Genomic DNA, 288,358 nt, shown 5'->3' on the forward strand with positions numbered 1-288,358 from the left:
TCGCTCACTTCCTATCATCCTGCTCACACAGGACTAGGATATTCTCCACAGCTGCTCATCATATAACCACACTTGTACTTACAAACTACATGTAAACAATGAGGACAGGGGAAGGATGAAGATGACGGGCCAAAGCAATGAAAGTGGGCAATGCAGTTGAGAAGTGAGTGTACCAATTATAACAAAAAAAGAGCCTTTTCTGGTTCTTACTGCCTTTATGAAATAGCTTTTACCATTTTCTTAGCTTAAAACACTGTCCTTTTCTTTTCCACTATGACAAAGAGCAAAAATAATCTTTTACTGTATAATGTAAAAACATACAAAGTTATACTTACATCTGTACATTACTGAACCTCCTAAACTAGGAAAAAACATTTGTTTTATATAGTAAAGTTCTAATAACGAACACAACCTAAAGGCACTTTACAAGCAGAAATAGGGAGGACAGCTGTTCATACACCTTTTTAAATCTTGGCCAACAGGTTAAGTGACCTTATCAGGGTCACACAAAAGGTCAGGTTTAGCCTTGTGCTTCCTAACTATCTGTTTTATCCCATTTTTGGGTTAGGGCACTGAAACCACTTCTGAAAGCATAAGATAGATAGATAGATAGATAGATAGATAGATAGATAGATAGATAGATAGATAGATAGATAGATACTTTATTAATCCCAAGGGGAAATTCACATAATCCAGCAGCAGTATACTGATACAAAAACAATATTAAATTAAAGAGTAATAAAAATGCACGTAAAAACAGAAAAAAACTTTGAATAATGTTAGCATTTACTCCCCCGGGTGGAATTGAAGAGTCGCATAGCGTAGGAGAGGAACGATCTCCTCAGTCTGTCAGTGGAGCAGGACAGTGACAGCAGTCTGTCGCTGAAGCTGCTCCTCTGCCTGGAGATGACACTGTTCAGTGGATGCAGTGAATTCTCCATGATTGACAGGAGTTTGCTTAGTGCCCGTCGCTCTGCCACAGATGTTAAACTGTCCAGCTTCATGCCTACAATAGAGCCTGCCTTCTTAACAAGTTTGTCCAGGCGTGAGACGTCCTTCTTCTTTATGCTGCCTCCCCAGCACACCACTGCATAGAAGAGGGCACTCGCCACAACCGTCTGGTAGAACATCTGCAGCATAAGGCTCAAGGCCTAAAATAAACAGGGCACCATCCCATCAAACTCACACACACTCATATAAAGAGGACTGTTTCATTTATGTTAGGTAGAATGCCCAGAGGGGACTGGGCAGTCTAATGGTCTGGAATCCCTACAGATTTTATTTTTTTCTCCAGCCGTCTGGAGTTTTTTTTTGTTTTTTTCTGTCTACCCTGACCATCGGACCTTACTCTTATTCTATGTTAACTAATGTTGACTTATTTTGTTTTCTTATCGTGTCTTTTATTTTTCTATTCTTCATTATGTAAAGCACTTTGAGCTACTTTTTGTATTAAAATGTGCTATATAAATAAATGTTGTTGTTGTTGTTGTCATATAACTTCATGAGTTGAGGAAACCCATCTCTCAGAAGGATGTCAGACCAGCCCATCCCAGTAAAGAGTTTCAAAAGAACATAATTCATACATCTTTAGGATACATCAAGAAACACACAGTCATGGTAGAACTTACAAACTGCACGCAGCTAGCAACCACTCTGGGATTCAGACCCAGTCTTCTGGAACTGTGAGGCAGAAGCACTAATCATTGACCGCCACACTGTCTATACATGTATAATTTCACACAAGTACAGACATGAAGAAGTATATAATGTGATGTGTGTGACTAGGAAGAAGAGAAGACCAGAGAAAGAGGATATATATGAAGAAGATGATACCATGAAAGAGACATACAATTTGTAACTGTCCTCAAAACAGTAGTGTGCATCAGGACACAGAAGGAAGGTGCCAACTTTTAAGTGATACTTGAGGGTGGCAATCTTATTTCTTTCAGTCACTGCTCTTGAGATAGATCCTTAGCGGCCACTACACAATGGGTGTTGTATTACGGGACTGAAGGATGGTCTTCGCCCTCCTAAACACCAGAGATCTTCAGAAGAGAGCAACAAAGGAGGTGCATTACAGCAGAAATGGTGGGAGTCGTGTAAGAGTCCTGGGTATCTGGAACTTTAAATGAGTATCATGATGCAGGGGTGAAGAGACACCAACAGCCATATCTGGTCACTGTCCATATATGATCACTGGAACCCCTGACCCAAACCGTAGTTCTGGAATGCCTAGAATGTGAACCCCAAGGAAGGAATAATTTGTTACACTAATGACTCGAAGGAAAGATAATCTGGAAAGGTGCAAAAGAAGGAATTGTGAGGAAAAAGACATTTGCTGACCCCTCTAATTCAAAGGGATCCTGGACCAGCTAATATACTGGGCAGGCAGATGTTTAGAATATGCCAATGCCACAAGCAGTCCAATACACACAAAATAACTCCATTCTTCATTTTGCAGACATAATCATAACATTTATTTAGGATGTCATTGATGAATTTCTCAGTTGTATGATTTGCAGAGTTGTAGTTCTGTAAAGGTTTATGTTGCTGACAGGGTGTGTGAAAGAGAAGCACAAAAGGTGCAAGTTTTGTATTGTGGCAGTTGTATATTTTAGATTCCCTTTGAATTATGTATTAAATTCAGAACAAAACAGGAAGGGTGCTGCTCTTTCAGGGCCTGGAGCACTTAAAATCCATTGCGCCGTCTTTTACTTTTTTTTTTTTGCACCCAAGTGCCAAATTTTGAAAGGTGAGCTCTAGAAGCTACATATCTTTCCACAAAGCCATAAACCAGCATACAAAACCGCCTGAGACTCTTAAGAAGTTATTATGCTACTGACAAAATTCCCCTGCTTCCTGACAAATTACATCTAAAGCTTAACTAATGCAGATAATAAGAAACAGAATGCCATCTCTGAAGAAAGCCAATTCCCACCCCAGTCAAAACTGCCAGAGTAAGCTGGTGCAATGCAGAAAAGATTATATAATCTTGATGAGATCAAATTCATCCGGTGAATTTATTCAGCCAATACAAAAACACAAAGAAAATGAAATGAAAATGTTTTAGGCAGCTTTCCATATCACAAGGCAAAAACAATTTGCCTAACCACAAATGTGTTAAACACTGCCACAGAGGATTTAAGCAGACAGATATCCAAATACGTTTACTGCTATAAGTTTATTATGCCCTGCAAAAAATGGCTGTTTCTGTACACATTGTGGATAAATGGCTGAAAATCTGCAGATAAAACAACAAGATAATATACCCAAATTCTAAGTGTGGCCAGCCATGTGACACCAGACAAACTGTGTCACAGCTGAACCGTGTTATTCTGTTCATGTCATGGAAGTGAAAAGGAAGAAAATGTCTTGAACATATACAGTCATGTGAAAAAGTAAGTACACCCCATGAAATAGTTTTTTCATTTCTTAACAGTTGTGGACATATTAAGCTCGATCTTTGTGTAAAGAATATCTATAGATAAAGATGATATAATAAACATCATGCCACATTTACATTTTGTAGCCCATTGTACAATGTAAATAAACATTTTGCATGTGAAAAAAGTAAGTAGATCCCTACATTCACCACTACCTTAAATACCTAAAATTATAATCAGGTACAAAAAATCAGAACATCATTAGAGAGGATCTTGTCTGAACCTGTCTTATTTAAACCCCAAACATGTATTTTAGGTTGCTCTTTATTGTTGAAGTGTGTGTTATCACTGTGCCTTCGTCGACAGAACTCTATGGGGTTTTCAGAAAGAAGGTTACAGATGTCTATGAGTCTGAAAGTGACTTAAAAAGATACCCAAACAACTGGAAATCAACTATTCTACAAAGTGGAAAAGATTTCAAACAACTGTCAGCTTGTTCTGGCCAGGCCTTCTCAGCAAGTTCAACCTCAGATCAGAACACGAGATGCTAAAAGAAGTCTCTAAGAACCACAGGCAGGACCTACAGGTAACTCTTTAGTGTCTACCATTCGAAAGAGGCTGCAGAAATTAAATCTAAATGGGAGGTGTGCTAGGAAGAAATCTTTTCTGCCTAGAAAAAATACATCAAGGTAAGACTAAAGTGTGCCTATGAACACCAAAGCAAAGACCGGGACTTCTGGAACAATGTGCTCTGGACAGACGAGGTAAAGATAGGGTTATTTGGGCACAATATCAGAATACATGTTTGGTGGAAACTAAAGACAGCATTTGATCAGAAGATCCTGATATCAACTAACAAGCACAGTGTTGAACATTTTATGGTTTTCGGGCTGCTTTGCTGCATCAGTCAAAGTCAAAAAGTCAAAGCGAACTTCATTGTCATCTCAACCATAAACAAGTATACAGATAGACGAAACTGTGAAGCTCAGGGTCCACAGTTGAACAACATGAAGTGCAAATAAAAAATTAAAATTAAATTTATAATTAAAATTTAAAATTAAAACACAAAGAAGACAAGACATTGTGCAAAGACAGGGCTAAAGGATACTTGAGAGTAATGTGAGACCATTTGTCAGAAGATTGAAGCTCAATTGAAAGCGGACCTTGCAACAAGGCAGTGATTGTAAACATTCCAGTAAATCTATAAAGGAATGGCTGAAAAGAAAGACAGAAATGAAGGGTCCTGGAATGGCCAAGACAAAGCCTGGATCTGAATCCACTTGAGAGGTTTTATTTGAATTTGAAACAGGCTACGCAAGTATGATACCCCTCAAACATCACACAGATGAAAGAATTCAGCATGAGAGAGCGGGAACAGATTTTCCCCAGTCGATGTCACAGCCTGTTAGACTGTAATAGGAAATACCTACTTGAGGGACAATAGCTAAGATGTACTTACTTTATTCCACAGATGGAAATGGCATGTCTGTTAATTTTTCATTGAATAAATAATTAAAAAGGCAACTCTTCATTGTTTTTATTACATCATATTTATCTTAAGATACTGTTTAATTACAGATCAAATCTTAATATATCCACGTGTTCAAAATAAAACAATTTTCAACGGGTGTACTTAATTTCTCACATTACTGTAGTTGTCCAAAGCTGGGCATAATGACTAATAGCCAAAAACTTTTAAATAGGAACTTCTCCTTACCAGAAATGTTTTATGATTTTACCATTAGTCATCCAGATCTAGGTTTCTTTAGACTGTAATGACTGGATCATGTCTCATGGCCATGTTGGCTATGAAGTGATGACAGGAGACCTCACATACGTGGGTATGCCCCTGAGATTTTATTCACTGGCAGTCTCTGTTTAAGGTGATTATGGTTTTTTATGAGGCAGTTCACAGGTGCAATATATAATAATCAAAGTAGCATGATTTCAGTAGCCATCTCAGCTTCCTAAATGTTTATATATCCCCAAACACTCTGTGAACTCTTTGGAAAGATGAATAACTGAAAGAAAGAAGAAGTTGCAATCAAGCATGATACCCAGGCGTGATGCAAATCCTTATCAGAATTTTGAATGTTTATTATTACTGAGCAATGCAGCAGAAAGCTGAAATGTCATTCAAAAATGAATACATTTATAAACCCAAAGATCTACATCAGGCTTAAAAGCTGCTATCTTTGCACAGGCTGTTCAAATCAGGGTTGGCGCTCTGCCCAGGGTTTGTGTCCTGCCTTGCACCCTGTTTTGGCTGGGATTGGCTCCAGCAGACCTCCGTGAACCTGTAGCTAAGATATAGCGGGTTGGATAATGGATGAATGAACATTCAAATCAGTTCTTCCGGTGCATGTTTATTATCATCTACATATTCAGTGCATTAATTTCTGGTTGTTTTTACTATACCCTTCTTGGAAATATATGTGTAAGAATCAAATTTGTAAAATGTAAAGTGTCATCAGTGAGCCATACATAGATATAGGGATTAATTGGAATTTCTGAACATGTAAAGGTCAGCCTGACAAGAGACATGGACCTCCAGGCGACATGTCTTCATTTCTGACCTAGCTCTTTCTGAGTAGGGTTTGACTTTTCTCCTCATGCTTCTGTGGGTTTTCTCTGGGTATCCCTGCCATGCCCAGCATGGATGGCAGTGTGTCCTGTGATAGACATCCGCCCAGTCCAGAGTTAGTTACTAACTTTTGTTTGATGCTGCCACATATGACTTCTGAACATGCAGCTTTGTACATCAATGGATACAAATATTACAGCAATCTAATCCATGACTTGTAATTGACAAGTTCTGAAGAAAACGTTAAGTCTTGTGCTCTAAGTGTATGCTCAGCCCAAGGGATCATGGGCTTTTCTTTTATAGTCTTTGGAGGAAACAGTAGACAATTAAGGAACTGTCTTTTTGCTTAAGTTAAACAGGATGCTAAAATTTGGACCTTTTTTACAAATAATATTTGTATTTTGTTTAGGGGGAGAGGAGTAGGAGGATAACAGGAAGGGGTGTTTACAGGTGTTAAGGAACTGCTTATTTTTTTACCTCCTCATGACGCTCTTTATTTTTTTAATAATTCAAGTTGCAAAAACATTGTTTCAAAGTGGCTTTGCTTAAGAGTTGACGGAAGTCCTGCCTGGAGAAGAACAATGGGAAGCTGCTGTTTAAAATGGTTTTGTCTCTGCGTTGAGCCAATTTGTAGGTAGGGAGCGTGCACTTGAGAACGTGGCTTTGGACAGCAGCCTAATCTGATGATCATATGTGGTTTTAATGCTTAAAGACCAATTTAAAAGTTTCCAGTGTCAGGAATTAAAAAATGGGCTAGAATAGGAATGTACAGTATATAAAATGCAACAAGTTAGAAGAAATGGAACCTTTCTTGGTGATCGTTTTTATTATTATAGTGAAAGAGCCAAGTAAACCAACTTAAATGCCACAAAATCAGCTGCCTACAGTGGGTGCCATGATGTCCTCAAATGCAGACCAATTTATTGAACATCAGCCAAATTGAAAAACCTTTTGCCAGAAATTGAGTAGAGGATAGCCTAACTATAGTCTTTTTGTTCTATTTCAAACAGGTCCCCCTCAGGCAATTCTTTTCCAGCAATCAAACTTTGATCAAGATCATTCTTTCAGAAATTTGAAGAGTGATGGTGCATGAAACAGCAGACACTATGTCTATGATTAGATTTGTATGCCTATTATGTTCACAAGAGAGCCATGCCTCTGGAGTTTTATAAAAAGTCAATAACTTAACATAGTTGGATTAAGTAGACCATGGGGCAGCATATTATGAATTCTTTAGTACGGAAAGTGGGAATGATACTGACAGAATTACTTTGTCAGGATGTGAGGATGTAAAGAAATTGGTGGCGACTACAATTGTACAGTATGTCCACTGAGAAAAATATGGGAGGCTAGAGGAGCAACACCACATCCGAGCTCAAAGAGCTTAAACAATCTACAGACACATGACTTTCTCCATAGTGGGTCAAGCTTCAGGGGCTAATGACTTGCTTCTTAACATTATCCATTATTGCATCTACCATTTGCAGTCTGCCACCTTCTGTAGATTCCTGAAGACAAATTACTGGCGATACTGCATGCTAGCCTAATCAGAACACTATTCTTAAATCATACAGCATTTACAATAGCCTGTCAAGTTTGCTGCAGTTAGGTGCAGTTTAATCACATGATGCAACATTGTAACAATTCTATTACTTATTGTACCATTTTTCAAGGATGGTCTGCTTTGAGACATTTCCAATTTTAAATTTTATAGATCTCCCAAGAATGCCTGTGTGATTGGCAATACAATACTCTGTTTCTGAAAGATCATTCTGAAACTCCAGCAATAGTTTTCTTCATAGACTCTGTAGACCGTTGCCTGACTAGCATAATGTTTGTTCAGATATGCCAGAGGACTTCATGCTGTATTTATTTTCAACCCAGAGGATTTTACTTGATGCACCCATTGAGTCACTGAGTTTTTCATTACTTTAATACCATTGCTTTTCTGTGTAATTTGCTTTTGTTATTTTCTTTGAATACATTTTTGCCTCACAGTTTTTCTTGACTTTAGCCGGTTTCCTTTTATCCTTGATGCTTTTTAACATTGTCCTTGCCTGTATTTTTCAAATAAATTATCATTCATTTGGCTAATTGCTTGTCTGTCTTGCCTCATTGTCAAATGTTTGGCTAGATGACTGTTTGTTTGCTTTGCTTCATGTCTGACAGCCTCTGGTCCCAGTCTCATTTATAAGAATCCATCCTTAAATAAAGGTGCTGGCCCCCTTTACCAACTCTGATATGGCCACATCCTCAATACTGATTGAACAGTCCTCATTCGGTAAAGGGGTTTACCTGTCAGTGTTATAGAGGATGTGAAGATTGGATTGTGGTGAGGCTCAATGAACAGTAACATAAAAGAAATGCTGTCACTCCTTCTCATCTATGTACAGTATGCGCATAGCTGGAATCTGAGCTGTATCAAAAAGAAGAAAGGCTTGCTTCAAAAACCCCATTTTATGAATTTGACATTGTGGGTTGCAAACATAGGTGTAACATCTTCTTTGTAGTGCTTCAATGACTAGAATGAAATGTTAGAAGCCACTTAAGACAATGTGAAGAGGTGATTTCTTGCATCTGAGAAAGTGGAGTGCTCACAAGTTTAATGACTGCTTGGCTGTGCATGTCAAAACCCATATGAAACCATAGGCAGGTGGTCATGCACCCCTTTAGTTACCAAAATGACACCCCTCAGTGTTCATAGTGTGGATGGAGAGGAGAAGGTGGAAAAAAGTCCGGAGTGCATGCCAACTGAGTTATGTAAACAGCGCTCCACCATGTCTAGTCCATGTTAGACTAGATAAGACAGTATTATTAGAAGTCTCCCTCAGTGGTGTCCATAGCATGCACCTCTTGACTTACCAAAATGGCATCCCTTGACTATCAATGGTGCAAATGTAACAGAAAGGCAAGGAGTTACCTAAATGGTGCCCTAAGCTGTCGCTAATGTTGCCTAATGGATTGATAAACTCTGCTGCTGGAAGAATTGTGTTTTTGGATTTTATTAGTAGAGTGTCAGAAATTATAAGGAAGTTAAAAAATGATAGTCAGATATAAAAAGAATTAAAAAGGCAAATACTGCTAGACTGTTACATTGACAGATTAGGTAAATTCAAAGTCATGACCAAATGATAATCTGTGACAAGAGTTAAGTTAATTCTGTCAAAAATAACCCTTATTGTAATAAGATAATTAAATGGCTAAGTTACATTCAGGATCTGGGATGGTGACTTCTCCAATTCCAATTATTTAAATAATTGTAATGTATGTTTTCTTAACTATAGTTTCTATCTATCTATCTATCTATCTATCTATCTATCTATCTATCTATCTATCTATGTAAGGGAATGATTTTTACCGAATTCAAAAGGGCTTTAAATGTCAATGGAGAATCATCTCTTTCTCCAAAACTAAAAAGATCCAGAATATAACTGTATGTACTCTTTGTATGTATTTTATCTCAAGAAAATAACATTGCATACAATGAAGTCTATTCATCCATCCATTATCCAACCCGCTATATCCTAACTACAGGGTCACGGGGGTCTGCTGGAGCCAATCCCAGTCAACACAGGGTGCAAGGCAGGAAAAAAACCCCAGACAGGGCGCCAGCCCACTGCAACAATGAAGTCAAACTTATATAATAAATTAATTTATAGTCAAACTGGAAAAAAAGATGAAAAGAAAAAAAAATCAGCAAGTTAAAAAAGATAGCAGGAACAAAAAGAGAAAACCTAACAAAATACAATTCAAACTCCACCCAAGAGAAAGAGAGGAGAGGTAAGAGCATGGTCAAAAATAGTACATTTTCTTTTGACACTGAAATATAATACACTGGCAGATTCTGGATGTCATACCTTTATTTAAACAACTGCTACTCTTTACTCTTTCACAAGCTCTGAATATTTGAGATTCAGTTCTTAACCATCTATGTCCTGCTTAATTTTTGGACAAATGCACACTTTGTTTTATCTTATATCCCCTTATTAACATTGTTCATGTCATGTCAATGTTTTAAAAAACAAAGGATAGACAGATATTTATTCACCTGCACTTATTTTTAAAGAGTCCCAGATGAAGTTTTTTCCTGTACACAACACAAGACCTTCTGCAATCTTGCAGCTTTGTTTAATGGACTAGTGATACTCTGTCTAACATGTTTGTGGTTGTTGGTGTTTATTTCAGCTTGTTAATTCATGTTATTGATGTTTGAAATTTGCATTATCATTATTAGTCATATTTTTAGCACAGATCTAGTATATGTAGAATCTTGATACCTTGATATTGATATTAAGCTATCCATTGTTTTTCCTTGATATCAGTTATTTTTATATTTTATCCTGGCTAGTACTTCTTGTTGGGCTGATTTTTTTAAAATAACGATGAAAAATTTAAGTGACATAATAATAGGACAGTCACATACAGTTAAAGTTGAAACACTAAAGGCTAATACACCGATAATGAAATTTCATGAAGAACGTTAAATTCAACCAAAACATTCCATCCATCCTCTTCCGCTTATCCGAAGTCGGGTCGTGGTGGCAGCAGCTTGAGCAGAGAGACCCAGACTTCCCTCTCCCCGGCCACTTCTTCAAGCTCTTTCGGTAAAATCCCAAGGCGTTCTCAGGCCAGCCGGGAGACATAGTCCTTCCAGCGTGTCCTGGGTCTTCCCCGGGGCCTCCTCCCGGTTGGACGTGCCCGGAACATCTCACCATGGAGGCGTCCAGGAGGCATCCTGATCAGATGCCCGAGCCACCTCATCTGACTCCTCTCGATGCGGAGAAGCAGTGGCTGTACTCTGAGACCCTCCCGGATGACTGAGCTTCTCACCCTATCTTTAAGGGAAAGCCCAGAAACTCATTTCAGCTGCTTGCTTTAGCAATCTCGTTCTTTCGGTCACTACCCATAGCTCATGACCATAGGTGAGGGTAGGAGCGTAGATCGACTGGTAAATTGAGAGCTTTGCCTTACGGCTCAGCTCTTTTTTCACCATGACAGACCGATGCAGAGCCCGCATCACTGCGGATGCCACACCGATGGATCTCACGGTCCATTCTTCCCTCACTCGTGAACAAGACCCCGAGATACCTGAACTCCTCCACTTGGGGCAGGATCTCTCCCCCAACCCTGAGAGGGCACTCCACCCTTTTCCGGCTGAGGACCATGGTCTCGGATTTGGAGGTGCTGATTCTCATCCCACCCACTTCACACTCAGCTGCGAACCGATCCAGAGAGAGCTGAAGATCACGGCCTGATGAAGCAAACAGGACAACATCATCTGCAAAAAGCAGTGACCCAATCCTGAGTCCACCAAACCGGACCCCCTCAACACCCTTGCTGCGCCTAGAAATTCTGTCCATAAAAGTTATGAACAGAATCGGTGACAAAGGACAGCCCTGGCATTCTAAACATTCTAAAGCAGAATTCCATGCAAAAACTAAAATAAACTTATTGCTGTTTTTGCAGCAAAGTTTAAAAGATTCTTAATGCAAGCTGCCATCTTTGGTTGCTATGATGTTACAGGTCACATGAAGGCACCCATGAAATCCAGAAATATTTAAAGGCAATGCACTTGAAAAACAAATACACAAAATAACACACGTTAAATTTGTATAAAGATGTAAGCAAACAAATGAAAAAAAAGCAGAGTAGTATTTCTTGTAAACCTGACAACATGTTTACCTGGTTATCTGCCCTGTTTTATGTAAGTGAAGATAAGGGATGCTTTATAGACTCATGTCAAGAGGGAGTCGTTTGAGATAATCCCTGAAAAAGGCTATAGGTGTAGGACTATAGAAACATAAAGTCAGACATTATCTTACAGAGGGATGAAAACAGAGCAGAGTGGGGATGGCAAGAGAAAAAATAGAAAGAATGAAAGTACAACAGACAGAGAGATCTTTGGATGTATTGGCAAAGTAGACAATCCACTTGCCCACTTAGTGAGTGTCATTAATTCGATGCTCTCTTCTACTGCACTTTGCAAATCAATGTCATGTTAAACTGCAGAATGCAATTATTAGATTTTAGATTTTTAGTTTATCATCTGAGCAAATATTACGGTTGGAATAAATTGTATGTTTGGGAGTCAACTAATAGTTGATGATCAGGTAAACTATGTGGGGAACCACAGTGAGAGAAGCCTGGCTTCTTCACTCACCACCTGGCAATAATTTTATTTTTCAGGGCCCCTTGGAGCTTGGTGTTCATTCTGAATATGCAACATTCTTACGGCTCGACTGTATATCTGAAATTCTGATCAGACTGCAGGCAGCTGCTTAATAAATTCTTACACAACAAGGCCAGAGTTTTATTTAGTGTAATTGCTCTGTCTTGTCATAGTAGGCCACTCCTGAGTGAAAAATCTACTTTATAGAAGAAAACATCATCTGAATTAAATTTTTTCAGGTCATTTCCAGTGGGCTAGCATTTGGCCTCAATGCACCCTATAATATAAACCACAGGTACGGTGATACGGTTGAACTTATTTTGCTTGTGGCTAGCTGCTGAAGTGAAGGTTGTATTTATAAAAGTCTGCATGAAGAGACAAGTGGATTTTTTTTTTTTTACTAATACTACAAAGCCTAAGAGAATCTTTAAGTGTTTCAAAGCCAACAAAAATTAATAGATTTGGTTAAGAAACAAACTCAATTGACATAAAGATTGAAGAGAAATATTGTGTACAGTATATTCCTTTTTCCATATTCTTCAATATGTTGACACAATGGCAGCAAGAGGAGCACATTTTAGAATATCAGCCATCCTTTTTTTTTATAGCAGCTTTAATGGTGTGGGACATGCCAAAGCAATTCGATGGATTATTCAATACAGTATATTTGTACTTCTCGCATGGTGACCTGGAGGATTTCCACCTTGTTTTTGGTAAAGTGATTTATCTTTGTAACACTGAAGAGGAACTTTTTCCCATTACATCTTTAAAGTGAAAGTTGTTGCAGCCTCGTAATAATTGAAAATAGGGGATACATTTATAACCATTGCCAAATGCAAGTTTGTTATTTTTTTTCAAAACAAGGTTATTTCTTCGCTCGCCAACATCTTTCCCCCCTGCTAGCAGCCACCTCTCCGAAACCGCTCTTAAACGGTGATACATTGGGAAATAAATACATTTTTTAACTCCTCTTTGCTCGAGCAGCTGCTGGCGTGCTGCTGCTGCCCTCACGCATTTTCTGCAATTCGCTCGCCTACCTTTCCCCACCAGCGGTAGGTGCAAGAAATGTGAAGAAGGGGTGCTGAGTGCACCCCAAGGAGACGTGGCCTCTCCTCCAAACTCCTCTTAAACGGTGATACATTGGGAAACAAGTAACAGGTGTTTTTATTACCTCCTCTTTGCTTGAGAAGCTGTTGGCTTGCTGCTCCGTGCCATGTGATCTGCATTTAGTGCAGAGCTTCAAACATTTAGAAGCCTGTACAGCACCTGAATATTCGATCTCTTTTCGCTGTTCTGTTATTTTCTCGAGTAATATTTTCAGATTGTTTGCGCTAATGCAATCTTTACTCTTATTTCTGGAGACTTTCGAATTTTCCTACTTTCATTATCTCTAACCTGCTCTGCATGTGTATCATGGGAATTGGGTCTGAAGGTTGTAAGTATGACGTGACTTGTCCGTCTCGCAGGAAGTAAAAGTGTCTTTGACTCTCTGTCTCTCTTCAAAAGATCACGTCTCGTCCCCGGGAAAAAGTCGCAAATTGTCACAAGTTTTTTTTTCATAATAGAGAGATCAGTTTGCCATATGAAATTGTGTTCTAAAATGAAGCATATTTTATACATTTTAAAAAATTACTGGCCCACTCTTCTATCTTATAATGGAACCAATCTGTAATGGGGTCCCATTGTAAACAAAAACATTAAAACTTACTGAATATGTCAACTTAGAAGTAGCAAAGGTTTCAATTTAAGAAAACGTACCTTCCACATTTCTGAGGCGTGCTTTTACACCAAATGTAAAACAGAAATAATACATTTTATCACAGATTCTTGGTAAAACATTTCTTGCTTGCTTGTCTGCTCACAGCAGGCATTGTCTGTGGAGTTATGAGTTATACAGTATGCTGCTTATTAGTTTACTTTTGCATCTGTGATTCTGTTTTTTAGTGGTTGTGTTCTGCCATGAATTGTGATAACAGACATATTAGTGGTTAACTCAAATGTTTATTTTTCCCTAAATGGTATTTAATTTTTCCTATTACATTCTATATTGTTATTTTACTTCCCTATGGAGTGAAATTCAAACTGAGTGGCGGCATGGTGAAAAGAACACATATACTGTACATTTTATTAAGCTTTGTACAAATAATGATAAATCTTAAGTAAACAATTATACTGCATTGCATTTCGATAGAAGCTTTAGAATTGATGATGAGATGATGAAGTTGTGGTGTTAGACAGAAGCACTGAAATGAGAAGAACCAGTACGACACAAGATTGTCATGATTTTTGGGGTCAGTAGGGTGGGGGCATATGTATTGCCGTGGCAGCATTGTATGCTAAACTTATTTTCAATGGCTGTGCACAACTGGTTACTCTCTCAGTGTGTGTTCGTTGGTATGACATACATTGAATCCACATCTGTAACAGAGGTACAAGGAACATTTTGGCTGGGGCAGTATCACCCAAAGTACTTGGCTCTAGCAGGCCACTTGCTTCACCCACTTCTTTGAGATGGCTTAACCAGAAACAAAAAAATAACTGGAAAATCCACTATTGTGACTTGTTCTTAAATATATATAATGTCCTTGATCTGAACATAAGTTTGAAAAAGAATGCTATAGACCTGGTATGACCAACACCGACCCTATGGGGCTGCAGTAGCTGCAGGTTTTGTCCCTTCAGTTTCTTAATTAGAAGCCAATCCTCACCAATAACAGATCTTATTTAATGACATGGCTTGTTAGTGTTTTAACTCTACCATGTCAGATCATTCATAAATCATAGATTTTGTTCCCTTTCTAATGATACATCTAGTGTATCATCCAAGTGATTTGTAGCCTAAAACGGAGAAGTAATTTTCAGTTCTTCACTTTCTCTTCAGTTACCTTCTGATTACTTAATTAAACCAAATATTTAATGATGAATACACACAGGTGGAAATGGAGACAAACTAGATGGAGAACTTTTGACTAATTTGACATTTGCATCTTATTGCTAATAAGGGACAATTAAAACAACGAATACAGCTGTTTAAGACTAAACTAAGCAATTAAGGCTTCAGAATCTTAACACGTGTGACAGCTAAAATGAACCAAAAAAATGTCACTTGAGCTGTAAGTGCTTCATCAACAATGAATGATTTCTCATGAAGCAACTGGGTTGGAACAAAAAAGTGAAGCCACTGCAGCCCTCCAGGACTGACATTGCTCAGCCCTGAGTTAAAGGGTCTGGGTCTTAAATAGGAAATAAATTAAATGAAGTTAATTTGTAGCAAACTAGTCACTAATTTAGAAAATGGTTAAAATGAAAGCCTGTAGGCACTGTGGCTCTCTAGGATCAGAGCTGGCCACCCCTACTATAGACTAAACTTCTGTTTCGTCAGCTTGTTTATCTCCTAGTCCACCGTGGTAAGCCTGTATTAACATTAACATGACTCAATTGATTATCAAAAGGTCATCTCGATAGTTGTGGTGAGATGGGGTTGGTGGTAAAGCCGTTTTTACCTTTTAAGAACTACAGTTTTGAGATGTCTGGTTTACTGCACAGCCTTTAATTATTTCAACTGCCTTTAAATAAATCTGAATGTTTGTTGGGATTTTTCTGTTAAAAATTGTATTGCTATTTAATTTTTGACTTCTCCAATGCAGCTCACTGGTGATGAAGTACTGAGTAACTGATTAATTTGAATATGCAATCCAATGTAGCTTCTCGGCTACCACCTTCTGTTTAAAATATTTTCATGAAATGACTGGATAGTGTTATAATACAGGAACCCTGTCTTTCTGGTTTGTGACCCAGACAGATGACTCTGACTTTTTTTTTTTTTTATAAATTTTATGTGCCCATTAGTTCAATTTTAGGGCCATTGTGATCTGTGAACGGCACAAGTAGGGAAATCCCAGTCTGTCACACTTGCACCAATTGAACCAGTTTGGAATGTACAAGCAGCAAGAGCAAATGTCCTTAAACTCTTGAAGGAAATCAGAGAATGTAGAGAAAATTGAAATGAACAAGAGGTTATTTCCAAATTCTGTGCATAAGATAAATAAACTGGTTCAAGGGTTATCAGGTAATACAATACAGTTTATTTTTGTATAGCCCAAAATCACATGAAGTGCCGCAATGGGCTTTAACTGGCCCTGCCTTTTGACCGCCCCCCAGCCTTGACTCTCTAAGAAAACATGGGGAAAACCCCCAAAAAAACCCTTGTAGGGAAATAAAAATGGAGGAAACCTTCGGAAAGGCAGTTCAAAGAGAGAGACCCCTTTCCAGGTAGGTTGGACATGCAGTGGGTGTCAAAAAAGAAAGAGGGGTCAATAGAACACAATACACAGAACAGAACACAATGAATCCTCAACCCTAACCCTAACCCTATAATAGTGCAATAGAAATATTACAAGTACAGAGCAGAATTCAACAGTACATAATATTACATAAATGCAATCAGAGGCCATCAAATTGAGATAGATAGATAGATACTTTATTAATCCCAAGGGGAAATTCACAAATTGCCTCCCCCTATTGGCCATTCCACAGCTGAATCCGCACTGGGCCAGCCAATCTGATGAAAGAACCCCTCTACCCAACGATTCCGGTGATCTGGCAATTGTAGCTCATTTTCACTGCATCACCCTGTGACGATGTGGGTTCAGGCTCCACACTCCCTTTGATATTGGAAGCACATGAACCCAACACCGTCGATAATGTTGCCGAGTGAGCTAGTCAATGGAGGCAAATTACTGAGCAAGGGGAAGGCAGAAAGTGTAACAGTGCTTTTATTAAAAACCAACAAAACAAGTGTTCATAAATAGTGCAGTTCTTCATATTCATTAAATAAATAATCCATAAAAAGAACACGTGGAGGTTAAAAATCAATAAATAGAAAAAACAATCCTTAAAATCGGAGGTTAAAATGATCAGGAAGCAGTCTTAAAGCACTAACAAATCCGGTGCCTATTTTCTGTATGCGTCTCACCTGCTTATCCCGTATGGGCTTAGCAGCAGGCAAGACGCTCTCTGCAGCTGCCCTCCTACATCACACGCTCGAGACTGGAGACCTCCCGATCCCTGGCTTCGGTCTGGCACTCATCCCAGTCCCCGAGACTTGATTACCCTCAACGGCCAGGTCGCCCACGTTGGGGATTCCATCACCAAGTCTCCCGACTTCCGCTGCCTTTTCCATGGCCTCTCTGCGGCCCGTCGCTTTCACCTTGTCACTCCCGCTACCAGATCGCTCAGCGGGAGCGACATCTACACAAACACCTGGGTGTCGGCCTAACACCCAGCTTCCTCGCAGCTGCCCACGAGCGCTCGATCGCGCGCTCACCACACGCTCCGCGTGTCCGTCTCTCTCCTGCACCGCTTGCTTCCACGCTCCCTGTAACCTCCGTCCTCTCCTTTCGATTCTCTCTCCAATTGATTCTCCCCCTTCCCGAACGTTTCTTTTCTTCCCTCTAAAACCGACTCGCGCTTCTTTTTAAAATGACGAGGGCCACAGCAGCTGCAGCATTAGCCGCGGGACAATCATGAATGTGGGCAGTTCCTCACCTGTGCACTAGGTGAGAAACGCCCACACCCTACGGATCGTCCCACGGCCCACTATGGCCCAACGTCCCCTCACTAAGCCGCGAGCACATTGATTATTTATTTAAAAATGGCCTTTACTCAACGAGCTGTGGACCCATAACACCACACACCCTACTGCAGGGGTGTCGAACTCTGGGCCTGGTGGGCCGCAGTGGCTGCAGGTTGTCCTTCTAACCCTTTTCCTAATGAGTGAGCAGTTTTCACTGCTAATTAACTCCTTTTCCCTTCATTTTAATAGCCCTGTTTTTAAGGATTCAGTCCTCTGAATTGATTAGTTTCTTCATTAAATGGCAGCCAAACAGAAATGAGACGTGAAACGAGCTGACAGATGTCAATCTAAACTGGGATTTCATACTCCAACAAATCTCTTAATGAGAAGCTGATTCTTTCGGTTAATTAAACTCATTATTATTTCCATGGCTTGTTGCTGCTCTCATTCTGCCTCATTTCCAAAACTGTTGATTATCTGTTTTTTCTAAGAACACTGTCAAAATGTTTTGGTGATCTGAGTGGTCAGCCTTACCGAGACCATCGCCTTTCTTTATTTCAGATATTGTGTGGTGGGCACAGGTGAGTTGTTCATGTGGCAAGTTTGTTTCATGTCTCAGTATTGTTTGGTTGCTAACTAAGGAAAAAGAAACAACTAAGGGGGGCGGAGTCAAGTTAATTAGCAGTAAAAACGGCTCACTAATAAAGAAGATGGTTAGAATGAAAACCTGCAGCCACTGTGGCCCTCCAGGACTGGAGTTTGACACCTGTGCCCTAATGTTTTGCATTGTGAATGCTGATATCTCTCCAAGATCATCATTTTTCTTGTTTAGCAAACCTAATTAAGATATTTGTGTACATTTTCATGTTCTGTGCACACCGATAAGTCATTTGAAAACCTTTCTTAAACTACATTTTTTCATTTGTGTGCTACTAGTTAGCTCCCCATCAAATGCAGAGCAATCAGTCCTTAGTGCTCTCCAGTAACTATATAGTAGTATGATATTAAATAATCTAAGATAGAATTCTGCAATCCACTTTATCTAAGTTAGTGTTAAAGAAGCCCATAGCCTATTCTAAGAGCACTGGGTGAAAGACAGAAAACAACACAGGACAGAGTGCATTCAATCACAGGGCCCTCTCATGGGCATTACCCACACTGGGTCAATTTTGGGTATTAAACTGACCTGTGTTGGGGAAGTGGATGATTACTGGAGTTACCAGGACAAAACCCAATGCAGACACAGAGATAACGTGCAGAGAGTTACTCTTGGATGATGACATGATTTAAGATTTAATTCCCAGTCACTGAGTCATAAGCCTGTAGTGCTATCACTACCACTGATTTTCAAAGCTCACAAGTAGATTAGCAATGTGAAGTTTGTACTAGTGGGTCAGTCACTTTTTGTTTTATTATTTATTCTTTTCATTATTATTTCAGTGACATCATTTATCAGAATTTTGTGTGTTATTTTATCAAGGGTGCAGCTTTGGCTGGCTGTGATTCTATGCTGTTACAGTTTATCTCAATCGATTTGACACATTTCTCTCTCCAAAAACATCATTCCCCAAACTCTGGGGCCATTTCTTAAAGCAGCAGCACAGCTAGACAACACATAGCTAAAGTTAGACCTCTTATATCATTGAAAGATGCTGAGAAATTAGTTCACGTGTTTGTTTTCAGTCGACTAGATTAATCTCAGGACTACCCAAAAAAGACATAAATCATTTACAACAAGTGCAGAATGCAGCTGCTAGAATCCTAACTAGGAAAAGAAAATCCGAGCACATTTCTCCAGTTTTGATGTCACTACACTGGTTACCTGTGTCATTCAGGATTGACTTTAAAATTCTGCTTATGGTTTATAAAGCCTTAAATAATCTCGCCCCATCTTATATATCAGAATGTCTGGCACCTTATATTCCAAATCGTAACCTTAGATCCTCAAATGAGTGTCTCCTTAGAATTCCAAGAACAAAACTTAAAAGAAGTGGTGAGGCGGCCTTCTGCTGTTATACACCTAAAATCTGGAATAGCTTACCAATAGGAATTCGCCAGGCAAATACAGTACAGCACTTTAAAACACTGCTGAAAACACATTACTTTAACATGGCTTTCTGATAACTTCACCTTCATTTAATCCTGATACTCTGTATATCCAACTCATTATAATAACTATTCATGGTGGCTCTAAAATCTGTACTAACCCCTACTCTCTCTTCTGTCTCCTTTTCCGGTGTCCTTTTGCGCCACCACCATCTACTCAAAGCACCGTGATGTTCCAACAATGATGGATGGATTAAAAGCCAGAAGTCTGTATGACCATCAACATCAAGTGACTCCGTGAGAGCCCTAACTACAAAGAGGACTATTTCTTTTATGTTAGGTAGAATGCCCAGAGGGCTGGAACCCCTGCAGATTTTATTTTTTTCTCCAGCCGTCTGGAGTTTTTTTTTTTGTTTTTTCTGTCCACCCTGGCCATTGGACCTTACTCTCATTCTATGTTAATTAATGCTGACTTATTTTATTTTCTTACTATGTCTTTTATTTTTCTATTATTCATTATGTAAAGCACTTTGAGCTACTTTTTGTATGAAAATGTGCTATATAAATAAATGTTGTTGTTGTTGTTGTTGCAGCTGTGCAAAAGGCTGTAAAGCACTCAGAACACTCACTAAATGCATCAAAATGCACACAGTTGATCAGTCACTACAACACTGTAACCAAATAGTTATTTGTCATTTACAGAGACCTATACCATAATATTCTTTTTCTGTTCTTCAAAACATGGCATTTGGAATACTGTTGTCATGACAAAGGTGAAACCAATAAAACACAATGCCACATAACCGTGGAACATATTTACTGTATTTACAGTTTATACACATACATTTATCCATCAAGTAAAAAATAATTGTTGTAAACCCATACAGGAAATGGAAATGTCTGTAAAAACAAATGTCTGAACTGAGGAAAATACTACATTCAAAAGTATCCTACAAATGAAACAATATCAGCTGGCTGACCCCCTCCTGAGCTCTCCATTCTTTCATTGGCTTCATTCTACACAACTGGATCCACATCACATCTTATATTTTGTCTTTTAAGGCACCAGGGGAAAATCTTTTAGCATGTCACACCCACTCAAAACCTGCTCCAGGTGTTGCCTCCAGCAATGACATCTGGTAATGGAGCTGGTGCTCATAAACCTTCCACCTCCATGCAGCAAAAACACTCCTCGGTTGGATTAAGGATGGGTGACCATGGTGGCAGAAACAAGTTGAACATCTTTGGATGGGTATCAAAAGTAGCTTTACTGTAATTTGAGTAGAGTAGTGAAATCTTACATTGTCCCAGACCACCACATTGGACAGGCCTGGAGCAACTACTTCAGGAGTAACAGCATTGAATAACCCAGGCAAAAATAGTAGAAGCTGATCTTTGTTGAAGGGCCCAATAGCTGGAACATTTTGGAGCACAACTTATTCAGACATCGCAGCACACTTGGTGATTTTGCTGCCACGTTGTTCAGGCACATCCACTGTAATCCAGTGCCCAGTGAGATTCCTACCACGTTATTGAGGTTAAAACCTGCCTCATCGACATACATAAATGTATGCAAGGCCTCGCTGCCCTTCAGCACCAACACCTTCTGAATAAAATAACAATTACATGTAAATCACCAAACTCATTCAGTATATTTTAGCATTTACTGTAAACTGGCAGTGTAATTTACTCCAAATAAAATATTGTTTACAAACCACAGGGTCAGTGTGCACAGATGTGCCTACACAACAATAGCGTACGGCCTTACCTGTACATTTGGATTTCTTTGCTGCTTTACCCTGTCACAATTTCATTCAAATGGAACTTGGTATAGTTGTTTTGTTGCACTGCATGCCTCTTCAGTACAGTGTCCACAGTTGACAAGCGAACAGACACCATGTTTCAGAATGGTGTATTGTCCTCCACAACAGCATGTTGAATCGTCCAAAGTGTAATGGCATTCATTGACCTCACCATTTTTACTGCATCCAGTTCTTGGTCAGCAGTGAAAACTGGGGCCTCTTCCACCAGCATGTGGCAGTGGTTCAAGTCTGGCAATACAAAATGTGGCTGATCATTTACATAAAAAGGAGAGAAGCCATAAATTATTCAGTACCATATGAGATGTTTGAGAATAGATTACTATACTAAATATATTGGCATACTTTACAGTACTCTATAGCAATTATATGCAACTGAATTAGTGTGCCATATTATATTAGTGCAGCATTGAACTATGGGTTCTCATTTTGACATATCTGCAGTATGGATGCCACAGTAGATGGGTTCACCTGGGGTGGCACCCATCTTCCCTACCTCCGCTCTGCTTAGACCATAGTTGACCATAGTTGACTGCATGATCAGCAACTGTGGCTCATACTTCTGGGCCTACTCTGGGGCTGCTTTGCCTGCTCCTCCTTTCTTTCTTCTCTGCCCTCCACATCTTCCACATGTTTCTGGACCCCTTCCACTCAACATGCCTTGTCCCTGTGTGACAGCACTAGAGAGTGTAGGAACTCACAAAGCGGCAGTTCATATGCTTTAGAGTACAGCACGTGCTTTCAGTTGTCTGACACAGAGGAACCACCACTAAGAAACATTTGCTGTATGCTTCTTCTCACCAGCTTTTCAGTGTGTGACTGGATTATGCAAAAGATGCGTGTATGAATTGTTTAATATGGTGCAATTTACGGCAAAGAGGTGCTATTTCAGTGTGACAGAATTTTTTTTTCTAAGTTTTCTAACCATCATGATGAGTTTCTCAGAGTTGAAAGAGAAATGCACTACACAATGAAGAATGTATTTAGAGTTGGCCGCATTTGCGGTTTGTAAAAAAACAGAGAGAAATGTGAGTGTGCTGTGACTACATGCATTGTGGCTGTGAGGATTTGGTGAACAGTTGTGAGAATGGTGTTTATAATTAATTATTTTAACAACATAATAATTCATATGTCATTGTCCTGTTTCCATATCCAAAGCATGATAATACATTTAAAATAATTAAATCATTTATGAAAGATGTTTTCATTACAGAATCACAAGTTAATACGAATGGTGCAACTTGTAATGATTCATTTTTGAAACAAATAAACAAGAATTATTAGATGGTTCTTTTGTATTGATTCGTTCGCAAAACAAATGAATGAGAATTGTTACTGGCTCTTAGGTAGTGAGATTTTGCAGATCAAATAAATCGAGGCTCATGGTTCAGGCAGTTCTTGCTCAAGTGCTTTAAACCATCCACCAGATTCAGTGAAACACAAGACACTGGACAACATCATGCAGCACACGCAGAAATACGTTAGCAGTCCTGCTGAGCTCCACTGAGTTGAGTAGTTTCTGCTCATGAATTGATTCCTATGATTTACTTAAAAGAGCCATTCAAAAAAACCAAATTATTTGTCCATCACTACTGCGTAATAAAAATGTCTTGAATTTTGGTGTGCATTACTCTCTCCAAGATGTCCTTTACGAGTCTGTCCCCTACCATCCCGGTAGCATTTTGTCAACAGGGCAACCACTTTCAACCAGAACAGCCTCTTGTTACATCACAAATAAACTAGACAGCCTGTAATTACATGGCTAACATGGCTAGGCTATAAAAAGAACAGGCATGCGTCATTTTCAGAATTTCCATTTAGATGAAACAGTTTATTATGTGACAATATTTACTGTTTATTTTGGAGTAATAAAATAGTTCTTGTTTTGGGACAGAAAGAGCTTTGTGCATATACATTATATTAGTGCAGTTGAAAACATGGCCATCAAATTCTTCAGCACAGAAATTGTTAAACAGAGTCTAATGCAGGCAGACAAAACCCTTTAAACATTTAGAATAGACATTAATTTTGTCATAAACTGCTTTCCAGTAAGAAAAAAAGAACATTTTTATTGCTCTGTTTTGCATGGGAAACATTTCCGACACCTTATTGTCATTACCAATCATAGCACAACCAGGCTATTTATAAATGCAACCACATGTCTGTGCTGAGTGGCACCACTAATTGATAGCTCTGTGACATTTTCCGCAGAGCACCTGAAATTGGTTTGAACAGGAAAGAAGTCCGTTGGAACATGGTGTTACTGCAAGTCCTTTCAGCTGGGCTGCAAGTTAATAAAAACAAATGGTGGGCTGAGTGACGTGCTCTTTGTTTTCAAAAGCCCCGCTCCAGCCTTCTCAGCCGGCGCACATTCACCTTTGTGGCACCCACTCACTGGAAATTTCTTGCTGTGTTTGTGAGTCTCCTTCACTATCTGTTCTCAAATCCAAACTGCAGCCCTGTCTCTTTCCTCCTGAATTGCTCAACTGGCGTTAATCTGTGGTTTTGAGTGTACTTTTCTGGTTCTCACTATCATTAACTAAATCTCTCCTTTGTCTTGACTGTTTTGAATAGCTTTAGATGGATGTCTAAATATAGATTTTCACTGATCTTTTATTAGTTCAGTGTATTGTTTGGTGCCTTTCTTTAGAATAGCATATGCAGTCCCTCTGTAAAGTGCTTTCTCGTACTGCTTAGAATTAAAGGTTCCGTACTGAAAACACAATTGACTAATTGCGGATCCTTGGGAAAACTACATTCAAATGTCAAGCATTGTAGAGCTGTAGAAGAAAACAGAAGTTGAAAACAGTTCAGATACTAGACATGCCAGACCCTGTCTCTGTCTTCCAAATGCTCTTCTCCCCCTAGAAAGAAAGATTTTTAATAGTCTGTCTAGATACGTTAGAAATATGTTGTGACAAAAGACTCTATACCAGCACCCAGCCTGACACAGACAAATGCAGAAGGCACACTGATAAAACAAATAAGTGTTTAATTCTCTTCTCTTTGCCTGTGGGCAACGCCTTCCCTGTTCTCACAGGCACAACACCGTCCCAATAAGCACAATAGCACAATCGCAATACTTCTCTTCTTTTTCTCCTCCACTCCTCTCCGGCAAGCTTAGTCCCTCTCCTCCCAACTCTGGCTCCCAGAGCGGTGGCTGCTGACTCCTTTTATAGCCCACCTGGAAGTGATCCAGGTATTTGATGACATATTTCTGGCTGCACTTCCGGTACCCACCGGGCTCAGGAATAACTGCAGCACCCTGTGGTGGCACCCCCAGATCCTAACAGGGTTGTAGAGCACTCCATCTCTAATGGAGCCCTGTAGGAATCCGAGGCATGACTGCCATCCAGGGGGGCTGCCATCTAGCATCCTAGGAGAGGTACGGTTCTGACCAGGGTTGCTCCCCCGATCCATACAGTAAAGAGGCATCCCAGACCCCGGCTGTCTGTTATAATGTGGATTAAGTTTCACCCCATGCTCATGTCAGCACTCAACATATTCATTTATCTTCTGAGTTGCCTTCAGCTTCAACTTTATCATCATATATACTTAGTACAATTAAAATCTTATTCTGAGAGTCTTCCAGCAATAGACAAGAATACACAACAATAAACAAAAACGAAATGAAAAAAACAAACAGAAGTAATGGTGTACGTGCAAATAAATACATGATTCACTGTAAGCTTAGCAGGTATATTGTCTCAAGATGGCCTTCCTCCCTCCAGACATGTGCACTGCTGAGGGGAAAGACAGTGGATGAGTTTTATTTACAAACCTGATGGCATAAGGGAGAAAACTGTCCTTTAGCCTTGTTATTCTAGTTTCTATGCTCTAGTTGCGTCTCCCTGATGGGAGCAGCATGGACAATTCATGTTGAGGGTGGGTTGTGTCCTTAATGATGTTATGGGTCCTCCTGAGATCTCTGGTGTTATGAATGTTCTCTAGTGCAGCGAGTGCTGTTCCAATGATATTCTGTGCTGATTTTACCAGATGCTGTAGAGCCTTGTGGCCCATGTTATTCTGTTCCCAAACCAGACTGTGATGGAATAGGTGAGGATTCTCTGAATTTTACATCTGCAGAAGTTGCTGAAGATAGTCCTTGGCATGCCAAACTTTCAAAGCCTTTTCAGAAAATACAAACGCTGCCATGCTTTCCCCGCCAGGTCTGTAATGCTGTAGGTCCAAGTGAGATCCTCAGAGATGTTAATGCCAAGAAATTTAAACGTGGCCACTCTCTCCACCTCAGTCTCTCCAATATACAGCGGTGGGGAGTGTTGTGCATGAACTTGTTCAAAAGAGTGCATTCATTGAACAAGCTCATTTTTCTAAGAACAGTAATGTATTTGCAAGTGAATAACTTGAACGTGAGCTAATTCAGTTTTATGTGACAACAATGTTTTGCCTTACCCTGTAATTTGGGGGTAGAGCCGAATCCTAATACGGTAATCAGATAAGCATAGTGGATTTTTACGAATATTTATTTCGTACAAGTGTTTTGCCATTTATTTGTATTCGGAAAAAAATAACATAAAATCAAATAGGCACTGTTTGTGTCTGCCTGCTTATGGTTAAGCTGCACCCCTGATGACATGAGCATGCGATGAAGCTCCGCTTTCTATTTTAGGAAAATGTTGTACTTTGCAAGGCCTCTTTATATTTTTCCCAGTTGGACATGCAATATGTGACATAAATTTTGACTGGCAGCATAATAGGTTAGTCACTACAGTCACCATTTGTGCCACACAGTTGGAAATAAAACGATGATTTATATGTATACTTGCATCTATTTAATTTCTTTTTTGATAGGGAGAATATCAGCATATATGGTTAGACGTGTTTGTTGCTGGGTGTAACTCAACAAAGTGTATTTAAATAAAAAAAGTCTTCATAATTACTGTATTTTATTCAAGAACACTGTAATAGCCAAATATAAGGCATGCAAAATTGTAAAAAGTAAACTCATGGGTCATTTATTCTCAGTCCTTAAAAACACAAAATGAAATGAACATGAACTAGTTCAAAATTAAAATGGTGAACTATGAACGTGAATTTATTTTAATCTGTGTGAACTGGACTTTGAGCTAGTTCTTGTCAGATGTGGGTGCTGACCTCCCTCCCTTACTCCATGTTTCAATCATCTCCTTTATTTTCATGATTTTCAATGATACCCAAACAAAGATAGGAAATGCAGGTGTATCTGTGTAAATGAAGCTAACTTGGTTTCTCCATGTATGTATGTTTGTTCTGATATCACTCTAAGCAGGTGTACATTTTTTTTATAAAAACTTTCTAAAGTGGATTAATACGTAGTCCAGGTTACAATGTAGGTTATGTGGCATGTTGCTGTAGTGGTAGAGACGGCTTGGTAAGTACGATATCTTTGGGCTTCTGTTGTTGACCATTCAGCCTCTCCTTTATGAGGTTGGAAGGTAACTTTAAAGCTTTCCAATACCTCTGTACTTTATCTCACTGCCTTTAAAAGTTTTTGTTTCTGTTGTTACATTGTTGACAGTCCCACTACTGCACATCTGTGACAAATTATTAAAGGCTGTTCATTCTGAGTGTATCTGTAGCACCACTTTTGTACTTTGTTGTTAACTGACTGACAATGGCACATCTGTTACATTACACAAAGCCTGTCAGTCTATGTTTGTCTTTTATTAACAGTCTGTTTCCAATTACAAGGCCACCATTGACTGGATGTTTTTTTTTTGGGGTGCGTTGGTTCATTCTTGATACATCCTTGACATTTTAGTTTGTAGAAACTCCATCAGCATTGTTGTTCTGGATGCATTTATGGTGGTATATCTGGTCTCCACTGCCTTGTCAGGTGTGTATAATGTGACAGGTAGGGGTACCGAGAGACCAAGACACCAAACCACCTTTAACTTTTTTTATTCCAGTCACACAAGATATCCTTTATTCTCAACATTTCCATTCTCCTGCATCTTATTCAATCGAGTGGGTTCTAATCTGTTTTAAATAAGCTCTTTAATAGACATTTTGCTGTATTTTGCTGGGCTGAGCAGCTCTGTTTGCCTGAAACATGCCTGAGCCCTCCTGGGCACTTCGGGTGAAGCATACTTGTGACTCCTTAGTGAAAGAAAAACAGAGAAAGATTTAAGGAATCTGAAGCTCACACACAAATATCCACCCAGCTCATTTTTTGCAATTAAGTGGAGCAAACTCAGACATTAGTCAAAGGAGGCCTTGCTGGCAAAGCAATAGAGTAGAATGGACATAAGACTCATACATGAAAAGCGAATGTCCTAGCAGTGTTTGTACTATTAAAATAGATGTCTAAATATTTTCTTCAAAGGACAATGTTTGTAAGAAGGAGATTTCAATGGGTGGTATGTCTTCTTTCTTGTGGCCTGGAAGTAATTATTCTCTTTATACCAGAGTGAGATATAGAGGTCATGAGAGAAGGACAAAAGCCCAGGGGTCCTCCTCTATGCTAGTAGGTAACAACAAAGACTTGCTCCGTGAAAGGGCAGGCTGCAAAGGCTCTAAAATGGGTGCTTGGCCCCTTAATTAGAAATTGGAGTTGCAGTAATGCATTTGGCCACTAGGACTTTTTCAGGGTGTTTATGACTGCGGTGTTGATTTTAGGAGTGAGTGAAATGAAGGAAGGACTGAGCTAGCAGGAAAGGAGTGTTTTAGTAGTAGTGCTACTAGTAGTAATGTCGTCACAAGTACAGTATAATTCTTGTTTGCATGTTCAAGGAACATAGCAACTCTTTATCACTCACCAGCACCATGAAGACCAGGAATGTACTATACTATAATAATACCACGCAATATCCATATAGGTATAAGTCAATAAATTCTTTTTGCCCTGTTGATACAGTAGTGATCTGGCTGGAGACTCTGAGTGCCACAATGCTAGAGAGCTACTGAGCACTGTACTTGCAGAAGGGGCAGTGCAACGTGCTAAAGGAAAACCTCAGCAGGAGGAGAAGGTCCTGGAAAAAAGGGTGGAAGGTGCTAGAAGATATGCTTGTTTTGTCGGTGCTGGGAACAAAGAGGAGGAGGAGAACACAGTATGTGGTAGTGGCAGATGTGGGAACGAGAAGGAGTAGCACGGTGTGTGGGAATAGGCCAGAGAGAACAACCAAGTAAATGGGAAGGAGAGTCGAAGAGTGACGTGCTTCAGAGCTGTAATACTGAAGTGGAAGACGAGCATTGTAAAAGACTTAAATGAGTCAGATTGCGAGTAAACAACTGAGGCATCTCCCATGACTATAACAGTGGGAGTTTAGCTGGGAAGCAATCTATAAAAGCTCATCAGCTTCAAACTCCTGAAATGTGTGCTGGTGTGACTGGCTGTGAGGTTTACAATGCTCTTTAAAATATACAGTTTAATTATTAATTAATCCTGTACATTCGATATGTACTCTTTTATTGCTTAATTTTAATTGTTTTAAGTAGGCCTGGGAAAGTTAACGCATTAATTTTTTCGATTAATGTGGCCTGTTTAATGTGTTAAAAAATATTGTCGCATCCAGGGCCAACAACAAGGCAAACACCTCAGGCAGTGGTTTGTTCAAGGTGGCATTTACATGTCATTTTCTTTTTTTCAACAATAATACAAAAAAGTTAAGTGTGTACCTAAAGAATTATATACACATCCATTACCACATGTATATATCTTTAAAAATTTTATGAATTATAATTTTCATTTAAAGGTTTAAAATTTCGCATTATGTCATTCACAACAATATCAATACATAGCAATGGTGTTCGTCTTCTTGATTTATTCATACTGGCATAGGGGAGCCGAAGGAAAGTTGTGAAGATTAAAAGTATGTTCTCTTTTTATCATTTCATATTTCTGTAAGAAGAGTGAATCAATGTCATATCACATAAGTGCTAAATAAGTTATCTTTGAGTGGCACTTAAACCAAAATAAGATGCTAGTACCCCTGTATTTAACTTGTCGGTCTGCCAGGTAGCTTACAGTGCTGACTGCCATAATATAATGACAAAATTCTACAAAATAGAAGCGTAATGATTATCCTTACCCATTATTCCAGTTAGCAGTACCTTCACTAATTTATGCAAACAAAGCAACATAACCATCCAAGTAATGCACAGTGTCGGTTTTTAAGGTAGATAGCAGCTGTGGAGATTTTTTAGCATGCCAGGAGCAAAGGTGTAGGTAGAGCCGTGTTTGCCAACTGCTTTTTTGTATTTTTTGTAACCCAAAATTTCCCAGGCACACCATGATTCTGCCAACCACAAAAGCATTAAATCTCTTAGATGTGCTAAACTATCCAAAAGGGCAGGAAGGTGGGGTGGCAAAAAAAGGAGCTCGGAGATTGCAGTGCGCAGACACACCACTTGTGTAAAGAATCATTTTCATTCATTGATGATGAGGATAGTATTTGCAGACTTTTAACACAGGTTTTAAGGTATGCCCATTTAAGAAATGCTTATTCTTTCAATTAAGTTAGACTTTAGCAGTGCATTCAAAGTCAGAAGTCATTTTGATCATTTTTTACATTGACATGTCTGTGTCTCATATGCTATGCCAATTTGAAAATTAATACATTGGTCTCATTTTCTAATTGCCTTTTTTCAACTTGCCTTTTAGGACGTCATTCAGATTCAGGTTGTATTTGCTCAAGTAGTATTTTTTTAAAAGTTCAGGTTTAAAGTCATTGTTTAAGTTTAAACTATGCCATTAATTTAAAAAAAATCCTTTGTGTTAATTCTTTATTAATTTTGTGATTCAGTTTGTATTTAATTTATGATTTACACATTGTTGTAATTCCGTGTTTTAATGTTAGATACAATTAATAGCGATTAATTGCATACTTTAATGCAATTAATTAGATCATTTTGTAAAATTGATTCCCAGCCCTAGTTTTAGTTTTAGGTGCTCCTTCATTTGAATAAGCCTTTTTACTTGACAGTCAGGGTTCAGACCCTGTGCAGTCAGGTTCATTGGGACAACTAAGATTTATTGCCAGTTCTAGTGCTAGTGACAGTTTATCCATCCATCCATTATCCAACCCACTATATCCTAACTACGGGGTCACAGGGGGGTCTGCTGGATCCAATCCCAGCCAACACAGGGCGCAAGGCATGTAACAAACCCCGAGCAGGGCGCCAGCCCACCACAGGGCAGTGACAGTTTATGTTCTTCTTTAATCACTCCTGCTTTGTATTTTTCTGCATGTCTGTCTGTCTGACTATCCATCTATCTGCAGGCATTATACGTGCACTTTATCCACAAAAGTTAGTGGACTCCTGACCATCACACTGATATAAACTTGTTGGATGTTCCATTCGAAAAAATGTAGGGATTAATATGGAGTGCCCCACCCCAAGTGGTTATAACAACCTCCACTCTTCTGGGAATTCTATACACAAGATTTTGGAGTGTGTCTGAATTTGTGCCCATTCAGCCAAAAAAAAACGTGTGAGTTCGGGTAATGATGTTTGATGCGAAGAACTTGCTGGCAATTGCTGTTCCAATTTATCAGGCTTTCAACAGGGTTGAGGTCAGGGCTTGTGCAGACCCTACAAGTTATTTCACACCAAACTCCTCAAACACATCTTTATGAACCTGGCTTTGTGAACAAAGGCACAGTCATGGTGGAATAGAAAAAAAGGCATTCCCAAAACTGTTGACACAAAGTTGGAAGCACCCAGTTGTCTAAACTGTGTTTGTATGCTTTTGCATTAGCAGTACTCTTCACTGGAGCCAAGGGAGTTAGCCTAAATCCTGAACAATAGCCCCAGACCATTATCCCACCTCCACCAAACTTTACAGTAGGCACTATTCAGTCTGGAAGTTAGCATTCTAGGGACATCTGCTAAACCTGGATTCGTCCATCAGTCTGCCAGATAGTGAAGTGTGATTCATCACTCCAGAAAACACATTTCCACTGCTCTAGAGTGCAATGGTGGTGCCCTTTAAACCACTCCAGCTGACACCTGGCATTGTGTATAATGATCTTAGTGTGCAGCTGCTTGGACATGGAAATCCACTTCGTGAAGCTCTCAGTCCAGTTTTAGTGCTAATGTTGTTTCCAGATGCAGTTTGTAACTCTGTAGTGAGTAATGCACCAGAGAACAGGCAATTATTATATGCTGTGATGTTATGTGGTGTAAAAGTGTTCACAAAAGGTGCTTTCCCTCTAAAGTTTTTTTTTTCCCTATTGGTGGACAAGCTAATACTGGGATTTCCTAAATTATTAGCCTTGATTTCCATGTACATCCATCCCACTTACCTATATTATATTCAGTCATCACTCATGTTTTAAACACAACGGTGGCCAATGGCCTATTATTACTGCCCTTGCTAGGTTGCAGATCAAATACAAAGCAACTTCAATATATCTCTACAGAGGCCAAGGGCCTATTGCTGCCCCAGGGCACATATCTTGAAAGGGTTACACTTCAGGATACCTTGACAGAGGCCAGGAGCTGCTTCAAGAGCAGCAGTCCTTCTGGGATTTCCTCAGATCATTAAATTTAAAAGGGTAGTACAAATCAAAGGAGGCAATATGGCTGATGCCAGTGACCATAGTATGCTTCAATACTTCAGCAGGGTCCAGAGAGATGCCTATATCCTTCAGCACTCTCATCGTTACCCCTGTAAGGGCTGCACAATTGTAACAGAATGAGCATGGCTCGCACCTGAACAAACTTGAAAGACATACTCCAACAAAGCCAGATCACTAACTTTGAAAGAACTAAACAAATAATGAATCACTTGAACAAGCACACTGGAGCAGATGATATCACTAAACAAGGCAAATTTCAGTGAGAAAATATTCAAACTTTAGTTATTGCTTATGTTTATTTACGGAGAAACCAGGGATTTGATACTAGAAGTCAAAAGTAGAAGAAAAGAAACAACCTGAACAATTCAAATTGGTGTATGTGAACGTGATCATGGCTTTGGTATAAAAAGGAGACAGATGTCCATGTCGTTTAAAGAGTTTATTCTTCTTAGTCCAGCAGAAGCATTCTTTAAAAGTGTGCTCTGTCATGATTTTGTCCTCTCTTTTGTTGGGGTGTATTTTAGGTAGTGCTGAACTTTTGTAGCATGATGGTTCAGCACAGCTTCAGAACTGCCAAGGCCTTCCCTCTCTCATATCAACACTGCGCTTTTATCCTGCCATTATTCACTCGTGTTTGTTTCTCTCAAATGCTGCTCCATCTGCACTTCTCAATGGTTTTGTGCCTACCACATGCAAATGGATGTGCTTTCTATTTATACTGAGGCTTGATGACTATTTTCGGAATGTGACATTATCAAAAAAATCAGATAATTGAGAATTTACCATTGGGTGTCTTGTTTTTAAGTTATTTTAAGCTCATTATGAGATCCAAGCTAAATGACAAAGTCCACAGAAGCCAAGCATGCACACACTGTTTAGTGTACCTGAGCTTCAATCTACTTCTTCTTAACCTTTGGGTCACATTTACATATTTCCCACAATTCCTTGTATTGTCATATTTATTTTCATTCCATAACTCAACACGGTTTTAAAATTAAATGGCTTATGTCTGTTAATTTGTTTAGCTGATGGCTAAAAAGAAGAACAAATCTAACGGACCTCCTTTCTAAAGTGGTCCTAAACTTGCCTGCAATGTCTTCTAAAACTTCCTTGTTAACCCTTTAAACTCTTCATTCTGCGTCTCTCTTTGCATCTGCCCCCTGGAATTTCTCTAGCAGCATGATGCCTGCTAAATGTTATTTGGTAAACTCTTGGTTAAATGAAAAAGAAAGTTATTTTCTTTGGTCTTGGTCACAGTTTATTCACTTAAAAACTACATGTTATCTAACTAAAACACTTGGTTTAAATATCATGAGCTTTATTTGATAAACTAAAGAAACTCCAGTTTATAATCCCCATTCCAGATGTGCTTCAGCACTCTGTGCTTAAAATCTGAGTTTGTGAGGTCTATCACTTTGTGGCTGAGCTTGTGTTTCTCCTGACACTTCCACTTCACATTAATAGCAGAGCTGAGCGCAGCAGATCTAGCAGAACATGAAATTTCATGTACTGAGGCGTGGTAAAGGTGGCATCCTATGGCAGTGCCATGTTGAAAGTCACTGTGCTTTTCACTATGACCCACTGTACTTCCAGTGTTTATCAATGGAGATTGCATGGATGGCTATGTGCTTGATTGTATGTACCTGTTAACAACAGGTGTGGCTGAAACACCTCACCTCAATAATTTGGAAGGGTGGCCACATACTTTTGTCCGTACAGTGTACCATTATGTGTGTAATTTACAGAACACTCATCATTTGCATAAAATATTTTAAAATTTAAGTATTAAATGTATGAAATATTATCACTCAAAATTTCATGGATTGGCACAGTGCCAAATTCCTCTGCCCCACGATCCTTATTTCAAAGCTTTTCTTGCTCTCTGTGTTGAGCCTACTGTAGCGTGTGGCCAGGGCTCTTGCCTGGCTGGGACACCTCCACACTGGAAGGACCAGGGGAGCAAGCGTGACCAGAGCGTTACCTCCCCTGGGACGTTAAATGGTAACCCTCTCTATGTTGCAGTGGTGCCTCGGACTCCCACAGGTCTTCATGGGAGTTGGATTGTGGTGCAGCCCTGTTGGGATCCGCAGGCACCGCTAGGGGGTGCTGCATCAGGAGCTGCTGAGCCCTTAAGGGCAGTTCTTCCTCCACACCCGTAAGTGCCTCTGGAAATGAGTAATCAAGCACCTGGAGCACTTTCGGGTGCCTTATAAAAGGAGCCAGCAGCCACTACTCAGGGAGCCAGAGTCGGGAGGAGGAGCGATGAAGCTTGACCCGAGGAATGGAGGAGAAAGGAGAAAAGAGAAAACAAAGAGGAAGGGTATTGTTTGTGTGCTGTGTTTTGGACTATGTTGTACCTTTGGGAAATGGGAAAGGTGTTTCCCATGAGGAAAAAGAAAATAAAAACAGTGTATGCCTTCAACTTGTGTCCTGCACTTGTCTGTGTCGGGTTAAGCTGGAGGTGCCAGCCTCTCGGGTCACACTACATGTTCTTTTTTTGTCACTGTCTCTTAATAAAATTACATATAATAATGTGTTTAATAGTAGTAAAAAAACATTAATATTTCAGTCTATATCATTTATATCATGTATATATAACTGTGATATAAACTTGCACAGATATAAATAAGAACAAAAATAGGGCAAACCCTGAGTTAACATTAATAATGTTATGGCCATGTTAAACAGTTATCCAAGTCTACACTCGTGAATTTTGCACTGAACAACATAATAACCATCTGGTACAGAAAGACCACATGAATAAAATACCAGCAGAAAAAAAGCCCAACTTACATAGGCTGCCTCACCCTCTGTTTTGAAGCGGGGTGAAAGGCCACAAGTGGAAATGAACGAAAAGCAGACTTGAAAACAGAAGCCGCCTCACTAGCAGGTGGAAGAGAAATGAGTTTGTATATCTGAATCATACAAAACATCTGGTGATATCCACTGCGGAAATTGATTTGTTCATGTTTAAAATTGTCTTGTTATCCTTTTATCCTTTATTGTAAATATTTTACAACTACAGCAAATATTCTGGATGACTCTTCAAAATTAGCTCTTGCAGTTGAACCGAATACTGCAACTTTTGAATTGGAATGTGAAACACTCCATGATCAATGTCAGCTATTTTTAACTAAGCAATATGAACCTCAAGATGCTTTTAGATCTAAAATGTTGTATTGGGATTTTTAAAAAATAAACTGTTGTGGTGGGTGGCTGGGTCCTATGCCCAGCTGGGACACCCCTTGTACATATGTTCAGGGGGAGCAACCATGGGCTCCTCAGTACCTCCCCCGGGACGTTTGGTGGCAGTCTCCTTGGCTGACGATGGTGCCTCAGTTTCCTGCACAGCTCCATGGGAGATGGAGTTCTCCACAGCCCTGTTGGGATCTGGGGTGGCCGCCAGGGGGTGCTGCATGGGTCCCTGAACCGGCCTGGACAACTCTACAGCCCCGCCCAGAAGTGCAATCAGAAACAGGTGATCAAGTACCTGGAGCACCTCTGGGAGGGCTTTTAAAAGGGCCAGCAATCACCACTCTGGAGCCAGAATTGGGAGGAAGAGGACGAGGTTGCCAGGGAGGAATGGTGGTGCCAAACGAGAGTGTGTTTACTTCAGTGTTTGGTGCTTTTGGGACTGTGTTGTGGCTGGGGGGGGGTTCATGGGGAAGACGTGCCCTTCAACTGAAGAAAATAAAAGTCTTGTTGTCATTTTACACGTGCCTCTGTGTGAGTCTGTGCCGGGTCGGGCGCTATACAGCATCATTCTCACACTGTACATATATTGAGGAATGCATTGTGGTTAATTTTGTATAGTCTGGCTAAAACAGAAAGTGCATCCTAAAATTTGTCTGGAATTCCGTATTTATTTTAGTGTTCTACAGTATATGCAATAACCCGAGTGCCCTGGTTTTGATGAGTATATGCCATCCATTAGCACAGCAGGGGAATTTATGTCCACATCAGTGTTTCCCTACAGGGGAACATTTTGACAATTTTTATTGTTTCTCAGGACAGCTGCAGAGACGTTTAATGCATTTTTGCCTCTTTTATATTTGAACACTTTAAATTTTAAAAACTTTCTAAGTTATTGGATTCTGCAAAATATAGTTTGACCTGTTTGAGAAAAGTTATCTGTCAAGAAAAGTAACCTAGTGCAGGGAACACATACACTGCTACAGCTGGCTTGTAAGACACTATGGTGTTGTGTAGCTGCGGTACTCCTTTTATATCCTATGATGCTGGTACATTGGCATTCCCCATGCCATTCCTCTATATTGTATCCAAGGCAGCTTATGTTTTACTTTTTTGGCCCCAGCTGCTGTACCTAAATGTCAAGCTGCAAAGACCAATTTGCACAATTCATTAGTATTCTGCTTAAAATACCTAACAGGGACTGAATTTGCAAAGACACTGTTGGAGTGCAGGGTAGGAATCAGACTGTAAATTGCTCTAGTGGCAGGTACACAGGCAATGGTATCTTCTGAGGCACCAGTAAATGTCGAGGACACTGGGGAATAATGGGAAGTGCGACTGAATCCCCCATGCCTTTAGGTGGCAGTAGAGAGATTTATTCAACAATTTGCAGTGGATTTAGGTAATATTCATACACATTCACTTTTTATATTTGGTTATGTTGCAGTCTTGTTCTAAAATCTTTTAAATTTATTTTTTCCCCTTGTAAAGCAGGAATGAGAAAGGAAAAACAGGGCGTTAGAATTAGTTTCTTAATTATTTAAAATAAAAAAACTGAGCTCTCACATTGATATAAATATTCACACCCTTTACTCAATAATTAATCAAAACACCTTTGCTAAAAATGATAGTCTGCAGTCTTCTAGGGTATGTACAACAAGCTTCAATCCACAATCAATTTCCAGACATTCTTTTCTGTAGATCCTCTCAAGCTCTGTCGGGTTTCATGGAGATCACCGGTGGACAACTATTTTCAGTTCATTTCAGAGATTTTTATTTAGGATAAAGTCTGGGCTTTGGCTGGACCTTTCAAGAATGTTCACAGAGTTGCCCCTGGTTTTGTGATTAGGGTCATTGTCCTATCGGATGTTATACTTTCTGCCCAGTCTGAGGTCCAGAGTGCTCTGGATCAAGTTTCATGAAGGACATCTCAGTACTTGTGTGTAACTCCATTCATTTATCTCACCACTGTCTAGACTCCAAGTCTTTGCTGCTGAAAAACAACCCCACATCATGATACTGCCATCACCATACTTCACCACTAGAATGGTATTGCGTAGGTGATCAGTGATCCCTGTTTTTCTCCAGACATGACACTAATCTTGGTTTCATCAGACCAGAGAATCATATTTCTCACAGTCTAAAATTCCATTAGATACCATTTTGCAAGCAGGCTTCCATATGTCATTTACTGAGGAGAGGTTTCTGTCTGGTGACTTTGTCATATAGCCCAGTTAGGTGGAGTCTTGCAGTGATGGTTGCCCTTCTTGGAGTTCCCTTTATCGCCACATAGGTTCACTGCAACTCAGCCAGAGTGACCATTGTTCCCTTCTCTTTCCATGGCCCTTCTCCCATGATTGCTCAGTTTGGCTGGACAGTCAGCTCTAAGAGTCATGGTTGTTCCAAATCTTTACCATTTAAGTATATGAAGGACACTCTGCTCTTGGGACTCTTCAGAGTTGCTGGAATTGTTTTGACACCTTCTCCAAATCTGTGCCTCAGCACACTCCTGACTCTAAGCTCTGTAGGATATACCTTTGAATTCATTATTTTGTTTTTGCTCTGATAAATAATGTCAGCTATGGTACGTTATATAGTCAGATATATATATAGTCAGTTGAAATGAGCACAACACAAGTGGACAGCAAAAAAGGTGTAGAAATATCTCAGTGATGATCAACAGAATGGGATGCAGCTCTGCCAGACTTCAAGTGTCACAGTAAAGGGTGTAAATACTTTTGTCAATGTGATATTTCAGTTATTTATTTTTAACAAATTTTCAAAAATTTCTAAAATTGTGTTTTCACGTTGTCATTCTGGGGAACTGAGTGTTGCTTGATGAGTGAAAATGAATTTAAACAATTTTGGCATAAGGATACAATGTAACAAAATGTCTGAATCCATTTAATGATTCCCCGCTATCCATCACGGTGGTCATGTGTCAGGGTGATTATCTCTCTGTTTTAATACACGGTGGGGTCTGGGATTGTAGCGACAATTATGATCACTGGTGGGACTTCTGGAAGAGCAACCCAAGAAGCTCTCTAGTTGTTTCCTGACATTAGAAGTGGTAGCTGAATTTAGCTGAAGGAAATATGATAGAAATGGAAAAGGCATATAAATATGGCACATAACTCAAAAACAAAAAAAATACAATAAAATACGTACAATTAGAGTAGCAGATGTGGTCTTTTTATTGGTGAGTCTTTGTATCTGTCGACTATGGGGGACAAATATTAAATGTTCAGACAGTGTGAGGGACATTTTTCTCTATAACCTCTGTGACAACACACACTGTCTGGTACTATTAAATGAAATTAAACCCCCAAAATTTTCTTCAAACATTATTAGGCTAAAGAACACCCCTTGATACTATGCAGAAGAAAAATCAAACTGATCATACTCAGTGGTGTACTGGTCAGCACTACTGTCCCACAGCTCTAGCAGCCAAAATTTCCTAGCCTTGATGACATGTCTCCAAGCATCCTTGTGGTGTTTGTGTGGGTAGTTCTCAGAATCCTTTGGTTTCCTCATATACCACAAAGATCTATCTATCTATCTATCTGTCTGTCTGTATGTCTGTCTGTCTGTAATATTTAAAAGGTTAATGCAAATTTAGGAATCAATGATGAGCTCACCCTTACTGTTTGTGAAAGGATTTTGTTAAATCAAACACCTCTAGAAGCATAAACATAAGACACAAGTGTAAATGTAATGCATTTCTTTAGTTACAAATAGCCGTTGCTTTTGCCATTAAATTTGTAAATTCTGCCAACTTTACCTTAGGTCGATTAACAGAGTGTAATGAAGACAACAGTAGTCAGGCTGAGATGTTGTCCAAAACATTAATAAAAGAATCCTTATTTGACTCGAATGAAAGAAGCGGATATCCTGCAAGTCAAACAATGCATTTTAATATGCTAAAGACCTTTTAATTTATGATTTATTGTTCTGCAGTAAATAGTTATGTGGCTCCCATGACGCACAGAAGACTGGGTTTTCATTAATAGGGCTGCTTTATGATGACCTTTATTAGTAGGTTAGACCTTGCTTCCTGATTTTGGTCACACGAAAGTGCAGGTCAGGAAACTTCCTGACCTTACTGAAGTGGGGACAACTGAATAAGCCCCGAGCCAGCCCAGCTCTCTTCTTTTAAAAGGGATGGGGAAACTTCCTGCACATTGTATCTATTTATGTTTCAGTGTAATTAGGCATCATACATGGTCTGCTCCACATTTGTAGTCCCACCCCCGAGAACAACATCCGGCCTATTGTGCAAAAGGTGACGGGAAGGCATAACTGAATTTACCAGTAAGTGGGAGTATGCTTCTTCTCACATAGGTCATTAAAGCAATATGGTAACTTTGTATTCCTCACCCTTCTGTTTTGTTTTGTACGATTAAAAGATGTGGAAAATTTAAAAAAAAGCTACAACTGGAAGAACCAGCTCCATACAAATAGACTGTTGTGTCCTCACTCTCAGATTCTTTTGTTTCACTTGCAGAAGGAGTAGGGAAATGGGAATTGGGGATTTACCATATATTACAGAAGGAAGAGGAAGCAAAATATACTATACAAATGCTTTTTCCACATGGTATAAACTTGATTACCCTTATATGTATGAACTACTCTGCAGTTCTATTTTTCTACCTTTTTAAGAGAGTAGGGGATGTGTCATTTAGTTAGTCATTATCCAACCCGCTATATCCTAACACAGGGTCACGGGGGTCTGCTGGAGCCAATCCTAGCCAATACAGGGTGCAAGGCAGGAACAAATCCCAGGCAGGGTGCCAGCCCACCACAGGGCACACACACGCCCACTCACCAAGCACACACTAGGGACAATTTAGGATCACCAATGCACCTAACCTGCATGTCTTTGGACTGTGAGAGGAAACCAGAGCACCCAGAAGAAACCCACGCAGACACAGGGAGAACATGCAAACTCCACTCAGGGAGGAGCTGGGAAGCTAACCCAGGTCTCCTTGTTGCGGGGCAGCAGCGCTACCACTGCGCCACCATGCCGCCCAATGTGTCATTTAATTTTATGTAAAATATTTGACACATAACTAATGCAATTAGATGACCTAATGAAAATCTTCTATAATGCAATTATTATATTTTCTTTTGACATAGATAGTGCTACGAGTGCAACAAGATTGGATTGTGAGCACTTTGGATTGAACCCCATCTCTCATTTGATGCTAATATGTGTCAAAAACTCGACAAAGAGCCATAGCAAGGTTTGGGGCAGCCACCCATATATTGTTTCCTGGCTGCAGAATTGAAACAAATTGATGTACTGAAGTGTAGAGATCAGAGTCACGAAAACAACTGAGGGGATAGAGGAAAGGAGATGGCTTTTAAAGGCCAGTATAGGAAGTGACCTCAAAAGGGGTTGGAACTGGAAGGGTCTTTATCCATAGGCTCGTACCCAGAAGTGACGTCAAAGGGGTTGTAAACAGAATTGATGTCATCAGGGCCAGGTGGAATTTCCTGTGGACGGTCTGCCGAAAGGAACCTCCCGGTTTGGTTCGGAATTACTCTCATTCAAGCCCTTTAGCTGCCTCCCATGCGCACCTGTATGACATATGCTAGAATGAAGCAAAGGCAAAAGGAGAAATCTGGGAAACTGGCCTTAGAGGCAGAGTTTCAAAAAGAAAAGAAACTAGCAAATAAATTAGAAAACATTAAAATGGATCAAAGAACACAGATATTGGGCAGAAGAAAAGGAAAAAAAAAAAGAAAAAACACGGGTTTCTCGAGAAAGCTGTTCCACTTTGGCCATTTTTTAACCCAGAACTGAACTTAAGGAATTCCAGTAGCTTGAGGAGAGTGTGTTGAGAAGATGGAAAGACTACTTTGAGAGGCTTATGAATGAAGAGAATGAGAGAGAGAAGAGGTTGGATGATGTGGAGATAGTGAATCAGGAAGTGCAACGGATTAGCAAGGAGGAAGTAAGGACAGCTATGAAGAGGATGAAGAATGGAAAAGCTGTTGGTCCAGATGACATACCTATGGAAACATGGAGGTGTTTAGGAGAAATGGCAATGGAGTTTTTAACTAGATTGTTTAATGGAATCTTGGAAAGTGAGAGAATGCCTGAGGAGTGGAGAAGAAGTGGACTGGTGCTGATATTTAAGAATAAGGGGGATGTGCAGGACTGCAGTAACTACAGGGGAATAAAATTGATGAGCTACAGCATGGTTATGGAAAAGAGTAGTGGAAGCTAGGTTAAGAAGTGAGGTGGTGATTGCTGAGCAGCAGCATGGTTTCATGCCAAGAAAGAGCACCACAGATGCAATGTTTGCTCTGAGGATGTTGACGGAGAAGTTTAGAGAAGGCCAGAAGGAGTTACATTGCGTCTTTGTGAACCTGGAGAAAACATATGACAGAGTGCCTCGAGAGCAGTTGTGGTATTGAATGAGGAAGTCGGGAGTGGCAGAGAAGTACGTAAGAGTTGTACAGGATATGTGCGAGGGAAGTGTGACAGTGGTGACATCTGCGGTAGGAGTGACGGATGCACTCAACATGGAGGTGGGATTACATCAGGGATCAGCTCTGAGCCCTTTCTTATTTGCAATGGTGATGGACAGGTTGACAGACGAGATTAGACAGGAGTCCCCGTGGACTATGATGTTTGCTAATGACATTGTGATCTGAAGCGATAGTAGGGAGCAGGTTGAGGAGACCCTGGAGAGGTGGAGATATGCTCTAGAGAGGAAAGGAATGAAAGTCAGTAGGAACAAGACAGAATACATGTGTGTAAATGAGAGGGTGGTCAGTGGAATGGTGAGGATGCAGGGAGTAGAGTTGGTGAAGGTGGATGAGTTTAAATACTTGGGGAGTAGAGTTGGTGAAGGTGGATGAGTTTAAATACTTGGGATCAACAGTACAGAGTAATGGGGATTATGGAAGAGAGGTGAAAAAGAGAGTGCAGGCAGGGTGGAATGGGTGGAGAAGAGTGTCAGGAGTAATTTGTGACAGATGGGTATCAGCAAGAGTGAAAGGGAAAGTCTACAGGATGGTAGTGAGACCAGCTATGTTATATGGGTTGGAGACGGTGGCACTGACCAGAAAGCAGGAGACAGAGATGGAGGTGGCAGAGTTAAAGATGCTAAGATTTGCACTGGGTGTGACGAGGATGGATAGGATTAGAAATGAGTATATTAGAGGGTCAGCTCAAGTTGGGAGACAAAGTCAGAGAGGTGAGATTGCGTTGGTTTGGACATGTGCAGAGGAGAGATGCTGGGTATATTGGGAGAAGGATGCTAAGGATAGAGCTGCCAGGAAAAGACGAAGGCCTAAGCGAAGGTTTTTGGATGTGGTGAGAGAGGACATGCAGGTGATGGGTGTGACAGAAGAAGATGCAGAGGACAGAAAGATATGGAAGAAGATGATCCGCTGTGGCAACCCCTAAAGGGAGCAGCCGAAAGAAGAAGAAGAACATATATATGTATAAAAAAAGCTGAAGATCTAATAACACTCAAGTTTTGAATGGCTTTTGTTTACTTATTTGCTTATTACCGTAGCCTGTCTCTTAAAAAGGTTGGGAAGAGAATGTAATTACTAATCATGGAGTGTGACAACAAGTGGCATGTTAATTAGCACATACATGTAAGAATTTCCCTGTACTATACTCATGAAAAAAATTACTTGTAGGTTATTGCCATTTTATGAGGAGTTTCTGTGTGCCTTACTTTAAAGCATTAACAAAATGCTCTTTTTACATGCCTCTTTACTTTGAAAACAGACTACTATATCATCTTTGCCATCTACTGGACTTTAGACTGCATAGAAAGACGCACCTTTTTTCAATTGATTTCCATAGAGCTGAAATTAAAGCAATAAGATTGCACTACATGGTTACATGCGAAAAAGGAATTGCATTAGGTAAATATAATATTTACTACACTATCAATCAATCAATCAATCAACATTTATTTATATAGCACATATTCATACAAAACAATGTAGCTCAAAGTGCTTTACAAAATGAATAATAGAAAAATAGAAGACACAATAAAAAATAAGTCAACATTAATTAACATAGAATAAGAGTAAGGTCCGATGGCCAGGGTGGACAGAAAAAACAAAAAAAAAAAAAAACTCCAAAGGCTGGAGAAAAAAATAAAATCTGACACTAGTCTTACTAGATCATCAATCAAATACATTTTCCGATATAATTTAATTATCTTGACATGGTGACTACCTCAATCCCATGCCCAGACATTGTCATGTGGCATGTTGCTCTGGCATTCATGGGTGTTCCTTCTGATTTACCAGTTTCTTCCATTTCAAAAGATTTTCTAGTTAGGTTGAGTGATAATTCCAAATTGAACCCTTTTTAATTTCTAGCTGACTTTTATGTGTGAGTAGTCCCTGCAGTAGACCAGTAGACTGAAAGAATTAAACCTGTTTAGTCTCAGACAGAGAAGACTGTCTGGCTTCCTAATCCAGTTCTTCAAACCTCTCAAAGACATTGACAAAATAGATCCAGCAGAATTCTTTTGGCTTAATGGTGAATCATGTACTTTGAGGACATCAGTGGAAATGTAGGGCTTGAAAATATAGGACTGAAGCCAGGAAGCACTTCTTTACTCTAAGAGTTGTGGGAAACTGGAACAAACTACCAAGACATGTATTGTAGTTAAAGCAGAAACCCTGAAAACCTTTAAAAAGTATGTGGAGAAGATATTAAGGCCGCATTAGCGATAAGCTAAATAAACAACTTGATGGACTGAATGGTCTCCTCTCATTTGTCAAATTTGTTATGTTTTTATGTTCTATATGTAAGTAGCACACAACTCTGTGAGGAATCAACAAATATTAATAGCCTGACTTGTCAAGAGAAATGATTATGACCAAACAAGTTTTACATTTCATGCTAATTGCTGTGAACAATAATACAATTATCATAATGTTCATTTAGCTTTTTTATGGCATTCAAATGAAATATTTTGTCTTGCTATAGCTGACTTGATGTTTTCATTTCTGGCATAGTGTCTCCCTTTAGATAGTGCAACAGATGTCACTCACATGGGGTCAGGTATGAAGTATAAGGTGGGCATGACGTCTCTTCAAAACCAGAGTTCTATACGGTATCTCTTGAAGTTTGTGCCATAAGCACCAAAGTAGATCACGTAATAGAATCTGGTTATGTAGACATTTTGAGATATGTAATCAATATGGACTACATCCTCAACATCATTGAACACCGTTAAACACAAAGACGACTGGTCTGGGTACACTTGGAATAAGTAAGAATTAGTTTTGAAGACATGTTGACCTTTGGCATTTGAAATAAACATAACTATAAACATAGCTATAAACAACAAATCCTAGAAAAATAGAAATTACATATTTTAGTACACAGGAGCTAAGCTTTGGCTACTTGCAAAATCAGACAGTAAAATATTTTTTTCAAGTTTAGGATCAAAACCTTTTGTCCACCCCTCATATATCTCATTATTGCTGCATATTATGGAAAATAAGGCAATCTTGATTAAATTATATTTTGTCTTTAAATATTATCCATCCATTTTCACACTTGCGTATCTAGTTGCGGGTCATGGGTAAGCTAATGACTCTCCTGGCATCACTAGGTACGTGCTGGGTACAAAATCTGGGAAAGGTGCCAGTTCATTACAGGGCACAATCACACACACTTTAAGAAATACATTTTAGATGTAATGATACCAAGTTTTGAATAAAGTAATCAATATTTTGACTTTGTAATGTTTTCAATATTAATTAAAGTCAACAAATAATCTTAACATGTACTTATTTGGCATGCGGGCAGGAAACAGAGTATCAGAAGAAAATGATATGAATAAAGGTACATAGTTAGAAACCCGCTTCTGGAGTTACTTTCGCTAAGTTCAGAAATGCTTTCACGGTTGGGGTGACCCTCTCTGGATGCTGAGATACCAGGCTAGATCTTTCTGTTTCTCTAGAAGTTCCAATGAACCTGCAACTCCTGGTCTCCATGTAGCACATCAAGGTCTGGTTCTCCATGACAACTTTTCAGCTGCTTGTTTTTCTTAAAGAGCAAGATGGTTCTTCTTCTTCTTCATGTCTAACACTGTATGCTTTTCCTGGGAAACTCCCATAGTGTGAGATTATTTGACTCCTGGAAAAAAGTATTATAGGTGTCACATTTTAATAGATAGATAGATAGATAGATAGATAGATAGATAGATAGATAGATAGATAGATAGATAGATAGATAGATAGATAGATAGATAGATAAATACTTTATTAATCCCAAGAGGAAATTCACATAATCCAGCAGCAGCAAAAATATTAAATTAAAGGGTAATAAAAATGTAGGAAAATACAGACAATAACTTTGAATAATGTTAACATTTACCCCCCTGGGTGGAATTGAAGAGTCGCATAGTGTGGGGGATGAAGGATCTCCTCAGTCTGTTAGTGGAGCAGGACAGTGACAGCAGTCTGTCGCTGAAGCTTCTCCTCTGTCTGGAGATGACACTGTTCAGTGGATGCAGTGGTTTCTCCATGATTGACAGGGGTTTGCTCAGCGCCCGCTCTTATATTTGGAGCACAGGCAGTGTTAGGGATTAGGTTTAGGGGTTTGAATTAACATCCTTGTAATTTAAAAGTCCAATGCCCTACCCATTACCTCACACTGTCTCTTGTTTGGAGAATTTCTATTGGTTGTGTCTTCACTTAATGTAAATTACTATATACTGTATATATATATATATATATATATATATATATATATATATATATATATATATATATATATATATATATATATATATATATATATATATATATATATATGTGCATGTGAGTGTGTGTATGTGTGTCTGTGTAAAAAAACAAACAAACAGTTTACAGTACTGAATTATCTAAAAGCTTTCTCTTTGACACTGCATAATGAATGGTAAAAAGAAATAGAGTTTAGACATAATGAAATGGAATATAATTCTAGTGCTTTTAACACAAAGGGCCAGTTTTTCTCATTTGGCAGCTCTAATCATATTTTCCAGGAAGTAGTTTAGAATTTTGTTATCCAGCTAAGTGCTGGTATAGAGGTGTACTTTTTGTGGAAGAAGCTACGTTGAATCCCTTTCCTTTAAACTTGAATTTATTGCCAGGTCACGTCATGGGAGTGGAAACACTAGACATTGTTAAGCTTTGACTCAACTTGTGGCTTAAGCCCAACCTTCAGTGGTATTATTTGTTGTTTAGAAATGTAAGATTTTGTTTCTCTTCTGCAGCTGCTCCTTCTTTCTGACAAGTCTAGTGATGTTCTTTTTCCATAATTTCCCTTTGTAAATTAAAAAATGTATATCTTTAAAGTATTCAAATATATAGTGTACTGTGTATATTTATTTATGTGTAAGATGGCTTGCTAGAGGCAATGTAGGGAGAATGTTGTTATTAACAGATATATCTGGCACACAACAGCTATAAAATGAATTTAAGCTTTTCAGAGAAATAGAAATATCATTAAATGTATGAAAAAGGTTCAGCAATATTTAAGGTTTTCCAAATGAAAGCCAATAGACTTCTTAACATAGGAACACTAGATATTTAGAGATAAAAATTACTTACTCTCATTTAAAGTATACCCTGTACAGATGGTGATGATGCTAGTGTTTAATGTTTTATAACACTAGTGAAGCTTAGTTCACCATCCTTTTGAGCAACACTGAAGGACTTAAAAATAATAACACAATATAATTGACAGGTGGGATATACAAAAAACATTATGTCAGAAAAGTAAAGTCTTAAAAATGATCTTAAATCTCTGAAGGAATCAACATAGCTCTGTCTTGGACTCAGAGTTTGCTACATGAATGTTGCCATTAGCACCAGTTTTACGTGAACCACCAACCTTTGGGATACCAAAATGCAAAGGTGCCGTTCATTGCGCAGAGCAATAGGAGAGTCTCCTGTCCTCCGGCTGATGGTACAGAGTCTAAGGTCCACGCGGTGTGCATTTGTGTGTGCAACACCAGGCCAAGCTCACTCCAAGCCCCAGCTCCTGCAAGCACTGCTGGTCAGTTACCATCTGTTTGATGTTGTTCCTTTAAGAAAGTGTGGAGTGCATATGGAGTTGAGCAGTAAGAATTTTTTGTTAATTCTTGCGACTTGTGGTGAGTGGAGCTGGCAAGTTTTAATTTGTGTACAGCTTTTGCATTTTGCAGACAATTTTGCAATTGTGAAATGCAAACACACTAAAGGGTTTTTGGGGTTTTAAAGTTTTTTTGGGGGTGGAAAACTGGGAATACTGCACACCTTGTTCCCACTCCCATGTTTAACTGCGTTCTTTTCTATATTAAGCATATAAATGTAATGGTGAAATCAATTCTTTTCTATTTTTTTTCCACAAAAGTAGTGTTGCTTGCGTTTTTGTAACCAGCTGGAGAGCCGCTCCTAATTTTATTTTCATTTTATTTTACAATGACAATAAAGGCTTTCTATTCTATTCTATTCTGCTTTGTTAAGCACCTCTCCTTCACATAACTCTGGAGGAGTACAATATGATTTTTACAAATGTGACATGCTGCATATTTGCTAAAATGCACCATCATACACATTACTGTGTTTTCTCCAATGATGTTGATCCTAATCTTCATGTATTTCAAAAATAAAAACCTTACCTTTATTCACTTGAATTTATGCATGTGTGAAATTGCAAACAATATTTTCTAAAGCACTATTAATTGAAAAATCCTAGAATGACCATTTTCTATTTACTTCCATCCATCCATCCATCTTCTTTCACTTATCCGATTCTATTTAATTCATTATGAAATTAGAAACTTCTCTTTTTCTAAAGTTGCTGAAAGGAAAAGCGAAGAACAAACTTGGATGAATGATTATGATATGAATTGGCAATTACAGAGGTCAGAACCCAGCACTACCCATAAAAACCATTATATACAATTTCAGTCATATGATAAAAGTAGTATGACTGTGCAGCTCCCTTCGCAAATGTACACTTACCAGTGATTTTCCCATCTTTCTTAGTTTTTAAAAGTCCTGTGCTTTATCAAAAGAAGAAATATTTAGAGCAAATGATCACCAGTAATGGAGATATCTCAAACTTTGCAAACAATATAGAAGTTTCATAAGTAAAGTTCATATGGACTACTATTGATTTTTATTCCTTTTCCATAATCGTGATGTCAAGTTCCTGTCTACTTGGCTCTTGTGTATGTTCTTGTTCTTTAAGGACCACCATTCCATTCACAGAGTTGAGTTTCAGCTTTATGTGAATCAATATACATCTTTAGGCTAACGGTATTTATACAGCTGACATTTAAATCTATGTGTGTCCCTAGTTCTACAGTTAGAACTTGCTAATGTCACATATTGAATTGGTAGAAAATCAAAGGACAGTCCAATGCCTCAACTACTAGGACACTGTCAAAAGACCTGTTAAGATTAGCATTTGGTAAAAACATTTTGATTTAATGTAGAAATGCAATTTAAACTAATTTGAAAGAAGTATACTTAATTGGCCGTAAATGTTTTTAGCCTTTTCTGTCCTTGGCAGAGTTTCTAATAACCAATTATGATAGAGACAGTCAAAACATATTCAATGATACCAAATAAAGACTGCCCAAACTGAAACGAAAAGAATTATTTCATGAAACTGAGAAAGAAGTCCAAGAAACCCTCATCTCTTCTCTTTACATGTCCTCACCATCTTAATGTATGTGAAGCTCACCACAGTAAATGCCCTTGAATGATGAGAAGAGAACCATGAGAAAACTCTCAAAATGCACTTTAAGATATTTTAAAATGATGTAAATGTATCAGAAAACACTGTTATTTGAAGATATCTCAAATCAATTTTAAGATACATTGAAATGATACACTGTTCATTCTGAGATATCTTGAAGTCATTTGGAGATATCTGAAATACGACTCAAGTTATTTTAAAATTACTTCTTGCAAAATTTCCTATGTCTTTAATGCTGTCTATTTTACAACATCTTGAAATGAACAAGAGATAGTTCAAAATGAGCAGATAGTTATTTTAGACATTGCATTCAAGATGTCTGAAAATGAACAATAAGATATTTCAAGATGCCTGGAAACACATCTGAGATATCTCAAAATAATCATGATGTTATTTTAAGATATCTGGAAATGTAGTCAGAGTATTTTATAATGTATTTCTGATACCATCATATCGACTCACATTTCATGAGACATTTTTAGAAACTTAGATTTATTTCATGATATCTTACAATGAGTCTCTGCTCCATTTCAGATACCTAAACATGTATTTCAAGATATCTGAAGTGCATTTGAAGATATCTTGAAAAACTATTAATTTATTTCAAGATAACTTAATATCCTTTTCAGATATTTACAATTTAAGATATCTGAAATTTGCTTCAAGATATCTCAAAATAGCTTCCTGCCTACTCTCATATCTCAGACATGCATTTCAAGATAACTCAGAAAAACTTCCTGCTCATTTTGAGATATCACAAATGCATTTCAATATATCGCAGAACAGACAGAAAGTCAGATTAAAAGAATGGGTCGCTTTAAAGGTTTTAGGTGTCTTTTAGGTGTCTTAAAATCCTTGCAAGTTAAATTTGAAATATCTCAAAACGTATGTAAGATTGCTTTAAATGCATGCACACTAATTTTGAGATAACTGAAAATACATTTTAGGTATTTTAAGATGCACTGCTAATATCCTAAAATGCCATCTGTAAATGTTAATTCACGTTGTTTCAGAAAATCCCTGATGAGAATGGCAATAAGAAAAAAAACATATAGTGCCATGTTTCCTTCTTTAGCCATCTCTGTATAAATCTGGCATTCAGTTAGTTTTTAATGTTATACTTTTTGGAAGATTTGACAGCTCAGAAGCTGTGTGCTAGATATTATCAGAATTAACAGAAATGGTTTTAATGCAGTCTGTGGACTGTTCCAGATTCGCTGGCTTAGAGAGGCAAGATTGCGTTGGTTTGGACATGTGCAGAGGAGAGATGCTGGGTATATTGGGAGAAGGATGCTAAGGATAGAGCTGCCAGGGAAGAGGAAAAGAGGAAGGCCTAAGCAAAGGTTTATGGATGTGGTGAGAGAGGACATGCAGGTGATGGGTGTAACAGAACAAGATGCAGAAGATAGGAAGATATGGAAAAAAATGATCCGCTTTTGCAACCCCTAACAGGAGCAGCCAAAAGAAGAAATTCACCAGTTCAGTGAGTTTCAATCTAGAAGGCAAAACAGTTTTGGCATCTCTTTTATGACCCAAAATAGCATTTTTCATGGAGAAGGATAAAAGATAAAATACATGTGTTTTGCTGATTTTCATTTCTTTTTAGGAATTTCCTGTCTTCTAGTAATTCAGAAAAAAATGCTCTGTAAAAGTGGTTTGTTGATGGGAAGGGATATGAGATGAACGCAACCGTCTAGGACAATTAAATGATGTGGAAAACCATATACAGTACATAAAATGAAAATGTATACCGTATATACATATACTTAATATGTGCATTACTTTCAAGAATTTGGCTTGCCTGTCCTGGACCTCCTTTTCTCTATGAGACTTGTCCGACAACAGGTCAATTTCACACCTCTCAAAGGGTGGTATTCTTCATCAGAATCCGAACCACACTAAACTATTCGTTAATACATGTATGTACAGTATAAACACTTTTCCAGACTCATTTATCTAGAAACTTCTAGATAGATTTGACCTCATTTTTACAGAAAAAACACAGCTGGAACACACCATTCTGTGCTGCCTAGTGATGCTCTCCAGGAGGTGATGTTTATCCAAGCATTGTTTCTTTAAAAGAAAAATCAGGGAAGGGATGTTACGTTGTCCATTCGTATAGCCTGATGAACATATTTAAAACCACAGCGACATTTTCTCCACAAGTAACTGTTCTTGTCTTTCAACACTTCATCCACCATTCTTATTATAAACCAATTCTTTTCTTTTCATATGCTTCTTATTTTCAAAATTGCACTCAGTTATCTGAAAAGACATTTGGTCCATGCATGAAAACATATGGCCTGTTTAACCAATAAAACATGTTTTTAGGAAAAGACTGTGAAGATGTAAATTGAGGGTTTTCAGCCTGTGACACTGAAAAGTTCAGAAACTCTGTAATCAATGTTCAAGTGTATAAAGATTTAAATGATTTTTATGACGACACATCTCCATCCCAGCCATCTTACTTGAATGCTAATATTAATTGCTAGCTGGTTTAAGGCCTTACACATTTTTCTCAGTGTGATGTTCAGTGATGATGTTCTATACTTTACATTCACTGAATCTTTCACAAGCAAATGTGTAGTAAAACAGTGAAGGAGTGAATTTGTTGGATCAATGCTTGTGGTGAAGTAGAGACCCCATATCCTCAATGGATTTTGCTCAGCAGGTTTAGCATTTTGTTTGACTTCTCGTGGTGACTACACCACAAATGTCTTGTAGTACATTTATTTCGGTCCTGGCAAATTAATGGTGTAAAGGATTATTATGATTGTGAACTGAAGTAACTACATCACATCTGAGTGCTATCACTCACAGAATGTTTCTTTAGCTCGGCAGATTAAGTTGCTTATTATTTACCCGATATAGCCATGCTGGTAAACACAAGGTCAAAGATTTCAGTCCAGGAAAGGACCACCCTGCATCGGCACAAACACATTCCTTCCTGAAAATTTCCACCAAGGTATTCTGATAGCAATATCAGCATACAGATTCTAGCTTGTTTTACATATGAAACAATTCACCCTGGCATCCAGCTGCACTACTAGCTTATCTATGGCGTAACTTATTATTAATGTAGATGATTAACCTGAGCTAACCACACGTGTAGCTCCTTGGAATAATGAGAGGACAGACTGAATAGCCCCCTTTGATAGCTGTCCAGTTGACTCATCCAGCTGGCATTTGTCAGACCAGTGCTGCCAACATGACCCCATTTGGACTGCTCGTTGGCTTTTTGTCTTATTGTCATTCCATGGTTACGAAGCATGTGACTCAGAGCATTTCCTTGAACTGCTCAGGCTGTATTGTTTCAGAAGATACGCCCATTTATAAGGACAGACAGGCTGTCGACAGTGAGACAGACAGGAAGCACAGCCTAAGTAAGATGCCGGTGTCAGGAGTGGTTGGAGCACATAAACAAGATCAGGTCCTCTCAAGCCTCTTGATGTTGGTGTTTAAAATGGTTTCAGACTAAAGCATCCTGTATATTTCTTCTGGGGAAATTGGCGAGAGGAAGGAGCTGATCAAAGAGATTAAAAACTACCCATAGAAACCGACTACTTTATTTGCAAGGCCTGGCACCTAATAAAAGCCAAGCACATATCAGAGCACGTCACGCCTTCCCACATTAAGATGCTGTTAGTATTTTCTATCAGTAGACATTAGGACTCACTGCAGAAAGTAACATTCCCAAAGTTTTTGTTTTATTTGATGCTGTGGCAATGTACTGATCCCCTGTCTAATTTTTTTGGGGACATCAAATGAAATATTAATTAATGACATCACATTTCACCAGTCTGCGGGTGGGCCGGCACCCTGCCCAGGGTTTGTTTCCTACCTTGTGCCCTATGTTGGTTGGGATTGGCTCCAGCAGACCTCCGTGACCCTGTGGTTAGGATATAGCGGGTTGGCAGGGGTGGGGATCAATCTGTTCTTAACTTAATTTTTCTCTTTGTAAAAACTTGATTGCTTTGTATGGATTGTAATAAAATTAATAAAAAATAAATAAAAAATAAAAAAAAGGATATAGCGGGTTGGATAATGGATGGATGGATGGACGTTACATCAGTTACTGCCTGCATGGCAAGTTGTCTTTTTCATTACATTTCAAACTTTTTATCAGTGTCACAGAGAAATAAACAAAATGGATACCTTCAGGTATGTAACATACCATAATATAACATTCTCAGATCTCCTTAGTGAAATTCTGGGTTTCTGGAGATTGGAGTCAGTCCTGGCTGTGCTAAGAAACAGCCCTATAGAGGGTGCAAATCCATCACACAGCCCACTCATGTCCGCACTGACACAAGGCCAATTTGGAATCCCCAACTAACGTTAAATATTATGGAAAATATTAGAATGGTAACATACAGTGGTGTGAAAAACTATTTGCCCCCTTCCTGATTTCTTATTCTTTTGCATGTTTGTCACACAAAATGTTTCTGATCATCAAACACATTTAACCATTAGTCAAATATAACACAAGTAAACACAAAATGCAGTTTTAAATGATGTTTTTTATTATTTAGGGAGAAAAAATCCAAACCTACATGGCCCTGTGTGAAAAAGTAATTGCCCCCTTGTTCAAAAATAACCTAACTGTGGTGTATCACACCTGAGTTCAATTTCCGTAGCCACCCCCAGGCCTGATTACTGCCACACCTGTTTCAATCAAGAAATCACTTAAATAGGAGCTGCCTGACACAGAGAAGTAGACCAAAAGCACCTCAAAAGCTAGACATCATGCCAAGATCCAAAGAAATTCAGGAACAAATGAGAACAGAAGTAACTGAGATCTATCAGTCTGGTAAAGGTTATAAAGCCATTTCTAAAGCTTTGGGACTCCAGCGAACCACAGTGAGAGCCATTATCCACAAATGGCAAAAACATGGAACAGTGGTGAACCTTCCCAGTAGTGGCCGGCCGACCAAAATTACCCCAAGAGCGCAGAGACGACTCATCCGAGAAGTCACAAAAGACCCCAGGACAACGTCTAAAGAACTGCAGGCCTCACTTGCCTCAATTAAGGTCAGTGTTCACGATTCCACCATAAGAAAGAGACTGGGCAAAAACGGCCTGCATGGCAGATTTCCAAGACGCAAACCACTGTTAAGCAAAAAGAACATTAGGGTTCGTTTCAATTTTGCTAAGAAACATCTCAATGATTGCCAAGACTTTTGGGAAAATACCTTGTGGACTGATGAGACAAAAGTTGAACTTTTGGAAGGCAAATGTCCTGTTACATCTGGCGTAAAAGGAACACAGCATTTCAGAAAAAGAACATCATACCAACAGTAAAATATGGTGGTGGTAGTGTGATGGTCTGGGGTTGTTTTGCTGCTTCAGGACCTGGAAGGCTTGCTGTGATAGATGGAACCATGAATTCTACTGTCTACCAAAAATTCTGAAGGAGAATGTCCGGCCATCTGTTCGTCAACTCAAGCTGAAGCGATCTTGGGTGCTGCAACAGGACAATGACCCAAAACACACCAGCAAATCTACCTCTGAATGGCTGAAGAAAAACAAAATGAAGACTTTGGAGTGGCCTAGTCAAAGTCCTGACCTGAATCCAATTGAGATGCTATGGCATGACCTTAAAAAGGGCAGTTCATGCTAGAAAACCCTCAAATAAAGCTGAATTACAACAATTCTGCAAAGATGAGTGGGCCAAAATTCCTCCAGAGCGCTGTAAAAGACTCATTGCAAGTTATTGCAAATGCTTGATTGCAGTTATTGCTGCTAAGGGTGGCCCAACCAGTTATTAGGTTCAGGGGGCAATTACTTTTTCACACAGAGCCATGTAGGTTTGGATTTTTTTTTCTCCCTAAATAATAAAAACCATCATTTAAAAACTGCATTTTGTGTTTACCTGTGTTATATTTGACTAATGGTTAAATGTGTTTGATGATCAGAAACATTTTGTGTGACAAACATGCAAAAGTTTCTCCACAGAAACACTAATGTCTATCCCAGGGCACAAAAATACTCCAAATCTGAATATGTAAATATATAACTCTTTATTATAAATTGTCCAGGTTAATACAAATACACAGTGGCTACAAATGGGGGACAGACAGTATCAGTGCACAATCAATAACATTCTTAAGGTGTCACAGTACGTTGCAGTTTACAGCTGGTTTACTGTCAATGAGATAACAAACAAAGATAAAAAAGAATTGCTTTGGACTTGCAACAGTTTGCATTTATTACGTTACCTACTTTCTGTCAAGGAGGAGATCATTCAGTAGACAAAAGCCATTGTAAAATGACTTTCAGTTCTTTGTTTGGTTTACATTTTGCCCATCCATTCTTTCCGAACGTTTCAAGTCTGGCAGAGGAGCACTCCGGCCAAGCCGGCATCACCTGCAGTTTGACTGGTACTGCTTGAGGAAAACTGTGAGAAGGAGGGTCTGTCAATGATATGCTGTCCACCTTAGCTATGTAGATGACCCCCAACTCCACACATAAAAGAGTCCATTTCAATTAACATATTTCTGGCTTTCTTTCTTTTTTTTTTTTGAATGTATAAACCCTATCTTGTTATCCATCTGATTTTCTACCGTTTTCTTACACTTTCAACAGTCACCTTACTCTTTCCTGCTTACTTATTCACTAAACTGTGACATAATATCTAGGAATAATATTCTTGATGGATTGGGGCTATCGTTAATGTGTCCATTTATCCACCTATTTAAGAAATCATGTCACGAACTGGAGCCTGTCCTGGCAGCGTCTGGTATTAGGTACAAACCAACTCGGATGCCAAAAAGTAATGTTAATGAGACTTGCCCTGTTTTATGTGTCAAAACTGCGTCATTGATTTGTATACACCATTCCTAAAATTTGTTTTCTCATGAGAAAAGATATACATTTGTTTGACAATTATACATAACAAAATTTGAACTTAACATTATTACTCAAATCAAATTTTGCATTTTAATGCAAAAGCCTGCCCAGCAAGCATGAGTACAACTTATAAAGATGAACTGCTAGTAATCAATACTTTCAATAACACAATACACTTATTTGTGTCTACGTTAAAGATTAAAATGAAATGATTTCTCAGGAACAGAACATATTCACTGGAGCACATCATTTGCTTTCATTTTGGAAATCAGGATCACCTAAAGCCAGTTTTAAACTGTTTCTTTGTGACCTTCAACTTTTTCATTTACTTAAGACACAAAGGTAAATACATTGTTGATCAGAACACAACTGTTTAAAAAACAAAACAGCAATAAAAGGTGGCAGAATATATATATATATAAAAAAAAAAAAAAAATCTTAGATTTTTCATTAAAATGTTATTTATTAGCAAGGAAAAATGTGAATGCAAAGCCTTACAATGATCTTGTTATTCTAACATATTTTAGTTTGGTTTATCTGAATGCAAAACGGTAAGGTTAGTAAAAGGCTGCTGCATTTGTTCTAAAATTTAACATGGGCACATTAGTGAGCTGGTTTTGAAAATTAACGATTATTAAACTTGATAAGTAAATGTTATGCTTTCATGTTATAGTGATACAGTTGTGCTGAGTTAGTCCTAGTGTAGTAAACGCAGAAGTAAAACGTGGCAGCATTGTGGTGCAGTAGTTAGTACTGTGGCCTCGCTCCTCTAGGTTTTGAAATCCAGCCTGGCTGCCGTCTGTATGGAGCTTGCATTATTTTGCCATTTCCCATTCCAAAGACATGCACTTTGGGTCAATTGCCAGATCTAAACTGTGACACAGTGTGGGGGTCTTGTGTGGGACTGCCACCTCTCTCAGGTTTGGTCCCTGCTTTGTAGGCAGTGTGTGTTGACAGGATATTCTTTAGGCCTATACAACTGGATTACTTATTATTCAGACATGGAGAGATTAATACATTTTTTGAGTAACTTACTATTATCCACCCATTACTTGAATCCACTAAATGATGGAGTGTCGACATTTATTCTAGAAAATGTTTTATTTGCAAAAATAAATAAAGATCTTTGTCAAAGGACATCTCCTGGAAGTCCCTTAAGACTTAAAGTTTAAGTCATAACTTGTAATTGCTATAGGCTGTTTATCAAGACATGTCCTAGTGTACACTTTAATGAGATCAACACACTAGTGGAAAGGCAAATGTATAGTCAAGAGACGGTGACATTAGTGTGATAGGGAACCATCTCAAAAGACACCAGACTGGGCATGAATAAAGAATGTTTCCTGTAGTGGAAATATAAGAAAAAGTCATCAAAGTCCATTGGGAAACGAAGGATGCACATGAAGAAGGCACAAGAGAACACTGACAGAGGGCCACAAGGAAGCTTTAGTCCAGCAGCAGATAGTAAAATATTATTTTTTGGAATCTGTGAGCTACAGTATAAAGAGAAAGTCCGCCCCAAGCAGCTGAGTCAACAGCGTGAATTAAATTGCCTGGCAAACATGACTATTCTTGTATTTTCTTGAACAAATAAATACTATCTTAGCCAGGGTTGCTTCAATTATGTAGACCTCCGCATTCTTCACTGCCACCCAGGTTACAACAAGGACAAAAAAGCATCATGCTGTTAGTATAAAGTTAAAGAAAAAACAGAAAAAAAAACATGCTGTCTTAAAAAGGAAGTGAAAATGTATAATTTAATGGATTGAAATGTAGCTAGATTTAGAGCATTCACCTAATCCTATTCTACATTTCAAAGGATGGGTGAGTGTGTGTGATTTTTCTGTAACAGTCATTTATTTTCAGCCCCTGATTATTCTCGTACAGGAGCCACAGTGCATCTACAGCCTCATCAGGCACAAGACAATAATCAAAAGGATGCTTGTCCATTACGCACTCATTCAACTCCATTTTCACCTCAATTGTTTATTAATTTTTTATCATTATATGACAATTTGAACACAAAAGAAACAATGCAATATAGACATACAGTATTACCCTTTAGCCTTAAAATGACCACCTTCCTCCCCAGCTAGTCCCTTCTGCCTCTTCCTCTGTCAAGTTATAGGCCACAGAATGACCAATGACAAGCCAGGTGTAGTAAATACAGGCCTATCTGCGACACCTCTGTAGGCAAAGGGTTAAGCCACAGGAATTGAAGGAGAATGATGGGATAGGAAAGTTTTTAAAAGGCTACATAGATGTGGGAGGAAACTGGAATATCTGAACTAATTGAAACCATGTAGAACTCTGCACAGATGGTAATTTCAGAAGTACTTAATAAGACCATTCAGCTTCATCACAACATGTCTATCATATCTCCAATACCGCATGGAAAAGTTTCTTGAATGGACAAAATAAATTTGAAAAAATGAAATCTGGAATTCATTTAATCAAATCTTATTTTACAATAAATGTATTATGTGTTCCTCCTGGCCAGTATACATTTGTAGGGAGAAACAGGTGAATGTGGTGATTCATTGTTGTCATTGTGGAATTCACTGGAAACAATTCCAATTTATTGCAGAGATTTGTTGCAAGACATGCTTGGCTATATTTCTAAAATGTTAGGTCAAAGTAAATCAAAGCAATTCCAAAAGTACCACGAACACTCATATATCCCAATTAGACAATTGCACATTTTGGTACATTTTTTGGCAAAAGAAAGGCTTTAGTCTGTCTTGTACTGTATTTGAAATATTGCTGAAGTCAGCTTACAATATATAACATAGAAAAGTGTGAAATTGAGCATGCATTTGTAGGGGTGTTTACTGCATGTACTCTCTTTGCAGAGATGAGTCCAAACTGCAAGGGCTTTCACCATCTCAGTGCTTTTTCCGGAGCTCTGCTGAGGTAACGCACACTACCTGCTACAGATTAGTCTATCTTGAACTAGAGAAAGCATTTCTAACCCTACATCTGGTATCCATGAGTCAAACTTTTGAAAAACGAACAACCACAAGGCTCCACTTGGTATATCTGTTGACCGTCACATAGACAGATGCGGATCATACGCAACAAGCTGTGCATAACACACATTCACAACGTAAGCAAGCAGTAGAGGGAGGTTGCCAGTGACACAGGGCCATCAACACTGGGCAGTCATGAAGCAAACATGCTTCCAATGATTCATTTCTTTAAGAACTGTGCATGAAATGAAACAGTATTAGATAAGCCATAGAATGTCAACAAGCCAAATCTCTCTTTAATATAAACAAAAGAAAAACATTAGCACAGGCATAGCATGAACAGTGTCAAGAGTTTTTCATCTTATAATTAACAAAAATATATGTCATATAAAGATATTTTTGGCATAAAGGATTCAAAGAGCAGCAGGCCTTAGAATGAAAAATGGTTAATACTGTGTCATGTTATTTCCACTTTACTGGAAAGTGAACAGATTACGCTAACTCTTGTGCTGTTTGTCTGTTCTCAAAAATGTGGTCAGCTTGCTGACCAACAAGTTTTCGTCTGAATGACTTTATCCAACCAACGCGCTGTTATTTGATCTGTTTTTTTTTATAGCGTAATGTCTGATCAGAATTACGCTGATTAAAACTACATATAACTGGAAGGATTGCATATGGTGCACATAAGTAACAAGCTTTAAAATATCAAATAAAGCCTGTTTAATTTAATGGGATAATTGTTAAGACCCTTTTTTGGGCATTTTGGCAACATTGGCATTTAAACACATTTTAAACTTTGAATTCCTTCTTACACATTTTTATTGTAATATAAAGTGATTTAAAACATGAAAACAAATATTCCAGTTAGTTTATAAAAATATCTATAAAGATATATATATATATAATAAGAGTGCAAAAGTAATTTTTTTTTCCTTTGAAATGTTATCAATATTCACATTAAATCTTTAAACACTGACTTTTACAACCAAGCAAACAATTTGCAGTCAAACACACGCATTCTACTGCAAATGGAAATAAATGCTGGTAAGGTTTTCCCCCAAATTCCCATCTACCCTTTCACAGTACAGCATATGGGGCCTGTTAATAAGCAAATACCTGAGCCATTTCCTATCTGTGATTCTTGCAGTAACATTTCAGTAACTAAATGTATATTCAGCATGTTTCTTACAAGATCCAGCAGTTTACAGTGAATTTATTGTAACATTTTGCTTTAGGATAACAGTTTGCCCATTTTGTTAATTGTTGGATAGGAGGGTCTTAGTGATTCCTAAACTGAATAAGGACTGGATTTCAATGACTGTTGTATAACACTACATATGTTTTGACATTACTTTTCTGGGAGTAAGAATATACAGTATTTTATATTTGAATTAAAATCTAATCTTTAAATACTAAAGGACACTAAACCAAATTGTCATTTAAAGTCCCAAAACAAATGATTGCTTTTGCATACATGAGCTTAAAAAATATTTATCAACTTCAGTGCAGCAGATAGACATTATACTGGAGGTGTTGAGTAGCGCACCACATAGTTGTAGTCAGGTGGAGGACTATGACACTCAAGACTGGAGTCCAATGGGAGAAGAATTGAATCCTCGTCAAGGCTGAAATCCAGAGTTGCCTCCAGGCATGCAATAGCTTGCTGGTATTTGATCGTCTCTTTCTCAAGGTCTGTTAACATCGACTCCTTACCCTTGTTCACAGCTTTCATTCTGAAATGTAAAAGGAAAGATTAACTCTAACGCTGAGTAAGGGAGTCAAACTGAATGGCAAGTAGAGATTTTTTTTTTGTGAACCAACTGTCCATTGCACCTGGAATTGAAAAAAATTTGGACATGAGCATCAGTAGGCTTTGTGCCCTAGGAACTAAGTTATCCAAAATATTCTATAACATTTCAGTAATTATTTACTGCTCTGATGCTGATCTTTCCGACAATAAAATATGTTAGTACGACAGCAATTGACAAGAAGAATTCATAATTAATTGCAGAATTACAATATTTCCAATAATTCTTGAGATATTATCAAAAATCCATCTGAGTGCCTCTTTGTCTTGCACGATTTGGCTCAAAAACTAATCAGCACATCATCATCTCATAACAGGCTTAAGTGTTGAGTTTGCTATTTTTCTGTCCAGTTGTTTTAGCTCTAGACCGTCCTCAAGAAACAGTGACACACACCCATCACCAAAATATTGATGTTGTCGGTATCTGGAGACTCTAAAACGTTGAGACTCGTTGAAAACCGGAGATGAAAATTTTTTGAAAAAACTAAATCTTTCACTCTCCCCCCATAGATGATAGGTTATGATGGGGAGGGCACAAAGCAATAATTTACATTTACTTTACTCTCTGTTTGTAGTAGCAACTATGCAAGACTTTACACACGTCAGTTAGTAGCCTGTGTTAGAGTGCTGTATCTCCACTGGAATTGTGCTGGACGAGATATAAAAATAAGTGGTGTGGACAATCATCTAACAGATAGAAGTTGAAGGTGGTCACTTGGAGGACAGGCTGTAGTATAAGTGCCATCATGTATGCACTGGTCACTAGAGCCCTTAAGGTGCAACAGCCATGCACTGCAATTCTCCATAGCTGCTACTTAATAAGCGGAAAGGCAACTTCTTGGTTGGAGTACTCATGAGAATACACACAGTAGTGGTGGCTGGCTGGGATGCATGTCACAGGTAGCTCTTAGTTGCATTTTTGATTAATTTTTAATTTATTATCATTATCTGAGGATGACGAAAGCAAGTAAACAAAATGCTCTGTCTTAGAATAAAGGGTAAGACTAACTTAAACAGGGCAAGAACCAGGAAATGAAGTCCAAAATACAGTTCCAATATCAGAACTGTAAGTTCTGGTAACCATGTGGTGGCAATAGAACATCTTTGACAATAAGAACAAAGCCATAACCACTTGAAAATACGCAAAATGGTTTTAGTCAAGGTAACATCAACAAAAAACATAGTAGCATAATAATACCAAAAAAAAGACATAAAAATAATGATTTTAGGAAAAACTAAGCACATAATAGGAATCTGTATATTCCAAACTCCATTAAATGAGTCTACAAGACAAAAGTAACAATAAGAGCAGCAAGTAGTTCTAAAACCATGTACAAGAACAAAACAAATAAGAATTCATAAATGTACACAAAGACAAATAACAATAAGTAACAGAAACAAAACAGGATAACAAATCTGGGTGCTATCTATCCATTTTCAATACCCACTTTATCCATAACAGATGTCCTGACTGTAAAAATAGTAGTCAGTTTGAATAATTAAAGAGTGAGAATCAGAAGAAAGAACCAAGTTAAAGGACTAAGCAAAAGTCAAATACAAAAATCAAAAAGAGAGAAACATCGAATCCAAATCCATAGCCAAATTGTAAACCACAAATTTTAGTCAACAGAGAGAGCTTTATTTTGAAATCTCAGTCATCAAAGTTCAAAGTAAGCAGTACTCTAAGTTTGGTCCTATCTTGGATACTAGTGAATATTGTAGTGGTTATCTTTACACTGGTATGTTGGTGACATCAAAAATGGTGTACCCAGGTTGCCTCATGGGAAATCCTCATGGAAATGGATACAATCCCCGAAACAAAAGTGGCTTCAGAAAAAGATTGTAAAAATATATAATTTCTAAACAAAAACTCTAAACAAGATTCTGATTTCAGAATTTCATTCCTTGGGTGTTCAAATGATGCCAAGATTAATTTTCGGGGGATAGGGAAGCCCAAGAAAAAAAAAAAAGAAGCTCCAACATAACATATAGTTTTAACAACAGTATTGCAAGAATGAGGACTTATCCAGGTAGCACTAGGAGAAAGGAACCAATCCTACTCAGAATGACACTTTATTTCAAAATCAGAAGATGTAAAGATTGCAGTACATGAAGGTTTTTGCAATGCAAAACAGCACAATATTAGAGTTTAACTAAAGCACATGCTCTTCTTTTATTTCCCACTTCCTCCTATCATGTGACTGCAGCTATTATGACTCAGTTTACAAGAAAACCTGGCAGCATTCACATAGAAGAAAATACTCGGAGAAAACATGTTAAAAAAATATATGAGGGGCCATAGTCAGAGACAGACAAATAGGCAAAAGCCAAAGAGAAAGAAACTATGGAAATACAAGGATCAATGAAATAGTGAAGGCAATTTGAAAATTACACAGTAAATGCAATTGATAGAAGCTGATACAATACCATGCATTCTTGATGGCTTATGGGTATTTCTGACATGTACAGTGTGCAGCTCTGCTGTTAGTCTAGTTGAACCCAAGATCAACTGAGCATGGACACAGTATGTCATAGTGTGATTTCTTTAGGCAGAGGAAGTGAAACCTGCTGAAATGTACTGAAGGATTTTGGCTTGTGGAGATCAGTAAGCTGGTTGGGTACCTATCTTGCACAAACTTTATGGTACCTCAAGTCATCCAGTGCTATGACAGGTGCAAATCCACAGCTGATATTTGAATGAGCAGCAACAGCAAACAATGTAATCTGTTGGTCTTCTCTGGGGAAGATGTGGGTTTGTGTGCTTGATGTTGACGGTTGACCAAATCAGGCTTCATGAGTTACACTTGCTCTTCCCACTTTAAACCTTTCCACATATTCATAAACATTTCATTGAGTCACGCAGTTTTCGCCAACATCCTTTGGTGAATTTCAACAGGTTTTGCTCACTCTGTCCAAAGAAATCTTACTAAAGCATGTTGTTCAACAATGGTGCAGTCCTACAGTGGAGCGTCCATGTTTATTTGATCTTGGCTTTAAGCAGATTAACAGCAGAACACTGAGCTGTGCATGTTCAAACTACAGACAAGCTATCGCGAATGTGTTACATTGGGATAGCATCTATGTGCATCTTACTGCATCTTTACTTTTTGATTTAACTTCATACCATTCATAAACTGATATCATTGACAGCAGCACAATTAACTATCATGTTAGATAGGTGGGATTCAGGGTAGGCAGACTGAAAAGAGGAAATGGGGTAAAGTTATGAACAATGCCTAAAGGTTATGGAGCAGATAAATTTGTAAATTACTTCAATTATAGTCTTATAATTTAAAAAGCTTCACATTGTTCAGTAACAGTAGCTTTAACCATACTAATTGTTCAAATTGACTACCAGCAAAACACCCCATCACTAATCCAAACATGCAGTGTCTGTAGATTGGATCTGCTTTGAGTGGTCCACTTTCTTTGTGTGGGGCAGGAGATGCTATGACACGTGGTGTTAACATTTCCTCAATGGTGAGTGGCCTTTTTATGTAATCAATCAGTAGGTTTCCCTTCTTAATTTGGATTTGCATACCGTCATTCTGCTATCCAGGCAAATCTTCCTAATTCTAAGGTATCTATCTAATTTTTATGCCACATTTTTTTTACTGTCCTTGCAAAACATCTACAGTATACTTGCTAAGTTTAGATTTTTAATTTTTCCTGCACAAATGTGGCCTTGAAGTTGGAATACCTGAAGAAATCCTCTGAAGATCATACTGGCTGTGAATAGGCAGTGATGGAGTTGGGAGCTGAGCTGAGGCAGTAGCTCTAATCAGCACAAAAGGCATGCCAACAATTATTTTGAAAAATTGCACAAATAATTCCAGAGACAGGTATTTGCTTCTTTTCTTACAAATGGTTTCAGTTTCATCTCCTACAGTCCGGCTCAGCATTGAAAACATGAGGCAAACATTGCCCTGGTCTGCTTCAGGATTTATGTTGAAGCTTTTGAAGTGATGGGAAAGCCTGCTAGAATAAACAAAAGACATTCGACCTAGGAAAGTGGGAAGCCTTTCATATTAATTGCGTATTTTTGTTATTCCTGTCAGACTGTTAGTCTTATCAACTTTCTTGGGAAAATGTTCTTCTGACACCATCATCAGTAATAGGACTATGCTTTCATTCATTGTTCACTTGGCGTGCAATGCTATGTTTGCTTTTCATTGCTTGTTCTGTAATACTTTTCTTTGCTTATTCTATATTATTAATAATCCTCTTTAAAAGAAAACCATTCGAGCAAGCCGTGAGGTGACTAACCCCTTTTGCTGTATGAAAGCATGCTAACCTTATCAAGCCGTCAAGGATTGCACAGTTAAGATTCTTCTGGGGTCTCAAGTAATCAACACCAGTTTTCACATTAAACATTTTCGGTTCCAATAAAAAAGATGGGCCTGTAAAGTGGAGAAAGCAAAGCCAGGTGGCATTTTGTGAAATACTACAAAGGCCTGAAACCCCACTAAATATGACAGGCTAATGTGTTACAGACGTTTTTCACCTAACAAAAGTGGCTATAGGTCATAGGGTTTAATGTCAAAGGGGCACTGGCGTGGCTGTTTGGATTCCTACATGCAGAGGTTATTAATCATTTTTCTGGGGTAAAATATGAGTTTTATTATTCCCAACGCAGTGACCTTCATGGACAACTGTGACTCCCACATCCTGTTGTTTAGAATTCTAGACGTGATCCAAGGTAGAGGAGGTTTTTATTAAACATAGTTTGCAATGTAAATAGAATGGTTACCCTGGTGAAAGAGAGGGAATGCATTCAGTATAACCAGAACTCAACACTCTTGCAGTGGTCATGGTGTGTGTGGGCACTTTGCCTTAATGACTGCCTGTATACAGAAGTGCTGCTATGATGAAGTTCTTTTACGGCCACTTTATACCTTTTCATGTTCAAATGCTGTGGTCAAGTCTATTCAAATGTATGCTCTTGTGGAAATTTTTGTTAGTCACTCTGGATGATTCATCTTTTGTTTCCAAGGGTAGACAGATTAAGCTCATCTTTTTTTATGACAAACCATAAAAGGGATGAAACAAAATTTAGATCATTTGATTGATGCTTTTGTTGAAAATTCTGTCTGGCAAGTGAGGTCCCATATATTATACCATCCAATCAAATGGATTATTTGTCTTCAAAAAATTCACTTCTAATAGAAAGTGGAAACAAATATCATTCTGCTCATTTTCTGAACATTTATTTTCCACTACATGGTTATGAAGATCCAAATGCCAAACTAGTGTGAAAGAAAGTTTAACTGCTTGCAAGCTACTAAGGATTAGAAGCTGTTTTTGTTATAATGACAGGTGATTCATACAGGCGTCTGTCATAAGACAGGGTACAGTAAGCTGACCAAGGACAATTTCTCTTTATGGAACTCATCTGTAAGACGCAGGAAAGATGACTTTTCCTTCTTTAGGGCCCCTTTTGCAACGTACACAAAGTAGAAATGGTTAGCCGATTCATGCAATGTAAAATGAAATGCTTAGATAAACATATTCTGCTAATTGTTAAGTAAGGAGAAGGGAGAGGAAGGAGAATCCATGTACTCATCTGTGACTGAATAAAGACTGATCGATTGAACTATTCCTGTCTTCCTCAGGGGTTACTTCCACACTAGCAACTTCAGGTGCAAGTCCTGGAATGGGTACTAGCATACTGAATGGTACACTTATTTATATCAGACTAATTTACACATTCTAATTAACCTAAGAAATAAATCAGTTCTAACAATAAACCAAAGTATCTACAAAATAGCCACATGGACATACTGTAAGTATCAGTGGCATGTAAACTCCTCAAAGACTGAGGTACTAAAAGGAGTTTCCAGAATAAGAATAAGAGAACCATTTCAGCATGTGGTACAGAAGTGTCTTTTCTGTAATAAATTGAACAAGTAGAGACTGACTCTAATATTGATAAGCTATGATTCAAATATTTGGATCAATGGTAAATATTAAGTTTAGAGTTTTTTTTTAATGTATTAATTTAAAATTTTAGATGACATAGAAAGCACTACTTCATGTTCTCCATTGTCACTGCCTCCATTTTTTTTGGCCCTAGAAACCTGAATCAAATCAGACGTTATGTCATCTGTTTGGTCAAAAAGCAGCTGTAGAAAGGAGCTTAACGTCTTTGAGGAGCCCAGTGTTCATCTTTCCAATCCAATTTGTTACCAAAGCAGAAGCAGTTCTGAAGCTCCTTTGTTTATGTACAGTATATGAAAGTTCCATTTACTGTTCAATTTTTAAAGGAACTAATTGATAAGAATGTCTCTTCTCTACAAAAAAATAAAAAATCGTAGTTTGCCTGCTTAGAATTTTGATTATTCTTTGTCCATTTATGTTTCTCATCCAGTGGGAAACACTATGATTGTGTACTGACCATCATGAGCTTACTATAAAACATCGTTATGGACGATTGTTTAGAAACACAGCAAAGATCTTGTTTTGATTTTTTTAAGGGATTTCCTAGAGATTTGTACTTAGAACTTTAACCTCATTGACAGAGTAATCAAACAGAGATTGCTAAACAAAATATTGCACCTTGGCTGCCATGACATCACACATAGTACAGTACGTGCACCATGTGCTCAGTGATAATGTAGCCTCATAGTGACCAGATGTCCCTCAATGATGGCAGCCATGGAAAAAAAAATCCAATTTTAAAATAAAATAAAGCAAAACAAAATGAGACACTATTTATGCTATTCTGATAATTTTCTGAAATTTTCTTTAAGCTGTCTCTTGGTACATTGTCCTTTTGTTTCTCTTGACAGTGCTATATGTTTTTATCATCAGGGGGCAGGAGGCACTGACCAGTACATTAACAAATGTAGAAAGAGCATTATAATGTCCACTCCTCTATGTTCTGTCCATGAGGGAATCTTTTACTGAGTGTGACAAGTGTTTAAATTTACCAAGGCATGCCATCTCTTCTGACTGGTGTTGTACCCAGAGCTTGAAGTAGGCATTTTAGTAAGAGACCTCAATCAACCTTTGATGAATAAATTGAGGATATTCTATTAACAAATGTTTTGCCAGAATTGTATACCACTTCGGTTTTGAAACTTTTTTGGAAGATTTTTTTCTTAGATTTTTTTCCACTGGTTCTTCTGGGTAGACGTTTAGAATATCTTGGGAGCAGCTCTTTTGAGGAAGAATTCTGTCATGTTTCAGCCTATTCTGTTCATGTTCACTTGGCCAAACCTTCCCATGCACTGTTCACCTTTACCCAGACTTGCCATGTGTTGTTGCTTGGTATCTACAGTTAATTTATGGGCACGTAAGTCCCATCTGCCTTTTTAATCGGTACATTTATACCGAATTCTTCATACGTTCACAGTATGCTCAGTGATTTTTTTTGAGTATGTTCTAGCCTTTTTTTGCCTTTTCTTCTTGATTATAGTTCCTCTTTAACCATTTTAATTTTTGATTTATAATCAGTCTTAAGTGCTATCCTGAAGAACATGTTACATCTGCTAATCCATCTATAAATACAATTCAACTTTATTCAATTCAATTTGTTCTCTTTGTGCTTCTGTTTACTGACTACTCTCTCAGAGTGCTGACTCATATTCACAATTGTAATAAAATAATGGAAAAAACTTACAACATTTAGAGCTGGAATATCAAGGTAAACAAACTCTGGAATTATAAAGAATCTCAATGTCTAGTCATTTTACCAATATAAATTCCTGTTAATTTAGCATGTGGCATTTGGCCAGTTGACAGTGGGGTAAGCTACAGCTCACAGCATTCCTGGGCAAATTAATCTTCTTGGTATTGCAGTGTCATTTATAACTGTCAAAGTCACAGCATTTCTGAACTACTGTAGGCCAAATGATTGCCCTAACCCTCCTGGGCATTCTATAATATCATAAGCATATGTTGAAGTCCGCAAGCTATGCTTCTGGCTTCTTCTTGTTGCTATTACTTTGGAGTTTTGTTAAGTGTTGCCTATTATGGCCTAAATTGGTTAACTGCCCTTCAGGTGCAGCCAGTTAGAATTAGCAAGTCACCTAGTCCATAAAAGGGCTGTTAAGGAATGTATTGCTTTCCTTCTTCTTGTTGGATTGCATAAGCGCCTGTCCCTTGAAGAGTCAGGTTATTATTCTGTCCTCTGTGTCTATATATGAAGTTCTATAGATAGATACCTTTTAATTGAATTAAATTAATTCTTTTATGGGCGCCACTTGATTTTATTTTTAGCCACATATGACCAACAAAATCTTAGTACAAGAAAAAAATAGCTTTTAATTTTTAGTATAATTTTGGATAAAATTGTTTCGCTTAAAAACCTTTTTAGCCACCCTAATGCCACACAGTCATCAGCATGTTACAAAAATCTTGGCATGGATGGGAAGGTGATTTGACAGAAATGACATTAGCGACAGAGTGGAATCAAACCTACAATTTTAAAGTGAAACATAACATTCATTTATGTTCATTTCTCATTTCAGAAAATCCTAACCACGGTGAAACCTTTAATGTGTGAAGTATTGGAAATGTGCATTTGCCTATTGGAAAATCGAACCTTCAATCTTCCTTAGAAAAGCTGAACACTTCATCCACTGAGTCAATATCACCAATTTACTTAAAACAGTACTTTGTCAAATTTTTATATAAATGATGGAAATTGGTAAAATTGTGTATATTGGTCTTTAACCTTTGACCATTTGATTGAACGTCCAACATGCTAGCCACTTGACCAATACTTTTTATCCGTCATATTGAAATAATTTGACAAAACTTCAGTATCAATTAATCAAAATTATTTTTTTTAATTAATTTGTCTACATTGGTCTTAAACCTTCAACCATTTGAATGAAAGTCCAACACGTTAGCTACTTGACCAGCACTGCTAATTTTTCATATAAATGTGTGTTGGCTAAAAGCACTAGAGAAACTTGTAATTGCTGAAAGTATAATATATGTAAATGAGAAATTTAAATTTGACATAATTGATGTCCAGTTCCTGGGTCAAAACTGATGAAATATTGCATTGTCGCCGGGGATCAGAAAGCATGAAAGTTTAAAGGAAATTGGTTTGGTAAAAAATTGTTTGCAAAATTTTACCCTGACAAACAGAGTGGGCAAGCTGAATGAAATCAAGTAAAGTCCAACATGCTAAGCACTTCACCAATGCTGCTTAATTTTCTTATTTAAATAATTTGACAAAACTTCAATATCCATTAATCAGAATGATTTTTTTTTGTTTTAATTTGTCTACATTGGTCTTGAACCTTCGACTGTTTGATTGAATGTCCAACATGCTAACTACTTGACCAACACTGCTAATGCATATATATGTGTGTTTGCTTAAAGTATAATATAAGGAAATTAGAAATTTAAATTTGATGTAATTAACATACAGATTCCAGGTCAAAACTGATGAAATCTTGCATTGTCACCAATGATCAGCATGAATCCAAGTATGAAGAAAATCGGTTCGGTAAAAAATTGTTTGCAAAATTTGACCCTGACAAAGAGGGCAAGTTGAATAAAATCATGCAATAATAATAAAAAAATAAAAAGATAGCTAAGTAAGTAAATTAATAAATATGCACACACTTCACATTAATATTAATAATTTTGGTCTTGGTTTTTAGTACACACTTGACAGAATCCACCATATCTGTAATGTCTCCCTGTCCTATTGGATAGGCCATGGATGCAATAGTCAAAGTAGAGATCTGGAAATTTGTGTATACATGCACTCAAGAATCCAATTAAAATGAAGAGGCTCTCAGTAACCCAGTTTCACAGTCATGTTACATGTTTATGTCCCTCTTCTAAAGAGTAAAAGGACTTCTTAACTGTTAAAAAAGTCCAAGTAGTGACCATACTGTTCCTTCCGTGTATCAGTTTTCATTCTTCTGTAAATGAGAAAGCCCAGTAGTGATCAATTGCAAGAGTACTTCTTCATGTTTATAACCCTCTCAGGGAAAGCATAAAGCATTTTGTCTGAAGAATCACACTAATTAAAATATTGCTGGTATGTGCCTGTGAACTGGGAGTGTGAAGCACATTTGTAGGAAACTCAAAAAACTGACAGCGGTTTACTTTAGCTGGAAACCTTCTATGTTGGGTCACAAGACCTAAAGCAGACCCAGTCATGCTGCTTAGCATTTGACAACAAGAATACATAAACATGACCCCTAGGTGAACATCAAAACAAGTCATTACTAGGCAAAAGACGACAGAATTCCCAAACACATATTAACATTTTACAATTCTGACTGAACTTATTTAACAAATATATCACTACTATACCAATAATCAATTCAAATAATTAATATATATATATATTGAGAATCCATTTTCATTAAGTGGTTTACTGAAGTTACTGAGAATAAGGAGTACGAAAGAGGCATCAATCTATCCCATGCATTAGCCTGCACATTTAAACATTTAATTATGTTCACTTCACAGCATTTATCACATTCTGACATTTTACTTATTTTGTTTATTTAATGCTTTGTTATTATGCCTCATAGATCTATTGTTTTTCATTTGTCAATTCCTATGTTTTACTGCCTCTAATTTGCAGGTATTAAAACTGTCAAGATCTACAAGAAAGAAACAGCAAAGTCTGTGTAACTTGGCATCAAACCAAGTGGACCGAGTGCCAGATAAAAGAAATCTCACAAGGAGTTGCTGTGACCACACAATGAGAAAATGTCTCAAGAGGAAGGGAGTAAGGAGGTTTGCCAGTGAAGGGTTACAAATGCATTTGTGTCCCAGAGGTTATAAATCATCGAAAGGAACACTTGTCCATCACCTAAATTATGCTGATGTTTGACATTAAAGTGTTACTTAATATTCCTAATGGAGTGATGTTAAGTCAGCTGGGTGAAAAATGTATCAGAGTATAACCTGGCTATTAACCTCCCTCCAAGTCTGAGGCACAGTCTCAAATTTCCATAGGCAATCAGATAATCATGGTTTACACTCTGGAGATTGAGCATGATTTTCAAAAGCTTTTAAGGCACAGACAATCATAACATTGGTTCAAATTGGGATCAAGTTCCTTAAACCTTTAATATGAAGATGGTTTCTTAAGGATCTCTGTTCACACAGTTGGCTGGTTTGTATTATATTTAAAAAAGCGGTCATTTAATGAATCTTGGTCAAAAGAAAACATGGCTTTACGTTTTTATTCTCACCGTAGAGTCTATATTTAATTTGCTTATGAAAACTGAAACTGATATAAAAAAGAAGTAAACTATTGAAGGAGAGATAATTAGTATGTATTTTCAAATCTGGGAGGTTGGTTCAAAAAAACATTAATTTACCAAAAATACAGTGCACGACTTTAATAGAGGTATGTAAAAGAAAGTGTTAGAAGTCAGGCTAATCGTTACCCTGCAAACTGAGCAGCTCTGCAGTGTTTACAGCTGAGACTGTCACCAGTCTATGAAAGCACAGCGCTTGGAAAATGAAAAACAGCATGACGTACAGCAGTTCAGAAATTGAAATCAGCTGCTTTACAGTTGGCCTGTCAACAATGTGCTTTGCCCATGTATAAGGAGTTGTGTGTGTTTTCTCAAGCTCGGCACAAGCTTTCTCTAGGGTTTTAGGTTCCTCCCACCAGCAAACTTTACTGTCTGTAAAACCAATCATAGGAAACATAAATTAGAGCTCTTAATCCATGCAGTTTAACTAAAAGGGAATTTCATAAACTGGTGTTCAGGCTAGTTGCTCATGGTCGTAGAGAGATCAATGATGGATTGAAACTGCTACCAAAATGCACAATGGTTTGAATTTATATAAAATGTCATTAAAGTATAAAATGAATCAAAAAATATTGTAGTAACTTTTGAACATTTATTTTGTTTTACTTTGTTATAGAGTTTTTATATTTAAATCAGCTATTAAATACTGTAAAACTTTTAAAATATGGATTTAATGGTGATTCTGTTTATAGAGCATACTGTATGAGTTTCTGGCCCATTATTGCAATAAGTCAGAGTTAATCTTTGAAATATTTATCTATGTATCGTGTACAGTGATCCCTCACTATATCGCACTTCGAATTTCGTGGCTTCACTCCACGCGGATTTTATATGTAAGCATATCTAAATATATATCACGGATTTTTCGCTGGTTCACGGATTTCTGGGGACAATGGGTCTTTTAATTTATGGTACATGCTTCCTTAGTTGGTTTGCCCAGTTGATTTCTTACAAGGTATGCTATTGGCGGATTGCTGAAAAGCTACCCAATCAGAGCACGTATTATGCATTAAATAAAACTCCTTAATGATATACGATGTGTTTCCTGCGCGGTGCTTCACATACTTAAAAGCCCGAACAGCATGGATTGATTTTTGATTGTTTGCTTTTCTCTCTCTTTCTCACTCTCTCTGACATTCTCTGCTCCTGACGGAGGGTGTGTGAGCAGAGGGGCTGTTCGCACACTGGTCTAGAGGATACGGACGCTCCTCTAAAAAATGCTGAAAGACTACCTTCACATTGCTCCCTTCCTTGCGGCTGCTTTGTCATACTTAAAAGCACAAACAGCACCTATTGATTTTTGATTATTTGATTTTCTCTCTCTGCCTCTTTCTCTCTTTCTCTCTCTCTGATATTCTCTGCTCCTGACACACACTCCTTTGAAGAGGAAGATATGTTTGCATTCTTTTAATTGTGAGACGGAACTGTCATCTCTGTCTTGTCATGGAGCACAGTTTAAACTTTTGAAAAAGAGACAAATGTTTGTTTGCAGTGTTTTAAAGTCCCTGTCTCTACGACCTCCTGTGTTTCTGTGCAAATCTGTGACCAAAGCATGACAATATAAAAATAACAATATAAACGTATGGTTTTTACTTCGCGGATTTTCACCTTTCATGGGGGTTTCTGGAACACAACCCCACCGATCGAGGAGGGATCACTTTATGCGCATAATAGTATTTGTATGCAATCTGAAAACTTTTTTTAAGGGCATTCTCATTCTTTATCTCTCTGTTTTAGCCCATGCCCTAAACATAATGGAAAGAATATAAAAATACATACAATTACAATTAATATATACTATCTGTGTTCCAGAGACAAGTGACCTTGTTCATAGTGCTGTTAATCAGATGTATCAGAATTACTATCTAACTGAGTATTTTTAGGAATATGATATATATTTTTATTTGCCAGGGGTTAATATTATTAACTAACTGGAGCTTCTTACTTTTGAACATGCTACATGCAATTGCCCATGAGTGAAACATTTGTGTCGTAGATCATTTGATGGTCGTTGGAGAACACAATTTTACAGGAACCTGCATTATTCTGAATACAAAGACGTAATTAGTAGGAAAAATTGGAATCTGAGGTATAAATATAATTTCACCCTGTAGCACATGCTGTAGAAAAGTTAGTCTGAAACAGAACTGAATCTAACACTTTGATCTGTAATTTTGTACTGGTGTTTGGTTTTTGAGAGTTTATATCAAAAGCAATATGCACTGAATCATGGTTTACTTTAACTTATTATATACAGCATTGAAATGTACAGACTGCACATTTGCAATGAACTCGGCATTTTAAATATTGTATAGAAAAAAAAATCAGCTATGTACAATGTTCCAGTGGAAACAAATAATCGTCAGTACTTTGTATTGAGTGCGTTTTGCTGTTCCTCCCCTTTACTACTTTTACACAACATATTAGTTGAGAATGGGGGAGGGGGGATTTATAGAGTCCCATGATACCCTAACATTTGATCAAGGAGTGGGGGAGGGGGCAGGGGTCACTCACTGGTACAATAAGAAATGTTGCCAATAAGTAGAAACTGAAAGAAAAAACTCTACAATGTCCACATCCTCTTTGTTCTGAGCAAGTGTTTAAACTACCATAGCATGCCATCGCTTCTGGCTTGTGTTGTACCAAGAGCTTGAATTGGGCCAGTAGCTTTGTGAACCAAAGCATAGCAGCACATCATGATATTTACCCATAAATATCGATATAGCAAAATGGCCTTTCTTTACAGACATCTCCTGAGGTTGATGTACTGTCTTGTCAAAATTCTGCATTTTAACTAAACAGGAAAGAGAGCTTTTGTTAATGAGTGATTGAATGAGTCACTCAGTCAGTCATTACCCAACCCGCTATATCCTAACACAGGGTCACGGGGGTCTGCTGGAGCCAATCCCAGCCAGCACAGGGTGCAAGGCAGGAACAAACCCCGGGCAGGGTGTCAGCCCACTACAGTATATCGATGTAGATATACATATTTATACATATATATGTTGTAGGATAAGAACTGGCATCCTGGACTGGACTGGCATGGTTTATTACCTGCATGGGAGGCCCAAGAGGAATGGCGGATGGATTGGCAAGATGGCCAAAATGAAAACTTTGTGCCCTGCTGGTATAGAATCATAATGGATGGCCCAGTGGAAGCTGGAACTTGGGAGCAGTTCCATTCCCCATGTAGCAGGTGGCAGTGGTCCTTGTGTGGCAGCACAGTCAGGACACCTGCAGTGGTGCTTAAGAATTGTCCAGAACTGTAGCCCTGTTGGGGTTCCTAGATGTCAATAGAGGATGCTTTTGGGGAGGACCTCCCTACTTCCTTTATGCCCCATAAGTACTTCCAGGGAGAAATGGCATAGCATTGTAAGCATTCCCAGGGAGCCCACTCCCTCACATTGAGGAGTCAGGGTCAGGAGGCAGCAGGCAACACTCAATAGGAGGTAGAGAGGAGGAAGAATGCATTTGTTCTGTGTAATTGTTGCTTATTATTGGAAAAGGGTCTGTGAAAAGGTGCTTGTTGTGAATAACTATTCTTTATTTTATTTTATCACTTCTATGTGTTCTGTATTGCTGTGTCTGTGGTTTGGGGCTCTTTGGCGTCCCCTTGTGGTCACAATGTTTACTTTGTAGAAGCTTTATCATAATCACAGATCCTAGTACAAGTAGGAAAAACTTCAAAGTGTTTAATTAGGAGGCTCACATCAAAAATTCAAAACTCACTTTATCCATTCATTTATTTTTTTAAACCCACATATTTCAAACAAGGAACCTTATGGGGCAGAAACTGTCCCACTATCATTTGGCAAAAAACATAATGCAATCCTGATATTCACACACTGGTGCTAAACACCCACACTTAACTTAAGAGCTAACAGTTACCCTAAAAGACACATATTTTGAATATTGGACTTTTGGAAGGTAAATCAGAGCACTTGGAGATAAATGGCTTATGTTATATATTTTAGTATTACATTTTATGGAGATAATTAAACAGGCAATTAACAATTAACAAAATAGAAAATATGCAGAAAATATATATAGTACTTTCTCTACTATATTCTGCATAACTTCTCTATATCAGCATTCTGACTGAGATATATTCATTACAATACAACAGATGGTAGCTTTAAAAAAGTCAATCCACAGTCAAGCAAATAGTGCCAAGCATTTTAAAGGAACATACATCTTAGAGCATTGCTTAAGTTTAAATACGAAAAATCCAGATGTACTGTATATTCAATTTGCCACATGTATTACAGGCTTGTTCCGGTGCAGGTGCAGTGAATGTGGTGATTTTGATAACTCATTAATGTCCTAACCCTCACAATTGCTTAAGTGTTGTTTTTTTTTCTTCTCCTGGTTGACTGTGCTACGCAGATGGAGCACGTTTGACTCTGGCAAAGTATTCCCGCCATTCCAGTTGATCCTATTCCAGTGGAGAGCTGGCCCCTGATGAGGTGATTTTGTTGAAACAACATTCTTCAGGGCTTCCGTTCAGAGAAGTGGTCTGCCATTTATGTCACAGTTAGTATTATAATCAACAAGAACTTAGTCATGGTCTTTCATTTTTAATATGATCATGTAGCAGTAGTAGTGCAGTGAAATTCTGGCTTGAATGTGTTTAGTTTAGTTGGGTGTTGCAATGGTTTATGCTACTGCTTCAAATGCCATGCCTAGATATTGTCTGTGCTTAGTTTTCATGTTCTCCCTGTGTGTGTATATAGATTTTTTTCTGGGTACATTAGCTTTCCTATTACTTTTCCAAAGATATTCAGGTTAGGCTATTTGGCAGAGAGAGTATTAAATATGATTAGGTAGGTTTTGAAAGGGCAATAGTTTATCTTTTAAAATTCATCTTCGAGTAATATTTCCTGCATTTGGTCTAATAAAGTTAATGTTGTATTGCTTGCCTGAATGCTGTGTCAAAGGAATCAAGAAAAATGCAGTGATTTGCACACACATGGTGGATACTCACATCAAAAATGCATTGCATAGCATTAAGCGCTGCACCACAGATGCTAGCTGTCTTTCCAGTAAACAGGATTTATATCAATCAGGCAACATTTGTATCAAATGCTCACAGAAAAATGATTAGTGTGGGCACAGCAACTTTTGTTGGTTCTAGTGTATCCTAATTAAAATGTTATGTAAGCTACTACCAACTACACAAAAGAATTGTATTTTTTCTAAAGGTTTTGCTGGCAGTATCATCAATCAAGTGACAAGAACTGAACAAAAGCTGTAAGTGTGCATTTAGTTTTAATCAGGTTAAAGTTTAGTAAGTTTATTAGAGATGCTTTACCATAGGCAGAGCAGTGGCACAGAGCTGTCATTCCTACCTCAGAGTACCAGGGTCTGTTGGGGTTTTTATGTTCTCCCCAAGCTTCTGTGGATTGATTGGTATCAGTGAGTGTCCTTAACTGTGGATGATTACCTGTTTTAATACTGAATACTGGGAATGTATTATTAATTCTACTCAATTACCAAAAAAACATTTAGTCCTTCATGTACAGTGATGTAAATAACATCCTTCCCCTTTTTTCAAACCTGACTCCCAAAAGTATAAACACTAGCTGCTATGCCACCATATCACATTGTTTTATAATATCTATAGCAAATAACTGGATTGATGCTAAACATACACTTTATAGGTTTTGCTACTGGATTGCAGGCAGCACACAGTTTTCTAATTTACTGTGTGGTTGTGCCCTGCAAAATCCAGCATACCATACGTTACGCTGACTTCTTGCCTTTCACCAAATGCTGTTTGCTGTGAGCTTAAACGAGGCTGATTTAAATTTATCTCTCATCTCATGCAGGATTAAATGCATACCTATAACGTCTTTTCAATTCCTGTCACTTGATCGTATGTGCTTAACCACTTCATCAATACCTGTCAGTAGACAACTGGTGTGAGTGTACATAATGATCTTGACAATAGCAGACAATATCTTTGTGCAATAAAGCAATACTTTTCTGAAATAACACAATAATTACTGCATAATAAGGCAATTCATTTATGAAATAATTCAATAATTTTTTTGAAATAATGCAATACAATGGTAAAATAACACAATAAATGTATTTATTGAATGGCAATTATAAGCTTCCATAAAATATACAGTTCCTGTATGTCACTGGTTGCATATGCAATAGACTTGTGCACAGAACTGAGTAGTCGTAGCATTTTACACTAGTACTACATAGTACATTAGTAGTACACTGGTTACCTGTGTCATTCAGAATTGACTTTAAAATACTGCTTATGGTTTACAAAGCCTTAAATAATCTCGCTCCATCTTATATATCGCAATGCCTGACACGTTATATTCCAAATTATAACCTTAGATCTTCAAATGAGTGTCTCCTTAGAATTCCAAGAGCTAAACTTAAAATATGTGGTGAGGCGGCCTTCTGCTGTTGTGCACCTAAAATCTGGAATAGCCTGCCAACAGGAATTTGCCAGGCTAATACAGTGGAGCACTTTAAAACACTGCTGAAAACACATTACTTTAACATGGCTTTCTCATAATTTCATTTTAGTTTAATCCTGATACTCTGTATATTCAATTCATTATAATAACTTTTCATGGTGGCTCCAAAATCCATACTAACCCCTACTCTCTCTTCTGTTTCTTTTCCCGGTTTTCTGTGGTGGCGACCTGAGCCACCACCACCTAATCAAAGCACCGTGATGTTCCTACATTGATGGATTAAAGGCCAGAAGTCCACATGACCATCATCATCAAGTCCTTCCATGATAACCCTGAATACAATGAAGACTGATCATCTATGCTAGGTAGAATGCCCAGAGGGGGCTGGGTGGTCTCATGGTCTGGAATCCCTGCAGATTTTATTTTTTCTTTCCAGCCGTCTGGAGTTTTTTTTTTTTTGTTTTTTCTGTCTTCCCTGGCCATCGGACCTTACTTTTATTCTATGTTAATGGGTTTTGTCTTATTTTAATTCTTACTTTGTCTTTTTTCTCTTTTTTCATCATGTAAACCACTTTGAGCTACATTATTTGTATGAAAATGTGCTATATAAATAAATGTTGTTGTTGTTTTACAAATGTACTCTTGCTCTGGGCGTTCCTTCATTAGAAACAAGGAGGCTTTCTAGTAATGGGGATCCTCTACCCAGACGATTATGTGAGGTTGTAAAATCCCTGCATCTCCCTAGTTGTAGTACAAGCAGGTTGATCTTAGTTTTTGAAACTGTGGTTAGCTTCCTCTGACACAGTGAAAAGAATTAGCATTGCTAGTTGTTTCACCAGTAAAACTTTGCTGCTTCTCCATTACACAAGTATTAGTTTACAGCCACTACTGTGTTATATGATATCCAAACTTTATGTAAAGTAATTGACAAATTCCATATTTTGTTTTAGCTCTCTGTCTTTCAACTGAAATGTATAAATAGGAAAAGCTACAGTATGTAACTTAAGAAGTGCATTTTCTTAATTTTATTTTTGCCTTGCACCATCCCGTACTGGATATTTTCTGACCCCTACCAGCCTGCTTTGGACGGAATGGGGCAGAAACTTCCTGGACAGGCAACATGTGACTCTTTGCTTTATGCCATATTAGTCTCCTGCTACATCATCTGGGATAGAACACTCCAGATATATTAGTGTAGTTAAATTGAAATTAACTTGCATATTTTTGGTTTAGTTGTTTCAGCTACTTGTTCAGAGGACTGTTTCATTTATGTTAGGTAGAATGCCCAGGAGGGGGCTGGGTGGTCTCATGGTCTGGAACCCCTGCAGATTTTATTTTTTTTGTTTTTTCTGTTCTCCCTGGCCATCGGACCTTACTCTTATTCTATGTTAACTAGTGTTTTCTTATTTTAATTCTTACTTTGTCTTTATTATGTAAAACACTTTGAGCTACATTATTTGTATGAAAATGTGCTATATAAATAAATGTTGTTGTTGTTGCTTGTGCTATTTAGACACAGTTAAAGCACCAAAATGTATCTTATTTATTGCTTTATTTTTCATACATTTCTGTTTAAAAATTGCCTAAATATGTGCATACATTGTTCCTTGGTGGGTGAGGACTTCTGTAATCTTTATATATAATATATTACCGTGGCTGTTCATTTGTCTGTCCAGGATTTTAAATCACCAGTAGCTCACAAACCATTTGACGTATTGACCTGAAATTTGGTACTCATATACTATGTGACGTCTACTATCCACTTTTGGGGTGATGATTGACCTCCAAGGTTATTCCTCTTTTTATTTCATTTTATTGTAGAATCAGCTCTCAGCAGCGCCCAGCAGGGAAGCCATGCGGTGCATGCGTACGGGCGCCATTCTCATCCCTACCACCTTTGCCGTCACTTCCCCTACCTCTTCATACCTTAAATCATTCTTGAGGCAGATTGAAGACTTAAGTGCCAGCTTAAGTGAAAAATCAAGGAAAACATACCAAGTAATTGCAACACAAACACTAACTTAATCAGTATGAACGCGTAAAGATGGTGATGAAAAAAGAGAAGAAGCGGGCCGCTGGGGTGGAGAAAACGAGCTGCTCAGGAAGCAGCAAGTGCATCAACCTCTGAGCAAGTGAATGCTAAACATACAGAGAAAGAGGATGAAAACGAGGAATGCTCAAGTCAAGTGCATTCACCACATGTTATCGTGCAGTGTGCTGTTACGGGTAGACTTATAATGCTGGCATTACATTGACGTTTTGCAATAAAAAAGCCTCAGATACAAATGCAGTATTATGAGAAGTACAAGACTGTCACCACCATCTGCTAAGATGTCTATATTTTAATCTAGTTTATTTATGATGTACATAATTTAAGAGATTTAATGGAAAAAACAAATGCAACATGGGGCCAAAGCTTAATTTCTAAATTAATTTAAATCAATTTAAATTAATCTAAATTAATTAATTAATTTCACAACTTAATTTCTAAACTGCCATCAGGTAAATTGTTTCCATCCAGTCATCCTTAGACCAACTATTTTTGCAAACTTTTAATAGCAAACTGCTATTTTGTTGCAGGGTTTCAAAGACCAGAGCCTATCATTTGGCATGAGGTAGGAGGTGGTACGAGGTGCAAATAGACAATAAGAACATCTGAATGCTGCATGGACTGTAACCTAAATGGGAATCAAAGCCAGAGTTCTGTATAACCACGTGAGTCACTGCATCATCATGCTATCTTGAATAAGTTTGTAATTTTTTAAATCCTTGCAGCAGGCTGAGCCATTTTGTCATTGTCTTTTTCATTGCCCATTTTTTTTCTCTCTCAAGATCTGGCAGAGGGAAATCTCATTATAAGAAAAACAAGTGTGGGAAACACAGAAGCCATGTGTGCTTCCAACATCTGTACTCTACAATAACAGAAAAAAAATACATAAAGGAAGCTCATTTGGAGATTGTATAAGCCTTCAATAAACTGCTTCCAGTGGGATAAAAGGTACTTACGCTAAAGCCATTATGCTTAAGGGCCTTTCCAAGTGCTTTAGGCTTCTCCTCTTGCTGGAGATGAGTACCATCCCGCTGTCTGATTCATTCTCCTGAAAAAGACCACAGCAACCACAAGAAAATTACTACTTTGAAACGCTGAGCCTTTAGTATTGGAAGAAACCCACTCAATCTTGAATGAACTAAGATCATATGTCCGCAATTATTTTTACTCATTTATTGTTTATTTAGCATACTTGTTTAATTATTAAAAGTGACTTCCCCAATAATTCTGCTATCTCATGGCACTTTCACACATTGAATGTTCTTGACCATCACACTGACAACAACCTCTATTCATTACTTGACATGCTTATCCAGGCAGCATCCCTTAAAAAGTAGGAAGGAAACCTGGAGCAAAAGTACATTGCAAGACCAATAAGCAAAAATGGGCAATCAGAGTCACTGATTACTCCAGCAGGCAGCTGTGAAAGTCACACCATTTACAAGAAAGAGGAGGATTTGGCAAATTCCACACAGGCTGTGTCTAACTTGGGGTTTGAGCCTTGCCCCCTGGGGCTGAGAAGCAGTCATGTTCACTGCCATACCACCCATCACCGCACAACAAAGCCTTCACAGATCTTAAATCTTACATTCTACAGAAGAATCTACTCTGCAGGTGTATGAGCTTGTTTGGCAAGCCATGTTTTCTTGTGTCATTTGATGAGGGTGAAATGGAAAAGCTTGTCATTGTACGCTGATGAAATTCTTTTACTTAGTAGTTTTAATTACAAAAGAAATCAAACATTGTTGAATGGACAAAGAAACAAGGCTGGAACAAGGGGCGAGAAGACAGGACAATCACCTTAGGGGTCCACTGTGGTAAGGGTGGCATTTTCAACACTACAAAATAATAATAATACAACAACTGAAGCGAAGTATGAACCATAAAGATCACAAACATATTAAGTGCCTAAATGACCGTATATACATCCTTTAATAAAATGTAAATATGTTCATTTTAAAAGATTTGTATTTCTTAGAGCTGCAATTCACATCGTTTCAGCTATACTGTTGTATAAATGAATGTCATTGTTGTTGCCAGTGTTTGCCTATTTGAGAAAAAGGAACATTTCTGCTATTTTTGAAGCAACTAATGCGTATCTTATGTAGAAGAGTCTTACACATCATCTGAAGAACATATACTACCAGCAATTGTTGCATTATAAGACTCAGGAATTAAAAAAACAAATAATGAAATTAATACTGAAAAAGTGAAATCACTGACAGTTTTATGTCTATATTATTTGTATTTTATTCCATTTGGTTTTAAAACAAGATTACTAATGTATTCATGCCTTTCCTTTTGCTGTTCAAATTTTGATATATGTATTTTTTCATTTGACTGCAGGTTTAATATATTTGGCAATAACATTTATAAATTGCCTCCTAAAATATTGCACTTAGTCAGCTGTCAAATAATTTAAGATGTGCTGGGCAAGAAGGGCCTCAAGAACAGAGAAACATCTTGTTCAATAGCTCAGTCATTTTCTTAGTCCCCTCCCCATGTATTCTACTCCAATTAAAGTAAAGGAGAGAACGCCAACCCCTCAGTGCTCTGCAGCCACCAGGTGCCACGCAATGTCACTGCAAGCCAGCAAGTTTACATATTCCAGTAGTCAGGAAATATTTTCTTACATTATGTGTAGCACCTGGCCTTCCAAAAAACAATTTTATTTTCCTTGTAATTTTAGTTAAGATTTCCTGCAGTTTAATGGTTGGTGAAAGGAAATTACTAACACAGAATCTTACATTTAAGAACAAAAGAAGAAAGTCCTGTATTGGTGCCAAAAATATGGACCTCATTAGAGACTGTTAATTACATTAATGAAAAATCCTATTAAAAAAAAGAAATGCAATTGAGCAAATCCAATGAGCTCACCTGTTTGAAACTCACATCAGTAACACAGTAATTATGAACGCTCTGAATGCATTTAACAAAAGTAAATAAATAAATAAATAAATAAATAAATAACAGACTTAAGCAAATATTTAGCAAGCCAAGCCAAAAAACAGCACTGTACAGTTGCCAGTGTAGCACAGAGAATATTAAGAAGAATAAAACTATGACCTAAGAAAGGGTCCTAAAACATCCACTAAATTAGCAATCAAAATGCAATGCCAAATTTCAAATTAATCTTAACATGAGAAAAAAGGCATAACATGCCAATTAGCTATTAGTCTCTATTAACAGGATTTCTTCTATATGGCTAATATGAATTCTTGGAAATCTTAACTAAAATTACAAGGAAAATAAAATTGTTTTTTGGAAGGTCAGCTGCTACACATTATGTAAGAATCAAACTTTATCTGATAAATACTTAAAATAATATTGTGAATTTCCCCTTGGGATTAATAAAGTATCTATCTATCTATCTATCTATCTATCTATCTATCTATCTATCTATCTATCTATCTATCTATCTATCTATCTATCTATCTATCTATCTACTTGATTTCTGAATTGTAAATTACAGAGATGCTTCTGTTCATGTTGAACTGTTCATTTAAATAGATATATTATTCTTATATGCCTGTCAATGTTACATGTTTGTTTAAATTTGTAAATAATTCTCTGATCGAGTGTACTTTCTGAGAAGAATGCTTTAAAACAATACATTGATTTATTCATTTATTTATTCATTCATTTAGTTTTCCAAATCTGATTGGGTAGTAATCTAGTGTGGACAAGATGGCAGCTCCTTAGAGAGCAAATTCAGGCCCACGTTCACATATGCAGCAGGTCAGTGTATCAACTTTTAAATTATTCTGATGGCATTTTCAATATTAAATACAAAACAGGTTAAATATCAATACCTTAAGGATTCTGATAATACAAAAATACCACATTGATTTACCGATTTCATTGTCAAATCTGTTTAATCAACTGTAGGGCTGTGATATTATTTGTACTTATTATTTGGATGACGCCTATACCCAAGGTGCCTTACAACATTTGAAATACAATTTTTTGCCATTGTTTTGTTTTTCATTTGGAGCAAAAGCAGGTGAAGTGACTTGGACAGGGTCACACAGTGTCAGTAGTGGGATTTGGGGTTTGAAGTCCAACGATTTTACCAGTACGCCACAGTGCCTTAAAATTATTTAACTCAGACTGGCAGATAGATAGATAGATAGATAGATAGATAGATAGATAGATAGATAGATAGATAGATAGATAGATAGATAGATAGATAGATAGATAGTGCCTTTCTGTATTTGACATGTTATTTTTGTTTTTGTTCTGTGTCATTTCATGTTATAAGTTCACTATATTGTATTTTTAATGGTGGCATAGGGGTTAGTGCTGCTGCCTCCCAGCTCTAGAGCCCTGAATTTCAATCCTGTGTTTTTTTTTTTGTTGGCTTACTCCAGTATTTATTTATCACATATTCCAAAGATGTACACGGCTAATTAATAACCCTACATGAGCGAGCTTGTTGTTTGTGTGAGTGTATCCTACAGTACGATGGTTCAAGATTGTTTTCTGCCTTGCACCCAGTGATTTTGGGAGAAGGTGCAAGTTCTTTGGACGCAGAACTTGATAAGTGAGTTACCAAATGAATGGCTGCATTTCTAATAGTGCCACAGTGCATTGAGCTTATTGGTAGAAGTGTATATTCATTTAAAAACGATTAAACAATTGAATTAAAAGGAAGCTATCAGTGTATTAAATGATACATTCTGTGTGGGTGATTTGACAGGGTACACACTTTTTTATTTTCTTAACAGAACACTTTAGCTGTCTATTTGGCATGTCGTAACCAGCAAATGTAACATTTAATTATAGTTAATATTTATGTCAAAGTCTTTTCACATTATCAGGGTTTTTACACAGATGTGACTACAAATGGATAAAAAGATTTGGAGGCTGAAGGCCTAAATGTTGGAGCCTTTTGCAGCTCATACAAAATGCAAGTAAGTGAAGTCCACTGCGCTGACATTGGTGACTGCCAATGCCCTTTAGAAAGGTACCTTACAGTCCCAAAACTAAAGCAATCATCTTAATTTGATTGACTTTATTCAGTTAGGAGTATTAGTCAAAGACCCATTCATTATATAAATAGGATAAGGCTCCTACTGTAAAGCCTGGCAGTTTGCCTCTGCCATGAAGAAGTACAGTAGGTGTAGGTTTTCACTGGGACCACTTCCCTAACTAGAGGATATGTTTCTTAATATCCAATTATCCATCCTTCTATTATCCAACCCACTATATCTTAACCACAGGGTCACGGGGGTCTGCTAGAGCCAATCCCAGCCAACACAGGGTGCAAGGCAGGAAACAAACAGCAGGGTAATATCCAATTATTGGGAGGATATTCAGTTTCAGATTTAATTTAGTTTAATAAACTCAAGTTCTATTCAAGAGATTTATCTCTGTCTTTTTGATATACCCGTCCAATAAACTAATATTACATCATATGTGAGGTGTCCCAAAGGAGAGCTATGCATTCTCTGTCTTTTATACCTCAGCCTCTTTAATGCTAATTGACTACAGTGTGGAAAAGAACAGCAAAACTGTAAAGAGCGATGTGCACCAACTTTTTGTGACATTAATTCACTGATTAGCCGCTTTTAATTTTTTATTCATATAATTCCCACATTTGTGCTGAAACAGGACACACAAATGGCCTTTACTAAAGAAAACGTACACGCTAATGCAGCCCAGTATGGAGTGAGTTTTGCAGACCCACTTTAAAGAATTAAAAAATATGTGTAAACTGCTTTTAGGATATTACACAGGCATTAGCACAAAGTCTATTATGTTCTATGTATTTCCTAAATGTAATGTCTTTCATCAGGTCATTTATTAATGAACCTGAATTGAAATCAAAGTGATAGAGAGCTTTGGAAGTAAATAAGTCACTGACACAAAATGTTTCTTGAAAACTGTCAAATACTCACTTGCAATGGAAATGAAATGTACCAAAGAAGGTGGGAATTTTGTCAACTTTTTTTTACCACAATTACTTTGATGGACTCCTTGATAAAGAAAATCCTTACTTTAGCAAAACTGAGTGCCTTAGAATGTGAACTGAATACATTGAGATTTAACGAGTTGTTCATTTACTTTATTTCAGTAGAAGCAAGTAAGCGTAATTGTATGGAGTGATTTAGCCTCATGGCCTTTGGTTAAACAAAACCCGAAAGGATCGCAGCTAACAGATTGGGTCACATAGCACACTTCAAGCTGCCTAAGCAGAGCAGGTACAGCACTCCATATTTCTTTTGCTGTCTTGTTTCAGCTGTTAAGCCATCTAAGAGTATTCTTTCTCTACTTGAATTATATGTCACTGATATTTAAATGGCAGGAGTTTACTAAAGCAGCAGTTCTCTGTCATTTTTTTGCCATTGTTCCCCAAATTAGAGTTTGTTCTACTCTGTAAACAATGCCAGCATTTCAGAAGAGGTAGCTGTAATGTTTCATACTGAAATACTGTATTAAAAAATGTCAGAGTAATCACAGTGGTGTAAGCCATCTTTTGTCATAAAACAGCAAATTACTGTCACATTATATGTGCACTGATCCACATTGCAGCGTGGGACATTTTCAGTTTGTGCATTTTCAGGTGACTGTTAAAAGTAAAATCCTGAATGCTGGGACACTCACGGAAACCTGTTTGATTTTGTACAGAATTATTATTAGAATGTTTTCATTCACATGGAGAATTAGAGACACAATTAATAGACCAAACAGTGAGGTGGACAGGAGGAGGACTTTAGCGACCTTCAGAACTCAACTTGATGCAAATTGTATAGAAATTAGGTGAACACAATGTACAGAAACATAGTCAAAGAAACTGTAATACAATACAATTGTTACAACAATGATGATAAATAGAGAAATGCACATAAACATACATTTAAGTAGTGTTTTAGCTGTCAATATCAATTGATTGTTTCAACACGCAGGACTATTTTTATGAATTTTTTTTTTATTTCTGCAGAGTCACATTGTAAATTGTTCCTGATGACTCCCACACTTTTGCACTTTAAGAAATAAAAACTTAAAGACAGTAAGCAAACTAATTATTCTATGTGTACTGAAAGTTTTTTTAATGGTTTTTTTTTTTTGGATAAACTGTTGAACATACAGCACATCCTACATCACAAAAGCAACCTTACCTCTTCCACCAGGGAACATGAAATATTTCTGCTGAACATTGAAATCATATGAGAGGAACAGGTTTTAAATCAAATTTCAATGTGTGTAGTATGGACGTTGGCCCAGCATTTTGCAGGAATGATGGTTTTCGGTTAGGAGAAGAAAATGGGAAAGTGAATGTTCCTTAACAATAATGTTTTTTATCCTCTGGTGTAGGGGTTGCTAAGTCCGCTCCTGGTGGACCACCGTGGCTGCAGGTTTTCATTCTAACCCTCTCCTTAATGAGTGACCTGTTTTTGCAGCTATTTAACTTCTTTTGAACTATTCTTAATTGACCTGTTTTTCCTTAATTAGCAGCCAAACAATAATGAGATACAAAATGAGCCAAACAGCTGGTTTCCATCAAACAATATCTGAAAATGAAGAAAAGTGAAGGTCTCAGGAATGTCAATCTGCTCAGGTTCCCAAGACATTTTATCAGGGCTCTTAGAAGGAGAAAATCAACAATTTCAGAAATGTCTGCTAATGCACCACGAGAGCAGCAACAAGACACAGAATTAAAGAACGGGTTAAATTAACGACAAGAATTGGCACCTCATTAAGCAGCTGCTTGGAGTGAAATTGGATGGAATTTAAAGTTCTGACTTAGTTGGTCTTCTCTTGGCTCACTCACTTCACATGTCATTTCTGTTTGGCTGCCATTTAAGGAAAGAAATGAAGCAATAAGGAAGAGTGATGAAGAAATTCAGGGGAACAAATCTTAAAACAAGCAATTCAATTAATATTAATTCACAAGAAATTAATTAGCAGCACAAACAGGGCACTCATTGAAAAAATGGGTTAGAATGAAAACCTGCAGCCACGGTGGTCCTCCAGGAGTGGACTTGGTGACCCCTGCTCTGATGCAATGGAATTGGTATGAACTTAATACAACAAGACAAAGTTTCTTTATGTGGACTGTAATTTGTACTGTGTAAGTAAAACTTCATTTTACATAAAAAGTATGCATGTCTGATGGCAAATGATTAGTAGGTAATTGCTAGTCATTTAAGTTTAAGGTTACAGACTAGTTTTTTCACTGAAATTGTTTTAATAAATTTACAGTAAATAACGGCCTACTGAATTTCCACACTATTACAGTTGGTGTAAAAATTCACTACATTTCTGTAAGTTAACAGTCATGTACTGCTACATCAGGTTTCGTTTACTGAGAAGTCACTGTATAGTATTGTATTTTTGTTGTTATACAGTTAAACAGTATGAAAGTAATGCAGTTAGTAGCCAGTAATTCACTGTAAATTTACATTTTTAATATGTATCTGAAATACATTAATACTTTTTAATACTCTTTTTTTTAGCTCACACAAATTACATACAAAGTGAAACAGGGAGTATGTCAGCAAATTTTTAAAATGATGGCTGAAAATTACAATTTGCCTTAAATGCAATATCCCTTTGAAATGTTTAACTCCTAGTGTGGGTGGAATTGTTCCCATTTTGTGAATTAGTGCTCGGAAGTGCCAAACATTTTGGTGTTCTTAATTACTTTAAAATGTACAATTTCTGGGGGAGAGGCATATGCTGGATTCAACTATATTTTGATCTTGAGGCATCATCATTCTTTGTCCACAATTATTGCATTCTCACCTTCCAATCTTGAACATTGGTGGTCTATATTCTGTTTCCACATGTATTTTTCATCCCTGATTTCTACAACACACTGTAGCTATTGGCTTTATTTCTAGGAATCATTTTCATATCTAACAATGTAAATTTCTTTTTTTCAACTCATCCATCCATTTTCAATCAGCTTAATTCAGTTAAAGGTTGCAGGGACTGGAATCTGTTCTGGAAGCATTGGGTGTCAGATTTAGAAACCATGTATGCATTTGGCTTATGACATTCTTAGTCATACTGACCCAATATGCGGTGGCTAATTAATCTAATAAATACATCTTTATGATAATAAGGGAAAAACTGGAAAACCCTGGGGGAAAAAAAAAAACACAAAAATCTGGAGGTCCAACTCACATGGACTTTTTCCAAGCCAGGTAATCCATGTTTTCCATCTGTCTATTTAGTTTTAATATTTTGTTAATCAGGCCTGAAGGTTGTATTACACCACAACATTAGTCTTTGAATGCAGTGCCTAATCTTGGGCAGAAAGTTGTTAAGTAATGAAAACCCATATAAAGTTGGGCAAGTTATGCTGAGAATCTTGGCAGTACAGAATTTGCTTATTTGACGTTGGTTTCTGATGTAAAATAATCTTCCCTAGTGAAGCCTTTCTGAAACTGAAGCACTCGCATTATTTAATGAATGAGATCACTGTCCACTGAATAACTAACATTCTACCACTGGGATACATGCAATTCTACAGTACAGAGGAGTTGTAACTTTTTAAAGGCAGAATAAATAAGCTGGTGGGGAGTTTTGGATCTGAACGTGTTAATTATGACATGTTTTCTTGAAGTAGTGGCAATGTGCGTTGAGAAAAAGAAGTCCAAAGTGTTTGTGATTTCAGTTTTAAATAATGACCCTGATCAGATTTGCAAGTGCTTACATTTATTGTTGAAATATTTAAAGATGAATATGGGCATTTTTTTTAAAAGTGTGCTTTTGAGGATCGCTGACATTCAGGTAAAATTTACACAATTTTATGAAACTAAATTATCAGATTAAAATGTGTGTCTTCCCCTTACAGACATTTTTCAAAGTAAGAAAACAATAGTGACATTTTTTAATTTGAATGAAGTAATTGAAACTCTTAGGGAAATTCCACACATTTTAAAATGAAGTGTATAAACATGCACACTGATTATCCAGACAGAGAAAAAAAAAACCAAAAAAAAACCCTGCATCCTGAAGCTGCCTAAAATGACCCCTGAGTGGAACGTTTTGTGAAGAACAAATAAACCGTTAGCTGGCCAGAACTTGATATGATCTGTTAATGTTTTTTTTTTCCCTGTCCTTTATTCTATAGATTTGATGGCTCTTTCCAGTTTCATGATAGGTACCAATAATTTACCTTGCATTTGATTTATTTTGTATTTTTCCTCAGTTCATCACCTCATTATAAAAGAACAACAACAGTGGATGTGTTTCATCTGTCAACTGAAACATTTCCTAGTCATTACTGCTACAGCTTTATCAATAAGTTATTAAAACCATCCTTACTTTCCCATAATTCACCTGCTCACTTAAGACTTAAAGTTGTTGGTACAACAGGAAGGATTGGAGGCATGGAAATGAACTGTAAACCAGACTGCACATACACTTCAAGTCCACACTGATCCAGGTGACTGTCTCATTTAGTTATTGTCATCAGAAAAATGTTAAGCCACTCAAAACATCGAAACTTTCTTTTCTACAGAAATTACTCCATCTTCCATAAAGATTAGTCCATATCCATATCTGTATAGAGCATTACTGCAATTTGATGGATTCCAATATGGGTTTAAGCATCAACGCTTTACTGTGTAACATGCTTCTACTGTCAAGTGATACTGTTGCATATACTTATGTACAGAAGTTATATCAAATATTGTATATTTTCCACCCTCTTTAGTATTGCTTTTGTTACTATTTAGGCTCAGAAACTGTCTCACTGTTCTAATCCTAGCCCAGACATTCTGTGTGAGGCTTGCCTGTTCTCTGATTTTCTGAGGATGTTTTCCTCCCATGTCCCAAAGATTTTAGGTTTTATTTATTTATATAGCACATTTAAAACAACTAGAAATCACCAAAGTGCTTTACATAGAAAAAGGTAATAGTATGAAATAAAAGCCAGAAAAAGAATTATTAAAAAGAAAACACCATGCATACTTGAACACTCATATACCAACACACAAACATAAATAGCTTATATAAAATTAGGTAAAAAAAATACATACATAAGATGAACATAGTATAAACAAAAGATTTAATCATTCAAACTCATAAGCTAAAATGCAAGTGAATAAAAGTACTTTTTTTAGCAAAAAATGTAAAATTAAGAAGTGTGGGAGCCAACCTTATTATGAGGAGCAAACCATTCCCCAATTTAGGACCAGCCACCACAAAAGCACGATCGCCCCTTAGCATCAACCATGTGTGTGGGACAGAAAGCAATAACTGATTTGAAGACCTCAGCTGCCTGCCTAACGAATATGGAGCAATAAAATCAGCTAAGTGACCCATGTAGGGCTTTAAAAACAGACACTACAATCTTAAACTCCACCCTGTCACTAACAGGGAGCTAATGAAGAGAGGCCAACACTGGAGTGATGTGATCCGTTTTTTTGCTGCTGGTCAAAACTCTAGCAGCTGCATTCTGCACAATTTGCAGGCGAGATGGTCCCAGCATACTGGGCATTACAGTAACCTAAACGAGGCATAACAAAAGCATGAATGAGCTTTTGTAGGTCATTGAATGCCAAAAACGGCTTGGCTTTATTGATCGCCCTGAGGTAGAAGAAAACTACTCTTTACCACAACATCTATCTGTTTGTCAAATTTAAAATTTGAATCCAAGATCTCCCTGAGATTTTTAGCACAAGGCACAGATGAGTGTGTAGCGTTAGTTGGGTCATAATGAGTGAATACACTGTGAGAGACTGGTCCCCTGTTCAGGGCTTCTTCTTCTTCCTGTACACAAAGCTACTGGGATAGGCCCTGACTCTCACAGCTTGGGTTTAATAAAAATGGTTGAATGGCGTTAACACAAACCTAAATTCCTAGGAACTATGTTGCATAGCAATTGACTTTTACTCATTTATTCATTTGTATTTTTTTATCTTGTGTTGCCTTAAATGGTATTGCATTGTTGTGTTCGTTATAAAGTGCAGTTAGAAGAAATGAATTCATGGAAACTATTAATGTATATCAATTTCTTAATTATTGCTTCATTCAAGCTTTCATTCAATAGCATAACTTACAAAGGACTGCTTTTGTGCTAAGCAGACCATATGGGAAACTTTACATAAACTGAATTCTTAACATGCAATGAATCACCAATGTTTGACTAAAACTGTAAGCCATTCTGGCCAGATTATGCATTAAAAGTGGGCTTTGTAATGCTTACCTCCTGGATTTCACTCATTTCATTATTTACAGGAACTTCATCAAATGTTTTCACGCTGACAGGCCGGTTCTTTGCATTCCTTGAAGCAAATGAAAAAAATAAATAAATATTTTTGTAGAAATGGAAGACATAAATGAAATACACTGAAAATTAATTTTCCCACTTCACTGAAGCTGATTTTGAAGTGTGGTAAGCAGCACAATGAAGCTAGTTTTTTATTTTACCTCACTACAAATGCTTCTTAGTTGAGCCTTCATATCAAAGCTGATGTGCCTGCCAAACTGCATTACTATTCGTTTTCCACATGTTATTTGAAAGTCACAGTGGATTCATGACCTCTTACTGCAATAAGTGGATTTAAATGCAAAGCTGTAGCAATGCCAGCAGAGAATGAATCCATTTGGGGAGGGGTTTTTGGGCACTCATTGCCAGCTTTTGTTAATATTACAGTGCAGGTTTTACAACTCGGAACGATTATCTTTAACTTAAATACACGTGTTTTTCAACATTAACTGAGAAAGCTGGACCACCAAAAAGCAAACTAAATGCAACCTTTCCCATTAGAAATAGAAAGTTTGTAAACTGCCACTTGTATCTGAAAGTATCCAGCTGGAAATCTGGCAGCAATATCTGGTTTCTAATGTCATGGAATTCAGCCATTTTCTCGCTTTTATGTTCCGCTGCAATTTTCGCCCTTGTTCACTGTGCCGCCAGGCTATCAAGTCGTTACTTCGAAGCAGCGCCCGGATGAAACGTAAAGGTTTTACATTTGGAGCTAATTTGGGAGGTCAGGTCCTCCAAATGTCGCAACATTTCTGAAAGCTATACGTTACCAGGTTCCTCCTGAGAGTCTATGACTTGCAGATGTGCCTGAGGTCTCCTCCACTGTGGAGGTGCTTGATGTTTCATCTTCTTTGGACAGCAGTACAGTATTTATGGGAATGTAATGTTTGCCATCCTGGTGAAAACAGAGACAGACAACATATAAGATACTGGAACAAAAGGCTGAAAACACATGTCAAGCAACAATTAAGTATTTCCCATTTAATTTAACATCACACACTTTAAAAAGACAGTTTAAGCGTCTGACATGGCATTTAAAAAAATGATGTATTTGATGACATAATGGATGAAGAACCTTTGAAATGGTCAGTTGGGGGCTCCATTTTATAGAAACATGAATACTAATGTGAAACCAGATCTTTGTCAAAGTCATTTGGAGTTCATGGGTACTTTAATAATTCAGTACTGCCTTGAAGTTACAAAAATAGTGGGATGCATTAGGGATTCAGTCAATCAACAATCAAGAAGCAGAGGTATAATTTTCTGTGTGTTTCTAGTACAGAGATTCCAGCTGTAGAAATGTTTTTTGATCTGAAAGTGGTATGTGTATGTAATGAGCTTTCATATTTCTAGAACTGGGGGCTCCCCAATTCCCAGCTTACCTGCTGAACATTCGCCTGTAGGAGGTCTCCCAGCCTTTCTACCAGTTCTGTGAAATTTGGTCGTTTCACAGGGTCTCCTTCCCAGCAGTCTAACATTGTCTGATATCTGTAATGGTTAAAAAAAAATAGATTCTGAAATATGAGGAAATGTATGAAGTTAAATATTTTTTTATATCACTAATCTGGAAGATGATATTTGATAGTGCTTTCCCTATGTGTAACCTCAGTGTTCTCCTATGCCTTCCTCCAGGGTCTCAGTCTCTCTGGCCCAACGCTTCCTCTCTCAATTACATCCCCAAAAGCCTGCTTCTCAGATTCTGTTATTTCAAGGCACCTTGTTCACCTCCTCTCCGCTTTTTGACCACCATCAATGGTAGACAGGCCTCAATTACCCACTATGAAAACATCACTCACATTGTCGCGAGTACTTCCCACCTTTGAAGGAAATTCTCAGTGTTTCTACTTTTCCGATCCTTGCATCTCTCAACCTCTCTTGCTAGGCACTTCCACCCTTTTCTCGCCAATACAGTACATCCCATCTTTGAAGGTGACATGAGTTGAGCCTTTTACTATTTAGTGACACAACATTGCTGGCATGTTATTTGTTTTTTTTGTAATTGAAATGCTCCATTTTTACTCACTTTCTTTAATAAGAAGAAAAAAAATTAATGCACAGGAATTGAGCTTCACAACCTTAATATATCCATGTCATAATTCCTACCACTGAGCCACCAATGCCAAACTAACCAATCAGACCAAAGCCAAACTAACCATGCAGATTGTTCAGACGGACTGGACACACACACACAGCACCAGCATTTTATTAAATAGTAGAAACCAAATATATGTGCATGAGACAACAAAATGAGTTATGCCATGAAAGTGCTAACATATAAGTGAAATCACTTTATTGTTTCTAAATTTTCAGAACTGTGCATTCTAACACCATTTAAAGGCATTTCAATTTTATTTTCAAATGCCATTTAAATTGCAAAACTGATTCCCACTGAGCCTGAGATTGCAGATAGTCTGTGCCTCCATTAGCTGCTCAATGTGATTGTGGCATAACAAACATATGTGCATGGTGGACACGTGAATGAGAGGAACTCTACTTAAGGTTTTATGTCTAATAAGGTGTTTTATAAACTGCTGTGCCAGGTGCTTTGGTCATCACCCTCACCACCAAAACACTTTGATTAATTATGGCTAAATACGATTTGATTGTTTTCTTTCTTTCACTAAAAGAACAGGAACTACTTAAGGACTTCAAGATGGAGCTTAGCATCTGTAAACCTTTCCATGTGAGGCAAAATACAGTGATAACTGACGAGAACATTAGGTAAGCATTAGTATTTCACATTTGTGTAGACTTCAAGCATCTGTCCTGTTAAAAAGGTAGTTGCCTATGAGCAGCATCAGGTATGCTTTGAAGACGGTCAAAGTAATTGTTATAAAATTATGAAGGTCTGTGCTGAATTTACTTACAGTACATTTCTGTACATCTGTTTTCATAACCTGCTTATTGCAGAGCAGAATTACAGGGAGTCTTAAGGTATTTTGGGCATAACCTGCATGGGAAACTTTAAACTAATTAAAGACCAATTAAACCGATTTGAGATTTAGGAGCTGAGCACCCTGTAGAAATCGACACATTCAGAGAACGAGCACTCAAACATCTCTCAGACCATCACTAGGCAGGAAACTCAAAGCTGTGGAGATTTGATGGAACCAGTGGCTTACCTCTGTGTCACCATCCCCTCCCATCATGAGTTTCAGATTACATGTACTTTTTAAAATTATATACTTAAGGATATTTTATTGTGCTTGCTTGTGAATGTACTGGGACATCTTCAAACAAGTAATACCAATTGAAAAAAACAGAATACTTTTAAAAATACACGTCAAATAAAATAAATCCATAGTCGGTGATCATGTGTCAACAGTTTTTTGTTTTGATTATTTTCTGTGCAATATGAACCATTACACATAAACCAACAAAACGTAGGCTACTTAGAATGTTTCATATTTATAGATGCCCCAAAACATTTAAATTAGAATACCGAAAATATTGTTTTTCTTCCCACAGGTATTCATTGTACATTCTCTAAAATCAGTATTTAAATAATCCATTTTTACAATGAAAGACTTCTAAAAGAAAATGCCACTCGTCTTCTAAAATGGGCCAACAGAAAAATCCTTACATTTCTGCAGAGGCGTATTCTGGAGGTCTCATTCGCGTTCCTTCCTTTAACTTGCAACAGAATTCTTCATCAATTTGGAGTCCTGGATAAGGAGAGGCACCTAAAATAACAAACATGAAATAGTCAAGTGAACAATAATGCATAAAATACTTGCAAAGATTTGAAATTAGCTGTACTGCTTAAAATATTAAGGGTGCAGAACAATATAATAAAAAATTAGAAGAATTCTTCTTCAATTCTGGGGGTAGTTTGAGGTTTACTTCAGCACAATACTCTGAAGAAGACTGGGGCACATGCAACACTGGTACACTCACTCACTCACTCACTCACTCCATGGCTGTAAGCCCTTGTGCAAATTTGCACCTATAAAACCTATACAGGCCTCAGGGGCTTGGGCAGCAAGGGACATTCAAAGGGAGTTCTAGCCTGGCTTCATAGTAGCCAAAGGTGCAGCTGCTGTCAGGTCTGGTCGGAGATTGAAATTTTCCACAGGCCAAGATTATTATGTGTCTGAAATGTTTTTTGGATTCAGATTTTTTTATTGTATTGAAAACAAGACCCTCTGGAAAATGAGCATATGGGAGACAGAGAGAAAAGGAGAGAAGTATAAGGTTTAAAGGGATATGTGGTAATTGGGCTAGTCACCCCATCAAACATACATTACAGGTTAACAAGATCATCTTAGTTTTAAGCACTTTGACAGTATAATAAATATATGTGCAGTATACGGTTTTGTGGCTATGCACCTAAAACACTGCAACTCTAACTCTAACTCTTTTCTTTTATCTTTTGGCATGACCTTTTACCTTTATTTTCCTTTTGTACACAGGCACAGTCCTTTTATTTATATATATATATATATATATATATATATATATATATATATATATATATATATATATATATATATATGGAAGAGAAGGTCTGTGATACGGTTTGCATATTTGTAGCTGGAGATCCACAAAGGGAGAAAATGAATCACGTATCATAAAGGAATTTTTTATTTCTGAACTTAACTCCCCCGCCTACTCCCCACCTCCACTTAATTTTTGCTATATATTGCCTTTGATTCTTTAAAGTCTAAGCATTATCCTCTGATGAAGGCCCCTGGCAGGGGTTGAAAGCTCAATAAAAACTACTTTATGATACGTGATTCATTTACTTCCTTCGTGGATCTCCAGCTACATATCTATTTCTCTCTCTCTCTCTCTCTCTCTCTCTCTCTATATATATATATATATATATATATATATATATATATATAAGAGGTGAAAGTCTATGATATGGTTTGCATATTTGTAGCTAGAAATCCAAGGGGGAAAATGAGTCACATATCTTAAAATAGATTTGTATTCCTAAGCTTTCAACAACCTATCAGGTGTCATCATCGGAGGAAAATGATTAGACATACAGGAATCAAAGGCAATATATAGCAAATGAGGCAGGGGGTGGGTGTAAGGGGGAGTGAATTAATAAGGTGGTGTTCAGAGGGTGTTGGTCACATACATACACATGCACAATATATTCATACTATATGTAAATGAGAAATTTTACAAAGCTGATTTGATTTATCTTGGCAGTTTTACAAATTTGATATTTATTTTTTTTATTCATCCCTTTAAGAAAAGGCTTCATCATATTTACTCATAATCAAAGCACCAGTCCACTTTTTTCAGATATAGACAAAACATAGGAAGACTTAATGCAGCTTGTCTGGAAAAACACAATCAAACAGATTACTGCATCCGTATGGAAAAGGGGTGGTCTGCATTCTTAAGAAATGGCCAGGAAAGGCTCAGAGATCTGCCAGCATAAATTATACTTTAGATAATGGGTGTAAAATGGCTCAGTATGTAAGTGTGTGTTTCAGAGCAAAGTTTGGGACATTTTTCAAAAATGAAAAAACAATTCTTGACACAATTAAAATTTAAAAAGACTGTTACACGAATATTCAAATACTCAGTACTCAGTATTGTTTTAACTTGGTAACAAATATGTTGATCAAGAAAGTCTACTAGACAAAGCACTGAAATTGACAGAAAGACATTTTTCAAATACAGATTATACACAAATGAGTGTTTAATTGGAGAGTGGATAATGGCAGTTTAGCTCCTTCATTTGTTGTAATAAGAATCAAAATGAGGTCTGAAAATGAATAAATTACTTTGGAAGCAACTCTTTAATTTTAACACAAGAGTATTACTGTTGGTGCAGATGTCTGCAGTGGTCATCACATGGATTTCTTATAACACATGTACTCAAAGAAAGAAATGGCAATGCCTCAATGGACATCACTGATCTGATTTTTGCGTCTGTTGCTTCCAGGATACACTGTAGCCCTCCATAACACTGTACTAAAAAAAATAGGTTCAGAAAATTGACTGATAGATTGAAGATCTTGGATAGTTACCTAAAGAAAATATTTCCCACATCAGCACTCCAAAAGACCAGACATCACTCTGCGTTGTGTATATCTTATCAAAAATAGCTTCAGGGGACATCCACTTGAGGGGAAGTCTGGCCTGTTTAAAAGAAATAAAAATAAAATGGAAGTCTACAGTACGTCATTTTTGTTATCTATCTCCCAATTAGTTCATTTTTTCATTTTGGTCCAAATAAGATATGGTGGGAAGAAAATTATTTAGCAAACACACTTACTAACACAATCCTATCCAAGATTGCTTTCTGCTTTGTATGGGATTCTGCCAAGACAGACCTCATCGATGGATGGATGGATTAAGTAACAGTGTTAGGCCTGTCCTCTGCCTGTCAGATCTAAGATCACTCTGATGATATGCATTTGTTAATGCTAACACATTGACATTTGAACTTAGGGTCAATAGTTTCAAGAATACAAATTGGTTTGTTTTTCTTGTTTTAACAGGCCGAGCCTAATAGGACAAGGTTGTTAGCAAAACACAGAGCGTCCATCTTCTAATTACACAATTAACACAAAAACAGTTGCCCTTTCTGTTCTACGTTCTGGCTCATGTTAAAAGATCTTTTATTTCTGAGAAGAAGGAATGTTTTTGTGGTACTCTGGACTTGGTCAACTCAGCCCATCAAATGTATATGTCAAGCTAAGAAAGATCCTCTTTTGTTTAAACACCTTAATAAATTTTGTCCATGCATTGTATATATGCTTTTGTATTTTTACACAAATCAAAAAGCATAATTAACAGTTTTATATGTTGTCATCTGACAGTCATTCACAACTTCATTAAGCAGATTATAAATGAAGTTTGCTACTTCTTTTATAAAGAAAATGAATGACACACTTAACACTTTTTTGACAATCCAAGTTTTATGCAAAAATTAAACTTGTGAATTGTTAAAAAAAAAAAAATTGTGGTGCTTTTATAATGATAATTTTTTAAAGCTTAACTTACATCTCCTTTGCGAACATAATCTGGATCTTTGTAAATATCTCTGGCAAGTCCAAAGTCACATATCTTTACAACATTGTTTTCAGACAAAAGGATATTTCTTGCTGCCAAATCTCGGTGGATACACTAAAAAATAGAAATAAAATAAAAGAATGCTGTATATAGCAAAATTAATAAAGAATGTTATATATACTGTATCATGTTATATTAAAAAGAGAAACATAAGTAATACAATTGAAATGACAGGCTAAATAAATGACTATTGTATACTGTGTACATTGTATATGGAAACATGGTTATGATGTACACACGTTCATTTAGTCTTCATTATGCTCAACAATTTTATTCAATAACATTTCTACTGACAGGCAATAATCAAATCTGTGAGGCTGAAGTAAAAAGAACTGATAACATAAATGTAAGTGTATGTGTTTTAGATATTACACCACTTGATTTACTTTTGAGTTTGAGTTGAACTTTTATCCTTAAATGAAATGGTCTTGGAAAAGTCCTGACCAAAGAAACAAAAACACATTTCAAAACCCAATGTCTGCAAACACCATTGAAACTTGGCTACTGAAAACTTCTTCCTTGCCCCTCTTTCATCAGAAAGACATTATTTACCGTTTACATAATATTCTAACGTTTCTGTTATTCTCTCATGCAGTCCTCACTTCATAACTATATTATTGTCATTACATTTTTAATGGTCTTTTTTTCTCGAAGCATCAACTACAACACATTTAAATTGTTGCTAGGAGTTCATATCATATAAAGAGCACATCTTCTTTCATTGAGTTCAGCAATGCTGGCTGCCTCTGTGCTATAAGATTGCGTACAAAACTGTCCTTTAGACAGACAATCTGTTAATTACATCACTGTACAGTACAATTCACTTTGTTCTTTACTTATGAACACTCCAGCAATGTAAAATTAAAATTGATGGCTGTTTAATGGTAATGCACCAAAAGTACTGTAATCTAAGATAAAGAAACAGAGAGCATCTTACTCTGCGGGAAGCCAGGAATTCCATACCCTTTGCCACCTGAAAACTGTAACAGATCAGGTCTTCCATTGTCAGAATCCGCTTATACAAGTCTTCAGGATCTGAAAAGGGGAAGAATAATGATTTCAAAATGGAGAACCGTATCTTTATTTCCTGCTGCTATGATAAATCATACTTTCCAAAATTTGAAATTCATACAGGTATCTTTCCCTCATTATACACCAACATTCTAAAGTCAGTATTGTCTCTTTCTCTAAAATCCCTTAGCTTTGTCATAAGACATGAATCTGTTTCAGCATCTCGAGCAGTCAACCCGTAATCCATGAATGCTTTTTAGATATCAGTCGGAATGAACAGGCAAAAAGTAACAACTGCAGAAATAAATCCATTACATATAGTAGGAGGAAGAAAGGACTGCTGGAACTAAGAACAGTTCGACTACTGATACCGAATGAACTCAGACGTCACTTTTTTAAGCCGCTCTTACAGGTGGGGCTCCCCCTCTGCTGCCTTTAGTTTTCCAAGTAAAAATGGTACAGTAAAGCTCACCTTCTGGGGTTCTCTGTTCTGCATATTGGTATAAAGTAACCTTTTTCTAACTTGCAAAAATAGTATCAATGTGCTGTGTTAAATTTACAATAAAGGTAAATCATGCATATTGAATAGAAAAGAATAATTCTCATACTTGATAAGCATAGACTTATTTCACAAATAGTATTGCAATGATGGGTTTTTAAAGCCAATTGCTAATTATGACGGAAGTCTCTTTCTTGTAATATATGATGTTGATTTATATATATTTAATACAAACAAGGAAATTATGTTAAACACAGAGTAAAACAGAGCAGTTTCTATTTGATTAACATAAACGGATACAACAGTATAAAGATCACATTATAATTGAGATATGGCTAATTGGAAAAAAGAAAACTCAGTTTTCCTTGAAAAATACATCATGTTCACAGTCAGTAATAACAGGTAAAGTGTCACAGTTCACTCCATTTCCTCATAAGGGCTGCGCCTGGAGCAGAGGGAAAACCCTTTGGGGAAAGTCGAGAAACTCCAGATTCCTTAGAGTATGTTTGTCTCTGTTTTCAAGACAGGACCAGAAACATAATCCAGAGGAAATGGAAGGCCTGAAAACCTGGCCCAATACATTTAAATCAATTGCAAAAGCAGGCCACTATTATTCACATGACTGCTGCCAAGTATAAAAGAGGAGCTAACTGGATAATGGCAGTTCAGTGGTGGAGGCTGCAGAAGGAGGAGCTTTGCCATGACACTCAAAGGCATTACAGCAAAGAGGAACCTTACCCTGAATACTAGGAAAAAGGCAACAGCTGGAAACCTTGTAAAAGGCTGTACTTGGACAGTAAGACTGTTCTATTTGATACTTGCAGTGATAAAAAGACAAGCTCTACTAACTCATATAAGGCCATAGCTTGTAACATTGTCTTTGCTATTTGTTTAAAGTCTTCTCAATTAAAAATATTCTGCAGGGGAATGGAAAATCTAATAGGTGAGCTTGTGCTTTGTTTGGCTGAATTCCCTCTGCATATGTGATAAACTAATTCAAATTGCTGCCCTATATAAAGTGCAACATTCTCATATTCAGTGTGCTATTAAAAAGCAGATTTTTTTTGTCAAAATACTGTATTGTCTTGTTGTTTAACTTGTTAATATCATATTTGTTTCTAGGTGTTGGACAATAACAGCCAAATGAGAACTATGACTTCACATTGATTGACTGCTGTAAAATAGTCCAAATGATTAACACTTCAATTACTTTTAAACCCAAAAGGCTTGAAAAACTGAAATAATATTAGAGTGTGTTGTATTACAGCTAAACAAAAGAGAGAGAATGGCTGGCCGGAGTTAGACTGATAATATTGATCAGCCCCCTGGGAAAAGCCACCACATGTTTTCATTTAGCTTTCTTAAAATGATATACATGGTGGTTTAGAAGCTAAGAAAATGGGCGTAAAGCCATAAGGTTGTGACCTTGCAGACTAGCTGTTTTGCACTACTTGACCTGACATCAATCAGCCTGCACTTCAGATGTAAGGATAATCATCTTTATAAATTATATTGGATTTCTCATGTAAAATATTAGCACTAGTGGCTCAGCAGGTAGCATTGTCAAATCACAGTGACTTAACCATGGTTCACTTTCATTTGTAAGAAGCTGCTGTGATCCCCTTGCCTTTCCAGAAAACACAGCTTATACGCATTGACAACTAAACTGGACTTATATGAGTGATTGTGAATTTGTTCCTTCCAATGTGTTCTTTGTATTTCATGAATTGAATTGAGAATGAATGGTAAACCTCATCTGAATATCTGCAGATGGAATTAAAATTGGTATTGCACCCAGCTCTAGGGAAGCAGAAATTGAATTAAATTTAAATTAGAACTGAACAGAAACTGAATTGATCTCCACAATATCCAATGAAATTCCACTTTGAACAAAGGTTGACTTGCTAAACATAAATTATTTATGAATCAAATATCCATCCATTATCCAACCCGCTATATCCTAACTACAGGGTCACGGGGGTCTGCTGGAGCCAATCCCAGCCAACACAGGGCGTAAGGCACGAAACAAACCCTGGGCAGGGCGCCAGCCCACCACAGGGCATGCACACACACACACACACGGGACAATTTAAGATCGTCAATGCACTTAACCTGCATGTCTTTGGACTGTGGGAGGAAACCCACACAGACACGGGGAGAACATGCAAACTCCACGCAGGGAGGACCCGGGCCTCCTAACTGCAAGGCAGCAGCGCTACCCACTATGCCACCGTGCTGCCCATGAATCAAGTAAAAGACAGTTAAACAAATCTAATGTTGGGAAGCTGATTAAAACACCATTACCCAGAATTCCATACAATCATGAGTTTCAGGTCTAAAAATAAAAAATATTGGCAAGGGTGTTAGTGGTACCTTAATGGTTATTCAAATATAACTGCCACTGTGGGAAGGAGGGTACCATCTGATGGACATCCCAAGTCTCCTGGGAGCTCCTGGAATCTCCCAGAAATCAGTGCCCTCTCCCAGACTTACTCAAGTGATTCCCAGTCTTCTGGAAACTCCTCTCGTTTCCAACTTGAAAAAACATGGGTGTTTCCTAGAAATGCCTCCTTGTGCCTTTACTACATGCATATCTCTCACCCAAGCTTCCCAGAAAGTGATTCTGCAAGGATGGAATGTCTGCCGTTATGAGATGTTAAATTGTTAAATGTTGTGAGATGTAGGGAATGTTGCACTTAGCATTGTCCTTGCTGTATGTCTGAAATACTGCCCCAAATAAATACTCCCCTAAATTTAAAAATATGCTTTGGGTTTAATGTGCAATGGGTCAAAAGGTTTCCTTGAATAAATAATTTACAAAAATGTTTGTAAAAATAAACATTTTACTTCAAAACACCATATGCTGGAGAGACAAATAGGATACAAAAATAACAATGCTGATAGTAAGATGTATTTAAAAATATCAGAGGATGTCTTCGATCAGATAATCAGACAAAACAATTAGCCGAGCTGCAAGTATTGTGTGAAGGGCCAAGTGGAAGGAAAAGCCTTTGCTGTTACCTTCCTCTTCTTCCTCTGAATCACAGTAGCTCTTATCTTCTACAAATCCTGAGCTAGCAGAGCTTCCTGTGCTCGCCACGCTTTCCAGCCTCCTCTTCATCAGATCTGACAGATCAGAAATGGAATGGCCGCTTCCAGCTTGTACAGAATTCTCTTGGCTCTGGGGTGAAGACAAAACACATAAGAGTAAACCTCACATCCAAGCAGAAGTCAACATGTGTAACCTCACCTCACCGCAGCCCACCTCCAATCTGTCATTTAAGTTGAATGTAACATGACACTTGGGTAAAAGTCCTGCTGTTATGCCTGATTGGTTCATCTTTATTTTATAACGTGGTCTTGGCCTAAAAAGCCTTTTCAAAGTATTTTTGTGCACAAAGGATTTTCTGAACCACAAAACCTTGAAATATGGAAAACAATTGACAAGGTCACCTAGAATGTACTGCAGAGTCCAAGCCCAAACTTTTTGTAATAATTAGCCTCAAAGTGAACTTAATTTAGATTGATATTGTAAGAGAACTGAGGAACAAATCATTTGCACAGAAAAAAAAGCATAGACCGATCATAACTTCCTAGCCTACATGGATTAGGTTTGAGTCCAAGCGTGCTGACCGACCTTTGATAAGTGATAGATGAACCTGTTACAATACTAGATTCTAACTAATCAATCAATGACAGAAGGAAATCACCTTCAAGGCCTGGTTAGTTGTAACTTCAAAATGCACATTGATATTTGTGTCATACTTGTCTCACTACATGATCATTAATATTAAAGATACCACGGCAGGGGACTTATTCGGGATGGCGGGATGCCATCTAATGTATGCAGCAAAGTACAAGAATCAGGGCATAAAATGTCCGGGTGGGAATATTGTGATTGTGAATAATCTGTGTGATTCTTCTAGGGGAGTCAGCTCTATGCTGTTTATTCACCCAATTTTGTTACTTCGTTTGCAATCGCTCTCTTCTTTATTTTAGTAAGAAACAAACCTCTTTAGCTTTCTTGGTATTATTTCAGTCCTTTGATGACTCATCTCTTCCTCCCCAGTGGGAATTCATATTAAAATATCCATATTGTCGTGATACCAGTACTGTACAGTATATACTCGGTAACACAAATCCCATTCAATATACTGTAGAGTGTGCTAGAGTCCAAATATTAAAAATATGTAAAACGAGGGGACGATTATATGAGAAACACAGAGTGGTAACCCCATAATCATAAAATGAGGCATATACTATATGTTCCTGTAGTTTTGACTAAACAATGGTTCAGCACCTAACTGGCCACATCAACACTCCCCAAATGCTCACACAATCTATTCATTCTCTCTGTCACATAATTCTTTCATGACTAAAACCATCCCACCAGTCAGCCCACCCAAGCCTTTTAAATTAAATTACTTGTTGGAAGGAAGTGGCCTTTAAACTAGGACAGGATTTTTTCTGGGGGCAGGAAAGAGAGTATAAAGTCTCATGGACACCAAGCTACTGACCATCTTTTTAAGGATTAGTCTTCAATTGCAGTTTTAGGTCTCTTTTGTCTCTGTTTTGTGCATCTGTCCCAAATGAGATATCTGTGCTGCCATATACTGGCTTGCTGATAGGTTGGCCTACTACTAGTCCAGTTGTCTTCCAGGCTTTGTCTGGTGTCCCCCCTGTCTTTCTCGCCTCTGCCTACTTATACCTTTTGTGCCCCCTTGTCCTAAGCCGTATTTCTACTTATTATGACACTTGAAACACATTGCCAGACTATGGTATAACAACACCACATGTAACTCAAGTTCAGTTCTGGCTGGTTAAGACAAATCTTAATAAAGAAAGATACTGGATACATTTAATCTGTATGTCCTTAAACAATTATAACCAAATAACATTTTAGACTAATTATCCTGTTGCAAATATTCTTAATTTGCTTTAAATAAACCTGCTGTTTAATAACATCCTTTAATAACTTACAAGGAAGGAGATCTATTGAAATAGAAACAGATGTGTAGATTAGTGTTCTGCACATTTTTTTATGCTTGCAAAAAACGTTGTGTACATGGTTAAAGCCAAGTTGGTGGGAGGAAAGGGATGTTTATGCTTGGGAAGCCACTACTTGCTGTTCAGAGACATCATATGCATTACATCAGAAAAGTTTTTTTCATAAACACATATTTTCTGCGTTTTGCATGGGTATATGACACATCCTGACAGCAAAACCTCAGCATGTGGGGTACTGGTGTAAATCAATAACTCAATCAATTAATCAATAAAACAAAAGTGGCATGAATGTAACTGCTAAATGAGCATGTACAGTAAGACAGTTAAAAAATTAAATGATGTTCCCCAGTCCAAGTTTGCACACTTGAATGATTATACCTTGGAGTTAACTTTGGATATTTCCTTTTAGGTCCAAATTCATGCATGACTAACCTTAAATGTAATAAAATCACTTCTTTTGCCACGCAGGTAATTTGACAAGTTCCCGTACTTGCAGAATTCAACTATCATCATCAAAGGCCCTTAAAAATACAAAAAGACACATAATTTAATCATACAAAGACATTGTGAACAATCGACGTCACACTTATTCATTTTATTCAATACACAGTGTTGCTCAGAGTTCATTTTTATTCAAAGTCAAGACAGCAGTAGGACATGCTCTGTTACTGCTGGGAATTTAATTTAAAACAGCAGTTGATAGAGGTTTCAAGGAGCTGGAATTCTGTTTTTGAAATTCATTGTTTTTGACTAGTCTCTCCACACCATGAAGTCTTCCTCTAACCTCATCTTTCAAACATACATTTAAATGGTGTCTTCTTGAAGGTTTTCTTTTATACATTTCATCCCACAAAATATATGAGAAATTAACACATTTTTGGCTGGAGCATTTCCTTTCTAGTTTACATCCCAAGTAGAAATAGGAAAGACGCATAAAATAGCTTACTGAATATGCAGTCCCTACATTGTATAGAAAGTGTATTTTTTAAACCAAAATCCACAAATGTGATAGTCTGTCAGGGGGCTTGACCTAAGGTTTTGTTTTCATGTCCTTTTGAAGAGGGTTCTCCTTGGTTTTGTTACGATGTCCTGTAGTTTTTGTCTTTCCATTAATTGTTCTGCATTTGTTAATACCTTTATCCCAGTTCTATTTGTTAGTTAAATTTATCTCCTTGTTTTTCTTATTGGATTGTATTATGGTCTTTGATGATGGAGGTGCAAGATGGCTAATTAGATAACTGTCCCCGGGTGTTTCAATCAGCCTTACTGCCGCCTCCGTATTCTGTTTGAAACCCTTGTTGCCATTGCCTTAATGCAGTGGCATTCAAAAGTTTAGTGTTCTTCTGCTTTGTTTTGTTGTTTGCATTTCATTTCATTTCATTTTGTGATCTTTTACCTTTGGAGATTTCTTTTACCGGGGCGGCACGGTGGCGCAGTGGTAGTGCTGCTGCCTCACAGTTAGGAGACCGGGGTTCGCTTCCCGGGTCCTCCCTGCGTGGAGTTTGCACGTTCTCCCCGTGTCTGCGTGGGTTTCCTCCCACAATCCAAAGACATGCAGGTTAGGTGGATTGGCGATTCTAAATTGGCCCTAGTGTGTGCTTGGTGTGTTTGTCCCCTGCCCAGGATTGGTTCCTGCCTTGTGCACTGTGTTGGCTGGGATTGGCTCCAGCAGACCCCCGTGACCCTGTATTCGGATTCAATGGATGGATGGATGGATGGATGGATGGATGGATGGATGGATGGATTTCTTTTACATTTTGATTTTGTATTACGATTTTTGCCTTTGGATTTTGATCAGTATTAGCAGCTTTGGCTTACTTTTATGATTTTCTTTTGTTCATTTTTTGAAAAACATTGCTGCATGTTGACTTTTTATTTTACTTCTATACTCTTTGTTTCTGTTTCCTTCTTTAATTTAATTCTTTGTTTTCTTTCTTATTTTTGGCTTTTTATTGTTTGGTTTTTGTTTTTTAAACTAGAATATTTTGTATATTTTTTCATGTATTTATAAAATCACTTAATTTAATTTAATGAATGATGTTCATTTTTGTGGTGGCCAGTGTTTTTCTAGTCATTACTTTCTTCAAGGTGGCACTATAAATGTGGGTGATATTAAAACTGGGGATGAAAAAAATATATTTTAAGATATACATAAGAACAGCATGGTGCCAAAAAATCTGATTATGGACGAACCCATAATATATCTATTTGGACAGATATAAGTGCCTGGATAAACTAACAACTTTCAAAAGACAAATTTAAGCACCACAGAAGTGTAAAATACCAAACACCAAAGTGGAAGAAACATTAAAAACAAACAAGAACATGCACTAAAAATGAATTCCACATAGATAAAGTGCATGTAAAAAATTGCAAAAAAAATTCAGACAGATCTGAAAAGTAGATTTGTTTTCCAGTGACTGTAATTAGAAAGTGACACCCTAACATATAGATTTATGACTAAGAGGGTTTGCCTGTAAGTACATGAAACATCAGTTTGGAGGAAGTACATGAGACCTCATCAAACCTTTGAGCCAGGAGGCAAACACAGACTGTTCTTAAGCTAAGGATCTGAATACACAACCTCATGGTTTGATATCCTAGGCCAAATGCCTTAACCACTACTCCACACTGCCCACCAATAATAGTAGACCTTTGTAAAAAAAAAAAAAAAATACAAGTATTGCAAACAAAAGTTACTTCTGATACATCTGATTAACCAACAGCACAACAACCGACGTTCAAAATATCCCAGGCTACGCTAGGCAACACAGCTGGTACATAATATTTCAAAACAAATAACTATGAATGTATTATCAAGATTTTATGATTGTGAATTAGGTTTTGATTATAGTTTTTTTATATATCTCTTAGCATTTATTAGTATTTAAATCAATTTATTATTATTTTAATGAGGTTATCACAGTACCACTGGCTTTCGACCCCGGCCAGTTCTCTTACTTTCTTTTCTGTCTCATCTTCTAAATTATTCAATCAATCAATCAACATTTATTTATATAGCACATTTTCATACAAAAAAATGTAGCTCTTATTGTTTCTTTTTAAAAATGATGGCGCATCTTTCATGTCCAAAAATGTACACGACAAAGTACATAGAAGTGTAGTTGCATGTAGAATCCAAAGGATTTTCAGGACTTTCAGTAAACATGTACTGACAGTAAACAGTATTAGATAAATAATTACAGTACTTTTCTATTATCGTAACGCTTTTCTATTATCGTGACACAAATCGGTTGGGCTGCAACCCCCACTGTCTTAAATTATTAGACTGGCCTACCCCAACTACAAATACTTAACTTAAATTTAGTGGGGCTGGAGCATAGTTACCTATAGGTCCCTAATATTAATGTCCCCTTTGGGTGCATGACGATAATATGTTTTGGGTCACAATAATAGAAAAGTACCATAATTCCATCTCCTCAAATTTTCCTATGTTCCTAGTAGGATTTCTCACCATTATCATAGGTCTGAAATAAGAGGTAATTTCTAGAACCTGGAACTCTTTAAACAGGGCTAAATGATCAATGTACAGGAAAGGCTATGCCACTAGAAGCAAGGCAACAATTTGCTAAATTTTAATTTTCGCACTTTAAATGAGAAATTATTTAACCTAGGAGATGAATATAACACTGTGATAAGAGCCTTGCCTGTGAAGTGTAGATGTGAGAGATGACATTACATTTATTGCACAGAAACCTCTTAATTTGTTCTTCCCTGTCTAGGAGTCTGCCCACTAAATAGTGTCCTACATCATCACTAGCTGTTTAGTCCAGTGCAGCTAGAAGTCTCTCCAACATTAACTAAGAAAATGATTAATATTAGTAGGTCTTACCTCCAGGTTTGGTACATGCTCCCAAAAGGTTGACAACATTTAGATGGTGCCCAATATGGATCAGGATTTTCAGTTCTGACATCAGAGCTTTGCACTCATTGGCAGTGGCTCCCTCTAATGAAAAGTACACACAAAAAAAAACTGATTTATTCGTATGCACTTGCTAAACAAAACAGTGTGAACTATAAACAGACAACATAAAAGCTGAGCTGGTAAAAGTAAAGGTTCAGTCTAAAGAGCTGAAATGAAATGTGAATATAGGACACAGCAGTGTGTGATGAATTATTAAAGGCATCTGGCATATTCTGCAATTATTTTCAGGTCCTCAAAATCAAATTAAAGTTCTGGTCATCCTGTAATGTATATTTTTATTTATCTCACCTTCTTTCTACTCAGTTGGAACATGAGCTGACTGTCTTTATGGCCTTTTTCTACTTACTAATAAGCTTGGGTGAAGTCCCTTTCTCAAGGTTCATACTGTACCTTCATGCATAATTTGAGACAAAAGCCAAAGTATCAAAACATGAAGTAGCCACCTCTAACATTCTAAAGTAACAATTATGGAAAATTTACAAAAAAACGTTTTTCCTTACAAATGCTGCACATGCTGTAAATCTTGCTATCAGACTGTTCCCGTTCATTGCTCCCCAGGAATATCTGTGTGAAATGAACAGTGACCCTCCTTTTGTAAGACAGCACTCATTAAAATCCCTGGAAAAACTCAATGTCAGTGGCAGTATTTGCTTTGTAAATAAATACAGGCCTGTGATTAGCAACATGTTGAGTGAAGGAATACTGATGGTATCATTTTTTACTGCTCCTTAATAAATTCTCCTAAAAAATGTATTCCAAGGGTATCTCCAAAGGCATATTTATTAAAAAAATAGGCACAGGTTTTACATCTATAAAGGATGTATTCTTAGGGTGAGATTGTCTTATCGACTAATTGAAAAGAAACTTATATTTTAACTTTTGGAAGGTTTTTTTTTATGCGAGGCATGGGTAGGATTAGGCCTTCAGAGAATTAAATTTAAATTTAAAAAAGTACACATCTGTAAATGCTTTGCTTTTCCACCTCATTTATTGATTCCATATTCAAATGCCCATAAACACTTTAAAGCACATATCCAGACACCATGTGTACATATGCACATTGACTGTATCATGAGCTAATCTGTTATATATTTTTAATCAAAGTTCAGTGTTCTTCCATAAAAAGTGATATGCAGCTGCAGTATATTTTTTAAGCCAAAGAACAAGGTGCAATGCCACTGTCCATGGGTTCTGCAGGACCTGAGTTTCTTAAGATAAAGACTATGGTGGAGAAATCAATGAACTGTCATTAATGTCAAAAGGCAAGTGCTCTTGTTTCATTACCAGCTTCTCAATTTAAGTGATAATCTAAGGCCTTAGCAAATCACAGAGATAGCACTGGTGAATCACTGCTCCATAGACCTTGGTTCAGTTCCTAGCAGTAGCCATTGTTCTTTGGAGTTTGGGCATATTCACTTGGTTCTTGTGGGTATTCCAGTTTAATCATATATTCTCAAGATATTTGTATTAAGTTAGTGGATGGATAGTTGACATATCTAGAAATGAGAAGATATTTAAACATGCCTGTGCTCTGTGAGTGAGTGATATCCTTTCCAGGTTTGGTTGGTTCTAGTGATGAGCAAAACAAGGAAGTCTCGATTCACACACAGATTTGCAAAGCTGCCAATAAAATGAATTTTGTAGGTTTTTTTACAATTTCAGTATGCAAAACTCACCAAGAGTGTTCCTCTGCAGCTGCATAATGCACATAATCTGTATTGCACAAGTTAAATCAAAACACACTTAAATGCACCAGTGTGCTCATTATTGTGTTTACTGCACAGGAAAACTAGCTATACGAAAAAAGCTGCCACTACCAGACCCATCCAACTCGCCCCATTTTCCACTATTACATAGCAACCTCCTCCTCCTAACTGAGGATATGCATGCTTTAGGGGATTTTTTTCCACTAGAGATCTTTATTTAAATACTAAACGACAGACAGACACATGTGGAACTGATGCATGAAAATGCTTCCAGACAAGAACTAAGCCACTTTCTTTGAATTTTGCTGCAAGTGGAACACAATTTATTTAGCAAATTAGTGAATTCAGTTTCAAGCAAATCATTTCTAGTTTGTTCCTGCTCTGCACTTTATTCTGCTAGGTGTAGACTATACCTCCCTGGAACTCAATAATTGTCAAAGCAAATTCAGAAGATGGATAAATCCATCCATCTTGTTGCATCCTGTACTCAGAGTGGAACAAGAGGACTCTTGACCCATCCTGGGTTGCTTTCTGCCTTGCAACTGACATAGATGATATTAACTCCTAAAAACCCTCTAATGGAAAGATTGTCTTCAGAAAAAAAAAAAGATTGATGAATAAATGGATATAAGACTAAAGTATATTTACTCTTATTTCTACACAACTGTAGTCCATTATAACTACAATCACCCCTTCTTCTCATTATTTTTTTAGATTAATTTTATATAATTATATGGGGACCAGTTTCAAGAGAACATCAGCGAGAGATGTCAGGACAACACCATAAACTTAAAGTCTTTGTTCTTTCTCTTTACCCATGAAGAACCAAACTCCTGCGGTGGGTTGGCACCCTGCCCGGGATTGGTTCCTGCCTTGTGCACTGTGTTGGCTGGGATTGGCTCCAGCAGACCCCCGTGACCCTGTGTTCGGATTCAGCGGAATGGAAAATGGATGGATGGATGGAACCAAACTCTCTACCCTCGTAGTACTCAGACATTATAGCCCTGAAGAACTGTCAGCTTGGCACCAATTTTATCCATTGAGTCATGGAGGCACATCAGCTCATTAACATCCTTCTCCTTTTTTTCTCATTCCCTTTACAGCATTAACAAGAATTTGGAGTCCCAATCCCAATTACGACTTTGGTGTTTCATTTACTGTATGCACATACACTACATATATAGTAATTAATAGTATACTATAGTAATATTATATACTCATTTGACTAATTAACTTACTCTTCCTTCATTTTATTTTCATCTTTCTATTTAAGACCCAGACTCCTTAATTCAGGGGTGTCAAACTCCAGGCCTGGAGGGCTGCAGGTTTTCATTCTACCCATTTTCCTTATTAGCAAGCAGTTTTCACTGCTAATTAACTCCCTTTCCCTTCATTTCAATAGCCCTGTTTTTAAGGATTCAGTCCTCTCAATTTATTCCTTTATTCATTAAATGACAGCCAAACAGAAATGAGATGTGAAACGATCCAACAGATTATCAGCTAAACTGGGATTTCAAACTCCAACCAATCTCTTAATGAGAAGCTGATTCTTGCTGTTAATTAAACCCATTATTTAATTCCGTGGCTTGTTGCTGCTCTCATTCTGTCACAGCAGACATTTCCAGAACCGTTGATTTTTCTGTTTTTCTAAGAACACCGTCAAAATGTTTTGGTGACCTGAGAGATCAGCCTTACTGAGACCTTCATGTTTCTTTATTTTCAGATATTGTATGATGGGCACAGATGAGCTGGTCGTGTGGCAGCTTGTTTTGTATCTCATTATTTATTGTTTAGCTGCTGATTGAGGAAAAAGGGACAACTAAGGGGCCTGAATCAAGTCAATTAAAACAAAGGTAAAAGAAGTTAATTAGCAGCAAAAATTGGCCACTAATGAAGAAGAAGGTTAGAATGAAAACCTGCAGCCACTGCAGCCCTCCGGGACCGGAGTTTGACATCTGTGCCTTAATTGTTTCTTTTTCCTTATTTAGCAGCCAAACAATAATGAGCTACAAAACAGCCAACACTTGACCAGCCCACCTTTGTCTATCATACAATATATGAAAATAAAGAAACGTAAAGTTTTTAGTAATATTTTAGCAGGGCTCTTAGAAAAGAAAAAAAAAATCAACAGCTTTGAAAATGTCTGCTGTGGCAAAATGAGAGCACCAAAAAGCCATGGAATTAAATAATAGGTTTAATTAACAACAAGAATCGGCTTCTAATTAAAAAACTGGTTAGAGTGAAGCTGGTTGGAGTTTGAGGTCCTAATGCAGCTGGTCTTCCGTTGGCCTATCTTGTTTGGCTGTTTGTTGAACTTGACTTCTGCCTTGCCCTTCTGTCGTTGTTTTCTGTGATTAATATTTTCATTTCTTCACCTCACCACCTCATCATTTCTTCCTTTACTTTTGTTTTTAAACCATCAATATTATAGTACGGTTAAACCATATAGTAAACCCTGTGTATATGTCCTCCAGCCATCTCATTAGTTAAAATCCACATTAAAACAATGTGACAAATAACTCATCCCTGTTCAAAGGCACAAGGCCTCCTCTCTGCTAAAAGGAAAATGGTGAGCACCCCAGAGGACGCAGAGACCTGATATATCATGACATCTGTTTTTCATAGCCTGACACCCATGCTTACAGGACTCACATTAATTCAAGTTAATTTATTGTGGCATGTCATTCTAAGAGCATGTCCTGGAATTAGTGGAGGAAACTTGAGCATGCAGAAGAATCTGGTAGATAAAGAATGAGTACATGTCAAAAGGTATGCTGACCCAGATATAAATGTGAATCTGGGACTGAAGTACTTTGAGGCATTAACAAATTTACTGGACTGCTTTGGGCATTAATCAATAAAAGCAGTAAATAATTTCAGTTTTTTTCCACTTTAATTTGCTTACATCTTTGAACATCCACAGCTATTGTAATTGAATTTAAATGGCCATCAGCATCACTGTACAAGACGTATGAATAAAATCCAAACCAATTAATTAGTGATGGTCTTTATTAAGTGAATCTGTGCCCACAATGTCCCTCACATTGTGCTGCTACCTCACTAAGATGGTCGCTTAGTTGTGTTGCTTACTCTAATAGCTGTGTCCTGCCTGGTTTAAATAAGGTATGGTACTGATTTTTTTTTTTACATTATGTTTAACTTCCATTGTAATCAAGCTTCCATCCATCTATCCACTTTCCAACACAGGGTCACGGGGGTCTGCTGGAGCCAATCCCAGCCAACACAGGGCACAAGGCAGTAACCAATCCTGGGCAGAGTGCCAACCCACCGCAGGACACACACAAACACACCAAGTACACACCAGGGCCAATTTAGAATCGCCAATTCACCTAACCTGCATGTCTTTGGATTGTGGGAGGAAACCCACGCAGACACGGGGAGAACATGCAAACTCCACGCAGGGAGGACCCGAGAAGCGAACCTGTAATCTAGCTTCTTTTGTCAAATTATCCTTAACAGCCTGCTTCCTTTTGCATTTTTATCAAGAGGTTCATACATCTCTATGTCACATTGATAAATGACATTGCTCTCCTTTGTAAGTGAGCTGTGAGGAATAACTCTTCTGATAAATGATAACTGGCGGGGTCCTTGACTGTGTTCAAGCTATCAGATTGAGTGTCCCCTGTCTTTTGACAGTGGTCTGACAGAACGGGCAACGAAATAGAATTGTTCAAAGGAAACACACTTCATGAATTTTCCACTAAAAAGAGTCAAACCAACAAATTACCCTTTCTTAAAATCTCATTTTAAAGCACGATTAAGACATGTCTATATGGTGGACGTTAACCCAGAGTTAAAAGTGCAATGTGTTAGGATTCTTCACATATAATGTTGTTGTCATCACGCTGTCTCTTTTGTGTTGCTTTTGTTACATTTATAGCTGTAAATTCTTAAGTGCTGCCTGGCAAAAAAGTTTCATTCATTCACTCAATCAAAGACATCATTTACCCTTTATTGTCTTATTAGTCCAAAACTCTAAGGTTGCTTACATGATGTGTTACATCATTTTTTGGATGCTCTGTTTTTGATGGAAAGAGCAGAAGAAAGCAGATTACCGTTTGACGTTCTTCATTATTTTTAAATGATAATCCATCTAGACCAGGGATTCCCAAACTCGGTCCTGGGGACCCCCTGTGGCTGCAGGGTTTTGTTCCAACCAGCTTCTGTTTTTAATTGCGCTCCTGGGCTAATTAAGTGAACTGTTATTGCCCAGGTTTTGTGTTTTGGGAACAATATAGAATTTAGAAAACTAAATTTGGTTAAAAAAAATGTAATAAAATGTACTAAGCAGTTATATGGGGAAAAATGTATTTTTCTTTCTTTTTAACATTTTCATTTTACTTTTTCATTTGTTCTAATTGTTTAATTAATCCATTATTTACTAATTAGTGGGTCTGACGCTAAAGTAGTTGCAGCTTTTCATTATTCAGTGTCGTTTGCCTGGGTGTCTGCTCTGCTCGCTTTTTATTGTCATTACTAGGGTGACCCGCCTTTTAAGTTGACCGACTTTTAAGTTGACCACTTCTTAAGGCAATTCAATATGTAAATCAATTTGGTATTTTATACAAACTCATTCATTTGGTTATATTGCATTTGAGTGGTATTACTTTAATACTCGTAGTTTCTATTATTTTTGTGATGAAATTTAAACTTTTTTTATATTGAGGTCACCCTTTTGAACCCCCTTGATATTTACTACGCGGTGAGACATTTGTACTCCATCAACATTATTTCGAGAGACATAATTTTGTCTATTTTTCCAGCGCATCGTGCACAAAAGCAAGGGAACGATGGGAGCACCAGAACTCTGCTCACATCATGTCGCTTCGCAAGCTGCAAGTAGTAAGTCTGTGATAAACGGAATACCGCTACGCACTCCACTCACGGGACGGAAGGACAATCCCGACCGCTTTTATATAGTAAGAAAGAAGAAGAAGATGTCACACAGCCTGGAGTAGAAAATCATCTTTTACCTGGAAAAACGAAACTACATCGTGCATTGCAAAATGGACGGGCATGTGAAACTCCGCGCCTGCGTAGCACTCACGGTACGGAAGGACAATCCCGACCGATTTTATATAAAAGGATTAAGATACAATGAAGGCTGCAAACTGCACAAAGAAAGGGAAAACTATAATGAAATCAACAAAAAATAGTTAAGCATTTCAATCTATAGCAAAAATAGAAATATTTCTAAATGTCTTATAAATGTAAAAATCATGCTGCGGTGCTTTTCTGAATGTAGAATAAGAGAAGAAGAAAAAAAATACCAGCTAATTAAATGAGATCAGTGCTATCAGTTATTATCACTGATTATGAATCTGGTGGGTACAAAAACCTGCAGCCGCAGTGGGCCCCGAGGACTGAGTTTGGGAATCCCTGATCTAGATTAGAAATGGGCCATGCCTTGCAAGGTAGCTGCTCACTTTTGCCAAAAGCGTAACTTTGTTTAACACAATAAAATGCCAAGGGAACAAACACAAACAGTGGCAGTGGGAAGCTTTCATGTAACTTGACACCAGAGTGCTGTGGTTGTATTTTAAATTGGTTACTGATGGAAACATCATGTTTGCAGGTTCATTAAAACGTTCTTGTAAGCAAAAAAAAAAAAAAAAGTGGCACTCACCTGAAACTCTGGTTATTATATAATTATTACATTTTTGAAACAGCGGAGAGATGAACTGATATAGAAGGTGAATGTTGAATAGAAATTGAAAACACACTTTGTGCAGAAAATCAGATTCCAGTACCTCCGTGATGGAGATTGTGTATGACAAGATGATTAAGAAAACCTAAATTAGAGAGCAGATTTGGCTAAACAGTCAGGCACGGTCTACTTGACTGAGGTTGTCAAATGTTTTTAGAGTAATAAAATGAAAGAATGCAGGGCGAATGATGACTAATGAGAAGTGAAAGGTACAGAACAACTCAAATGTTAATGAACAGAGAAAGTCGATATAGCTCATAACTGCTTATCATTTGGACTTTTCCTTATAAGCAGGAAAGAATCGATCAAACACTCCATTGAAGTTACAGTTTTGAGAACCAACCACAATCAATCTGTTAGGTGCAGTAATGGAAATGAGCCATAACAAAACCCGACAACCATTGATTGGGCAGGAAATGCTGTGAAATGGCTCTTCCTGTTGGAATAGATTTTGGTGATTAATTCGAACAGAGATTGCAAGCATTCTCCCAAAATCTGATTTACTATTGCCATTCCTTTAATTACTCTTGATAATCTTGGTCAGATTTATGGCAAGGTAGTGCAAACTGATAAAAATGATAAAACCTTAGCTTAGAAGGTCCTTGTGATCATAAAACCCTGACAGTGATAAGACAGCTGTAAACCAGAGAAGAGGAGAACATTAAAGTGGTAAAGGCAGCCATGAAAGATAAAAGAACACAGCTTTGAAACTTGGACACTGAGAAATATGTTTCACATTTAAATCACAGCCCATACAGTAAAAGAGAAGGAATTTGTGAAAAACATTATTGAATTCATGCTTGATTTTTAAAGTGATTCTCCTAAATGTAACAAGGGAGTCCTGTATTACCGGTTTTAACCTGTTTCTATGTTTATCAATTCTGTTCTTTAACTGGAACTGTTATAATTTTAAATATGTCAGCTTAAAGAGAGATGAAGCAGTTTACATTTAATTTTGAGTGCTGTATATTTAAGGAAAGTTTATACTGTTAATCTCCTCCAAGATTCGGCATGTCAGTAAGGAATGAAACACTTTTATGTGAGTTCTGAAAACTTTTCTTGATTACCACTGGGTAGAAAAAATTATTTGTCAGTTTAAAGACTTTGTTACTTAAGGTCAGTTTAGTGAAAAGTTGTATGGACCAAATAGACAACAATACCTCCTTGGGCTACTGTAACGTTTGGTAAAATACATTCAGTGCAGTAATAATATGTCTACTTTTATTAGACACTGATGATGGTAACATGACATTCTCAAACTCGCTTAAACTAATTCAGGGTCCCAAGGTCACAACATTGGGCATAAGGCAAGAAACACTTCAATGCAGGGTCCACTCATACACCAACCTTCACTCACATTGGGTCATTTTCAAATGAACACATAATCTAACACTGCGGTGGGCTGGCACCTTGCCCAGGGTTTGTTCCTGCCTTGCTCCCTGTGTTGGCTGGGATTGGCTCCAGCAGACCCACGTGACCCTGTGTTAGAATATAGCAGGTTGGATAATGGAATGGATGAACATAATCTAACAACAATAATTTTATTGCTCATATAGTCCAAAATCACACAAAGAATGCCCCAATGGTCTTTAATTGGTCTTGGATTTTGTCAGCCCCCCCTCGCCATGCCCCACTAGGAAGACAAAAAAAAAACTCCCAAAAAATCCCTTGTAGGGAAACAAAAATGGAAAAAATCTTGGGAAGGGCAATCCAGAGAAAGACCCCCTTCCAGTTAGGTTGGCATGCAATGGGTGTCTTAAAATGGGATAAATAAAATGCACAATAAGGAATATAAAAAAATCTTCTTCACAGAGCTTAATGGCCAATCTATCATTGCCACCTCAGAAATACAATACAATAGTGCAAGCTACTTTGTTAAGCCAGCAACAGGTGATGCACAAACCAGTGTGTTTCTTTGCACCGGTCCCAAGCCTGAATAAATGAGGAGGGTTACGTCAGGAAGGGCATCCCGTGTAAAATTTTGCCAAATCAATATGCAGACAACAGAGAGTCAGCTCAAGTTGGACGGTTGGGAGACAAAATCAGAGAGGCGAGATTGCATTCGCTTGGACATGTGCAGAGGAGAGATGCTGAGTATATTGGGAGAAGGATGTTAAGGATAGAGCTGCCAGGGAAGAGGAAAAGAGGAAGGCCTAAGAGAAGGTTTATGGATGTGGTGAGAGAGGACATGCAGGTGATGGGTGTAACAGAACAAGATGCAGAGGACAGAAAGATATGGAAGAAGATGATCCGCTATGGTGACCCCTAACGGGAGCAGCCGAAAGAAGAAGTGCAAGCTACTTTGTTCTTGCACAGCACTCCTAAACTAAATATCTTTAAGAAAGTAAAAGGAAAACTGGAGTATCTGGAGAAAAAAAAAACACAGGAATGAGGAGAATGTGCAAAATCCACATGGATTTTGTGCTAAGTATGGAATTTGAACCCATGATGCCTAATCCATGAGGCAGCAGGGCTAACCACTGTCCAACTGTATTAACCACACAATGATGATGATGATGATTTCCCACCTTTCAATTTCTAAACCTGCTTGGTCTACTCTCTCAATTAGTCAATAATAATAAATAATAATAATATTAATAAATATTTTCTAAACCTCTTTTCTATGTTCAAGGCACTTCAAAAGGAAATACTGTATTTAAAAGCAAGAATAATAAAATAAGTATTTGACAGAACCCTTTACCCAAGGTGATTTTCAACATATATATATACACACCAATAGCTTTAATAGCAGGAGCACAGGAGGGTTTAGTGACTCATTTAGGTTCAAACAGTGAGTTAGACACATAAAACCTCACAGGAACTGCCAGCTACAGAAATCAAATCTTTGGGCTTCACAGACTCAAGTCAGTTCATTGGTTTAAGCACCACATTATGCAGCCTACCTAATAAATAAAACGTCCTATAAGGTAATGTTCCTTTCACCCATCCATATGAAAGCCCACTTAACTCGATATAATGTCACAGGGAGATGGAGTCTATCCTAACACCATCATGTGCAAAACGAGAACCGGTCCTGGACTGGAGTCTGCCAAGCACAACACACAACAGATAAAGCTAATGTTGAAAAACAAGCAGATTTCACAAATAAAACTTACAGTTAATATGTAAAGTGAAGAGCATCCAGAATGCATTTGGATTCCTCATAGCCAGCTTATGTACATCTATTCTCCACTGGAAAATGAATACTCTTTTGATTTTATTTCATGTTTCCATATGCTTCCATGTATAAAAAATAATCAGAGAGAAATCAAAGAGCTAAAGCTTATCCTTTCAACCTATCCTTTTAATGAAATGCAGTGCCATACTGAGACAGATTGTATCATTCAGTAGTCCATTTCCAAACCACTTCATTTTAACCCAGGATTGTATGATGTTATCTACGCAGCAATTCATTTGTATGACCTTTGTACCCATTTCCAGACATCTTTTTAGAGGGACTGGCATGGTGAAACAATGTTTAGAACTGCTGTGTCACAGATCTAGGGACCTAGCTTAGAATATCATCCCATTTACTGACTGTTGGGGTTCTGCATGCACCCCTCAGGTTCAAATGGACTTTTTGCTGGTACTCCCTTGATGGTTAATCCAGATTTGGAGGTGATGTTCATTGACAAGTGTAAGGTGACCAGTATAGACTATTCAGGATCAGCAGGGAGGTAATGGCTGAGGTGGAGCACCTACAAGGTGAAGGGTGGGGTTAAGGGGCAATATCAGTTGGGTGAGAAACATGTACGGGACAGATGTTGATGGCCTTACCTTGGCATGTGTCTTGGGATGTGGAATATTAATTCACTCATGGGGAATGATCTAAAGTATTTGTGGGAGTTTAAAAGTTGTCAGTTATGTAGATTCAGGATCATCTGTAAAGTATGTGCAGAAATGAGTCCAGCTCTCAGTATCATAAAAAAAGCTATCTATTTTTCTGGAGTTGTCTTTTGAAAGAGATCTTGTAAGCTCCTGACTGGGTCTGTGCATTTAGAGTTTCTATTGGCTGACAAGATGGCCGCCTCAACCTGCAGAGAGGAAAACTTTGTTGTCTGTTTGTCTGTGATTAACTATTAAATACGGCATTCTGTCTTATTGTATATTGCAAAGGAGGTGCTTGAAACATATTTAGTTATCTTCCTGTAATACTCCTACCCTCACTTGGAATATTATAGAATTATGAAGACATTATGAAGAGTAACGCTCGTGCATGTGCTTTATGTAACGCCCCAACTCCTCCCAGAATTACGCCTCTTTGAATATGCAAATGAATATAAATTGCCTTTAAGCTCAGCCTTCTATGAAAAGACAATGGGAAAAGCACGGGGGAAAATATAAGAATTTCAGCGAATATCAAGTGGAGGCAAAGGAAAAACATACTATTTGTATAAACTGTGGTATAATGAACAAAAGGAAGTTGATCGAGTGACATAGCGTGTTGGAGAAACTTGAAAGCTCACGTTCACAAAATCGCACAGTGCCAGAAATTAATAAGAAGTCACATATCAAAGTCGCCGTGAAAAGGCGAGTTTTAGCCCACTGTCTGAGTGTCATATGAAAGCTTATTAGGGTACAGAGAAAAAAAAGGCACACAGTGGGGAAAAAGCACGAACATTTCATGACATTTCCACTTTAATTACGTAGTTTATTTTGTCATTAAAGTAGAACATCATAAACTTCATCTTAAAATCGTTTAATTAACCAGTTTCTCAAATCACATCGTAATTAAAGTAGCACGTTAAATGCTTTGTTTTGTATGTGCTCTATGTGTGTGAATCACTACTTGCTTCTTAAACCGGCTCTCTTCCTCCAACTGGACACAGAATCCATTACATTCGTGATATTACAGTTCTCTGAATAACTAAAGTACTGAGATGTATACGTGATATCATTTTCAAGATGATAGGAGTTAAAGCACGTTATTAAACATGAGTTTCATGGCGCAGTGATTGTGTGCGACCTTCAATGAAATAATTTATTGCAGCAGTACTCAGGGGCGGCTCTAGGCTTGTGGCGGCCATGGGCAGAGGAAGAATCGGTGGCTCCTTCTCCCGCCAATGTCAATATGGTATCTTATGCATGGTGGATGGCCACGTATGTTGCAGACACTAGCCGCCTCGTGCTCATGACACAAGCATTTAACTTTTGCCAAAATTTGTCGCTGTGTTTTCCCAATCACCACACAATCAGCTCTGTAATAGACATTAAGCCATCTGTAAACTTAGAGCGCCGATTCTTCAAAACGTTTAAGGAACATTGAACTATCTTCGTAGTACATGTTTAATTATTCTATCCTTCACGACACTCCCAGTGAAGAATATAGATTATTTAAATGAAGTTAAGGTTTTATCTGTATAATATAATAAACATATTTTGCTGCATTTCACCTTAAAAATGATATCGTCATCATATGTAAATACGCGCTTTATAAAGTGGCTCAGGTTGTGCAATATATATAATTGTAGTGCAAGTTTACAGTGAGGTGATTGTACTTATAAGTACAAACAGTTCTACAAGGAGCATTGATTGAGTGCATTTATAGTTCTTGGGATGAAACTGTTTCTGAACCGCGAGGTCCTTACAGGAAAAGCTTTGAGACAGCATGTACTTGAAGCTGTAAACCGATAATTCTATTTCCGATCAGCTGCTGCTGTGATTCACACTCAGATACAGTGATATAAATACTCCGAGTGCTGCAGTGAGAGTAATATGGAAAAAGATGATCCGCTGTGGCAACTCCTAACGGGAGGAGCTGAAAGAAGAAGGTACAGTTAGAGTAACAACGCTAAAGCAGTTATGGTATTTGGAATACTATGGCTGTTCCCTGGACCATTATATTGTTACAAGTTAATTACAATCAGATGCATTACACTAATAAACAATATGTGGTTAGTTTCAGTGTATTTATAAAGCCGCATCAGGAAAATAAGGTGTAACCACACAGGAACAGTATTACTGCTTTGACGCTGGGTGCCGCCAATCTGCAAAACCGAGCGGAGAACTTGCATATGACAAGGTACCATGGAAAAGTGCGTGGCTTTACGCCAAGTGTAGGTTTTATACATCGCGATTTGAATGTAACATTTCTGTGTGTACAGACCGTTTATACATGAGGCCCCTGGTGATAGAAACAATCCTTAAAGAAATCTATGAAGTTAAGAAGGAGGCTTACCATAAAGTATTATAAGGAAAGTCCTTGAATTTGAAGCCAAATTAAAGGAATTAAGGAAAATTGCCTGAAAGAAGATCTCAAAAGGCTTTCGGCAACTCAAGAAGGATGGAAAGAACATCAGTTATGCAGTTCATTCAATAAGTTGACCTGGGTAATGGATGCTCCTTAAGAGGTGTAAAGAACCTCCTAAGGTGAGATCAAGTGTTGGACCATTTCAATGGTTGAGCCACTGTGATGGTTTAGTCAGTGGCAGGGCTTCTTGGATGAATACGAGCTTGCCAAACATAATAAACGCATAGGATATTATGGGTTGTCTTGGGCACTGCATCAATTCAATGTTAAAATGGAGAGTGGGAAAGACATGTCTGGATTGGTAGACCCAGGTTCTGGACCCTCCCTTCAAAAATGGGGACCAAAGGGTTTATTTCAATTACATAAGAAATAAATCTGAACAGCTGATCTGCAAAAGTTTATTTTGGGATGCTGACAAGGAGATTTCCTCAGTAGGAAACTTGAATTCAGGAGGAGGAATAAGAATATATTCCTAGAAATGGCTCTAACAGCTTCTCCATGAGCAGATTATTTTGTGGGAGGTGCTGCAAGAAGAAGTCCCTGGACTGCTGTTGCCATCTGATGCCTAAATTATACTCAGAAAGAGGGGTGTTTCAGTTCTTATCATTTGGTGAGCATAAGTTTCTACAATAAATACATTTTTTCTCCTCTTTTATTTCCAGTTTTCAAGGATAGGTTTGGAGAGTATACAGTTTAGAAACCTGAGGGTTGCATCTCTGCATTTTGAAAATAATTTTGGTCTGCTGGCCAAAAGATCTCCTGCAGCTATCAGATGAGAAAGAGTATTGTACACTCAAATGATAGATGATGGTTGTCTAAATGGATTTCTGTCTTTAAATAAGGAGACCAGAGTTTTCCCAAGAGAAGAAGTTGAAGTGTTTTCAGGTTGTGTTCAGGATAATATTGGCCATTAGATAAATGTAATAGCAGCAATACTGTGGGCAGTATATTGGACCACAATTTTGAAGAGAGTGATGTCCTAACATAATGGTAATGGTTTAGTAGTGGCTAAAAAGCAGGCTAAATTGGATGTATCTTCAGGTTTAATGTGCTCAAGTGACACTGAAAAAATACTTTGGAGTAGAGCCACCTCTGCCACTTCAGACTGTGTGGTTTGAACATCTTGTGAAGATGCCCCTGGAGTTCTAGATAGATTAATTTTTTTTCCCCAGGGGAAACTTGGCTTTTTACAGTAGCTTGTTAAATAAATAAATATTTCCTGCCATTGGTATAAAGAAGCTCCAGTAGCGTTTCTTGACACACTTGCTGAATAATTCACTGGTTGGAAGTCCTCAGTGTTAGTGTGTCAGAGAGAGGAAGTGCAGCATTGCTAATTATGGCACTCAGTTTTGTTTTTATTATCTCCCAGGGGTCTCGGAGAACATCCCATAACCGAGGCTGCCCTTTTAATTAGTTTGTTGATTTGGTGGGCCTCTTTTAAAGTGATGTCATTGGCCCAAAGCGTAGAAAATCACACTAGTCATCACAGAGTTGTAGAACACGTGAAGGATGTTATTAGCCACATTACACATGTAGTGTGCACAGACAAGAGATCTAAGGGAAGAACAAAGAGGCTAAATATAACATCTCACTGGGGGCACCTGGGAATTACCCAGAAAAAAACTGAAGACTGTAGCTGAGGAAAAAATATTTAGACCTGCTTTGACTACTGCCACAGCCGCATACACCAGGGCAAAAGGAAGTGAGAATGAGACATTTAATACTGCACATTGATAAAGCTAATTTACTTAATGCCTTCTTTAATGGTTTTAATTTGTTTTAGTGCATTATGGAAGTAACAACAACTTTTGAATGCATTGCTACCTATAATTTAAAGGTGAAGTTTTTTTTTTTTTAAAGAAATCCTATACTTCTTTTGTTCTCCACACTTTACAGATCTGTCACGTGTGTGTATCTTTTGAAAGTGTTATATCTCTAACATTCAATTTAAGAATTTGTTGACTTTCACTGGCTTAAATATACAGGTTCTGGTCTACTGCACTCCAGTTATTTGACCTTCTTTTATTTATTTAAGTTCAAGCACTCTATTTTTCATTTTTATGGAAGGTGACAGTTTAAGCTGATGCTTTTTTACTGGGAAAGGCAAATTTAAAAGCTATTATGTTCAAACATATTTTATTTGCAGGCAATTGCATTGTTTTAGATGAAGTACATTAAAATATCTGCTTCCATTTTATGCTAAATCAAACAACAATAATCCAACATGCATATATGTAAAGAATTTTGTGATTTTTTCCAAATAATTAAAGGCATGTGAAATATATTTGCATTATATAAACATGACTTATTATGTGTTTCTGTATTTATTGCAGGTTATGGAAAAATCCTACTCTGTAATCTCTCCATATTCTGAAATGTGTTTCAGATAAAAAACATTGAAACTCTCCTCATTTGGTTCAAATCCTGATTGATAGCAGAGCAATCACCATTTTCAATATAGATTAACAAATAAAGGTAATAATGAGTAATAGTGCAATTAACACAATATAAATAGTGACCCTGAAGAACACGGTATTGTGGTATTGTATTGCCACCCTGAAGAATCCCCACAGTTCTCTGGTAGATAAAATAGAATTTTGTGTAATGTGGCCTTTGGAGTTGTGCCCCTGTCAATCTATAGGGATTCCCTAATCTCAATCACAATGTGTGTGTTAAGTCTGTAGTTCTAGAGAAGCTTGGTAGCCCATCATCTGAAGGAGTCAAGTAACTTGTTGGCATTACAATATCTCAGTTTTTTGTTGACCTTTGTCTTTAAAGAGTACAACAAATATGTCCTGATTATTATTCTGTACGCAGCCACTTTATGTAAATTATACAGTACATCACCTGTATATTAAACAACTAGAAAGTCTACCAAGTGCATATTGAAGGATGGTCCTCAAGTAGTCTCCATTAATGAAAAAGAAAGCAAACTAGCATAACCGTTTGCATGCATTTGACAAATTATTCCAGCATTGCACAACTGCTATTTTAATAAATGACTCTAAATCAGTACCTTCCATGACAACTCTACTACTGTTTCATTACTTCATAATTAAGCTTTACAGACCCGTCTAAGAACTCATTATGGTTGGAACCTCATGATTTTTATGTCCTCTAATCTTCTTTAAGGTTTTTGTGACCTCTTCATTTGTAAATCTAAAACTGGATTTTACCCTTCATTATAGCTCTTGTTCCATTCATTTGGTGATGTCTTCATGAATTTCTTCCAAATGTTTTTGAGCCCATTTCTAATTTAGTACAATGATCTGCATTATTCCAACATTACAGAATGAATACAGCAAATCTCATGTTACTTCAGGCAACTGCTTTGTAATCCTAAAACACATTCCTCTTTTCTTCCTCATTCTGTAGCTCACTTGGAAACTCCTACTTTTTGGACCTTCGCCACTATTTTGATTTTTACTTATCTTCCTTGCTGATCACCTTGTGTTCTTTCACCTTTTCTTTTTGCCACTCCTAAGAGCATTTCCTGCTGTATCTGATTACTTTCACTGTTTCCGCATTTTAGCTTTATGTGCCATGCTATCTCAGTGGACCTATTGTCCAGCCACTCTTATGTCATTACTTTTAATGTACTGTATTATTGATACTACATGCTTCAGAATCCTTACTCACTCATACTAAAAATGCCTCAGTGCCTCTACTTCACACACTGTCCAATTTATGTTCCAAACATTCAGCATTACAATTTAATTCTATATTTCCTTATTTTTCTGGTCAAAAGATTCTCTGCTAACAACTGACAATATGCATGATTCTACTGTATAGTGATGGGACATTGGGCTACTTACTGTTGTCAGCTGAAACCCCTCAAGAGATTCCATCAGTGCTACCTCTTGAAAAGTCTCCATATCACCAGAGAGGATTGTCTCATCAATTCTAGTATCATTACTGATGCCAAGATACTAGACACCACGATCATGCAGAATCAACTCAGTTAGACTGGCTACTACATCAGACTGGCCAAGTCCTGTCTGTCTGGAGAAGTTCTCCACTACCAGCTAAGCAGGAACCAGTGAACCCAGAGCAGCCAAAACCCAGATGAAGTGGTTAAAAAAGGTCTACCATACAAAAGAACAGATCGGCATTGGTAGTTGGAAGACCCTATCAGACCATGGAACATCCCCTATGCAGACACATGATTAATTAAGTGGAAGTTCGCTATGAATCCAACTGCCTCCCTGATGACGCAGGCATATGACAGGAACTTAAGTGGCTTACAAACAGAACCTCATGGGAGTTATCATCACACATAACCGTGGTGGGTGTCATTCATACTTCAGGTGGACGCTAATGAGGGCAGACTCATTTCTAGGGAGTACATTTACATTTTTCTCCATGCTTGTGCAACACTCTTCACTAACTGTAATAATAAAGATATACATTACATCTTGCTATCATGCAACTCTTGCTGCTCAAGAAAATCTCTGTATCTGTGTTTAGAAGTTGCTCTAAATCATTCCTTATTTGGATTTGAAGCTCTCTGTGCATCAATTCTAGTTTTCTTTCTTTCTAGTTTTCTTCTATCGTAACTTTTGCTTTCCAACTCATTTTGCAATAAAAACTTGTGATCTTATGTTTTAATGTGCTGAGCACATTTTGGAAAATTAGAAATTGGCTTATTTCTGCTGAAATCCATTTAGATCCATCGCCTATCCATTATGTGGGCTTTTTAAGTGAACAATTGTTGGAACCGTTTAGTCTTGAGTGCTTGATCCTCAAGCAAAAATTAATTAAAGAACAGATTCTACTACAATCAAACCCACCCAAAAACAAAAAATAGCAGGGAGATGCATGCTATATATAGCCCAAGAAAATTAAAAACAAGATCAGAACATAACAGTGACATGACAACATGATGTTCATGTTTGTTAAAAATCGATTCTACACCAACAGCACACTCATGTACATGCTTCACATCAACTTCTTTGTCCTCCCTTTTTTCAACTGCAAGCACATCAAACTCAGCATTGTCACCATTTTTCCCAGTCAGAAAACTGCAACTACTGCCCCTCTCACGAAGATAATTTGCTTTCTTTTGCTTATCCTTGCAGAATGTTTAATATCTTTCATCTTTCATGTTTCAATTTAGCAATAAAATGTTTGCTACCATGCAGTGGGCTGGCGCCCTGCCCGGGGTTTGATTCCTGTCTTGCGCCCTGTGTTGGCTCCAGCAGACCCCCATGACCCTGTGTTAGGATATAGCAGGTTGGATAATGGATGGATGGATGTTTGCTACCAATATTCATCTTCCACAAGTGTCTGCAATATTAGTTCATTGTACCTTAAAATACAGATTTAATGACAAATATCACACATTTCTTTTTATGTTTCATGTTGCGTTAGAGGTATTTGTTGCGTTATACGTTTTCGTTCTGTTTGGCTTTGAAATTAACATGCAAATACTTTTTAAACTTACACTTTTACTGTAAAACTTCGGTAAAAACAATTTTTTGAATTAACTTTTCATCAATATCACATTGAATTTTGAGTCCGTGTTTGGACTTACATTGTGACAACGCAACGTATAACTGCCCATAAGTAAATATTGTTTCTTTCTCTCTAATAAATAAACTGACTTTTTCGAATGTTTGTCCTCGTGATTTGTTGTCATAGCAAAAGCTATTCTAATGGGAAACTGTAAATGTTTTGATACGAATGGCATATCAAGATCTCCTTTGGTGTCTAATGTTATCCGCGGAAGATGTACTACATTACCTTTCTTGTTGTCTGTTAAAATTTTACATTTCAGAATTGTTCGACCAATTTTGAATACAACTAATCTTGTCCTATTGCATTGCCCATCACTTGGACATAAATTATGCAATAACATTACGATACATTCTTCTTTCAACAGTAACTTGGCCAGTGGAAGACCAGACAGTGTTAACGCTTGTAGATATTCTACAGGATATTATAATTTGATGTTTTCATCTTCTACAACATCACCACCAACTGTTTCAGCATAGTCTATCGATATGCATTCAACCAATTTGCCATGTAACCGATCAACAATTTTTGCGTTAATTTGTTTGACTTCATTGCTTTGTCATTGCTAGGATTGCCCGTGTACTCATTTGTTCTGTTGATAACACTTCGGGATGAAATTATTCAATAAGATTTGGACATCATAAGTCTTCCTTTATTGGGAAGTTAAAGTGAGGAAAACATAAAAATGTATTAGAGCTGAAAGCACAAGAACTGTGTCTGACAAAAGCATTCACACAAATGAGAGATGAGAGGACCGTGGTTGAAAATGGTTGAGAGGAGAGCGGGACTTGAAAAAATCTCTTGGCAATAGTCTTGTCTCAAGATTTCCTTTTATAATAGAGAGATTTTATATTTCTCTTTCCTCTAAAATTACAACTGACCTAGCTGTAGCCATTTGACTCTATAGCAACTGAGTAACAGAAGAAGCCAACAATCCTTCAGTGAAAAGCAGGCATAGAAATATCCTCACAACTCACAGTCAAATAAATAGAGCTCATTAAGCTTGGTCTTGGTCAGAAATTAAGTTGTTGCTGTGGCTGTGCCAGGGGAGCATGAAGGTGCATCAGACCTCAAGCTATAGTATGTCTTAGCCATGCTCCTTTGGGGGATTTTAGTAGTGCTTTTAATTTGGAGAAACATCAGGACTGTGAATTTTATTCAGTTAAAAAGTAGTTGGAAACCACATGCTGTCATTTTTGTTTGCTCCCACTGACTTTTGGCCCCATGCTTCAGGAGATCATTCTGTGCAGTTTGTCCATGGCTACAAGACCTTACCACTGGTAGAAGTCACGTTTATTCAATCCAGCCTCCTACTACTACATGTAAGAAATTAATAACATAAGAAGTTTGACTAATTGGACAAGACCATTCATTCCATCAAGCTTCTTTGATTAGCTAAGTTGTCCCACTTTCTGATTAAGATATTAATAAAAAGTGTCAAAAATGTCCCAAAAGACACTTTGCAGTTGGAAAAGATGATAACATGTGGCTGGTTAAGTATTCTATCTTAGGCTTTTATCCAATAACTGGAGAAAAGTGGTAGGCGTGACCAGCAAAGGTAATCTTTTCAGAACAATTCACATACAGTATATGGCTTTTTTCCAGTTGGCAGATGTTGTAATTACTAAACAAGAAACTAAAATTAAAAAACTGGGAGTTGACCTAGTGAACTTTTATTATGGGAGGCAAAATAAGATAATGAGGTCCTGAAATTTAATAGTTGCAGAACAAACATTCATACATGCTTTTGCGTCTTCCATGCAACATTAGCAAAAATAATAGCATAAAAATGTAACAAAAATAATGTAGAACATGTCAGAAAATTATCGACAAGAAACTCAACCATGGAACAAATATTGGTAAAGTGGCCAAATGATTTCAAATACCTTGAAATCCTAGGTGAGGTTTTAATCCAAGAACGTACTTAGTATCTAAGATCTGGTTTGCTAGATAATCTTGAGGAGTTTGCCAACAGCTTTTTCTCCATTTAAAAATGCATCAGGCAGAATCGACTGTTTTGACATAAACTATAAAGATCAACACCAATGCAGGAAGACATTGCGTGATCTGTATGTTCCTGGATTATATCAACCTTTGGAGCTGTGACAGATCTAAACTTGAGATTTGAGAATTAAGTAGGAAGGTCTGCCAAACATGTTCAAATGTTCACAGGTGGCACAGCAGAAGAACTTAGACTATAAACAGATCGTGGCAGCAGCTCATCATGGGGACTGTGTCGACGTTTTGGAGCAGAATGTTGTTATTACACTAAACAAATTCAGTTATCTGCAGCCAAAGTTTTCATCTGTTTTTGGTAAAGTAAAATGCATAAATAAACATGTTTGAGCTTTCAACATTGTGTTGATTTCAAGTATGCACTTGTAAAGCACCCTTGCACCTGCAAGTCTGATACATTTAGAAACTCTAAATTATCATTCCTCAGGGCTTTGCTTGACTTTGGAAACCTTTACAAACATGCAAAATACTTTACTTTTTATTCCAGCAATCATATTTTTTTACCTTATCTCATCCTAGAAAGTGGTAAACAAGTTCCATGTATAATGGTTTCACAAATTACCAGGAAATACTGGATTTATATTCTGACCTTGTTGCTGTCTTCTGAGTGGAGCTTGTATATCCTCCTTTCTGTGTTCAGTTGGATTTTTCTATGAGTATTCCAGTCCCCTTTCATATCCCAAAGATATGCAGTTTAGGGTGCCTGTCAACTCTGAAGTGGCATTTGCTAAACATGAATGTGCCCTGTCACATACTGGTCAGAATAGGCTCCTGCATTGAGTCTAACCTTCAACACTGACATGACGCTGTGTTAGAGTAAGCAGGTTTAAAAAAAAACCAATAACCAATGTAATGTTGTTGGTCACACAGGGGTGCAGTGGTTAACCTTCATTCACACATCTTTAAGGTCCTGGTTTCAATTCCTCTCCTAGAGGCTGTTTGTATGGTGTTTGAGATTTCGCTTTATTTCTATTTGGGCTTTCCAACTACATTCCATACATAGTACATTTAAAGTGTAGGTCATATCCATCTTCAATAAAATGTTTTAGGCATCACCCATAGGAATGAAAAATAAAACAAGAGATCTCCTTCATATCTTTTTGGTTTCTCCTAGACAACAATGAGATTAGAAAGAAAGAAAATGGATGCATTTACTTTTGTCTCATGATTCACAGATGTTTCTCCTGAGACAAAATACTCCGGTGTTCTCACAAGTGTCTCCTCTTGAGTTTCATCACAGACCTCAGCAAAGTCATACAGTGGGCTCTGATTTTCCATATAGTGGAATTTGAACGTATTTGCATTATGTGCTCAGTAATATGTGGTAAAATGTAAGGACAGTTGTCTGTAGTAATAAAACACTTTGCAATGATTACAAAACTCTAGTCCTTGCTTCTGAATAATATTATTAGTTGCTCTAATTTATATTTCTGTGCTCTAGTTAGTTCATACTCATTCTAGAAGAAAAGACAGGCAATGTCGCATAGCGGTTAAGGCTTTGGACTTCAAACCCTGAGGTTGTGGTTTCACATCCCACTTCTGACACCACTGTGTGACCCTGAGAAAGTCACTTCATCTGCCTGTGCTCCAATTGGAAAAATAAAAGAAACGTAGCTGATTGTATCTCAAATGTTGTGCGACTCTTGGATGAAGTAAAAATGATGAAGCTATGAAAGAGATTAAATCAAGACTAGAGATTTCACAAAATATGACATAATTTTTAGGCCAAATTCTCAATTTTATCTCGTCTCTCCTTTTTTGTCTAAAGCTATCCCTCCTAAGACATTTTAGGAGAAACATCTGTGACAAAGTTGATCCTTAAATCAACTTTTAAGTCTTGTGATCTACCAAAGATCAACCTTTGAGCAGTACAAGTTATTCTATGGGGCAACTGTGACTTCCTGCCACTCTGAAATGGGAAGTGTGTTTGATCCCATAATAGGGCGATGGATGTGATGCCAATTTCGGCAACTTGGAAACAAAGGAAACAACAAAAGCAATGTAGGGTGTATAAAATGTATATAAAAAATAAGAGTATTTATAAACTTTACTGATGTCTTAAAGTAACAACATACTCCACCTCTTCACGCCATTTTTATTACGTTGTTGTAATAGATAGACACCACTTATTGTATAGTTTAGAATTTTACTTGATAAATGTTTCTCTGACTTTTAGTCTACACTTAACTTCTTTATGTTTTTTAACTTATTTGGACCATTTCTTTTAAACCATTTTCAAATGTCTTGAATTAAACTAGCGGCGCACCGTAGCATACGGCGGTGTAAGAATAGGAACGGAAAACGGTGAGAAAGGAATTCAGAAATTAAGAAGAAAGAAATACTTCTTGAAAGACGCAGTTGTGAATAGGTGTTTTGCTGGAGACGACAGATAATGAGTCGAAAGATCTAACCGTAGAAAAAGCCACGTACAACAATAGTTTTGTTGCATGTATCTTGGACTTCCTGGAAATGTGGACGGTAATATGATCATTTTGCCTACACGTACGTTGTTATTTTCAGCCTTTGATTGCAGTGGGTCTGATAGTCCTTTGTATTGTTCCATGCACAGATCTTGTTGATGTAATCTGAGATAGTTGAGACGCGCGCCCTCTGTTTTAACATACGCATCTACGACGTTCTGTTGGAATAGTTTGCCGCTGGAGTGCAAAATACTAAATGTATTCCTCATTGATAATCTGTACGCGTGAAATTGGCATTGAGTAAGCCTGATTCGCTTCGCGGTTCTTTTATCAGGAACATGTTGTAAATCTTTGTGCCAGCCAATGTCTCTGTAAGGGAATAAAAGTGGGTAAACCATAGGATCGCAATTCATATTGAGTGTGGAAATCTGTTTACAGGAGTTGCTTCTGGGATAGATGCAAATGTCCTTTTTGGCAGGGGGTTCGCCATCTTCTCCGACGAAAATCGCTGCAACATCGGTGTGACATGTTGGGGCATTGTATCGTCATAAATCCTGCCCAGGGTTTTTCTTGAAAACCATTCAAACAGATGCTGTTGGATTGGACTGAACAATTTCATGCATGTGTTTGTATGATTTAGCGAAGGGGCTGATGATTCTGAGCATGGAATCTAGCTGGAGAAATAAATTTTCGCTGCATGCAGAGTTTGCTTTATTTTGTAAGTGTACTTCAGTAGCTTGCACTGTGTCAAAAACATACTGTCCATATTCTGGAGAGGTAGAAGTGTTAGCGTATAGTGGAGAGATTTGGTGATAAATTTGCCAGTGTATTTTAAAACAGTATGGTCCATGGCCAGGAGGTTGAGTTATCTATGCACCCATGGAAGCAAACGCTAGAGAAGAGTTGTATTCTCTAATGTGTTCACAAAAATTTTTACCTTCTGATGTTTGCTGTGTAAGAAGCTGTTGTAACGACACAGGTGGCTCCCGCAAAAGTGGTAAAGCTACTTTACCGTCGTGGCAGCACCTCGAGTACTTTGTTGGATGTATTATGCTCAGCAGGCCAGTATAGTGCATGACGGTGTTTGCACTGCTGGTCTGGAGTCCCAATGTTGTACTCTTGGACAGGATGACAGGAATGAGGTGAAGAAGTTCCTGTGGTAACAGGAAGAGGATTGCGTGTATGTCTGCTGAGACTACGTTGGTGGACTGCGTGTCGGCTGCTTGTGGGCAGGACCAGTTTTGAAGAGGAGCTGCAGGCGGTGTGGGGAAGTGTTTGGAAGAGGACGAATAGGAATCGAGAAATGCAGTGTCGGCTGCGTGTGAGTGGGACTGGTTTTGAAGTGGAAGCAGGACAAACCAGAAGAGAAATATATATAAGAGATAGACACAGCAAGTAACATTTATGTAATGTCATACAATCTTCTAATGTGAGTTTTTAAAAGTAACTTATGTTAAAAGACAATTTTTTAATAAAAATATTCAGGCATTGTTCAAGAGTAGATTTAGCTAAGAAATAAGTTAAAATAGTCTGAAGTACCTAATGAAAATGTAATATTAATAGTGCAATAGATATAAAAATGCACAAAATATCTATATTTACGAAATATTAAAATTGAATTAAGATATACATTTTATATGAATGACATTTTCAGAATTTAAAATGAGCATTCATTATTTTTAAAACCAGTTTTTTACTTTTTTGAAGTCTATAATACATAATGTGTGTACTGTAATAATGTTGATATTCTGCCAGTGAGAAGCAGTTCTGTGCTACTCTTTTATGGAGACGTTTAATAAATATTAGCTGACCTCTCAAAGTGTTATTCTGTGTAAAGTATTTTGGAAACTTAAGATAGATAAAAGCTAGAAAAGCTTCAGAAACCTTCTGGAGCTTCAGTGTTTTGTGGGTAACTGTGGGTTGGGCATATTTCGAATTGAGTTACATGCATCACTTGCAGAGTGACGTCTGCTGTTGGCCAGTCACCATTATCTGTGATTTGTTATTTTGTGCTCAAGCAGTGTGGACTCATGACTACTAGAACTGAGCCATCAGCAGAGATGAATCCTGCTTCACTAATGGTACAACGGCAACTGGACTCAGACACACAAACAACACAGTCAACAGTGCAATAGAAACACTATTGAACTTCATAATAGAAATAATTTTGTCAGCTCTTGTATGAGGCTCCTCAAGTCATATTATCCTGTTACCTCTTTCTAGGGATTGTCCGACTAAGTAACAAAACATTGACAAGAACCTGTCATCAATTGTTAAGCATTCTGAGTCAGGCCTACTGTGTCTGGTGTTTTTTCTAGCAATACCACATGGATGGCCTTCTTTCAGTCTCAAATGATCACAGTCTCTACCATATCTCTCTAACTGAGTATACTGTATGTGGCACAAACTGGCATATCATCGACAATTTACATCACATTTTCTTTGGTCTTTGCCTACACAGAAGAACAGTTTCACAATGCCTGGATGGATGTGGCACCGGGCACCATTTGGTATCTGCATCTCATGTCAACCAACCAGGAAAGTTTTACCTGGTATTAGTGGAATCCAATGCTAATTACATTTTTATGAATAAATGAATCAATTTGTTGTATCCATTAACTGCTCTCTAATCAGTTCTTCCTACAACCTGTACTACCATTTCATATTATGTTAACCACAACAATGTGAAGTTATGTAAATAAGTAAAATGTTAAATATGCCTTAGCATTAACCATGAATGCTTCAACAAGTCATTCTGCTCATTATGTCTAAATTTATTATTTAATTGTGTGCTGTTAGTTTTTCATGTTCTAATTTTCCAATGAATCCACAACCCTATACTGGAATAAGTGGGCACATAAAGTGAATGGATGATTGCAAAGAATAGGGTCAGTTACTATAAATAAATAAATATAGCATCTCATGATTTAAATTGGTTGGTTTACCTTCTTTATCCTTAGCCTGTTTTGGTCTTTTAGGTTGCATCAAGAGTGTGAATATCACACCCCTGTTATATGGAGGAAAAAAAAGGGAACCCAGAAATTGGCTGAGACTCCAGCCATAAAGTTAACAATGCCATCTGCCTTCTCCTTGGCCCCATTGCCACTGATCCAGGAGAGGAAGTGCTACGGAATAATGCCCTTTGTCCAGTCACTGGTCTGCCTGTAAAAAAGGCAACCCCTTACTTTAACAGCAGTCTAACTATAAGAAAGGTAAAAATGAAAGACTTATCTTCTGAGGGAGGGAAAGAGAAAAAGAAAGAATTATGCACTTGATGGAGTCAACACAAAAGTGATTATCCTGCATAGTTTCTTCATTAGTTGAAATCTTAAACTAGTAAGAAAATGTACACAAGGAGTAACATTCAGTGCAGCTGTAGACTTAGTGAGCATGTTTACGTTTTCTAGTTCCATTATTTAAAACCTTCATTCTTGTTCCTTCTTTAATATTATTGCCTAATCCTATTTATTTGTATTTTACTGCAACTTTCTCCTTGACTTCTTGTAAAACACTTTGAGCTACAGTGTTACTATGAAAATGTGCAATATACATAAATGCTGTTGTTGTTCATCAAAGAGATTGTTATCACTTTTTTATGCATATAAAATGATTTAATACCATTTTACAATATTAAGGCACTGAAATTTCTTGTATAGGCAGTCGATTTTAACTGAAGTGATATAGAGATTCATATGCCATTGTTAGTTGTTAGATGGGGAGAGTCTGAGGCTAATTGCAGTTCAAATTTACTAAGGAAACAATTTTTCAAAGAAGTACCCAATGAAAATTTAAAATTTGTGCTGAAGCCTCAAGCTAAAATTATTGGCTGGATCCAAACTTGATAGTTATCAGTTCATTGTGAGGATTATAAATGATAGTGTCAGAGAAATCCTGGATCCTTCTGATCATTAATGCACCTCTGAGGTTGTTTTCAGTGAAATGGAAATGCTGAATACACATTTAGTTACTATAGCATAAAGTGTCAACGAGCCATCTTTCATACATTTTTACATAACTTGGTTTATTTTTTTACTTTTATGGACTTGAACATCAAGTCACTTACCCACTTAAATTTCAGGGAGCTGGAGAAGTGAGCTGCTGTAATGGAGGTTCATGCAAGACACTACAAAGCTGCAGAAATGAGCACAGCGTGGGCCGTTGGCAGAAGCCAAACTGTTATTATGTAACAAGAACCCCCCTGCAATTGTACAAGTAAATGACAGTACTTACCTTGTACGGTGATGACTAAATAATATCATTACTATCAATCTAAATTAATAAAAATGGCATTATAAGAGAATTGAATAAATAAATATACATCTAATATCGTACCCGTCACATATAGTGATACTCCGTCCTCCAACCCCACCTACAACCTGACCCCACCACATCCAGTGCCCTGCAGTGTGGTGTACTGGTTCAGCATGCACAACTGCAGGGGTTTCACTGTTTTGCCATCAGAAGTGGCTTGTCAAATGAGTAAAAGGAAAAAAAAAATTAATATATAATATGTAAGTTGAAGTAATCACTCTCAAGGAAAAACAAACAAGACTCATTCAGCTAATTCATGTTTCATTGTTTTAAGATAGGTGTTTTAAGAGTTTGCAAATTCACCAATGCTTTTCAATGGGGAATTTTGAAATTTCCGAAATGCATACAATACTCTGTATTCAAGATATCAAACTGTTACGACACATTTCCTCAAAGAATAATGGTGCAAAGTTTCAACGAAATTAATCCACTGGGAGCCAAAGTATTTCCTGCAGTCACAAACACATACAGATATAGCTATTGCAGTAGGTGCTTTTCACATTATATGCAAACGCGATTAAAAAATATGCACCCAGTTTGCTCCCTAAATCTTTCTACTTGTCTTCATCAGTCATTTTTCACTCTTTAAGGTTTGTTATGTTATAAGGGGGTCTTGACATTAGAGGATAATGAAAATATTACTTTATGCCTTCTGGGTAATTGGGGAAAAGTTTTGGCATCTCTTATGACCACAAAATAAAATGTGTTTGATTTCCACTCTGCGTTAATTTTTTTCTGTTGTTGCTCATTAATGCTTACATTTATAAAAACTTTAAAATTAAAGGTAAACCTTCAGCACATATTGGAAAGCTTCTATAGAAGCTCAATTTTTCAAATGATCAAAAAACAACCATAATCCAGTAATACAAGCCTAGAATATGTAATAAATACATTGAAAAAAGGTTATCTTTATATTAATACATTGTCTTATTATTACTTTACTTTATACGCAAAATTGAATTTTAATATTAATGTTTTAACAAGTCATGATTGCTTCTTCAAGGTGCTTCAAGCCCTGCACAACTGATTTTGCTCCTACTGCGTCAGATTCGCTAAGCGCACTGCGCTGGGTTACCTGCCAGTTAGATACATGAACACACACATTTATGCTACAGAGGAGGCTTTCAAAGCATGTAAATTAGAGAAAGGTTTTGCTGACTTTAAGGCTGCTCCCATCTTCTCCCTGCTTCACTGAAGTTTCATTTTTACATGCTACTTCATGCTGCATACGTAGTATTTGTGCTGGCCTTTTTCATGGATTTTTTTTCTTAATGAGCTTAATTATAAGGGCTATTAACAATTACAAAAAGTATTCAGATATGGCTGAATAAAAACAAAACCAAAGTAAATATCATTATAAATGTCTATGTATCTCTCTATATGCAACATGGGGACTCAAGCTTGTCCTTAAAGTCCTTTTCTGGGAACACTCACTCACATACATGTACAATTACTCATACTGAATCATTTTAGAGCCACTAACTATCCCTAAATGCATATCCTTGGGATGTGGGAATCCCCTTTAGCTCCTGGAAAAAATCTGTACAAGCAGTGCCTGTTCTGGAAATCAATCCAAGGTTGATAAACACTGTGTCACCCTGCCATTACTCTAATTTTTGCTAATTATGAATTGAAGATGAAAATTACTTTGAAGAGGCCAGATGTTTTCTAGGAATAGCATTCCCAACATATTGTACTTTCTTCCTAACTATATATTTAAAAGAATCGAAGAAGCATGATTTGTGAAGGGAATCTCACGGTATATATTCAGGCATCCTATGATAATGATAACAAAGGAAAGGCCTAACACACTCCACTATTACCGTCTATGCCATTTTAAAGATGTGGAGTGATGTTACTCTGCTTTATTACTTGAGTGCAGTCAGCTGTATAGTCACATTTATTGGGAATAAATAAACTTTAAATTCTTACCAATTTGAATCACAAAGATTAAAACAAATCACTACCTTGTCAAAACCTGAAGAGATTAACGTTAAGATATGAACTTCAGTGCAGCTTTATAAATTCAATCCTTATTTTAACATAAAGTGGACAGTCAACTTACCGTTCTTTTAAAAAGTTGATGGTCTAAATGAAAAATGCATAAAGGAAAAATGGAAAGTCTGATTTTGGAGAAGGATTGTCAGTTAAGGATGATGTGGTTTAATTTAGTGGGAATGAAAAAATAGTCAAATGGATTTATCAAAATGAAAGGATGAAGGGATGGGTTTTCTGAATGGCTTGACATACTGCAACTTTATAATGTAAAGTATGATACCTTTCAACATTTTTACAGCCACTGTCTTGCAGGTCGACAGTTTATCGATTCCAAACGCCGAGGCCTCCACCACTTTCCCAAAGGCTCCGTGGCCCAGAGTCTTGCCTACGGCGGAAAATGAGAGCAGTTCAGATAGATCTGCAGAGTGTCTCTTCAACTGATAATAATGGCCAGTAAAGCTCAGCTAAGTGAAGTTGCTGTCACATTTTTACTTATTCACTATTGGACATCAAGAATAATTTTAAAGTAAAACAGAAGGACAAGTGAAATGCAGTCTTAGAGGTAAACAATCATGTCTTGTATCTATGGAACTTTTTCAGAATATTTACCTTGTACAGAAATGAGAAAACAAAATTCTTCAAAAAATCTTTATTAAAATATATTTTTTAAACTAACTGCTAATAGCCTTTCAACAATACCACTGTCCCACTTATATGCACAATTATAGACTGCCATGTGTCTTTATTGGAATTTTCCTTTCCTTTACCCAAAAGGGGCAGGCAGTGAGGATATTTACATAACAAAACACAATTGTCCAAAAGCTTTCTAAAAACCAGTGCACACCCTCAGTTCAAAACTATTAACCTTATTTTTTTCTAAATGGGAAAAAAACAAAAACAAAAAAAGCAAGTCAAACTGGCCCAAATGTACCTGAACCTTTTTGGTCACTACATGTTTGCAATTGTAAAATAAATAAATAAGCAAATAAATTATCATATTTAATAGAATTTCAAAAGTAATTACACTAGTAAAAAAGTACACTCAAACAAACCTAACCTGAACACGTATCAGTGACACAGTACATAATATAATGCATATTTTATTTTAGTTAAACCTGTAACTCTTCTCTGTACACAATGCCTTTGCTTCAGTGCTCTTTGCGCATAAGTGTGCTTTCATATATTCAGTACCGCAATTTATTTATGAGGTTAAAAACTGGGAAGTAAGCTAAAGGATAACTAAAGCCCCATTGAGACCCCAGAGTTAAGACAGCGTCACTTCTTAATGGTCTGAAATGCCCACTGCTCAGAATTCTTGGCCCTTCTCCTCACCCAGCCTCAGCCTGTCCCTTGGAAATTCCCATTTGCTGCTGTCATATGGTAAACGGTCACACTGCTCATCAATTGGAACTTCATCTGGGTCCATGATTATTGACAGGTAGCCAGTTTTTATATCTGCAGAGCTGGGCTGTAAAAGAAAACATTTATTTAAAATGACTGATTAGAAAAATAAGCTGGAGGAAGTTAAACAAATAGCTGTTCTCTCCACAACATGTTTGTGCTCCAATCACATTTTGAAGCCTCTATTGACATGATGTGTTTTGGTGAAGGTTTCAATTTTTTGTTTTATTTTTTTTTACATTCAACTACAACGGGCATGCTAGCTTTTAAGTGTAAACTGCTGGCAGGAGATGCCTAGCTGGGTGGCATGTTATGCTGCTGCCTCAGAGTAAGGAGGCCAGAGTTCACATCCAGAGGTCCTCCCTGCGTGGAGTTTGCACGATCTCCCTGGTATCCCTGTGGGTTTCCTCCCACTGTCCAAAGACATGCAGGTTAGGTGAACTGGCAATAAGCCTAAGTGTGTGTTTGGTGTGTGTTCACCCTGCGCTGGATTGGTCACCCTGTCCAAAGTTTGTTCCTGCCTTGTCCCCTATGCTAGCTGGGATAGGCTCCAGATCCACCAGCCCTGGTCTGAATTAAGCTTTTAGAAAAATGACACGAGATGCCAAGCTGGTAAGAAAGTGCCAAGAAAGATGTCCCAGGTTCACAGGCCCCACAGACGATCTCTAAAAAGGAGAGGACCAAACACCCAGTACCTCTGTAAATGTCACATTTATGTCTTGAAGTTTCTAGTTTGATAAAGACATTATTATCTATTTTCATAAGTGACGGCATCTAGTCAGCAATTCAATGAACTTAAGAAGTTTCATCCCTCTCAAACTTAGATTAACTAATAACATTTGTTCACCTTCAGTCTGGTAAAAGGAATTCTGAAGTTGACTTAGGGGATTAAATGAGTTCGTTCAGAAAGCAACTAAGATTCACATCCAGAACAACTACACCAAAACAATGTACGAAAAAGGGAAATCCCCTTTCCTCTAAGAATAAACAGTAAAATTTCCTTCTTACTTATGCACTCAGTGTGCTATGCCTTTGTCTAAAACTAAAAGGTTAGATAGGTTTGTTGTTTTTTCTTATAACTATGCCAAAGGGAAACTACTCAGAACATTTCTCACATATCAAAGTGCACAATAACCATTCTTACCTTTTTCATTTTTCGAATAAACAGAGTGAGTAATAGCCAGAAAAGTGTTGCTGCCACTCCAGTACAGACCAGTATGATTACTTCCCAGTTGGACTTTTCTTCTGAGTCTGAAGTGAGAAATAAAAAGTATATTTGGTGAAAATTACATGCAGAGTGCACTGTACAAACTCCAAATGAAGCAGGTAAGCACTTAAAATATATATATATAAAAAAAGAAATCTTAAAAATGGACAGGTTTAACCAAAGTATTCCAAATCTGATCTCAAATGCAGACACTCTTTTTACCTTAAGAATTTGTAAGTATCCTGTGGGACCGATCCCATGACCACTTAATTCCTGACCACTTTTCAAGTTTATGAGTAGAATTTCAGCAGGCCTTGACATTACTGACGTATTGTGTGACCTATGAAGGCTTTAGGAGATAACCAAAGAAGTGAGGCAGATGAAGCTGAGTAAAAGAGTGTTGCCACTGCAAGTGCAAAGGGTAGAATGAGGATGGTGCTCCTGTGCTGAGCTAAGGAAACTTAGGAGGTTAAAACCCCTTCTCAAACTGAATTAGTTTCAAGCCATTCTTGAATGTTTAAAAAGAGGCCACAATTTAAACAACCCATTTTTTTGTTATGGATTAATGCATGGGTGAGTAGTGTTTTGGGTTGTACCCCATAGCTACAGACACTTGGCCACTGTCTGTGTGGATGTCAGTGTTCTCCTTGTGTAAATATGGGTATTCTGCAGGTTCTCTGTGTCCCCACCAACGAGCAGGTTGGGCTAAGTGGCAACTCTAAATGTGTCCTCTAGGGATGAGTGAATGAATGTCCCCTGCAGGGAAGTGGCACGTGTCTAGAGCTGGCTCCTTTCCTGTGAGTAATGCACAGATAGGCTCCAACATTCTGTGATCCTAAATTATTAATTTTCATAAAATGGATGGGTGCTTGAATTCCTAGTTAGATTATGGTCTAAATTGTTTAGGACAGTGCCTGGTGTTTACTTTACGTCAAAAAAATTATATTCTTTTTCCTGTACTTTACTAGTTGAATGAATTCTGAAACCCACTGTTGGCAGAACATCATTGTATGTAAGTTAGATTCTCAAAAACAATAAATCAAGTTGGGATTTTAGGAAGATGAAGCCTATCCTGATAGCACTTAGTGCGTGGCAGGGGAATAGGCTTGGGCAGGGCACCAGCCAATCACAAATAAGAACATAATTAATCCAAGTAAAAGAAAATATATATAATAAAAATATATATATAATCCTATATATATTAATTTACTATGCATGTTTTAATGTCGATCAAAAAGAAAAATTCAAAACCTTAATGTACCCATTATATTGAATGGCAATAACTTTAAAAATATTCATACATTCAGGCCATATCATGATTTCATCAAAATCGATGCTTTTATACCACATCACAATTATGATGTAATCAGTTCCATTCTTTAGTGAAATCCAGAAATTGAACACAAATTATTGTAATATTGCTTGGAAAAACATATTTATTGAGAGCAGTCACAGGAGAGACTTTTCAGAAATAAAAAAGACATTAAAAAGTAATTGTTTGAAGGTAATATCTCACCCAGCACAGTGATGACAGCAGATGTTTTCACTTTTCCTTCATTGTTGCTTGCCATGCATTCATACAGGCCTTCATCGTCCTTTTTGACTCGCTCAATGATTAACGAACCGTTAGGACCAAAGGTAACTCCTGGAATAACCAACACACGGTGTAATATGTTGAAAACCACTTAATATTAAAGTAAAGTTTGCAAACAGCAGCTAATTTAAAAGGAGTTATTTTTAATAATGTCTTGCCTTCAAAATTGGACCTGACTAACCTCTGATATTGTATAGCTCTAGCTTCAACACTCACTTTGCAGGTTGGATAAAGTTGTTAAAAGTTGCTTTTTATACATTATGTGAAACCCTGTTTTACCAAAAACAAATACTAAGAAAGTTTTGGAAGCCGTTTAAATAGTGTTTAGTATCTCATTTTTAAAGTACGTATATAAATAAATCTGACAGCTATGAAAAGGCACTCACTGCAACATCTAACTAAGAAACCAGTCTCTGTATTGACTTAGAATTTGTTGTTTTCAATGGCAAACTCACCGGGAGCAGGAAAAACTTGCTGGCCATTTTTGTACCAGGTAATTTCGGGAGTGGGCACACCCTCGGCATGACATCCCAGCGTAAGGGTGGTGCTGCTGTTCACATCCTGATTGGTGAGATTCTGTTGTAAGTGGGGGCGTTGTCTAACTAGAATATACAAACAGGTGAAATTAAGCAGGTTGATTTTACTGGTTTCACTCCATAATGAATTACTCATCATCAATGGATTATATCATATAAAAAACATAATTGCTTCAACTGTAAAAGTTGGCAAAGGGAGATACTTCAGAACAAAGGACTTGCTATAAGAATTGAAATACAAAACACTTGACAGCTAAATTAAACAAGCACCATGATGCACTTAATTTGATGCATGCATATAGTATTACAAGCATTGTCAAGCAGACTACCATCAAAATAATCCATTTTGCCAGATAATATCTTGAATGGTGTCCATTTACTATTTTAGCAGATGATGCTAAATACTAATACAGATCAGCCCACACAATTTCTCATAAATAGCAAAAAATTATTTTGATCATTCATTTATATGGATCCAACCTATACATCAATAATTTAAAGGCAAACATTTTTTGCACAAGGTATTCTATTTGGTCTGTTAATCATGTGTCATAAATGAAAAAAAAATCTCTAGTATTACAAAAATAAATATGTTTTCACCATCATAAGAAGTATTATTTTACTAAGGTCCACAGGAAGATACTCACAGATATCAAATGAGTGTTTATTACTATGCATGTTGGAGGCTTTGCCAAGCTTCCAAAAGGCTTTGATTTCCGACTATTCACATTTTGATAGATAGATAGATAGATAGATAGATAGATAGATAGATAGATAGATAGATAGATAGATAGATAGATAGATAGATAGATAGATAGATAAAAACTTTCATAATTCCAAAGGACATTCCGGAAATTATCTGTGGCAAATTTGGGATCACAGGTGTACAATACATAAATGAATCAGTCCATTACTGGGCCCACTCACACAAACAGCCACCAGGTCAATTATATCATGCTAAGCAGCACTTCTTTAGAAAGTGTGAAGAAAGTGGGACAAACCAGAGAAAATATAAAAAGTGCCATTTATGTGAAATAGTGGCACATTGGTTAGCAATACTAGCTCATGTATCCAGTGTCCTGAATTTGAGTTCCATGCTTGGTTATTGCTTGTGTGGAGACTGCATGTTCCCCAATGTTTCTGCAGATTTTTTCTCTGGGTACTTAAGTTTTCCTGTCATATCCACAAAGATGTACTTGTCAGATTTAATGTTGTATATGTGAGAGTGGAACCTGTGACAGACTGACACTCTTTTTCAGGGCAGTTTTCTGTCTTGCACCTGATGCTTCCGGGGTCGCTCTGGACTCCTGTGACCCTCAATTGGGTTAAATAAATTGGAGAACAAAGTCACAAAGTAAATTATAAAGTGTTGATAAGATTATAGCTCAAAATACAACATAACATATAAATTAGAGCAAAAACATCATTTCCTTAAAAGTCAAGAGTTTAAACTGAAAAATGAGTGTTTCAGACCAAATACAGACACAATACATTTCAAAACAAAGTAAAGGATAGTTAGGTATTTAACCTCAAGCATTCAGATTCAATGGGGCATGTAGTTCTGCAGCCTCTTTACGTTTCTTAGACCCCTAATTGGAGTGCTTTCTGTTTAGTTTGCACTTTCTTACTATGTTAAAGGACATTTAAAAAGTGCAAAGATTACATGAATGAATGGATATTTTGATGAGCGTGCATCATAGCCACTGTATTTAAGTAGTTACTGAGAAAAGTATGGAGAGGCCATGGGAGAAAGGCCTGTATCGCATCATTGTTCAGATATGGAAGTTTTGAAATTTGTAGGTAAATAGTGGACTCTGAAGACTGTAAAATATTCAACTTTTGGTCCCTGCCTAAACTCTACCTCAGTGTTTTGAATCTGTTGTAGTACAGTTTATTGTATTTTTGTATTTGACTGCTGAATAGAGATTTCCAGTAATAAGAATGACAACTTTAACCTGACCACCACGAGTGACAGTGGGTAAAGGTGCTATGTAATGGACTGTAGGGACACAGCCAGAAATTCATTTCAGGGGGGTATGTAAAAGTACATGAATCATAATTAGTCTATGGTCAATCAGTTGAATCCATACTAAAACCTATTTTCAAACCCAAACTCCCCCTGGCCATGTCTGTGATGGATTGACACCCACACCAGGATTGCTTACTGACTTTCACCCTACTTTGGCCAAGGAGATTCTCAATTTCATTAAGTAGGTTTTAAAATAGATTGATAAATATTTCAAAAATGAGCATTTTGTATTTTTGAATCCATAGACCAATACATTTGCCAAAGTTGTAGGGAAGAAAACGTCAGAGGAATTGCAAAGAATAAAATTGTTAATCTTCTCTAATGGCATAGTACACATTAATATATGATTTCTGCTAATGCTGTGAACTTCTTCCTTGCTTCACAATGAAGTATAAAATGAAAAAACAAAACATACGTAAAAAATAACAGAATAGAATTAATCATATTCTCTGCTGGCGGCACGGTGGCGCAGTGGTAGCACTGCTGCCTTGCAGTTAAGAGTCCCAGGTTCACTTCCTGGGTCCTCCCTGCATGGAGTTTGCATGTTCTCCCCGTGTCTGCGTGGGTTTCCTCCGGGTACTCCGGTTACCTCCCACAGTCCAAAGACATGCAGGTTAGGTGGATTGGTGGTTCTAAATTGTCCCTAGTGTGTGCTTGGTGGATGTGTGTGTCCTGCGTTGGGTTTGGGATTAGTTCCTGCCTTGCGCCCTGTGTTGGCTGGGATTGGCTCCAGCAGACCCCCGTGACCCTATGTTTGGATTCAACGGGTTGGAAAATGGATGGATGGATGGATATTCTCTGCTTCTTAAAAGTTAGTCTTTTAGGAGCTGTGCTATGTACAGGCATAAGATGGTAAATTGGTGTACAAAAGAATTTATTTTAAAGGAATTCATGCAGTAGTTTTTTAGAACTGCTGAAAAGTATGCAAAATCCTTTTTCTATGTTTTTTTACTATTTACAGTGTTACCTATCCCAGCAGAAAAAGGTGCAAATTGGAAACCCACCCTAGGTGAGATGCCAGTTTATCACAGGGCACACTAAGGCATGTACTTAGTATCACTGTCGGGTTTAAAACTGATCCTTTGAGGTTCCTTGAGCTGTGTAACAGCATTTCTAGTCAAGGCTATCCCATAAACCACTACAATGTCAAAAAGGAGCTCCATTATGTAGTATCTGCTTGAATTTGTCCCCTAATTCAAAATTTTGCACTTATCATCATTTATTACTAGCATACAATACAGCACCTGACCTGTGTCACTTAATTTAAAGTACCAACAGTGGACACTTACTTTTGACACTTAGTGTGACATTCTTGTAGACCAGAGCGTCAGTGTGCAGGTTGTAAGCCAAGCACTGATAGTTGTCCTTTTCCTTCATCGATATGTTCTTGAGCAGTAGAGAAGTGCTGATGGTGTAGTTACTACACTCTTCAGTAACAGCAGCTACATGTGCCATGTCGCTTCCGAGATAGTTCCATGTCACATTAGCAAACATGTACCTTGTGGCTTTGCAGGTAAGTAGGAGGTTGTCTCCTTCTACTGCTTCTGGAGATTCGACTTCAAAATGTTTCTTTATCTCTGATGGAAAAAAATTAGCAAAAATTTTTAAATAAAATTCAACTCATCTATTTCATCTTCAGAGACCCTAAAGTAGACTGTGCTTCTCTTGTTCCTGTGAAGTCTATGTTGTATCTTTATGAAATACTAGAATAACTGCCAGGAGCTGCAAAGTGCATCATATTTATAAACTTTGTTGAGCCTCCTGTAAAATAAGGAAGGATTTGTAGATATTTACATGAACTAGTGAATACATCACTAGGGGACTGGTAGTGACATAATCCAATAGTTAAAAATAGATCTCGCTTATAATATATAGTCTGTTAGATAAAATAAACATGAAGTTAACAACAAGAGCAGTTAGAAATGAGAGGTCATAGGTTGCAGTGTCAGGAATGCTAGATTTTATGCTATTTCCTGTTTCATCAGAGGTAATTAAAACCATGCTCAGAGGCATCTGTAAAGAATGAAAGAAGAAAAACGGCATCTGCGTTGCATTGAGCCCTTGGCTCGATAAGAACAATGATTGCTTTATTATTTATAGTAGACTGTAAGAAATCCAGGTCTAATTGCCAATTTATTAAGTATGCCAAACCCCAACAAACACAACTCCCTGAAACTGTGTGAAACCAAATCCTGCTTAGAATAAACCAAAGTGTACACAGACACAGAGAAGGGTTATCATTACTCAGATTCCGAATGAGCCAGCACTCTGTGCAGTATAATTACATAAAAGCAAAGCAGCAAGTTATTGTGGTATGGCTCTTGGCCCAGGCAATTTATTTGTGGTGCTCCTCTGACCAGGATATTTTGCTACCAACAAGGCAGATGGATAATGTTTCAGGTTTTACCCACAATCCTGACAGATTCTTTGTTTGACTGTTTATTCATGAACTGTTTATCCTTATGTGAAATTTACACTCTCAAAGGTGTGAAAGATAAAATACCTGAATCAAAAAGTCTGCCCAACTGATTCTGTTTGATTAATGTATTTTGTAGATTATAGAAATTGACAGTAAATATAAGAGACAATGGTTAGGTGGACCTTTGTAAATGATCTGAATATTTTAAACATCTGAACAATTAAAGTCCGAGAAGTCATCAGTTTCAATCACAGCCTACATTCTCCAAAAATGCAGCCTTACTGAACTCAAAGCTTTTAGGAAAAGAAGCATAAAAAAAGCCAATTAGAAGTCTTGGGCAAAATCATTAAAGGACAGCATAATCCAATATTCAACTAGAGGAATAGTTTGTGAAAAAAAGGAAATTGTTGGCAAATATTATAAAAAATTGTTTAAAAACATTAATCTGGTGCTGAACATTTTCTTTGTCAGTTAACCTGCCGCTTGTTCATTCCACTGCTCTGCACAGGGAGGTAAGCAGGCAGACACTGTAGTATAATGTCCAGGTATTGGCTCTTAAGTCCCAAGGCTGTCGCTCCAATCCCCCACCTCTGAGTCGGTGCCATGCATGTTTACATCTTTACAGTGAGAAGTGACACCTTTTATTGGTTAAGAAAAAAGATTACAATATGCAAGCTTTCGAGGCAACTCGGGCCTCTTCTTCAGAAAGATCACCCTGAAGAGGTTTTATGAAGAGGCAGAAATTATGACCTAAAGGCATTTGGCAGATTCATAGTAAGGCAGAACTAGTAGTTGGTACTTCAGACATAACTTTTAAAGGTTTCTTTTCAAATCAAGCAACCTCATAACCACAAAAATTTTCCAATTTCTACATACCAGAGATAATCCTAAAATCTTTCCATAATGGTAGATAAAGTGAGGGTAAAAATCTCATGTTAAGCTCAGTTTTAAGTAAGATGGTTGCCATATGTTCACACTCATTCACCTGAGAATGAATACATCATCCTTGCTACAAGAACTGCATTGGAATAAGGCAGGTGGCATCACTGATGCACAATATTCAATAAGTAAACATAATTATAATACCAATCATAATAATAGATACTTTAAAAAACCAAAATTACAATGTGCAATTCAAACTAGATTTCAACCAGATCCAGACACTCATTCACCTGACCCTGAACAAGACACACAACCACAACCTACTTCTGCTCCAAACTCAATCTTCTCTACTTCAGTATTTGTATAGTGCTTAGGAATGTGGTTTATATAGAACAATTCTACTGTATATAAAATAAATGGTGTTTCTAAAGATTTTCCTTTAGATTCTTTTGTTAAATTGCTATGGTTTAGTGTGATTCTGTTTTTGAGCTGAAACAGTTATCATTTACTGATTCTGTTATGTTGTTTTAGAAAACATAAAAAAATATAATTAAAAGTACATTAAATCTAAAGGGAGACTATACTGTACAGTGAAATACAATAACAAAACAATGCATTTGCTATTTAACATTTTTACAGTTTTTTAAGAGTTGAAAATTTTAAAATTTAACCTAATGTTCAGATGTCTCTAAGCATATGTGGCAGCATGGCTAAAATGTGAATACTCCACTTTATTACAGTAATAATGAGAAATAAGCCTGACGTATGATAATTTCTCTGACTGCCTCTTACTCAAAGTCACAGCGTATTGAAAAAATGCTTTTGGAATAAAATGCAACCATAAAGAATCACTGACTTTAAGGAATTATTACATCTATGTAAATAAAGCAAGAGGTTTAGTTTTTAGTATAACATAACACTGTCGGACCTCTCTAATGCAATTCCAAGTTGCAGAGCTAGTCTGGGGCCTATGCAAGTAGGACTGGGAGCAAAGTAGGAAGAAACCCTGAACAGGCTTCACTCTCGCCAGTCCCACGACACAGAGAAATTGACCCAACATGCATATTTTTGGTAATGTAGAATTAAAAAAATAAGTTCAGGAGAGAAAACAAACAGCCATGTAGCGAATATGTAATCTCCACATAGACAAAGACTAAATGTTGGTTTTGAACCCAGGGTCTATGAGGCAGCAGTGCTAGCTATCACACCACCATGCTTGCTGTTGCAATATTTTGAGCTTTATTTTGTCATTATTCCATGATCACAGAGTTGGGAGAGATGTTTCTGGTATTTGAGTTATTCAGTCAATAAGTGCTTCATTAATTTGATGAAATCACAACTCCACCCAACAGTGGTTGCAGTCTCTTGGGTTATAATGTCATTTCATTCTTCGAGAAAGTGTGACGTGACCCTCAACTTTAGGAACTTCTTTTACCTTTATAATTTTTATAGGATTAATTTGTGGACTATTGAAATGCGTTTTTCAAGCAGCAACATGCTTACTTTACTAGTATGCCTTTGGTAAGTTTATTTATTACACTATCAAAAAGATAAGGACTTTTCTCCATTTCGTGAGCTGGGCAGATCCCAAAAGAATGTTTTTGTTCTGCCATTGAAAAATGGAAAATAGACTAAATAGAGAGATGGACTATCTTAAGTCTTATCCAAGAAAGGGGGTCAAAACAGAAAATTAAAAAAATATATGTTTTTGCCCATAGCATTAACCAAGAAAGAAAGCATAAAATATCTAGCCAAAAATCCAATCACTTTAAGTCTTAAATACAAAATTAGCACAATCTGAGTTTTAGAGTGAATCCACCAACCTGGACACAGAAGGTAATGTATAACCTAATGTGGGCAATCTTGATATTATACAGTATATGTCATATGACCAACCCGAGTCATGTAGCTACCAATAATCATACAGACCATAAATGGTCACAGCCATATGTAAACGCACAAAATGGTGGTGACTGTAGTTCTAAGCTCAAAAAAAATGATGGTGTAATAACATCACAAACATATATTTTAATAATTAAAAAAGAAAGCACATAATAAAAAAAATAATCCATGGAATTTGTTTGAAAGAGCAGAATTCAGAATCATGACTGTCCCAGCCCTAGCACAGAGATTTTCTCCAGGATCAGAACTGAAGCATCAGGGGGCCCCTCCCCTTAGGTTTAACATATAGAAAACAAAGAACGTAAATACAGTACATCTAACAGAATTAACATTAAATACAAAACACTTACTAACTATGATAATATTAATTAAAAAAATGACATAATACAGAAAAGAAGAACTACAACAACCCAGAGGTGAAACCCTGATAGGCAGCAGAAGGATGTACTGTAATAGTGATGTAAACTAGTGTAGCAAGCAATAGACTGCTAATTCCCAATAAAAATGTAAAATTATGACGAGGATGGGAAGATGATGAGCTGCATTTGATAAATCAATCATTTGTAAATCATTTTCCTTTATTAAAGCTCATTAATATCTGAAAAAGTACTTACCTGTGACATACACTGGAATCTTTTGTATGGTTTCGCCGATCTCATTATATGCCAAACACTTGTAAATTCCGGACACATTCGCCTTAGTAATTGTCAGGGTGCTAATTGTCTGTTGTAATATAAAAAAAATATTCATTCATTAACTCATCCATTTACATTCATTTATTCATTCATTTATGTTGTAAAAAGACTTGTATGAGAATTCAGAAACAAATATCAACACCAGAACTGTTCTTGATCCCCTGGCTTTGTAAATGTTGGCTTGCAGATGTTAGGTACTGTAGGCAGTTGACAGATCTAATTTTGGCAGATATATTGTATGGACTGTATCACTAGGCAAGTAGAGAAGCCAACCTCACTACATTTCTGTCCATGTCATTTTTAGATGTTTCACTAACAATGTGATTAACATCAAGGGAAATAAAGTAGGATTGAAGATCAAGAAGTGTGACGTTTGGGGGTGAAGAGGGATGATATGCTTATGGGTAGATGAGACATATGGCAACAATTTAAAGGGATAATTTGAGATAGAACACAGAGCACTGATGCACAAAAGGATAAGTCACCCCTCTTAATAAAAAACAGCTACTATATACTAATTTAGAGCTACATTATTTTGTTGTATGCTGAATCTTAATTTTCAAGGTTGTTATTTGGGTAGCAATGCATTTTTATTTGCAGTAGGCTATAGAATCAATCTGAAAACTCCACTACTATGTAAAAACATTATGTGAATTTAATTTAACTAAAATGAAAAACAACATCTTTAAATGACCTCGAAAACATAAAAATGCCTTAATCAAGTAAATCAACCACTGGAATCTCCGAGGCAGAAGACTACTAACTTCTAAATGAGCACTGTCAAGCCTCCCTCCATTTATTTGCCTGTTTTCTTTCTTCTAACTTCAAAGTATCTAGCACACAAATCAGCTACTGAAACACTTGTGGCCATTATTTTTCTGTGGTAATTTACTGACCTATAGCTCCAATCGCCAAATAACAACCTTATTTATTGGACTCCGTCTGTCTGTGGAGACAGGATGTCCCAATAAAGACAACTAACATCTTTAACTTAAGTATAGCATTATTAGATGGGCATCGGCCTTGCCCTGTTCAACGTGCCCATGGTAGACTTTTCTGCTGTACTATTATAAATATCACCTAATTTATTCCTATACAGACATCTAGTTATTTATTAATCCAGCAAAGCAGAAAATTACATACATTCAAATATATTTCTAAGAGATAAAAGATAAAAAGTAAATGGTAGCCATTATAATTGTAATAACCCTGACAAAGATAGCTCTTCATTACAATAAGTTACCATGCATAAAATATCTACACAAGTAACTGATATGACTCCCAGTTCATTTAAGCATGATGAGTGGGTTTGAGAATTTCATGTTGTTAATACTTTAGCTTGTAGCTGCTAAGTCGTGGGTCTGGCATGTGGTCCTTAAATGGTGGGTTTAGAATTATTGACACCATTACCTTTCCTGTCTACATTTCGAAACTGAAAATTGCCTTTAACCTTTATTATAAGTAATAAAAATGTTATTGGAAAAAAAGATTCCCAGCTTAATTGCGATAGTTTTAAAAGCTAAATCCTTATAGTTTATGTTGGCTTCTCGGAAAGACAGTTACAGTATCCTCTACTGACAACCATTCTCTGAGACAGCCTATAGTTTCCCCTCGCTAGGAGACCTCCATCTCAGTATTTCTCTTAAGACAGAAAGACCTTTAAAACTTAAATGGTTGGTTCTCTTTTAATTCACATGTCTCTTTACTGTCACATTTGCTACTACCTGTAGTTAATAAGTGCATTGCTGTACAAAAATTAAGCCTGTAATAATCCAAGAATTTCCAACTAAATCTGTAGCAGGTAAACAAACTGTAAACTATTTGAAGAGGACTGTTTTAGATGAGGACAGAACATTTTTTAAATAAAACTTCTGAGTTTATTTTATATGTAAGGTAGGGAAATTGTTCAGCATTTATGTATAGAATTAGTTGCACATACTCTATGTATATTCTAACTTCTATAATAATAATAATAGTCTAATATAATAATAATAGTCAAACCATACAGTATTTCCTACACCCCACAGACTGGTTTAATAATGTTTGCAGAATTATAAATAAATCACATTGGAACACTAATATTTTATAATTTCAAAAATGTTCAGATTGCTGCTGGATGAGCCAAACTGAAAATTGCATTAATGTATATTTAGAATAATATTAATGAGAGGTGGAAGAGTGACAAATTAAGAATAGCCTTGTGACTTTACTTTTTTATATCTTCAAAGTTTTGGTTTTGAGTCTAGGTTAATTAAGTGTGAATAGTGTGAATGTGTGTGTGTGTGTGTGTGTGTATGAGTGTGGGTGTAAACTGTGATGGACCTGAATCTATCTCGGGTCAATTCCTGCCTCATACTTCTATAGCTGAGCTTTGGCTTCCTATAAACTGGAGCTGAAATAAATGAATTTGTGAAATTAATGTTCAGAAATATTAACGTCCCTCGGTCAATTTAGGAGGTTTATTTCAAATTGAGATCTATGTTAGCTTGTTTTGTTTTGAAATATTAACAAAATACCTCATTTCACAATAAATTATTAATTACTTTTCTGTGGTTACTCTTGAGTGAGCTGTGGGTATAAAACCATTTGGCCAGAATTATGAAACTGATCATAGATCTTCTGCCTAAGATGCTTCTGTACCAGGTATACTTATGAACCACCTTATGTTCGAAGATGGTGTTCATTGTGGACAAACCATACCTAGCGCAGAAGTCCAATAACAAAACACCTCTCGAGTTTACATCAGGGATGCAATTCCTGTTAATCACGTCTCTCCAGGTGTCTCCATCATTAATTACATGGGCTTTGAAGTTTCCCAGCAGATCTATGGAATCCCCAGCTGGGACCCTTTCCAAGATCCCCTCCAGTGACTCCAAAAACACCTGGTACTCTGAACTGACATTTGGTACATAGGCACAAATGGTAGTTAGAGTAAAGGAGAGAGCCCAGCATCCTTCAAGGGGTTTGGTTCCAGAACCAAGCGAGTGAGTGGATTAAGTTAGCCCAACTATACCTACTTGGTATCTTTCTGCCTCACCTACCAAGTCTGACTCCTTCCCACCTAGAGAAGTGACATTTCATGACCCAAGAGTCAGTTTATGCGTCTGGGTTTCAGTCTGCCAAGGCCTCTGCCTTCAACTGCTGCCCAGGTAACATTGCACTCGGCCCCTACTCCTCCTTCAGGAGGGCACATTTTGTACGGTCGGAAAATCATAGAATTGTTTTTTTTGTTTAATACAAATAGATTCTCGTTTTACTTCATTCTAAGCTGCAGCTCATGAATTTTACATACAGTAGAAATATATATTCCTTAATTAGCACAGATCATCTTTAACATGCCAAATAAGTAAGGATTTATTTATTGACTGAATAAATTGTTCCAGTATAAGTAAATGTTAACTGCAAAACAGAAAAGTTCCATTCAGGGTTGGTTTGTGCTTTGTTCCTTTTGTACCTGATGCTTTGTTCTCCTACTCCTACTTCAAAAACGCCTGTGATTTACATTAACTAGCCACTTTTCTAGTTGGCTACGCTGGGAGGGAGTGAGTGTGGGTCTGTGGCTTGAATATGCCCTGAGATTGATTAAAACCACATGAAGGGTTTGTTTCTGCTTTTTATTTGATGCTTTCTTCTCTAGACTCCCCACATCTATAGGGAGTTGTGGATAATAGTAAATGTAAGGGTCGTTACTGGGCCAAATCAAATAGAAACATGTATACTTACTGTGTGTAGTGTAGTAAAAAGTTCAGTATTTTTATTAACAGCAATTTAGTAACTGGTAAGTTCAACACATTAATTATGGTTGTTGCTCTCAGACTGATGATGAGTAGTATAATTCTATAGTGAGTTGTAGTAATGCAAATTAACACAAGAAACACCACTGCCAATGCCCCCATCCCCTACCCTTCAAGGCACCATCCTTTATGAACAGCACCAAAACTAGAATGGAATAAGTAAACGATTGAACACAGTAATGGTTGTATTGTGCTGTTACCCAACATTATAACCTTTTGCCTTTCCACTTGCCTGACACCAATAAACACCATGCTGGTGCCCCAACCTTTCTTAACATCTTTTCTTGACACCATTCCAATGTGAAAACATTCATGATGTGCAGTGTTCAATTATGTGCAAAATGACTGATTCACACATATGATTTCTCTATGAATTTACCCAAACTGTAGAACTGAATCTCTTGGTGTCATTTTGAACAAGCATTTTATCGTTCCATCCATTTTTTTGAACATGTTTTACCTAGCACATGAGGCATGGGAGCAGCAGCATCAGGCTAACTGTGGAAGGCCAGTCATTAAATAATAAATTATAAATCTACTGAACACAACCTACTGGACCATTCCTATACAACTGAACACTAAAATGTTTTCAATGGAATAGTAATTCATTTTAATTTCCAATTCATTTTATTTTTATATAGCAGTCAATATTGAGTTCAGTCTCAGAGCATTTGTACAGCTTATATTTAGTGTGGTGCAGCACCTATATGTCCAGATTTATGGAACTGGAAAAATACATCTGAAAAACTTGTACCTACCTTATTTCTATTGATTTCTGGATCAAATTCTGTACTTTGAATCACTGATGCAAAACTCATATTAGCTTCTGATTCCTTGCACCTGCAATGAAACAAGCAGCAATTTTTACAGTAATTAATCAAATTGCAAAAATATTAGACCGCAAAAAATGATGTGGGTAGATGATTTACAGCTATATTAGAACATAGAGAAAAAAATTAGTGCAGGCCATTCAGCCCAAAAAAGTTTACCAGTTCTATCCATGCAATTCTTCTAAAATAACATCAGGTCCTGTATTGAAGGTCCCTAAAGTCCCAGTGTCTATCACACTACTTAGTAACGTATTTCACGTGTCAACGGTTCTCTGTGTGAAGTAAAACTTCCTAATGTTTGTGTGAAATTTACCCAACTGTGTTCCCGTGTTCTTGATGAACTTATTTTAAAATAACAATCTCAATCCACTGTACTAATTCTCTTCATAATTTTTGAACACTTCAATCAGGTCTCCTCTTAATATCCTTTTGCTTAAACTGAAAAGGCTCTGCTGTTTTCATTTTTCCTCATAACTCATCTCCTGAATATGCCTATTCGCTCTGGACTCTTTCTAGCGCTTCTACGGCAAGTCTTTTTTGTAGCTTGGAGACCAAAACTGTATAGGCGAGACTTCAGCAGTGCAATATAAAGCTTAAGCATAACCTCATTTGACTTGTTCTCCAAATAACCTAACCTTCTGTTAGCCATCTTAATGGCTTCACAATACTGTCTGCAAGTTGATAGTGACAAGTCCTCTACGACTCTTAAATCCTTCTCATAAGCAATACTTTCAAGCTAATTTTTTAATGTAATTAAACTCATTCTCTTTAAGCTTGCTTCCACTTATGAGGTTAGTCTACTATTTAAAAAAGAAGTGCAACATATATACTGTATTTGCTATGATTAGTTGAGAGTTCAAATATTATGAACAATGTCATAACAGTGCCATCATGGTCATTTAAAGGGTACATAAACAGTAAATGTTCATTGACAAGCTCATTGCACAATCAACTTTACTTAAGCCTTCTGACTCGGGTTTAATCAGAAATGACAGAGATAAATAAACTTGGCTTAACGAGTACCACGTTTAATGGCAAAGTCATTTACAAATTGGGAATGCTCATGTCAGCACTCTCTTCCTGCTGTAAAAGGTGACTCGGCCAGCTTCAGGCTTTCCAGTATGACTGAATTCAGGAAAAGCAAAGTCCTGGCAGCTGATCCTTGAGAAAAAACATTTTGATTGCATGCTTGACATAAATTAGCAACACAGCAGGAAGAGAATTCATTTAGTACGTCATTTCCAGCAGGAAGCTTCTTAAACCAGCCTCTGATTAGAGTAATCTCAGGACTTGAAATCGAGAAAAGGAAGGGCTAGGATGCTGATTTATTTTACCTCTTTGTCTACAGTTAATGACGTTAGTTAAGATTTAAAGTAGTGTGAAAAAGAAAAATAATGCAATAATGTACATGTATTCAATGTTCATTATTTTAATATTTTAATGCAGGAAGGAAAGTGGTTTAAGCCAGTTTTCTTAAAATTGTTTTATATGGTGTACTTAATTTAACTGAAGAGAAACAAAACACTGAAATCAGTTTTTATATAATGTAATATATACTTCTGGTTGCACTCACATACATGGGTAAATGTTTACTGTTCATCCTTCTCCTGTATGAACAGATTTTGAGAGTCAGCAGCTATCCCAGTAAGAACAGATATAAGGCAGGAGCCATCCTCGGAGGAGACATCAGCTCATTATATGAGAAACCTCCTCACACCGAGCCAGTCGGGAATCAATGATCAACCTAATTTGCAGGTCTTTAGGACAGGGAGGAGACAGCCGGTATGATTATGGGATGAACATAAAACTGCATATACACTGCGGCCAGAAAAACTCAAATTCTTCTAGTGAATGTCTATGGTGAGCTGTCTTGCCTATCAAAAAGACATGCAAGAAAACTATTTGACTGCTTATTCTTGACAGCATAAATGTTGTTGTAGTAGACTGAATGTTAGACTGAATGTGCCCTGTGAGGGACTTGAACCCTTTGTAGAACTAGGTCAAGAAGGTTGCCTTGCATTAGACTAAGCATATATGAGAAATAAGTCCATGCATGATATTCCTTAACAAAAGCTGACTTATAAAAATCAAATACAAAAGATCTGGGTGGTGGCAAGAGAGTGCAAAATGAAAATGCAGATAAGAAATGGCGTGCTAAGCAGAGAAGAATTACACACTAAACTTTAAGAATGGTAATCAATTGTCTTTAAATATTCATTTATATTTTGCTTCATTTTGTAAGAATACAAATGTTAGTGTATTCTACAGTACATAAGCCACTGTTAAAGTAGAGTACATTTTTCACACTGTGCTTGCCATGCTGTGTACCCCTCAAATAGTTTATGAAGTGGTGAACCTTGCTTGGTGACCTAAAGTTACTGTAACTTTTAGTTGTTTTTCATTGAAGGCTCATCGCTTTGATGCCCCTCACGTGAATTGCTCTGACTTAATCTCTGATAGATTATTTTAATAGCTGATTAATAACTGAATATCTATGCTTCCACATTAATTGAATGTTTTTAGCCTTAAACATTGCTATTAAATTTAATTCCTGTGCTATTAATAAGGAAACTGACAGTGATAAAAATTGTGTTGGCTACTCTTAATATAAGTCCAATCAGTGCCAGTCTGTAAAATTGCGCCTATTGAGAATATTTAAGAATGCCCATGAAAAGGAAGGCTGCCAGTCAGCCAAGGTCATCAGAATTTTAAACTTTGACTGTTGTACCCACCCACGGATCCACCCCATTCCAGATGTTTAGTTTCACCAGGAATGCATCTGTTCTTAGCTTTCCAAAACTTAAGTATAATGTCAATAGTTGTTGTATTATTTTTGCCAGTCTAAATCATTAGAATTGATTCTGTTCAAGTGTGTACTGTATTTAATGTAATTGGTGTCTTTTGGTACATGAGTATTGTATGATTTAACAATTTACTGTTAGAACATTATAACAAGGGTCTGTTCAGGAATAAATATTGGTTTGTAAATATTTAAATTGGTTCAGAAATATATATATATATACTGTATATCAGATATATACACATATATATATATATATATATATATATATATATATATATATATATATATATATATTGTCAGGGATGCCAGGGGCTATGACCCGCCGGACGCCAGGAGGGACCGGAAGGGGTCAGAGCCGGCCTGATCACGTGGGGTGTGCCTTCCGGGTTGTTTTGGGAGCCACGGGTCAAGGGCTTGGAAGCTCTTCCTGTAGGGGCCCGTGGCCACCGCCAGGAGCGCCCCAATGCCTTGGGATTTGTTTCCCCAGCACTCCTGCCACACCAGGAAGTGCTGGGGAAGACTGGGACGGTGCCCGGGAGCAGCGGGAGGACAGCCGACACTTCCGCCACGCTGGGCGTGGCCAGAAGATTGCCGGGAACACCTGGGGCTCATCCGGGTCCTCCATAAAAGGGGCCGTCTCCCGTCATTCAGGGCTGGAGTCGGGTGGAAGGAGGACGAAGCAGTGGAGAGTGGAGCCGGGCCCAAGAAAGGCATTGTGGCCAGGACTTTTGAGTGTTTGGGGTTTGTGCACGTGACTGGGTCTTTGTGACCATTGTTTGGGGTCTTGGTGACCCAATATTGTAAATAATTTGTAAATAAACGTGTGGTGGTGTCATAACAACATGTCCGCCTGTCTGTGCCCGGTACCGTTCACATCTGGCGAGTCGGCAGGATGCTCCGCCTGTTACAAGGCGGAGACCTGTACAAAAAAATATTGTTGTGGACGGCCCGGTGCAGCAGGGGACCCCACCCACGCGGTGCTGCGTGCACACAGCCCCGCGGGGTAAAGGAACCCCACGGACCGCCAGGGGTCCGCAGGAGGGCCGTTATTCCCTGAAGCGGGCGGGCGGCGTGCATTGGAAGAGTGCAGCGGTCTCCGACGAGCGCGCCGTTGCTGGAGGCGCCCGGGACGGCATGGCGTCCGAGAGGCCACACCGAGGACGTTTCCTCGGTATGACGGGACCTGGGAGGTGAGTTCCCTGCCTATCGGCAGCGGCCCTTGGGGCCGGGCGTGTTTTGTTTTCCAGGCAGGGACCTCCAGGATCCGCGTCAGTGGCGGGCGCATGCTGGTTCGCGGGCTCCGGCAGCACAGCGGCAGCCGCGAGGGCTGCGAAGGAGGAGACGCTGCAGCTCGAGGCGCTGGCAACAGCAAGGCTGCCGGCAAGCACGTCGCCGCCGCAGAAAGGGAGCCAAGATGGCCGCGGACCGGAAGTCCCTCCCCCTGACAGGCACGCGATTGGACGGTGTGTCTTGCGTGCCCGCCGATGACTGTAGAGAGGCGGGACCAGGGAATGTCCATCACGAGCAGGGGGGAGACCCGATTGGGCCGAGGAGAAGGCCCACAGGAAGTGGCGGCGCCGAGGCCGACAGTCAGGTAGGCTCCGCGTCGGTTAACTTCCTGTCTTTGCCGGCTGCTTTGGCGGAGCTGGAGGCGTCCCTTCAGCCCGCCGGGCAGCGTGTGTTGCAGGTGCTATGTGCCCTCCGGGCTGAGGTGCTGGTACTGGAGAGGAAGGCGCTCGCGGCGCTGAGAACGTTTCTTTCGACAACGGGACGGCGCGACGCTGGAATCTCCAGCCGGAGAGGTACAGCGGAGACGGTGAGTACAGCCGACTCCGTAAAGCATATGGGAGGGGCTGCTGAAAAAGGCTGTGAAGACAATGATCAGTTCCAGTAAGCAGCCCTCCGACAGGAGTGCGGCGCCGCGGACTGCATGTGCGGCGAGGGGGGAGCCCGTGAGGACGCTGAAGGGACACGGGCTGCTAAGTGCCCCGGGTCCTAGCGCCCTCCGCCCCGAGTTGGCTGCGGTCTTGCGCCGCACTATAGGGACGCAGACGGGACAGAGGCGCCTTTTATTCCATAAGGAGTCTCAAACCGTCAGGGCGTCCCAGAGTGAAGGGAGGAATAAAGGGCTGGGTGCCGATTCCTCCGATAAGGTGAGAGCGTTGCTGGGTGCACGCGTGTGGCTGGCTGCCCTCTGGGAGAGCAGAGGGAATCCCTGAGGCCGGCGGAGAGAGCGGGCGGTGCCGGCGACTCCATCGTCGAGAGGGACACGGAAGCCGCGGAGAGGGTGCCGATCAGGCAAGTGCCGGGGTGCCGTTTGGAGAACGCTGCCCGTGCGTGGCACGAGCTGGGTGCTTTGGCAGCGGTTCTGCCCCTGTGTTCTCTTTTGTAGGGACGGACCCCGGGCGAGTTGAAGGAACCCTTCGTGGCGGAACAGCCCTCTGATGTCGGGCCGCCTGCAGAAGGATCTCTGTCGGTGCGCAGGTGCGCTCGCAGCTGGAGGAGCCAACGGGGGAACGAGTGGCTCAGAACAAAGGGGCGTGGAGGTCCCGGAGGGGGTGCCCACCAAGGAGGCCCCGGGTGCCGGAAAAGGGGAGCACAACCTGTGCGAGGCACAGGGATGCACCATGGGTTGGTGTCTGGATTGTGTCTCCGCCCTGTCCCTGCTAGGAGTGCGGGCCGGACCCCGGCTGTCCTCGAGTGGGGCCCGTTTCGGAGCTCTGCTGCCCTCGCGGGACGGGTCGCTCTTACCCACGAGTGGTCTTCGCTGGCTGTGGGGCACTGTCAGGGATGCCAGGGGCTATGACCCGCCGGGACGCCAGGAGGGACCGGAAGGGGTCAGAGCCCGCCTGGATCACGTGGGGTGTGCCTTCCGGGTTGTTTTGGGAGCCACGGGTCAAGGGCTTGGAAGCTCTTCCCTGTAGGGGCCCGTGGCCACCGCCAGGAGCGCCCCAATGCCTTGGGATTTGTTTCCCAGCACTCCTGCCACACCAGGAAGTGCTGGGGGGAAGACTTGGGACGGTGCCCGGGGAGCAGCCGGGAGGACAGCCGACACTTCCGCCACGCTGGGGCGTGGCCAGAAGATTGCCGGGAACACCTGGGGCTCATCCGGGTCCTCCATAAAAGGGGCCGTCTCCCGTCATTCAGGGCTGGAGTCGGGTGGAAGGAGGACGAAGCAGTGGAGAGTGGAGGCGGCCAAGAAAGGCATTGTGGCCAGGACTTTTGAGTGTTTGGGGTTTGTGCACGTGACTGGGTCTTTGTGACCATTGTTTGGGGTCTTGGTGACCCAATATTGTAAATAATTTGTAAATAAAGCGTGTGGTGGTGTCATAACAACATGTCCGCCTGTCTGTGCCCGGTACCGTTCACAATATATATATATTTATTCATGGCATTCGAAGTGTATGGGTGGTTACCTACCATCAAACACTCGGCAAACATCCACCACGGTGCCCTCTTTCAGTTGCGAGAGGCAGATCATAGAATGTTGAATAGTTTACTGTCAAATAATGCAAAGAGTATGTGACACGTGTTTCGCCCTAATTCTGGACTCATAGACGTACACACTTACTGCACCCCCTCTCGGGGATCGAACCTCAGACGTCAGCGGCGAAGCCTCTTTACGTTGCGCCACATTGCGAGATATATATATACTAGGGGGTTCCCTCCTGCTTGCTTCACTGGCCAACACTCCCAGCCTGCAGTACACGCCACCCACTTCACGTCTCTGCCGCTCACGCTGTAAAAAGGGGGGATGAACTCCTCTGAAACCCCCTCTTAAACGGTGATATAACAATGGGAAACAAATATCGTGCTTTTTTACCTCCTCTTTGCTCGATCAGCTGTTGGCTTGCTGCTGCTGGCCGTGCCGCGTGATCTGCATCTCATGTGGCAGTTTGAACATTTAAAAGCCTGTACAGCAACTGTCTTTGTCATCTACTCTCTGTCTTTTATTTCTGGCCCCAGACGTGGTTAAATCGGCACAAAGTCTCGTCAAAGTCTATATATGTATATATATATACTGTATGATGTTCAGATACATTGGTTTGAGCCTATGCTCATTGAATATTGCTGTGCAAAACTAAATTGAACTGAATAGAATTATGAGTAGGTGACACATCTGCTGTATGTCTGTTGTTTGGGGTGCTGGAGCTGATCACTGCAGAACTGAGTGCAACGCAGGAGCCTTTCCTAGACGTGATGTCTGCCGATTGTAGGACTGTTACGCACACCTACATTCACTCACATGGAGCCATTTTTGAGAGACCAACTAAGGTAATATGCACCGTCTTTTTAGCCTGTAGCCTGTATGTACATTATGAGACAGCTGTTTTAAGAGTTTAGAATTATCTTCTTATTTGTACAATTTAAATGAGTGTCAATTAAGTTTATGAAGAACACACTGAGTAGCAAGCAAAGGAGATCTAATTATTTGTTTCAATAGCAGAGCTGAAGTCCATTCTCGTGCCAGAGTAACAGTGCTGAACACTGTTTGGCAAATGCAGTGGAAATTAAAAAATAAAACAGTTTTGCATGTTTGTTTTTCCATAAATTGTATAAATATATAATATCTGACAATCAATTTTTTTTCAGACATCTTGGAGCAATTTAAAAAGTTTTTGCTTTACTCAAAGAAAAACGTAAGTAAAGCTAACTGCTATATATTTGTAATTCACTAAAAATAGCTTGACATTTTAAATTATATTGAGTCTTGTGACGAGCGGACACAGCTGTTATCTGGTTGGGATGCCATCTGTATGGAAGGACTGGGGTCAGAGATCATCAGCCAGGCAATATCTCCCCTGGGACGCTAGAGGGCAGCTCTCCTGGGCGACTGTGGCACCACGGATTCCTGCAGAGCATGCTGGTAGCTGGTGCATGGTGCAGCCTTGTTGGGTTCTGTGTGAGCCACCGGGGGGGGCTGCAGAGCCCTATAGTGGACTTCTATCACACCTGGGAGTGATTCCAGCTAATCTTCATGAGCCTGAATAAAAGGAGCCGCCTCACTCCATTTGGGAAGCCAGAGTTTGGAGGAGGTGGATGAAGCGTTCCTGAGAGGGAGTGAAGGCAGAAGGATGAGCCAAGGGATGAAGAGAAGGAAGAGTCTAAAGGACATTGTGTTACTGTGAGATGATTTGGGACTGTGCAATGGGTAAAAAGAAAGGCTCCCATATAGTAAATATATCATGTGTTGTGTGACAAACTTGTGTCTGCCTGTCTGTTTCGGGGTTAGGGCAGCTGTACCCTCCCGGGTATCACAGTCTGTACATTGTATTTGAGGAAATGTATTTTTTTAAGGCCAATATTGAAATGTTGAACATGTTGTCTTGCAGCAACACTTTTGTCATGTATGATCTCGCCATAGGAAAGTGGTCTGGCATGGGGAGGAGTAGTGACAGAGCTTTAAATGTTAACAACTGCATATAGAAAGACAAATTCTGAAAACAGCAAGGTATGGATGATTTAATGACTGGTAGATATTCAATGATAAATTCTTCATGAAATTCTTTAAAGCAGTCTTAGTATATCTGCTAATGGGCATTACAGTAACACTAGATTAGTACTAATAGGTGGCTGGTTTAAAGACCTTTAATTTTACAGAAGGAACTAATTATACAATATCCATTTTCCTGCTTACACAATTTCTTTCTAATCAATTTTAGCAACATTTTAGCACTTACCTGGTATTAAAGCATTCATTACGGCAAGCATAAAAACTCCATTTAATTTTTGGAGTTGGGATGCCAGATGCAATGCAGGTGATGCTCTGCTCGCTATTTAACTGATGTGTATGGCAATTTTTAAAGCCCAACTCATTTGTATGCATGCGAGGTTTCACTGTAAAAAAATAAACACATTTAAAATTATTGTGGCTAATCTACAGAATTCTATTACATCAGTACACAGTTAACAACTCAAACTACTGGATATAAAAGCCTCAACATTTTTAATTTCTTACTTATAGTAAAAAGCATAATAAAAAAAAGTCTTCTGCTGTGCTATTTTAGTACTAGGCTGTTTTGCTTTACTCAGTTTACCAATTATTCTGACACTTTCATTCAAATAGTTTATAAAAAAAACCTAAGTGAACCAATGGGAATAACAAGGTGCTAGTTTTTAGCATTGACACACTAGGGACACATCAGAAAAAGAGTGCAAGTGCACCAAGCAAATCTCACCCTTATGCATCTGAAGCATGGGGGAATCAAGACAAGCAGACAGTTAGACTGATTAAGATTAAATGTGGAAAAGACCAAACAAGCAATCAATCCCACAAGCACTGCTGATTACTAAAACGGGCTGAAGCACAGTAATTAAATAATTAATAATTAAATGAACAGTTAAAATGTAGGGTTACATGTAATGCATCTTGTCAGTGGGAGAGCTGAGCAATTTTTTATTTGGACTTCTGTTTTTGCCATGTCAAATGTTTGTAAGATTTTTTTCCCCCCAACTTTCTTGCAATGGTTTTATCACAAATAACAAGTCACTTGGTCATGCTGGAATAAATGTGGTTCTCTAGAGGTAATCCCTAATTCATCATTCCCTCCCCTTCTAGGTTGTAAATGAGTTCATTCAATTAAAGGGTGGGGCGTTTTTATCACAGGGCTGCTGACTGTTGCATAACATTTTACAATATTTTTTAAGTGTAAAATGCAGTGTTTTTTATTTGCTCTGGTTCTCTAAAGAATGAAGATCGGATGACATTCAATGCCAAATACAGGCATATTCAGTTATTTTTTCCCCGAAATGAACTGTTTATCTTCTTCCTCTTTCCACCCTATGTCTATAGTATATCATAAAATTAATAGAAATGCAATGATCTCAAAAATTCTGAAGCAAAACATGATGCATGACGTTTCAATCTGTTCACAAATTGCTCCCAGAACTCGTTTAAATTCCTTGGCATTGTTCCTGGAATGTTCTTTTGTTGTTTCAAATAAAATCCTGCTAAATAAGTTTGCCAGAGAAAATTCTTCTTAAACTACAAAATGTTTTTTTTTCTTTTAAATTTGTAAGTCAAAAGAATATGAGGACTTCTGGAATTAAAAAAAAAACAGCTAAAAATAAATGTTTACAATGAAATGAAGTCAGAGTCTGCTAAAAAAGGCATAGTTTTTTTTTTGTAATTTCTCAGCTATGTGGTAGAAGGCAGCTTTGCCCTAGGTCATGAAATAGGCTTATGGTGATGAGTAATTTTTCTTTCCTGTAAGCAGTTGTTATACTTCTCTAAATGGTATTTCTGTGTAACTTTCAATTCCAGAGGACTTAAAAGGTTTTTTTTTTTTTGTTTTTTTTTTTTTTTAACTGAAGGTACCAAAATAAGGGGATCTATTTTATGTGACAATTCTTACAATTTAGTTTATTACAGTTATACTCCAAATATTGAAAATTGTCCTACAAGACAAAATAATATCTTTTTTGTCTTAGGAAAATACTTTAAAATTCTCATAAAAAGAAATCATTGAAACAGTCTGAAATCAGATATATTTTGGTCCACTTGTTTCTTATTTTAATTAAGTTCAGATCATAATATACTGCATATAATTTTAGATAAATCATTAGTGAATGTTTAGCAACTGTGTTGCTATGAAATTTTTTATTTTTAACCACTTCATCCTCTAAATTCTCACTGCATTCTCTTCTGAAGCAAGACTTCCTCTTTCAGTAATTACTTAAGCGTTGATAGACTGATACCTCCACCAATTTATTTTATAACATGCTTATGCAGGTTCATGGTGGAGTGGCGGCTCTGAGGCTAGGGATCTGTTCTGGCAATCAGAAGGTTGTCAGTTTGAATCCCGTAAACACCCAAAAGTGACTCTACTCTGTTGGGGCCCTTGATCAAAGCCCTTAACCTGAAATTGCTCTGTCCTTGGTATGATGTTAAACTGGCACTTCAGCCACCATAAAAACACCTCGCACTGTTCCATTCCATCTGAACTTGTGTGGTGCTGAGGTGTCACCTGTTGCATGGCTGTACTCGGGTCCTAATCTGGGATCCTGAGTTGGTTTGTCATGTGGGGTGTGGCAATGCGTGCTCCTAACCTCTCCTATCTTTCTATGGAGGTTTAGGGTCATAAGGAGGCTATACCAATCTACTAAACACTGGGCACAAGGTGAGAACCTGCCCTAAATGGAGCACCAGTCTATCACAAAGCACACCATTACACACACCTTCATACCTAAGCCAGTTAACCTAAACTGTATAGTTATCCAAGGAAACACCACATAAAGAACAGGATGATTATACAAATTCCGCAAAGATAGTGTCCAGAACTCTGCACCTTTTGGGCAGAAATGTCACCCTGAAATGTGCATGGAAAAAATAAAGTAGCCAGAACTGATACACAAATATAGCCAGGGCTTCGCTTTTCAAATCATGAGTCCTACTGTGAACAGTTAAAAATAATAAAACGTCAACAAAACAGCACCTTGGAAATGAAGGAGAGTGATTGTAAAGTTGCTATATTGATCGTGCAAAGCGGAATATAATCAAATTGCACTCGTGTTGAACATGTATTATTCTACTAGAGTATTAGCTGACAATTAATTAACACAGTCAGAATAAAAGACTCAAAATAAATGATGGGTTGGCCTCTTTTCATATGAAATTACAGAGCAGCAGCAAATTGTTCACTCAATAGGCAAAAAGGATTGCCTGATTAACCACAATAATGTTGGCGGTGTTAATATATTTTTTGAAGTACAGATGCTGAACAAAGGTGTGAATGTGAGAATTTTAATGAAATACAAGTGTTGAAAAAAGATTAATGTTTAAGAACTTACTCTATCTGAAACCTCAGCATATAAACTTTACTGCTTGGAAAATAGCAACAGTTACCATTCTAATCTAGCGCTGCTCCACTGTGTCATGTCTTATAGAGCCTTATGTCAGTCTGTGGTCTTTTAATGCATCGTAACTGGGTCACTCATAAAGTAAATCAAAGTCCTTTAACTGGGTTGGCTGTTGCTCCTGCAAGATACTCTGTGCCTTTTAAAATAATTCTTTAGTGTGTATAAAAGTGGTCGATGGTATGTCAGAGTATAGAAAGCAGGCTCCAAGTCTGTCTTGACATTTTCCATTTGGAATTTACATTGTTCATAAATCTTAAACATGTTTTCAGTTTCAGTAAATATGACAATCATCCTATTGATTGCTGATACAGAAAATTACAAATATATATTATATTGCATTTTATTAAACAAACAGAAGTTCCTTTGCATATATACTGTATATATACTTAAATACACTATGCATCATATATAATCAATTTTTACTTTTTGAAATACTTTTTACAGACTTCACAAATAATTTCATAAGTAATACATAATAACCTAATAAACATATATACAATGACTTGACAGAACATTCTCAAACCTCCTTATTCCAGTTTAGGGCTTCAAGGAACCAGTGCCAATCCTGGCATCACTGAGTGCAGAAACCAACTGTACATGTAAGGCCAATTTAAAACCACCAATTGAATCGACACCGACGGCTTTGGGATGTTATCATGTAAACTCCATGCAGACGGTGAGTGGGTGCAGGATGATACCCCAAAATTAGGGGTCCTTAAGGAAGCAGAACTAACCACTGCACCACTTCATATTCAGAAAAATATACAATATATTATGTATAACCCAAACTGGGTGAGAAGCAGGTTACTAAGGATTTCTGCATCTAACAATAAGTGTTAAATATTTTAACAATTGCTGATATACATACCTTTGACAACTAACTTCAAGGTGACATTCTGAAATAATCCATGATTGGCAGTACTCAACAATACGGTATAGTCACCAGCATCCTTTTCCTGAACATGATTAATAACCAGGGCATGTTTGTCTGAAGTGTAGCAGCTGTCATTTTTTGTTATTTGTTTACCATTTCTAAACCTGAGTAAGAAATGTACAATTAGGTTAGGGAATAACAAACAATCAGTTTATATCAACGGGAATGAAGGCTCACCATCAGTTTCCAGGCACTTTTCTGTTCATTTCCATCTCCATTGAACCCACTTACAGAGTCTAAACTAAATATTCCTGAGCCACTGTTTCTTTGGGGCTCCCTGTCACTTATGAACAGATTTTCCTATCATTAGAGGTGCTTTTACTTGCCCTTTATCTCATCCTTAAGATTTTGGTTGCTTTTCTTTTGTGCCACACTTACCAGGCAACATCCGGCTCTGGGAAAGCAGTAAATTTCACAGAAAGACGTACATTCTTCTGGTCTTCCTTTGCATAAACAACCCAAGCATTTTTATGCGTGATATTCAAATAGGCATGATCTGCAATTAGAGTCAAAATAGTGAGTAATGTAAGTAAGTTATTCAAGATAAATATCTGAAATTGTGTGCACTAAAAGAAAACCTTCTCAAAAGTGCAGCAGATGTAAAGCTCAATAGTGCAGCAGATGTAAAGCTCAATATTTATTCACTCATTAGAACGCCTGATTACTCTGAGATAGAGTTTGGGGGTTGAGGCTGGGAGAGTGAGGGGCAACACCTTGGAATACTGGAGACTGACTAGTATTTTACAGGAAGAATTCCTGAAGATAATTATGGACTCTGGCAGAAAAATTAAAAGCTCACTTTTAAAACTGGAAAAGTATAAAAGATTGTTTTTCATTATTTGCATTAACTGAAACTTTAAAAGAAACACATCCCTGCCAACCAACAGGCTTGGCAAGGAAAACAATAAACAGACAGCATGGCCCTGCATTTGATGTTGTTAGAGAATGTTTTGTGAAGTTTTCAGTACTGTCAGAGAACTTTCAAAATCTGTTGAGATATCCTACATGGTTGACTTTTTGCTCATACATGACCCGATCATCTCCCAGCTGCTTAACTTGTTAGATAAGAAAACAAATAATTCCACATCCACTTGTAGTAATAACTCCAGAAAATAGATGGAAAAAAATTACCAAAAACAATGACTTTCACACTGGCAGTTGCGTTGTGATTGGTCATCGCCGTGCATTTGTAGTTTCCTTTGTTTGCTTTAGTCACATTAAACAAAGTAAGTGTGCTGGAAAAAACGTGGTTTTCAGGTTTTCCGTCACTTTTATGAGACTGAGTTACCTGTAGAAAGAAAGAAAACGAAAACATAACTGTTTGACAATGCAGTTATTTCTAATTATGGCTGCAGTCATGATTAGTGTTTGAGGACATTTGGTTTATTTATGTGTTAACTTATTGGTGTACTCCTTTTTTTACTGCATATAAGCTCTGCCCCCAGGCAATCTTGAATTACATTAAGCAGGTTTGAGACTATGTTTACGGTACATGTATATCTAGTTACTAACCTATTTATTCATTTTTTTGGGTTTATTTATTTAGCTGAAATTATGTTTACATACTGTTTAGAACCCTGGAGGTTTAATTGTAGTACTTACTTACTTTAAGTATATATTTGTGATAAAACGATTATGTTTACATTTATTCCTATTGCAATGTTTTTAACATGGTGCCTACGCACTAAAGTGTAGTTTCAGAACAGATGTGCACCCTCTGCTCAGTACAAATTGGAGATTAAACTACCCTGACACAGAGGTACAAAGCAGAAAATCATGTATGTACTGGTGTTTGACAAGAAATATTAAAATATTTACATCTTTGAGCATCAGGTAAAAGCTTGCAAAGACTGCAACCACATTTGCCATCTTGGCATTGATTTTCAAATCCTTAGTTGTCATTTAGTAAAAGAACATTAAAATCAGCTACCAGACTCCAGGCAAACTGATCCCAGTCACTGTGCCCAAGTTCTTACAACTATTCACCACATCACATTGATCCATAATGTATGTGCTTTGCTCCAACCTACTATGCTCTGATGGGTGTTTCCATGTTTTTAAATAATCGTTTCTTATTAAGCATCATGTTGTCCTTCACTGACTGTGTATCTGCTGTACAGACTTTCAGAAAAATACATGTGGAAAAAAAAGCGAACAATCAACCAATTAAACAATTAAATCATTTCACTTGCTTTATTTCAAAAGCCATTTTTAAATGTTTCCCACTACATGGAAATGTGTAATTGGTAACATTGTGGTTGGTTTTGCTGCTTTTCAGATCAAAGAGGCCTGTTTCCATTCAGGGCCCATTCATAATCTGTGGGGTGTTTTCATGTTCTCCTCCTGTTGGCATAATGTTTTCCTCACGGTACTTTGGTTTTCACATTACACCTCCTAAAATTATCATGAAAGTTTTCATTGTGATTCTTGACTGCCCTACAATGTTCTACGAGTTGTCTGTCTAACTCTGCTCTCCTGTAAAACTGAAAAGGCTCTGGTCCCTCAGTGTTCTTTCTAAATAGTTATCCAAACAGTAACAAGAGAAAGCCTGAAATAAACCCTGGAAGGATAAACACATTTCAGAAATCAAGAGAGAAGCAATAACTAGATCATGTATTTAGAGCAAGAAAGTTTTAGAAATTAATGAGTGAAAATAATTGGTACTCTCCAGGGAATTCTCACAATTAAAATGAGTATTTGAATCACCTACGCTATCAGTTAGTTCTGGCATGAACCTTGAAAAAATGCAAACTGGCCATCAACAATAAGTTTGCCTTAAGTTTAAAAAAAAATTGCAATAATCAAAGGATCTTTTGAAATGAATGTGTAACCTTCATTAGCAACAAAGATATGATATCAACCCTTGAAAGTCAAAAAAAAAAACTAAACCGTATAAACATGAGGAGAATATGCAAAAGCCAGGCTTGGGGTCAAATAGATCTGTTGAGCTGTGAGGCAGCAGCACTAACCATGGCATTAACAAAATTTACATCTAAATGTCCATGTAAATTAAAATATTTCTAAAATCTAAAGGAAACATAGGCAATTTTAGGTCAGAGACTCATAGAAAATATTTCTCCTTACATATTTTCCTGGGTAGTCCCATTCAAATGATATTCTCCCATTGTATGATGTTTGCGCTGAACAATTAAGAGACAATTTGTCTCCTGCAATCAGTTTCACACGATCATCACCTTTTATATGGACATTTTTCAGGAGAATTTCTGTGAGAAAACAATAATAAATTAAGGTTAATTGTTATGACTAAGACATTTCTTTTGTGCACCTATCATAGCACCCCAAGTACATTATATGCTGTATCTGGACCATTGCCTGCCTTATGCAGTTCTTGCCATCCCCAATCAGCAAAAACAGGTATAAAAAATATAAGTACAGCTTGGTGTTTACCACATGATGAAAAATAATTGGTTTTTTTGTTTGATTACTAAAATAATTACCTATTGTAGAATTTTCTGAACAAGCAGTGACTGAAAGTGACTTAAAAGAAGTAGTGAGGCAGCCTTCTATTGTTATGCACCTAAAATCTGGAATAGCCTGCCAGTAGGAATTCACCAGGCTGATATGGTGGAACACTTTAAAAAACTGCTAAGACTCATTACTTTAACATGGCTTTCTGATAACTTCACCTTTATTTAATCCTGATACTCTGTATATTCAATTCATTATAATAACTATTCATGGTGGCTTTAAAATCCGTACTGACCCCTACTCTCTCTTCTGTTTCTTTTCCCGGTTTTCTGTGGTGGCGATCTGTGCCATCACCACCTAATCAAAGCACCATGATGTCTTACATTGATGGATTAAAACCCAGAAGTCTACATGACCACCATCATCAAGTCCTTCCGTGAGAACCCTAAATACAAAGAGGACTGTTTCATTTATGTTAGGTAGAATGCCCAGAGGGAACTGGGCGGTCCCGTGGCCTGGAACCCCTGCAGATTTTATTTTATCTCTCCTGCCGTCTGGAGTTTTTTTTTGTTTTTTCTGTCCTCCCTGGCCATCGGACCTTACTCTTATTCTATGTTAATCAGTGTTGTCTTATTCTAATTCTTACTTTGTCTTTTATTTCTCTTTTCTTCATCATGTAAAGCACTTTGAGCTACATTATTTGTATGAAAATGTGCTATATAATTTAAATGTTGTTGTTGTTGTTGGAAGCAATTAATTACTTTCATTCCTTTCTGTCACTTGCCTAGAAATCTACTGTGAGAGCAAATGTAAGGTTTCATTTCAGACATGAAGAAATGAGTGTATAATTAAGATATAAAACCACGTTCTTTTTACTTTTCAATTTAAACGTTTTTTCTTACTTAGTGATTTGGTTGTTTGCCTGTTCACTCATTCACCATGAGCTCCCCAAGAATTTCCAGTCTTTCTCGTGCCAGAAGAAAACTGACGTGCTTCTCTCATGTCCTGGGTCTTTGTCTGTGTCTCCCCCAAGTGACCACCACCTGGCACACCTTTTTTTGCGTAAGAGCTACTTAACAGCCATTCTTATCTGATCTCCAAGCTACCTGAACTTGCTCCTCTCAATAAGAAGCAGCAGCTGCTTCACTGTGAGGTTCTTTTGAATTGTAAAGCTACACATCTTAAAGTGTGAGAAATGCTCATATTAAAATCTTGTTTTGGTTGTTTCTACACATGATCTAATTGTGTCAATCTCTTCCTAAAGCTCATGAGTAAATCTGAGAATGGGAAGAAAGACCATAATTTAAAAAAAAAAGGATAAAGTGCCATATCTTAAAATATCTTTATTTTAATGTAGTAATCAATGACCAATTTGAACAAGCCTTTGAATTTGCATCGCTAAACAAAGCTCATGAGCCCATGGTTTGTGCAGACATGTATACTCTGTAGGACTTACCCAATCTTTGCTCTATGTAATTTACAGATGTTTTCTTCCCATTTATATTGACTTTACATGTGTAATATGCCACTTGAAGTCTTTTGATAGTAAATCCAACTTTAGGGTCCCATGTACTGTTTAGGCTTTTCGTATAGCCCAATGGAAACTGAAAATACAAAGCAATAATTTTATTTTTTAACTATTTACTGCAGTCAGACAGTTAAGCCAGCTACAAAACCATGAAGGTATATGGTGGAATTTACTGACAAAATGGTTTCTCGGATGTGTATATGTACACTATATAGGCAAATGTTTAAGGACAACTGACCATCACTGTGAAATGAGCTTGCTGGACATCCCATTTCCAAAACCATGAGCATTAAGTGGAGGTGCCCCTATCCCTCACCCCTTGTGGGTTTAACATTCTCCACTCTTCTGGGATAGCTTTCCACAAGAATTTACAATGTGGCTGTAAGAATTTGTGCCCTTTAAGCCAAAGGAGCATTTGTGAGATCAGGTACAGATATTGGATATGGAGACTTGGCACACAATCCAATTCATCCTAAAAGTGTTCAGTAGGGTACAAGTTAAAGCTCTGTGCAGGCCACTCGGGTTGCTCCACATCTTTAAGGACTTGGCTTTGTGCAAAGGAGTACAGTCATGCTGGAACAGAAAAGGGCCTTCCCCAGACTTTTGCCACAAAGTTAAAAGTGAACAATTGTCTAAAATGTCCTTTTTTGCTGTAGAATTAACAGCTTCCTTCACTGAAGCTAAGGGGCCTAGCCCAAACTCTGAGAAACAGCTCCAAACCTGTATCCCTTCTCCACCAAACTTTACAGTAGGTGATATGCGGTCCAGAAGGTAGTGGTCTCCTGGCAAAACCCAGGTTTGTTGCTCTTATTAACCGATAATGAAGTGTGATTCATCAGCCCAGAGAACACTCTTCCAATGCTCCAATGACAGTGTGTGTTACGCCACTGAGGCCAAAGCCTGGTATTGCACATAGTGATCTTTGGCTTATGTGCAGCTGTTTGGCCTAAGAAGCCCATTTTATGAAGTTCCCAAAGCCATTTTGGCCATATTGTATATTTTGTCTCCAATGAGTAGTAGGGTGTTGTACCGTGTTAGCCATTATGGGTGAAATGTCAAGAAAAATGACACTTTTTATTGGCTAACTAAAAAGATTACAATATGCAAGCTTTCCAGGCAACTCAAGCCCCTTCTTCGTATATTGAAAATGCATCTACATTATTTGTATCTCTAGGTACAAAAAATGGTTTGATTTTATGTTTATGTTCTATGCACACTGTTGTAGTGAGAAAGGATGCTGACCTATCTTTGTTCTGGTCATAAAGCATTTTCTAAAAAGCTGTTTATGACCTCTCTAGTTTGTTTTTCCTGTTGCTTTTCTGACAGCAACATGAAAAAAGCATTTAGCATCAAATGTCAATTGGTCTTTCCTTTGTTTGAGGAACATAATTCTTTAAAACAAAGGCTCTGAATTGGGAATACATTCTATTTTAAGACGGCCCTATCTCCTCCCAATTTCCTCTCCATGCAGGAAGCAGACTAACTGTCTCTTTTTCGTAAGGGAATAGTAATCAAGTCTGCGTATTTGTGTTAATTTAGAGTATTTCTGTGGCAAACCATTGAGTTAAAAGCCATAACCAATTTTAAAATTTGACTGTCCTGGAAAACTCACCCAATTGTGCTAGTCAGTCTAGTAAACAACAGGCTTGTGTATATGACACCATTCAAGGAATCACGGTACTGAGACAATGATGTGGTGTCAAATACCATCCTAACTCTGTCACCTCAGTATCTCATTTTAGGATGAGGAAGGTAAAATTACATAACTTATAAAACCAAGAGCCATCACAACTCAGGGGTTAATCCCAGAGTTGAACCATGGGACTCTAGGAAAACAGAAATATAAAAAAGAAAGCATACTTACAGGAAAGTAGGGTAAAGGTACAGTGACTGGAGCAGTAAGGAAATTGTTTTTAGTGAAAACTGGAGAAAAAAAGGACTGATTTGTGTGTTTAACTGTAGTTAAAAGATATCAAGTCTTTAATATTCTATTTTATCTTTCCTATCCCTTCTACAATATTAGTGTGTTTCCATTAATGAGAAAATACAACACATAAATAAATTGATATGTTTTGCCTAGTTCACTTGTCGTGGAAGAAAATGTGATACAGGTTAAAGACAGGGTCCACTAAAACATGAAGAGAAATAAAGTGAGAGAAATATACAGGAGAACACACACAGTGCAAATGGAAGCCAAAATACCAGTGTGGGAAGAACGGCAGAACCAGGACGTAATAAGTCCTGTAAATCTGCTGGGTGCCCTAGAAGGGCAACAGGCAGAGACACCAGTGCTGAAGAACAGAAAGCTGTAACCTAGAAGGAGATATATTACAATCCCAATGGCAGGCCATCCGGCAGATGCCAGGGATTCCGACCCATCTAGTCACTGAAAGAGAGCCATCAAGGGTTCACAAGAGGTTACAATAACTCTAGGTCAAAAGGGGAGAAGTAGAGACAATGTTGCTTTTTTGAGTGTGATGTCTGGTAGGACTGACAGCAGGTCAGTCATTGCTCTCCAGTTTATTATGCAGCCGCATGTGGACTCTAAATGGGAAGAGTGGGATTTTATTACCTCTATAAGATAGGCCAGAGGCACACAAAGAAACAAGACCCTTTAAGGATACTGAAGGTCAGGGTGGAAGGACATCAGGATATAAATCCAGCTTGTGGCTTCTGGTGTCAGTTTGCCCCTTAGTAGATCTTTGGGGTTGTAATTCTGCAGTTCTAAACACTACACCAAAGTGCCACCCACAGATAGCTAGATAGATAGGTAGATAGATAATGGAAGTCAACTGAGTTCTTTAAAGGTGACAGATATATTCAGGAAAGCATTTTACATCATTGTGCTCATTTTCAAAAGTGTTAATATTTTAAAATGGTATATTTTATTAGAATACACTACAAAATGCACTAACTAAAATATAACTAGATTGACGGATTAAGTGATTAACACTAATTACTTACTACTTCTAAATTGACAATGAAATCTGGTGAAGTGACTCGGCATGGAATGACTATGTTTTCTTCAGGTGAATATGTTTCCACTATTCTAGGTATATCTCTAGGAGGATCCACAAAAGGATTATGATCATCTGCAATTAAAAACAGAGACAACATATGTAAATTAGTAGTGCAAGTAAAAGTAATAACCAGATTGACTTTTTAAAGAGACAATTTTGAACTAGTCACTATAGAAAATACATCACCATGTATTCTGAATAATAAAATAAGAGTAAAATAAACATTCTTTCTTTCTTTCTTTCTTTCTTTCTTTCTTTCTTTCTTTCTTTTAGGTGAGAGGATGTGTTTACCATAGCCACTTAAACTGGGCAGATATCTAACAGAGTCAACACAAATACAGTAATGCACTGCTCACACAGAAACACTTGCCAACTAATAACTTTCCAAAACTAACAATGGATGCCTTTCCAATCAAGTGGAGAAGCTTCTTTGTTTCATGTCTGTCTGTTCTTCTTTGATGTCAATGAGTCCCAGTTCTCTTCCTCCCAACTATAAGCTTTATTGCTTCTGGAAGCACAAGGCTATTCTGAGCCATTAACAGGTTATTTCTGGAGATATAGGTCATCTTAAGGCCATTGAGAAAAGAACTTCTTTTAGATACCATTGTATTATATGTATGTTTGTATGATGTAAAGTGACTTAGACATGATTTGCTCAAACAGCCACTGATATAAAATTCTTGAATCTTTGACACTTTTATGATGGTCTTCATATGACACCCTTGGTTACTTGGTACTATTATTTGGGCCCAACTTGCAGGAAATTCCCTTTTGTGAGCTCCTTGTTGCACTGAGCGACTCACTTCTTATCTGTATAGTTATCACCATGTGGTTTGGTGAAGTACATTTCATACACGTTGAAGTATATTTCTATGTATGGGGTTTAGAACCTACTTTGTGTTCTCCAGTCTTATTCATTGGGCAGTAGAAGGCATTAAACCAACAAGAACTAAATCTCTTCAGTTACAGTGTTAATAGCTGCTTGAGGATTACAAAGTATTTTGACAAGCAGTCCCAGAGAATACTATGATGCACTTTCATAGATACAGTATATTACACAAACATTGTGTTCATTTTTAATGTTATAGACAATCATTTGTTTTTCATTTCCCTTTTGAACTTATGTGTAGATTTGCATGTGATGCTGACGCTGTTCAGATTCTGGCACCTTTGACCCTGAGTTGGATTAAATGGATTCGGCAACACATGAATTTATAGCTTATTGGTAGACCAGTGAACCAGGTGAGAGCATTACTATCTCACAGTGCTTGAACCTCACAATCATTGCTGGCAGAAACTGCTTTTTGATGGGCACTAGAGCTTAGACATATTATATTAGGATTAATAAAATAACAGTGGGAGGTCAAGCTTTTAGCTACAAGGCTCCAAAGCAGAGGAATGATCTCCCTGCTACTATTTCTGAGCTTTTAAATCCCAACTGAAGACACACTACTTCAGTTTACCGTATCCTGAGTAGAGCTGCTTATTAGCTGTGCATATTGTATTTCTGTGGTTAGTCACTAGTACTAAAATATAAGTAATACTTATAAACTGTTACTAAATCTCCCCTGTTCTGTTTCTCTTCTCTGTATCCTCATGTGGCACTTGGTGCCACTGTTCTACCGCCAAGTTATTTGTCTGCCTATGGAAAAGTCATCTAACATAAAGGAGCAAAGGAATCATTGGGTAGACGGGCCCTTTTATCAGATTGGCTGGCACAAACACTGACTCAGCTGTAAAATGACCAATAGGAAGGAGGCGGCAATTTGGCCAAGGTCTCCAGGACTCTGGCTGTGTCTGGCTTGTCTCACTCCTTTTCTATAACCTTGCAGTGGTTCTGCAATTAGCTGATTGACAGATATTGTTGTTTTTCATTTATGTTAATTAGTTTCCACTTTGTTTTTAATGTATTTTAACAACTCTGTATCCTTATATGTGAGAGTTCTGTATTAAGTGAGTCGTATAATCTATTCTTGCATTTTGCCAGGTACTTGTGTATTATTGGCAATGATAGACTGACCGTTTATCTCTGTGCAAAGTATTACTTGTGTGCCTGTTTTGTGTGCTGTATTTATTCCCATTTTTGAACATTCATTACACACCCAGCCTAGCTGGAAGGAAGTCTCTCTCTCTCAATTGGCTTTCCCAAGATTTCTTCCATTTTTTTTATCTTAGAAGGGTTTTTTTCGGGGGAGATTTTTCTTGACTTCTTGGGGAATCAAGGCTGGGGGAGCCAGGGACTGTAAAGAAAAAGGGCCTTGTGTGATTTTGGGTTACACAAGAAATAAATTATTGTTGTTAGGGTGACCGGCCAAGATCAATTCAATAAGTGAATGAATCTGGGTGGGTGCAAGAGGATGTTGTATGATGAACTGAGTTTCTGTCTAGGAGTGGTACATATCATGCACTTAATGGAGTACTCTGCGTCTTCTGGTAAGCCATATGAAAGTACGGTATGTATGCTTGCAGTCATTACAACATATCCAAGTAATTACGAGAACTAACATATACTATTTATTTAAAGGTTTTATATAAAAGCACAGGAAAAAGGAAATGTAGAGTTTCTACACTCAAACTGTTTTATTGATGCTAACATTTCCATTAGATTAATTAAATTATTTATTTTTCCAATTTTGTCCATGCTATTCGAATACTTTCACAGATTGAAACACTAAAAACATCTAATTTATTATACACTTTTTTGCATATTGTACTGCATGGTATTGTATGCCCAGTTTTGACAACCCGCTTTTCACTCCACCAGTCCATCCATGTGTTCTAATTACACAGTTTAAAAAAGCTCAATCTACATGTCATCATCAAAGAATTTAGAAACATTTTTTGTGTTAACTTTTCAGATTTTTAAGTGGTCATTACATGCAGATCAATTGCCAATACATTCTCATAAATATATAAATATGGATGTAACAGGACTCATGTGAAGTAAACTTGTATTCAAAGCACACACTGTCAGCTAAAAACCCACGTAGCATATGTGGATGAGATTTTGCATTTCACGCTATGTGCTGAGTTCAATCCCTGGGCAAGGTCTAGCTCCCGGTGAGGGTGGTGTCTGTGTTGCACTAGTGCTGAAATCTGAGATGTGTCAAATTGTCAGCTGAGGGCAAAGTTCAGTAAGACAAGTGAAACAAAGCTAAAGTGAGGTGGGCCTGTTACAAAAGGGAGCACTGTGTTCTGAACTATGAGAGGTGCTGTCCTTCGCATCCAGTAACTATGGCCCATTTGAGCCTTGACCTCAAATGTACTTCTGCAAATCCATGTTCTCGTTTATTGAATTCTTCATTCTGTTTTTTTTGTGCATTGAGTTTTGAAAGTTTTTGTCGTATTTTGTGAACGTGTTTCTTATGTGATTTTTTCATGAACATGTACTTTACATTTCTCTTTTTTAATTAATTCTATTCATTTTAATGCATTTTTCATGTTTTAGTTACTTTTCCTGAGGTACCATTGTGGAATTATCATAATGATAAGGACAACATTTTATTTTTTTACAGAAATTTATATTAGCAATTTTTGAGTGCATTTATTTTGTTACCACTGATAGTCCTGTCTGCAAAAGCATTTAATTTTTCCTCTTTAAGAAGAACACTTCACTGGAAAGCTTCCAACACTAGTGTTGTGTTTTAAATGTGAGAAGTGCACATATGACATATGGCTTCCCTCAGGTCACAGCACACTCGTGTGTTAGTGATTTGTGCCAATATATCGAGCAGCAAGTCAGGCCTCAAGGGAAACTGCACAAACAGAAGCAGTTACAGGAAATAATAGCCAATGACCAGTACTTCCGATATAATCGGACTTGCTAGCAATTCAAGAAGAATCCCAACAAAATTAATCTCTTCCTTTTTGTGAAGGACATACGTGTCAGATGTATGGAAAATATTTATTATGGAACATACATCATCAGTACTTGCAGTAAGATCAGATTATCTTATTCTGCAACTTTAAAAATAGAAACTTCTGTTACAATGAAGCTTAATTTGCAAAACAATATAAAATATATTTTGCAGATTGCAAATATGGGTTGACAAGTTGTTTGTAATGTTTCTATAGATTATTGTTTTCCTATGCGTTCTTATTTTATTCATAAACCAAAGAAACTCCCCATCACACAGGAAGGAAACTTATGTCTTAAATGTCTTGCAGCTGAAGTGCACAAGGTGCAAGTATTGGATACAATCGCCTGCCCATAAATTCTTGCCACTACAAATAAATTAACTATTACATTTTCAGCTGTTACTGGAGTATGGGTGACCAGGCCAGTTTTCATTTTAAAATGTCACAAATGTCACACTTTTATGTATAAATGGGATCCTGCTGCTTATTAAACATATGCGTAGGCATAAGCACTGTGAGGTAGCAACAATATATTTGGCTCATATCACTTATAAAGGTTACATTCTGCTACCCTTTAACCCTGTTTAAATTAAGTAATAGTAAATTATTCTTTGTTTTATACTGCTGATTGCGTACTTACAGTTAATTATTGTGGATCCTCAGCAATTTCTGGCTTTCATATAAAAAAGGTGAAGTGATTATGTTACATCCAACACTCTTTTAAAGCACCGCCTGTCAAGTTATGGCTCAACACTTAATGGGTGTATACGTTTTGAAGTGGGCCACTTTAACTGAATTATCTTTCTGCACCTATTACAACTATGACCCTGGCAAACAAACATCTCTTGTATGTTTTATATATACCATTGCAAAGGGAGATGAGTAGTAATTTTATAATGAATGAATTAATAGTGGAGGATACCTAAATACAACTCTTTGGTGCATTTCCCAGCCACCTGTCCTACCTACCTACTGAAACCTTTACATTTTAAATCTTCTGATATTAATTATGCACTTTCTGAATTCCTACTAGGCATTGAAGGGCACCACAAAGTATAGAATTTTAATCAAATATTTTTTAATTAATACATGATAATTTTCCCAATTTAATATAAGCATGTACCTAAATGAAGTTGTTGCAATGGATTATAAGCATAAGGAAAAGGACTGAAGGTAAGTAAAGGGTTAACTAAATGGGCTGAAAGCTCGAGCACTTGAGGCTTTTGTCTCATCCAGAGGAGCCACCAAGACAGTTGCTAAGTTTAAAATGAAGTACATTTGTAATGAACACCCTCTTAAAAAGCGAGAACAAACTAGTGAGAAAGCCTAAGTACGATAAAATCAATGGGAAAACCCGCAGGACACCGCTGTTAACGAAGTGATGTTTTCAATAATTGAAGAATTAACCTGTATACGAAGTTACTGTAGTCATTTGGCTAATATGATAAAATTCTGCATATTGAGAGTCAGATGACATGATGTATTAGATAAGGCAATGGTAATAGAAAAGTATAACAGGGAATGAATTGTTTTTTTGATTGCTCACTCTTTTGGACTGAGATATTTGTGCATATCTATATGTAAATAAAGAATTGTTCTGCATTTTCATGTGGTCTCTGTGATTGACTTCTTTAAAAGCATAAAAAAGTTTTTTCCACAACAATATTATATCTCATTCTCAAACCCGTTTAATCCAATCCATGGTCTCAAGGGGCTGAAGGTGATGAAACAGCCAGTCCTTTGTGGAGCTAATAGACTAGGTCATTAGAAATACATACAATGGTGACAGCCGTCCTGACTTTGTATTGCACTGCATAGGTTAATCTCAGCACAATTTAACAATTTTTGCATTTAATGCTTTAAATATTTTGGGCTTGCCACTCTCATTTGAATCTGTGAAAACAGTTTTGCAATTTGCACGATAGCCACAGCAAAATATGTGGATTCTCATGCATGCAGTCAGCATAGACTAAACTCTTCTGCCCTTTGTACTCCTTTCACATCTTTTAGAAAATAAATAGACTCCACTTTGTGAAAGAATATCAAACACACCTTTCTGATGGCGCATAGAGTTGTTAATAAAAATAAACTATCTTCTATAAACGCTAAAGATTTATGGTTGAGTTCATGTTTTCAGCTTATTTAAATCTGTTTAAATTTATAAGCACAAACTCAATAACCGCTTATTCCATTTATTTTGTCTGGTTTGTAATAATGATAAAATAAAGATGCAGTGACTAAGATGAAGATAGATGGCAAGTAGTATTTACTGAATTCCAGAAATTGCAAAATGTCTTACCTTTCACATACAGATACAGTTTTTTGACTGGATGGTTTATGTCACCTTTAAAACCACATGAATAATATCCTGTGTCTCTGTAATGAGCTTTCCTAATCACCAGCTTGATGCAGTGCTCCACTTTATCACATTTGCTGATTCTTGGTTTTCTTTTCTCCTGATCATCTTGAATCAAGGGCCATGAAAACTTTACTTCAGAAGAACCACTGTCAATAAAAAAAACAAAAAAAAAAACAACTCAGATTTAGATAACATTCAAGACTATTATAGATGCAGGATCCTTGACTTAACTTAATATTTGTGTAGCAATATACTAATAGTGAGGTTCCCAAATTTACAATTATTTTGGTAGGCACAAATATTATCACTACGGTCTCACAGAGCTCCATACTCTTGCATTTTTAACTCACTCCCTGCCTGTACTGATTTTGCACATTTTTCTCACATTTGAGCAGGTTTCTCCCCGGTACTAAAATTTTCTTCCCACATTTTATAGAAGTGCAAGTTAATTTGAGTGCAGACTTTACACTGGCCATGTTTGAGTGTGTCTTGAGGACTTGTGCTCTGTCTAGTATTGCTTCCTTTCTTCTGCAATGGTACTAAGAAAGTCCCCACTCCCTGCAACTCTGACTTGGATCAAGCAAGTTTGAAAATGGATGGATGGATTCCTGGACATATACATGCATCAACTAGCTCTGTAGCTCTTCATTTGCTATAAGGTTTTGTCAATGGCTTGCTTTTAATCTAATTTGCCCTTTCAGAATTTTTCCACAGATATTCTGGGATATTTCTATTTGAGCTTTGAGGTACTCGAGACAAACATTTAAATTATTTCTGACTAATCTAATACCTTAGCTTAAGTATTATATCAACATCTTCCCTTTTTTAACAGAAAGTTTTTTCAATTTTTTCAATGTAAAGTGGAAAATTAACAAATGAGTTAGTAAAACCCATTTTGAGACTTTATAAATTTACTTCAGGAGGATAAAGACTTCCTTTTCAACATCCATCCCTACTTACACAATGAAGGATTGTGAAGAGCTATATTGTATCAGGCCAAAATTCCAGAAAGATGAATATATTAACAACAGGATAGACAGACAGAGACTGTTGAGATTCTTCAGTAGTGTGATTGTTCATCACAAGACAGAAAATGAACTTTATGAGATTCATAATATACCTGCTTTCAGAAGTTTGGAATCCCCATGTTTTTGATAGAAATTGGTCGTTATTTTGTTAAGACACCATACCATTGCAGCAGATAACACTAACACCTGGAATGTAATATTTAGGGGAACAGCCTAGTGAGGACCTGTAGGACATCTGATTCTCAAACTATAAGACGTTGATATACGTATTCTGTTGTGCAGTCGTGTATCTGTGCCTTCAGTTTCTTTTTGCATCCTGGTTAGATCCAGTTTGACCTCTTCTTTCAACTCAGTAGTGGACACCATTGTATGAAATCTTCAATTTCTTGGCAATTTCTTCCATGGGGCGTAACCTTTATTTCGCAAACCAACATTAGACTGACATGTTTCTTGAGAAAACTATTTTCTTTTAGCTATTTTTAAACCCAGAAGTGAACTTTAGTAATGTCAGTATGTTGCAACCCAGGGAAAGCCAGTTATTTATGGATGAGCTAAGGGAGTTTACCATTAGGACACTGGAGTCATGGTCCATTTGCAGTAATGGTTTGACCATTTTTTAAAATCAGTTTAATAGTATCTTTATTAAAAAGTGGAAATTAGTCAGTTTCTATCATAAATATGCAAATTGAATGTTAATGCATATATTAGTTAACATTTTTAGCACTTTATTTTTTGATTACTCAGTATGAATGAAAATGTGCTCATTTGGGAACCTTTAAATTAAAGGCATTTAAGAATGAAGCCTCCCTAATAGTGTTAAAATAAAACAAGCATGGTTTATGCAAATTTATTTTAGTTGTAGATTACTTATTCCCCTAAAAAATTTTAAGTGGGGATTTTACATGTCCCTTTCCTTAATTTGCTAAATTGCAGTAGTAATGAAGTATAGCACTTGTTTGCATCATTTAATATACATAGTTTTTATTTAAATATGTCAGCTACTAACAAGTAAGTTTCAATTCACATCCAGTTTTGAGAACTGATACTAAAAATTATTTTGCAGATAGTTTCAGAATTGTGCAACGTAAAACTCGCACAGTGTCTTTTTTTTAGGAGGGTTTTTTTGGTGGAAAACAGAGAATGCAACTACATAAAGCCTCATTCACACTTCAGTGTTTGCTGGTGTTCTTTTCTGCAGTTTCATAAACCAGGCATTCCATACCACACACTCTTTACGCCCCTCATTCACATCATCCTGGAAGTATGGTTTCTATAGATTTGCCATGTTGCCTTTTTCCACACAAAGACACACTAAAATGTTTTGCCATGCACATTATTATGTTTTCTCCACAGGAAGACTCAGTAAACACAAAGTTCCTGCCACCAAAGCCCCCCTCCCTGTCCCCACCATATATATGTACAGTATATGCATGCGTTTTGTTATTTATTTCTTTAGTTAGTTTGTTTTTTTATGACTAGACATCTTTAATGAAAGGACAGGCAGAAGTATGCGAAATTAGTGCATGAAAACAGTTCCAGAATGGAACCAAACACCTTCTTCTGGTGTGATTGGCAAGAATTTTGCTAGAAGTGAAATTTAATTTATTTAGCAAAGTAGAACAATGAGTTTCACTGCAAATCCAATTTCATGTGAATCATTTTGCTCCTCATTTATGTTAACCCATCTTTCTTACTGTGCAACTGAATAGTCTGCTTGGTTTAGCTATCTGTCTTGTTCTTATTTCTAAAAAATAATCTAGGTTAAAATGTATTTTAAACATGACCTTTCTCATCATACATTTAAAATGTTTGTTTAGTTAGACCCACTCATACAACTACGCTATGTGGGTGCTTTTTCTAATCTGTTTTGCTTTATGCTCTACTTGTAATCATCTTTCCTATGTGATTTGTCTCTTTAAACTATTAGATGGGACAGTTTAATTACTACCACATAATCCAAGGGTGATTAACTGGGTTAGAAAATGAATTAATGGGCCTTATTTAAAATCTATCAGGTATGTAAACTTAAACAAAATGATCTCCAGTTTTGTTTAAAAAGAAACAAATATAAGCAGCTTCTGAACAAAATGTGTTACTGAATAAATGGCAAGCTTCACTACTTGCAGTTTTCCTTTCATGATGTATCAAGTTAATTGTAAAATCCTTTTTTTTGGTCTAAATTTTGTATCACCATCACCATTTCCATATGTAAAAACTTTTAAATTTATTATTATTTTTTTTAATCTTGTGCAAACGTCAGTGTTTGGATTCTCAGAAGTCACATGGTAAATGCAGGACGATGCAGAAATATTTACAGTAAATAATAAATACAAAAGTCACAATGTATGTTTAAAATACAGAACTTAAAAAATCCCAACTTTAAGGGTTACTTTGATATTAACAATGAACTCCAAAGCAACCTTTTTTCCTAACCGTAATACATAACCATGTTTATTAGATAGATAGATAGATAGATAGATAGATAGATAGATAGATAGATAGATAGATAGATAGATAGATAGATAGATAGATAGATAGATAGATAGATAGATACTTTATTAATCCCAAGTGGAAATTCACATAATCCAGCAGCAGTATACTGATACAAAAACAATATTAAATTAAATAGTAATACAAAATGCATGTAAAAGCAGACAATAACTTTAAATAATGTTAGCATTTACTCCCCCGGATGGAATTGAAGAGTGGTACAAATAGCATTCTTGTTAATATATGTTGTCTAAAGTGGACTCCCACAGGTGTCAGTGCTGTAGCTGGATGACTATATAAATTCATATTTAATGATCCAGAGAAAGATGAATCAGACAGGTTGGTCACATTTGCAAATGATAATTTAGCTGGGTTAGCATATAGCTAAATATAGCTAAATTTCCCCCAGCTACAAATTAAGTTCTATCTATCTATCTATCTATCTATCTATCTATCTATCTATCTATCTATCTATCTATCTATCTATCTATCTATCTATCTATCTATCTATCTATCTATCTATCTATCTTTATCCATTCATGATCCAACCCGCTATATCCCAACCACAGGGTCACGGGGGTCTGCTGGAGCCAATCCCAGCCAACACAGGGCGCTAGGCAGGAAACAAACCCTGGGCAGGGCGCCAACCAACCGCAGGGCACACCCACACCCACACCAGGGACAATTGAGGGCTATCTATCTATCTATCTATCTATCTATCTATCTATCTTTTATAATTTCAAGTCATGTTTCATTATTTTTGAATGTTTGGGATATTCTTTCATCATCTGGCTTTATTTTATATTTATACCACTTCAAAAATAATGAATAGTTTGATTTGGTTAAAAATCTCATGCTTCCATTTAAATCTCTCTAGACTACAAACTTAGTTTTGCCTCATCAACAGATTTGCTCAGTTGATTGACACACACTTGTCTTATGGTTTCAGTTTGTACATTCAGTGTTTGCCAACCAAAAAAATAAATGATTGATAGATAGATAGATAGATAGATAGATAGATAGATAGATAGATAGATAGATAGATAGATAGATAGATAGATACTTTATTAATCCCAAGGGAAAATTCACATAATCCAGCAGCAGCATACTGATACAAAAACAATATTAAATTAAATAGTAATAAAAATGCATGTAAAAGCAGACAATAACTTTAAATAATGTTAGCATTTACTCCCCCGGATGGAATTGAAGAGTCGCATAGCGTAGGAGAGGAACGATCTCCTCAGTCTGTCAGTGTAGCAAGACAGTGACAAAAGTCTGTCACTGAAGCTACTCCTCTGCCTGGAAATGACACTATTATTATTATTATTATTATGACATTATTATTAAAGACTATTCCAGTAGCACTGGACGATAGATAGAAACTAACCCTGGACATGGTTTCAGTCCATCGCAGTGCCCAAAATTACCTTAAACTGCACATCTTTGTGGAAAAAAAAAACTGTAATGCCTGGAAGGAAACCAATTTAGATACTGCAACTATCATACAGACTCCACACAGACAAATAACACGTGTGGGACTTGAACTAAGAATGCTGGATCCATAAAGCAGCAGCACTAATCACAGCAACCTAGTGATCTGGATTAAAACATAGTAATAAATAATACCAAATGAGAGGAATAATACTGGAAAAAGGACCCAAGGGCCCATTCAGAAATCAGTGAACTTTCAATGCATGTGCTCTTGGCAATATCCTCATACTTGTAATGCTTTTCCATTTTGAATTTATACTGAGAAGTAGCTAAAAATAAACATCAAATAAAATACTTTCACATGGGAAAAATGATCTGAAACTATATGTAAGAATAACATACTTTAAGGACAGACAGTTTCAATGATTGGTTTATCAAATTATGACTTAGACCAGGAAAATGTTTCGCATACCAGCACAAACAGCAATGACTAATTTTGGTCATCAGCATCATGTCCATAAATAAACAAAATATGCTGTAAGCATTACAGCTAAGATAGTCATTAATTTTTTAAATTCCTTGCATGATTAAAAACCCAGATTAATACAAATGCATCTATTCATTTGAATGTTAAGAAAGCAACAGCATGTAATTGAGAAGTGAACACATAAAATGGAAAGGAACAATACCTGCAGATCAGGGTTACATTCTCCCCTTTCTCAACAACAAGCTCTTCTTTTTCAGGGCTCAGATTTAGAATTGGATGCCCACAATTAACCAATCCTGTAGGTATAAAAATTACAGAAAAACAAATAAAAATCACTGATCAATAATAAAAATAATTAACACTAACTGATAACTGAAAACTTTTTTGAGAATACACTTAAAGTAGGAAAAAAATAACCATAACTATTGCAGTTCCATGAAAAGACCCACAACTGGAATTGCTTTTTATCTTAAAATCTTAGGTGAAATGTAGTAATCAAACACTATTCCAAACACAAACCTGCTTAATAAGGGTTTAAATATCCCCCTTTATAGTGGTTTACCTGATAGACATGAGTATAAACTTCAAGGCTCTTAGTATTAAAATATGTTTGAGGTGATGTTTTACAGTCTTCTTACTGACATCTGGTTTCCTAAAGCCTGATAACCGAACAAGACAAACACTAAAAGACACACCATTTTATTAAATCCATATGCTGTGAAAACAAATCTGAATTTTATTTAAAAAAGTAATTCATTGTCTACAGTGTACATGTACAAAAATCGGGTTCAACCAGCAATTGGACTTGAGGGGCAAACAGAATCAATCACAATGAATTACAAATACAGGGTTTTTTTTTTTTTGTTTGTTTGTTTTAAATAATGGTTATTACATCTTTTTAAACTATCTGACCATGTTACAAAAAGTCAGAAGGTAAACTAAATGAATCCAGAAAACATTTAATTCCTAAAATACTTAGTAGGACATCATATGTACTTATAGAAAGCATTCCTTGTGATGACTGAGCTTTACATACATTTGGTATTTTTTCCCTAACAAATAAGTGACAATTCTGGAAAATTTTAAAAAGTGCATGTAAAAAATGGAAAAAGTATGAGAAAGTATTCTATTTTGAATTTTAAACACTTCATCCAACTGGTTTAAAAACTGCATTACTTAATATACAGTACAAGACTTAGAACTGCAAAACTTATATAATTGATACTTATTTTTATCCTTTATGATTTCAGCTCAATATGAATTATATTAATGCAACCAATTATTTTTGCATACAATATTCTCACATGGGCGGCACGGTGGCGCAGTGGTAGCGCTGCTGCCTCGCAGTTAGGGGACCCGGGTTCGCTTCCTGGGTCCTCCCTACGTGGAGTTTGCATGTTCTCCCCGTGTCTGTGTGGGTTTCCTCCGGGCACTCCGGTTTCCTCCCACAATCCAAAGACGTGCAGGTAAGGTGGATTGGCGATTCTAAATTGGTCCTAGTGTGTACTTGGTGTGTGGGTGTGTTTGTGTGTGTCCTGCGGTGGGTTGGCACCCTGCCCAGGATTGGTTCCTGCCCTGTGTTGGCTGGGATTGGCTCCAGCAGACCCCCGTGACCCTATTCGGATTCAGCGGGTTAGAAAATGGATGGATGGATGGATATTCTCACATTTTTGTTTCCAGCTCTGAAGTGCATTTTAATAAGTCATGTTACTTATACTGATTACTAAGTAACACTAGGAATGAGGAGGACACTGACAGCTTGGTTCCAGGTAGATTTCCATTACAAACAGAACATCCAAGGATGAAGGATACAGAGGAAGTTACTGTGGTACAGATTGCTATTTTGCTTTGTTTATATTCTTATTTAAGATGCATTTTTTTCTTTTGCATTTTTACATGATGCCTATTTTTTGTTTTTAAAATCACCTACTTTTTGTAGATACTGCTATAGATTATTATATTGTTATTTTGTAGTCTAATTGAACATTCAAACTTCTATTAGTGCTTGCATTTCAACAGAAATTTATATACAGTATATACAGTATATAGTTTTTTTTGCATAAAAATGTGAATATTTCACTATGTTTCAAACAATTACAGTGACTGTTTCAAAATGCCTCTTGTAGCCTTTGAGAGCAGTTGTGTCTTACGCAAGATGGCACAGGCAGAAGCTAGTCAGTAACCTCCATCACAGCCTCTTAAAAATGGGTTTTATCAGTTTATGCTCCAGATATACTGCATGTTATAGCTAGCTGAAGTGCCCAGTGCTGCCCGTGTATATTTGTGTAATGCGTTAAGAAAGCAAATATGTGTCTGCTTTTGAAATGCTGATCTATTTGTCATTGCTGGCTGAAATACCCCATCTGTCCTCAACACTACCTCTTTATCAATGTCTCTTCTCTAAGGAGTTGAGAATTTGTTCATTTTTATATGATTGCTTTGATCAATGTCCTCTGCCTTTTTGTATTTCCTGGTTAACTATGGTTTCATTAATATATGTTTAAATTTCCTATTAATAAACCGGAAGTCTTGTTGAATAATGCTAGCCATAACATTTCTTCATGGTATTCTCATGTTCATCATGAAACTTTTGAAACTCCATAAACTCTATATATTGAATTGCATTAACAGTAAAACAAGGTGAAACACAAAAATAACAGGATTGGTAAAAAATAAAATATTATTGATGAATTACAGCATTCTAAACATTGTCACCTTCTATATACTCCCCCTCCCTAGCTCTACACCACTCCATATGTATCTTCCATTGATTGAAATAGTGCTGGATGTCTTCTTGCTTGAGGGTCTTCAACAGGCTTTCTATTTCTGTCTTCACTTCATCCATTGAAGAAAAATGTGTTCCCTTCAGGTCACTTTTGATTTTTGGGAACAAGTACAAAATCTGAGCTAAATCGGACAAATAGGGAGGATGACCGAGAACAGGAATGTTTTTGTCAGTCAAAAACTACATTTTGAAAAAAGCACTGTCGTGAAGCACCGACCCCCTTCTTGACCTGGGCGTTGAATGTCTTGTCCTTCCTTGAAATGTTTGTGCCACTCAAAAACTTGTATGTGAGACAAACTGTTATCACCGTACACAGTTTTTATAATTTCATAAGTTTCTGTGGTTGTGTTGTTCAATTTCATGAGAAATTTGATGTTGATTTGCTGTTTGATTTTTTCATCCAACATTATCGCGGCAACTCGTATAGCGATAGTTGTGCAAATACTGACGGGGCTATTCAAAGGATATACCTAGCCCGTCGGCAGTTTGAGAGGGCGTGTAGGAGGGGATATAGTACTGTACTTATACATTGATAAGACTGTTTAAAAAAAGATTAAATTAGCCAAATAGTTGGTTTAAAGCTGCTCCTTCCCAGCTCCTGGAACATGAATTCAGTTGCCGTGTGTGTCATTGTTTGTGCTCAGTGTGTATGAATATTAGATGAACTGGTGACTTTATAAGTGGTCCTGTATATGTCTGGGTGTGTGCATGAAGGGTCCATACTATGAACTGTTGCCCCAGTCATGGCTGGGCCTTGCCTTTTTTTTGATATGACCTGTTGTGAAAGAATAGGCCTGTCCATAAGTGATGATTTAAAGATATTTCTGAGTGGCAAAAAGCAAACTCTAAGCACAAAGCAAGAATATGGTTAATAATAAACAGGGTCAAAACCAAAGTTTCTATCACTGAAGCTAAAGAGACACTTGTGAGTCAGTGGCATCTCTAACAAGCAATAGCTGATTGTAAAGATATATAAACCAATCAAATATATGTAACTTTAGATATAATACTGCATAAAAATAGAAATAAAGCCAAAAAAGAATAAACATTGCAAGCTTCTGATACTACATGGAGATTACTCTGATATACTTTAACTGTATTGAAAAAAGAGTTCAATAAAAAAAACTGGATGGATGAGATGTGTTGTTTTGGCATGCAGAGTTAGAAACCTATCTGAATTCCTCCTTGAGACATTAAAGATTTAGTGCTTAAGCCAAAGGTCAATGGGCACAGCAGAGCAAGTCTTTCAGAACAGCCTGCTTTTCCACAAACAAACAACTATAACTTAAGTTATATAGCCTTAAGTTGCAACAAACTTGACTAGTAGAACCATGTCGGGAGCTAGAGGAAATAGTAAGGAGATATTAAGTAATTTGAGTGTCAAAATGTTACTAGAATTAACAATGTTTGGGACTGGACAAAATTTGCCCACATGTGATGAAAAAGCAAATTATTACATAAGCCATTAATGTGGCCTGTGATCTTAACATGTAATAGAGACAAATCAATCTTAAGTATTTACAAAAGATAAGACAAAGAACTGGCAGGGAAATGGCGATGGGCTGGCATCCTGTCCACATAGGCTCTGGCCCTCGGATATGCAATATGTATGTATCTTTATATGTTGTATGAGTGCAGGCGTGATTAGTGCATTCAATTTTATTTGGAATAGTTAGGAATTAATTTAGTTTATATATACTCAAGGAAGTGAAAACTATGCACCTACCCTGTAAAAGCATTTAAAAAGAACAAAAATAAAGCAATATCAAAATACTCAAAAATTGAAATCAATAGCTATAGACAAAATTAGAAAGAAAGTGTATTAAAGATGAAAAGCATGACACCCTTCTTTACACAGACGCTGCCAGGAAACCAACTTGAAATATAAGATGCTGAAGTAGCTAACCCAAAATATACTCAGAGAAATTTGTATCCAAATTAGAAAAACAAGACGAAAGGTCCCCTTTAATCTCTGAGGTTTCTTATACAAATATATTTTTAAAATATTCAATCTTAAAAATGTATTTTTCAAAATAGTTCTTTATGCTTTATACACTTTGTTAATTTAAAACAAATTCACAATAAAAGAAGACAGAAACTCATTCCTAGTCTTTCACATTATAACAACATATACCTTTTATAGATAATGTATTAAATAGAGAAAAAAGCCATTTAAAGTTGTAAAATTCCTTCAAGTATTTTTTGTATTTGACAAACACACTTACTTCACCTTTTCCTCACATTTGCACTCAAAGACCAATTTCCTTCCTGGCAAAGTATGAAAGTTATCTGGCAAGCAGAACAACATGATGCCTTTGGCTGAACTCACAAACGCAGCAGAGAACGCGACAACCATCTGCCACTTCACTTTTATTGCAAACAGAAAATCTGTTAGCGAGCAAAAATACAATTCACTACCTGCACATGTGGCTCACTCACATTCTTCATTGTTATAAAATAAATTGCAGCTTAAGATAGATTGTCTGCACTTTCGAAAAGCCATGGTAAGTTTCTTTAGAATATATGAAAATAAAGTTCAGAAAAAAAATGTTGCTTTTGTTAAATTTCATATTATGTAGTTGCAGGAAAATGTCAAGGTCCTCAGTGTTAATTATCATTTCTATTCATTCCTGTAAACAATAACTATGTATGTCAAATGGGATTTTCCTTGAAAACACAAATTACTATTGTTTGTCAACTACTTAGACAGCTGTACTTTAGAAATGAACTGCCTGTGCCAATTCTGGCACTTAATATTTTCTTCCATTGAAATAGCATAATATTTGTCCTAGCTTAAAAAAATACACAAATACATGCATGTTATGCAATTTTAATCTAAACACTCCAGCACAATGAACAATTCACAGTACTTCTGCAAAACAAATCCCTCCTCATTTCATCCAAAAATAATATTGAATAGTATTTTATACCACCTATAATGGACTGAAGTCACAGTCCAGAGTTAAACCATGGTTCAAGACTGTTATTGCTGATACAAGCCTGGCATTGTATGTACAAAGCATTGCCAGTCGATCAAGAGGAAAATATGAGAATTCACATAACTGCATGATTTGAATTCTCCAGGCCTTCTTTGGACCCATGAGAATGAATTTCATGAAAAGAAGGGGGGTCAGTTATGATACTCTGGAAGTAGTAACAACGAAGAGAACAAGCACAAAACTAATGGCAATTATAAGCAAACCTGTTCATCCTATCCTTCACACACTATCTATGAGTTCTTTTAGTGAATGGTAGTGCGTCAAGACGTGCTACTAGCCTCTTTCATAACTGTACACATTCCTCATTCTGACTATTCTGTTATCATCAGCCAAGTCTTCTTGTGTGTGTTTTTTTTTGGCTGCTGCTGTTTCTTATAATATTTCTATATTTCTTGAACTGTAAAAAACAAATTTCCCTTTTGGACAAATAAAGCTCTATCTATCTATCATTTATTTTTTTGGTTGGCAAACACTGAATGTACAAACTGAAACTGAAACCATAAGACAAGTGTGTGTCAATCAACTGAGCAAATCTGTTGATGAGGCAAAACTAGGTTTGTAGTCTAGAGATTTAAATGGAAGCATGACATTTTTAACCAAATCAAACTATTCATTATTTTTGAAGTGGTATAAATATAAAATAAAGCCAAATGATGAAAGAATATCCGAAACATTCAAAAATAATGAAACATGACTTGAAATTATAAAAGATAGATAGATAGATAGATAGATAGATAGATAGATAGATAGATAGATAGATAGATAGCCCTCAATTGTCCCTGGTGTGGGTGTGGGTGTGGGTGTGCCCTGCGGTTGGTTGGCACCCTGCCCAGGGTTTGTTTCCTGCCTAGCGCCCTGTGTTGGCTGGGATTGGCTCCAGCAGACCCCCGTGACCCTGTGGTTGGGATATAGCGGGTTGGATCATGAATGGATAGATAGATAGATAGATAGATAGATAGATAGATAGATAGATAGATAGATAGATAGATAGATAGATAGATAGATAGATAGATAGATAGATAGAACTTAATTTGTAGCTGGGAGAAATTTAGCTATATTTAGCTATATGCTAACCCAGCTAAATTATCATTTGCAAATGTGACCAACCTGTCTGATTCATCTTTCTCTGGATCATTAAATATGAATTTATATAGTCATCCAGCTACAGCACTGACACCTGTGGGAGTCCACTTTAGACAACATATATTAACAAGAATGCTATTTGTACCACAATGCATTGTTTTCTATGCCTAATTTCAAAACACATACTCAATCCCTGTTGCTTCTTGTCTAATGATGAGTTTCTCTTAATATACAGCATCTAAAATGTTTTTTAAACTCATGGCTAATAAAATCATATGTTATAATGCTATTACATTTTTCATGTTTTCAAATAAAAAAAACAGCATAATAAAAAATAGTTTTTCCCTGTTTAAATTTACACCAGATATCTGCTAAATTTGTATTTTTCTTTATTTTGCAATAATATACCTCAGGTACAAGTATGGCTTGCATATACTGTAATAGGTCAAGCGAAAAACCTGCACAAAGGCTAGATTTTACATTTGAAATTCTATATAACGCTGTCTGTTGAAGCCCTTTTGTCCAAGCTATTAAACCTACCTGTTCCCCAGCTGAAAAAAGCACATACAAGCAGTTGTTCTATGGATACAGTAGGTACATGGAAAGTGCTTTGAAAATGACAAAGTGTACACTATAAGTTAAGTGTATTATTCTCCTTTAGAGTTTAATAGTATAACAGTAGGTAGTTTGCAATTTTTATAATTTTGCAATGACCACCTTAAAATAGATATGAAGGGATGGTTTATATGTTCACTAACTTATTTGAGGACTGCAATGCTAGTTATCTATTCCTAGTTATTTTTCCAGGCTTCATTTAAATTTTTTTTTAAATAATGGCATAACTACTTTAGTAAAGTTATTACCGCTTCCTACTCCTTATTTTTCCCCTGTTCCGCCTGCATAGTTCAAGTTCTACTAAATACCATATGAAGCTTTTCTAATATTTTGAGTTGAATAGTCTGCTCTGCCATTTGAATTCACAAATTTTAGAAAATCCCATCACTCTGGCAAACATTTATCTACATTCCACTTAAACATTCTAAAAGGCTGCTGGGGATGCTTAATTTTGAGATGTTCTGATGAAAACTATGCTTGGATTCAGTTTTCCTTACATATGAGGCAATTAGCAATAACGTTATAGTTCTTTCCTCTAATGTAAATAATTCAGTGTTCAAAGTATAGTAATTCACAAAAAATTACTTTTTTGAACTTCATAAACTGAATTTTACTTTCTTACGTTTTAAAGCACATCTCTCTCTCTCTCTCTCATTTATTTTTTTCTCATTATTTCATTATTTTACTTTCTCACAAGATTTTCCAGACCTCGCCCAACAGCTGTGGATACATTACTGGTAAGCAGAAAATACTGTACCACTCTTAGAAACAATAGTCTGCTTTTTATTACAGGCTGCAAAAGATTGAAAAAAGGCCAATTTATACAAACAGAACTCTATGGCTTACATTTGGTAGACATCAAACAATTTTTTTCACAAATAGTGCATCAAACCACATTTTATCACAAGACTCTGTCAAGATGCCTCTTTCTTAAAATTCCCCACACTAATGAAAAAGTCTTATTTTCCATTTAAACACATCAAGCACTTTGACTAATATTGCTTCCCAGCAGGTTTCAGTTTCATTTCACTCATGCTGCTCCCAGTTTTGAATACCAAACAATGTTTAAAGATACGTCTGGGATTTTAAAGTTGCTTTGTGGCCAAGTTTGCATTCTGAAATCCTGCTGCTCTGAGGATTACCACAGAAGCAATATGATTAAAATGAGGAACTTGCCGGAGCAAATGAAGCCACAATAACTGAAATATACACACACTATGCTTTTACTGAGGACTTTTGGTATAATCAATTATATATCTGAAATTTAAAGTATAGAATTGAAATAGTTCAAATTTTGAGTTTGCTGTATTCTGATCTAATGTGAAAATAGAGCCTGAACAACATTTGTCAGTCATGGTACTAGCGAGAATGCAAAAAGCTTCACAATGTGGGGTAGGTAAATCTATGAAACATATTTTAAAAGCAAAATAAATAGCTGGATGATTGCTTCTAGTGAAAAGTAAAGAGCACTTATTGGTATTTCTAACTAGACAATGAGAAGTAAGCATGTCATAACAAAACCAAACCAAATAATTGCAATATTGGTCAACATGAAAACCTGCAGTCTGCAGGACAAGGATTGAGAAACATGGACACAAATGAAAACTGCTACAGGTATATTTAATCAAGTAAACCTGAAGATCATAGTCAAAAATATCAACCATTTTTTCAACTGAGTTTATATTGTACATGGGCCCTTTCCGTTTACTGCTATGCCTATCTTGAAGCTAATTCAAGAACTCTGCTTTTATAGCCATCTTCTTCTTACTGATAACTACATTTTGGTTGACAGTGAGCAACAGGTCTCCTACCCAGAAAGTCTAAGTCTAATTTCACAAGGAAATCCCATGTCACAGCCTTGAGGAGGGCAGGAATAATTTACGGAATTCCCTTATCTCACAATGGCACAGAATAATGACTGTTTCCTGTCTCTGAAGCATTTTTCATGAACACGATAGGCCCTAATTTGTGCTAATCTGTGAACACATAGTTCAAAGGAAGAGGCCTCTTTTGTCCTCAAGGAAACAATAACACCATAACAAATACTCCGTGTACCATGCTGTGGTATGACCTTGTATTGTTTCAGAAATACGCCCTGCCTAGCAGAAATAAATAAATAAACACATGGCAAGGACTCCCAAGCTAAATCTGCAGTGGAACGATGTACAGGTGCTCTGACAGTACGTATGTGGGTGAACGCTGTTTTTTTTTTTTTTTTGGAAGGTCTTTTCTTGGTCTAATTCAAATCTGTAGAGTTCAGTCAAAAACAGTAATAAAAGGCTAAAAAATTGTGGTGAAATTGATTGAATGTCATATCAGCAATTAATAAAAAGAAGAAATGAAAAAAAACACACCTTTTAAAATATTTTGACTTGCTGTTCAGTGACCAAGGAACTAAACTTTGAATCTCAAGGCTCAATGAAGCTTAACATGTAACTTTGACGAAGTTAGGTAACTTTGTGTGTATTGTGATTGGAAATAAAAAACTTAACAGTTTACAAATATTAGTTCTGAAGCTAATAAAGCACCTTGGGTTAATGTTCAGCATAGAAGGGTGCTATATAAAATTAAGTAGGTTTGGCGTAGTAGGTCTAGTGAAGAAAAGAGCTTTTGACAGGGAGGGAGACCAGAGTATGGCACTAAACTGAGACATACAACACTATATCAAACAATAAAGTAACTACCCTCTGGGCCCACTGTGCCATTTGAGGGGTTATTTTTATAAGATATATCATAACATTCCTACAGCAGCTTTTGACATTCCCCATACTGGTTGAAGAGATCACCGTCCAATTTAAAGGTTAAAATAACACAAGCCAGAGAAAATAAAAGAAGGTTTGCACTCTCTAACTTTAGCCTTTAACAAAGACCTTTCACTAAAATCCTTTATCTCTCCTGATGCAGGGCGCATTGTGATGAGCTGATTGAACAAGGGAGTCACCAAATGATAAACACAAGCTGCTATAAAAAGCTTTCATTTTAAGGGCTGGTGCTACAAATTTACTTTAAGATAATCACTCATTAAGAAGAATGGCCTCCATTACAATCTGTTAAAAAAGACACGTTAATATAATGCAGCAAAACCTCCCTGATCATTGACTAACTGTTCTTGATCTTACTGAAATCCCTACACCAGCTCTGATGTGTTTCTGTTTTGTGTATTGTTCCTTTTGTGACAATTTAGCATACAAAAGAGAGAGATAAATGATATCACATTGCATATACAGTTACATATAATTCTGACAATCAGAAAAAAATGTTTATAGTTGTATATATGTTTCAAAAAGTTGCTTTTTATTATTATAATCTGAAAAATTATACATTTCTAACAAGGAAGAAGTACACCACAAACCATCTAATGAACATCGCACATTCACATACAGTAAGTAGGGGTTCTGAATTCAAATTGTAGCCTTGTCACTCTATAGAGTCATGGCATTTTTACCCAGAGTCCTTTGTCTTTCTTTTAAATACTAAAAACAATCAACTTAGATTGGCTGGCTGCCTTAAATTGATTTAGTTTATGTGAGTGTGCCCTGTGACGAACTGGCATCTTTTGTAGGATTGGTTTCAACCATCAGCAACAATAGGATTTGGCCTTTCACAATACTGCAATACAACTAGCAGACTGAAAAAACAAAGACACTTAAATAGAAAGTTCAAAGTCTTTAGACAATCGAAAAGCTGCTGTTTGGGTGGAGAAGAGGAATTAGACATGGTGAAAATAAACATATAAATAATCATGAAGATGTTTCAGTCTCCATGACTATGCTGCAATGTGTATTTATATTTCCATCAAACTATCATTTTTTTTAAATCTGCTTTTCCAATATGAGATTGAGGAGATCCAGAACCTAATGAAAAATCATCAACTGTAAAAAGTAAAACTGATGTCATCCTTGATTGTAGCCTGAGTAAGAGGGTCTACAGTCCTTAAATTCATCATAGATGCTCTTAAGGAGGCTGTAAAAAGATGACACTTTCACAGAACCTAGAGAAGGGAGAATTTTCCTTTACCTCAACTAGCTAAGACAGTTTACTCTGCACTCTAAATCCAGTGGCCAGTATTTGCCACGTGGGAATGGGAGTATTGTCTGAATATATTTCGGCAACATTACTAAAACTACGTTTGTCTAATTAAATTAAGCAGGATGTAAAAGAATGTTCATATGTTTCCATAGTTCATTCTTGCATATTTCTGAGTTATCAAGAGACCGAAATTATGCAAGGACAACTAAACAAAAGGCTGGAAACAACTATGTATCCCTGTACACTCCCAATAGCCAGACCTGTTTAGAAATGCTGGATTACCAAAGTTGTACATCAGTAGACTGTGTAAGAGAAAAGCAGTGCAGACTTGAAGGAAAAATGTCACACAGTCAGTGACAAGCTTGGAAATGAACCTAAGCCCCTGACAATATTTACAAATGAACAGCACTATTCTTCTAAATAAATGCACTCACTCTTTCCTGATGTAATAACTGAAATAGAGGCATATATTTGATATTCTGTATTAACTTTAATAAGAAATTTGTTTCTAATTTATTCTGCTCCGAGACATTAAAACACCACATTTCCTGCCTCAGAAGGTTCCTCCTGTTGATAGTGATTAACTGAAAATTTAGTGATGGCTGTTGAGCCACCTCACAGTGCTTGGACTCTGATATGAGTCCTTGCTAAGTCCTATGCGGAACTTCATGAGGATTCACTCCAGTGATCTCCTCTCACAGATCAAAGACAAGCTGTTAGGCTGATTGGTAACTCTAAATTGGGAAAGTGTTGGTATTCATGCATAGACTGACATCTCAACCTGGGTTACTTTCTGATTTTCCCTTTTTTTCTCTCCAACCTCCATTAACACTACAGCAGACTGATTAGTGTCAGAAAATGAATGAAATGTGGTTAAGGGTGGCTGCTGTCTCTGAAGGTTTAGAGAATGGAGGTCCCAGAAACTGAACTAGACCATTTGTATGTGAATGCATCCTAGCCTGGACTGGCACTCTCTCTGGTGCTAGTGCATACCTTATGTATGATGCTGCTGAGGTAGGATCTAGGCTTGATGACCTTGAACTGGAAGAAATGACTGATAGATATACTGTATGAATGGAATTAGTATGGAGATTTTGAATTGTGTTTTGTGACATTGCCCTATCCAACTAAGGTCTCCTGAGAAACATTTTACTTTGGAAATCAAAGCAAATAGAGACTAGGATAAAAGTACACTGGGGCCAGTTTCAGATTTCTTTCAAATTAAATCCTAAGTAAATCCAAACATTAAATAAAAGAATAGTATGTTGGAAAGTATTTAAAACTAGTAAAAAATAATGTATTAGCCTGTATCTAACAGTCTTCCTTGGGGACCTTGAATTATTGATTGTATTGGCACAGAGTCTGGGAATATATTTTTCTGCCACAATACAATTCCATTCTGTATTTGGCTTTGCTCCCAGAAAAGACCAATGCTGGACTTAACACTTCTCTGAGTTTTCCAATATTTTCCCTTATATGTCTCTCGCAAGTGGGGGAACTGAATCCAAAAGAAATATTTGGGAATATTTACCATTGATTACAGTTACTTTGATGTTAACTTACACTCATTGTACATATATCATAATCTAAGTAAGTGAAATGTTAGTATATTTCTAGCACACTATATGAAGTGTATTAAAAGTAAGACCAGTACTTTGCCATAATTTCTTATTCCACCAATGTGGTAGCTTTTCACCACATAACCAAATCAACATATTGTTAGCATTGGAGCTGTGAAAATAGGAAAAAACATTATTAGAATTTACACATATGCATTGAAATCATAATATGCATCACAGTATTTGCAAGACTTCCAAGATTGTCATGATAATATTCCATATAATATTCAAAAAATTGCCATTAGCTTTGTACCATTTCTTTATGGATTAAATACATCTTTTAAAACATTGTGCAAATAATGAGAATCAGGCTTTAGTTTGAAACTTTGCATTTTCACTGTATACCTAAAGTGATCACACGCACTTGGTCAATGTGGAATGTTCAGAGACATAGTGCTAAGGTGATTATGATTTGATTGATTGTGATTGTGATTTGTAAGTCCTAGCAGCAAGTTTTTGTGTTTCTTTACACAGATACAAAACATTGAAGCTGTTGCTATTGAGGCTTAATATACAAATTTATCAGATTATCTTTATTATATATTTGTCCAATAGCTTGATTTAAATCCACTTAGCAGATTAGATATACTGTACTGTATTAAAACTAGGTCAGTTGAAGGTTAAATATATGAATGCTTAAGGCCGTACCACTGCCCCACTCTGTCTAAAAAGTTGGGGGGAGTGGAGACTGGTGGGTGTGTGATTATGGAATTGGGGGCTTGGAAATTGTGACCTCATCATTTATAGGGGGTACCATATTCCTTGCATACAACTTGTCTGGCACATTTTCAATTTTTTTCTGAATCTTGAGCTATGTTACTCTGTAAAGATTAATGGAGCAGAAGACTGTACATCATTGTCTGAATGCATTTTCTTGGCAATTATGAGAAAAGAAAAGACTGACACTATAATTAAACAAGTTTTTCACTTAATTTTGAGGGAAATAAAATCACTGAGAATGCTGAAAGATTATGATGTTTTACAGTGTATCACTAAATTTGATAAATTGTTAAAAATAAAGATTATATAACATTTCGGGAAGGGGTCTCCTACTCTTTTTAATGAGCTATATATTTGGTGAGATGATCTTCTAGTGTTGAGGAGCATATAAGCCTGTTAATTCTAAGTATTTGTAGATTACTTTTTGTTGCGTTTTGTAAAACATTATTTTCTGCAATTACTTATTTTAGTTTTACACTTTTATTCCTTCATTGATTTAACAAATGAAAAACAGAAACAGCTTTTCTTACTGAAGGGCTTTTTGAAATAATTTATTCACACAGGACCCTAATCCTAATCCCTGAGGTGGAGGTGTGTATTTGCTTTGCAGTTAATATATGAAGACATTCAAACAACTTACTCAGTGGGAAAGGTATTCCTAAGACTCATTCAAGCAGTATTGTCAGATCTTTATAGCAGTTCAGTTGTTTGAACTCCTGCATCACAGCTCCAGGAGACTAAATGTAAATCCTGCCAAGTGACTGTCTGCGAAGTGTTAGTTTGTTGTGGGTTTTGTTCCATTACCTACCAAAAACACAGAGATGTTTTTGTCCAATAATTTGGTAACTCTAAATTGGCCTGGTATAAATGAATGTTGCCTGTATGCATGTTTGTGCTCTTCTTAACAATGGTTGATTCCTTGCTTGTCCTTCATGCTGGGAGGATAGATTCTAAAACTTTGACCCTGAGATGGAATAATATAAGTTAAACATTAAATAGATGGATTGACCATGATTGGATGGATTGACAATTGATTTCTTATTATTTTTTGTTGTCCTTGAAATCTAGCATTATTTTTGCCCTGGGTCCCTGAAACACTGTAGTGCATTACGCAGTTACAATATATGGTGTATGAATGAATAAAATCCATCCATCCATTATCCAGCCAGCTATATCCTAACTACGGGTCACGGGGGTCTGCTGGACCCAATCCCAGCCAACACAGTGTGCAAGGCAGGAAACAAAACCCAGGGTGCACACACACACACACACACACACCAAGCACACACTAGGGACAATTTAGAATCGCCAATGCACCTAACATGCATATCTTTGGACTGGAGGAGGAAACCGGAGTACCCGGAGGAAACCCATGCAGACATGGGGAGACCATGCAAACTCCACACAGGGAGGTCTCGGGAAGTGAACCCGGGTCTCCTAACTGTGAGGCAGCAGTGCTACCACTGTGTCACTGTGCTGCCCCATAAATAAAATTATTTGTTAAATAATTTGTAATATGCTGTTAACCAGTAGCCATTTTTGCATATCCAGTGCCAACTCTGCTTTCAGGCACTGAAGTCAATAGACAGTAATGTTTGGTTTTTATTCAAAGGTTCTATCAGGAATTGATTTCTTCTCCCCATTAATACTATTATTCAATTGTTTTTTGTCAGTTTGAATAATTTTTAACATCTCTTATAACATTTCCAATCACAAGTCTTAGGAGCTATGGTCTTCAGGTAAAGGGGATGAGAAACACCATTAACATCCTTGGCCCACGCCAGTGATGATCAAATAAAGAGCTACGCAGGCAATTGGGTTAAACACAGGTAGTGTACATGGTATAAAAATAAACATAAAAATCATAAACCTCATAGCCTAAGTCTAGGTCTACCTTTATTGGTTGATGTTCTTGTCTAATAGGTGGTGTGGCTTGGACACAACTCTCTCTGTGTTTCTCTCAAATACACACATACACCCTGCCTCTTTTCCTTCTGCCAATGAACCCTTGCCCCATCTCACCTTTGCAAACTAACATCAGTGAGAATTTCAGATCATAGTAGCCTCATCCTTTCCTGTGGTCACACATGGAGACCACCAAAACAGACCTCCCTCTTGTAGCCCTGGTGTGCATTTAGCCCTGATACTTTAGTGACTTTAAACAGGCGGTGTCTTCAAGAAGCCCTTCTTCTGACTGATCTATTTAGGGGTTAACTGGGTCCCTGCTCTCACAGCCTGGATGACTGGGCTTAGCTTCCCCCTGCTGATGCAATTTCTCGTACACTGACACAAGACAACATTCATCTCTTCTTGCACAGCTATGGGATAGAATTGTGACAGCACTGAGAAATGGGAAGGAATCAAAAGATGAAGAATGTAGGCTAAGGGAACTAGCTAAGGTTAAAACTAGAAAGACAAGCTAATGTGTGATAAACCCAGTAAGTAATCAAAAAGTTGAAGTCATGGAGTTCTAGCAAAAAGATCAAAATACAAAAAAATCAAAAAGCTAAAAACACTTGCACGCTTTTTTAATTTAATCCACAAACTTGGACAAACATATGTTTGCAGCATTATGATAATGAGCAGCAGCATCACAGTAACAGATACCCAAAATGGAAATGGCACTAGAATACAAAATTGTGTTGCTGTAAATTCAAATAAAATGAGTAATAAAAACAACAGGCTAAAAATAAAATGAAAGAGAAAAACAAAAGGAAAACAGTTTAAAACTCAATAACCAGGCTTAAATAAGAAATAATTATTAAACTCAGAAAAAATCAAAAAGGACAGCAATTCATGACACTTTTCTTTAGTTTCAGTGAGCCCTGGTCTGTCCTGTACTGCCTTTTATAGCTTGTTGTCACAACAAAAAAAAAATAACAACATTCCATAAAGTAAGAGCCACAACACCAGGGGTTGTCATGGATGGTAAACTTTGACATTTATAGAAGGTATAGCATATTCAAATTTGTATTGTTTTCTTTCTTTTTTATGTCAATGCTTTTTTTTTTTTGTGCTTTTCCTGGAGGACTGGTTAATAATTTAATTGCTGAACTATTTCTGGGTTTGTTCCAGGGAAAGCTGTGCACAGTTCAGTGGATCATAAAGAGCTGTATGGGAGAAGTCCTCACCCTGGAAAATTAAATTCATAGCATTCTCTGCTTTATAGCCTCATCTTGCCAGCCTTCATAAATCATACTCACTGTCTAATTTCACCACAGTGTGGATTAGATTAGTTCAAATGTGTTTTCCTTTATTGTGAGGTGCTTCATCTGTCTACCAGTTACCCCCCATCTTCCCTGTGTACAGAGTGCATGCATTGCGCTTTCAAACTGTCACATTATTATATATCTAAAAGATGAAAATGAGCAAAGATCAGAAGCTGCACACCTGGGTTGAAAGATACAAGATCCTCTGGTTTGAAATATTGTCTGTCATGAACAGAGCACAGCAAATGTAAACCAGTACGTGACACAAAGCACCCTCGTTATGCCTTTCAATGATTTTTACTTAACAGATACATGCTTGTCTGATTTTTAGCTTGGCCTATGGCCTCCCACCAAGTCTAATCTGAGTTTATTTCAGACATCTTTCCCACATTAGCTGTGGCTTTTTCTATTTTTAGTACTGCCTGATGACGTAGATTTGATCAGAAGCCAAACCAGAAAAAGCAAAGATCTGATGCATACAGATAAAATGACTACCTCAGCTTTAGATACTGTTTCTTGAACAAGCCAGAGAAAAGAAACAATTCTGGGTCACTGTAAACTATAGTTTAAAGTGTAAATGTAGTGCCCAGTATCATTTGGATTAAAGTTATACAAATTCATAGAGTTCTGTTTGAATGCCTCCTGATATTAACTTCACATTATAATGGAACACCTTCTTCCCCATGGTCACTGTCTCTTTTGTTTTATCAGGTACATCTGATGGGAGCTACTAAATTAATGAAAAGATAACGCAACACAAGACAACAAAAAATAAAATAAAATTATTACAATACACAGTAACTTAAATACAAGAACAAACATAGGAAAATTACACATTGTAATTGTAAAAGAAGAAGCTAAAAGTACACTTATCTCAACGTAAAATAAAATTACTTCTGCCTATTGCACTCAATTATTTTTACTAAGCATTTCTCATCAAAGCCTCATATTCTGTTACAGGAAGTCCGTAGAGGCTGGAGGCTATTTCTGGAATCATTAAGAGTAAAGCAGAAATCATCACTGGACAGCATGCCTGTCCACTGTGGCGTACACACACTCATGCCTAGCCACAGATTACCAGAAAAAATACCCCACATAGACACCGGGTAAATATGTAGCATGCACACAGATAATGAGTGGGATGTGACCAGAGCAATCCATTTCTGAAAAGCAACCACGTCAACAACTGTGTATCAGTGCCACCTCAATAACATTTTTCAGTAAAACAAAGAATATGTTGGCTTAATAATAAGAGATTCAGTATTGTGCAAACCTGGAAAGATTTTCTGCATCATTTTTTCGTAATTTAAGAAATAGGCATGAGAAATTACTTTTATCAGAGTTCAAGGATATATCAGACAATTTCAGTCTCACTTTGTGCAAAGACTTGGGTCCATTGGCTGTTTTGATTTAGAAGTAGCTGTCCAATAATTTACATGGAATCTCCTGCTTTGAATGGATTGTCAGATTTAATATTCATCCATCTAAATCTCTACTCTCTAATCATAGTCTTGGAATCTGAAGCCCTTCAGTGGCAGGTGCAATTTCCAAAGTCTTTCTAAAAGTAGATGTTTTAAAGTAAATCTATGCAAACAGATACCCATGGGTATCCCTTCAAATTGGGGTATTTCACACCCCTATCATATTCAAATATGCTGCCCCAGCTTTACCATAGCCGCATGATATTGTCACTAAATATTTTCCTATGATTCTTTCCTCTTAGTGGTAATTGAGTGCCAACTGGAACAACTCAAGCAAAGCTTATATGTTCAACCAATATTCGTATTTAATAAACTGTATACTGGTTCTTGAATATGCATTGTCCGGTATCATAGCTGTCTGTGATATGAAGGAAGTGCTGAATTTGAAAGATCAATGTCATCTTTTGCTTTCACATTAGTAAAGTAGACATTTTTTCCCAGCTGCACTATTCCGTGGCATTCTGTAATGTTTGATAAGGATGTGGCATAGGTCAACTGCTTAACCCAAATTGAAATACAATACATCAGAGCTCTGTGATGAGTTGGCGCCCTGCCCAGGGTTTGTTCCTGCCTTGTGCCCTATGTTGGCTGGGATATGGCTCCCCCATGACACCGTGTTAGGATATATAGCGGGTTGGATAATGACTGACTGACTGACATCAGAGCTTGTAGTGTTTGTACAGATACAATCTCGGGACGGGAAAGCAATGCACCGAACACTTCTTTCATGTGATTTAACTCTTCTAAATACAGTCCTTCCAGAAACTCTATAAGATATTCACTGTGCTTCAGCTCACCTTTCAAAAATATTGCAGCACACAACTTGACAGTACTGTTCCTTTGGACAGGTTTCACATTTATTCAAAAAGCTTTAAATGATTCCTCCTGGTCATCCTCACTATAAATTGTATTTCACCCAAAGAGCAGAACTATGCAAAGCAGAATAAAAGTAATGTGAGAACAAGAGATCATTTGTACTTTAACCAAAAATGCCATTTAAAGCTAAAGTATAGATCAAACAAGACAATAGTAGATTAACTAGATCAAATTTCGATTAGCAATATGAACATTTAAGGTGGGTCTCTCTGGATGTTAATGCTTTGGCAGACAAATGTGGCATCCTGAACTGCATGTCTCTTTTTTCGTAATGCACATGACAAATGGATGTCTCTTTGTGGGATAAAAACGTTTATCTTGATCTTGAATTTGACTTTCAGGAGTACTCAGTTGTCACGTTAGCTCAGGCAAAAACTTTGGCTTTCTTTATTAATGGAAGCCTCAATAATACACTAACAGAGCAGCGTACTAAGATAGGTGCATCTTAGCAATTCCTCATTCTTTTTCTGCTATATGCTACACTTTATAGCTTCAGTATTCAGTGAGGCTTTGTGGTCATATAAAAGTCAAATTTAATTACAAATTGCTCAGTGAATGAAATGCACTGTTGAGTGATTGGAGGCAGCAGGATATAAACTCTGCTTACACATTCAATCAAATGCTCACTTTTGAACCCAGGTTTGATTATATGCTTTGTGTCTGATTATAATAAGATGGTCACACAGTATTTAGTGGTGCTGCCTTACAGCTTTATGGCCCTGCTTTTAAATCTCAGCCCAATCTCCTCTTCTGTTGAGGTTTTTAAATTCTCCCTGAGTCTGCATGTGTTTTTCTAAACTTTCTGGTTTCATTCCATAGCCCCATTAATATTAGTTTGATTGGCAACAATAAATTCACCTGATGGGAGTATAATGTAGATACGTGAGAGACTAAGTGTGCCCTGTGATGGACTGGCATCATCTTCACAGTTGGTTTGGTCTTTGTGTTATGTTGTCTTCTACCTCCCAGGCTTCCTCATTCTCACCCCTGAAGCTCTACAGACCAACAATCACAAATTGGCTGTAAACTACATACTGTAACTATTTGCTGATATTCTCAAAAAAAACAAATCTAGATATTAGAAGTTTTTAATATGGCTTAATGAAAGTGCTAACAAAGCATAAAGTAAAATAACATGGTTCATTAGAAAAAGGAATTGTCTTTTAATTTAGAAATATTTGAAACAAAAACTCGCAACTATTTCAGGCCTCCAGGATTAATGCCGAGAATCTGATGTGGGTTCAGAAGCTAAAAGATTAGCTTTTAATTAGCAATATATTAAAATAAGTATCATCAGTCATTCAGTTAATAATATATGCAGTGTTTTCATCAAAAAAATACACTTCAGTGTATAAGATGTATTTAAATTCTGCAGACCTCTTGGTCAGTTTAAATTCAAATATGACACCAGTATTATTATTTGCCCTATATGTTGTTAAGCTGAAATCAAAGATATCACAATCCAACAAAATAACAAACAACGAATAAATAAATAGCAGTCCTCCTACCACCTGATGAATGCACTAAATGCATGCTTGCTTTGGATCTAAAATAAAACAAAGCAAGTAGATTATAGCATTCTTCAATTTTTTGCCCTGATTAAATATCTGAGGGTTGCATAAAGTTCTAATTAAAGTACTGTCAATATTTTTTTTAACTGCAATTATTATCAAAGTGCCCAAAATGGTCAACATAACAAAGCTACAACATACAGTTTAACATTTCAGAGATATGACTGGTTAGGAGAGTAGTCTTACTTTCAAAAAGCTCAGAAAATGTATGCAATGTTTACTGTATCCTGTGTAATCATTTGTATCTTCAACTAAATTTGATAAAATTTAAAGATTCATTCTTGACTCTCATGGGAAACCTGTTACATTGTTTATCAGAAGTGAATCTTTAAAAATGTATATGAAAAACATTATCCATTACACAGACTCTAAAACTAAAACAAACTCCATCTATAAAAAATGCATTATTGCAGTACTTCAGGACAAAAAATAAAAATACTATACGCCTAATTTTAAACATACCTTTCTGAATTTTTACATTATTGCTAGAAATGGAAAAATTGTGCTTGTAAACTATAAAGTGTAATTAAGTATTATCCCTTATAAAAAAGTAACTAACCTCTGTACAACTGGTCAGAATAATGATGCCTGTCAAAATGCCATTAAAAGTAATTAAAGGCATAGTAAGATTATATCTGTTAATTCCTGGATTCTTAACACAAATAGAATTCTTTTAGAGTGGAAATACTGTATCATTAGCATTCAAGGGGTACACTTAAGGGCGACTTTATTAGACACAGCTACCTAATAGTGTGTTACTCCCCCAATGGCCCTTATAACAGGTTTAATTCTTCAGGGCATGGTCTCAAAAGTGTTGCAACAAAAACTCATAGATGCTGGTCCATGTTCAGTCCAATGTCTGCCACAGCTGATGGGGAATCTCTATGCTAAATAACTTGCTTCATTTCAATCTGCTGTGGTGACCCTGGAGATCCCTGCCTTAAGTTCAGTTCAGTGTTATGTTTCTGGAACCATTCTGTGAATCACCTAGCTCTGTTAATTGCAGCATTATTTTGCTGAAAAAGTCAGTTTTCTCAAAGATAATATTTCTGCCATGACATGATCAACCTCAGTAATAATGTGTTTGGTTTCTCTGTAGGATTCAAACATTGCGGTTCTCTACACCATTACACCACCTGCAACCTGAATCATTGATGCTCAGTAGAAAGGATCAATTGAATCACATCTTTTTTTTCATCACAGTTTTCCTGTCTTTCAATCATTATGAATCGGCAACAAACAGGATATGTCAGATCAAGTGACTGTCTTGTCTTACAATGTCTAATGTTTGAGTTCCAGTCCACTGTGAAAGAAAAAAATTATTAACTGCTTGCAAGTTACTAAGGGATAAAAAAAAAACCAAACTAACAAAGCTGTTTTGCTTAGGTTATTGATACAGGCGTCTGTCATAAGACAGGGTGCAGTAAGCTGACCAAGGGCAATTTCTTTTTATGGAACTCGTCTGTAAGACACAGGAAAGATGACATTTATTTATTTAGGGTCCCTTTTTGCAACGTACACAAAATAGAAACTGCTAGCCAATTCACGCAACGTAAAATGAAATGCTTAGATCAACATATTCTGCTTTTTGGGCTCTTGACACTCTTGATTCACAATATCTTACTTGTGTTTCTGAATGGATGAGTAGTAATTTTCTCAAACTAAATAAGAAGAAAACAGAAATTTTAGTGATTGGCAAAAATGGATATAATGAAGTTATTAGCAATAAACTTGATGTACTTGGATTAAGTCAAGAATGGGATAACTATTGACTCTGACCTGAATTTTAAATCAAATATTAATCAGATTACTAGGACAGCATTTTTTCACTTAAGATATATAGTAAAAGTTAGACCTCTTATAAAATTACAAGATTCTGAGAAATTAGTTCACGCTTTTGTTTTCAGTTGACTAGATTACTGTAACGCACTCCTCTCGGGAGACCCAAAAAAGACATCAATCAATCGCAACGAGTGCAGAATGCAGCTGCTAGAATCTTAACTAGGAAAAGAAAACACGAGCACATCTCTCCAGTTCTGATGTCACTACACTGGTTACCTGTGTCATTCAGAATTGACTTTAAAATACTGTTTATGGCTTACAAAGCCTTAAATAATCTCGCTCCATCCTATATTTCAGAATGCCTTTCATCTTACACTCCAAACCGTAACCTTAGATCTTCAAATAAGTGTCTGCTTATTATTCCAAGAGCTAAACTTAAAAGAAGTGGTGAGGCAGCCTTCTGCTGTTTTGCACCTAAAATCTGGAATAGTTTACCAGTAGAATTTCAACCAGCTAATACGTGGAGCACTTTAAAAAACTGCTAAAAACTCATTATTTGAACATAGCTTTCTCATAGCTTCATTTTAGTTTAATCTTGATACTCTGTATATGCATTTAATTGTCAATATCATTCCTGGTGGCTCCATAATCCGTACTAACCCCTACTTTCTCTGCTGTTCTTTTTATGGTTTTCTATGGTGGTGATCTGCGCCACCACCACCTGATCAAAGCACTGTACAGTCTTTAAATTGATGGATTAAAGGCCAGAGATCCACATGACCATCATCATCAAGTTCTTCCATATGAACCCTGAATGCAATGAGGACTGATTGTGAGGTCATTTATATTAGGTAGAATGTCTAGAGGGGGCTGGGCGGTCTCGTGGCCTTGGAACCCCTGCAGATTTTATTTTTTTCCCCAGCCGTCTGGAGTTTTTTTTTGTTTCTTCTGTCCTCCCTGGCCATCGGACCTTACTTTTACTCTATGTTAATTAGTGTTCCCTTATTCTATTTTCTAATTTATTTTGTCTTTTTTTATCTTTCTTTATTATGCAAAGTACTTTCAGCTACATCATTTGTATGAAAATGTGCTATATAAATAAATGTTGTTGTTATTGATAAGTAAGGCGAAGGGGGAGGAAGGAAAAATATTTAAAGTCGAGAGAAACATGGGATCTTTGCTCTTCTGCCTTGCAACATAGAATCCATGTACTCACCTGTGACTGAATAATGACTGATTGATTGAACTATTCCTGTCTTCCTCGGAGATCTCCTTCCACACCACTACTACCACCTCTTACTGTTTAGCCAAACATGGTCCTATTTGTTTATCACCAATGTCATTAGTTGACTGACTGTAGACTGTGTAAGTTATGCCAATCTCCACTAGTCTCCTGTATTGGAAGTCTTGTTTAGATTACAACACTACTGTTAGTCGAACTTTTCTTGGATGATGCCCAATCACAATATAACTGTGAAGTGTTATAATTAAAAGCCCTTCCTGATACACTATTGCAGATACCATTCCAACCCATATTATGTGGTGTTCAAACCCTGCTATATCTTGATCACTCTCCTTCTAATTCACACACAATCCTTTATCTGTCTATTTTAATGTGCATATACAAGCACTGACTAGGAGCTTAATTACAAAGGAAGGGTAGGTGTACCATATCATCTGGACACGTAGGATGGATTCTGTTAAATTAACAGAATACATTATTGACATTAGGTACATATAACTTAAAACAAATTTCTCAATTGCTCAACCTACTATCTGTAAAGGAGAAACAAAAGTTAATGTTTTAATAAATACAAATGTATTGGACAGAGGCATTATTTGGCAGTATACAGTGTACAGTGTAATATGAATGACTTTGTGTTAAGAAGTCTTTAATGTTGCACTTGTATAGAGCAAACAACAACCTGCAAAGTAAATAATATCCTTCTGGGTGTATTTTATGCTATTGAGTTCAGATATTTTCCATACCTACATAGATATTGCAATGGGTATTGGTCACTTATTAGTCATGTAAAACTTATTTTGACCTTTTTAAATTGAGTTCCTTGTGTTTTTGGTGAGGAACTGATCCAAACCAACATCCCATCAGAGGGAAAATTAAAGATCTTAAAAATAGTTTTGCAGTCATATTTATGCTTATCAAAAGTGTATTAATTACAGCACACATTCTGTACAGGTCATCAAACTGGTAGCAAGTCTTAAAAACCAAAATCCAAAATATTGAGGCAATGTGTTGTATGTCTCATTAAACCTTTTTAAAAGTATACTGTTTGTATACATTTCAAGTATTTAATCACATTACATTTTTCATTAAAGTTATTATTTATTGATAGTTGTAACTTTGTGTTTGTAAATCAGATGAAAGATTGTTGTTAATAAATAATAAAATGAGTTCAAATAACTGCAGATTTAGCATTTTCTAATTTCAGTGGTTAAGTAATATTTGTTTAAGGATAGTAAGAATTTCCATCTCTACATCTTGATATTTGCAAACAACTAACATTCATTATAGAAATCAAGTCTTGACCAGTTATTATTGTCAGGATTGTCATAGAATGAGCTGTAAGGAGCAGGTGAGCAGCTGTATAGGTTAGCTTGTCTTAAGGAAGTCAGTGAGGTTGATCTTTTCAGGGGTAATCAGTCATGTTTCTTTGACCTCTGCAAAAAAAGAACAATTTCAGAGAGCCTCTTGACTCCACGGTTACATCTTTCCCACGCTTTTGAACAACAGGGGAACATCTAAGGAAATCTATATGGAAATGAAATAGACAAAGCAGGAGAAGCAGGAGTGGAACTACTGTTTCCTTTTGTTAAGATGTCATGTTGTCTTTTGTTTATTTTGATAAAGATGTTGCATTCTTGAGGACTGAAATAATAAGAAAAAAATTGATGGGAAAAACATTTTCATTCACAGTTTTTGCATTTAGTTTTTAACATGATGGACTGTGTCTGAATAGTTTGAACATGGTCTATCAATCTTTTTTTAATGCTATTTTTGATACTGCCAACAAGATTGTGATGGCCTTGTTCATTCTTTTCCCAAACAGTTACTTCAGTAAAAGAGCCCTGATGTGTACAGTGGCAATGTCCAGTCCTGGACGGGAGGCAACCACTTCATTGAGCATCTATCTGATCTTCCTAGCTGTAGATATTGATGCTAATAAAAAATGCATGTGTTACCTATAAGCCTTTTAAAAAGGAGTTCAGTGTTCTCGAGTTGATTGTAAATGTAGTAGTTGTTATCTGACAAACACACACACACACACATTTACACTTACAATTTACAATCGCCTATCAACATAATCAGAACGTGTTTAAGGCATGGAAGGAAACCTCTGTGTCTAAAATGAGAAGTATGACGCTAGTGTGGGATAAAGCACCACCTAGTGGACACAACACGTACTCTGCTGCAGGTGCAAAGTAAACCTTGCTACGGAAGTTGCAGTCAGCATGTTACAACCAGAAGATTAGTTTAGATTAGCTGTAGCTCAATCTCCAAGGAAGTACCGCGTTCACATTGTAAAAGACAAGTGACGAGCATTCAAAAATGTGAGGGACCAGGCGCTAATCAGATGCCCTCTGTTTGACTTTCTACTGAAAACGTAATTTAATAAGGCAGCTTAGATAATGAGATGCTTTACAAATTCAGATACTAACATTATCTGGAAGCGATAATATTGAAAAACATTATAATGTATTCAGGGGAGCTGCAATACTTTTAAAATATTTAATATAAACGCAGGTGCCACAGTACATTAAGCATTAATTAATTAAGTGGTTGAAAGCATACATGAGAGAGCTCCTCTGCTCAACGAATATTTACATTTAAACAATAATGACAACACAGACATTAATAAACATAAACGCATAAGCTGAATTACTTTTGAAACCGTTCCTGAAATGTGCACTCCAGTTTACTTTAGGTGTTTTATTATTAAGCATTACAGAGACATTTCTTTGAATGCAAAATTGAAAAGTAGAGAGAATAAATGGATGTACGATGTAAAATAAGAGTAAAACATTCAATGCCGATTAAAACATAACGAGCATTTTTGCATGCTGTACTGTATTTCGGTTTTAACAAGGGTTATATGATCAATAGGACAATAAATGTAGACATCTTTAAATGAATTACAAAATAAAAGACTTGCATTTTGCTTAAAGCTGTATGAGTATCTACCTAGTCATCCATTCATCTGGTATTAAAACCGCTTAATAAAGTTCTGCATCACTGTAACCTCAGCATTTATGTAGGATAGTGCACATTAAAAATCAATGTATGTATCAAGAGCTGCATGATTAACATCTCAGTTTATCTCGACTGAGATTTATAAGTTAGTAAATGCACGATTTTTTTTTAAAAAAAAAGCAAGATATGAGGAGAAATATTAAATATAGTCCAAGTGAAAACATTTTAAGATCGTTTTTGTAATTTTTACCAGTCTTAGGCATGAAACGTACTTACTGTAATTTTATTATTAACCAGATATCGCATATAAATTAAACTTTAAATATGTTATTTGCTGCATACTTTGGTTAGTTTCTGAACAATGTCCATTTTCGTTACTTAGTGTATCAAAAGCCTATCGCAAATAACTTATAGCCTCATGTGTATCTACTGGTAACACGTAAAGGAATGTAAATATATAAATAAATAACATTCTACGCATGTACAGTACTACGGAAATACAGACCAAGGTATCCAAAGGCGTGTGTCATTACATACTGCACGTAGGTGATGCTATGAAAATAGTTTTATGATCTTAGGAAGCTTTAGTTATCTTTTGTATGCGATTCACTTCAATAACGTGCTGTTGAAAATGTTCTGTCAGCTTGGGTAGAAGTTCGGATTGGTACTCTGTAGTGTTGATTCAATGTTTATGATCGAAAGCACGTTGAAAGAAAATAGACAGACAGACAGAGCAGGCACGAGTCTCATTGAGAGAACTTCATTTTTTAAACAAAAGTAAATAAGATGAGCCGTATAACATTGTCATCTGTATAGTGGTGTTTTAAGTTTTTAAATATATATAGAAAACTATAATTTTAAAGAATTATAAAAAGTCCGCACTTACCAATTATACAGGTAATAGTTAACATCACTGCCATAAAGCGCATGATGCTGAACAATCTTTGCATGATTGGAACTTTAGTCCAAATTCAAATTGCCAGTCTTCCAAGGCTTTATTTATATAAATTTTCCCGTTAATAATAAAGCTTCAATCTGCAGACGCGAAGACGTTCCAAAAGAGCTGTTCGTTGTTAAATGACAATAATTCTTCTATTGAATGAACAATAAACATATCCAGGGAAATTATATAATCCGGTTTTCCATTTTTCAAAGGGAGGTTTTAAAAGGTTAAGTATACCTTATGATATAGCTTGAAAAATCAACTATGTCCCAATATCAGTCCTGTTTAAGACATTGTAGTGCCATCTGATAAATGAAAAGTACAATATTGGAGCCTCCAGATGAACAGGTGGGTAGAAAAATCTTCTTATGATAGGATGTGAAAACGTTGTGATTCCTTTTTTGGCGACAGCTAATAAACCATTGGACTAAACAAGAGAAAAATCCTCCTTTAAATTGCGTAAAATCAATGAAGTAAAAGAGTCAAAAAAACGTGAGAAAAGATAAGGCTGCGCATCTTCTTTAGCAAGTGTTTACTTGGAGTGAGCTCTGAACTGCTCGTCACTAGCAGCAAAATCTTTATAGTCCTTAAACTGAGGAAGGAGGTAACGTCATAAGTGCGAAGGGGTAAATCGCGCTAAGTGTGTCACAGACTCTGACTGTGCCTCTCAGAAGCTTGAAATGTTTTCCTCTTCTTAAAAAAAAAATCTCTTCCTTATGTGTCTGTGCCGCGCTCTGGAATGTCAAAATTCCTTCAGACAATCAACGGAGAAAAAAGAAAGAGAGAGGGAGAGACATGAAGAGCGAGGCAGGGGGAAAAGGAAGCCTTGGAACGCATTCACTCCTGCTTAAAAAAAGACTAAATATGCGAACGTTTTAGGTACGACTGTGCACTTTGTTCACTAAAATGGGAACGGCTTCCAGTATTTTGGTTCATTAAACGATCGACGCAACATCATACTATGTTCTATATTATCCTGTATTCTCGCCCTTTTTCTCTGTCTCTCCTCACTCTCTGCCTCGACAGATTGGATACGATTTGATGTTTTTCTACATAATGTATTTACAATTTAAAATAGAAAAAGATTACCATCTTATCTTGACTAAACTAGAAAACCTTACTGTATAATCATCTATTACATTACGCCATCATATCCTTCCCCTGTTTTCAAAATATAAATAAACTGCTTGTAAATGCAGTATTGGAATGATCACCTATGGAACGACAATGCAATGATCAATGAGAGACTGGTAATCTGGTATCTCTGGTTTCAGAGGTAAACAGTCAAAATGCACTCAGAATTTTTAAAAAGTAATCTAACCAAGGGAAAACAATACCTTCAGTTGGATTAGAGCTGAGTTGACACCATAATTGTAAAATCTCATTCTTTTTCCAGTATACATTATGACTCCAGAGTTGAATGTGCAAAATGGACACTTTTAAAACAGATTTTATATACTACCAAACTGTAGCTTATTCAAAACCATAGCGATATACTGTATATCTGCATACTCAAAGTCACTTAATTCAGTTCAGGGTTGCATGGTCAGTGTCTCTTCTGGCCATGATGTGTGTAATGTAGGAAACAGATCTATAAAGGTCACCAGTCTATTACAGAGCTCACTCAAGTAATATTCTGTTCATCTAATTGGGGAAAAAGGTGGAAAACTAGAGTACCCAAAGGAATACCTACATAGACAAAGGGAGAACAAGCAAACTTCACACAGGCAATGTCCTAGAGCCACATCTATCTGTGAATAACTGCACTACCATACTACAGAAATAACAATGGATCGTTAATGTAAATGTAAATAGTTGTACTGTTCAGATGTGAAATGAATTTTGCACTGTCTGGTTTACAAATAACATTTCTTAAGTGTCACCCTAACTACCTGCATAAATTCTCATTCAAACATATTGGACAGAATAATCTAGTTTCGTGTTTTAAATGTATTTTTTAAAAGGTATAATCAAAAACCAATTAAATAATTTACCATACAACTTTACATGTGAATCAAAATATCTTGATATAATTTTAATATAATATAATAGAACAGTTTTAAACAGAGCAATAAAAACAAAAAATTAATTCGTTCTCATGGTCTAGAATATCCTGACAAAAATCAATACATTAAAAACACAGTATCTCCACACGTCATGTGAGACGAGCTGCCATTTCAGTGATCAATCAAAACATCCTACTACTTTCCCGGAATGTAAATTGCAATAGTTAAGCATTTTTTATTTGCAACATAAAATAACACTTGATTTTAAAATAAAATAAGACCGTATGGTGTAAAATATAAAAGATCAACACTCAGAAGTGAACTGTGCTCACCAACACTATTACATAACTTTAATTGTTCTGCTTACAGCTACACTTCTTCTTATTTCGAAATGCCATTTGCTTGCCAGTATCTTCAGAGGCGTGATGTTGCAGATAAAGAGACTAGCATGTAGAAACATGGTGACTTACAGTATGTCAGTGTACTGTGTGGATAAATGTGTTTTCCTGGAATTTATTCAGTGCTGAAAGATTTGGATATAGTGTCAAAAACGCCATATTTTTTAGCATTACTTAAAATGTTTAAGATGGTTACTGCTTTTGCCTTCAAGCTCCAGAGTTTCTAAGTTTAAATCTTAGCCCTTGGGAGTTTCTAAGCAAGTTCTTCATGTTTTTCCAGTGACCATGTGGATGTTGTTTATTTACCAGTCCCAAATAAATGAAGGTTAGCTTAGAGTGAGTGTGGTTGTACATGCATGTTTGCCTTGTGATGATACACAACCCAAGGTTTGTGCACATCTTATGTATGCCTAATGTTGCTGAAATAGGCACAGCTTCTGCAAGACAATCTAAAACTCCTCCATCAATGCTTCTTTAATGGATGCAATGGGTTTCAAAACTGAAATGTTTAGTAGCAAATTTTATTAAATTATGAATAGTACAGTGTTGTAGTCATCCATGCTTCCTAACAGATCCCAGGGATTAGGCTAAAAATCCAGCTTGGTCATTATATTTGTGAGTCTTTCCATTCCACCCAGAGTCATGCAGGTTAAATTAACTGGCAAATCTAACTGGTCCAGTGTGAGTGAACACATCCTGCAGAAGACTGATGTCTTATTTTGTATTGGATGCACCCTTATCCTAGTGCCCTGAAGGTCTAAAATCAGCTCAAGTAATTTAATTTATTGGATTAATTAATGCATTGTTAGAACAATATTCAGTGCCCTCCATAATGTTTGGGATAAAGCACATTTTTCCTTTTCAATGAAGACCTCCACTGCTGATGTCAGTTGAATTCTCAATGTGGTAAAGAAAAAGTCCCAAATTCCTGTCTGACAGATCAGAAACAGTCTTCAGGAGGCAGCTGTGTATATGTCAGGGACTACTATCTGCAGAAGACTTCAGAGGCCACATTGCAAGATGCAAACCACAAGTTAGCCAACAAAATGACATGGCCTGATTACAGTTTGTGACAAATTACTGAAAAGAGCTTACAGAATTCTGTAGAAAGCTCTTGTGGACAGATGAGACAAAGATGACGCTGTTTCAGTGATAGCAAGAGCAAAGTGTGAAGACAAAAAGGAACTGCCAGGGATTCAAACCATACCACCCCATCTGGTAAACGTGGTGGGGTGAGTGTTATGGCTTGGGCATGTATGGCTGCCACAGGTACTGGCAGACCTAATTTCCAGTTATACAATGAATCCTGAGGTGAACAGAAATATTTTACCTTGTGAAGTTCCAGTAAATGCCCGCAAACTCATTGGATGGAGTTTCATCATACAACAAGAGGATGATCCCAAACATACTACTAAAGCAAACACAGGAGTTTTACAAAACTAAAAATGGAAATTCTCAAATGGCCAAGCCAGTCATCTGATTTAAATCCAATTGAGCAGGCCTTCCATATGCCAAAGAGAAACTTAAGGGGATGAGCCCCCAAAACATGCAGCATCTGAAGATGGCTACATTGGAAGCTTGGCAGAGCATCACCAGAGAAGATCCTCAGCACATGGTGATGCCTATGAATCACAGACTTCAGTCATTGGGATATCCAACAATGTCCTAAATATGACTGCTTTAACATAGCTAGGATTGCTGTGTCTCAAACATTATGGTGCCCAGAAATGGGATGGAGTTTATCATATATAAAAAGTTTTGTTTATGGATAAACTTATAAATCATTACTCTGTTGATTTATTTGTGTCTTTTACTTTTCATTGTATTAATTTTAGAATGAGTAGTCAGTTTAATTTGTTTTGTGACATGTTTTATCACTTTCTATTTTGCAAGAATATTTTGCTTTTAGCTATTATTATGTTCACTGCTCTTCCTTGTCCTTAAGCACTACCCTCTCAAATTTTAATTTATTTTAGGGATCTGCATCATTTCTTTAATGGTGCTATGTTCAAATTTAGCCTGGCAACCATTTTTTTACATTGTTTACCTGATTAACAATTTTGTAGTCTTCATCTCTGTTTTTTCTGTCTTACTGCACAGTATAGTGCAGTATAGGACAGAAGAGGACATTTTGAGGATAACTGGATATAAACCCTTACTCTGAACAGTATGAAAAACAGCTTAACATGATCACTTTGAATTTTGTCTTCTTCACAATTTAGCATATGATGTACTATACAATTTCTTTTTTACTTCTTCAATTCTTCTTCTTCTTTCAGCTGCTCCTGTTACGGGTTGCCACAGCGGATCATCTTCTTCCATATCTTTCTGTCCTCTGTATCTTGTTCTGTTACACCCACCACATGCATGTCCTCTCTCGTCACATCCATAAACCTTCTCTTAGGCCTTCCACTTCTCCTCTTGCCTGGCAGCTCTATCCTTAGTATCCTTTTCCCAATATACCCAACATCTCTTCTCTGCAAATGTCCAAACCAATGCAATTTCTGACTTTCTTTCCAAACCATCCTACCTGAGCAGACCCTCTAATGTACTCATTTCTAATCCTGTCCATCCGTGTCAAACCCAATGCAAATCTTAACATCTTTAGCATTTACTGAGTCTAAATTGAATAACCAAATTTAGATTTTACCTTGCCTAATCTGTCCAAATTGATGCAAGAGAAGTAAAACTGATTAATCATGTTGGTGACACTTCCTTTAATAGTTGTTTTGAACTCCATGAAGCCTTCTGGCTCACATTTTTATATATTTTTTAATGCATAGTCCTATGAACGCTTTTCTGTATTCCTTTATTAGCTCTTGTATGTATTTTTCAAAAAACTATCTATAGTTGCTTTACTTGTCTTTAATTATTTTTTGCTTAGTGTACATTTTAAATCTGAATATTCTGTTTACCTTAGCTGGAATTCTCCAATAACAAAACTACAATCTGACATTACACTTGTAAATCAATTAAAGTATTGATTCTCAAACCTTTTAGTAAATATGCTCTTACAACTGTAAAATTATATTTTAAGTTTAAGATTTATTATTACTTTACAAACAATGTAAAGGCAAAGACAATAAAAAAAAAAACATTTAATTTACATAGAAGAAAAATACAAAGTATTGAAGTCATAATGTATTTCCCATGTCATTTAAATACATATTGTTATGAGCTTTTCTAATATTAGCAGGTTTCCAGAGTTGTACAGGCAGGCGATGAGGTCAATCATACTCTGAAATTGTATTTTCTAAAGGACTTTGGGCCCCATCAAGGCTTAGATTCTGTATGGATACTGTCAAATGAAGTTTTTGCTTACTGCTTGGCCAACTCTTATATTTTACCCAAAGCTTATGAGTCTCATCTGTTTATTCATCTGTTTTGCATGTGTCTAAAATGCTGTATGGTTCTGTATTTTTCAGTTAGTTGTTTATTTATTCATAAATCTACATAAGCATTCTAAGCTGATCTGCACCAAAGAACTCTATACAGTGTATGAATAAGCTGATTTGAATTGCAATTGTGAAAAAAATCTAGAATACAACCAAACTTTTAGCTGAATACATTATAGGTCTACATTTTCCTTCATGATGGAAGAGAATAGAAAATTTATTTATAAGCCGCAAGGGCTCTGCTCCTTATACTAAGTGTGTTACCTAAATTTACACATGATTAGGCAACACCCACACATTTCGTTTTGCTGACCTGCACTGAAAATGTGCTTAAGTCCTGAAAATGAAAGCTCAAAGAAATAAGATGGAAATAATGCCAGTTCATCAAGTTAGAATACAACTTCTACACTGATGAAAATAACATCTTCAACTGGAAACATGAGTCCTCATTAACAGCAGCTACAACAGAAAATGAAGCTATTTAAGGTGGCCTAACGAGTTTAGGAATGAAAAAAAAAATTCATAATGAAAAATTACACGTAAAGCAGTATGTCAACAGAAATTAAACATTGCAGTTCATTTTGATATGGAGATCATCTTGTATTCAATAAAATGACAATTGCAGCATGAAATGCCTTCTCATTTGGAAATTCTGATGTATTGTTGAGCACTGAAATATTACTATCATGTTTTTAAATATATTTATTCAATATTTTAACAGAAATATTGTAAACGGTTAAATTCATCCTTCTGGACTTTTGGCCATTGAGTTATTTAGGTGTCTGGATTGAACTGGACTATATGTTATTTCTAATATATCTTTACAATGTACTGCATGTGTGTAAATAACTGTCTTGAATATAAAACATCATGGGCAGCAGGGTGGGGCAGTGATTAGTGCTGCTACCTCTTGGATTCTGTATTTGAATCCTGCGCTTGGTAGTTATTCTTGTGGAGTTTCTACTTCTCCCCTGCTCTTTATAGGTTTTGTTCTGGGGTACACTTTTTCCCATTCACATTTCTAATAACTTGTGTGTTTGCTTAAATGGCAATTGCAAATTTTCCCTTGTGAGTGTACATACAAGTGGGCCCTGATTAAGACTAGTGCCCTGTCTAGGGCCATTTTCAGTGTTCCTCTAAATCCTAGATTCAGGACCCCAGTGGGCTTGACAATGTTATGCTATGTTATTTCTGTAAGGGGCAGACATTTTTAGATCTTCACCTATCAATGCAGACATTACTTTTGTATTTTATTAACAGACAATTGGGCAGTTTTTTGCAAACTGAGAAATTGTTTTCAGTGTTATGATTTTCATGTAACATCACTTAGCTTATGACATGAATTTCCAATATATTATGAACATTTTTGAAGCACAAATTCTTTACAAACTTTTCCCCTTGTAGAAACAAACACTGTGTTAATTACTGTGCCAGTGCAGAACAAACATTTAAGGAAAAAATTCAGAATTACCAGTCAAACTGGTATAGTCCATGCTATCTTGCTGAGGAAGGAAGTAATAAGGAATGGTTTAATCTGTGTGTGTAACAGACAGTATAACACTGTATATTTACATCTTCTCACAATGCTGACAACTCATTGGTGATTTACACTATACTGTTTGATAAAAAATAATGCTTTTCTATATGATTCCAAAGAAGTCACTTAATATGCCTTCATTTAAACTGATTAAATTTAAATTTGTAATTAATAAGACTGTGTTCGTTTTGCTCCACTATCACCATCCACCAGTGGAAGGGCTTCAGACAGCAAATACTATTTCAATGCAAATCATTTACACCAACATAAATCACATTCTAAATACAAAATAATTATAACCTAAAGGTTAGTCAAAGGGCAAGGCATGATCTGGATTGAAAGATTGACATTTTTCAGATTTACTGTTGAGATCGTAATAAAATTTAGTATTGTAATATAAATAATAAAATCATAATAATAAATAAAATAATGTAATGCTGATCCATGCATAACTTCCTTTTAAACAAACATTCATCCATCCACTTCTTGAACTTGTTCAATCCAACACGGGGTTGAGTCTGAGACTGTCACAAGAATTTTGGAAACAGAGCAAGAACTAACTCTGGATGGGATCACAGTCCAGGTCAAGGCACACAATGCAACAACCTACACGCACACTTTGCAACACTGAGTTAAAATGCAAGAAACATGCAGACTCCTCACAGACAATGAATGTGTTGTGGACTGAACTCATGTTCTTGGAGCTGGGCAGCAGAAAAACTGTATAATCCTAACAAGGTGTTATTCATAGATATAAAATAATCTATAATTTTCTACCATTGTCTAATGAAATGCTATCAACTAAAAAATTTTATTACCATAGTTACAATTTGTATATTTTACAAACATTACTATATAATTTTTATTTCTGTACAGACCAAAACAGAAGTATTTAACTTAATCCTGATACTCTGTATGTTCAATTCATCATAACAACTATTCATGGTGGCTCTAAAATCGGTACTGACCCCTACTCTCTTTTCTGTTTCTTTTTCCGGTTTCTTTGTGGTGGTGGCCTGCGCCACCTCCACCTACTCAAAGCTTCATGATGCTCCAACAATGATGGACGGATTAAAAGGAAGAAGTCTACGTGACCATCATCATCATCAAGCCCTTCCGTGAGAACCCTAAATCCAAAGAGAACTGTTTCATTTATGTTAGGTAGAATGCCCAGAGGGGACTGGGCGGTATCATGGTCTGGAATCCCTACAGATTTTATTTTTTCTCCAGCTGTCTGGAGTTTTTTTGTTTTTTCTGTCCCCCCTGGCCATTGAACCTTACTCTTATTCGATGTTAATGTTGATTTATTTTTTATAATTATGTCTTTCATTTTTCTATTCTTTAATATGTAAAGCACTTTGAGCTACTGTTTGTATGAAAATGTGCTATATAAATAAATGTTGTTGTTGTTGTTGTTGTTGTTATTATTATTTCCTCAACCTAATGAAATAATGAATTAATGCAACAGTGTACATTTTCTCTTTACATGAGAAATAAAACATTTGTTCTCCTTCTTTTTCTGACTAAATATAGAGAGTTTAAATTCAATTTACAGTACATTTTAATCTGGCACCACTTTCACAAAAGTTAGAAGAAAGAACCTGTCTTCTCTGCCTTAAATGTGCTACAGTTATTGAGTGTAGATTGATGGAGAAAAATGGCAAATTTATCCATTTATTATTAAATTTACAACACAATAAAATGTACAAAAAGTGAAGGGGTCTGAGTATTTTCTAAATCTGCTGTAGATGGCTTTATTAACAGTTAATGAACGCTATTTATTAAATTAGGATTTTGTTATTGGCAATTTAAAGTCACAAAATAAAGCCGATATAACTTACGTTAATTACATTACCTTGTTAAATGCTCAATTTACTTTGATTGCAAGTCATAAGACGTCTGATTTTGTTATAAAAGTAAAAAGGATTGTTGCATACTGTTGACAAACGGATTAGTACTTTTGAATAGTACTGGTAAGATGATAAATTACTTTGTTACTTTTCAACAGTTTCTTTCGTATGCATTTTAATTCATATTCACAAGAAATATCTTCTGTTCCCAAATTGTAAGCACTGCTCAGTCAGAAGTATTTAGCAAAAGCTGTTTTTATTGCACTCCTAGAAAAAGGATGCAGAGTGTTTCTATTAATATCCTGGTAAATAAACATTTAGCATCCTAGAAAAGAAATCACTCCCCACAGTACATGGAAGCAAAACAGACTGTTTACCTTGATAGTTTTGCAGATTGTTTTAGCAGCAGGATTTCTTGGTGCCAGGTAGGACTTCCTGCCGTTCGATATATCCTGTGGCTATATCCTGCAATGCAGAAAGAAATACGTGAGAGCTTTGCATGTTGGTTTGGTGTCTGAGAGTAGGAAATAATTCTTCCAGCTACTGACTTATCAAACAACTTCCTATCCGAGGTATATAAAGTCAGCCTGCTGCAAGTGTAAATATGCATTATGTTATCTAAGTTAGAATAGATAACAAAACAAATAATAATTGTGAAAAAAGTATCTGGAAAGGGTTAGGAAAGGAATTTTCTGCTTAAGAGAATGTTAATTATAGCAGTACACTTTTTAGCTTTGATAAATTTTTATCTATGGTTGCTTATTTTGGGATGATGCGATGTTGCATTCAAGCCATTCCTCATAGCTGAAAGGGTCCTGGTTCACGTCCTAATTGTGTATGTGACACATTTTTCTATTGGTGGCAAGAGTCCTTTGTTAGGTGTTCTCTTTTTCTAGAACATTCCAATGACTTGAGTGTTAATTGGAAACTTTAAATTGGCCAAGTATGTTTAAGTGTGTTTGTGTACATATGTGTGCTTTGTGATGAACTAGAATCCTATGTGGTGTTGGGTTTCCTTTGCAATCCTGAACAAAAAGAACATCAAAAAGAATAATTTTGTACTATACTATTAATCAACAATTGGATTTACCATACCATACTATTTTCTGCTCAATAATATTTTTCTTCCAGAGTGTGAGAAAGTTTTTAAATGTTTTTACACTATAGAAATACAAGCTTGAAAATATTTTATTTACAGTATATACACCTTTGGGATAATTTTAACTATAAAAGTTGTGTATTTAGTTTTTACCAAGTACATCCATCTATCCATCTATTATCCAACCTGCTATATCCTAATTACAGGGTCACAGGGGTCTGCTGGAGCCAATCCCAGCCAACACAGGGCGCAAGGCAGGAAACAAACCCTGGGCAGGGCGCCAGCCCACTGCAGTACCAAGTTGTTTAAAATTATAAACATCTACTGTATTTAGTTATCAGTTCATACATCTATTTATTCATTTTCTAGCTAACTTATCCAATTTAGGGTGATCAGTGAGCTGGCACCTATCCTGGCAGCACTGAGCACAAGACAAAAAACAATCTTGGATGGTCAAATTTCTTCTGCGGACACACTCATGCAAAAAACCTAACCTTTTTAAGCCAGAATAATTTAGAGCTACTGATGACAAAATATGTCTTTTGGTATTGAAGGAAACTAGAGACTGTTATCACTAGCAACTATACCACTTTGCTACACATTAAAATTAAAATCATTTTTTGATAGACCTGTTCTAATGAATAATCTGATCTCTCTGCATCTACACAAACATAACATGTAGCAACATTGAAAATAATAGGTTGAATATGGTGACACTACTGCCTCACAACATTGGGAGCACAGTTCACATTACTGTATAGCTTCTCCCAGCATGGAGTTTGCATGATCTCCCTGTATCTGCATGTGTTTTCTCCCACAGTCCAAAGACATACAGGTTAGGAGAATTGGTGTTTTTAAATTGATGTTAGTGTGTGTGGGCATGTGTGGGTATTTGTGTGTGTTCCTGTCCAATGATTGTTTCTGCCTGGTTTCTGATGCTTGCTGGGATAGGCCTCTAGTTCTCAACATCCATGCTCTGGATAATCTGAGAAATTGGATGGATGGATGAATATAACAGAAACATCACACAGTAAATACCTTTAAGAAAATGTATATTATATAATGCATGCTGAAGACACAAGCCCTGTATACTATAGGAAATGATCAAAAGGTTTGTAAGGAACTTCATTGGTGTTTGTCTCCAATGGTTAAAAAGCAGTTCTAATTAGATGTCCATGTATAAGTAAACATTAGGTTTCACAAACTTCAAAATTATGTGTATATTCCCAAGCAGTGTATAGAATAAAACTAAAAGTGCAATGTTTTTTATTCCTACATGCATTATAAAATAAATTCTAATAGATGATGCATCTTAAACATTAACAATTAATACATCCAATAGGAAGTAACTGTTAAATGGATGGAATTCCACTTATATATATATATACCGGGTCACCCCTTTTAATATTTGCAGTGTCCAAAAAACTGAAACGGGTGCACAATGGTTTGTAGAATAATAAAATAACTCAAAGTAGTATAACATATCAGCATGGTTCAGTGCTTTGTAGAGTGGTCTATACTCAGGAGGGAGCTCTGTTCTATGATTTACTCTCTACATCTTGGCTTTATTATGGACAGACCAGAGGTCAGAGTCAATTATTCTCAATGGCCAGTTTCTCAGGGCTGTGGGAGAAAGAAAAGATGGTACTGTTAGCAACAGTGCCTTCTCATGTTCCGGAGTGGTAGTTCTTAGCTCTAATGACATACTGTAAACCTCAGATGTATATGCATGACTTTACATATAGTGGGAAAAGAAGGGGTATCCCCGCCAGGGAGTAGCATTGTATATTACCTGGATGGGAGGCTGAGAGGAATGATGGATGGATCACTTTGTGCCCAGCCCATATAAAATAAAGGATGGACCAGCAGAAGCTGGAACTTCGGAGTGTATCCTTCCCCCATGCTCTAGGTGGCAGTGGTGCTTATAGGAGAACCCAGCTGGGATACCCGCTGAGGTGCTGGAGAAATGGAGATGAAGTGCAGCCCTGTAGGGGCCCCTTGGGATCGAATGAGGATGCTGTCAGGGACGGACTACACTACTTTGTTTATGGCCCAGAAGTGTTTCATGGAGGAGAGAGAATGGCACCAGAAACATTCCTGAATCTAGCTTATAAAGGAGCCCGGTGCCACACATGGACAAGACAGAGTCGGGAGACAGCGGGCAACACTCAGTGGAGGAGAGAAGGAGGAAAAATTGATTTATTGTTGATTTATTGTATAATTGTGGCTAATTGTTGGAAGAGGTGTTTTTTTGGAAGGCACTTTGTGGAATATAGATAAAACCCTTCATTTTATTCATTTATTGTAGGCTGTATTACTGTGTCTCTGGTTTGTGGTTGTCCGGTATATATATATTTAAGATTGATTTCCATCTATCCATCCATTATCCAACCCGCTACATCCTAACTACAGGGTCACGGGGGTCTGCTGGAGCCAATTCCAGCCAACACAGGGTGCAAGGCAGGAACAAATCCTGGGCAGGGTGCCAGCCCACCGCAGGGTGCACACACACACACACTAGGGACAATTTAGAATCGCCAATGCACCTAACCTGCATTCTTTGGACTGTGGGAGGAAACTGGAACTCCCGGAGGAAACCCACGCACACACGGGGAGAACATGCAAACTCCACGCAGGGAGGACTCAGGAAGCGAACCCAGATCTCCTAACCGCGAGGCAGCAGCGCTACCCACTGAGACACTGTGCCGCCAAGATTGATTTTGGTATTAGTAATAGTTTCACTTTCTATAATTTTATTTAAATAACTGAAAATGAAATAAAATACACATATTGTACTGTGCTTTCTTCTCCTTACAACCAATATGTTAATGTTAATGATTAAACAAGAAAATATGTGAATGAGATTTGTAATTGTTTCAAGTTTATTAAATAAGTGTCATAATATTAAACTGTATGCTTTACTTCAGAATTATCTCTATGTGTGTATTCAGACTAGTGTTTAGCAGAAGGTTTGGGGGAGCAAAATGCAGGCACAGGACTGTGAATAAAGACAAGTATTTGAAGGGTTAGCAAGTGAAGCTATCGTTTAATAAGACATTATGGGCCAAGTTTGCCCAGAGGGGACTGGGCGGTCTCATGGTCTGGAATCCCTACAGATTTTATTTTTTCTCCAGTCGTCTGGAGTTTTTTTGTTTTTTCTGTCCCCCCTGGCCATTGAACCTTACTCTTATTCGATGTTAATTAATGTTGATTTATTTTGTTTTCTTATTGTGTCTTTTATTTTTCTATTCTTTATTATGTAAAGCACTTTGAGCTACTGTTTGTATGAAAATGTGCTATATAAATAAATGTTGTTGTTGTTGAAGTTTACCACCACTTTAGAAAAGGGGTCCATTGGATCTGTTCTTCTTTTTAACCACCAGCTAAATAAATTGAATACTGGGATGAAAAATAAGTAAGAACATGGGGAAATAAGTAAGTATAAAAAAATGTGAAAACAAGTGTTATTATCTATTAGAATGTATATGTTTAAGTTCAGATAAACTAACCAGGGTGTATATGCTTGTAATAAGATGTAAAATAGAAACTTTTGGGGACTTTAGTGTTTAGCTTGTATCTCTTAATTAACTTAAAATAAGTTCAGATTGACAAGTAGCAAAACCAAGAGAAATTCTCAGTTCCATTTTTTGACTGATATCATTTACTAAAAATAGCCAAACCTGGTATAAAATCATTCACTGCTATTTTCTTAATGCAGAGGCTATAAAGCTTTTGAGAGAGAAGGATGACACACAGCTTTAATTATGAGAAATGCTAAAACATCATGCTGTCAGAGGACCAAAGTATAGTGCCATTTGAAATGTACCTCAACGTCAAAAGCTAAGCCATTAAGGCAGTGCATACTTGTAAAGAATGTGTCATTTGCATGAAAAACAATAGACTCTTTACCTTACACATACTTCTCCCTATACTGAGGCAAAGCTTGTTGTATGGACATTGACTTGAATTGTTCAGGTTGTATTTTTTCTTGTACTTTTGATTTCTAGCATTTAATGTTTGGTTTCTCTGCAAATAAGTAACTGTTAAATTAAAGCTTAACTATTATTTCACTGAAACTTGCACTGTTTATTGATACCCTCTGCCCTAGTGATGAGTTTAATAAAAATCTATGCTTGTTCAAGTGACTCATTATTAGTATAGCTCTGGCAAAGGCTGTGATCAGGAAAGTGAAAGATAAAGGTAACCACCTGGCCTTGTCAAAGTATGTGAAGTATGTTTGTTCAGGTGTGAAGTGTTCTCATTCTATTAGATTTGTGCAGCCTTTTCAAAGGTAGCTATCTGGGACACTGCAGCAGTAGTGCAGCCCTTGAGGCAGCTTTTGGCCTTTGCTAAGGTAGTTTGAAAAATTTGCCTCTTCTAGGGAAGTGATTTGAGCATCCTCACAGAAATGTGGCTCGTGACTTTTGGACCTTGTGAAGGTATTGATGCTGAAGTAGCCAGTCTCAGCCATTAATGAGATACTGAAACTGAGGTAGCCCTGTGATGAGAAGAAGAGATGAGTGAATATCAAATAGGTTAGTTTTGCGCGGTATATATGTAAATAAAGGCTAATAATTTCCAGCATTACCCTGTTCACCAGTATAAAAGACCTGGTGAGGCTAAAGTGCCTTTCTTTAACATTTTTACATTATAAAGCAGGAGTCAAAATGATGTATGGTAAAGTAAACAAAGATAATAAATACAATTTAATGCACAGCAGGGCCAATGCTGCCAGTGTTTGGGGCTATATCTGTAACTTCTCATGCTGGTTCAATGCTGCTCGTCTGTTGCCTAAGCTGTGCAATAAGTATTTGAAGTTGTTTTTAATTAGGACACTTTTGCTCATCATGTCTCCCCATCTTGCACGTCAAATACAGTCTATCTTTTTATTAAAAAAAAAAAAAATCTTAATCTATTTACATTCTTACATTTTAACAACTGCAGATAAAAACTTTCTCTAATCTCTATGTCCCACTCTTTGTATTGTACTCAAGAGGTGAGACCACCTAATTTCATCATTGCTGAAATCTCACTAACAGTTCATTTAGTGATTTTGAGCTTGTATAAGTTCTTTAAGTATTGCTTTTTGTTTGGATTTTCTTGTTTATGATTATTTATTAACTTTATTTATCCACTGTATCCACTAAACAGTATAATCTCCAAACAGAGGAGCAGCTTCAGCGATAGACTGCTGTCACTGTCCTGCTCCACTGACAGACTGAGGAGATCGTTGCTCCGCCACACTGCAACTCTTCAATTTCACCCGGGGGGATAAACGTTAACATTATACAAAAGTTATTGTCTGTTATACCTGCATTTTTACCACTCTTTAATTTAATATTGTTTTTTATCAGTATGCTGCTGCTGGATTATGTGAATTTCCCCTTGGGATTAATAAAGTATCTATCTATCTATCTATCTATCTATCTATCTATCTATCTATCTATCTATCTATCTATCTATCTATGCTTCTTCCTTTGGATTTAATGTATTGTGTTTGTTTACCTCGGGTTGTCTTTTAGGCAACTCCTTTTTGTTCATTTTAGCATTTTTAATTTTTTCATTTATAAACATTTATTTTTCAGTGTGTTTTTTCTTCCTGGAAAGACATTTTATGAAATTTTGCTACTTTAAAGTGTATTTAAACCTTAAAAGCCACTTTCTCCATCTTGAGCCTAGTTAGGCTGAAGTCTGCCTTGGAGTTGGGATGTAAGGTAGCCTGGGGTGAACCTATTCTGGGAAGGTGAGTAGTAGCCTTGGCCTACGTTTTGTGGCTTGCTTTGGAGGCCTCAACCCATTTTCAATATGTTTGTGACTCCTAACCATTGCACTCTGATTCTTTCTTTCACATGGTCAATAATTCCTTCTTCTTAGGGCTGCTTTCTTTTTTGATTTCTTTATCTAAACAATCACTTTTCTTACTAGATGATTCTAATGGAAGAAGCCTTTTCTGTATAGGCACACTTGTGACAATTTGCAAGTGATATACAGGTGGAAAACCACCAAAATTTATTTTTTAAAATGCAGCAGGGGAAATTTTGCAACCTCTAATTTGTTTATTCAGACCAACCATGAAAAATATTCTATGTATTTTATATGTAGGTAGGCTAAAACTTGCTTACTGAGAAGTTAGTACCATTGATGTTAATATTGCAATGAGGACTGGGCTGGCATTGCAACTTCTGAATGTTTTGTGCTTTTTGCTTTGTGTATCAGCAGAAGCAGTTTTGCATCATGTGTTGTGGCATTGTTTCTCAGTTTTTAGTCTGTCAAATTGTAAGAAGGTTAAATTAATTAATTAGAAAGATGAGCCAACACAATAAAATTCAATGGACAACATTACACACAGCCATAAGTAATTGACAGAGAGCTAGTAATCTTTCTATTAGCCAATCAGAATGAAAGATATATCTTGTATTGAATATGATTTGTTGATGGCATTTGTATAAAGCATACTGGCATATTCCTGAAGAACTGAAGTTTACCTATGTTGAAAGGTTGTGGGCATCAAAAACTGTACTGCCTGGAATGAAAGCCAGTACTTTTCGGAATGGGCAGGGGCAACAAGTAACAAAAGATTCGGACATACCATTTTTTGTGATGGCCTTTCCTCAGACACTGATAATTAGTAGTGCTTGTAGTGCTCAGTAAAGGAAACATACCAGTATCCTTTGGCATTATATATTTCTGAAACTGTGATAGGGCACCAGGCAAAGGAACATCTAATAAGGGAACACAGGATTAGAGTGAATAAACTCATGAAATACTAGTGCCATTTTCCAAAAAGAAAAGGTTCTGCTTAATACTTTAAAATTTCCTTCTGAACTTTGACGTATGGTAACTATTGAGTGTAACCATGTAGCAGTGGTGTACACAGGGTAAGGAATTACTGTCAGCCGATGTAACCAGATTGTACAATGCTTGCAGCAGCTTAGAGGCTCTCCATGCATGGTAGCAGCTTTAAAGTATTAAAGAAGCTACTTCAGAGTATGTCTTTGTAACCCGAATGTCACGTGTTTGCTGCTGGCAATGCTGCAGGTGGATGTTGGACTGGAGCATGAACAAAACATGAATTAACTCAGAAAAAATACAAAATCATGTTCAGACATGTCAGACTGTACACACGAAAGGCAGCATAATGGCCAAAATGGGAAATTCAAGCAGTAACAAAATAGGGACACTTGAAGCAAAAATCAAGTCAATAAGTGAAAGAAAGTCTAAGCTTAAGAAAAGATGTTTCTGATATGCTTCATATTATGCAACTTAGGATGTCTTGTGGAACTGTTTTTATATTGGCATTAATTAAGAAAATTCCAGAACACTCTACATTGATTTAATTTAGACTGTATATATTGAGAGTACAGGGGACACCACTGAGAACTTTGGATGTTTGCTGGTACAGGTAAGAATTGTGTCACTAAGTTTTAGTTGCATTGTGGTATATCTTTTCAGGACAGTGCTCGGCCACAGTACACACTGTTTAGATTGTTGAATATGTTTAAAGCTGAAAACCACTAAAGAATTTTAAAAAGTTTTATCATAAAAGAACAATAACCAAATATGTGCAGAATCAGAGATCAAAAGACACTGTGAAGTATGTGCATTATATTGGGCTCAGTCTTTTTCTTCCTTTATCCACATTACTATTTAAGGTGATCAAAGCCTATGTCGGCACCATTAGGTGCAAGCACAAAACCATGACCAGGGCACTAAGTCTATTGAAACAAATGCTCACAAACATCAACATACTCATTTAGTATTGGCAGACACAGGAAGGACATGCAGACTTCACCAAGGCAGTACCTGGCTCCTAAAATTCAACTTAATCTCCTGTAGCTGTGAGAGAGCAGTGCTAACTACTTCATTACCCTGACACATCAGTGGAAGCATGCCATATATAAACCAACTGATATGTATTTGGATGTCTATAATTATAAAATAATAAAATATTCCAAAACAGTATTAATAGTGGTTAAAATGTTAGTAAATATTAGCAGAAGGAGAAGAAATTCACTCTTTAAGTTTTACAGAACCAAAGAATTTCCATATTTTATATTTCATCACAAAAAGCATTTTCAGTCAGAAGTATTATTTTAGCACACTGTGAAGGATGTTATTTTTATGCATTTTTTCCAATATTTATATATATACTCTATATAAGCATATATAAGATAAGAATGACTTTGTCTAGTCAGAATGGCTCAAGAAGAAAAAGCTATTGAATTAAATAAATCCCTTTGAAGAGTGACTTTAGAACATTTAATTAAAAGAAATCTGAAACACACACAAAAGTCAAAAATGGGATTATGCAAATAAGGCTAACTTGGAGTTTTACTCCATAGAAATACATAAGAACTTTTTCAAGAAAAGTGAAACAAAGCAGGATAATTGGTAATTTTTATAAGACTTTGTAAATTTGATACCTTTATACACCTGATGGAATTAAAATTAAAATATGACAAAAAAGCCATTTAAAAATTAATATTTCATTGCAAATATATTACTGAACTTTTCAATTATATATTCAATAAACAGTATATCAAGGCTAATAGGAGTAAAATTCATTTTTTTCTGTGAATTTAAAAAGTTACTTTTTATTCTACCAAAAAAAAAACAGCTATGGTAAGCTTGCTCTCAGCTGTCACTTGAAACTGGAATTTTTCTACCATCCTTAGATCCCTGAGGAGTACAGTCTTTGAGCCACAGATCTTGAGAGAGTGGAGGCAGGAGGTTGAATTTGTAAGGCGCTTGTGCAAATCTGCAGACTCTTTCATATTCTTCCATTGCCGTCTTTTGTCCACCTCAACATAGAGTCTTTTCGACTCAAACTGAAGGGTTGCTTGATTAATCTGTGGATAGGGTCTCCATTCTTATAAAAGAAACTTTCAGATCAAACAGGATATGTCCAATTGATCTAATATTCTTAATTTTTTTTTAATTAATGCATTTCAAATGAATAGTTTTGTAAAGTTCTTATAATTTTTTCAATCTATCTTAGTACACAGAGCTAATTTCTTTTATGAAAATGAAGACAGAAGATTAAAAGTCACATTGCCAAACTGAGTATTTATAGCATGATTTACACAAAACAGCATAAGGTGTGGCAACTGGGAAAGGAACCAAAAAAACACACACAAAAAGAAGATGAGATGGAAGATAAAATAATGAAACTCCACAAGTCTTAAGGACTAATTTCAACTGAAGGTAAAAGAAAAAAGTAGAAGGCATAGGAAACATGGATTTTAGCAACTTGAATGTCTGGAGCCCTGGGACATCAACAATATATTCAAAGATGCATATTGCCAGATTGTGCCAGAAATGTGATGGAAAGCATACCAATTTTAACCCTTTGTAGCTGAAGACCAGTGTTGAAAAGCACTACTTTTAAAAATAGATTATTTATATTACTCATTACTTGCAAAAAAGTAACTTCATATTTTCTATAATTACATATTTAAAAATGTAATGCATCAGAAATAGCGCATTACTTTTGTGTTAGTTTTTCTTGTTTTGTATGAAAAACTTAATATTTCACTAGGCAGCATTTGCTATTTAATCCTAATCCTAACTAAGCACTTTGAGTTACATTATTTGTATGAAAATGTGCTATATAAATAAATGTTGTTGTTTTTGTAACCCTATCTATCAGCCATGGCAATGATCAGAAACACAGCCAAATTTGATAACTTTCTGGTGTTTTATAAATACATAATAGTCCTCCATGTGTTGTGAAGTAAATTGCATCCAGATTTGTGGTGTGAGCACCTGATCAAACTGTTTAAACATATCTATAGCAAAAACTTGCTTAAGGGTTGATTACAGTCTTTTCTGCCTAGCTGTGAGATTCAGCCTTGCAAAGGACCAATGTATCATTTAACATAATTGCTTCTTGCCTTACTCCCGGTGGTGCTACAATAATCTTTGACTCCTTGTGACCCTAAACTGGGCTGTTTAAATTTATCCCTGAGCCCATACAAGTTTAAATGTATGCTTATAACTTTGTGCAGTTCTTTTCACTTGATTGCATGCTATGCATGTGCTTAACCTCCTCCTCAGCTGTCACGTGGGTGCATGATAAACTGACAGCAGCAGGCAACCTCTTTGTAACGGAGATACCTCTGTAAAATAATGGAGTAATTGTTTTTTTGGAGTGGAGTGAATTAGCATCTGTAATAACTCAGTAACAGTAATATTTACTTCAATAAAATAAGTATTGAGTTATATTACTTACTAGCAGAATACCCGCGCTTCGCAGCGGAGAAGTAATGTATTAAAGAAGTAATGAAAAAGAAAAGGAAACATTTTAAAAATAACGTAACATGATTGTCAATGTAATTGTTTTGTCACTGTTATGAGTGTTGCTGTCATATATATATATATACACACACACACATATAAACATATATATACATATTGTGACAGGCGCCTGGCGTCCATGCCCAGTTGGGACGCCCCTGCACACTGTATTCAGGAGGAGCAGCCCTGGACAGTGCAATGCCTCCCCCTGGACGATAGATGGCCGCCCCCCTGGCCTGGTGAAGTGCCTCAGTTTCTCACAGGGCTCTCCGCCAGGGGGTGCTGTGTTTGGGACTCCTGAGCCCATATGGACAGCAGCTTCATCACACTTGGAAGTGCCGTCAGATCTTGGTGATCAAACACCTGGAGCACTTCCAGGTGACCTATAAAAGGAGCCAGTAACCACCACTCATCGGCCAGAGTCGGGTGGAGGAAGACAAAGTTGTGAGGGAGGAGTGATGGTGCCAAGGAGGAGCGTTTGTGATTGTGCTGCACTAGTGGTTACTGGTGCTTGGAACTGTGTTGTGGCTGGGGGAATTACGGGGAAGATGTGCCCTCCAGCTGAAGAAGAATAAAAAAGCATTTTATTTTACACATGCCTCCAGTGTCCAATCTGTGTCGGGTCAGGCGCTATATAGTGCCGTTTACAATATACAAATATGCATATACATACAGTATATACATATACATGCATATCTACATATATATATACATATATATACACATACATATATACTGTACATATATATACATATCTACATATATACACACATACATATACATACATACATATACATATCTATACTAATAAAAGGCAAAGCCCTCACTGACTCACTGACTGACTCACTCACTCACTCACTGACTCACTTATCACTAATTCTCCAAGTTCCCGTGTAGGTAGAAGGCTGAAATTTGGCAGGCTCATTCCTTACAGCTTACTTACAAAAGTTAAGCAGGTTTCATTTCGAAATTCTACATGTAACGGTCATAATGGTCGATAACGGTCGACAACGTCCGCCATGTTGAACTTTCTTATCTATGGCCCCATCTTCACGAAATTTGATAGGCGGCTTCCCTGCGCTAACCAAAAACAATGTACGTACTTATTTCAGTGGTATGACACCATTGTCAGCCGCCATATTGAATTTTCCAACGTCACCAATTTTCAAACTTCCCGTGTAGGTAGAAGGCTGACCCCATTTTCACGAAATTTGGTAGGTGGCTTCCCGGTGCTAGCCAAAACCGATGTACATACTTATTTCGGTGGTATGACGCCATTGTCGTCTGCCATATTGAATTTTCCACACGTCACTAATTCTCCAACTTCCCGTGTAGGTAGAAGGCTGAAATGTGGCAGGTCCATTCCTTACAGCTTACTTACAAAAGTTAAGCAGGTTTCATTTTGAAATTCTACGCGTAACGGTCATAACGGTCAACTACGTCCACAATATTGAACTTTCTTATTCATGGCCCCATCTTCACGAAATTTGGTAGGCGGCTTCCCTGCGCTAACCAAAACCAATGTACGTACTTATTTGGTGGTATGACGCCATTGTCAGCCGCCATATTGAATTTTCCAAACGTCACTAATTCTCCAACTGCCCGTGTAGGTAGAAGGCTGAAATTTGGCAGGCCCATTCCTTACAGCTTACTTAAAAAAGTTAAGCAGGTTTCATTTCGAAATTCTACGCTTAACGGTCATAACGGTCGACAACGTCCGCCATATTGAACTTTCTTATTCATGGCACTATCTTCACGAAATTTAGTAGGCGGCTTCCCTGCACTAACCGAAACCAATGTACATACTTATTTCGGTGGTATGACGCCACTGTCAGCCGCCATATTGAATTTTCCAACATCACTAATTCTCCAACTTCCCGTATAGGTAGAAGGCTGAAATTTGCAAGGCTCATTCCTTACAGCTTACTTACAAAAGTTAAGCAGGTTTCATTTCGAAATTCTACGCGTAATGGTCATAACGGTCAACAACGTCCGCCATGTTGAACTTTCTTATTTATGGCCCCATCTTCTCGAAATTTGGTAGGCGGCTTCCCTCCACTAACTGAAACCAATGTACGTACTTATTTCGGTAGTATGATGCCACTGTCGGCCGCCATATTCAACTTTTGAACAGTCTTTGTTACTTATGGGCCCATCTTCAAGAAATTCTATCGATCAAAGAACTGTCACTTACCGAGTGGTTTCCATGCCGGAGATACCACCTACCTTTTCCATTCTCTTTGTTACATATTGCACGGCCATATCAGGCTCACTCTTGATATCCGGAGGAACATTCTGTCTTATGTATTGAATGACTGGGACAGGTTCAAGGTGTGGACTGATGACGGTACAGGAGATAATTATACTACACAGGAGCACTAGAAGAGTGAAATTCTTAAGCCCTTCACCTATGGTTCTGCATGTGAGTTGATGGCTGCCGCTGAATTGTTCGGTTGTCGCTTTCAAGTGTACCAAAATGGCCAAATATTTTACTCCTTTGGACAACCGCCAATGCCTCTTAAACATCTTAGATTCACAGGTGACGATTTAGTAGTGGACACTTTGATGTTTATGAATGTTTAAACTCTCAAAAGCTGGATGTGATTTTATTGATGAAACCGGTTGTGTGCTTACAACGCTTGACAGATGTAAATTTCACTTCAACACAACAAATCCTGCAAATACTGTCATAATTGAAACAAACCATGAAACTCAAACCGATTATGACAGCAGCAATCCAAGCTGTGAGATTTGAGACAAGATTACTGTTCACATGGCCAACTGTAAGTTACATGCTCAAGAGTAAGCTCAGCGCACAGCTTGGTCATGTTACAACCGGAGGGCCGAACTGACAACATGGTATACAAAGAGATCCTTAAAAATTAATTATTGGCATATTGTCCCACAGTTTAAAAAGGTTTAATTTTCTTCTTAATAAAAATTTGAATGCAGTACTTCACTGCTGCGAAGCGCGGGTATTTTGCTAGTACATACATATATATATATACACACATACATACATACACACACACATATATATATACACACATACATATATATATATACATACACACACACATATATAAACATATACAGTGGAACCTTGAGATACGAACAGCTCTGTATACGAGAAATTCAAGATGCGAGGAAAGTATGAGCGAAAAATTTGGATCTAAATACGAGCATTGGCTCGCGTAACAAGCCATGAGCCAGGCTGTGGGTATGCGTGACGCGTTTCCCGATCCGCCTCGACTCGGGGATTCACCCAAGCTGACGCTGCCAGCACGTCAGCTCACTCAGAGTTCCTTGTTCTCCCGTAGCGTGAGGATCTACACGTTTGTGCGCTTGTGATTTCATTGTTTCGCTGTAGCAGTTCGCCATATAAATGTATCCAAAACTATCGCGGACATGCAAACGGAGAATAATGCCCTCAAGTGGAGAGAGAGAGAGAGAAAGAGAGGCGCGCGCGCGAGCAAGTGAAAAAGATAAGGAGAAAGAGAGAGAGAGGCGCGCGTGAGCAAGAGAGATAAGGAGAGAGAGAGAGAGAGACGCATGCGTGAGCGAGAGAGCTAAGGAGACAGACGCGCACGAGAGAGAAGAACCATCAGCTCAGTTATGATCACATGACGCTCAGCAGACAAAGTGTATCCATACTACTCATATTGCAAGACATCGCTTATTTTATCAAGACAAAATTAATATAAAAATTTAGCTTGTCTTGTAAAACACTTGTAAACCAAGTTACTTGCAAACCGAGGTTCCACTTGTATATATTATTTATCAGTGTTATTTGTTAGGAAAATTGATTTTTATGTTGATATTTTTGGGGGTGCGGAACGGATTAACTGGATTTCCATTATTTTTCAATGGGGAAGTTTGTTCTAGATATGAGAAATTCGCTATACAAGCTCAGTGCTGGAACGAATTAAACTCGTATCTTGAGGTTCCACTGTATATACATATACATACATATCTACATAGATACATATACACATATATATATATACGCATACATATATACATATGTATATATATATATATACACATACATCCACATATATATATATATACACACATATGGTGTGGTTCGTTTATTTGACAGTATGTAGATCGGGGTAATTACATTCAAGGCATTTGTAGTCTGAATCACAATCTGACTGTATGGGTGGTTACCTACCAGGTAACGGTTGTGGTTGGTCAGCAAGTCAGCTAACATCTGCCACGGTGCCCTCTTTCAGTTGCGAGAAGCAGATCATAGAATGGTTGAACTAGTTTTACTGTCAAATAATGCAAAGAGTACGTGACACGTGTTTCGCCCTAATTCTGGGCTCATCAGGCGTATGCACTACGGCGTGTGGTTTGTTTATTTGACAGTATGTAGATCGGGGTATATATATATATAGAGAGAGAAGTAGTGTGTTAAATAAGTTATGAAAAAGAAAAGGGAGCATTTTAAAAATAACGTAACATGATTGTCAATGTAATTGTTTTGTGACTGTTATGAGTGTTGCTGTCATCAAGGATTTGATTATCATTATTTCTTTCAATCAGGTTCGTATTTGGAGGATGTGTTGTGTTCAAGTTAAAATCCGTGTTTGTCAACCGTTGTAAAGATAACAGGTTTCATTCATCGATTCCTTTCTTACTGCATCAATATACAGCTCATCTTCCTCTTTATTTGAGACATCACACACTGCATGCACGGGTTTTTTTTACACTGTCTTCCTTTAGCTGGACATTGACTTTTTCCACCGTGTGCTTTGTTTCCGCAGTAGCTGCACTTATGAATATGCTTGTATGCGTCACTCGCTTCATATTCTTTTGCTGCCTTCTCAATTGTGCAATGCGTTTTTTGTTCAGCGCTCTTTGGTACTGTTGCTTTTTGTCTGCGTACTGCGTTCACAGTCAGTTCACGTGAGCTGCTCGGAGTACATGCATCGAAGGTTCTCAGCTGTGCTTGTGCTATCTCGTGCGATGTTGCAATGTTAGCTCAGACCCGGCAATGCGTCTTCTCATTAAACTTGTATCTTGCGAATATCGTATTCGTCGTAGGCATGACAAACACCAGCGGCAGCGTGTCTATGAACTTAATTTAAACTTCAGGTTTACACAGTGCTTTGTTTCCCGCAGTAGCTGCACTTATGAATATGCTTGTATGCGTCATTCGTTTCATATTCTTTTGCTGCCTTCTCAATTGTGTAATGCGTTTTTTGTTCAGCACTCTTTGGAGCTCTTCCTTGTTCTCTGCATACTGCGTTCATAGTCAGTTCACGTGAGCCGCTCAGAGTACATGCATTGAAGGTTCTCAGCTGTGTTGTGCTATCTTGTGCGATGTCCACAGCTTTATTTAATGTTAGCTAAAACCCGGCACTTCAAAAGTTTCTCTCACATTTTCGCTGAGTTTGTGCCAAACACCACCCTGACCATCTCATCTTTGTTTGCATAAGCACAGTCCTTCACCTGCGAATATTTAGCAGCAGAGTGTTTCTATTGGATTGCCGCTGACGGACAGGCTTATATGGGCAGGCACTCAATTACGTGGGAGGCGTGACGATGAGGGACGCAACTCCGCCTCACACAGCAACCGAGCTGCAGGTTATGGCTGGTATATATGTACATAAGTAGGTTCCAGTTATGACCGTTACATGTAGAATTTCGAAATGAAACCTGCCTAACTTTTGTGAATAAGCTGTAAGGAATGAGCCTGCCAAATTTCAGCCTTCTACCTACACGGGAAGTTGGAGAATTAGTGATGAGTCAGTCAGTCAGTCAGTGAGGGCTTTGCCTTTTATTAGTATAGATTACTTCAAAAAGTAATCTGACTACATAATTCATACTATTTTTACATATTACCCCCAACACTGACTGTTGGTTGCAAGGTTGAAACAATAAGAATAAACAGAAGTTGTGATATCAATGTTGCAATGATATAAAGATCACCATCATTTGTTTCTGAGATTTCTTTCCCTTTCTTCTGTCAACTAATTATTTTAATACAGTGTATTGGGGCTTGTTCATTTATTTAGTTAGAGATTGAATGAAAGTTATACAGTGTCTTCTATGTGTTTTCTATATTAGTTTTTTATATTTGAGTGAAATAATTGTTAATGGCCAGTATAAAAAGAAAACTACTTTCAAGATTTTTTACAGATCCAACGAGGTTTGTAATTCTTCTTCTTCTGATTGCCTCACTAGCAATTGTATCTGCCTTTCCTCTGTATTTACATGTCTAACCATCTCTTAACTGGTGGTTCCTTTCTCGAGCCCATTTCTCAGACTCTGTCATTATTTTTGAGGCAACTTTCTCATCTCCTGACCGATTTTTAACTTGCCATCTTTGAAGGTAACTCTCTCAGCATGTGTCATATGCCTTTACTCCTCCTCAAACATTTCACACTCACACTTCCCCTTTCATTGTGTTACTAAAACCAAATCGACAAATCAGATTGCTCAGAGGGACTGGACACATAGACCTTGGTGTTTTATTATATAGTAGATATTATTAATATTCACAACCCAGTAGTACAACTGAAAAAAATATCTAAATAAAAAAAGGAAAATAAAAAAAGGAATAAAAAGGTAGGGACTAAATTCATTTTAACTATATTAACTCTTTCAGCTCAAAATGGCAGAAGAGGTGACCATTAATTGATATCTTCTTTAGTGCTTTCCATCAAATTTTCAAGGTTGTGTTTGAAAAGATCTTTAAAATTCCTTTGAACTGTAATTCATAGATACTTAACCTGTTCTGAAACAATCAGCAGACAGTCTTTTAATATACTATTATATGCTAATATATTGGAAAAAAAACTTTTTTTTAATTTTTCCAGATTAATTTTAAATCTAGAGATCGTTATTTAATACAATAATTGACCCAGAAGTTATTCAAGAGAGTAAAATTGAAGTACTATTTAAAGGGTGTACAAAAAGTCCCAGCAAGAGGAGATTGAAGACGGGAAGTATAATGGAGACAAGAGATCTCCTGCCTGTATGGAAAAAAAAAAAAAGCAAATAAGCAGGAGATTCAACAAGACAGGGGCATATTGTTTAGCAAGGCCCAGAGTGGCATTGAGTGTATTGTTTCACTGTGTTTTGATAGTATTTCTTAACATGTCTGCTTCTGCAGTTTGTAATCAGCATTATGTTACAAAAGATGTATTATTTTGCTTCTGTTTCTGGTCTTTTTGGTAAATTTGGGTAGACGTGTAAGTTATATTCATACACTGTCATTTAATAGAAAATTCATAAATCTATAGCCTTATTTTAAAGGATCATTTCAAAGTCCCTAATTAAAACCTGCTATCTCCATTTTAATGTGGCAGTGTTTTCAAGTCTATCACAGCAATAGTGACTGTAAAGCAGGAATCAGCTGTGAATGGTACTCTGGTCCATTAAAGAACATACACACACAAACACACAAAAATAAATTCACTAACATTAGACCTTTTTATTTTTATTATCTTTAATCTTATTAATTAAGACCTGTACATTGTATTACATGAACCTACAGAGTTCTTAGTATGTTTTTATTATACCTAATACAGTGCCTAGCTCCCATTCAGATTCCATTTCTCACCAAAAAGAGAAGTAAAAAGAAAAGTGTAATGATAAATGGACAGTAAAGGTCTAGTAAATAAGTAGTGTATTTGTAGCTAATAAATATCATGCATATTTCGTAAGAAGTGTAGAAAAAATACAGTACATTACATCTGTTCCCATTGCATTAAAGAAATTAATTAGGTTGAAGCTCAGAATGTAGTAATATTTACAGCTCCAATATTCTCATAGCACAAGATTGCTGCATCTGGTATTGAACCCTTTTAGAGAGTCAGGATGTATGGTATCCTCAAAGATATCTGATAAATGTTGTAATCCTGTTGGTTTTCACTTAGAAGTTCACTGTAGAAACTGGTGTTCACTTCACTGTAGAAACTGGTGTCACTGAAATTGCTCATTGAAATTTTGTGTGAATGTGACCTGTCATGCACTGGCATCCTATCCAAGACAGAATCCTGCCTTTCACCCGAATCTACCAGAATAGATTGTGGCTTCCATTTTTCTTTTTTGTTCAGCACTAGAAAAATTCAGACACACAAATTGGTGGTGTACTTGGAGGTCCTGGTATTTTCTCCCTCTTCAGACATAATCACTGCTTTACACACACATGAGATACAAGTGAAGTAAATCTCCTAAGTTAAAACTACATTACAGAAGAACTGTAGCACATTTCTCATACTATGTCATTTACTTTTTACACACTTTATGAAATAGCCCTACATGACTGTATAGACTGTATATACTGTAACATGAAATCTCTGTGTGGAAACCTGGCCTAGAACAAAGAGTCAAATACATTCCACTATATCACAAAATAGACAAGAGCAAAATGATTGCAGGGTGTAACTCAAAAAGTTAAAATAAACAGCTGGAAATCAAAATCTCACTGTTTTATTAAGCCTAACTAAAGAAATATTTTTATCCTTGACTGACTAATGATCTAGTTTAGCGTAATGCTTATGTCCAAAAGTTGTTCACCCATAAGTCTTTCACCTTTTATTTTGTCTCCAAGTTACATCTGGAAAGATGTAGCCTGTCTACTAGCTGAGTCTTCACCTTTTTCAATTCAGTAATCTAGAATACTTACTGTGCTCTGGTAGGAAGCAATCTTTTAAACCTTCAACAAAAGGTATCCTTTTCCTGGGGTAACATCTGAAATTTTATTTGGTGTGAGCCAGGAGTCAACTTACCATACTAAAAAATGCATTTTTTTTTTAATTATATAACTTAGATTATATTAGACAACAACAAGAAATACAATATAATGTTGTACTTGGAATTCCAACTACTTAATTAGCATCTACCCACTGTTTTTTTTTGAGGTGCTTGCCATTCTCTCTGAAATAGTCCTTGATATTTGTCTTGTTGACTCTGTTTCCTTCAATGGTACATGAATGCTCTGTCTGTCCCAAGAATTACTTTTAATAAATGCTGCACAAAATTCTAAATCTGGTGTTTAGCAACCAGGACAAGCCAGGGCAGTTTTAAAATCATTATTTAAGCTAGAGGAATGCTTTGCTAATATGTAGGTGTAAGATCACAAGACTAAATTTATGTAAAAAATACTAATTTGCATCAAAGATAAGGAAATAAGAATGTCTTGAAGTAAAATTTTTTCATCTGTTTTATAATACAATGCTGTCTCCCAGTGGTCCACTGGTTGAAGTGCATGCTTGTTAACAAAAAATCTAAATCCAAGCACCCACTTATATGCTGGAAAAAATGAAAACATTTACATGTGATCAGGCTTTGTGTTTACTAATTGTTTATTTTTTTAGCATCAAAAACGTTTGGTATTAAGGAAATAGAATATTTTTTGTTAAACAATGTTTTATAATACTTCACAAAATATTATAAATATTGCATAAACATGAATGCATATATTTAATCAATTATATATATATACAGTATATACCTACATGTACTGCATATATATAGTATTGAAGATCTAATAATCTAACAATCATTAATTTTATTGAAAATGGTAATTAGATAAAACATAATGCAAAATACCAGTATATGATTAAGAATATAATTTCTATTTTTATGAAGAGTTATTCTTGCAGTGAGGCCGTACTACTGTATTTTATAGGTAGTTTTTCTGCTGCTTGTTGGAATGGAAATTTTAAGATGGCTTCCCCTGAGACCCTCCAAGAAAGTATAAATGCAGATGGAGAGAGATATTAAGAGATATTTTCAGAGCAGATGCTCAGAAAGGGCATATCTTTCACAGTCATATCATTTGATAATGGCATAGATTTATTTAATGAAGCAAATATAATACTTAGCAAAATAGATTCTGTGAAATAAAAATATAGCACATCATTCTTAAACTTGTTTAATCCAACTGACAGTTCTTGAGGGTCTGTAACTTATCTGAGCACAAGGCAAGAAGCAGCCCCGGACAAGATGCCAGTCCATCACAGCCCCAACTCACATACATTCAAACCTAAACAAATATAGGTGTCAATTTGGAATCACCTAATAACCTAACTTGTATCTGTTATGGAATATGGCAGAAACACCAAAGTACCCAAAGGAAACCCACGCAGAGGAAGCATATGCAAACTCCACAAAGACAATATTCAGGATTCAGACTCAGGATGCTGGAACTGTAAAGTTGCAACATTAACTATTGTGGTACCTTGTGACCCAAGGTAATAACAGTAACTACTAAATCATTTTGTCAAAGCTTTTATGGTCACATCTTTGTACTTGATATCTCAATTTGATATGAAACCTAGAAATAACTATTAAGTGGCCTCATCAACTTTGTACATATTTATCAATTCTATTCTATTCTATATTTTCTGAATAAAAGAAAATGTTTTCTTACTGGTTTAATATTTTGTCATCCACAATTGTTCTCTGGCATGTTATTTCATGGTAAATATAGTGAGACAATGGGCCTCAGTTATAGTGCTGTCAGTTAATCAGACATGCAGTATTATAATACTATGCAATTAACAGTACATTTTTTATACAACATTTGTAGTTGGTAAATGGTTTGCCCACCGCAGGAGCCTTAGTGGCTTTTGACCCAATCCCCTGCTGCCTAGAAGAGTGGTTAAAGCCTGGTGATCAGTGCAACGCCAGTCATAAAGAAATCTGTTAATGTTCCTGGGCCCAAAGACAAGCTAGGGCCTCCCACCCTGACCACTTCCCGGACCCCAGTGAGTACTCATACTCAGTTCTGTTTGGGCACAGGAGACAAAGGTAACTGGGCTGTCCAAAACATTAATTATATGTTAAAAACAGTATCCAGCTGAGGCATCATGTGTCCAGAGTAATAATAATACATTTTATTTATATAGCCTATGGTGGACTGGCACCCTGCCTGGGGTTTGTTTCCTGCCTTGCACCCTGTGTTGGCTGGGATTGGGTCCAGCAGACCCCCGTGACCCTGTAGTTAGGATATAGCGGGTTGGATAATGTATGAATGGATGGATTTATATAGCACCTTTCACATGCTAAGGCACTTCACAGAGTTTAAGAAAGAACGGCAGGGTATACAGTATATTAGTAAAGCATTGCACTAAACCAAATAAATAAATAAAGAAGAATAAGATAGTAAATTCAGAGAAAAGCCTAACAGACAACATGATTGAAGATCTAGCACACACATACAGGTTAGGGATAGAAAGGCTGAAATTGGCTGTTGTAAGTGGCCTTGTGAGCTGGTGTTTGATTTCATGAATTGTCTGTGTACAAGCTGTAATTAAAGCCTATGTAGCATTCTCCTTCAAAAGGGCCCTCAGTGGAACTGTTGTTTTTTAGAAATTGAAGGTAATAATTGGCTCTGCCAAAGAATGAAGCCATCTCCACAGCTGATTTAAAGCTCTAGTAAAGCTAGGATACCATACCAAATTGGACAACAGGGATTAGATTCAATTGTAATTAGGTTTTTGGCCATCAAGGTCAACTTCTGGAGCACTAAAAATACATGTATCCACATATAAGGTGATCTGGCTTTGTTCCAACCAGTGCAGTGCCTGCTGCAAGTGAATATCCTGCTGTATCTGAGTGGGGCCATGTACAGTATAACAATGTCATTCAGATATACTGAAATGCCAGAGATGTTTGCTAGCAGTGACATGATCTTTGGAAAACAGGTTCAAATTGAGCTTAATCTAAAAGCATTTTGTATGAATTTGAAGACCCACAGGTAAAAGACAATACCAGTCAGGTTCCAGTTAGTGGTATATAATGGCACTTATAAATAATCATGTGCAAGGTCCAGTTTGCTGAAATCTGCAGAGGCCTGAAAATATGTTGTTAGCTCTTCTGTTTTAGACAATGGATATTTATCTGGAATTGTGGCTTTATTATACTAACATCTCTTATATCCACACACAAACAAATTTTAATTCTTTTATCATGCAGTAACAAGAGTTGATATTCAGGGTGAGGTGTTTACCGGCCCAGTTGGGCCAGCATCCTGCAACCTTTCTAACACTGCAGAGACACCCATTGACAGTGCCAATGGATTGGCTGAATCACTGGGGCAGTATCAATGTTAACAATTGGATTGTGGACAAAGTCCATAATGCAGCCAAAGCCTGTGAATAAGGATAGAAATCTATTTAGCCAGAAGTCGTCCACTTGCAAAATTTGCATTCTCTTAAAGTTTGAGACAGTAAAGCATAGTGTGGAAAGGATCAAAATCCATGATGTTGGCTCTCCTTGTTGTGATGTAGAAAAGCACTGCTGAAGTAGCACACTTTTTTCAACTCAGAGTGAAGGTAACTGTAAACAGATATTTACAGAAGCTTTGATATAACCAGTGAGTTGAATAATTGCAGGAATGTGTGTTTCTTTGGCTCACTTATACTGTAGGTGACGTTTGTGTGTGCATTGCTCATTTTTTTAATGGTGTAAAGATCAGAACAAAGTATCACATGGAGGTGTTTTATACATATACAAACAATTTTACAGCTTTTTTAAAAACATTTTTTTTTGTCTCAGTAGTTTAATTCTGACGTGAATGGCAGGTAATCTCCCAAAGTACATATAAGTGATCACTACTAGTAGGGAGCAGGATGTTTACATTGTAATGTCCTAAGTATCATCTATTACCAGAGGGCATATCTGTCCTTTACATCAAATCAGTGCTTGACGTTTTCTAGAGATAGCCATTAAGTTATAATAATCAAAATGTCTTTCATTATTTCTCACAATAATTTTCCCTCTAAATATACCAATATTTTTTTTTTCTTTTGTTTTTAGATAAGAATATTTAGCTCTTACAAGATACAAAGTGTTATTAAATACAATATACTTTATGTCAATAAGGGATCAGACACTGACAAAATTTAGCAAGCTTTCTTTTGTTGCAAAAGTTCTGTTCTAAAACAGCATTATAGGTGTGAAAAAATAAGGAAAGCCATTACTGCATAAAATGTACATTCTTTCTTCACATAAGGTAAGAAAAACTGTCTTCTAGTATAAGATTCAGTGTAGACTGTAAAGAAATTGAATGTATTATAATTTGCACTTATTGTAATATATACGTGTGCATCACTTATAATCTACCAATGAGGATTACAAAAATGCTGAAAATAATTTATAAGAAAATGTATAAGACAGAGGCGTGGAAGTTTTTTTTCCCCAGGAACAGCTACCTGCATATATGTTTAAAAGCAAGTGTGAAAGTGGATTGCTACATTTATTTTAACGATTTGTCTTTTAAATGTCTTTGTAAATTGTTATTGGGTGTTGAGTAAAGAATTATTATTATTGAAATTTTCTTAAATCTTATTTTCCGTTTTTCTTCATTGATAAGCTCCAATTGAAGAATTTATTGCAAAGAAAACACAGTGTGCGCATGCCAAAAAAATGAAAATACAACAAGTTTCCATTTTTCAATACAATTTTAACAGCGTTTAATGTCTGGCGTTAATCACAAATTATCCTTATAAAACTATAATAATGTGTAAGGCACCTGAGAACACAGGCTTCACCACATCACTGTGTGTGAGGCGGCTGTGTGTACATGTTTACTGATGGACAGGCCTGCATTTTGCACAGAGCATGCATTAAGAAATATTGGTTCTTTAATGCATTTTATTGTTCTTTCAGGGCCAGATTAAGACCTTTAGAAGCCATAAGCAGTTAAAAATTTTATCACCATATACATCTAATTCAAAGTATAAGTAAGCCGTAAAAAATATTATTTTTCTAAATAAAGCAAAACATAACAGTAAGGTGGACAATAATGTTTTTTTTGTATACTTCAACTTTATATTTAAAAAGATTTTCCCTTACTTTTTCTAGTTGCAATGTCTTTGATCAGATCTTCAAAACAAACCTTATGTAACACATCTCCTTCTGTACTTAGTAGAGATAAGGCATCCAGCCTACCTTTTTGAATAGTTGTTTTATTGGGATTTTTAATATACTTCAGCTGAGAAAATGGAAAGGCACAGTCAATATAGTGTCTTTAAAATTATTTTATAAAGTTTGTGATCAAGAAAAGAACGGTGGACCATGTGGCAGTTACCAGACTCTAATTTTTCTGTATTCCCAAGATGAACATATATTATTAACCTCTATTATGACTATTTTATTAGTATTTTTATTATTGTATATATATGTATGTCATTTTCTCATTTAAGGTGGGAGCCTCTTTTTATGAAACCTGGTTCAGCTGCACCATTTGCAGTTTTGCACCATATAATCCATGGTAAATCCGGCAATAGAAAATTTCTGTGGTTTCCCTTTCCCTTGAAGATCTATGCAGGTACTTATTTTGCTTAATGATTAATCCAGCCCTGGGTTCTTTACTGGGTTGTGTGGTTCCTCATAGAACTACTTCTTGACAAAGTGCCATTTAATTCTGGGAAAGGTTGTTTGCATTTGAAGTTAGTTAATTTGTGCTTTGAAAAACTTCCTAATAAGTAGAAAAAGCAGAAATCTTTAATGTTTGGTAGGTTACCTAGCAGGACACTAAATGATTAAGAAAACCTGTATTTGGTGCATACAATATCACACACTAAGTGTTCTTTTAAAATCATCACTTATTGGTATTTCACAAATCTGTTACCAACTATTCATGGATGTTTATTGTCGGGAGCCCGTTATTTAAATTAAGATATTATCTGGAACCTTCATGTGGATGAGTCTTTTGGGAACCCAGTGGTATCACTCTGAATAACCAGTCTGGCCCTTTAATTTTTAAGAGATGAAATACTTCAATGCAAAAGTCAGACATTTTTCAAGGGAGGGCCCAATCTCTGTTGCTGTAGTGTCTATGATGAGCGTTGTTTTTAAAATGTCTGTTTTCGTCAGTCATGAAGAAATGTATATGTTTGGAAGCAAAAAAGCATTAAAAAGCAAGAACAGGAGTAAAAGGACAGAGGTAAGTAGTACAGAATCTGTAAAGATGATTCAGTTAAGTTTGCCCATGTTAATGTGGCACAGGTGTGTCATTTAATTTAAAAAATGCTAATGCCTTTAATGAGTCACATACTGATTTTTATTGAATATAAAATATACTAAAAACAAAGACAGAGTTAGCTCTTGATCTCCTTGCACACCTGGCTCTAGACCTTTTCTAGGCCATTTTACATTGGTAGGTGAATTAGTCTCTTAAACAGACAACACCCACCCTGTTCACAGACAATGTGTTGCTATTTGTTTTTCATCCATGTTTACCCATCCTACATTAACATGGGCATACTTAATTAGAGGGAGATAGAACTGAACTGCAGAATCGGAAGGAGCATCTCAAACACTCTGAACAAAACAACAGACAGAGTGTTCTACAGCTGAGGGAAATATCAGATATCTTATCTGGAGCGAAGAAATTAAATCTATTAGTAACACAAAAAAGCCAACATGTGACTAGGAGGAGAAACCAGTGACCGAAGTCGATCATTCAGCCACTGGTGAAAGCTTGAATGTAGGTGTCTCACAACTGACCAACTAAACTCTTAAGGCTCAGAAGCAGCTAGAAATATCCAGACAATTTTATTGTTTGAAGGTCTTGGCGTTAAGCGTAAATTTGTTCTCTTCCAGTCGATTAAAACAGTTACTGTATATGTTGTGTGTTCTGACTCCTACAGCATGTACAACTTAGGCTTTAGTCTCACAAATAGCAATTTTGAAAGTTACAATAATACCTTTATAAACAATTTTGTTGTTCTTTTAATTTCAATCATGTGCACTTCATTCATTAGTTTTCATATTAGAATGTGCAATTTGTATTTATTTTTATTAACATGTTTACAATACATTTATTTTATTTGTTTTTTTAACTTATTTAGATTTTTCAATTTACTTTATTCTGTTATTATTGCTTTTCTATTTTCTATTCAAATGTTATAGGCGGCACGCTGGCGCAGTGGGTAGCACTGCTGCCTTGCAGTTACGAGACCCGGGTTCGGTTCCTGGGTCCTCCCTGCATGGAGTTTGTATGTTCTCCTCGTGTCTGCATGGGTTTTCTCTGGGTGCTGTGGTTTCCTCCCACAGTCCAAAGACATGCAGGTTAGGTGCATTGGCGATCCTAAATTGTCCCTAGTGTGTGCTTGGGGTGTGTGTGCGTGCCCTGTGGTGGGCTGGCATCCTGCCTGGAGTTTGTTTCCTGTCTTGCATCCTGTGTTGGCTGGGATTGGCTCCAGCAGACCCCCATGACCCTGTAGTTAGGATATAGCGGGTTGGATAATGGATGGATGGATTCAAATGTTTTGTTTATTATGTTGTTTTATTTATATAATCTGTTTTCACAAAAATAAAATATAGGATTTTTATTTATTAATTGTCCCTGGTGATCTTAATAATTTAGACTTTGCTAATATAATGGTAAAAAACTTTACCATGTAGCAACCCTGGGGTGGATGGCTTGGAAGGCCCCATGGAGTTTTTTTGCCTGGCATCCCCAGAGTTGCTAGAATCACCTCTGCATGAGACAGTCGGGAATGGAAGTATTTGTGTTTTGTCCCAATTGAAGCCTATCAGCATTTAAAAACATGAAAAAGTGTTATTTCTCCCAAAATACAAGAGAGAACCACATTTTCACAAGTGAAGGAGGATTGTGAAAAAATATTACCCTTTCAAGTCACTTTTTAAGTGTTAAAGTGGTGTATTTATCACAATTTATGTTTTGCCCCCAAATGACATGTATCTGACTTAAAAAAAAAAAATGAAAAGTAGGTATTTGTCCGGAAATGCAAGATGGAAGCACATTGACACATCTGAAGGGGAATCCTGAAAAAAAAATATTGTTCAAATAATTTTTATAAGGTTTAAAGAGGTATATTTGTGACATTGTCTTTTTGTTAATCTCCAGGTGAAATAGGTCAGGATTTCAATGGTATATACAAATAGTGGAATTTCTCCTGAAATGAAAGAGGGAATCACATTTTCACAATGAAGGGGGACTGTGAAAATACATTCCACTCTATATATTAGGTTTTTAAGTGGTAAAAAGATTTATTTTTCAAAATGTATGTTTTTTGTCCCCAAATAAGTGTATCAGCGTTTAAAAACATCAGAATGTGGACTTTCTCCTAGAATGCAAGAGAGGTCACATTTTTCCAACTGATAGTTTTTTTGAAAAATGGATTCCTCATCAAAATTACATTTTTGTTCTTTGAGAGGTGTTTCTCAGAATGTCTTTTTGTTATTCCCAGAATTAAACAGATCATTATTTAAAAGCATGCAAAACTGTAATTTCTTCCATAAACTTAACAATAAAATCAGTTTAACATCCAAAACAATTCAAACTTTTTTTGTGTAGCTGTCCATTTAGTTGTATATATCATGTGATGTATGGCAGGTAATAGACTCCTAAAATGCAATTTAGTATTACCTAATCTTATCTTATAGATTTCTATGGTATCATACAAATATGGAACAATGAACCCCCATATCTAAAACTGGGGAGTTATTTAGACTGTTTTCATTAGCGTGAGTTGCTATTGTTCTAAAGTGACTTATGCATAATAATAATGGAAGTCTCTAGTAATTGTAATTTAATTTAATAATTACAAAGTATTAGTGGGAGCAGCAAATCGAGACAACCATTGGACCATCATTGTAAACAAATATTTTGTTTGTTGTGGCCTCAAGGTAAAGTTTTGACATTGGGTAAACAAATGTCATGATGTAATTTTGTTGCTGGTTCTTTCAGTTCACTTGGATAGTAAATTATCTTGATCTTGAAATAGAGGTTTTTGAGGAGGGGATTCTACTCTAATCATTACTTGCTCAATTTTCTTAATGGCTTAGGTGTTGTGTTATATTTTTTTTGTAACATCTTGGATGTCATTATAGATTCTTTGATCGTTATCATTTTGAGTACCCTTCATTAGGTGCACATCCTGTGTTTCTAGGGGCATGACTCAGAGGTAGTGCTCTGTTTGTAATCAGCATGACAGATAAATGTTGGCTGGGGGTTCTCTTGCTTATCTGATCTGTGGATACCAAAAACCTTTAAAAACGTTTGCTAATATTCTTCTCACAAGTTGAGTTCTCTTTGAGTTTTGACCTCTTTGCTTGTCACTTTTGACTATGAAATTTGTCTCTCTTACTAGCTTTGGCTGCTATTTTTAACATCCCAGTTTTGACATTTTTTGCTGTCTTGTGAACACTTCCTGTTTTGCTAAAAGGTTTACCTGCCAGCTCATTGTTCATCGTTCATTACTTTCAATGTTAATCCTAGAAGGGATAGGTCAGCCCTCCTGGGTGGCTGTGGCACCACAGATTCCAGCAGGGTATGCTGGGACTTGGAGTTTGGCACAGCCCTGCTGGCTTCCGTGGGGGCCACCAGAGGGAGCTACAGAGCCCTAAAATGGACTTCCACCACACCTGGGAGTGATTCCAGATAATACTGATGAGCCACCTGGAGCACTCTCAGGAGTATAATAAAAGGAGCCGCCTCACTCCATTCGAGGGCCAGAGTCAGGAGGAAGAAGGACAAAGCCTGTGTGGAGGACTGGATGAGGAATGACTGTGCTGTCATTGTGGACATTATTTGTATACTGCTGGGAACTGGCAGCTGAAGAATAAAACATGTGTGTTGTGAGGGGAATCTGTGTCCTGCCTGTCTGTGTCAGGGTTAGGGCAGCTGTACTTGCCCTGATGGTCCACAATATATATATATACAGTGCCCTCCATAATGTTTGGGACAAGATACATATTTCCTTGATTTACCCCTTTGCTCCACAGTTTAAAATTACAAGTCAGATAGTTCAGAGGCGATTAAAATGTGTATGGCAGACTTTCATTTAAAGGAATTTGTACACATCAGTTACACCATGTAGAAATGACAACACTGTTTCTGCATGGGCCCCACCGTTTCAGGACACAATATTGTTTAGGACAATTAACGTCACAGGTGTCTGTGATTGCACAGTGTGTTTTATTGCTTCATTCATGCAAGCATAAGATACCAAGGCTTGCTTCTACCTAAAGAATAACCTTAGACTCTGCAGTTGCAAGTGTTCAACATGAGGAAAAGAACTGTGCCAATGAAAGTTAAAGAAGCAATTATGAGGTTAAAAAACTAATTCAGGAATATTTTTAAAGCTTTTAATACAACTTCTTTATATGAATTGTTTCATTCACATAGCGAATGATATGCTTGATGACACAAAAACAAACTGAAGGATGGTGCATTGAAGATACAAAATCCAAGCACTCATTTCCCATAAACAGAAAAATCAGAAAAATACTGTTAAATCAAGTAATTCAAGTACAGACCCTGACAACATTTGTGGATTGAATGTTTCCCTTTGATTTGTAAAGTTACTTATATTTTCTTTAACACAAAAAATGATTTCTTATGAAATACATTTAATATATTTTTGATGGTTTCTGTCTTCAGATTTTACACTTGTATCCCTTTGTTATAACAAATGTTTTGATTGTTTTGTCACATCCTGATTAAGTGTATTAATTTTCTTCACAACTTTAAAGACTTTGGTTATATCCTAACATAGTTATTCCCTTAACTTAATGCTTAAGCTAAAAGGTTCAATTTATTCAATCTACAGTATATAGCTCAAAACCCCTCAATCCTTGAATCAGCTTAGTTTCTCTTCTTTGGACTTTCTATAGTGCTGCTAGGTCTTTTTATAATATGTACACCAAAACTGCACTCAGTATATGAGGTGAAACCCCACAGGTACTGTATGTTACTGCATATATCTTAAGCATAACCTCTATTGACTTGTTATCCACACATCATGTGGATTGTAGTATTGTAGTAGTAAAAGAATAGTCAAGGAGTTAAAGTGTATAAAGAATAATAAAGGGGAATAAAACTATACAGAACAAATAGCAAATGCTGCAAACTAGCATTTTTCTAAAGTTTTCAGGAGGAAGTAGATAATCTCCCAATAGTAACAGGGACTACTAAGGAGGTACTGAATGATTTGGAGGGAGAAGTACTGCTTTGAAATCAAACAAATCACCAGGCCCAGATAATATTTATCCTTGACTTATTAAAGAGGTTATTGGGTACATATATAAACCCTTGATGCCAATCTTTATGAAGTCACTGCACACTAAACAAATTCTGAAGAAAGTGGCAAATATTATATATATTAGAATCAGTGGCGGCTGGTGGTCTTTCAAACAGAGGAAGTACATTTTAGGGTAATATAATAAAATGAGTCAATTGTTGCAACATGTTATTTATGTGTAAATTCTGCCCTCCTTCCTTTGTGTAGAAAATGGTCTATGACACTCTCATACCCACTTTTCCAGAGACTTGACCAGTTTCCTCTCAATGGCCTGAAGAGCAAGGTTGATAAAACGATTTTGGCCCATTGTGTTTTGCCTGTACAACTTGACTTGTTTCAAGCAGAGGAAGCTTCTCTCTGCACCTGCCGATGTAGCTCCAACTGTTGTCACAAAAGACAGTAGCTTGTATAGCTGAGGCATTGCATAATCCAACAATATTAGCACTGTCTGCCATTATGCACAGTTACAGTAGCTAGCTGGCAGGCTAGTCCCCCAACGTGACTTAGAATGAAATAAATAAACGAATGTTACTAAACTGAAACAATGAACAATATTTATGTTTTTATTTACAGTAGGATATGTACAAATGAAAATAGTGGGCTATATTGCTAGCAAATAACACTTAATGAGCAGCAGGTTGTCTCACAAATTTCACAAAATCCGCATTGGACTGAAATTTAAATACTTTGATGACAAATAACTTCGATGCCAAAACACTTTCAATCAAAACGTGGTACAGTCACTTTGACAGTTCCTTTAATCATCATGCAGTGGTCCAACATCCTGGCCACCTCACTGCCTCATTTGCTCGCAGAGACACTGAGCTTCCTTAGAAATTAAGTTTTGAAGCATTTGTCCAATAAACGTCTTTCTTTGCGGCACTGAAAACAAAGCGTATTCTGAAGTGCTAATGAAGTCCAGCGAAGCTATACTTCAATGGGTTTTAATGGATCGTGCTGCCACGGGAATGTATAAGAAACACAATCACGTTAGACGACCTGCAAGAAATTATTGCTGATTCTGAATGAACTAGCCATGCGGTTCAACTCGTTCTAGCACGCTCTTTGTAGTTAGCGATGTTAAATGCAAAAGTACATATTTGACATTTTAGAGGAGCTTCCCTTGCAGTCTTAGAGCAGTCGACCTTGCAAACCAAGCTGCAAGTGTGAGGATTTATTTATATCCCCATGCATTTTACGAATACTTTTTGTTTTTCTTTTTAACTGTATTATTATGATTCTCCTTTATCCTTTAACTTTCTCCTTTAACCAAAGAACGTTAATTTTTGAATCGTAAAGTAGTTCATGAAATGATTTCATTTATAGAAAGTTGGAAACGAACGATGATAAAATTATATTTTAGGGGTAAAGCAACCTCTTATCGATGTTTATTTAGTAAGGTGGGGCGTTTACCGAAGCAAAAGTAATAAGACGCTTAGCGAAGCAGACGGGTTAGAACCTAGCCGAACCCAAAAAAAGACATGAGATACGAAAGCATAATGTGATAAAGCAAAGGTATGCACACATGCAAGCGCGCACGCATTTATTTACTCTATTAAGTTAGTTTTAAAAATGTTGTTTGCTACAACCATTTTCTGTGGAATGTTTATAATTATGAATGTAGTGGAAAGCTTGCATATTGTAATCTTTTTAGTTAGCCAATAAAAGGTGTCATTTTGCTTGACTTTTCACTACTTTGCACGTAATATGAAGACGCTATTTGAATCTTAACCTGATACGTTTGAACGGTCCACGCATGCGTGCGTATAACGTACAAGAGAGGGTTTCTCGGTTATTTTTGACTACACCCTCTCCCGTGATCATTAATTAGATTTAATTGATTTTAATATGTTATAATAGCCAAACAAACATATGTATGTTATCCTAACATAATGGGCCATATACTTTTTTAAAGCAACGACTTTGAAAAATTAGCAACGAGCTGCTTTCGCAACTGTTTGGTTCCTCCTCTAAAGTTTCTTCTTCAAACCGCTTGCTCTCCAATATGTAGTTCATGAGAGCTCCGCCCACATCCTGGTTCTAGTAACAGATTAGGCGGGCAGACGATGTTACGCTCTGTTTGCGGCGTGCTAGGGTGGAAGTCAAACACCTTTTAAGACCGGTAGTTACCGCGAAAAAATAAATTGTTTTAATATAGATCTTACTCTGCTAGGGTAGACATTCGGTTATACAACCTCTGGTAACCCATCTGATATTTACATCTGAACTGTGCATTTTTGATTGAAGGTAAGTTATTCATCCTGAACTAATGAACGTTCGTGGCTTTGTGAAGGTAAAATTCCAAGGTAAAGTTAGCTTGACGTTGGACCCTCGTTTCACATTTCCAGTTTTAAGTTTTGTATCTCTGAAACGCAGATTGCAATGACAGTGAATCAAAATGTGAAGTGACTCAAATGTAAGAACATAATGTTCGAAAGCGTTATTTTTTCCACAATGTCCTTTTGTAAAAGTAAAATACGCTCTTCAAACGCGTTTCAAAACTCGGAAATCGGCGCAAAATATATAAAAAAGTCGACACCAAAGTAACTATTTTTAAATATTTTAAATAAAAGACTATACCAATGTCAGTTTTATAATGTATAAGCTAAGGGAGCCCAATCTAAAAAATGTGTTGTTTAAGGTCACTGGCAGATGTGCCTTTCATAGCCCATATTTTGCCTCAGTGTAAGATCCTTAAAAAGATATTTAAACTACCCCCAATTTCTGTTTACTGGTGTTAAAGCCTCTCGCCTGAAATGGAATGTATACACTTCAAAGTAAGCGAATACCCTGAAGATCAAATGAAAGTATACAATATAGATAAATGCAGTAGAGATTGAAGATTTCAAATAAAATGCAGAATGACACATATTCAAATTCGTTTTGAAAGGCCAAGTTAGTGTGAGTTCTTGTTTTCTCTGTCCTTATTTGATTTGTGAATACTTTCTTTAACTTTTCACAACCTGTCAATATTAATAGAACTGTATCCCAAAGAGGATATAGGAAGCAAAGATTTATAATAAAATTAAACTGTCCACAAATAAAAAAAAAACTTAATTGTGCTGTGAGTCTTTTACTTTTCACAATCGGTTGAATTTCTCAGTTTTCTCACTCCCATGAAAGCACAAGGACTGAGGTTGTACTGTAGAATAAACATGTTCAGAAATGGTACACCATTCCAGTTTCATTTATAGTAATAAATGTATCTTTAACATCACAATCTGTGCTATAATTGTGAATCTTTTCATTTACTTTTCTCAACATATTAAATATTACAAGTTCTTAAGAAGACATAGGGTCAACTGCCTGATCTACAATTTATAGCCAGTAATTAATTGCAAATATTATTTAAGTTTTACAGCCTGTCAATTCAAATGTGTGTAGATGGATTGATCATATAATGTACAAGAATACGTTATGAAAATTATTCCATATCTTTCAAGTCAATATATTTTTATCAGTTTATTGATGTTCCATGTTTCCAAAACATTCAGCCTTTCCCTGTATGTGCTCACCAATCTCTGCCTGTGTGACGAGAGTCCGGTCACACTTACAGTTGCGCTTGAAAGTTTGTTAACCCTTTAGAATCTACTATATATATAACTAGCAAAATACCCGCGCTTCGCAGCGGAGAAGTAGTGTGTTAAAGAAGCAATGAAAAAGAAAAGGAAACATTTTGAAAATAACGTAACATGATTGTCAATGTAATTGTTTTGTCACTGTTGTGAGTGATGAGTAGTGTTGTCATATATATATATATATATATATATATATTTACACACACACACACACAAACATATATATATATACATATACACATATATACATACATATATATCTACATATATACACATACACATACATACACACATACATACATAAACATATATATACATATACATACATATCTACATATATACACACACAGCTATTTCAGATCAGTGCAATACGCTGCTTGTTAAAATGGATAACTCCCGCTCTTACGCAAGTCTGCGTGGATATTATGAACTATCGTGATTTGTTCAAGTTCTATTTAAATTTTAAATAGAAGGAATTTTTATTTAGTCGACAGAAATATCTTTGGTAGGAATGGTAAAAACAGACAGGAATATTATTCCTGAATAAATCAACTCAAACCTTAAACAACTTATAATATTTTGCTCTCCATAAAAATATATCCTGTCTAAATTATACAAGTTAGAAATAAAGTAAACATTAAAAGAACAAACATTCAAATTTCTTTACTCTTATGTAATTTTATATAAAAAATAATCTTAGATTTTAAATATCCCAAAATATTTTGCTCTCCATAAAAATATATCCTGTCAAAATTATACAAATTCAAATATGAACATGCTGCATAACAAAACCTGGAAATATAAATAAAATGTGTTCCTTTCAGCAATAACAAATCAAATCATTCAGTTGTCTTTGCTCATATGTCATTTTAGAGCTGGACGCCTGGCATCTTTTTTTGGCAACAAATTCGTTTATGTTTGGTGTGAGGTTCTGTGTTGTGGAGATTCTCAGGATGGATTGCAGGTGCTCATCAGTGAGGCGACTCCTGTGTGCTGTTTTGTTAGTCTTTATCACTGAGAAGAGCTTCTCACACAGATATGTGCTACCAAACATGCACAAGGTTCGAGCCGCATGTAGACGGACTTTTTGTTCTTCAAAGTCACCAAAGCGCCATGCAAACTCAGTGCGCCAGTTTATCAGCAAAGTGCGTATTTGGGAACACCGTAGTGACGACTTGGTTTAACATTACTTGGCAACAGGGAAAGTGGGGCAAGTTGCACTAGTGCATTTGTGTCTCCCATAAAAGCAGCTTCACTTGAAATCACTTTGTGATTGTGCACGGGTAAAAACGTCCGCTGAAGTGTCAGATTCTTATTTAATTATTCTGCTTTCTGTATCTTCTGCATTGCATTCAGGTTACCATGATGTTTTGTCTCATAGTGCTGTCTTAGATTAAATTCTGTAATTACAGCCACATTAGCTCCACAAATGAGACACACGGGTTCAGTAAACATATACTCAGCCTCCCATCGGTTTTTAAGGCTCTATTGTGAGCTAGCTTCGCAATAACTTGCAGCATCATAAGCCTAGACTTGATTAACGCGGTAAGTGTTCGGCAAGGCAGCTGAAGCGCTGCATTATGGGATCTGTAGTTTATTGTGTTACCAGCGCTTCATATACCTGGGCCATTAATAACAATAATACAGTATATAAAATGATCTCGGGGCCGGATATAATTACACGCCGGGCCGGATGTGGCCCGTGGCCCTTGAGTTTGACAAATATGGACTAAATAGAACTTGAAAAGATATATTTTTTGAAATGTGATCGCGCAATTCAGATAGAGTTGACGCAGCACTACAGCCTGCATCCTCCCTCGCTCTTACTTTTTACCATTCATCTAATGAATACACTGAGTATGGCTTTACCAAAACAATCATTGATGGCGAAAAAAGTATCCATTATCATCTATATATACATATATATATATATATATATATACATATATATATACCCGCGTATCGCAGCGGAGAAGTAGTGTGTTAAAAAAGCTAGAAAAAGAAAAGGGAACATTTTAAAAATAACGTAACATGACTGTCAATATACAGTATTTGTTTTGTGAGTGTTACTGAGTGTTGCTGTCATCAAGGATTTGATTATCATTATTTCTTTCAATCAGGCTCGTATTTGTAGGATGTGTTGTGTTCAAGTTACATTCCGTGTTTGTCAATCGTTATAAAGATGACAGGTTTCTTTCATCGATTCGTTTCTTACTGCATCAATAAACAGCTCGTCTTCTTCTTTATCTGAGACGTGACACACTGCATGCACGGTTTTTTTACACTGTCTTCCTTTAGCGGGACATTGACTTTTTCCACCGTGTGCTTTGTTTCCGCAGTAGCTGGATTTATGAATATGCTTATCAGACGCTTCATATTTTTTGCTGCCTTTTCAATTGTGTAATTCGGTTTTGTTCAGCGCTCTTTGGAACTGTTGCCTTTTATCTGTGCACTCGCGCCAGTTCACGTGAGCCGCCGGTGTACATGCATCGAAGGTTCCCAGCTGTGCTGGTGCCATCTCGCTATGTCCGTGGCTGTATTTAATGTTACCTTAGTCCTGGCACTTAAAACTTTCTCTCGCAGTTTTGCTGAGTTTGTGTCAAACACCACCCTGACCATCTCATATTCCTCTCCATAAACACAGTCCTTCACCCGTGAATATTTAGTGGGAGTTTGCTATTGGATTGCTGCTGACGGATGGCGTTATATGGGCAGGCACTAAATTACAAACGCCAGCGGCAGCCTGTCTATGAACTTAATTTAAAGTGTAGGTTTACATCGTGCTTTGTTTCCGAAGTAGCAGAACTCATGAACATGGTTGTATATGTCACTCGCTCGCTACTTATTGTTTCGCTGCCTTCTCAATTATATAATGCATGTTTTCTTCAGCGCTTTTGGAGGTCTTCCTGGTTTTCTATGTACTGCGTGATTACGTGGGAGGTGTGATGATGTCACACGAAACTCCCCCCCACGGCGTTCAAGCTCATCTCCATTACAGTAAATGGAGAAAAACAGCTTCCAGTTATGACCATTACGCGTAGAATTTCGATATAAAACCTGCCCAACTTTTGTAAGGAAGCTGTAAGGAATGAACCTGCCAAATTTCAGCCTTCCACCCACACGGGAAGTTGGAGAATTAGTGATGAGTCAGTGAGTCAGTGAGTGAGTGAGTCAGTGAGTGAGTGAGTGAGTGAGTGAGTGAGTGAGTGAGGGCTTTGCCTTTTATTAGTATAGATTCACTAAGGCAAGACAACCATGGAAAGCACGCCGGAAGGGACATGGATTCACTAAGCCGCCGACAAGTGAGACACCTATGGCGCACGCAGGAAGGAGCCATGCCCACCAACTCCAAGACCATTGGATACGACGATAACTCGCAGGGCCACGCCCACCAACTGGGACGCGACGACACAGAAAAAATGCCGTCATTTATATTCGTCTGTCGTAGAGGCCACATGCAGTGTAGGTCAGGTTAATGTCATGTGCATGTCATGCACCTCCGAGCTACGTTGACTGTTCATAGAGGCATGTTTCTCGCGGAGGTGAATCACCACATGCAGCGTGAAACGGTTTTGCAGGGTATCCCATGGGATCCTTAAAACAATCCTTTACAACTGATGTTAAACCACAATGAAGTAAGCAGTCTTTAAAAATCGAGTTTTCGGTTACGACGCACGATCGCATACACCATAGCAAACTGTTTTACACGCTACATAACAGCTATTCGCATCCGCAACAAACATGCGTCTTCTTAGATACTCCTGCAGGAACACGGAAGACGTTTCCCTGCCCACCAATACTCCTTTTTCACCGGCCGGCGTCTACCCTCGCTCTCTAGGCATTCACACTGCCTGCCCATTTGCCCGGACGCAAAAACTCACCGACCACCCAGTTAGTCCCTTTCGTCTGTGCTAAGAGTCCACATGCATGTCTGAGCCACGCGGCGTTTGTTATGCCGCGGGTTCACTATTGTGTTGTATTTTGCTCTTTCCAGAGTTCCATCTTTTCATTCACTCACTGTTTTATTCTCACAACAACCCATTTTAGACAACTGTGTCTTTCCAGAAGTGTTTAGCATTCAATAAATAATTATGCATGAGACTGAGCGTGTGTCTACCCGGCGTGGAGATGCAAGGGTAAGCCGTTGCACCCCATTTGGGCTGCAAACCGTGGAATTCCCACTAAGTGCGACTCATATGCTCCCACTCATTACGTCCCTACCCTTTGTACACAACCCCTCCCACCTCGCTACTACCTTGGTCGGGTGTCTTGGTGGATTATATATAGAAAAGCAGCCAAAACCACACAGAGCAATGAAAAGTCTACGTGAGTCACAGCTGCATATGGACTGTGCAAAGATGACAACGACTCGAGTGACGAGATGGAGGTGGGCACATGAGCAGGCAGTGCATACTGCACGAGAAATCAGCAGATTAGTATGACGGAGGGAGCAGAGTGGCTGTCCTTCTCATCTCCTCCTGTTCAATCCTCCGCACCTGAGCGCCGCACGGACGATTGTGTTTTGGTTCGTTCCGTGCATTGTTACAGTGTTACTTTTCTTGCTGATTTATTACATTACAGATTTTTCAAATGTTAATTTTCTCCATGTGCTTAAAAATCATTAAAAAACCAGCCTGATTATGTGGCGTATGGTACACCGCTGGTTGGCTAGTTTTCTATATTTCTGCATAAATATGACCTAAAACATCATCAGATTTTCACTCGAGTACTAAAAGTAGATAAAGAGAAACCAGTTAAACAAATGAGACAAAAATATTATATTTGGTCATTTATTTATTAAGGAAAATTATCGAATATTACATATTTGTGAGTGGCAAAAGTATGTGAACTTGTGATTTCAGTACCTGGTGTGAACCCCCTTTGCAGCAATAACTGCAACTAAACGTTTCCGGTAACTTTTGATCATTCCTGCACACCGGCTTGGAGGAATTTCAGCCCATTCCTCCGTGCAGAACAGCTTCAACTCTGGGATGTTGGTGGGTTTCCTCAAATTAACTGCTCGCTTCAGGTCCTTCCATAACATTTTCGATTGGATTAAAGTCAGGACTTTGACTTGGCCGTTCCAAAACATTAACTTTATTCTTCTTTAATCATTCTTTGGTAGAACGATTTGTGTGCTTAGGGTCGTTGTCTTGCTGCATGACTCACCTTCTCTTGAGATTCAGTTCATGGACAGATGTCCTGACATTTTACTTTAGAATTCTCTGTTATAATTCAGAATTCATTGTTCCATTAATGAAGTTAAGCCGTCCTGGCCCAGATGCAGCACAACAGGCCCAAATCATGATACTAACACCACCATGTTTCGCAGATGGGATAAGGTTCTTATGCTGGAATGCAGTGTTTTCCTTTCTCCAAACATAACGCTTTTCATTTAAACCAAAAAGTTCTATTCTGGTCACATCCGTCCACAAAACATTCTTCCAATAGCATTCTGGTTTGTCCACATGATCTTTAACAAACTGCAGATGAGCAGCAATGTTTTTTTTGGAGAGCACTGGCTTTCTCCTTGCAACCCTGCCATGCACACCATTGTTGTTCAGTGTTCTCCTGATGGTGGACTCATGAACATGAACATTAGCCAATGTAAGAGAGGCCTTCAGTTGCTTAGAAGAATTCTAAAGGGTTCACAAACTTTCAAGCACCACTGTATATATAATCTAACATAGACACAGTTAAAATATCCAACTATGCTGCCTAGTATTATTAAGAGACTGGGAACTCTTGACATTTACAGATAATGGCACACAGGTTTCTTTATATTGGGCAGTGAGTAAACACACAATGAAAGACATGGCAGTAGTTTCAGGAAAAGCAACAGTAACTTGTATTATACCAGTCAATATAAAATACACCAAGATGAAAGTAGACAAGAATTTAAAAAGATCAGGAGTGAAAACTTAAAACAAAAAAAAAACCACAGTCTACACTCTAAAAATCCATTAAAAACATAACAGATCCAACATTTACTAGTGTGAAGTCCAGTTTGCGTGCTGTATGTCAACTGTCCAAGGAAATATTCTGTTCGCTGGACGCTTGTTTCCCAACAGAAGCTTTGCTAAATTGTTGAATCCCTGTCAGCGTCTCTTCCTTCTGGAGTGAGCATTCTTATTTTCACTTCTGGGCTTCTTGTGTTGCTGTAACGACCTAGGCACACATGCCTCGGTTTTCGTCTGCCAGCTTCGCTTTGTCCTTTCGTGTGTCTTCCACAATTGGTGTCTCTCTGGTTGAACTGTGTCTTCTTCCCTGGAGGTCTGTGTCCCTGTCCATGTCATGGGACTGAAGATCTTTAATAAAAGGAAACTTTACAGTGGTGATATCTGGTCTTGAATTTACAGCCAGTAATTTTTGAATCTCTGATTTCACACTTTACAAATTTTCAAATATTGCACTTATATGCAGCATTATGAAAACAAACACTGAAGTTTTATTTAACGTTAAAAAAATGTCCAGTGATCATGCATTGATGTTTCAAGTTAAAGAGACTGTGAAAAGTAAAGAAAAATATTCACAAATTAAGTTTACATTGTGAAATTAAGATCAGGCAACAATGTTACTGATTTAAAAGGAAATCGAGGAATATGTCTTTTTGACACACTTTCATTTTATATTAAATTTCCAGCACCTTGGCCTTTATAGGGATGCATTAAAGTGAAACATCTGAATGACTGAAAAGTGAAAGAAAACATTTAGAAAGTAATTGCACATTGTTTATTCAAGATGTGGATAGTAAATTAGTTTCAAAGGAAATTAGAATTTTATGTCATTTCTATTTATATGCCATTCCATTCTGTATGCATACATAAGAGTGCATAGACTTGTACTGTATATTTTGACAAGTTGTAGATGTTGATGTAAAAATTATATCTTAGGTGTTGTGTGTACATTTTTTCCTAAGAAATTATAATGTTTTCACATTCCTGCACACTTGTAATTAATTAATTTATTAGTTCATTTTAAAAATGTATCTTTATGTGGATACAAGGAAATGTACATGAGTATGCCTGTAACAGTTGCTTTTTACCATGAGTCCAAAGCATTTGAGATACAGTAGGTTCTGGATACCCAAGACCCTGTAATAAAACAACCTGGTTAAGAAGGAAACTGGATAATTAATTTTCTATGTTTATACTTTGTTACATGTTTGAAGTAGAATTTTGCATATGTATGAAAGTTGAAGCCAAATGCATCAACACACACTGCCACCCCAACATACCCATTGCTTACTGTACCCTAATTGTTCTTTTTACATTATATGTGTTTTTACTATATAAATAATGAATCTTTTCATTCCTTCATTTGCTGAACCTTCATATTCCAGTTGCAGCAGGTCAAATGACCTAAAATCTTTCCAGTCTGCATCGAGCGCAATGCAGGAATCAGTGTTGGACCAGGCTTCATCTTTACTCAGCAAGTAGCAGAACTTCCATATTTTCTCCATAACAGCTCCTTTATCCAAAATTACACTCACTAAGTTAGTATTTTGTATCCCTCTCACACACTTTCTATGGTCCCCTCATACAGATTACTCTTCTCACCACTACATCTTTTATGTACTCATTTCTGACAAGTACATCAGATTGAGTTCCTCCTACATATTTACCCCTTCTACCTCTTCACAATGATCAAGTGATAGTCTTTTATACATTTACCTTTAGACCGTTCACTTGAGAAGTATCTTTCCATTTCAGTGTCATCTCCTTCAATTCTGCATCACTTTTTTTGCCTTGACTGTGAGATTAGTGGCTTATAAGAGCTCTCATTGCAATCCTTCATATACACACTTCTCTGGTTACCACAACCATCAGCATCATGAAAGCAACAGACTCTGAATGAATTCCTTATGCAGCCCCACCTCCACATTTCACTATATTCATCTGATGTCCTGACTGCCGTTTATACTTTTGCATACATTACACACAAACCATCCATTCTGTTTTATTGTGAAAAACGTTACGCTTAATTCTTTATGAATTGGCCTTCTCTTGTGCACACTAATTTTATTACATGTACAAGTATAAACATCCACACACACCATCCACATAGGCACATACAGTACCTACACAGTCTATCACTTCTTAGTGCTCCAAATAGAAACTCGCTAGTTTTGGCTTGAGCACATCAGACAGGGGTCCTTTAGATACCGGAACGTATTGATACACCTTATCTGTAGCTACTTGCCCAGGCACATTACTGCTTTCCTTGCTGTATACTATTGAAGTTGTCTCTTTGCAGCTGCTAACCCTGATTGAAGCTGCACTAGCTTACCTGCATTTACTTTTATTACTTAATTCACCAGAAATATGCAGACACAGTATAATAGTTTTAAAGCAAAGCAAAAGTCATTAAGAATTAAAGCAAAAAGCAATGAATAGTATACAGATGTAAATGAATATTGGTAAATGAGTTGCAAAATCTGGACATAAAGCTCCATGGCCAACCTTAAAGCTTCACACCAGGCAAATAAAAAGAAAGATACTTTCAATAAGGATATGAAAAAAACTGTGCAAGTAAGATCTGTCTGAGGAAGTTTCCTTGAAGTTGATTTGTTGGAATTCAGAAGTCAAGCTGAGGTGTGGACGATGTATCTTTGATTCAGCTAGATGGGGTCTCTCCAGTAGATTGGAGTCCTCTATGACAACATTTCAATGTGGGGATTTGGACCCTGTGACTTTATTAACTGATAACTGGTTAATATTGTTGGACTGATACTAAAATTTTGACTTTGGTACCAATGCCACTTTTGGCATCTCAGTACTGATACCAAAACGATACCAAAGGAACTAGTAGATAGTTTCCAACCCCTCTCTCCCGGCTCCTACATGCTCTGTTTCCATACCTCACATACACAAGTGCTGCTGTGATCCTGTGTGAGCGGAGTATCCAGACTGCCACACTATCCTGATTATCTAGTGTGTTTAAAAACACATATCTTAATGAGGAGTTGCCCCCCTCAGAGTTTTGAGCAAGGTTATTATAGTTAGCTAAAATTAAAATCAAAACTGGTTGGTCTCGTGCGATGCGAGAGATGGACGTCTGAAGTGGAGCTCCGCTAGCAGCGGTGTTATTTTTCATATTATTTGCTTATTATCCTGAGATATCCTGCATTTATTCAACCCAAGGACACTGCTACATTATATATGTAAGCATATATAAATATGGCCAGCAAGAAAGGGGGTCCGAAAGAAAAGAAAACTAAAGCTGTACCCAAGCCAAGATCAGGAAGCCCTAGTTCAAGATACGGCCTTTCAGAGAGAGAGCTGGAACAGCTGGGCGAAAGTACAGACTCTTCGGGACCAAGGTCCGCTACATCGTCGCCGGCTGAGAGTGAAAAGGGGAGCGAATGTAAGATCGGGAGTGCAGATCTCGATAGCTCACTGATCGGAGAACCCCTGAAACTGGAAGGGGCCTTACAGTCCGTGATCTCAATTACACCACGCGAGCCGGGAATAGCGGGAGCACTGGCTGCAGTAGAGTCTGACGCTTCACCCGCGGTACAAGAAGGCACAATTAAAATGTCTAAACTGGAGGTGATGCTCGCTGAGATCGTACAAGATATAAAGAAAACCGAGAAGGCAAATGAGAAAGCAAGGGCAAAGGCACATGAGAGGCTGAAACAAGAGTTGCTGGAATTGAAACAGGAATGGTAGCAAGCAAACGAAACGCAACGGCTGATGCTGCAACAGGCAAATGAAAGGCTGCGACAAGAAATGCAAGTGGAAATCCGACAATTGCTGGGTAAAATTGAAACGCTTAGTGATCAATTGGAGGATCTCAAGGAGACATTCATGACTAGGATTGAATTAGCCGAAAATTTAGCCACCAGTGCTGAAGAAAAAGCAGAAAATGTCAGCTCAATGCAAAAACTCGGAGAAGACTGGCTGCTTTGGAAGATGGAAGTAGAAGGTATAATGTCAGAATTGAAGGTCTGCCTGAGAATCGAGAAAGTTCAAACCCGGTGAAATTCGCTGCTGAACTTTTTCTAAAATAATCGGGGCGACTTTAAAGCAGAATCTGAGATAGCAGCAGCTTACGCGACGGATCAAACACCGTTAGACCCAGACCAAGATCTTTTATAGTTCGTTTTGAACGATTATCATTTAAGATAGAGGTAATGGCACTCCTCAGAAACAAGGAAGATATTACATATGAAAATAACCACATTCGTATCTTCCTGACTTCTCTCCAGCAACAGCTACTAAAGCGCAGCCTTCTACAACATTAAACAGCGGTTACGGCAAGCCAGCGTCAAATACAGCCTCTTGTATCCGGCAAAACTGAAAGTGGAATGGCAGGTCATTTCTATGTCTTCGCTAGCAAGGAAGAAGCAGAAAAGAATTAAGAAAGCTGATCCCGGGACAATTCTGATACATAATAGTGAGTCATGGCGGTTAATAATCTACTGTCTGATCTATTTGTTTTTAAAATAGGGTTTTATCAGCATATATTCTCATTTTCTCATTATTACTTAGTATTACTAGGGCTATCTGTTTATGTTTTATTGTGCTTAATTACTTTTTCTTTTTTTTTTTTTTTCTTTTCTAATTATTTCATCTCTACCCTAAACAAGACTGTTCAATATCATACCCTTGGTTTATTGTTATTGCTATTACTGCATTAAGACTTGTTATGCTTATTTTGGACACATCTTTAACACCATCACCGGGTTTATTATCTGGGTGTATCATCTTAATGCACTAAAATTGCTGAAGACTATATATATATTTTAAGTGCAAAATTCTTTTTTTTCCCTTTTTTTTCTTTTAAAGACTATATTGGTAACAGATATCTCTATCTTTTAACCTAAAGCGCCGCTGCATGGGGCTTGTTTTGCTTTGGACGTGCTCTGTCTCTGGGTATGTCAGAGGACTGGGACTATGTGAAGTGGGTTTTAGCCTCACTTGGGGAGGCAAAAGGGAGGGTGGGGGTTAAGGGGAGAGAAAGAGAGCAGGCTTGATCTATACCTAATCTATCCATCTAATCTTTATAATTATAACTACCAACGTAATAATAAGCTACATGGCAACAACTCTAGGGGAAATAGGAAATTAAGACCTAAACTGTCTCACTTCCAGTTAAGACTATAAAATGACATCAAAAACTCAGAATCAGTGTCTCCATGATGGGACAGTTAACTTCGTAAGCTGGAATGTTAAAGGCCTGAATCACGAATTAAAGAGAAAGAAAGTACTTCTCACCTAACAGGTCTAAATGCTAAAATAGTATTTTTACAGGAAACCCACTTACTAAGCAAGGATCAGTTCCGCTGCAAAAGACTGGACTGGCCAAATGTTCCATTCTAGTTTTACAAAGAAAACTAGAGGTGTGGGAATTCTCATACATAGAACAGTACCATTTGTAGCATCAGATGTAGTATTGGATCCTGAAGGGAGATATGTAATGGTCATGGGAGACTTATCTAACTGTAAAATGATTTTGATAAATGTTTATGCACCTAATGTTGATGATAAGGAATTTATACAAAATTTATTTGCATCCATTCCCAATCTGAACACTCATAAAGTTATAATGGCTGGGGACTTTAATTGTGTTCTAAATCCACTTTTAGATAGGACTTCCTCCACAGGGGGAACGGCATCTAACACCGCAAAGATAATTACAAAGTTTATAACTGATCACAACTTATCAGATCCCTGGAGGTTTTTAAACCCAAATTCAAGAACATATTCTTTCTACTCACCAGTACATCATTGCTACTCAAGGATTGATTACTTCTTTATAGACAATAACTTCTTGCCTAAGATTAAATCTTGTAAATACGATGCTATTGTTATTTCGGACCATGCACCTATGATCTTGGAGCTAAAATTACTAAGCCCCATACACTCACCCGCAGATGGCCTCAACCGCTTCTATTAGCTGACGAGAATTGTACTGAATTTATATCCAAACAAATCAAATTCTTTCTAGAGACAAATACATCCCTGAGATCTCTGCAGGAATACTCTGGGAAACTCTTAAGGCCTTCTTAAGAGGACAGATTATCTCATATCTTTCCCACAGAAATAAATCCGAAGCCAAGAAAGTAGCAGAGATAAAAAGCGAAATTACTAAAATAGATGAAGAACATGCCAGACTACCAAGCGAGACTCTACATAGGAGGAGGCAGGCTCTACATTCAGAATTAAACCTCTTGACAACTAAAGAAACTGAACAACTAATTTACAAATCCAGACATCATTATTATGAACATGGAGAGAAAGTAATAAGCTTTTAGCTCAACAAATTCACAAGCAAGAAGTGCAATGCAATCTCGTAATCACTAACACGAACGGAGATAAAATCGAACACAAAAATATAATGCACACTTTCAGAGACTACTATAAATCCCTATATACTACTGAGTTTAAAGAAGACAATACACAATCTAATGCATTTCTGGATACATTACAGATACCACAAATAGACGCTTTTAGTGTGGAGGAACTTGATAAACCTCTGCATTATCAGAATTACTAGATGCTATAAAGTCACTCCAAGGTGGAAAAGCAGCAGGCCCTGATGGCTACCCTGCAGAGTTTTACAAGAAATTCTCCGCTCAGCTAGCTCCCTCCTATTAGCAACATTTACAGAAGCCAGAGATAACCAATCTCTTCCACAAACCTTTCGCCAAGCACTAATCACTGTTTTCAAAAACAAAATAAGGACCTATTACAATGTGCATCATACAGACCAATTTCACTTCTGAATAACGACGTTAAAATACTCTCTAAAATCATAGCTAGAAGGATGGAGAAAGTGCTCCCCTAGGTAATATCACAAGACCAAACTGGATTTATTAGGGGCCGGCACTTATCTTCAAATCTTCGACGCCTGTTTAATGTAATATACTCACCAACTAAATCAAACACCCCAGAAATATTATTATCATTGGATGCAGAAAAGCATTCGACATGATTGAATGGAAATACCTTTTACTACATTGGAGAAGTTTGGGTTTGGCCCAACATTTGTGCATGGATTAAATTACTGTATACTAACCCAGAAGCTTCAGGTTGCATCAATAACATTTGCTCAGACTACTTTAAACTAGAACGTGGCACTAGACAAGGATGCCCTTGTCACGCTGCTGTTTGCATTGCCATTGAACCACTGGCAATACATTGTCGAAATACTGATCAGATAAAGGGGATTAGCAGAGAAGGACTGGAACAGAAAATCTCATTATATGCAGATGACATGGTACTGTATATATCGGACCCAGAAAATTCTGTGCCTGCAGTCTTAGCAGCACTCACAGAATTTCAAAAGATCTCTGGTCTCAGAATTAATCTGAATAAAAGTGTACTCTTTCCAGTGAATTCTCAAGCATATAATATTAGATTAGACACCCTACCTTTTATCATTGCAGAACAGTTTAAATACCTCGGGTAAACATCACAAGTAAACATAAAGCTCTTTATCAACAAAATTTCGCGTCTGCATGGAAAAAATTAAACAAGACTTGCATAGATGGTCAACCCTTCATCTCACACTAGCTGGAAGAATTAACACTGTTAAGATGAATATTCTTCCTAAGCTCCTTTTTTTATTTCAAAACATCCCAATATACATTAATAAATCATTCTTTAAGCAATTAGATTCAACAATAACCTCATTTATTTGGAATTCAAAACATCCACGCATCAAAAGAGCGACCCTACAAAGACAAAAGGCAGAAGGTGGCATGGCTCTACCTAACTTCCAGTTTTATTACTGGGCAGCAAATATACAGGCGATAAGAACCTGGACACAAATAGAAGAACATACACAGGCTTGGACCACAATAGAAGTAAAATCCTGCAGTACTTCTTTGTATTCCTTGCTTGTGCTCCAATAAACACACGCTATCGGCAATACACTAATAACCCAATTGTGCTCCACTCACTTAGAATCTGGAACCAATGTAGAAAGCATTTTAAGACGGAGAAGCTTCTATCTGTGGCACCTCTGCAAGAGAACCACCTCTTTCAACCTTCACAAACATATGCAGTTTTAATATCTGGAAAAATTTGGAATTAACTTGCTTAGAGATCTTTATATAGACAACGTCTTTGCATCCTATGAACAATTACATTCCAAATTTAACATTCCAGCTACACATTTCTTTCACTATCTTCAAATCAGGAACTTTGTTAAACAGAACCTTCCAGATTTTCCTCATCTTGCACCCTCATCCATGCTGGAAAAATATTGCTCAATCTCAAGGACTTAGACTCCATCTCTACAATATATAAAATCATTTTACAATCCCTCCTTTCAAAGATCCAAGAGGACACTGGGAAAAGATCTCTCAATTAATATATCAGAAAAGGAGTGGAAAGTAGCAATGCAGAGAATTCACTCGAGCTCCATATGCGCAAAGCATACAATTATACAACTCAAAATTATATATCGAGCACATCTGTCTCGACTAAAACTCTCCAAAATGTTTCCAGGGCATGATCCAACCTGTGAACGCTGCAAAAGCCACAGCCTCACTAGGTCACATGTTCTGGGCCTGCACCAAATTAACATTATTCTGGACAAAAATTTTTAATTACCTTCAGACAGCCTTGGACTCACAATCCCTCCTAACCCATTAACAGCTGTGTTTGGGGTTCTTCCAGAGGGCTTAAAGTGGAGAAAGACAAACAAATTGTGATTGCATTCACTACACTTTGGCACGCAGACTTATTCTGATAAACTGGAAGAACCCAAACTCTCCTCTTTAAGTCAGTGGGAAACTGATGTGTTATATTATTTGAAATTGGAAAAATCAAATACTCAGTTAGAGGATCTGTACAGACTTTTTCAAAACATGGCAGGATCTAATCAGTAATATTTTAAAATAAGTTCATAAAGCACAGAGAATTTATTAATTTAGGTATGTTTAAAGCCTTAAATTTTATGCCGTTTGGCTTGCTCTCTCTCTCAAGGGTGGGGATCGATCTGTTCTTAACTCTATTTTTTTTTGTAAAACTTGATTGCTTTGTATGAAGTGTAATAAAATTAATAAAAAAAAAAAAATCAAAACTGAAACCATTAATAAAAAACATTTTCGTAAACTAAAGTAAAATTATTAACAAAACTGAAATGAAAAACTAAATGAAACTATTAAAGTAGCAGGAAAGACTAATGGAAATAAAATAATAATGTAAATGCCATAACATCTGCACATGTAAATTTCTCAAAGCTTCACTTAATTTTTTTGGAGCTCATTTGTAATATTAATTAAGACACCTGTTGATGAACTTGCAATTTGCTGGGGCTTTGTTTGTGTATTGGTATGCAAAAAAAGCTTGGATATAAAAGTTTTGTATACAGTGCTCTTACATTTTACCATGTTAGAGGAATTGTTGTTGGCACTCTTCATTACAAAGTATATATGATTAACACTGATGGCTTTATTATGCTTGAAATTCAATTTGGGGATTGCAGTGCTTCTGTTTACATGGCTGTGTGTCAGTTACTTTGTTAAGAGCTTTCTAATGTTGGTGTAATCTCTTCATTTGCATGAAGTCCTAGTTCTGTTAGGCCAATAAACAAAACTGAGTGGCCATTTGCTATTGTTGCTTTAGGAGATATTTCAGTGTCAATGAAACGTCTAATAAGTAGCTCCTGGCAATAAATGGATGGATGGATGGATGGATGGATTGATTGATATTTTCCTTTGATTTAGTGAAGCATATTTAATTTAGGCACTTTTTTGTTTATCCAGTAGAGTGCAATAATCCTTATACAGTACATCTAGATTGATTCCAAAGTAAGATAAGTTCGGAGCTATCTTATTTAGACGATTAACTCAGTTTTGTATTTTAAGTATGTTTTAGGAGAACCAAACTTTTACTCTCATTTCCATTCCAGGTCTTCTAAAACACAGCTGAAGATAATACTGACTCCACCCATATTGACTTCCACTACCTCTGAGTTATCTTTTTCTAGTAAAAATAATTTCATAAAAAGGCCTTCTTTCATACTCTAGCTTTGTGTTTCATTTTACATGATGTGTCTATGGTGGAAGAAATATGTTTACTTTATGTGAAAACTTACATTTTCCTCTTTTACAGATTGTAATGGAATGGGACCCTTGCTTGTTGAAAATAAAAAGTAAGTACATCTTCAACCTCTGGACCTGAATATTTTGTACATAAAACTCAAGCTGGCAAAATTTAAGCTCTTTCCAGCATTGAGTATTAGCCATGCATGAATTCAGTTTTCAAAAATGTTTTCATGTAAACAATAAATTCCAAAAGAATCTTAAAATGTTTACAGTTAACAAGAGGAAACTAAAGGGATATTAGCAGGAAGTTAATAATTCAAACGGTTCTATGAGAATTGTAACTATTTACAAAATTCAGTTATATTCAACACTAGTAGGAGTACCTGGCGTTGCCCGGGAATGTATAATGAATTTCCCAAATGAAAGAAAAACAACATAGAAATAGAACAAACATTTTTCTGATTCACATTTTATTGTAATAGGTAATAAAAGTGGTTATTCCAGAGTCTTTAGATACACTATATTTTTTTTTCCCTTGTGGTGCGAAAATGAACAAATTCTTAGGGTTGCCCACTCTAGAACATGCTATGTAGAGTTGTCCATGTGAAAAGCATGGATTTTACAAATTGATGCCGGCAACTTGCAGTGATTGCCCTTGAGCCTTATTAATTGACATAGCAAAAGCCAAACAAACAGGATATTGTAGCCCTTTGAAATCAAAGGGTAAATCATTCGGAATCAGCGGTATTCTTGGTATGAAAACATTTTCACGTCTTGCGCAACCTGTTATGATAGTTACTTCAATAATATGTATTGATGGAAAAGTTGCCGGCATTTCCAGATGTGATTCTCTTCAGAAACTCTACTCATTAATCGGTAAGCATAAAAGTCCATTGCACTGAGTTTCTTGCCAGCAACAGAGTTGCCCGTAGATGGACCTGTTTATGGAATTCCAAAGTAATACCCATCTTTGCCTTGCCAAAAGATTAGTGGATACTAAAGGGCATCATATGACCTGTGTGTTTCTGCCACACGCTGAAGACTTCTGTTCCTTTTCTCAATGATAATGTCCTGCTTCCCAAAGTCATTGTCTACCATTACAATGGCAACCACATCAAGTGTTGGAGCATTGAATCATCGGTGATGCTCTCCCTGTGACATTTTGTCAGCTCTTATGACTTTATAATCATCTGTTGACATACGTTGAAGTGCAGTCTTGAAAAGGCTGACATATGCGTTATTCTCATAAAGGAATCATTCTAAATCCATCGCAGTGTCCAGTCTCACGTTTGGTATTCTGCTGTGTCTATGATGCGCTGTTGTGGAAATATCTCTCATGAAGTAGATCTGAAGGAACTCAATTGTCCCATCAGTTAATGGAAGTAATGATCCTATTGTATGGTAAACCTGACCTTGCACTTTGAATGTGGGCATGAACCCATCCTCTCGTATTTGTTTAGTTGCACCAAAAGAAGTTATTTGAAAACAGGAATTGTACTTCCTGATGTTATTCAAAAAATGCTTTGAAATTGGTGTTGATCCTGACATCAAATAGTGTAGAGGTTCAGGTGGATGAAGTAGAGATGGCAGTTTCACCTTCCCATTTGAGCATTTTAGAGCTCTACAATGAACACAGGTATGATCCATTCGGCCAATAACAGCGACAGGATGTTCATGATATGCAACCTGTGGGTTATATGCGAAAGCCATATTTTTTATATCATGCGTATTTCTGCACATGTTGCATCAGTAGCCCTTCGCCTGTTGGGAGACAGCCAGGTTTCTCTTTCTTGAGATGTTTCATCTGCTCTTGCATCAGACCTCCTCCTGGTCAAAAAGGAGCCCTATGCCCAGTTTGATGGCAATCGGACGCCCGGTGCAGATTTGTATGGCGGACAAACAAAGATACATCGACTACAGCCCCCCTTCCCTTTCTTCAGATGTTTCATCCAGTCTTGCATCAGCAGCACTTCTCCTGTTGGTTTCCCTTTCTTGAGATGATTCATCCAGTCTTGCATCAGCAGTACTTCTCCTGTTGGCAGTATCGGGACATGTGCGGAACTGTTGGTAAAAAGGTGCTCTGCGCTTCACCCCGAACATTTTTCCTAACCAAACATACCCCATGACCTCCTCCTGGTCACAAAGGAGCCCCATGCCCTGTTTTGTGGCGATCATAGGCCTGGTGCAGATTTGTATGGCAGATAAACAAACATACATCTACTCTGCTTTATATTTTAGATGATACAGTACTCTAATTCAATACCCTAGAAACAGGAAGTGTCCAGAGAATGTGTCTTATGTTTTGATCTGTCCATCCATTACCTTATCCAGAGCAGGGTACAGGAAAGTTGCAGCTTATCCCAAAAAGCATTGGGTGCAGGACAGGAACAATCCCTAAACAGGGTATCAGGCCATTGCAGGGTGAACAAACACACTGCCAACCCACCTAACCCACATGTGGACTCTGGCAGAAAACTGCAGCACTTTTTATTGTTGTGTTTTTCATCTATTCTTAAGTTATTTGGATAGCTTTTTGGGCTCTTTGCTTATTCTAAATTCTGGAAGTGGAAAGTTGTGATGAGTGCCCCCAATATCTTGTCATAAAGTTGAGTGCAGCAGAAATTAAGAAAAGTGCTAGAAAATGCAGAGGAGTGTTATCCTAGATTTTCTTTTTTGTACATCTGATTTAACTTGTAAAACTGTATTTCTTCAGAAGTAACTGTATTTCACTTTGGTTAATTGGCCAGAGACAAAGAAGCTGTTACCGGTAGAGCCCTCCAGAAGTCTGTCCTTGGACCATTACTTTTTTATAATTTATACAGAATCAATGATATAGATTCTGGTACAGATAGTAAATGTGTGAAATTCTCAGATAACACTAAAACTGGAGAGATAGCAGATATGAAGTAGGCTGTATAAACAATGCAAAAACACCTGGACAATTTGTAAAACTGGGGAAACGCCTAGAAAATGCACTTAATTGTAGAAAAGTGCAAAGTGCTAATGGGTGACTCTTACTGTGGTAGCTTTTTGAAGAAGATTTAGAGCTTTACATTACAGTAACATTGTCATTATCTAGGCCAGGGGTGCTCAAGTTTAGTCGTGGATGGTTGGTGTAGCAGCTGTTTTTTTTTATTACATTGTTATGTTTACCAATTCTTTTTTTAATCTTAAACTGCCGCTTTCACTGTTTTTAATTGCTTCTTGTTTTCTTAATAAATTTTTCAGTTAACAATGAGATGCAAATTATATGGCCCTTTTACACTTGTTCATGTGCATATCATGAAGTATCTGTTTTTTAATAAAAAGTTTGAAAGTAATGCAAAAGAAAAAAGTGACAGATTTAGAATTACTAATCTTCTCCATAACATCATTTGGAGGATATCCTTAGGGTAGAAAAAATCTTAAAATATAAGAATGACCTAATTTGGCAGAATAAAAATGGTAAATAGTTATAAATAGTTAATTAGCAAGGATTTTATATATATATATATATATATGCAGAATTAATTTTGCAACATTATCAATCATACTATGTCTGTTAAACCTGCTTATTATGTGGTCTAAGTTAGTACACGATTTTGTTCTAGTTCTCTGACTCCATACAGTGCAGCTGCACTTAGCCTTGGTCATGATCTGCTACTAGTTTGCAGCTCTGAGGCCAACTGCAACAGCACTAAACCTGAAAGTTAATCTTGTTATTTTAAATACATACCAAGACCAGACCAGCTTGGGGTCATTCCCAGCTGAGAGCACTCTGCAACTGACCCCATAGGTCTAGGCAATATGCATTGAAGCAAATCCGAAGGCAAAAGAAATATGCACAAATTTATAATATTACAATACATCTGGTAATAACATTACAAAAAATACAGCATTTATGGTAGCAATTAGGCTAAAGTAATAGTCTTGGGTCTATTAGTCTGTGTGGGAACTAATTCCATGTCTCCATAATTCTTAGAGTCATAGATAAAGTTGATGTAGCATAATTCTTTCAATTACTGTAGTTAGCCACATACTCAACGACACCAGTGGAGGAACTGCAATTTAAGCAAACCAAGAATCTGCTCTTTACAGAAAGGGTAGTGGTAATATGGAACAAACTTCAACTCCTGTCAACTTTTTAAAAGTGTTTGGATAAGAAGATACTGGGACAGATTGCCTATTAGCCAATCAACCAAACTTGATTCACTCAGCGATCTGTTGTTTTTCATGATGCTTATGTTCCTATTTTAGAGTTTCTGGAATTTTTTATTATATACTGTACCATATTGAAAGTTGTCAAGCTATATGTAAAGGTGTTATTAATTTACCGGCATAGTAATTATCAGTGTATACTAGTTAATATTTAAATATTTTTAGTGTTAATTATGTACAGTTCTTTTTAACTGAAAATTTAAGTTTTCCCTCAAGCACAACATTTAACAAAATGTTTTTATTGTATGAAGGTCGAGATTTTACGAAAAAAAAAAATCTGGCTAGCTTTTTAATTTGTATAAATGCTTTACTCTTTTGCTGCAACGCAAATCATTGAATCATCATTGATCTGTGCCATTATTTTCAAAACCTGCATCCCTAGACAAGTTTCAGAAATAAATGAAAGTCAACTTTTTATTAAAATGTTCTTGCTTAATCTGTGTGAAACATGGTGTAAATTGGCTCAAAACGTTATTTTGCATAAGTATCTCTCTTGACATTGTGGGTCAAAATGTAACTAGGGCAAGAGTCTGCTTGGTAAATGTGTCTTCAAGCACCTGCTTCCCAGTGTCGCATGTTGTGGGGATGTTTTCTGCTTAGGTCTCAGTTGAGTAAAATTTTTACCTATTTGTCTGATGGTTGTGAAATCACAGTAATCACAAAACAAAAAAGGATCTGTGGAGTAATACAAAATTGAAAGTTTCTGTTTAATGACTATTATATTTTGGTTTGGAACACTCTTAAAATATTTTATTGTGCTCATCTGGAAGAATGCTAATCAGCACAGCATACTACAGTGAAAAAATTATACCCTGTTTTATTCAAAAGTATTAATAAAAAATGCGAAAAAGCACATCTAAAATGTTTTAGAATCTTTTTTCAGTGTTGTCATCAATTAATTTAGCATGCTGAACTGTTTAAAAATTTTCAGTTATGGCAGAATCTTTCAATGATGAGTTCATATAAATGTTTTCTTATTGTTGCCATCTTAGTACCTTGGGAAAGGTGAGTTTCAAAATTGCAGCTACACAGGCTTATCTTATTGTTTGTAGTACTGATGTAAAAAATGTGTACATTGAATTACTCCGGGACTGCCTCACATTAAACAACTAAGTACATGTATATTCATTTTATAGATGATTTTATAGCCTTGAATACAGTATTCTATTATTATAAATTCAACAGTATTTTATATTGTTTTAAATATAATGATTTTTTTATTCTGTGTATTTTTTTCTTAGATTGGTCAAATGAACTATTGCAGCAGGATCTGCCAAGAAATATTGATGAAATTATCCACAATCTTTTCAGTGAAATACAGATTTTAGAAAAAATGGGTGGTGTAACAATACATAACCATGAACAGGTAGAGAATTTAAAACTTTTCTGTTGTGTAGTTTTTTGCCAGTAATAAAAAAAGAGATATTTTATTAAATACAATTATGCACATGCATAGTGTATGTTAAAAATGCAATTCTTGTTCAAGTAATACATACTTTATCCTCAAGGTCCTCTTTCATTATATTAGCAACATGAATTATATATAAGCATCAGTATCTTGTAACCCAGATGATATATTTTTACTTTCATGGGAAGTTTTTTTTTCCCTCTCTTTTTTTACATTTCTAATGTTTCTTTCTGTAGGTGGAGGAAAATGCCATTAAGCTGTGGAACTGGGCTATCGCCAAACATTTAGGCTCAGCTATTAATGAAGAACAGCTGGCAAAAGGTTGTTACCTTATTCAAATGGAATATGTCTTAATTGTGTCTAGTAAATAGTGATTACTTATATTATTCAGTAAATGTACTCTGCTGTGATTTGAATTGTGATTTTCCAAAGTGATAAAATATGCAATGTAACAGCTTAGAATTGTGATTCTCTTTTAGAAAACTGTAGTGCTATTTAGTCTATTTTCAAGGAATGCATTTTTGGAAATAAGAACATTTCTGAAATCAGTCAGTGGAGTGATTTCATCTAACAACATATACACCAAACTTGACCATTTTGTTTATTAGTTCATATAATTAATACATTAATAATAAATTCAAATATGTAAGGAGTATTCTAGCATTTTATAGCCAGCAGGTACTGAAGGATGGATAGTGACAGCAACAGATATGAAAGATGATTTCAAAGAAAGTGAACATTTCTTACAATTATTTGAAAATCTTTACTTTATCAGTATAAAATATTTGAATTTACAAAGTACATTTGTAGTAGAGTAATGTGTAAACAGTCTATATAGATGGAAAGATAAAAAAAACATCAGTATTATACCTGTTTTTTTTAGTGTGAAGGCATTCTTTGAGGTATGTAGTTGTAGTTTAAAGCAAATCTGAAACAAAACCTATATTATGCATAGACAAGTTGATGGCTGTTTTAGATTTCATTTCGCAGGAGGTCCTCCTGCAGATTTTGTGAAGTTCAAGTGCAAGTTCTGTGTCAATGGTGAATGCAAGGAGCAGAGGTCATAAACCTTTATTACAATAAGGTGATTATTGCATCCTTTTGTTTGCGTAGTACCATTTAGAAAGTGTGGGTGACACAAGGTGCACTGGGACACTTTGTTCATCATTGTGGATTCAGCCATATCTTATAGAGATAGTTTCTTTGTTGTTTTAGTAGTTCAGGTTCATAAATTGCTTCTTTGTTTTCTGACTGTAATTTAAATTTGGCCTTTCAGCTCTGGTTAGTTGTTCACTGATCTCCTGGTTGTGGTTCTCCATTTGGTTTTGACCTTGATTCTTCTAACTGATACCTTATTTGAATTTTACTGCTGTATCTTCTGTGCAGGCATTACACTTATAGCATGTCCCAATTAGTCCTCAAAGAAAATACAATGCAGATGGGGTTTTCTGCACTGTCAAATGAGGAAAATGAAAACATGACATACAAGCCAGATTGTGTAGTCAGTGTAGTGTAGTAGTCAACAGGCAGAAAAAAAAAACAGTGTCACCAGTGTAACAGAGTATATTGTGAACAATGTGACTTAAATACTGTACATGCAATTGTTTAATTGAATAATAAAAAAAAAATGTTGACATCTTTTACAAAAAAAGAAACTTTTCTGAAAAATTGTCATCCTGATGAAAAAAACTAAGCTTGTAAAGAGTGTGGACTACTGGAGTGCATACAGCTGCCCTAACCCAACAAAGGCAGGCAGACACAAGTTCCAGTCCAGCACAGACATTTTATTTACAGATGTGGAGTGCTTTTCTCTGCTCTCCACTGTATAGTACATAAAGCATAGCACACTTCCTGTCTCTCTTCCTCTTTTTGTCGTTCCCCTCCACTTCTTCAGGCAAGCTTTTTCCACCTCCTCCCAACTCTGCCTCTCCGAATGGAGTGAAGCAGTTCCTTTTATGTTGGTCCTGGGAGTGTTCCAGGTGGCTCATTAATCGGACCTGGAATCACTCCCAGGTGTGGTGAGAGCCCAATGTAGGGCTCTGCAGCTCCCTCAGGCAGAACCCATGGAACCCAACAGGGCTGTGCCAAACTTCAACTCCCAGTGTGCCCTGCAGGAATCTGTGGTGCCACAGCCACCCAGGGGAGCTGCCCTCTAGCATACTGGGTAAGGTATTGACCTGCTGATGTTCTCTCCCCTGGTCCTTCTATGTAGTTGGCGTCCCAGCCAGGTAATGGTCATGGCTACCCGTCACAAGAGTTAAATTTCATTTAGCTTTTGAGTTGTTACTGTAATAGTATTCATCCATCCATTATCCAACCCGCTATATCCTAAATACAGGGTCACGGGGATCTGCTGGAGCCAATCCCAGCCAACACAGGGTGCAAGACAGGAAACAACCCCCAGGCAGGACGCCAGCCCACCACAGGGCGCGCACACACACACACACACACAACCTGCATGTCTTGTATTTGAACTGTGGGAGGAAACCAGAGCACCCGGATGAAACCCACGCAGACACGGGGAGAACATGCACGCTCCACGCAAGGAGAACCCGGGTCTCCTAACTGCAAGGCAGCAGCGCTACCCACTGTGCCACCGCGCCGCCTGTAATAGTATTGAAAGTAAAAATAAGAAATGCATTAAAACTTACCTTGAACCAATAGTTTGAAAAAATTAAATTGTACGCATTTTTATCTAAACAATATATGGAAAAATACCTGAAAATTTTTGATCCTTATGTAAATATTATGCAAGTCAAAGAAATCCTGAATGTTATGTGTTCACAGCAAGGTTATTATAGTTTTGCCGTTATATATTAGTTTTTATTTCTATATTTTTTCTGACCTTACTTGGAAATTCAGTTTAGTTTTAGTTTTCCTTCATCGTGTATTTTTAGTTTTAGTTTATTTTTTATTTCACAAAGACAATTCTATTTTTTTTTTATATCTATTAGTTTCAGTTTTAGTTTTAGTAATTATGGCATGGAGCTTCTACGGAGTTTAGTTTTGTGTCACAGTCAGACAGAACTGTACACTTAATGGATTTGGATACGAGTTTAAAAGTTAGTGGAAGCTTACTACACCACATGGTTTAATATCTGGTTTTGTTTTTGTCTGATAAAAACAAACAAATCAAAAGTAGATATTGAATATGAACAATTTTACACAATTTTATAATTTTTAAAATATTTTCTCATGAAAATCACAGAGGCTTAGGAAGAACAGGGCTCTTAGGCTTGAATCAGTGTGCAGAACCCACTTAGCTGTATTGAGGGAAAAAAAAAAAAAAAAACAAGTATGTAGTGTGAAGATTAGGGGCAGTGAGACTTGAATAGCCCACGTTAAGAACAGTAAACCCATAATGAGCAGAGCTAGAGCAGGTAATAAGAGTATGGACAGGCATAAAACAACAGAGACAGAATCTGAGATTAAAAACAATATCTACGACATTATCTGAACCTGTTTATGCAGAGCAGGATCGCAGGAAACCTGGTGTCTACCCCAGCAGGTTTGGATTTAAGGCCGGAAAAATCCCTGGTATGCAATATGTATGATAAGGCTGATGTTAAGAACAAAAAGAATATGCTATTTCAACTATCTATTCTGAGAGAGAGAGAGAGAGAGAAACATTGAAAAAGGGAGACAAATATTTTAAAATACAGTTTAACTCTGCTAATAGATTACTTTCAGGGTGGCACGGTGGCGCAGTAGTAGCACTGCTGCCTCGCAGTAAGGAGACTTGGTTTTGCTTCCCGGGTTCGCCCTGTTCTCCCCATATCTGTGTGGGTTTTCTCCTTTTGGTGTGTGGGTGTATGTGTGCGCCCTGTGGTGGGCTGGCACCCTGCCCGGGGTTTGCTTCCTGCCTTGCGCCCTGTGCTGGCTGGGATTGGCTCCAGCAAACCCCCATGACCCTGTAGTTAGGATATAGCGGGTTGGATGGATGGATGGATGAGTTGTGAATATGAACTAAAAAAGATAAATTAATAAAAATGAAATAAATAAAAAACCCATTAGTATGTTTAGTTTTTCATCACTTGTCAGACACTCTACCTATGTTTATATCACTTCATTGTTAAACGATGTTTTTAAAGCAAAAGTGATTGGTAAGCAACAATATGCTGATCTTGTATGATGACCTTGTCAGTCTCTCGATCAGTGCCGTTTTATTTTCAAAAACCAGGAATGATCTTCCCTAGACTTTCTTGTGTACTTAGATATGGGGATGGATATTTGAGGAGTAAACCGCAAGACAAGAATTATATTTTTATACTATGTACATTAAGGAGCCATCAACAACAAATCAAATTAATAATATATTGAACAATTATTGTAAAAATGAAGTTGATTTAATTGGTCTCTGCAACTGCATAAATAAAAAAAAATGAGTATGTGTTCAGGTAAAGTACCACTTCTGGGTGATGGATTTGGCCAAAAAGTTAATACAGATCTACAATTGTGGTGTAACAACCACATGCCGAATTTCATCCATCTAGTTGCGATTTTGAGTTGTCGTGTTTACACACACATAGACATAATTCTAAAAAATGGTATTTTCAGACCCAGGGAGGTCTAAAACGTCAAGGTTCATCAAAATCTTGAGGTCATATTTTTTTCATGATTTCTATACTTTCTCTGTACTTCGTATATGAGAAAGAAAAAACGGTTTCTCCTGTACGAAGTGGCGGGTGAATTGCTGTCAACAAAAAGCAGTCGCCTGAGAAATAAACTGAAACGTTACTCGTGATTTTTCTGTCCAAATGGTAAAGGTTTTGTTGACAAGCACAGTCTGATTTCAGCCGTTTGAATTACATCTTGATATACAACAAGCACAAAGAAAGGCGGCACATAAATCACTTTCTATTTCACACATTTTACGCACCCATAGTCGGCTTGCTCTGACACCTCAAATGCTGTGTGATCAGCCGCCCTCCGTCACAGCCACCGATCACTGGATGAATATGTGCGGGCAGCTCGTGAGGGATTACTTTCTGTTTTAGAGTTAATATTTACAAGGGTTAAAGACTAATGGCAAGAATATTCATTCAAAAACGAAAACTAAAAATATTTTAGTA

The 288,358-nt window shown here is 37.1% G+C and overlaps 1 protein-coding gene across 1 annotated transcript; it reads right to left on the reverse strand.

The window, feature by feature from the left end:
* Positions 1-60,037: 60,037 nt before the first annotated feature.
* kdrl (kinase insert domain receptor like) lies at positions 60,038-218,282 on the reverse strand. The gene is made up of 30 exons (XM_039766115.1): positions 217,442-218,282; positions 189,779-189,872; positions 184,078-184,283; positions 177,865-177,992; positions 174,829-174,976; positions 173,028-173,167; positions 171,075-171,231; positions 170,322-170,439; positions 169,878-170,047; positions 165,832-165,988; positions 157,276-157,357; positions 152,643-152,751; positions 148,115-148,402; positions 144,716-144,862; positions 144,183-144,311; positions 142,604-142,710; positions 141,391-141,526; positions 140,339-140,443; positions 110,023-110,136; positions 106,602-106,690; positions 104,184-104,343; positions 100,590-100,687; positions 99,584-99,706; positions 98,605-98,716; positions 96,195-96,294; positions 93,994-94,099; positions 93,382-93,506; positions 92,549-92,627; positions 81,342-81,433; positions 60,038-60,572 (listed from the first exon to the last, which is right to left on the reverse strand). The coding sequence occupies exons 1-30, from the start codon at positions 217,503-217,505 to the stop codon at positions 60,359-60,361; spliced, it is 3,897 nt and encodes a 1,298-aa protein (XP_039622049.1). The 5' UTR covers positions 217,506-218,282; the 3' UTR covers positions 60,038-60,358.
* Between the last annotated feature and the right edge of the window lie 70,076 nt (positions 218,283-288,358).

Source organism: Polypterus senegalus, chromosome 10 (assembly GCF_016835505.1).
Source record: "Polypterus senegalus isolate Bchr_013 chromosome 10, ASM1683550v1, whole genome shotgun sequence".
Classification (NCBI taxonomy): domain Eukaryota; kingdom Metazoa; phylum Chordata; class Cladistia; order Polypteriformes; family Polypteridae; genus Polypterus; species Polypterus senegalus.

Excerpts from the sequence above, each read along its gene's own strand:
- kdrl (XM_039766115.1), bottom strand. The coding sequence starts at position 217,505 with ATGCAAAGATTGTTCAGCATCATGCGCTTTATGGCAGTGATGTTAACT. Across the intron at positions 142,711-144,182 it reads TGCTGTCATCACTGTGCTGG|ACTCAGAAGAAAAGTCCAAC; the intron begins GTGAGATATTAC and ends TTCTCACTTCAG. Across the intron at positions 106,691-110,022 it reads AGCATGTACCAAACCTGGAG|GGCCTTTGATGATGATAGTT; the intron begins GTAAGACCTACT and ends TGTATTTTTAAG.